Here is a 245493-nt window from a genome sequence, read left to right on the forward strand (position 1 = left end):
GTCACTGACATACAGCTCTGTATAAGTTTAAGGTGTACAGCATGCTGGTTTGATTCACATATATTATGAAATGATTACCACATGTGTTTAGTTAACAGCCATCATCTCATATAGAAACAACAGAAAAAAGGAAAACAGAAATAGTTTTTGCTTTGTGATGAGAACTCTTAGAACCTACTCCCTTAACAACTTTCCTATGTACCATACAGCAGTGTTAACTATAGTCATCAGATGCACATTATATCCCCAGTATTTATTTATCTTTTTTAACATTGAATTTATTGGGTTGACATTGGCTAATAAAATGAAATAGGTTTCACGAAGACAATTTTCATCTTATAACTTAAAGTTTATTCCTTTTGACCACTTTCCCCTAATTCCCCTTCCCCTACTCTCACCCCTGGTAACCACACATCTGATCTCTTTTTTCTATGACTTTGGTGGGTTCCTTTTGTTTTTGTTTCTAGAAATACATCTTTTGAGCTCCTCTTATTTGCAAAGCATTCTGAGCATATACACAGGAGTGATCCTGACAACTGCCACAAGACAGGAAGAGATAAAGTACAAAGAGAAATCAGAAGGAGAGGAGGAAGAGGTTGACTGTTATTTATTTATTTTTGAAATACATTTTTATTGATTTCAGAGAAGGGTGAGAGACAGAAACATCATTGATGAAAGAGAATCATTGAACAGCTGCCTCCTGCACGCCTGCCTCCTGCATGTCCCCTGCTGGGGATCGAGCCCACAACCTGGACCTGTGCCCTGACCAGAATTGAACCTGGGACCCTTCAGTCCCCAGGCTGAAGCTCTATCCACTAAGCCAAACCAGCCAGGACTCAGGTTGCCTTTTAACTTTGAAAGTTTAGATCAAAATCTGTAGGGGTAATGGCATGTGATATGGCCTTGAGAAACATATTTCAGGCAAGGAAAAATCTAATCCAGGATACCTAATATGCTGGCTGGAGTGGCTCAGTTGGTTAAGTTCGTCCTGTGTGCTGAAGGGTTACCGATTGATTCCTGGTTAGGGCACATACCTGGGTTTTGAGTTAGATCCCTGGTTGGGGCACATGAAAGCAACCAGTCAATATCTTTATTCTCTCTCTCTCCCCCCTAGGGTGAGGATTAAAAAAAAAAGATACCTAGATAAGAAGCATACTACATGATGTGTAATGATTCTTTTTGCTTTACGACCTTGGATTAGAAAATAAAATTCTGAATCTACTTATTATCTGTTGTGAAAATGCCTTTTTTCTCTTTTTGGGTTTCTTACTCCCTCCCGTGGAAACTCCAAAATTACATCCAATTTTTGTTTACAAAGGAGAAGGACTTTTGACTATTACAGTTGACCCCCCCCCCCCCCCCCCATCAGCTGGCTTTTCACTAATAGTTACTCAAGTTTTGGAATTCTTTCCCTAGTGTTATGTTTATTATGAGAGCTCCACTGCAGACATGGGCCTCAGTGCTGGAGCTCTTTATTTATCCAGCTACTTAATTCTCCCTTCCCCCAAAACACATGACCCCAAGACAGCTTCAGGGTGGTTGAGTCAGTGAGGGTTTCTAGTCTTATTTGGGGGGCCTAGAACTGGCTCTTTCTCCAGCCCTACATGTACTAATGTGGGGCATGGAGGAGGAAGACTGTTAAAAAAATGTTACCCATTTCCTGGATCAAGATGAGTGCTATTTCTTTTAGAGGGAGATCGCATCCTGTTAAAAATGAATGGCCAGAGCACTTCTTTCTCACAAAGCATAGCATAAGCTCAATGTCTTTATATTTTCTTCCAATAGGATTTATAGTTAATAATTACAGATTAAGCAAGAAACAGTAAAAAGAGCTCCTTCTTTTAAAAGATCTGAGTTCTCTGAATTTCCACATTTGGTCGTGAAGGAGTAACTGGTTCTATATTTTCCTTTCTACTATGAACATTGTGTGTGTGTGTTTCTACTACAAACATTTCTAAAGCTGAATAAAATATATGAAACAACTGCTTTCAGGCATTGGACAACAGATAGCATGGGCTATAATTGTATGTTAACTATAATTGAAAAATAAAATTAAAAAAATATTTCTATTGATTTCAGAGAGGAAGAGAGAGATAGAAACATCAATGATGAGAGAGAATCACTGATCGGCTGCCTTCCACATACCCCCCACTGGGGGTTGAGCCTGCAACCCGGGAATGTGCCCTTGACTGGAATGGAACCCAGGACCCTTCAGTCCGCAGGCCAATGCTCTATCCACTGAGCCAAACCGGCCAGGGCAAAAAATAAATTTTTAAAAAGTTATCTTAACACTTAAAAAAAAAACAGCGGCCTGTTACTTATTCAGTCAAAGTAAGTTGGCCTTGCTCCTGCAGAGCATGTCTCGGTTAAGACATCAGAAGAGTGTTGCCAGGTATCTTCGCTCCCCACTTGGAATAACCCCAAGAGAGCAAACTTGTAAGTGGAAACAGGGCTGTGTGCAGTGCTGGGCTGGCCCTGGAGGGTCCCCCTAGGGCTGAACACAGAGGCCCAGATTTAGCTCCTCTAAAGATCAGGAAAGAAGACAGTTTGTGATGAAAACCAAACTCTGGGCAAAAGCAGAACATTACCATTTCAGAATTTACCAGAAGGAAACCCTTTACATTCTGTCTTAACACATGAAGAGCTCTCCCTCTGGGGAGAACGAGAAAGGCAGTTGTTCCTTTGGACTCCCAATAAAACATCCAATGACATAAAAGCAAGAGCCAGCAATTAAGGAGGGCGCATGGGATTTGGTTTCTTTAACCAGCTTGACGCAAAGCAGTTCCCATTGGAAATCTCAGATATCAGAACCAAGCTCAGTTGTTTGCAAAACCAAGCTAAATTACGGACGATCCCAACTTCCAGGAGGAGGCAGAGTGGAAAACAAACAAATAAATGATAAATCGAGCCGCATTTTTGCTGTTCCTGGAGGCAGCCTGGAAGAGAGAGACAGTCTTGTGGCTTATGTCACGTGACCGCTCTGGATCAGCCTCTGTCTTCCCCAATCATTCTCTTTAGTTAAAGAGAATGTCTGGCTCAATGAGCTATTGTGAGGTTTCAAGAAAACGCACGCAAGGAATCTTAACACAATGCCTCGCTCTAAGCAGCTCAGTGACGTAATAAGCATTATATGTAGCAGGATGTTAACTATCATATGTTGTATATGAAACAGTAAATATTATATGTCAAGGATGTGTATTTTCTGTGGTCCTCTATACTAGTATAGGATGTATGTTTTCCAACGCAGGGAAGTGATAACATTGCAGAATTAACTCCCAGAGGGTGAGGAAAGAGTAAGCAACTCGCCATAACAGAGATGCACTTGCCTCCCTCAGGGGACCGGAGGTGAAAGAGCCCCAGCGATACGGGTGCACCGGTTCTTCTGTTTGTCACCCTCGACCCGCTATTCTCCCCAGCAGGCTGTCTCCTGAGATCGCTATTATTTGAGCTCCCTTGCTGGCTAGCCAGCAGTTGGGTTCGGCCAATGTGAGGCACTGGCAGGAAATTCCTGAGTAAGAAGAGAATGTTCTAGGTGTATTTCTTCCTACTGCTTCCCTGCATTGGAATTGTGTCTTTGGCAGCATTTCCATCCATCCGGGACTACACTATGGTTGGGCGGCTTCTCTCAGCCCTCGCTGCACTCTGGTGCTACTGTTCCCTTCCCTTGTCCCCTCACACCTGGGTGCTAACGGCTTTTCATGGTTTCAGATCTGTGTGTGACAGCATTCCTTCCGTAGCTCATTAACCCTGTGCACACCCCTACGAACAGGCCCTGAGGCACAGTCCTTTGAACCATCTGGGCAAAGGCTATCTTTGCTAGGACCTTCTCTAGTCAGGGGTCTCCAAGGATCCCACGAGTACACTCACTAGAGAAAGATAAAACTGCAAGTAATCTGGCAGTTCCAAAAAGTGCCAACCAGTTCATCAGAACAGTGCAAGTAATAATTTTCCTGGAAATATTAGTGAGCTAGAGGCGGAATAGTTAAAGCCCAAAGTAGGAGAACGAGAGAGGCTGATGCAGGTGGCAGTAGGTCAGAGCTGGGGCAACGGGAGGAGACTCCAGCTCAAATATGGATTTCAAAGTTTGAACTATTACATGAGATGATGTATTAAATATTGACCTGAGAATAAGTAGACAAGCCATAGGAACTGCTTCGGTTTTTATCCAGGGGAGGAGGAAAAACAAGTCCCAACAAGTGTATTTAAAAGGGGGGTAGGAGGTAAATTTGCTTTATCCTTATATACCGGGCCTGCTGTTCACTACAGCGCTCACGTAGTTTCAGTGGCCTGAGTGGTAGCCACAGGTCTAGCAAGATTGACTTGTACAGCATAGGTTGCGCGGGCGAGCCCAGCTGGGATTCGGCTGCCTGCCTTCCCTGCTCTGGCCTTGTTACCAGATCCTCAACCTTGACACACTGGATGGTAATGAACCTGTTCATTTCCTTATCATTTCACGACCAGAGGATGTTTCCCTCCTATTTCTTTGCCCTAGTATGATCTTTACAAATGCCACACTGACTTGCAGATGTATGTGTATGTTCTTAGGTGGCACCACAGGACAGATCACCCCAGCTTCGTTCATGTAACTGTTGGTCTGTACTCTCAGTAGAAAGAGAAGATGCTTGGATTGCTCACAGAAATCAGCGGTGGATTTATAGGAGGGCAGTGGGTCAGAGAAGAACTATGTAGGGAAGGACTGCTGTCACCCTAACCCAGTGGTTGGCAAACCACAGCTCTTGAGCCACATGCGGCTCTTTGGCCCCTTGAGTGTGGCTCTTCCACAAAATACCACGTGCGGGCGCACATGTACAGTGCGATTGAAACTTCGTGGCCCATGCGCAGAAGTTGGTTTTCGGCCTGGGCGAGTCTATTTTGAAGAAGTGGCGTTAGAAGAAGTGGGGGTACGTTCGCTGAGGTCGACCCCTCAGATTGAGGATGTTTTTAGCAAAGGCCAGTTTAGGAGTACCCTAATTAAGTTAATAACAATGTATCTACCTATATAGTTTAAGTTTAAAAAATGTGGCTCTCAAAAGAAATTTCAATCGTTGTACTGTTGATATTTGGCTCTGTTGACTAATGAGTTTGCTGACCACTGGCCTCACCCAACTCCGTAGAGCAGCACTATTTTGTGCTATTTTTTCAGGGCATGATACTTAGCTTTTTAGGCTCTGAAATTCAGTTGTTTGGGCATCCAGAGGTGTTCAGACCTTAAAGGCTACATATCTAGGTCTGAGAAATAGCAGGAATCTGGCTGTCAGGCTAACTTAGCCCATGGGCCAGGGTGCTCACTGCCCTGGCCCCTCCTAGGGGCACCAAGTCTGCCTCTCATTCATACTTCACTTCCACCCCAGCCACAACCTGAGAGACATGCTCTCTCTTTAGATGTGTAACAAAAACACTTCAAGTAGCGTTATCTTTTACTGGCCTGGGAATCCTGCCATCTGCCTCTTTACTGTCACTTTCACTCCCTCTGGTAAGATTCTTTCTTTGCTTATATAATCCAGCTACCAGAGGGAAGAGTTTTCCCTTTATTTCCAACTTCTTAGGGAATCCTCATTTGGGGCCGTGTCTGCCACCTATGGCTACCAGATGAGAATCCATGATCTCTAGGGCTACTTTTTATTTTGGGGTGTTTTTTTTTTTTTGGTATGAAATGTTTTGTTTTAATTTTCAATTACAGTTGACATTCAATATTATATTAGTGTCAGGTGTACAGCATGGTGGTTAGACATTTACAGAGCTTACGAGGTGATCCCCCCTTAAGTCTAGTACCCACCTGGCACCACACATAGTTATTACAATATAATGGACCATATTCCTTATGCTGCACTTTACATCCCCATGACCGTTTTGTAACTGCCAATGTGTACTTCTTAATTCCTTCACCTTTTTCACCTAGCCCTTCAACCTCCCTCCCACCTGGCAACAAGTCTGCTTGTTCTCTGTATCTATGCGTCTGCTTCTGCTTTGTTTGTTCATTTATTTTGTTTTTCAGATTCCTCATATAAGTGAAATCATTTGTTATTTGTTATTTCACTTAGCGTCATACCCTCTAGGTCCATCCATGCTGTCTAGGACTAGTTCTTGCTGGGTGCAACACTTCCTCTGAGTTTCAGACTTCCAAGTAGCTGGACAAATGGCTATCTCTCTTTTGATGTCTCTCTAAATTGTTTCTATCCCCTGGACCTCATATCAAAGGTTGTGGCTTTTTAATGGTTACAAGTAAGGCCTGACTAGCTCCACCTCTAAAACCAGACAGTGGCAGAAAAAAAAAAAAAAAAGAAACAGAAGGGCAGGGAAGTATTTAAACTCTTTAGGCACAGCAAAATTAAATTACTATTGCCCTAGCTGGTTTGGCTCAATTGGCCTTTGAACTGCGGAGTCCTGGGTTTGATTCCGGTCAAGGGCACATGCCCAGGTGTGGGCTCGATCCCCAATGGGGGGCGTGCAGGAAGCAGCCGATCAATGATTTTCTCTCATCATTGATATTTCTATCTCTCTCTCCCTCTCCCGTCCTCTCTGAAATCAATAAAAATATATTTATAAAAAAATTAAATTACTCTTCATTGAACAGATGCATGAACATCTCACTTATTCTCATGACACCGTTGTTGGTATTACCATTTCTACTTTACAGAGGAGGAAAATGAAGGTAGGAGATCAGATAATTTTTCTAAAATGATCCCAAATTAAGTCAAATGTTATTTCCCACCAGTTGTTAAGAATGTTGGGCAGCTGGCTTTCAGCACATTTCTTCTGTTGATTTCCAAAAGTCTCTTGTAATAAAAAATGACTGCCTGGGCAGTCCTACAAAAGCACATTCTTCATGTTGTTACTTGCTCAGCTTCTCCAAATGCCGTGTTAGAGGCACTTTTTAGATTGACTTTCCTATTGTAATTGCCAATGGTTTCTGCTGCCCTTAGAATTTTAAATTGTATAACTTAGATAATTAAGATTATGTTTTCATCCTCTTAAAAATAAAAAAATCCAACTTAATAAGGGCGCCAAATGGAAGAAAAGCTTTTCTGCACTAAGGTTAGAACCTAATAATCATACTGTGGTGTTAAAAAACTGCAAACTGCCTGGCCTGTGTGGCTCAGTGGTTGAGGGTCGACCCATGAACCAGGACATCAGAGTTTGATTCCCAGTCAGGGCTCACGCCCGGGGTTGTGGGCTTGATCCCGATCCCAGTAGGGGTTGTGCCGGAGACAGCCGAGGGATATTTCTCTCTCATTGATGTTTCTAGCTCTTTCCCCATATCCCCTCTTCTCTCTCTCAAAAACCAACAAAAACATATCTTTAAAAAATGAATGATAACGAAATAAAACACAATTTTTTAAAAAAGTGCAAGCTGCTGGCACATTCACTTTTCTCCATCCAGGAAGGATGTAATAGAAATGTCTAATAGTTTAAATTGGGTTTCTATAAAGATAAATGTGAAAGGAAAACAGATTTCTTTCTTCTTTTGTTTTGTTTTTTTTAATTCTCACCCAAGGTTTTTTTTTTTTTTTCATTGATTTTTAGAGAGAGTGGAAGAGAGAGGGAAAGACAGAGAGAAACATAGGTGTGAGAGAAACAGATCGATTGGTTGCCTCCTGCATGTGTCCTGATCAGGGCCTGCGCTGGAGAGGAGCCTACAACCCAACAGAGGTACATGCTCTTGACCAGAATCGAACCTAGGGCTCTTGGGTCTGCAGGCCGACACTCTATCCACTGAGCCAAACCGCCTAGGGCTCTTTCTTCTTTTGAAAAGCAGCATCCCTTTCTATTTATAGTACACATGCTATCTCATTCTGGAAACGTTGGAAATTACAGAAAGTGTGAAAAGAAATAACAGCTTAAACTCCCGCCTGCATGAAAGAGCCTCTGTAAACCTTACAGTGTCTGCTTCCCTCCAGCCTGGAAAAGAGGTGTGTTTTTTTTCGATGAAAAGAATCCTGCTGCAAAATAATTAGATCAGTGACATGATTGTCCAGAATTAAAGGGAGAAAGGTGAACTGGCTGGGAAATCTTCTAATGCCTTCTACCCTTGCTCTGATATGATCTCTTCTGAGTAAGAGAGGACAGTGTGAATTGTAAGCTTGCCCCATCACGCTCACAGGTTCTCACAGACACAACCTTTTCCCTAGTCACTACATTAATTAGCAGTACTAGCCCAAGGTCGGCTTCATCGATCTTTTCACAGTGGGCATTCTCCTGAATATCCAAGTAGAATTTTGAATTTAAGGAGGTTTTGGGGATAGTTTTTACTGCAGACATTTTGGGGAAGTAAAAAGCGAATAAAAGATTATTTTACTTTGTAATCGGAGAGGGGAGTTTTGAAGTAATGGAGGAGAGGAGCACAGGACCAGAGGAGGGTGTGGTGTGTGCTCCTGCCCAGCTCCCTGCACTGGGTCAGGCTGGAAGCTGGAAGAGCCGATTTGTGGAGCGACTTCAGGGTTGTGTGCCCCCAGGGCAGGTGCTGGCACAGGGGGTTAGGTTTGGGAGACAGCACACTTGAGGTTGGCTTTGGAGATTTCCCAAAGATGCCATCCTTAGCAGTGGCAATGGAAGATCCTCCGAGTGACACCATGGGCAGGTGTCACAGCAAAAGACAGAGGAGAAGAACATGGGGCCAGCAGGAGAAGAACGTGGGACTCCTCAAAGTCCCAGAAAATCAGAAAGGAGGCAGCAGGGGATTTTGCCAGGAAGGTTAGCGATCCTTTGAGTAAAAAAGTGCAAAATCAGTAAGCAGGCATATTCCTTAGGAACTGCGTTTGGCTGCTAATACAGAGACCTGAAACAACAGAGGCTTAAGGATGTAGGCTCGGGTGGCTTCAGAGTCATCCGAATCCTGGGTCTATTCAAACTTTCTGTTCCACATCCTTCACCAGGAGCACAATGGTTCTCTCGGTTTCATGAAGGCTGTGGCAGCTTCTCCTATCAGATCCACTTTGAGATGGGAAAGTGGAATCAGGATGTGTTAGTTTACGAGGGCCGCCCTGACAAAGTGTCATGGGCTGGTGGTTAAACAGCGGACATTTATTTTATCATAGTTCAGGAGGCTAGAAGTGGGAGACGAGGGTGGTGGCAGGGTTAGGTTCTTCTGTGGCCTCTGTCCCTGCTTGTAGATGGCCGCCTTCTCCCTGAGTTCTCACAGCGTCTTTCTCGTTGGCCCTCTTTGTCTGTGTCCTAATGACACCAGTCATATTGAATTTGGATCCAACCTAATAACCATCACTGCTTTAAAGGCCCCGTGTCCAACTACAGTCACGTTCTAGGGATTAGGACTTTAACATATACATGTTGGAAGGGAACACAAGCCAGCACATAGCAAAGAGGAAAAGCAAAAGGGTAGGTCTCAGCTGCTCAGCCCTCTTTAACGGGCTTTCCCTGCAGCCCCAACCCACAGCCACGTGCATCTCTTTGTGAAGAGGTGGGAAACGTAGTTTTTTACAACTTGACATTTTGCTGTACTTATTCAACTTGGGATGTGGCTGGTAAAGAAGAAGGGGGAAGCCCTTCCTGGGTGGCTCAGTGGTTGAGTGTCAGCCTATGAACAGGAGGTCACGGTTCCATTCCAGATCAGGGCACGTGCCCAGGTTGTGGGCTCTGTCCCCAGTGGGGGCATGCAGGAGGAAGCCAATCACTGATTCTCTTTCATCATTGATGTTTCTCTCTCTCTCTCTCCCTCTTCCTTCCTCCCTGAAATCATTAAAAATATATTGGGGCTGGGGGGAAGAAGAAGAAGGGACACATGCATGATCCAGCCAGACAATGTATTAAAGTAAATGTGACCTCGTTCATGACCACATACTGATATCGCTCCGTAGCCGCTGGCTTGGGTCTGTGAAGAATGTGCATCAACTGACGATGGATATCTGTTCACCAGTGTTGATTCGGAGCCCGTGTTTTATGGCATGGACTGTGGTGGCTGCCCATCGCCATAGCCCCGAGGGCCTCCAGTGGGGTGAAGTGTGTGTGGCTGTCTTTAGGAGGGTGCTAGGGTTCAAGTGAGGAAGAAGAGCAGCAAAGGAAAAAGCAAGAGAAATGAGAAAGGAAGTGTGGGAGTAGGAGTAGGATGAGGACAGAGGAAAGGATAGACCGTGAAAACAAGTGCTGGGATGAGGAGTAAGCGGGCCCCTTTTCCGGACACTGCGGTGCCTACTACCAGTGACAGGGTGGGAGAGGAGTGGAGGGGCCGTGAGGGGGCTGGGCCCATTCTCTAGGCAAGCAGTGTCTCCAGATTAAGCCTGAAAGGAAACTGCGAGCCCTGTGGCAGAGGGGGGGCAGGCCCTGAGGAGCGCCAGCTGGGAGCAGTTCTGAAAACCTGGCAGGCTCGCTACAGGAAGCTCCAGCTCTTCAGAGAAAAGGAAATTCTTCCATTTGGTACTAACCCTCCTCATTTATGAGCTGACTGAGTTCTGAGTCATCGATTTCCCATGCTACTAACTAAAGGGTGAAATGATGCTAAAGATGAATGTTATAAACATTGGGCTAATTATCATTTCCATCAAGGCCACTGCCGGTGACCCCTGTGTCCCCAGCCGCTGTGTGTGAGTTAGTCACTGAGGTTTTAAGTAGAAAGCATTATCTGATTTCTGATGCAAAAGCAGCAATGCCCTTCCATCAGCTGAGGTGGGCAGAGATCCCTAGACTGGGATGGAGGGACAGTGTTACCATGGTGATGAGATGCCTGGCTGAGCACTGACCTAAGCACCCTCTATAGAAGAATAGAAAGAAGTTGTTCCTCACTCTCATCCCTGCTGAGTCATAGCTGACTTACACAACCCCCTCATTCTTCATTGAAAGCTGGTATCTCGGAGTGGGAAGAATACTAAGAACAATGGTAACGGTGGGAGGGGTTGGTGATTCACCATTATCATTTAGGTTTTCTGGTTTATGCTTTTAATTAAGATATTGTTCTCTGCTGAGGGCATATATAAAGTGATTAAATTTTTAAATGCCAGCCACATTTTGAAGAGTGTGATATACTAGTAAGTTAGGTTATTAGCTATATAACATTGAACAGTATACTCAACCTTCTAAACCTGTGTCAGAATACATGTGCTTCCTTTTAAGGTTGACACTGGGAAGTAGAGAACACTTTCTCTATGTTTGTTGACACATTCCTGAGGGTAGCATTGACTGACTTTCTTTACATCCCCAGTGCTTGTGGCAAATGGTTTGCATGTGATTAATGAATGCTTAAAAAAATCACTCCTATGAACACTCATACACTGCTGGTGGAAATACAAAAGTGTACTGGAAAGTAGTTTGGCAGTTAAACATACATTTATCATATGTGATGTGTAATTTTTAAAAAATATATACTTTATTGATGTTTTTACAGAGAGGAAGAGAGAGGGATAGAGAGTTAGAAACATTGATGAGAGAGAAACATTGATCAGCTGCTTCCTGCACACCTCCTACTGGGGATGTGCCCGCAACCAAGGTACATGCCCTTGACCGGAATCGAACCTGGGACCCTTCAGTCCGCAGGCTGACGCTCTATCCACTGAGCCAAACCAGTTAGGGCGTGATGTGTAATTTTATGTGTCAACTTGGCTAGGTTATGATGCTCAGTTGTTTAGTCAAATACTAGTCTAGCTATAGCTGTGAAGATATTTTTTTAGACGTGATTAATATTTATAATCAGTAGACTTTGAGTAAAGCTGGTTACCTTCCATAATTTGAGTAGGCTTTATCTGATCAATTGAAGACTTTAAGAGCAAAAGTTGAGGTTTCCCAAAGAAGATATAATTATGCCTCAAGATTGCAACATAGAAACCCTCCTGAGTCTCTTCCCTGCCGGCCGATTTTGGACTCACGACTGCAACATCAACTCAACCCCTGCCCCTTCAGATAGAAGGATGGAAAGATAGAATTTCCTATTGGTTCTGTTTTCTGGAGAACCCTGAGTAATATATCATACAATTCATCAATCCTAATGTTAGGTTTTTACCTATGAGAAATAAAAAAGTATGGTCACATTAAGACCTATCTGTGAATTTTCTATCAGCTTCATTCATAATTGCCAAAAATGAAAACCAAATGCTCTTCACTTGGTGAATCGAGACAAAACCATGGTTCACCCATGCAATGGAATATTAGTCAGCAATAAAAAGTAATAGCAGTCATAATACTATTAGTATACACAATTACGAATAGTATAACACTATTAGTATACAGTCTCAAAAGCAGCATGCTGAGTGAAAAAAGCCAGTATCAAAAGTCCATATGAGCCTTTTATTTATTTATTTATTTATTTATTTATTATTTTTTTTAAATATATTTTTATTGATTTCAGAGAGGAAGGGAAAGGAAGAAAGAGATAGAAACATCAATGATGAAAAAGAATCATTGATCGGCTGCCTCTTGCACATCCCCTACTGGGGACGGAGCCCGAAATCAGGGCATGTGCCCTTGACCAGAATCAAACCCAGGACCCTTGAGTCTGCAGGCCAATGCTCTATCCACTGAGCCAAACCGGCCAGGGCCATATGAGCCTTTTAAAATAAAATTCTGGGAAAGGCAAAAATGTATGGGTAGAAAAGACATTAGCGGTGCCAGGGCCTGGAGTTAGGGATGGGATTGCCAACCAAGGAGCATGAGGACATTTGTTAGGGTGATGGTATTTTCCTTTATCTTGATGGTCCTTACGTGACCATATGCACTTGTCAAAACTATAAGAACTGATGGAGGCGATGGTGAGAAAAGGAAAGACATGTCCAGAAAACAGAAGGAAATAAAATGTGGGCTGGGATTTATTTTAGAAATTTAAATATTGGAAATATATTAATATATTTCATCATATTAATAGATTTGAGGAGAAACATTATATAGTTCCCTCCAAGGTGCTGAAAATATATTTGATTAAATTCAACAGCTATGCTTGATAAAAATACTGACTAACTTAGATATAGATAGATATTTCCTTAACATGGTAAAATAGACCAATCTCAGCTCAAAGGCCAACATCATACTTAATGGCAGAACTTAAAAGCATTTCCAGTCAAGTCAGAAACAAGATAAAAGATGTCCATGGTTACTACTTTTATTTAACAGGGTGCTGGAGATTTTAGCTCATGCAATTAGACAAGAGAAAGAGTTTAAGTGTGTAACAATTGGAAAGGAGAAAATAAAATTACTATTTGCAGATGTTGTGATTGTAGACTTAGGGGCTTTACATATATTTACAAGTCAGAATCAGACAAAAGGAAGAAAAACCCCATTTACAATGGAAACCACAACAACAATAAAATTAAAATATTTAGGAGTAAACTAAAGAAAAAAAATGTGCAAAACCCATGAAGAAAACTTTAACAAATTCTTAAAAATAAAAACAAAAACTTGAACAAATAGTAGGACAGATAATGTTCTTGGGTGGGAAGACAGCATTACACTAGTAAACATTTTAATTCTCCCTAAGGTAGTTCACAAGTTTAATGCAGCTTCTTCCACAATTTCAATAAGTGTATTTTGTTGCAATGTTTTAGTTTTGGATACTCGATCCTAAATTATATGTTAAAGAGTAGCTAAACTTGGCCAGCATAGCTCAGTGGTTGAGCATCCTCGACCTATGAACCAGAAGGTCATGTTTGGATTCCTGGCCAGGGCACCTGCCCAGGTTGTGGGCTTGATCCCCAGTATGGGGCATGCAGGAGGCAGCCAATCAACGATTCCCTCATCATTGATGTTTCTCTCTCTCTCTCTCTCCCTTCTCTGAAATCAATTAAAAAGATATTTTAAAAAATAGCTAGAAAAACCTGGAGGTTAGAACAATGATAGAGGCAGATAGCAAAACTGGATATTAAATGTTTTTGAATCCTTATCAGAGGATATGTTTTTATTTATATTAGAGAGAGAGAGAGAGAGAGAGAGAGAGAGAGAGAGAGAGAGGAAGGGAGAGAGAGAGGAAGAGGGAGAAAGAGAAAGAGAAACATCAATGTGAGAAAGAAACATCTATCTGTTGCCTCCTGTATGTGTCCTGATTAGGGATTAAACAATCAGGGATCAAATCTGCAACATGGGTATATGCCTTGACCGGGAATCAAACCTACACAGGACAATACTTCAACCAACTGAGCCACACTGGGCACAGTGCAAAACTGGATATGAAAACATATAAAACCTCTTAATACTGGTGTCTGGAAAATACAAAGTTACCTCTATACATCTTGTCTTGTCCCAGGATAAATTCCAAATGGATCAAAGATTTAAATATGAAAAATAAGACCCTGAAAGTTGTAGAAATAAACAGAAGGAATCCTTCAAAACCTTTGAGTGAGCTAGGCCTTTTGAACTCTGACTTGAAATCCAGAAGCCATGCAAGAAGAGTCTGATAAATTGAATACATAAAAAAAAAAGTTTGCATGAAAATAAAACCCAAACCAAAAAAACCAACAAACAAAAGAAAGTACATAAAATAAAAGGACAAACAACCTGGGAATAACATCTGCAACTCACATTATAGATAGTGGGCTGGTCTTCCCAGAATATAAAGAGCTCCTGGAAATTGAGAATACAGACTAGTAATCCAAGAGGAGAATGAGCAAAGCATGTGAACACCTGGGAGATTAGCAAAACTCCGAGTCTGATAATGTATTCTGTGGGTGCAGCTGTGTGGACATGGTGTTCTCATACACTGCTGGTAGGCGTGTAAAGTAGTACAATGCACGTGGGCGGGATTTGGTAACACCCACCTAAGTAACTAACATGTACAGCCACATAAAGACTGAACCAGCATGTCAACTTCTAGAAACTTACGCTACAGATATTCTTGGGGGCGGGGGAGGAAGAGATAGCTATATAAGGTTTATTATTGCATCATTATTGGCGAATGTAAAGAGTAGAAAAAAAGGTCTATCAACAGCAGATTGGCTGAATACATAGGTACATATATATATATACAAACATAAAATAAAATGGAAAAGTAATTAGGGAGTTGCTTATGTGCTGATGTGCCCCTTTATTTAAAATGATACTGGGCCGGAACCGGTTTGGCTCAGTGGATAGAGCGTCGGCCTGCGGACTGAAAGGTCCCAGGTTCGATTCCGGTCAAGGGCATGTACCTGGGTTGCGGACACATTCCCAGTGGGGGATGTGCAGGAGGCAGCTGATCGATGTTTCTCTCTCATCGATGTTTCTAACTCTCTATCTCTCTCCCTTCCTCTCTGTAAAAAATCAATAAAATATATTAAAAAAATAAATAAATAAATAAAATGATACTGGGAGAAACAAACATATTGATGGCTTTTGGTTTTGCAAAAATGACAGTTGGTTAAAATGTCTTTTAAATGGTGGCACCATTAATCAATTTTTTTTTTTTCGTTTGTGGGTTAACAGCTCTCCTGTTCTGTAAGCGAACTGAGCTATTTCAACCTGGGCCGCCCTTGTTTTTCATTTTATTTATTTATTTATTTATTTTCGCCCTTGTTTTTTAAAAGCTCCAGCTCCAACCTAGTCTAATGCAGTGGTTCTCAACCTTCTGGCCCTTTAAATACAGTTCCTCATGTTGTGACCCAACCATAAAATTATTTTAGTTGCTACTTCATAACTGTAATGTTGCTACTGTTATGAATCGTAATGTAAATATCTGATATGCAGGATGGTCTTAGGCGACCCCTGTGAAAGGGTCGTTCGACCGCCAAAGGGGTCGTGACCCACAGATTGAGAACCGCTGGAATGGAATCAGAATCTCTTTTGGGGTCAATTTAGGCTTTTGCTTTAAAGCCTCATAACAAACTCCTCTCTCTTCTTCCTCTTCTTTCTGCCTGGGAAGCTCTAGAAATATAAATTAATAAGGCATCTGAAGCTCCTTATGCAGCCCTCCTGCCCTACAGAGGCAACCACTATCCTGACTTCCTTTTTATAAGATTAAAAACAATTTTTCAGGCCTTTTGACATGTTTGACTTACAAATCTTGTTCTCTTCTTTGCCACCCTCCAAGCACAGCTACTGGCTGCTAATTAATTATAACTAATGACAGCTGTATAGTTACTTCCTCTTCTGAACACGGTCCCTGGTCAAGTAATCATTGTAATCAGGAGCTGTTGCTGCTTCTCAACTTTGCTTACACACTGACTTGCTATATGCAAATTCATCCTAGGCTAGACTTGTTATTTTATCCTTCATAGCTATTTTTGTCCCATAATGTTATGTAGTAGGAAAGCAGTTGAATGAAGATGTTTTGAAAGTAACTAAAGTAAGTAGTGTTGACATAGTGTGGCGTTTCCCAACTCAAGGTATATCTCTCGACAAATAAGCTTCCTATATGGCTTGTGGAAATGAAGGAGGTGTGGTCACTGTGGGTTGTTCAGAGTTGTTCTAACTCAGGGGTGGGCAAACTTTTTGACTCGAGGGCCACAATGGGTTCTTAAACTGGACCGGAGGGCCGGAACAAAAGCATGGATGGAGTGTTTGTGTGAACTAATATAAATTCAAAGTAAACATCATTACATAAAAGGGCATGGTCTTTTTTTTTTTTAGTTTTATTCATTTCAAATGGGCCGGATCCGGCCCACGGGCCGTAGTTTACCCACGGCTGTTCTAACTCCTGCGGTGAGTGAACATGCATAATTGACATGAGTAATTGCTACTTGAATTAAGCAATACATAATTCTGTGTAAAATCAACTGCAAGTGAGACATTGGACAGTTAAAAAGAAGAAAATTAAGGTAAAAAGCAAAGGTTTGTAAGCAAACACAAATGATTGAAAGAATATAGGGAACTTCTGTTTAAAAGGATGATGGGAAAGATGTCTGTGACATTGTAACAAGCCATTCTCTAGAGGTTTAGTGTACTTAAATGGATTTTTAGTTATGGGAGTGAAGGGGGATCAGAGTATGTGGCCTCAGAATATGCCTCTTTGGCATATTTATTTTGAGCTGAAGATACCTGAGACCCAAGAAGCTTTATTAGAGCTTCCCTTATGAGGAGAAACTTGTGAGAAATGAAGACTGGCATAAACTCCCTCACTCAGGGGAGTATCCTATCTAATAATAGACAAACATGGTAATTGACTGTACCTTCCCTATGCCTCCCATTGGCTAATCAGCATGATATGCAAATTAACCACCAACAAAGATGGCGGCTAATTTGCATACTGCAGACAGGGCGGGTCAGTGCCATCCCACCTGCCCTGCCACCATCCGGGCCTGCTATCTGCAACCAGGGGCAGGGGGCATCCCGTATGCGACCCAACCTGGGGCAGCTGGGCAGTGCAGCAGCGATCGACCAGCCTGCCTGGGCATCCCGTGTGCGACCCGACCCAGGGCGATGGGGCGGGACAGCGTGGCTCCTCTGTCACCCCAGCTTCCTCATCACAGCTCCCTTGGGGGCCTAAGCCTTTAGTCAGACACCCCCCCCGAGGGCTCCCTGGCTGCCAGAAGGATGTCTGACTGCAAACTTAGGCCTGACCCCCAAGGAGTGGGCCTAAGTCGACAGGTGGACATCCCCCAAGGGGTCCTGGACTGCAAATGGGTGCAGGCCAGGCTGAGGGACACCCCCCCCCCCACCCCAACGAGTGCAGAAAATTTTGTGCACCGGGCCTCTAGTCTATAATAATAAGAGCATAATAAGCTAATTAGACTGGATGTCCTTCCAGATGAAGCCGAGGCTGTGAGGGAAGCCCAGGCCCCGGGTGCCTGTTGGCATCCAGAGGGAAGCTGGTGCCGGCAGCCGGGGGAAGGAAGGCCTACTCTTTCATGTATTTCATTAATGGGGCCTCTGGTTATGGACATAAGAAAATGGAAAATAGGCACCAAGATGATCTGCATGAACCTTACCTTCTTTATCTTCCAAAGTTTCCCCATATATTTACTTTTCCACAATTTACTGCCCCTAGATCAGCCGTGGGCACACTACGGCCCGCGGGCCGGATCCGGCCCGTTTGAAATGAATAAAACAAAACAAAACAAAAAAGACCGTACCCTTTTATGTAATGATGTTTACTTTGAATTTATATTAGTTCACACAAACACTCCATCCATGCTTTTGTTCCGGCTCTCTGGTCCAGTTTAAGAACCCATTGTGGCCCTCGAGTCAAAAAGTTTGCCCACCCCTGCCCTAGAACCTAACAACCCTTTTCCTTGGTCTTGTCACTTCTTCACAAATTTATTGCTCTTTGTTAAAATGGTATCTAAGTATTCAGGACTGACCATCTCTTTGGAATTTTCATTTCATTTCTATAAGTCCCCTTATATGCATATGTAATAAACCCTTTTCTCCTGATAACCTTTTTTTAGCCTAGTTTGTGGGGCCTGGTTAAATCTAAAAGGGTAGAGGAAAAAGGGTGTTGTTGTTTTTTCCTACAAGAGTAAGCACTAAATAATTACATTTTAAAATGATCCACAAAGGCTAAAGTTAGATAAAGAAACTTTATTTTCTAAAAAGAACATTTGAATGAGAAAATATTTCTGTGAAGATTCGACCACTCAGCTGAGTAATGAACAGAGCAGTCAAGACTATTCTTTTATTTTAAAGGAAGCTGAAAAGAAAGTTTTGTGTGTGTATGTGTTTTTTTTTAAACAGTTGGAAGTAAGCTTGGTTTTACTGCCATGTTTGGTAAAAAACATATTAAAGTCTGTGGCAGGAGCCCTGGCCGGTTTGGCTCAGTGGATAGAGCGTCAGCCTGCGAACTGAGGGGTCCTGGGTTCGATTCCAGCCAGGGGCATGTGCCTTGGTTGCGGGCACATCCCCAGTGGGGGGTGTGCAGGAGGCAGCTGATCGGTGTTCCTCTCTCATTGATGTTTCTAACTCTCTATCCCTCTCCTTTCCTCTCTGTGAAAAATCAATAAAATATACTAAAAAAAAAAAAAAAGAATGGAATCACCAGACAACCCATTCTTCTAAAAAAATAAAATAAAATAAAATAAAGTCTGTGGCAGGATATTCTCCCCAACCCCCAAATTGTCAAAATCACAGGCAGACTCCATATTGAAGACAATCAGGAATTCATTCTGTAAGCAAAAGTAATCAATCAGACCATCTTGTCTGATCAACTCATTTTTTTTTTAAGTTGAAGCCAGTAATAGTAATGTAAAAACAAACAAACAACAAAAGTAAACAGTAGCATCCTAGGCTCACAGGTCTTTCTCTGAAACTATTTTGCACCCTCCCAGGATTATCTAAACTCAGCTGTGAATGACTTGGCTTTTTTCAAACCAAATTGAAGCTATGAAATAAAATAAAATAAAAGATAAAATCTGAAGGGAGTTATTTTGAAGAAGAACTATTATTTAAAGTATATGTGGAACAGTGATAACATTATGAGAAATGGTGTATTGTCTCCTAAAACATACATTTGAACAATATTCTTTGAAAGTTTATTGGGTGTTCACAAGTTTCAAAGTTCTAGAAGTGATGAACACTCATCTGGATGTCTCTCTTTTTTTACATATATATACACTAGAGGCCCGGTGCATGATATTCGTGCACTTGGGGGAGGGAGGGGCCCTCAGTCTGGCCTATGCCCTCTCACAGTTCAGGACCACTTGGGGGATGTCCAACTGCCGGCTTAGGCCCGCTCCACAGGGAGCAGGCCTAAGCTGGCAGTCAGACATTCCACAAGGGGTCCTTAGCACTGCCTTGGAGGTGAGAGAGGCTCCCACCACCGCTGCTGTGCTTGCCAGCCCTGAGCCTGGCTTCTGGCTGAGCGATGCTCCCCCTGTGGGAGCGCACTGACCACCAGGGGGCAGCTCCTGCATTGAGCATCTGCCCCTTGCTGGTCAGTGTGCATCATAGCAACCGGTCTTTCCACTGTTCAGTCAATTGCATATTAGCCTTTTATTATATAGAATATATTTTATTGATTTTTTTTCTTTTTACAGAGAGGAAGAGAGAGGGATAGAGACTTAGAAACATCGATAAGAGAGAAACATCCATCAGCTGCCTCCTGAACACCCTCTACTGGGTATGTGCCTGCAACCAAGGTATAGGCCCTTGACCAAAATCAAACCTGGGACCCTCCAGTCCCCAGGCCGATGCTCTATCCACTGAGCCAAACCGGCTAGGGCCATCTGGATGTCTCTTAACCACTAGTAAACACTCTGACGTGTGAGCCAGGATGTTTCAGGTACACACTCACTGCTGGGTCTTTGTCCCCAGCATTTCTAGGCAAACAGTTCCTGTCTCTGCCAGTCAGCAGTGCTTCTCTATCCCTGTCCCCACAGCCTGTGCTCTCATGGGCAGGGACAGTAATCCAGGTCACCTTCACAGGTTCATCAAAGCAATGCTTGTCAATGTGCATGTGTTGACAAGGCTTACGTACTCTAAAAAGCACGTTAAAATGCGAATCTTTAGGAAACAAATGAAAACACACATGCAATTGAACAGTTAACTAGGATGTCAGTCACGGTGTTGTTTAAAAATAGGGAAACACTGGGAACAAATGCCATTCTAATACCTGGGGATTGGTTACATAAATATAGTAAATCAAAACAATGGAACCCTATAGAGCTCTTTAAATTGATGCTATAGAAGGGAATATCTTGATGTGGGAAAGCTGTTTATGATTTATAATGTAAAATTGTTAGGCAGTTAGATGGGCCAGGTACGGAAAGTCACCAAGATGGGAGTCCTAAGTGCCTAGCAACAGACAATCAATCCTAGGGTGGGACCTCACCCCCCAGGGTGACTTTTCCTTCCCTAACTTATTGCTGGTCATGAGGTTTGGACCAGGACCCCCTGACCTTTCCTCCCCAGAGATCACATCTATGTCTTAGTTGTATTTCAGCTCCAGGCCCAGATAAGTCACAAAACCCGCCTCAGGACCAGCTGCATTGAGTGACCTCCTGCCCTGGTGCCGGCCAATCAATGAGTGGAGACCACACCCCTGAAAGGACACACTTGGGAAACTGCTGACTATTCTATTGAGATCCTCCTATGGCACCTCCCCTAAAATCTCCACCCTTCAAACCCTTAGGCTGGAGCACCCAGCAGGCTCTCCCTCCCAGGAGCTCGCCACCCCTGCCTTTCCCTTCCTATTCGTCCTTCCCACCCCAGGCACCTTCCCATTAGCTTCCTCACGCCCAAGCTCCAAGGGCCCTTCCTTTACCTCTGTAACTTGTTTCCTAAGCCCATTTCTTCCAGAAATTACTTCTTCTACCTCTGTGATTTATCAAATAAATGTTCTTTTACAGTTTGGGTCTTGGCTCTGAATTCTTGCCTAGCCAGAACCCAAGCACCGAGGTTGAACCCATGGGTCTAATGCCAGGGCCGTTCCTGCCGCCTACAACACAGTTAAAATGCTATGGTCTAGTCCAGCGGTTCTCAACCTGTGGGTCACGAACAATGGAAATACATCCTGCATATCAGATATTTACATTACGAGTCATAACAGGAGCAACATTACAGTTATGAAGTAGCAACGAAAATAATGCTATGGTTGGGGGTCACCACAACATGAGGAACTGTATTAAAGGGTCACGGCATTAGGAAGGTTGAGAACCACTAGAGTCCTTTGCTAGCCATTGACGGGGAAGGAAGCAGAGGGGGAGTCAGACATTGTTGAGCATATTCAGCAGGGAAGCAGCGGCCTGTTGGCGTCACCTGGAAGCGACAGCTTCATGCTGCCCCCACAGGAACTCCCAGTCCACTCCCAGCAGATCACTGCGGGGAAGAGACAGAACAAAGGGGCAGTAAACACATGTACAATAAAGTCAAAATGGCACAGGGGGAGGCGCTGGACCGTAGACGTCTGCCGGTCTAACCTGGGAAAGGGATCATTGAAACCCAATGCAAACCTGTGAACGCTTGGGACGTTGGAAGTTGATTGGTTGCTTTGAAAAAGCTTCTGGTTCCTCCCGAGCCCGAGAATACATAATTCCAGGGAACAAAGAGTCTCCCTTCCTCCCTGTCCCCTACCCCCCAGCCCCCTCCGCCTCTGTGACTCCCACTCACCCTGTGCCTTCGCCTGTTCTCCCTCCAAAGCCATGTGGTGGCCAGCTGCCACCAAATGCTAGACTGAACTAAGTTTTAATATGGCACAGAATCGCTGGATATTTGCTCTATTTTTGGCCCTCACCCTGATTTTCCATGGCCTGAGGGACAGAGCTGGGGCATTGGGGACAATGTCCCAGCACTGTCCATAAATTTGATTTTACGTCACAAATAAGACTGCCAACAGACCTCACCCTCCCTTACAGGTCCCTGGAAATGCTTTTCCTCCAGACACCACTGCAAGAACACCCCATCCACTGACAACAAAGCTAGGCTATGAAAATGCATTCTCTATACGATCCTCTTTATATAAATGGACACATATACATATTAATTTTTATTACTTTAGTTTCTATTCTTTTCATACGATAAAGGCCTGGAGTGGTAAATTCCAATGGATGTTGAACTGTGCTCTGAAGAACTCTAAGATGCCAAGCGGTGCTTCAGGACTCAACTTGGGGGTTGAGGGCCAAACCCTTGGGCTTCAGGCTGCCATCCTCTATTTAAAAAAAAAAAAATCTATTTTTACATGCTAATGAAGCCAAAATGTGGGAGTTTGAGATCAAGTTCATTGTCTCGAAAAACCGAAGAATGGACTCATGGGCAAAGATGGTTAGTGGAAGTGAAGTTTATTGAGAGAAGCCAGTCCTGGAAAAGGTGAAGCTAGGGTTGTAGGAGAGTAAACTGTAGGCCAGTGTCCAGAGCTTCCGGTCCATGTGGCAGCCGGGTGTAGTTCAGCCTCTGAGCTAATGAAGGTCTATCAGTGCATGTGTAGAGTCCCACATGGCTTATGCTCCTCCTCCCTCCCTTCCCCCTGTCTTCCCCCCCTCCCCCCCATTGCATGCCAGCGAGAGCTGAGAGAGAGGAAGCTGGCACTTCTTAATCTAGGGGTAGATACCTGTCTTGCTAGACATCCTTTGGATTGGTTTATACACCTCACTGAATGGTGATTGGTTATCTGCAAACTGCCTGTCTTAGCAACACCATACATTTTACAGTTTGTCTCCAGCGCCCAACCTTCTTTCCACGCCCAGCTGGGTTGCCTTAGCAATTGCACCAGCTGAGTTCCCCTGTTCTACTTCCTTCCCCCCCTTGGTCTGGTCCTTGTCTTGTCTACCTAGCTTCCTTCTGTCTCCTCACTAATATCCCAAATAAGATTCATTTGAAAAAAACGGTTTTTGCAAATTTCAAAAATTTGCTAATCACTGACATATACCGTGAGATTAAAAGTAGTTATTGCTAAAAAAAAAAAAAGGTAGTTATTGCTAGATGTTTTTCTCAAAATTTTATTTGCTCACTCAAGTCCCAATGGACCTATTAGCAGGAAGTCCAATTACCTCACGAATAATTTTCTTTCCTTTTTTACTCATCTGCATTTTCAGATTTTTTTTTTAAAATATATTTTATTGATTTTTTACAGAGAGGAAGGGAGAGAGATAGAGAGTTAGAAACATCGATGAGAGAGAAACATCGATCAGCTGCCTTCTGCACATCTCCTACTTGGGGATATGCCCGCAACCCAGGTACATGCCCTTGACCGGAATCGAACCTGGGACCTTTCAGTCCGCAGGCCGATGCTCTATCCACTGAGCCAAACCGGTTTCGGCTCAGATTTTTCTATAATGCAAAATATTACTTTAGTTATAAGAAAAAAGTCATTTTAACTTTAACAGCCTAATGAGAGAAGAGCAATGTTTAATCCACTTGACAGTGACATTTAAAATACATTAAAACTTTCAGAGGGAAGGCAGGGGGGGGGGGTGGGAAGAGACCAACTAATAAACTTGTATGCATATATGCATAACCCGTGGACACAGACAAGGGTCAGGGGTGGAGGATGGGAGCAGGCTTGAAGAGGTTACTGGGGGGAAAAGGAGGACCTACGTAATATTTTCAACAATAAAGATTAAAAGCAAAATAAATAAATAAACAATAAAAGACATTACAACAGCAACGTGCTCTGTGAAAGGTGCTGCGAAGGGAGTTCTTGTTACTGAGCGGAGCACAGAGGTTTGTTTGTATCCATGGGTTTAGTGGTTTCCATGGTAGCGACCTGCAGCAACGGAGAACAGGTGGGTTGACTTTTCTGTTGAATATGCACTCTTATTATCTTGTAAATTAAGTTCTTGCCCTATTTGGCTGCAGGAGACCAAGAGCAGGAAGAACTGGAACCAAACCAGAGTACCCAAAGAAAACACAGTCAAAGCAAAAGTATTAAAAAGTTTGCTTAAAAATCCTTCTGTCCAAGTGAAAAGAGTAATGGAATGTTATCATGGGTGTTCCTGAAGTTCCCAGAGGAGATGATTTTATTGCGTCTTGTTCTTTATTCATTTATGTAAATAAAAAATGACCTAACATCTAAGGAATGATCTTATTAATAGTTTAGTGACCCCTCAAGCTTTTAGTAAGTGAATAAACCATTGGTTCACACCCAGCTTGTAGGGGGTTGTATTGAGAAAAGTAAACCTGTGGCATTGGTTGAAGTAGATCTGTTTAACTTGAAAATGCTTATCTTTTGACTTCCTGCCATTAGTGTCTACATCCCTATGGCAACCTAAAAGGTTTTTCTCCATTCATTCCGCAATTATTAGCTGGAGGTTTCCTAAATGCAAGTTAAATATTTGTTGAGTGATAATAATGGAGAAAGCATTGTACTTATCCTGCTTATAAATTCAAAGCAGGTCAAAAGGAATTAGCCTCTGACAGCTTCACAAATGTACACTTAGTCAATTAGGGACTTTTCCCTAATAAAAGTGACTCACGAACCCTTCATTGCATTCGGTAAAGGATGTAAAACAATGTTGGCTCTTTGGAGACAATCTTTCCATGTATGGAAAGGATGTCCTTTTCCCTTATTATCCAAACCCAACCGTTAGGGGTGGGAGGGAGAAATAGAATAGTGGAGACTAGCTATAGTTATAAGAAATATTAATCATGCTCTGTTGACTGATTATTTTGTTCTGATTAAAGAAAGTACATTCTAACCTGGCTGGGAGTTGTAAACCCCGGGACCTGGGAGTTAACCGGGAAATGTGTCCATCTTCCTCATCAGAGCTGTCTATTATGATGGAAAGATTAACCAGCTTGTCACAGAAACTGGAGGTGTCTACCCTTTGCAAAACCACCACCTGGCTTGCCTGTAATCTATAACCATTATACCCATTTTTACTCCTTCGCCTACTTCCCTATGCCTGCATACCTATTTTTATTCCTTTTGCATACCCGTTTTTATTTCTTTTGGCTACTTCCCCATGTAATCTTTGTCCTTCTACCCAGTATAAGCAGCTGTCTTATGGGGGCGGGGGGATGCAGAGCAGATTTTCATGGATGACCTACTGCTCTCCCATGCTGCCGGCAATTGGAATACATGCTCATATATGATTCAACACTGTCTCTGCTTAATTGGCACAAAAAGTAACAGGCAGCCTGGACCCATTTGTTGTCTAGTCTCACCACCCCTGTACTTCTGGTCTCTTAATGATAACCAGTTCAATCAATCTTCGTTTATACCCATCACACTGTATTTACTACATGTTGTATATTTCATCCCACGGCTGGTAGTGGGGTTCAAAGATATAGACAAAGAGCTGACCCTCAAGGAGCTCACACAAAAGTCTGATAAGCGCGATGACAAAGGTAAATGGGATGTAAATAAGAGGAACAGTGGATCTACTGTAGGCAGTTAGACATGAGCAGAGCAAGGGCGATGGGCCAGGCCCAGAAGGTCACCAGGGTGGAAAGCCCAGGTGCCTAGCAATGGACAATCGATTGTAGGGTGGGACCTTGCCCCCAGGGGGACTTTTCCTCTCCCAGCACATCCCTGGTCATGTGGTTTGGTTCAGGACCCCTGACCTTTCCTCCCTAGGTAACATCTATGCCTCAAGTTGTATTTCAGTTCCAGGCTCAGATAAGTCACAAAACCAGCCTCAGGACCAGTTGCATTGAATAATGGCCCCCTTGCCCTGGTGCCGGCCAATCAATCTCATCCCTGAGACCACCCCCCTGAAAGGACACACCTGGAAAGCTGCTGCATATGCTATTGAATCCTCCCCTGGGACTGCGGCTAAAATCTCCACCCTTAAACCCTTAGGCTGGAGGACCCAGTGCGCTCTTCCTCACAGGACCGTGCCCATGCCTTTCACTTTCCTCTCCCCCTTCCTCTTCTCTGCCCCAGATACGTTACCATTGGCTTCCTCGTTCCCAAGCTCCAAAGGCTCTTCCTTTACCCCTACAATTTGTCTCCCAAGCCCATTTCTTCTAGGAATGACTTCGTCTACCTCTGTGATTTACCAAATAAGCGTTCTCTTAGAGTTTGGGTCTTGGCTCTGAATTCTTCCCTAGCCAGAACCCAAGCACCGAGGTTTGCTCTGACCCCACCAGGCTAACACCTGGTGCCGTTCCTGCTGGCTACCGCAGTGTAGGCTTCCTAGAGAGACTGGGCTGCTGCCCATCAGGTTTTGCACCTGATTCTTGTGCAGATTTTAGGAAGAAGATATAAAACACTTCAAAATCAATATACCTAAAACCGAACTCCTTATCTCCCTCCCGAATCTGTCCTCCTATCTTTCCTCGTTGGGAGCCATCAGTTATTGTGGCCTCCATCTACCTAGTCATCTGAGACGGAAACCTGGGCACCAGTCTACCAGTAGATTCTATGTCTTCCTTCTTCCTGACCGTCTTCAGAAGCGGGGGCCAGCCTGTTGGGATCACCGCATCGGGGGCAGCGCTGGGATGTGTGAATCTCGAGCCAGTCAACGCAGGAGGGGTGTTTTCCTGAGACAACATAGTGAAGTGGACAAAGAGACTCTGTCAAGTGAAGTCGAGTTTGCAGCCAGAAAAACAGGACTGAGCACTGAGGGTGAAGCTTAAGATGACGACACACACTGGAAACAAGGACCAAGGTTGGTAGCTGGGAGGTTTGAAATGAAGATAGTCTAGCCCTGGTCAGGTAGCTCAATTGGTTGGAGTGTCATCCTCATACACCAAGGTTGTGAACTCAGTCCCTGGTCGGGGCACATACAAGAATCAACCAATGAATGCATCAACAAGTGGAACAACAAATCAATGTTTCTCTCTTCTTTTTTTTCTCTATCTCAATCAACAACAAAAAGAAATTAATGAAGATAGTCTAAAGATTGAGCACCAGGCTGAGAAGAGTGGATGAGAGTGAGATGTTTAATGCCGAGTGGGGGATCTCAGCTTCCCTTTTAAGTAGTAGTACACTGTATTACTCCGTAGGTGCAGTGGCATAAACAGTATGTTCACATTCTTAGTTGGGTTATTTATAAGAAGCTCTGGATTGGTGATTGGTCGATGAACACAAAAAGTTTGTTAAAGTTGAGAGTTTTTCTTGCTTGAACTACCCCTTAGTTTCTATCATCATACGGTTCTGTTGGGCAGTGCAGGCTGTCCCCCAAACACCAAAATGCCATGCAAAGGCCCTAATGCTTCCCTTTCCAGACAGACCTTCTGTCAGTCCCCCGTGCTCACGCTAAGCTGAAGTCATACTTGTAATACCCCTTATGAACCTAAACATAGCACTTGTGTTAGGTAGGACGATAGACATTAGCAGCTGGGGTGGGGCTGGCCCGGGGGTCCTGAACAGGGGTCATACCAACATTGTCTTCCGACTGCCTCTTTACGGGCGGCCCGGTAGCCAGCAGACCGCCAGCGGGCAGGTTCGGAACCAGCTGGTGACCTATCCTCCCCTAGCATATCACTAGTCATACACTTTGGACTCCTGATCTTTCATATCGCTTGTCAGGCAATTTAGGACCTCCCCCTGCCACCCGGCCTTTTCCTCCCTAAAGATAACGTCTAGGCCTCAGTCTTATTTCAGCTCCATACCCAGAAAAGCAGCAAAACCAGACAAGTGACGAGTGGCTGCCCCAGGATCAACTACATAATGACGCCCTGTCCTGGCTCTGACCAATCAGTGGAGACCACGACCCTGAAAGAGCAGAGCTGGAAAGCTAATAAACATTCTATTGAGACCCTCCCCAGACACCTCCCCTGACATTTCCACCTGCAAGAGAGAGATAAATATGCTCAGGACAAAGGGCCCAGGACATGCTCTCCCTCCAAGGAGCACGCTATGCCATTCCTTCTCCCTCTCCTTCCCCCACAGGCACGTATCCTCCAACTTCTAAGGAACCACATGAGACTTGCGACCAGGAGACAATGGGCAGTGGCAGCTCATACTGGGCTTACCCCCTGAACCTGTCTCCAAGGCCCCCTTTTCTCTGATTTCCCAGTGAGCCAAAGAGAGGAGAGAGAGATGAGCTTCCCCCCTCCCCCCACCCCCCCATCTCTCGACTGGCCTGCTCTGCTCCTCATTTGGAGTATATCTTCAATAAACCCTATTTTGCTTTACTTTCATTTTCATCAACCTTAAACTCTTTTCTGCATCAATGAGAAGAAGCAAGTTCCCAACCGGTAACCCCAATCGGTAAGAGTTGCTTCATATGTCTCTGTGTTCATACATTTTCCCTCAGTGGAGTGCACTATCAGTGTTTGGGGGCCTGGTGAGTTTCTCCTACTCAGTCCTTTACGATCTAACACAGTTGACAACTCTCCTTCTCTTTCCTGATCTTCCCTGTCTAATCACTGGTTGTTTTTAACCTCAGGAAGAAAATATCACTTGTGTTTAATTTTAAATTATTTGTTTATTCTCCTTTTTCTACAAATTATTTGAGTCCATTTATAATGTTACTAGAAGCCTGGTGCACAAAATTCATGCACGGGTAGGGTCCCTAGGCCTGGCCGGTGATCAGGGCTGACTGGGGCCTTCTGGATGCTGGCCAGGGCCTTCCTTCATTCCGTGCTGCTCCCTGGTGTCATCGCACATCATAGGAAACAATCAAACTCCCGGTCTCCCGGTTGAACTCCTGAGGGGACACTTTACATATAACTATATATATATATATATATATATATATATATATATATATATATATATATATACATATATATATATGAAATATTCATGAAAAGGAAAACATGAGGATCAGATCAGGAATCCTTGAAGGATTATTATGAAGCTGAAATATGACAGTGCAAGTAGGCACTTAGCATAGTGTCTGTTCAAGGTGAGGTTCAGTAAATGGGAGCTATTGTTAAGTGGATCAACCCCAGCTCTCCCTAAACATCACTTTTTAAAGTAGGCTTGGAGAAACATTGGAGGGCTGACTGATGGTGCATCCTCTAGAACACACGTATTCTGTACTTACTGATTAATGGCACCTGAGGGAAGTAGAGAGTAGTTGGGGGAAAGGACTTTCCAGGAGAAGGGGACATTTTGGGTAGAAGTTCCCAGGTTCTGACTTGGTGTGTCTGAGTGAGGAGAGTAACCTGAGAGGCAGTAGGTGCTGGGAAGAACGGACAGATATAGAGACCTCCAAGACTGAGCAGAGAGTGTAATTTGGTGTTAGAAAGGGAAGTGTGGGAGCTTCACTTGCTGACTTTATGGTATGGTCACTTCTCATATATTCACAAAACTCTCTATAAGAACATCTTGTACTTCCAAAGCAATTAAAAAAAATTATTTTTATTGATTTCAGAGAGAAAGGGAGAGGGAGAGACAGAGAGAAACATCAATGATGAGAATCATTGATTGGCTGCCTCCTGAATGCCCCCTACTGGTGATCTAGCCCATAGCCTGGACATGTGCCCTGACAGGGAATCACACGCTGACCTCCTGGTTCATAGGTCGACACTCAACCACTGAGCACAGTGGCCGGGCCCAGAGCACACGCACAGGAGCTGGGAAATAGTAGACACCAGGAGGTAGTCCCATCTTTGTTTTCTTCAGGAGGAAAGAAAGTGTTTAGGATAATGTTCCTCTCTGACAGAGTGTGTACCTCCAAAGGGGATGATGCAAATTATTAGTCATACGTTCCTTCTATGAATTCATATGCTCGACAAGCCCTTCCCTACCTTCAGCCTCCCCAGAATGACAGAAGCCCACGGCTCTCTAAGGATCCAGGTGCTGCGTGGAACAGAAACCACCTGAGCAGTTGTTGGTTATTTTAAGCTAGCTATTGGGAAGCATGTCCCTGCTCCACCTGGGAACCCACTGTGATTTGTGACAAACTTCACATTGGCCTGGTTGTCCTCATCTTTAAAATAAAATCCTTTGTTACCATTTGTACTGGTCCAACTCAAACTTTCAAATGAATTGTAATCTGTATCCATACCCCAAGCACACCTTTAGGGTAGGGTCCACTGGGCTTTCCCCCTTCCTAGTTTGCCTCTTAGATTTTACACGGGTCTTTAAGTCGAGGACTGAGCTTCACCCTGCTTCACCTGCCACCACACCTGCCGCAATATTAGCTTACGCCTGGCCCAGACCGTGAATGTAAAACTGACAGGTGCTTCCACTGGGATTGTAGCAGGGGTTTACTCAGTGCAGACAACACGTACTGCCTTGCCATTTATAATGAGCACTGAGCTCTTTGTTCAGGGAAGGTGACTAAATCTGAATCAGCAGCCAAACTCCTACCTCTGCAGGGTGGTGATTATATATATATTTTTTTATTTCAAGAGATTGCTCAGAGCAATGCTTCTGCAATCATTACAAATTCTACCCGCATCGCTGTGTGGAAATCAGAACAGCAAAATGAAGGAGGGAATGTGTAAGTGTGTGTAGGTCATATGTGCACGTGTATGGCATTCTATGTTTCCTGGCTAAGATTTTTTTTTATATTATATATTGTTTTTTGTGTGATTAATCACTATGCTTTAATTATGTTCAATTTGTAACAATGAAATTGGGGGTCACCACAACATGAGGAAATGTATTAAAGGGTCACTGCATTAAAGGGTCACTGCATTAGGAAGGTTGAGAACCACGGCTTTAGCAAGTCATCTGTTTGCTTTTCCTGGCTAAGATTTTGCAAATATGTTGGTATTTTGTGCGTGTGTTGGTCAGAGGGATGACCAAAACACATAAATGAAACTACTCTCCTAGTCATACCTTATTCATTCCAAACCTGACTTAGAAATAGAAATTGGAGTGGTAGTAAACATTACAAATAATGTTCAGGGCAGGGGTCCTCAAACTTTTTAAACAGGGGGCCAGTTCACTGTCCCTCAGACCGTTGGAGGGCCGGACTATAGTTTTAAAAAAAAACTATGAACAAATTCCTATGCACACTGCACATGTCTTATTTTGAAGTAAACAAACAAAACGGGAACAAATACAATATTTGTATTTGCATGTGGCCCGCGGGCCATAGTTTGAGGACTCCTGGTTCAGGGCATCTTTTTCTTCTAAAGCCAGGTTGGTTGATTTCTGATATACTAGGGGTGATTCATCTTGATGAACAAACAAACAGTGCATTCCTTTCCATGCTATCCTTGGGAAGCTTTTGTCATTTCTGGTACAGGAAGTCCCTACTTTTGTTCCCAACATGTTCTTAGAAGTGTGTTTCTAAGTTGAGTGCTTGAAAGTCCAGTACCAGACTCACATGTTATAAAGAGTAATACATTCCCAGAGAGCTAAAAAATATGTTTGTGAAGGGCTGATATAGGGTTAAGCCTCGGACTGACCTGTTGGCAAAGTCACAAACAAGTCTTCTTCCGAGTCTTAAACAACCCAATCTGAGAGGTGGCCACTGATTTACACACGCTGTCATTTAAAAAATAAAAATGGGGGAATTTGCTGGAAGCCGGTCCACCCTTGCTGCTTGACACAGTCGCTGCAGGGAAGAAACATCTGCACAACTTATGTTTCAAGGGACCTGGCGTATACATATGTTTGCTCCCCTTCTTAGCACTACGTGTTTTAAATAGGATCACCTCCCTGAGAAAGGCTGTTTCCCCAGGTTAGGGATTAACAGGACTGAGGAAGGGAATCCTATATAATGAAAGAGAAAAATGGTAATTGGCGTATGACGATACCCTTTTCATTGGCTAATCAGGGCTATATGCAAATTAACTGCCAACTAAGATTGGCAGTTAACTGCCAACTAAGATTGGCAGTTAACTGCCAACAAGATGGCGGTTAATTTGCATATGTAGGCACAATGCAGGGAGGCGAAAGGGAAAGCAGGAAGAAGCCCCCTGCCACTGACAGTGATCGGAAACCCAGGGGGGAGCTAAGAGCTGGGGGGCAGGGCAAAGGCGGCCCCGGGGAATCAGGTGCCTTTTCCGCCCTGGCCAGTGATAGCAGGAAGTAGGGGTGGAGCCAGCGATGGGAGCTGGGCACGGTCGAAGCTGGCAGTCCCAGGAGCTAGGGGTCCCTTGCCTGGGCCTAAAGCGAAGCCCACAATCGCGGGGCCGCTGCAGCTGTGGGTCCCCACTGCCCAGGCCGGACACCTAGGCCAGAGGCGTTAGGCCTGGGCAGGGGCGGAGCCTGCAACCGCAGGGAGCTGGGGGTCTCCTGCCCAGGCCTGACACCTCTGCCGGAGGCCTCAGGCCTGGTCAAGGGGCCGATCCGGTGATTGGTGATTGGAGGGTGATGAGGGTCAACTCCTCTGGCCGAGGCATCAGGCCTGGGCGGGGGGCGGAGCCAGGGATTGGGGGGATATGACGGTCCCCTTGCCCAGGCCTGAAGCCTGGGTCAGAGGCGTCAGGCTTGGGCGGGGGGTGGAGCAAGCGATCAGAGGGAGATGGGGGTCCCCTGCCCAGGCATGATTCCTGGGCCAGAGGCCTAAGGCCTGGGCGGGGGTCAGAGCCAGTGATCGGGGGGAGATGGGGGTCCCCTGTCCAAGCCTGACACCTCTGGCGGAGGCGTCTGGCCTGGGCAAGGGGCCGATCAGGAGATCGGAGGGTGATGGGGGTCTACGCCTCTGGCCGAGGCATCAGGCCTGGGCAAGGGGCAGAGCCAGCAATCGGAGGGGTTTGGGGGTCCCCTGCCCAGGCCTGATGCCTGGGCCAGAGGCGTCAGGCCTGGGCAAGGGGCCGATCCTGCGATTGGAGGGTGATGGGGGTCAATGCCTGAGGGCTCCCAATATGTGAGAGGGGGCAGGCTGGGCTGAGGGACACTCCCCCCGCCCCCACACACACCCAGTGCACAAATTTCGTGCACCGGGCCCCTAGTAAATCCATAAAACCCCTTAACTAAGTGCCAGGCAGGTAGTTAATCACTTTCACTATGAACAATCACACTTAAGCTACATAATCTTTACCTGGGATAATCTCCTTCAGTTACTTCCTTGTAGCTTAATAGAACAATACAGTAACCTTGGAATGGAGATAAGAAACGCCCTAACCTTTGTAATAGAATGGATAGGATTAAAATCAACTGGTATAAATACAGATGTAACAGGACAATAAAGACAGAACCTGACTGGAGAACCTCGCTATGCTGATCATCTGAACACGGCTGTCTCCGGGTCCTTCCTTCTTCCCCGACTCTGTCCACACTTTTGGGAACCCCTGGACCTGCTGGGGCAGGACCCCAAAGGCGGGGCCTGAAGGCAGGGCGGCCTAGAGCCCCTTAGGGTGGGACCGGTGGGTGGCGCGTGCCTACCAGGTATTTAAGGCGGCACTCGCAGGGCTGGTGGCCAGAGCTTCAAGCACAGAGGGCCCAGCAGCATCCGGGATGCAAGAGCCCGGGTTTCCCAACGGCGCCGGACTGGCCCCAAGTGCCCCCAGGAAGAGGACGCGGCGGAAGCGCACAGTGTTCAGCGCACAACAGCTTCAGATCCTGGAGGAATTCTTTGAGAGGAAACGCTATGGGACTTATGAGGAATTCGAGTCCCTGGCGGCCAGGCTGAACCTGCAGGAGTACCAAGTGCAGGGGTGGCTCAAGAACCGCAGGGCCAAAGACCGCAGGCTGGAGCGACTGCGCGGGCAGCAAGGCCAGGGGGCCCACGCTGCGCCTCAGGAACCAGGAGTCTGTGCCCCTCAGCCCGTGCCTGCGCCTGCGGGCCCTGTGTCCCAGGAGTACCCTGTGCTCCCTGCCAGCCCTGTGCTGCCGGCCACACCCGAGCGCCCTGAGGAGCCAGTGTTCCCAGCCGGTCCTGTATTCGCTGCCAGCTCTGTGCTCCCCGCGGGCCCTGTGCTCCCAGCCGGCCCTGTGCTCCCAGCCGGCCCTGTATTCCCTGCCGACCCTATGTTCCCAGCCAGTCCCCGCTCCCCGCCGGCTTTGTGCTCCTCGCTGGTCCTGTGCTCCCACCGGCCCTGTGCTCCCCGCCACCCCCCTGCACCACGGGGGCCCAGGTTTCTGCAGCCTCCCTCCACACCGATCCTTGCAAGTCTTCTCAGCAGCAGACCCCAGCGCCTCCAACTACAGCCAGGTCTGCTGGGACCCTGTGCAAGGCGTCCAGGGCACGGTCCCTGCTGCACCTGCTCCTGCTTCTGCTCCAGCTGCAGCTCCAGCTCCAGATACACATCCAGATACACATGCAGCTCCAGCTCCAGATCCACCTCCAGGTCCAGCTCCAGCTCCACCTCCAGGTCCAGCTCCAGCTCCAGCTCCAGCTCCAGCTCCAGCTCCAGCTCCAGATACACATCTAGATACACATCCAGCTCCAGCTCCAGCTGTGTGCGCCCCCCTCAGTCCCGGTCAGCACCTGCGGGCCATGCCCCCCAAGAGGACCCTGTGCTCCCTGCCAGCCCTGTGCTGCCGGCCACACCTGAGCGCCCTGAGGATCCAGTGTTCCCAGCAGGTCCTGTGTTCGCTGCCGGCTCTGTGCTCCCCACCAGCCCTGTGCTCCCTGTCACCCCCTTGCACCACGGGGGCCCAGGTTTCTGCAGCCTCCCTCCACACCGATCCTTGCAAGTCTTCTCAGCAGCAGACCCCAGCGCCTCCAACTACAGCCAGGCCTGCTGGGACCCTGCGCAAGGTGTCCAGGGTACGGTCCCTGCTGCACCTGCTCCTGCTTCTGCTCCAGCTCCAGCTCCAGATACACATCCAGATACACAGCCAGCTCCAGCTCCAGCTCCAGATACACAGCCAGCTCCAGCTCCAGCTCCAGCTCCAGCTCCAGCTCCAGCTCCAGATACACAGCCAGCTCCAGCTCCAGCTCCAGCTCCAGATACACAGCCAGCTCCAGCTCCAGCTCCAGCTCCAGATACACAGCCAGCTCCAGCTCCAGCTCCAGCTCCAGCTCCAGCTCCAGATACACATCCAGATACACAGCCAGCTCCAGCTCCAGCTCCAGATACACAGCCAGCTCCAGATACACAGCCAGCTCCAGATACACAGCCAGCTCCAGCTCCAGCTCCAGATACACATCCAGATACACAGCCAGCTCCAGCTCCAGCTCCAGATACACATCCAGATACACAGCCAGCTCCAGCTCCAGCTCCAGATACACATCCAGATACACAGCCAGCTCCAGATACACAGCCAGCTCCAGCTCCAGCTCCAGATACACAGCCAGCTCCAGCTCCAGCTCCAGATACACATCCAGATACACAGCCAGCTCCAGCTCCAGCTCCAGATACACAGCCAGCTCTAGCTCCAGCTCCAGCTCCAGCTCCAGATACACAGCCAGCTCCAGCTCCAGCTCCAGCTCCAGCTCCATCTGAGGCCATAGTCTCACCTCAGGGCCCCGACGACGAGGACAACGCCACCAGGAATTCCTCTCCAGACCCTGATTTCACAGACCTGCTCTCACCCTATTGCTCCTCAGAGGAGCCCTTCTCCTCCCCCAGGCCCTGGTACCACTTTGTGTGTGACAGCCACGTGGACCTCTTCCAGTTACTGGATCTCCAAGGGAGTGTGTCCCCGCCAAGTCCTGCAGATGCCGAGGGATCAGAGGGGACCCGGATGTGTGCCCACGCGGGTGAGAGAAGCCCCGGTCATTGCGTCTCCACCGCCAGTTGCTCTTGTGCAGAGTCAGTGCACCTCTAAGCATCCACCCTGGGGAGGTGGCCTGGGCTCTGCCCCCTTCGTGGCCACTGCGCATGTCCGTGGCGTCGGGCTAGGGCTGTGTCTGCGGTCCAGGCTGAGCCCATTAGGGCGCATGTGACCTCTCTGTCTGTTCACAGGGCTGGGAGCGCAATAGCTGTTGCTGGTGTGGGATCCCTGGAGAGCTGCTGCCGAGAACTTTCCCAAGGACCCAGCCCAGCTTCCTTGCTCCTCTGGGCGGCATGCTCTGGCGCCCATAGGACTGGGCGAGCTTTTCGAGTGTGCACACCTGTGACTCGCGGCTTCCTTATGCTTTTCCCATCCCATTCCCTGGACTCGGAGAATTGGCCCCCTTCTCGTGGCATCATTGGACACTGGGAAGACTCATCACGTGTTGGGGGTTTTTATTTTATTTTATGTTATTTTATTATTTCTTTGCTCATTTCTCTTCATTCATTGGAATTGATTCTATTTCTCAGCAATGAACTGTTACAAAAATCAGTCCCATTTGTATTTTTTTATCAGTAGAATTTCTGAATTTTAAGGACTATTTCAGTGCTTCTCATTGCCTGTTTCATATCTGCTTGTCCATCCCATCCATGGCAAAAGGATGCTGTCAAACCTAATGAATTTATTAATAAAAGTTAAAAATGAAAAAAAAAATTATGGTAGCTTAAAAAATAAAAGAAGGGTGAGATGTGGGGAGCCAATATAGGGTTAAGCCTCGGACTGACCTGTTGGCAAAGTCACAAACAAGTCTTCTTCCGAGTCTTAAACAACCCAATCTGAGAGGTGGCCGCTGATTTACACACGCTGTCATTTAAAAAATAAAAATGGGGAAATTTGCTGGAAGCCGGTCCACCCTTGCTGCTTGACACAGTCGCTGCAGGGAAGAAACATCTGCACAGCTTATGTTTCAAGGGACCTGGCTTATACATATGTTTGCTCCCCTTCTTAGCACTACGTGTTTTAAATAGGATCACCTCCCTGAGAAAGGCTGTTTCCCCAGGTTAGGGATTAACAGGACTGAGGAAGGGAATAAATCCATAAAACCCCTTAACTAAGTGCCAGGCGGGTAGTTAATCACTTTCAGTACGAACAATCACACTTAAGCTACATAATCTTTACCTGGGATAATCTCCTTCAGTTACTTTCTTGTAGCTTAATAGAACAATAGAGTAACCTTGGAATGGAGATAAGAAATGCCCTAACCTTTGGAATAGAATGGATAGGATTAAAATCAACTGGTATAAATACAGATGTAACAGGAGAATAGAGAAGAGAACCTGGCTATGCTGATCAACTGAATGCTGTCTCCGTGTCATTCATTCCTTCTTCGCCGACTCCATCCACACCTTTGGGAACCCCTGGACCTGCTGGGGCTGGACCCCAACATAGGTTGATGTAGGGGCTTCTTTCTTTGGAGACAGACAACTGGGCATGAAGTAGAGGCTTCAGGGGCACCTGTGAGGGTAGAAAAGACAGAAAGGTGAAAGGGAGACATTGGTTTCAGCCAAGTGATGTTAGTAGCACTTCCCAGAGCATGGCACAGAGGGTGGGAGGAAGGAGGAGATAAGCTCAGTGCTCCAGATATCAGGCGCTGTGGAGTCTGTGGTCTTTTCAGGCAAAAGGTTGGGATGGGAATGTGATCATGATAAGATCTGGAGGAGGGGTTTCTATGTTGACACCATAAGTGAAGGCAAGAAACTTTCCCTAACACCTTGCCTAAGTCTGACACTCTGCAGGTGATTTTATAAATGTAACTAGAGGCCGGATGCACGAAATTCATGCAAGAGTGGGCCTTCCTTCCCCTGGCTGCCAGCACTGACTTCCCTCTGGCACCTGGGACCTGGGCTTCCCTCACAGCCCCGTCTTTGTCCAGAAGGTTATCCGGAAGGACGTCCAGTCTAATTAGCATATTACACTTTTATTATTATAGATAGTTTGAGATCCTCATTGACCAGCTGAAGTAGGAAAACTGAATCCAGGCAGATGCTTTAGCAGTGTGAGTGTATTAAAGTTAAAGACACTCAAAGGCTGCTATCTTATTAGTCTGTTTGGGCTGCTGTAACAAAAAACCATGGACAGGTGTCTCATGAACAACAGAAATTTATTTCCTACAGTTATGGAGGCTGGGAGTCTGAGATCAGGGTGCCAGTGCAGTCAGATGAGGGCCCTCTTTTAGGTTGCAAATTTCTCACATGGCAGAAGGGGCTAGATCTCTGTGAGATCTCTTTACTAAGAGCACTAATCCTATTGTGAGAGCTCCACCTGTATTGTGAGAGATCTCTTTAATAAAAGCACTAATCCTATTGTGAGAGTCCAGCTTAGGACTTTAGCACTTCCCAAAGGGCACCTCCAAGTACCATCACATTGGGCAATAGGATTTCAACATACGAATGTGGAGGCGGCACTAACATTCAGGCCACAGCAGATGCCTACAATAGAGTTCTTCACATAATAGCTGTTTTAATGCCCTTGCCTATTACTATCCTACATATCATTTCTGAATCTGTTTCTGTTGATTGATTTTTTTCTTCTTCTCATTTTTCCCCAGTTCTTTGCATGCCTGGTCATTTTCGATTGAACGCTAGATGCTGTGTATTTAATCTTGTTGAGTGCTATATTCTTTAGTACTCCTTTAGATATTGTTGAATTTGTTCTGAGACACAGTTATGTTATTTGGAAACGTTGGTCTACTTATGGGCCTTGCTCTTAAGCTTTCTTAAATAGGGCCAGAGCAGCATTTGATCGAGGGCAAATTTCGCCCCACTGCTGAGACCATTCCTCGTGACCACTCTACTTGATGTCCTATGAATTATGAGATTTTCGACTCTGTTTGGTGTCACGTGAACTACTACCACCACTGTGTGATCGCCCAGAGTGTTCCTTCTAGTCACTAATGTGTGATGATTGGCTGAGGACTGGAGACCGCTGCAGAGGTGCAGGTTTCTCTCCTTCTGTCAGTCTCTCCCCTCCAGTACTCTGCCCCTAAGCTCCAGTCACCTTGGCCTTCCCATGCTTTGGCCTGTCTCCTCCATTCAGGGAGACTGTTGGGCCTCATCTTGTTTTCCTCACCCTAAGGTGCAGCCTGGAAACTCTGTCCTGGGAGTGAGGTTGGGCAGTCATAGGGCTGGGTCTGTTTTCTATCTCTGAGGGACCACGATATTGCACTGCCTAATGGACATGTCTGAAAAACATTGTTTCACACATGATTGTTACCCACACTATTTTTCAGTCATTTCAGATAGATGGGTGAAATCTGAGACTTGTTATTCTGTCTTGCTGAGAAGCAGAAGTCATTGATTATTTTTGGAGTTGACATATATAAGGAAACTGTTCCATCTGAGCTGCAAAGTTTATGTGTTTTTGTGTTAATTGATGAATGTGTGTTGTGCTACAAGGGCAAGGGTTGGGGTCACTTGTTTCTTTTAAAAAATAATCTTCAAATGCATTTTTGAAAAGTAGTTGTTTAGCTCCAGCCGGGTGGTTCAGTGTGTTGGAGCAACATCCCATACACCAAAAGGTTGAGGGTTTGATTCCTGGTTGTGGCACATGCCTGGGTTGTGCGTTTGATCCCAGGTGTGTACAGGAGGCAGCAGATCAATGTTTCTCTCTCACATCGATGTTTTTCTTTCTCTCATTTTTCCTCTCTCTCTACTTAGTAGACATATCTTTGGGTAAGGATTAAGGGGGGAAAAAGAGAAAAAAATAGCGTTAAAAATATGTAAAAATAAGTGCTTAAATAATATAAATATAGCACAGATAATATAGAGTGAACATTAAGTCTCTTGACTGAGTCACAGTCCTATCTTTAAATATATATATATTTCAGAGAGGAAGGGAGAGGGAGAGAGCAGTAGAAACATCAATGATGACAGAGAATCATTGATTGGCTGCTTTCTGTATACCCCACACTGGGGATCAAGCCTGCAACCCAGGCATGTGCCCTGACCAGGAATCGACTGTGATCTCCTGGTTCTTAGGTCGATGCTCAACCACTGAGCCATGCCAGCGGGGCTCTGGATGTGATTTAATACTATAGCTTTGCAAAATGTTACCATTGAAGGAAACTGGGTAAAGTGTACACAGGATCTCTGTTAAAAAAAGAGAAAAGAAAAGTGGATAGTGGGAACATTACTGGAAAGAGCCATGTCTGGGGCTATTGGTATCAGAAAAAACTCCAAATTTTATAATTTTATATTATACGTTTTGTACTTTATGATATGGACCTGACTTATATTGTCAGCCTGCCTTCCATGACATGCCTAGGCAATCCCAGCATTGCAGCCCCTTTGAACTCTTTGCCATTTCCCAAACTGCCTTAGTGTATTCTGGTGTAATATGGGAGGGTGTGTGGCTCAGGGTGTTGGTCCCCCAACTTGGCTGTGTGTCAGATGCCCTCCCCTGCTCACCCAGTACAGAGTAGGAATCATGATGCTTGCTTGGGCATGTAGTCATCCATGAATTTGAAGTTCTTACCCTTAATTCCAGTAGCTTACCAAAGTACTTCTCCAAACAAAGAACGTTTTGTCCTATTCTGGTGTCAGTGATTAAGATTTTAAAAATTCACCTCTTTTTTGGTCCTCTCTTTCTCAGACTTTCTCTGGCTGGCATTTCCTGACACGCCCCCCCCCCCCCCCCCCCGCCCCCGCCCGCTCTGTCCCTTCCTCTTCTCCTTCTGTTAAAGCTACTTCCTTAGTAAAGGTTTCTTGTCCCTCAGCTGCATGCAATTGCTTCCTTCTTTGTAATCCTGAAATCCTTTTGTTTACAGCCTCTGTGTTATGTTTTGGTTATTCATATACCAGCATGCCCCACACTGGGGATTATGTTTTCACTTGATGCGAACAATTTGGGGTCAGAATCCGTCATCTGTTAGTCCCTCCCACTGCTGGGTTCTGTGGCGAGAGACATGCAGTAGAAGTCCTTGAATCCCTCACAACTTGGTGGAGGAGATGGTTTTTCAATATATCCCTTTATCCATCACAAACTGTGGAGCGGCCAAAAATCAGTGTCCCATTTCAATTTCTCCTGAGGCGCCCGTCACAGTAAGAGGCAGATTAAATCTGTAGATGTTGAGCCCTAGCCGGTTTGGCTCAGTGGATAGGGTGTCAGCCTGCGGACTGAAGTGTCCCAGGTTTCATTTTGGGCAAGGCCTCGTGCCAGGGTTGCAGGCTCAATCCCCAGTGGGGGGCCTGCAGGAGGCAGCCCATCAATGGTGATCCTCTCTCATCATTGATGTTTCTATCTCTCTCTCTCTTCCTTTTATTTTTTTTAAATATATTTTATTGATTTTTTACAGAGAGGAAGGGAGAAAGATAGAGAGTTAGAAACATCGATGAGAGAGAAACATCGATCAGCTGCCTCCTGCACATCTCCCACTGGGGATATGCCCGCAACCCAGGTACATGCCCCTGACTGGAATCGAACCCGGGACCCTTCAGTCCGCAGGCCGACGCTCTATCCACTGAGCCAAACCGGTTTTGGCTCTCTTTCTTTTATTTTTTATTTATTTATTTATTTTTAATATATTTTATTGATTTTTTACAGAGAGGAAGGGAGAGAGATAGAGAGCTAGAAACATCGATGAGAGAGAAACATCGATCAGCTGCCTCCTGCACACCCCCTACTGGGGATGTGCCCGCAACCCAGGTACATGCCCTTGACCGGAATCGAACCTGGGACCTTTCAGTCCGCAGGCCGACGCTCTATCCACTGAGCCAAACCGGTTTCGGCTCTCTTCCTTTTAAAAAAATATATAAAAAAATCTGCAGGCATTGATTCTCTTCACACTGTACTTTGTGCTTTTTACGGTTTCACTCAAGTTGCTGAAGCCAGAAACTCTCCAGAGGAATGGCTAATTGGGAGGAGAAATGTGGAAGGTGAAATGGCTGTCCCGGGAGCTTCATCCCATCTGGGAAGATAGCAAATCTCCAAGGATTTGATACATGAGGCAAAAAACAAAGAAAATATAAACATGTACATTCATGCATGCCCCACCCCCCAACACACACACACACACACACACACACACAACCCAGCAATAGGAAAGGAAAGGAAACCATATATTGTTGAAAGGTTTTTTCCTCTTAGAGTTCACATTTGGTAACATTTTGCTAATAGTGTAAAAGTAATCCAGAGTCACAAAGCTTTGGCTAATTTTTGATGCCCATACATGTGGGCATGATGAATAAGAGTAGTATATGGCTAAAAATGTACTATTTTGAACCTTACCAGGCACTCAGAAGGAAGATGGTCCTTTCATAGTAAGGCAAGCCTGGTAGATTTTTATCTTATCATTGGGACCTTTTCTAAAATTCCTTACTTGGTTACATATTTCTCCACAATTGCCCTATGGATTATATTAATGTCTATAGCACCTATTATGTACCCATCCTCTGCCCATTCAGTCTTCTTTTGGTAGCAGTACCTGATTTTCCCAGGGAGACTGCATGAGTCCCCCCAAATCTGGGCTCAGCACACGACTCAGAGCAGCCAATCAGAATACTGTATTCCTCTGGTCACTGCGGCTGGCTGTTTCTGTGCTAGGTATATGACTCCACTTGGTCCAATTAGAGTGAATGCCAGGACTTTTGCCAGAACCATTGGTAGAGAGTATCACGCTGCACTGAGGTCGCTAAGAGAAAGCAGTGTAATCCTGGAACTGCTGGCAGCCATCTATATATATAAAAGGCTAATATGCTAAGTGTCCCTCCTATCGTCCGACTGGTCACTATGACACGCAGTGACCACCAGGGGGCAGACGCTCAATGTAGGTGCTGCTGAGCTGCAGTGACTTGGCAGCAGCAGTTCTCAGGTAACACACCCTGAAACCAGAGAGGAGGGAGCCTGATTCCTTGTGGGGCTGCACCATTCCACCTTTGGCCGTGGGTTATGTTGTTGCTGGGGCACCGTCGGCCCTGAATCTGGTTTACTGCACACTTGCATTTGTGTTCCACACCCTGTACGACAGCAACTTTGCAGCGTGCCCTCTCGCACTCTGGGACCCCTTGGGGGATGTTGGAGAGCCGGTTTCAGCCCAATCCCAGCAGGCCAGGCCAAGGGACCCCACCTGCTGGAGGGACCCTGCTCACTCTGCAGATACTGGGGAGGGCCCGCGGGAGGTTGGCTCCAGAGCATGTCCGGCCCATCTCACCCAGTCCCGCCCCGCTGGCCACCTTCTAATTAATTTCCTTTCAATGTGCACGAATCTGTGCACTGGGTCACTAGTTTTCCAACAAAAGAGTAGAGTTTGCCAGAAAGCATTGTTATTATACACACAATACACACAGAGAGAAACAAAAAAGTAGAGCTGAGCCATGGAAAGAGTGGCTGAGGTATTTTTTTTTTTAAAGGCTGAGTTCTTGATAACTTAGTTTAAACCTCTGTATCTACATGCCCAGTGCTTGCTTCATCCTTGGAGTTTGAATTTATGTAGGTTAATAAATTTCCTATTTTGCTTAAACCGACCTAAGCCAAACAGACAGTTCTTTGTCCCCATGTAAGTAGAATTTGGAACTTTTGGTGTCTGCTGGTCCATCTATTTTAGGGACTCTTACATGTGTTAGGGCAAATCAGTAGGCATGAGCTATTGGCTTATTTTCCAAAGGCCTCAGAGAACCAACTCAGAGACTTCACAACCAGAAACGATGCCCTTTGTCATGCCACAGCGCTGTCCCACTGACCACAGGCCCTGCAGCTGGGGCTGCTACAGCTGGTGAACTGGATGGACGCTGACCGCCATTGCTAGACTGTTGCTACAGCTGCTTCTGGAAATGGCTTGCAGCCTGCTGGTTCAGGGACAAGTTTTGAATCAGTTGGTGGAACCTAGGTCCTAGTTTGCGTTCTAGCTACAAAGGAGGCAGAGGAAGCAAGTCTGGGATTTTCCGCTTTTCGAGAGGGAGGTAAACTTTGCCTTATTGGTGGAGTTCTCTGAATACAGTTTTAGATACTGGGTGGCTAAAATCAACGGCAGATGTCCCCTCTGGTGGCTCATGCTTCCTTCCACTAGGTGATTTCCAAACAACAGAACTTTGTTTCAGGACTGAGGGTCCATCTTTGTATGCCCTGAAGTTTGTCATTCAGAGAAGTGGGTGATAGTGAGAAAAGGACATTTATTGAGCACTTACTGCAGGCACTTAGCTAGCTGTCAGATGTCTAGTGGTGAAGGCTAAATCATCCCTGTCTTCTAGAGCTCAGGGGCCAATACCTGAGGCAAAATTTGCATAGTTGTTTTTTAAAAAGCTTTTGTACTCTAGTTTCAAATGGTGAAAATAGCTATGCAATCAATCCTCATTGTTATGGATTTGGTATTTTGAATTCACCACTTGCTATAAGTTATCGTCACCCCAAAATCAGTACTTGTGGCTTTTGAGGTCTCTCCTGTGCTCCTCGGAGCCAGCATCACGATTCTGCTGGTTCCCTTATTAATGAATTAAGTAAGTGTTTAGCATGTGTTCATATATTATATATATATTTCAAATATAATATACTTGTATCAGTCATGTTTTTAACTTTCTGACACTCTAAAATTACAATTTTAGAACTTTAATGTTATATGTTCTAAATCATAGTGTGCGACGCAGTGGAAAATTTGAGTCATCCAACACTTACATTCCCAGCTGAGGTCAAACCAGGCAATGCCTGCCTTCTCGTTTCACTTTCATGCTGTAAACCAGTGTCCTTTTTGTAGTCTATTTAGTGCCATGTGTTTCACATTTTTGTCAATGAATTTACTGCTTAAAATGGCCCTCAAGGAAAGTGTAGAAGTGCTCTCTAGTTCGTAGATACAGGAACGCTGTGATGTTCCTTACAGGAAAAAAAATACGTGTGTGTGTGTGTGTGTGTGTAGATAAGCTTTGTTTGGGCTTGAGTTATAGTGCTGCTGTGAATTCAGTGTTGACGAGTCAACAATATATATTAAATAAAAACATGTCTTTAATGGAAACACACATAAGACAAGGTTATGTTTTGATCAGTTGACAAAAAAATGTGACTAGGTCCTGGCCAGTGTGGTTCAGTTGAAAATTCATTTTGAGTCATTGAAAGAGAAACTTTAATCATATGAAAGAGAAACTCATCTTTTAATCATTCACAGATCTAGAAAGCAAGATTGCTTATTCCCTATAGTGAGGGTTGCTTGTGTGTGTGTGTGTGTGTGTGTGTGTGTGTGTGTGTGCGCGCGCGCGCATGCTTAGCAGTACTGGCATTGAGAATAAAACACTAACTGCTATTTTAGGAGAGTTTGGTTAAATCGTGGGGGGTGGGGAGGGAATGAATAGCTATCATTTTTATCGTTTCACAGCATTCTTTAGGGTCAGCCTGGAGCATTAAAGAAAACAGCTAACGAGTCTCTTTCCTTTTCTATCTTCTACAGTCATCTCAACTCGAACACCTCCACCCTCACCGTTGCCATTTCCAACACAAGCTATTCTCCCTCCAGCCCATCGAGCTACTTTTCTCATCCAACAATCAGATATCCTCCCCACCTGAATCCTCAGGATACTCTGAAGAACTATGTACCTTCTTATGACCCATCCAGTCCACAAACCAGCCAGGTAAAAATGAGGGAGGTCGCCAGTTTGATTCCTGGTCAGGGTACATGCCAGGGTTGACAGCTCGATCCCCAGTAGGGAGTGTGCAAGAGGCAGCTGATGGATGTATCTCTCAAATCTCTCTCTATCTCCCCCCCTCTCTCTCCCACTCCCTTCTCCTGTCTCTAAAATATCAATAAACGCTTATTTTTTTTAAATAAAATGTGACCAGAAGCTCACAGGAAACTAACCCATTTCCCCTCTTTGCTAATTCAGTGTTTGTGACAATTTTATAGAACATAACTACTGTGAACAATAAGAATAAACTGCATTATTATTTTTTCTAATTTTAAAGGCAATACAAGTTCATTGCAAAATAATGTAAAGAACAGAGGACTGTATGAAGGAGAAAGTGGAAAAACACTCAAAATTCCACCACTCAGAAAACCATTAGGGTTACTGTTTTGGTAAAATTTTTTCCAACATCATGTTTTAGCAAACTTTTGGATCTTTGCCTACTGAATAGTTAATATACAATTAAAAAAATTAAAAACAGTGCAACAATTTAAAAAGTTTTACATGTATCTTTGTACCTTGACTGCTTATCTCTAAAGGTGAGATCCTAGAGAGGATCCTAGAATGATTGGATCAAAAGTTATGATGTTTTGTTGAGTTGTACACTTGAGACCTGTGTGTTTTTATTAACTAATGTCACCCCAATAAAAATAAAAATTAAAATTCTTGTGATCCCTTTTGGGAAACTTTCCAAGAAAGATGTGCTAATTTTTCTCATCCCCACCTACAACGCTCACAAAAAAGAGTGTAAAGAAGTAAAATGCTAGGAAAAAAGGTTCGGAATCAGATATGCCAGAGTTTGAGTTAGATTCTTTTATATTTTCTGAAGAATATTGAATTATTATTATTATTTTTTAAACATATTTTATTGATTTTTTACAGAGAGGAAGGAAGAGAGTTAGAAATATCGATGAGAGAGAAACATCGATCAGCTGCCTCCTGCACACCCCCCACTGGGGATGTGCCCGCAACCCAGGTACATGCCCTTGACCGGAATCGAACCTGGGACCTTCCAGTCCCCAGGCCGATGCTCTATCCACTGAGCCAAACCGGTTTTGGCCGAATTATTATTTTTTAAATCAGTTAACTGGGCTGAATGCAAGCAGCAAACACTCTTCCTCCTGTGCTGAGTGGCTGCGGAAATTTCAGTTCTGCTCTTTCAGTGTTCGCTGGGCTGATTTGAGTCAGCCTCACATGTGCACCTTTCAGGGTCAGTCGGAGATTTGGGCAAGAGTTTATACCCATACAAGTTGAAGGCGCCCCTACTGCTTCCTGTCCTGGACATCTCTTCTTAATTTCTAGTTGCTCTGAACTTGAGTTCTGTCAGTCATTCAAACTGCATAGGCTATCCTCAGGGTCATGCCATCGAGAACAAGAAAGTCACAGAGTACTTCTCTCTCAGCATGAGACCCGACCCCCTTCAATATCTACCTTCTTTCGGTCTCTCCCAGTGCCGTCAGGTGGGTTTTTGTTTGGTTTTCGGTTGAGAGTTTTTACCCGCAGTTGGGTCTTCTCTGGACTTACTTTACGTTCTTCACAGTTTGATATCTATAATTTTTATAGATCCCTTGTGTGTGAACAGTGCCAGAAAAATACGTTTTTGAGTTCACCCGGGTCTATGTCTCTAAAGGCCTTGGAATTGCCTGATGAAGACAAAATAGCCAGCCAGTCGGGTGAGTGGTAAGGGAGCTCGCGAGTTTCTGGGGTGTTTATTGCACTGAGGCAGATTGAGGGTATTTAAGCCTTTCCTAATCTCTCTGAAAAACATGGTCCAGGCCTCAGTTACACCCTTTATAAAATACCTTTCAGAAAAGGGCCTTAGCTTGTGGCTTATTCCCACTGGCTAATGACTTTGGGTGAGCCGTTAAACATATTGGAAGCTCGGTTTTCTCACCTGTAAAATGTAAATCCTGCCTAGCTCACATGGCTGTTGTGAAAGTGCTTAGCAGATGATAAAACAGCTCAGATATACAGGAACCGTACTATGCTGCCTCCAACGTGGGCTTAACTGCTGAGTGGATCAGAGGTTCCCAGACTGCACCTGGAGGCCATCCCTCTGCAGCCTGCTTTTTTCAATCTATTGTAATAATAGAGGAATATGCAAATTAGCTGGGATGCTGTAACATCAGGACCTACCCACAAGTGGCAGAGAGCTACAGGAGGGCGGGGCAGCAGGCAGCGAGCTACAAGAGGGCGGGGTGGCCAGCTGAGGCAAGTGGCAGCAAGCTACACATGCACGGATTTGTGCACAGGGCTACTAGTATTTAAATATGTTTCCAGAGAAAGCTTTCTGCTGAGAAATCAATGGGGAATTCCGAGTCAGCAGGAAACATCAGAAAGAGGTGACAGTCTAGAGATAGTATAAAGAGATAGAATATAGTGGATAGAATAGCATAAATTATTTCACTTTAAAAGCCCTCCCTCCCCCCCAACACATGAGCAGTAAGACGTTTTTTTGGAAAACCCCTTGAGATACCTGGTGATTTGGGAATATGTAAAGTCATCTACTTGGCTCCTTCCAGTCACCACACCCCACTCTCAGTCGTAACTACAAGTGAAGGAGAGTTTTCTTCAGTTCAACTATTAGAATCCCAGGATTGTAGTCTTCTAGAAATGGGTAGTTATATACACAAAACCCCCATTCTACATTAGACAAAAAGCTGAAAGCATTGAAGTGAGTTGTTCAAGGTCACAAGTCCAGGTCTCAAGAAGCTAGGAAAATGCCCTAACCAGTAGGGGGTGTGCGGGAGGTAGCGGATCGATGTTCCTCTCTCATCGATGTTTCTAACTCTCTCTCTCCCTCTCCCTTCCTCTCTGTAAAAAATCAATAAAATATATTAAAAAAAAAAAAAAAAGAAGCTAGGAAATGAGGCTGTCTTATTGGGAGCCCAGTGTCAGTGCCAGAGTCAGGTTCCCTTGGAGCAGTGAGGAACTACCTTTTTTTTTTTTTTTTTTTTTTTTTTTTTACAATAAATAAACATTCTTGGAAATGAAATGCAAGTTATTTTATTGGGTCACATAGAAAACAAAGGTATATTCTAACCACTTAGCTTGTTATTGGAGGAATGTCAGGGAGGAAACAGTCACAGATTTTCATTGAGATGGAATGTTAATGTCAATGTCAGACTTTGTGTGCTAAGTTGCACCTTTCTAGTGTTTTCTCCTGAAATCTTAGTGGGGCTCTGTCTGGCAGGCAGGCTGCTTGTGTCCCAGGGACTTGAGTTGCTTACCATGATTTAGAGCAGTGGCTCGCAAGGCATGGCTCTTGAATTAGTAGCAGCAGCCACTGCACAAGCAGGCGCTGCCCCAGATCTATCTAATCAGAAACTCTGGGGGTCAGAGCCAAGAATCTGTGTTTTTGCAGCCTTTGTAGGTGATTCTAATACCACTTAAGTTTGAGAACCATTGCTTTAGAGATCTTAGAACTAATCACTGTAGCGCCAAGTCAAACCGATTTTAGAATATAGATGTTACTAGGGGTAAGTTTTAGGAAGAAGGTTTGTATCTGTATCTCCTTCTTTAGGTGAATGAAGGAACTGCCTGATAGAACCCCGAAATGTCCAATTGAAAGTGTTATAAATACTGTACTAGGTCCAAAAGAGGCTATGAGAATAGAATTACTGAAGGTAGCCAAAGATAATTATCTATTTACTAAACTAGAGGCCCAGTGCATGGGGGGGGGGGGGTCCCTATGCTTGGCCTGCACCCTCTCCAATCTGGGACCCTCTCAGGGGATGTCTCACTGCCTCTCGCAATCCAGGACCACTCGCTCCTAACCGCTAGCCTGCCTGCCTGCCTGATTGCCCATAACCACCTCTGCCTGCCTGATTGCCCCTAACTGCTCACCTGCTGGCCTGACTGCCCCTAACTGCCTCTGCCTCACCCTGCACCCGGGACCCAGGATTCCCTCCCTCTGGCCGGCTGAAGACACCCAGGACCCAGGCTGGCTTCGCCCAGGCCAGCGCAGCTGCAGGGGACCATGGGCGAGCAGCTTTCCCTGGGCTGCAGCCACAGATGCCCGGGACCGCAGGGCAGGCGGCCTGTCCCTCTCCCGGGTTGCAGGTACAGACACAGGCACAGGCACAGGCACAGGCATAGCCGCTGGTGCCCAGGACTGCGGGGCAGGTGGCTTGTCCCTCTCCCAGACCGCAGCCTGGCTGTTCCCCATTCCTCTCTCATGAGCTCATTTGTGCCTGGCTGTTCCCCATTCCTCTCTCGCCAGCTCATTTGTGCCTGGCTGGTTCCCGTTCCTCTCTCCTGAGTGTTGAGTGTCTGAGCTGTAAGGTGTGAAGGTGTGATGACCATTTGCATATTAGCTCTTTATTACATAGGATGCCTTCATGCCCTGGTGGATGTGGCTCAATTGGTTGGAGCCTCATCCCATACATCGAAAGGTCTCAGATTTGATTCCCAGTCAGGGCACATGCCTAGGTGGTAGTTTGGTCCCCGCTTGGGAAACATAAGAGAGGCAACCAATCGATGTTTCTATGTCTTTCTCTCTCCCTTCCTCTTTCTAAAAGTCAATAATCATGTTCTCGGTTGAGGGTTTAAAAAAAAAGTATTCATGAAATACAATGAAAATGTCATTTTAAAAAAGATGCTAGTATTCAGAATGTGGAGACTACTTGGACTTGTAGGACAATAAAAGACTCTAGCAGTGTGAGGGGAAACATGCCAGAAAAGAAGATACAACAGAACCCAGAGAGAGAGAGGACTTGGGGGAAGTGCCCCCCGAGAGAGGGTGTACAAAGGGTTGCAAAACTGCTCCAAGTCAGCTACTCCAACTCAACACTGACCAGAAGTTCTAAATGCTTTGACTGGAGTTGGCAGGAAGGTATATAGGAACCCAAAACATCTGAAAACACTGAATTACATGTGTATACATTTAGATTTATATGTGCTTGCATATAATGAAATCTCAATATAATGGCTACTTAAATAAAGATAGTAATTGACTTATCCTTCATGCAATAGAAATCTGGAGGTTGGTAGTCAAGTATTTGTGGGGTAGTTCCACAGTTATCAAAAATCCAGATTCCTTCTGTCTTTTTGTTCCAGTATTTTAATTCATGGCTTCCATTCTCAAGGTATTACTTCATGGCCCAATAGGGTGGCAGGAGTTCCAACCATCATATCTGTTCCAGGCTATGGGGAGGAGGAGAGGCAGAAGGGCAAAAGGCCATAAGCCCTTTAAGTAGCCTTCTTGGGAGTAAATATAATCTATTTTATTGGCCAGAATTTGGTTACATTGGTCATTCCTAGTTGTAAAGAAATCCTTGAAAATGTTATTTTTTAGGCAGGCACCATGCTGCTCAATATAAAATCAGGTTCTCTTACTAATGAAGCAAAGAGAGAATAAACAGCAGGTGGCAACGAGCAGGCTCTACCACAGATTGCTTTATTTATTCTTGTTTTTTAAATCCTCAACATTCTGCTCTGAAGTCTCATATTGTCAAAATTAGTCTTTGTTTTGCTTTTCTCTTCTCTGGGTCCACTTTCCTCATGTGAAAGAAAAAAGTTAATCGAATTTAAAGTGTATAGTAAAAATAAATAGTAAGGTGATTGAAAATATTGTATGTATGTATGTATGTGAAAAAAGTGAACAAAGAACTGATAAACAGGGCAAAATAAATGTTTACCCAGCTCCAAATTCCTAGAACGAGGATGTTCTTAAGGAGGATTTCAGCCTCCAATAAATGATGAATTTTTCCCTCTTGCATTTAAATCTCTCCCAGGGATGTGAATTAATCCCCTTTAGGTCATTGAGGGACCTCTAAGTGCTTAGCTCTTGTGTAATTCTGCAAAAATGAGTAGCCATTGAAGTTGTCATCCTGCCTGCCACAGTACCCTAAAAAAATAGTATTTAATTTTTAGACTTTATGTAACTTGTATTCTTTAATCTTCTTCATTATTACCAGTTTTCTCAATTAAAAAAAAATCATATGCTAAAGCATTAGTATTATAAGGTCTGAACAAAATGCTCTGTATACTATGAACTTTTTAATACTTTTGTTTATTCACGCAATATCCATTTATTAAGTATCCATTACACGTTGGGCACTGTGGTTTTGTTGTAAACACAAAACACAAGGTTACTTCCTTCAGAGAGTTTACCTTATAATGTGTGTGTGTTGTTATTGAGGGAGATAGACCATCAACAAGTAAATATATATTTTAAAAAAAGGGGAAAAAAGTACTTGTGGACGTTTTGTGTAGTATATTGATGTTTGCATTAATAACAGTTAAGTTCGCTTCTGAATAAAACTCCCATAATGCTAGATTTGATGTGTGCCCAATCTGAGCAAGGGTTGATCGACACCTGCAAAATTTGTTAAACTTTTCCTCTTGTAAGGAAATATAGTAATCTTAAATAAAACAAAACAAACAAAAAACAAGTAAATATATAAATGAACAAGATAGTTCCAGGTAGTGATAAGTGTAGGCTGCAGGATGACATGGTAGTATGGGATTGAGAGGGAGGGGCTATTTTATTATATTTTTTTCTTAAATATATTTCATTGATTTTTTACAGAGAGGAAGGGAGAAGAAGAGGGATAGAGTTAGAAACATCGATCAGCTGCCTCCTGCACGCCCCCTACTGGGGATGCGCCCCCAACCCAGGCACATGCCCCAGGCCAGAATCGAACCTGGGACCCTCCAGTCCACAGGCCGACGCTCTATCCACTGAGCAAAACCGGCCAGGGCGAGGGAGGGGCTATTTCAGAAGGGGAAGTCCTTGAGGAGCTAAGAGTAAATGAGACAAAGAGACAAATCCATTGACGAATGCATGATTTTACAATGAGCAGTTACTTTATGAATAAGAACATCTGATACATTTTAATGCAAAACCATTCTCTCTCCACTACATAAATGATGAAAATGCAATTTTTATTTAAATCAAGTATCAACAAAAAAGTATCCTTGCATTCACTAAGGATAACAAGTTCAGGAATACTAAAGATTAGATTTCTGCAATATTAGATTTATTTTGAAACCCAAACAGCTCCCAGCAGGTGTGCCTTCAATGACAAAAAAATTCAGATACTTTGCTTGCTTAATCCCTATGCTAGTTACACAATATCTGAGTAATCTACAAAGTTTATTATCAGCAAACCGGCAAGGGAAATTTTTTAATAAAAATGAATCCATCCTAATTGTTCTTTGGAAAAAAGCTGTTTTCTTTTTTGTGATTCATGATCTTGTAAAATCACACATGTGCAGGAAAAGAAAGTTGGCATTTGCCAGGAGCAAAGCAAATTTGATTAGATGTTCTAGTGGCTAGAACACATTTATTCATTCAGTGTTTATAATTAGCTTCCTCAGAAATATGAGGTGATATTGCACGTCTAGTGATGTGAATTTAAAACATACAGGGCTTCAGATTTGATCCCCAGTATTAAAAGAAATAACCCACCAACCTTCATCTACAAGAATAGATTTTTGGAAAATTAGATTTGATTCTCATTATAACATAATCATGACAGTAATTAGAGCCAAGTTTTTGTGTATCTCTTCAAAATTTGAGGAGTTGAAATTCAGAAATAAAACAATAAGAAAGCATATGGGGGAGGAAGAAGCCAGCAAGGAGATGTCAAAAAGATGTGTGATATCAATTTAAGAACGAATGAATTTTATAAAATGGAATCGTGCATGTGTAATACAGAGTAGAATCTGGACTCAGACAGGAAATCTGGTCTCGGGAAGTAAAGTATAAACAGGAGGTTGTGGGGATGAATGGAAACTTCCAGGGGTATTTGAATTAAATGATCTCTAGGTCCCCCTCAGCCCCTTATATCTGATTCTAAGGACACCCAACAGGTGTGTTAACCAGTTCTTAAAAAGACTTTAACTGAGATATAATGTGCAAAACTATAAAACTCACCTATTATAAGTATACAATTCATGGTTTGTAGTAAATTCATAGAGTTGTGCAACCATCACCACAATCTAACCTGTTTTTTTAAAAAATGGGATTTATAGGGTAGAAGCCATGTTATTTATTTTTCTAGTATAAAGTTACATCCGGACTCATTAAAATTGTAGAGCAATTCAAGGATGCAAAGATGATTCACTGAAAATATGTGTAGTTGACGTGTTCAGGCATTGCTCTACTGAAACAAATAGGGAGACAGAGAGGGAGGGTGGCTGGAGGAAGTGCAGAGAAATGGTTACCAGCCACACCCTGAGTCAAACTGCTGGAGCTCAGATTCTGGCAACCCTACTTGCTTCATAGCTGCCTGACCTCAAGCAAGTTACTTAAACTTTCTGAGCATGGGTTTACTCATCTGCAAGTTGACAGCACCTACTTCATGGGGTTGTGAAGGATGAATGAAATCATATATGCAAGGGGCTTCGCATACTCCTGGCATAGAAGAAATACTCAATAAATGTTAGCTACTTTTATAGTTATCACTTGATGACCATTAGTCTTTCATGAGCAGCCACAAAGGACTACATGCTCTGATTCAATTTACGTATATGAAATTCTAGGAAAGGTAAATGATGGTGGTAGAAAGCAGATCAGTGGTTGCCAGAGGCCAGGGACTGGGGATAGGAAATCAACAGCAAAGAGGTACAGGAAACTTTTTTTTTTTTTTTTTGGGGGGGGGGAGGTTTCTGTATTATCTTCGGGATGGTGTTTTGTAAACATTTGTCACCCAATTATACACTTAAACTTGGTGAATTTTATGGTATGTAAAATAAAGCTGACACTCCCTCCCCCGGAAATATAGCTTTGAATTTACCAGTTGGATACTTCGATTATTTTACATGTTAGAAGCAAGAATCAATTTCTAAACTCAGGCAACAAGTATTTGTTGAGCACCTACTACATCCAGGACACCGTATGTTCTAGGTGCTGGGATCCAGCCTTGAAGTAAACAGCACCCCTCATCAAGCACATATTATACACCTAGGTTTGGGGTGACAAAAGGGGTTAGTGTGGGATGCTGGGGACATAAAGGTGACAGGGCAGTGGGAGGAGGGGCAGAGGAGCACTAAGTAGTATAAATATGTGTCCATGATTTTTCTTTTAATTTTCACACATACTTGGAAGCAGCCCTAGCAGGTTTGGCTCAGTGGTTAGATCACCGGCCTGCAGGCCAAAGGGTCCCGGGTTCCATTCTGGTCAAGGGCATGTACCTGGGTTGCAGGCTCCTCCCTGGCCAGGGCCCGGGTTACAGCTCCTGTAGGAGGCAACCAATTGATGTGTTTCTCTCACATCCATGTTCCTCTGTCTTTCCCTCTCTCTGCCATTCTCCCTAAAAATCAATGGAAAAATATCCTCGGGTTAGGATACAAAAAAAAAAAAAAAAAAAAATACACGGAAGCAAACACAGCATCCCTGTGTCTGAAGATGATGCCACTGACGGACCTATGACAGAGGCCTCTGGGTGACGGGAGACAGTGACACAAGGCACTCTGGCCACACCATCTTGTGAGACCCGGTGTCCACCTGCGAGGGAAGAGGACTGGCCTCAGTCCAAGGACCATGTGGACGCTTCAGAGGACCCAGGGGTAGCGCGGCTTTGACCTTGGCCTCGTCCAGCCGGCCCTCTCTGGGCTCCAGGGAGCACCTGCCCTCTGCAAAGGGCTGGAAACGGGGACCTCAGGTTCCTCACCGGAGGGTGGGCCAACCCGGGAAGCCTCGGGGTGCGAGGTGACTCCGCCCACTGAGTGACCCCGCCCACGTGGGGGTCCAAGGCAGATGCGGACTGTGGGCTGAGACTCGTCGGGGGAACCTGGTTGGCTGAACCGTCTGAGCCGCGTGGGGGGGCGGGGCGAGGCCTGTGGGGGGGCGGGGCGAGGCCTGTGGGGGCGGAGCCCGGCGAGGAGGGCCGCCCGGCGCCCCCGGGGGAGATGGATGCTCGGCAGGTCTGCGGGCGCCAGGGGCGGGGAAAGCGCCTGTGTAGCTGCTCCCTGGCCCCGCCCGGGAGCCGGCGGGAGGCGGGGCTGCCCCCTTCCTCCCACACTGGCGCGGGGCTGAGCCCGGAGCGGAGAAGCGGAGTCGGCTCTGAGCTCCCAGCTGGGTTTTGGGTGGCGGCAGGCGGAGGAGGAATATGGCGCTCGTAGGCAACCGAGCCGAGCTGGAAGCGGACGAGGTACTGGCCGGTGGGGGCTCTGGGCACTGCGCCTGGACCCGGCGGGGATGGCCAAAGTCCCGCCCCCTTGGTCCCAGTTTGGGACTGGCAGCCTCCCGCCTGGAGGGATGGGCAGGAGCGCGGAAGGGAGGTCCCCGCGGGAGCGAGGGGGGTCCCCGCGGCGCTCGGAGCGGAGGCGGTGCCGGGGTTCCGGGCGCCGGCACCTTGTGGGTGTGTGGATGGGGGACACTACGTCCGGTCGTCGGGTGGGTGGGTGCGAGGGCGCGGAGCTGTTCGGGGCCTCTCGGGGGACACCAGGCTTCATGAGGTCTGGCCCCCAAGTCCCGACGCTGGCCATCGCCGGTTCGCGCCATGGTGTCTTGAGCTGGGATGGAGTCTCACCTTCCATGGAAGTTTCCTGGTGGCAGAACCGAAAGGCTTCTGTAAAGCCGATGAGAGGAGGGGGACAGCCAGAGGAAGAAGAACCCCAGGGGTGTCTTCCCGGGTGCGAAGGGCAGGGGCGCCAAGGGCCCGGAGCAGCCGCCCAGGAGCGGCGCTCTCCCTCCCCGCCGTCCCCGGGGCCCGGCCTTCCCCAAGCAGGTCCCCAGTGTCGGTGGTGTAGACAGAGAGAAGGCGCTGCGGAACCGACTCCGGCATCCTGTCGTCTCCACTATATCGAAGGAATTAACCACTTCCTCCTGCGGCCGGCGCGCCCGGGTCTGGGCACCTTCGGGCGCGCGCGCAGGACCTGTTGATGTTACCGACTCTTCCTCTGAGCGCTTGGCCGCTCCGGGCAGACGCGCTCTCAGGAGCTGGAAGTTGAGGCCGGCTGCTGCTGCTGCTGCTGCCATTTTACCTGACTCGAATCTTACAAGTCGCTGCCTGAGGAGGCTTAGTTTCAAATGATGCAATAGTGGAAGATCGGGAGGAGGCGGGTTAAGATTCCCATCCAGCTCCTCAAAGCCGGGAAACTCCTGACCGTGAACACGATGTTTTAGATGTAGCCCTTAAAAGAAAAACCAAACCAAGCCCGGCCTGTATACCTCCTTGACGGGACCTGCAGACAAGAGGGCAAGCCTGGCGCTCCAGAACCTTCGTCACAGCCTGTCCCTGGCGGCGAGGGCACCAAGCTCACAGACCAAGGAGCTAGAGCTTGCTCAACTGCATCTATTTTCTGTTGATACTTTTAAACCACCTACAAAAGCAAAGGGTGCGAGATTGCATTTGTTGCTAATTTCGTCTGTGACAACCTTTCTTTATAGCTTTAGGCTGTCTTTTTGGTATGTCGGGGAACCAGCTGTTTTTCATTCCTTAGTTCTCTGCTGTAATCAAGGTGGTAACACTTTTGTAGGCGCTCCATTCCTCAAAAGTTGTTATGGCTCCCTGCTGAATATTGAATTTAGTATCCATGAACCTGGCATGCAAGGCTCTATACACTTCGGTCTCCATCCGATGTTCCAGCCTTGTCCCTAGCTGCTTCTCTGGGTAACCATTTCGTTTAATCAGTGTTATGCCCGTGTTATAAATGAGGAAACAAGACAGAGTAGCTGGTAAAGGTGGAGTGAAAATTTTGAATCCCTACTCTGCTCATGGGGCGGGGGGAGTGCTACACTTAGGGCTAATTGTCTAGCTTCTAGAGCAGGGTATTGTTGCGAGAGAAAGCGGCTGCTCTTAATAATTCACGCTTGGACAATAGGTGTAAACTGGGATACTCCTGGGCATATTGAGACATATGGCCACCCGGGCTATGCCCACTGCCTGCAAGAGGAGCAGATGTGTGGAGATGCATTAGAAGGGTGGTAGCTCTGTGGGGGAAGTCAGGTTTCAGAGCAGCAGAGCCTGCCACACAGATACTTGACGAATACGTATTTGTTGAATGAAGGAACAAATGAGTGACTGCAGGAAAAAATGCTGATCAATAATTTCTTATATTTTGCCATATATATCATTCACTTTTTAAATGTAATAACTATTAGGCACCTATTACATATTAGGTTCTGTACTGGTCCTAGGACAGCGGTTCTCAACCTGGGGGTCGCGACCCCTTTGGGGGTCAAACGACCCTTTCACAGGGGTTGCCTAAGACCATCGGAAAACACATTTATAATTACATATTGTTTTTGTGATTAATCACTATGCTTTAATTATGTTCCATTTGTAACAATGAAAATACATCCTGCATATCAGATATTTACATTACAGTTCATAACAGTAGCAAAATTACAGTTATGAAGTAGCAACAAAAATAATTTTATGGTTGGGGGTCACCACAACATGAGGAACTGTATTAAAGGGTCGCGGCATTAGGAAGGTTGAGAACCACTGTCCTAGGAGATGAGCAAGGTACAAGTAGTATTTTTTGTTCATGCCAAATCCACTTTTGTCCCTCATGGTGCACCCGTTCCATTGGTAGAAGTTTACAAACATTTATCGAACATTTGCTCTGTGTTCAAACTTGGTAGGTGCTTTAGAAAGACAAGACACAGTTTTGACAGTCTAGGGTTCTCAGTCTGGATCGGGGGATGTGACATGTGTACAGGGTTCTAGAAAAGAGCTCAGGCAAGGTAAGCAAGTTAGGAATAGTGCATTGTAGACTGGGTATCCTCATTTGCAGAAATTCCTAACGTTCAGTGGGCTGAAATGCTCTGCACACGAGTGAACAAGACCCTGCTCTTCAACTTTACTGGTTGTGTGAACTAAAACAGCTTATTTCAGCTGGGACGTTTTTCAAACACTAAACATTTAATAGTCTTTGTGGCCACTCTTTGATACTCCAGGGCAATAGAAGGTTGTGGTTGGAAAGGGTAGTACGGGTGCCAAGTGGTATAATTGGAAAAGTAACTGCCTCGGAATTAGGTGAACTGGGCTCTCAGTCCTGTCACTCATTTGCCCTGTGACCATTCATTCATTATGTGTGCCAACATCTGACTGTCTCATGTGTCAAACCCGGCGCTAGCGCAGAGACACAGCAGCGAACTAGACAGACAAGGACCTTGCCCATAAGTGGTGACTTTGATTGCCATGTCTCTCACCTTCTTAGGGCTCTGTTGTTTCTTCATATGAAGAAGGAGGGGCTGGATGAGCCCTAAGTGTTCTTCCAGCTCTAAAAGTCTGCGGTTTTGGAGCAGAGGGGGGCTCCTTTTTGGGAGAAGGGTTAATAATATGGGGATCTCTTTTCTTTCAAAGTAAAGAGATGATGGTAGTAGAAGAGCTCTCATGATAGCTGTGGGATGCAGTGTAAATGGATGCTTTTTTTTTTTTTTTTCCCCCCTAGGAGGATAAATGTGAGAATACAGAGGTCAGGACTTGCAACCTCAAAGTTGTTAAAAATTGATTCTGGAGGGGAGACAAAAACATCTTAGATTTTACAATGGTGTGTGGTCCTTCAAAGCCTGGGTAACAAAATCTCATTTCGTAACATTAGGTTTTCTTGGGAATTACACAAGCAACAGTGACATCAGGTTCATGATAGGTAGACAGAAATTGTGCAAGGTCAGTACCACAAATCTATGGCAAATAGATGGCTGTGACTGGAGGACCGCCAGTTGCTTGATCTTGAAGTTGTATCTCTCTTGGTGAACTCTTCATTCTTCTGGGCTTTTGGCTCCCCTTCTTGCTATGTTTGGCCCTCTGTGCTTTTGTGTGATTTGGGATTTGAGAATTAAATAAAAATAGTTTGTTTACATTTTATTATTTGCCCACCCTCCCCCTGCACTGAAGGGTCCAGGGTTCGATTCCCTGTCAAGGGCAAGTATCTAGGTTACAGGTTCCATCACCTGCCCCATTGCAGGTGGTGTAGGAGGCAACCCATTGATGTCTCTCTCTCACATTGAAGCTTTTTCGTTCCTCCCTCCTTCCCTCCCTCCCTTCACTTTCCTTGGGTGAGGAGGATATATTGACAATAACTGAATGACTATCTAGTACCTAGTTAAATTAAAACAAGAGTTAATTTCATTAAAAATAACTTCTAAGAATTTTTCAATTGGTTTACCTTTGCTGGAAAAATAATAGTTTTGAATGTCTTTTAAAAATTTGGTGATATTTCTATTATGTAGAAATTGGTAATTTGCACATGTAAATTGATACATTATGTTTTATATTAAAATTCTATTAAAAGTTACTCAGCAAATAGTTACAAAGTTAAATGTTCATAGCTCTAAACGTTTAATAACTGAAATTTTTTATTAAGTCAATCTGAATCCATTATTAAACAAAAAAAGTAAGCTATATTTGGTTGTTTTATGTATAAAGCACAGCTGTAGCGGGGTGCTGTTAAAATTTCATGGGGGAGTGTAGTTAGAAAAAAATGTCTAAAAAGGCTTCTTAGGGGGCAATAATGCAAAAAAGTTGAAAGTCACTGAATTAGGTAAGGAAATGGCCTATGTGACAGATGTTTTATTGGCCTGCTTTTTGGGCCCAGAATTTTTTTAAGCCACATTCTGATTTAGAAACTTTGTTCTTCGGAATTTTAGGTGAAGTTTAAATCAAATTGATTGCTGCAGTTTCTTAGCATCAGCTTCATCCTTTCAATCTGTCAGTCACCAGTGTTTCTTGAGGACTTAGGTCAGTGGTTCTCAACCTTGGCTGCACATTAGAATCACCTGGGAATCTTTTTAAAATCCTGATTTCTGGGCCTCACAACATTAGTAACAAAGAAACAGAATTTCCGGAGGATGAGGCCCAGAAATCAGGATTTTAAAAAGATTCCCAGGTGATTCTAATGTGCAGCCAAGGTTGAGAACCACTGCTTTAGATGCTAGAAGCACACACTGAGGTCAGACAACACGATTGCCCTGCAGAACTCTCTTGCAAAGGACACAGGTACACAAGTAGCCAGTTCTGTCTTTGGACCAGGATAGGTTTTCGGTAGAAGGGCCATGTAATTTGTTGTCATAATAGGACACTATGAGAGTAAACGGGGTGCTTTTGGGAATTACCCTAGGACAGCAGGTGCAAAAAGTGATGGCTGACAACCTAGTTTAGTGGCTGGCAAAGACTTTAAAGAGGGGATGGTCTTTGGACTGGGGCTTGAGGGGTGAGCAAGATAATGCTGGGAGGGGCAATGGGATAAGCTCAGGCCTGGGTGGACCTTGAGACGAGTGCACCTGGGTTCAGCAGGGATTCAGCCATTGGAAGGAGAGCTGGTGAGGGCTGAGCCTGCACAGCCAGCTTGGACCATGTGGTACAGTGTCTGAATGTCAGGCTAAGGAGTTTGGGTTATTCTAGAAAATTGGGAATCTGGACTTCTTTTTTCATGTAATCAAAGTTATATATATATTTTTTTACATTCAGTATTATTTTGTATTAGTTTCAGATATACAGCGTAGTGGTTAGGCAATCATATACTTTGCAAAGTATTTCCCTTTATATTTCCAGTACCCACCTGGCACCATACATATTTATTACAATATTATTGACTATATTCTCTATTCTGTACTTTACATCCCTGTGATGGAAGGTTTCTTTTTAAATTTTTATTTTTAATTTATTTATTTTGTTAATCCTCACCCGAGGATATATTTTCCATTGATTTTAGAGAGAGTGGGAGGGGAGGGGGAGAGAGAAACATCTGTGTGAGACACATCAATTGCTTGCCTCCCCTACACCCTAGACCAGTGGTCGGCAAACTCATTAGTCAACAGAGCCAAATATCAACAGTACAACGATTGAAATTTCTTTTGAGAGCCCAATTTTTTAAACTTAAACTATATAGGTAGGTATATTGTTATTAACTTAATTAGGGTCCTCCTAAGGCTTAGGAAGAGCCACACTCAAGGGGCCAAAGAGCCGCATGTGGCTTGTGAGCCGTAGTTTGCCGACCACTGCCCTAGACCGACCAGGACTGGGGATCGAACCCATGACCTTTCCATGCATAGGCTGATGATCTAACCATTGAGAACCCCGGCCGGGGCAGCTCCCCAACCCCTAGACACTAACTAGTGTGATAGGTTATTTTAGGAAGATAAATCTGGTAAAGTTGATGCAGCCAGATTGTGGAGGTGGCAGCAGGAAGAGCAAGAGGCTGCTGCTACTTTCTCCGTGAACACTGCCCTCATTTTCTCCTTCCTTCCCCGCACACCTGGATACTCCCTTCTTCCTTTCCAGTGCAGTGGTGCAGGTATGCTTCTCTGGGTAGGTATCAGTTCGTCCTTCAGTTAGCTGTTTACCTTCTTATCTTAGTTCCCTGCCCTCGGGGCTGTTACTAACGATCCACACATGAATCTGATTCTATGAATTCTATGAGGCTCGTGGTTTCCGTCTAAGCCAGTGGTTCTCAACCTGTGGGTCACGACCCCTTTGGCGGTCGAATGACCCTTTCACAGGGGTCACCTAAGACCATCCTGCATATCAGATATTTACATTACGATTCATAACAGTAGCAACATTACAGTTATGAAATAGCAACAAAAATAATTTTATGGTTGGGGTGACAACATGAGGAACTGTATTTAAAGGGCCAGAAGGTTGAGAACCACTGAATTCTAAGCCACCTGTTGACAGCTCCCCAGCCCCTAGGCTCAGGTGCCCAGTGGCCATCTCGGGTGGGTCTCCTGAAGCCACTGTGTGCTCACTGCACAGAGATTGAGCACCTGGGGACTCTCTGGGCACTTGTGAGGCTTCTGGGAGAGAGTTTTCCTTTGCAAACATTTGCTGGTCTCCAGTGCTCTCCTCTCCCTCTCCTGTGCTTAGTGGAAATTGGTCATGTACTCAGAGCCACTCTGGCTAGATGGCTCAATTGGTTAGGTCACCGCACCTCTTCACAGGGACTCCTCAAGTGTTGAATGCCTGGGAGTTCATCATTCCAATATGCTTCTTAAGCTCTTTAAGACTGTGGGTGTGTAGTAAATGCTTTTCTGCTGAGATCTGGGGACATGTCCTCTTGATTGTATTGCTGATATTATGCTGATATGTACATAAGGCCTACATATTTTAGTAAAATTATATATATACTAGAGGCCCGGTGCACACAATTCGTGCACTTGGTGTGTGTGTGGGGTCCTTCAGCCTGGCCTGCACCCTCTCGCAGTTGGTACCCTTTGGGGGATGTCCGCTGCTGGCAGTCAGACATCCCTCTCACAGTCCGGGGCTCTTGCAGTCTGGGACCCCTCACTCCTTACTTCCTGCCTTTGGCGGAAGCAGGAGAGGCTCCCACCACTGCCGCTGTGCTCGCCAGCCATGAGCTGGCTTCTGGCTGAGCAGCGCTCCCCCTGTGGGTGTGCACTGACCACCAGGGGCAGCTCCTGCATTGAGCATCTGCCCCCCTGGTGGTCAGTGAGTGTCACAGTGACCAGTCATTCTGCCGTTTGGTCAATTTGCATATTAGGGTTTTATTATATAGGACGTATATGTACATGTATATATATATATATATATCTTACATCTTTTAAAATAGTTTAGTAAAATGACATATATATCACATATATACATGCACTGCCTTTATAATTATTCAAAGTATGTGTGCACATTTTTTGGGGACACCCTACATTTGTTGGGTCTCATTGTAACTAGTAAGTGAGAATTATTGAGTCTAATTTAATGTGTTGGATTTTGTGCTAGGTCCAGGAGAGGCAAACATAGCTGTCGCCCTAAGTTACGGTCTAGTCAGGAACTGGGGCAGGTGTGTAGACAAATAAATGTACTGCTGCATGCTGGGAACCGTGGAGAAGGGGTGCCAGGTGCTTTGGGAGCACAGAGGAGGGCACCTCACCTCTAGGCAGGTATCAGTCCTTCCTTCAGTTAGCTGTTTCACTTCTTATCTTAGTTCCTTGCCCTTGGGTGCTGTTACTAATGATCCACAGTGTGAATCTGATACTGTGAATTCTGGGGGGGATGGGTAGTCAGGGAAGGTTTCCTTGAAGAGGCCATATTTTTGGAATTCTGGATCTTGCAGGGTAAGTAGGGCTGAGCAGAGAGCTGGGCCTGAGGGAACACTTGAAGTTTGTCTCAGGGAGAGGACCTAGCAGGCATAAGGCATGGAGGTGAGGGAGAGCTTGTGGTGCTCTGGGTCGAAGGGACAATACTAGAAGGGCAGGAAGGGCTGTTTCACGTCTTTCATGCCAAATTGTGACTATCATGGTGTGTATCTAGTGTTTTAAGCTGAAGAGAAGTGTGGAGGGATCGGCACTGTGGGCAGGTGGCTCTCTCTGGAGTGCAGGCAGGCTGATCAGAGGGAGGCACACCAGAGATGGAGAGGCACATGGTTTTCTGGTGTTTTGTTTCGTCTGTCCAATGACTGTGAACAGCTCACTGAAGGCCCACTATATGCAAGGGTAGCTAAGTACTGGGGTAACGTGATGGGCAGGGTATGGCTCCCCATTGGAGCAGCCGGTCAGGAATGTGGACACAGCAAACAACTCTATCCTGACGTGTAGGGGAGAGTCCAGAGAGAGAGTGAGCAGCCTGGTGCTCCTAGAAGAAGAGAGCAGAGAGCGTTCACAGGGCTGCCGCGGACACATGGCGAGGGCATGCCCCTACCCAGGTCGGTCGACTTGGTTTGCAGACCAAGTCTTCACTGCCCAGCCGTGTGACTTAATCCTTGTGGGCCTGCTGTGCTCAGAGCTGACACGAAGGAACTGGCACTGCTGATCTGTTTCTGAAGTTCCTGTCACCGTTGACATCTGTGATCTAGAGGGTGATATTTGACCTGGCCCTTGAGGGTGGCATTTCAGCAGGCAGTGGCGGAGCACATCATACCTTCATTCCTTGAGGCGGAGGCAGGAGCACATCTTCATTCCTTGAGGCGGAGGCAGCGGCAGGGGAAACATGCTCAGGCGTGGACAAAGCATGAGGAGGCCATGGTGCAGTGAGGTGGTTGAGGCAGCAGAGCGGCGCTGTGTGTTCCAGCAGATTTAGATCCACCCTGAGCCCTCAGCTAAGGAGTTTTTGTGTGTGTTTTTTTCCTTCTTATTTTTGACAGTGGAGAGAGACACATGTTTTCTCCCATATTTATGGACTGTTTTCCCTTCTCTCTCTTTCTTTCTCTTTTTGAATAAAGGAAGCAATGATGATAACATTTCTTGGTTTCACTTTCTCCTCCCCCAACCCCATTTCCAAAGTGCAGTTTTAAACTGATAACTGTACACTGCAATGCCGCGGTTAAGGAGACAGAGGCAGACACCTTTGCGTAACTCCATAGGCTTATGTTTCATCACGTAGACTTACCCTCGGCTGAGTTCTGAGATACCCCGTTCCCTCTGGTGTGGTCAGCAGGACCAGTCAGGCGTTCTTCTCTCAGGGGCTCCTCAGTCCTTCTTTTCTCCTTTCCTGCTTCCTTAGAGCACTTTCTCCTAGAGTCCTGGGGTTCCCGGTCTTTGTCTGCTTATGAATCCCAATTCTTTCATTCAGGACTAAAGGAAACAAACCTCAGATTCTCACCTCGTTTTTCAGGCCCAGTGGGGTCTGATCTTTTTGAGAGGAGGCGGGCAAGACAGATGACAGAGAGAGAGGGAGAGTCCTGCAGAGAGAATGAGGGAATGAGGCCTGACTCCATACCCTCTCCGAGAAGCACTCATAGTCATCACCTTGCAGAATCATTGACCGAGGATCTGTTGGCCCAAAGCAGCCCCCACACAGCGATACTGAGCTTGTGGGGAGCGGCCCGCTTTGGGTTCAGATCCTGGCTTCTCATTTGCTCTGTGACCTTTGGCACGTTATTGGATTAGTTGGATGCTCTTCATTTATAAAATGGGAATATATCTACCCTACAAGGTTGATGATGAAATGAAATAAAATTCTGTTTTACAAAGCACCTGGACGTAAAAGTACTCTTGAAAGCCAGTTCTCTTTTCCCTTATGCTTTATCCTAAGGTATTGCTGGTACTGTTCATTACTTACGGGTTTGATGAAAAATCTGCCATGGCTGTTTTAGTGTGCTCAAATAGTTCCTCCTTATATTTGCAGTCAATTGAGAAGAAAATTCCGCAGAAGTACACATCCTAGACACAGTCAGGAAGTGACTGGCCCAAGGTCATTCAGCTTGCCTGGGCACAGAACCAGGGTTAGCAGCCACATGCTCTAACTCTATGTACTGTGCCCTTTCCACTAGGTTAGGGGACGTCCCAGGAAGGCCAAATGTAGCCTGCCTGCCTCCTGCCTGTTGTTGTAGATAAAGTTTTATTGGAACACAGCCATGCCCCCATTCATTCAGGTGTTGCCTATGGATGCTTGTGCACTACAATGGCAGCGTTGAGTAGTTGGGACACAGATCCTATGGCCTACGAGGCTTAAATAGTTACAGGTCCTTTATGGAAAAAGGTTGCTGACCCCCCATACTAGGTGATTTCTAGAGCTGTATGTAAGTTGTTTACAATGTGTTGTAAGCCTTATAAATTTGCTTATTTCCTAAATACTTGTATAGGCATAAAAAACTAGGAGAAAATATAAATCTAGTTGGCATAGTCCATGAAGTGGTATCAGACAAGTTCTGGAGTCACATGGATGTCCCTTCTCCATGTACAACCTTGAATACATTACTCTCTCTGAGCTTCAGTTTCTTCATCTGTAAACTGGAGATAAGAGAACCTCCTTCTGAGGGTTAAGGTGAGGATTAAAGCCCTATAATGCGTTTGGGTCGTGGGCGCCAATGTTGGCTCTCAGAATTATTATTAAGGATGTAGGATGTGGATGGTTGACACTGAGGGGAGAGGGGCAAACACCACAAAAGAGAGTCAACATGGACTCGGAGGTCCGCCTGTCTAAGCAGAACAGTGTTAGACTTGTGAGCAAGGGAAGTGGCAGTCACTAATATTTTGAAAATGGCTTTGCCCACCAACATATAAATAGTATGTGTGGTAACCTCTGGTTTCTCCACACATTTTGCTGTGTGGAAGGGTCCCTTCGCTAATATTCGTGAATGCCGTAATGGTTCTTACAATTTTTTTTTTTTCACGTAGCACTTAGATGTTTTAGTTGGAGACTTGGACCTATCAAAGGCATGTTTTCTGTTAGGTTACCTAGTATAAGAGGTTAAAAGGTAAAGGAGATGACAATGTGGATTCCTGGGCTCTGGAGGGAGCTCTGGGATTTTTGTTCTGCCCCAAGGCAAGGTGCTATGCCAGACTGCTCTTTCTAAAGTTCAAATCCATTGCCACCTTGCTGCTTAAAAATCTGTCCCCAGCCTGTGAGGTACAATACAAACACTTTAGCATGGCACATAAGGCCTTGCTTAGGATCCAGCTCACTGGCTCTCACACGTTGGTGAGCACAGAGCACCTGGTTAGGGGGATGGGTGGCTTGTTAAGATGGATATTCCTAGGTCCCACCACCACCCATTCCTATTCAGTAGGTCTGAGTGGCTCCCGGGAATCTGTATTCCTAACATGATCTTTAACATCAACCATGCTGAAGGGCTTGTAGACCCCCATCTATACCTCACCTCCCAGCAGGTCAGTCCTTTCTCTCTTCCCAGCTTTTTCATATGCTGTTCCTTTACTTGGCCACTGCTCTTCAGCATTTAAGACCTTCCTTAGGGATCACTCCTCCTCCAGCCTTTCCAAATACTCATTCCCTCCTCCTTTCCCTTGCAGACACTCAACAACTATTTAACATGCTTGGCTGCCTGGAAGGAGAAATATTTCTCTTCTGGCATATGTGTTGTGACACCCGGTGGGATGGGATGTAGGCGCCTAGGTGTTCCGAAAGAAACCAGCACAGAAAGCAGCAAAGGAACTCCCCTTAGCTTTCTAACAGTGTGAGATTTCTCTCCTCTCAACCAGAAAGGGGAATTTACCCCCATCATCTGTTAGCATGACCTCCATATACTTAAAAGAGAGCTTTATTGAGGTATCATTTACATGCCATAAACTCACTCCCTTTAAATGTACAATTCAATGATGTTTAGTAAATTTACAGAGTTGTGCAGCCACCACTACAATCAATTTAAGGGCATGTCCATCACCCCATTAGGATTCCTTGTGCCCATTCGCTCTCACCTCAGTAAACTTTCACATTTAAATCAATTGAAACATTAAAATTCACCAGGATAAAATAGAACTTCCCAGGCAGAAATAAAAACGAGCAGCCAATATATATGATGGGGATCAAGCAAAAGTGTTAGGTATTGAAAAGCAAGACTGGAGAGCAGGGTACATTTGGGCCAGTGCTTGACTGAGTTCCCACCCCGTGACATCATCAAGAAGAGAGGCCTGAGGGCTGTGTGAATTACCGTGTCCAAAATAGTCATGGTTTTCCAGGACTTTCTAGTTTATTCCCCCAGGCAGTTGCTCTTTATCTGACATGACTTGCTAGAAAGATGAACAAACATTTGCATTTCTGAGCCATTAACAGTTGGATGAAAGGGACTGTCACCATAACTACAGTCTCAAGTAGGACAAAGAGTTCAGCAAAGGAGCCTCTTGTCAGGCACCCCCGAATTTCTGATTTGTTGTGTTCGTGCCTAGGAAGGCATGTGGGAGAGAGGACAGAACACAGGTGGGCTTGCAGGTTAGCAGACCTGGGTTGGGTTCTGTCACCTGCTGGCAGTGTGACCGTGTGAACTTCAGTCTCTCATCCGTCAAATGGGGATCCTGATGCCCACCTTATAGAGTCCCTGTGTGTAGCCGGGTGTTACACTTGGTGCCTGCCATAGTGTAAATGCTTAGTTGCAACCATTAATTTGACAATATGTATATATTTTGCTTTCTTATCAGTACGTTCAGATGGTTAGAATTTTATAGAGCAGGAAAGAGTCGTAGTAAGATTGTATCATCAAATACTGCAACTGGGCATATTGAACATCTGTTTTATATTTTTTTTATTGTCTAAAGTTTTACATATGTCTCCTTTTCCTCCAATTGACCGCCGCCCTCCCCTCCCCCCAACCATTCCCACCCTGGGCAAGCCCCCACTGCCCCAGTGTCTGTGTGCACATCTTGGCATTAAATATTTATTTGCCGATATTAATTTAAGAACTGGTTTGGGGAGGGAAGTTGTTTTGTTTTTATCTTAAAATACACACAGTGGTAGGCGTCCTTTTGGAGAAGTGACTCCTGCAGTGGGCTTAAGGGGAAGGACTTACGCAGTCTAGCTGCGAGCATTCACAAAGTGAGGGCGATTATAATTTATTCATATACCGAATGCTTTCAGGAGCCTGCAGAATTCACATTTCTAACAAAGCTGCTCACTTAGTAATAATAACATTTGGTACTCCTCCCAACTTTTCAAAATAGAAAAATTGAGACTGATGGAGTTCTTTTTGCATCCGACATAAAGCAAACCTCTGGTTTCATAAATTGTGGAGTCTAATCGCATTGCTAATTACGTTTGAAATTTAAAAAGTAAAGATACTGGCTTGGAAAGGATCCTTTTTTTTCTGAAGATTTACCTTTTTATTTTCCTTTGTAGCTTATGGAGGAGGAAGTTACATTTTTAACTTAAATAAGGCTCTGTCCACATCAGAACTTTGCTGTTTGGGGAAGGAAGTTTCAGCTTACAACAGATTGGGCTCCTGCTGAGGGACATGTGACATGTGACATGCTTAAGTGAATTCCTGTCTTCTTTGTTAAAGGCTGTAAAGCATTACATTTCACTTGTGGCAACTTGGAGATAGTTGCCCTTCCCACAATTATTTCAGGAGCAAACATGAGCCTTTGGGGCAGGGGTCCTCAAACTTTTTAAACAGAGGGCCAGTTCACTGTCCCTCAGACCGTTGGAGGGCCGGACTATAGTTTAAAAAAACAACTATGAACAAATTCCTATGCACACTGCACATATCTTATTTTGAAGTAAAAAAAAAACAAAACGGGAACAAATACAATATTTGTATTTGCATGTGGCCCCCGGGCCGTAGTTGGAGGACCCCTGCTTTGGGGGAACAATTTATAAAACAGCATTGCACAATCAATAAAGCCCTCCCCTTGCTTCATGTTTCATTTTCCCTTTCTGTTCCCTGCAACTGACCCTTCTTTTGCTCCATTTCTCTGTCATCAGCTAGTCCTGTTGAATCTACCTACAGGACATGGCTCCTTACTGCAAACCAATGCCTCTGTCCGTCTCCACCACCAGCTCCCCACACCACACCACTGCCTTCTCATGCCCGTGGTCCTGGGAGAGCATCCTATCTAATTGGTCTCCCAGCTCCCCTCTGCCAAGTGCCCCTGTACAAACATTCATTTATTCAGGGGACTTCCCTGCTTAAAACTGGTTAGTGGCTTTCTGTAACATTTAGAATAAAACCCACACCACTTCCTGTGGGCTGCGCGGTCTGGCTTTTGCGTTCCTCCTCCAGTATACCTCCTGCCCTTCTCCCTCTCCTTCCCTCTGCTGTAGCCACCCTAGCTGCCGGCAGGTGTTTTGAACCTGCCCAGTTCATTCCCACCTTGGTGCTCCTGCGCGGCGATTTTCCCCGCCTGGAGATTTGCCCCGCCTGGCGGACTTCACCAGCCCTTCACATGACTGGCTCCTTCTCAACTTACCGTCCTCACCTTCGAGATCAGGTTCCAAGTGCCGCTGTCCTCGGGTTCCATCGTCAGAGCAGCCTCTCTTTTCTCTATTACACATCCTGTTTATTTCCTCTTAGATGCGATCACACTCTATATTATCTTGTTTATTTTCTTCTCTGTCATCTGTCTCACTCCCTCGGGTTTCAGTGCAGGAAGCTGAAACTGCTGTAGGTAGTTTAAATCAGAAGAGTTTATGAAGGGAAATGGGTGTTTACAAAATGCATGGAGAGCTGAAGGAGGGGTTCTAGGCTGGGCCTCCAGGAATGACCCGCAGTCCCACCCAGAACTGACCCCCTAGGGCCGTGGTTGGCAAACTGCGGCTTGCGAGCCACATGCGGCTCTTTGGCCCCTTGAGTGTGGCTCTTCCTAAGCCTTAGGAGTACCCTAATTAAGTTAATAACAATGTACCTACCTATATAGTGTAAGTTTTTTTTTTTTTTTTTTTTTTTTTTTTTTTAAATATATTTTATTGATTTTTTACAGAGAGGAAGGGAGAGAGATAGAGAGTCAGAAACATCAATGAGAGAGAAACATCGACCAGCTGCCTCCTGCACATCTCCCACTGGGGATGTGCCCACAACCCAGGTACATGCCCTTGACCGGAATCGAACCCGGGACCTTTCAGTCCGCAGGCCGACGCTCTATCCACTGAGCCAAACCGGTTTCGGCTATATAGTGTAAGTTTAAAAAATTTGGCTCTCAAAAGAAATTTCAATCGTTGTACTGTTGATATTTGGCTCTGTTGACTAATGAGTTTGCCGACCACTGCCCTAGGGGGGGAGTGCTCTGTTGTGTGGCTAATGAGCTCACAGCACTTTGCAGTAGCTGTGATTCAGGGATCTGGAGGCCGGAATGGAGAAGCTTGTGTGGCTGCTGTCTTTTGTAGGCAGGAAGCTGGGGAGTGGGTGCTGGGGTACTGCTGTTGAAACAACCCCGGTTTCCTCAGCATTTGAATCACAGCAAGGAAAGTCAGAAAGGGGCAGGGAAATGACCTCAGCCTCTTGGATCTTGCGCAAGGTATGTCTGAAAGGGTGTAATCTAATTCTCACTCAGAGTCAACTCACTTCCGCTGCAGCCACAAATCTGTCTGTTAGGCTCACAGGAGCTCCCGGTCTTTGTGAATTATGCTCAAGTTCCTCAAAGTTCTGTTGTGACTGAGCAAAACTCTAGTACAGTTGGCTTGTTTTGTTGTCCCTAGCTGTTTCTCTGCTTCTTAATGTTGGCAGTTCTTCTTTTCGCTGTAGCCTCATTTGAATAAAGTCCATTTTGTAATGCACAACGGTGGATCAAGTATGTAAGTCAGTGGCTACATATGTCAGTTTTCATTAGGGGACTCAGAAAAATAATTGAATCTTATTGCTCAAGTTTAGATATGCCTTAACCTTGTAAGATTCCTTGGCAAGCAGAATCCTCATAATAAGCAAGTTCTATTATTAGAATTTGCTCAGAGGGGTAAGTAGTGAGACATTTAAAAGTTGCCCAGGCCAAATTTGTGACAATTTGAACACAAAAATAATTAAAGACAGTAGTGTATTACAGACCATTTAGAAAAGTCGAAATCCTTGAAATCTATGTTGACGATAACTAGATAGATACATGGAGGAGACTGGAGGGCTTTTACTTTCAAGAGAACGCCACAGGCCGACTGGTAAAGGTGGACGGAGTGTTGGACTTGAAAAATCAGTTTTCAGCTATCATAGTAAAGAGTGAGTCAGGCAGCCATCATCAGAGTGCTGATTCTAGGGGCAAATTTGGGTGAGGAGTATGATACATACCTAGTCTTACACTATCTCACTACAGATTCCTTGCAAGACAAAAATAGTAACTATGAAAGGGAGAAACTGGACAACACGTTGACCAGGTAATCAAAATTCACATCACCAGTAGGGGCAGCGAACCTCTCTGCCTCCAGGTATAAATGACCTGACAAGGACACTGTGTCCCTTCCGGAGTAGTCTAACCTGAATCTAATCACGAGGAAACAACAAAAACTTTAAATAAGGAAGGTTCTATTTTTAAGGAAAGGAGAAGAGGGTTGTCCTCTCAAAAAATGTCAGAGTCATAAAAGACAAAGAAAGGCTGTGAAAATGTTCCAGATTAAAAGAGGCCAAGGACACCTGACTGCTAAATGCAATATTTGACCCGAGACTGGCTCCTGCGCAGTAGGGGGAAAATACTGTAGGGGAAAATTATTGGCTTAATAGACAACATTGGAAGACGGACAGCAGCTTAGAGCAGTCAAATGTACCGAACTGGTTATATGAGAGAGTATCCTTAGTTTTAGGAAATATACACTGAAACATTTAGAGATAAAGGGCCCCAGTACGTGTAATTTACTTTTTAGTGGCTCAGGAAAAAAAAAAAAAAAGATCTAGTTAGCTGGCTAGAGAAGTTTGGAAAGGGAGGAGGGAAGGGGGAGGAAAGAGAAGATGATAAAGCAAGCTAGAGGCCCAGTGCATGAAATTCATGCATGGGTAGAGTCCCTAGGCCTGGCCGGTGATCAGGACTGATCCGTGGGGCGACTGGTGGGGCATTCGGGGTGGAGGGAGCCCCTGCTGGCACCTGCCTTGGCCATCCTGGTGACCGTCGCTGCTGGTCACCTCCCTCTGCAGGCCGATTTGGGGGGTCCCCTGCTGGCACTTGCCTTGGCTGGCCTGGGGCCTGTGGGCCGGGGGCAGCTCCTATGTTGAGCATCTGCCCCCTGGTGGTCAGTGTGCATCATAGTGACGGGTCGTTCCACTGGTTCTGCTGTTCGGTCGATTTGCACATTAGGCTTTTATTATATAGGATGGGCCAAATGTTAACAGTAGATGAATCTGGATAAAGAACACCTAGCGTTCTTTGAACTGTTCTTACTCTGGTAACTTCTCTCTAAGTTTGACATTATTTCTAAATAAAAAGATTTTTAAAAAAAGTTTTACTACTAGAGACGGAAAGTTCTCTTCACTTATCCCAGGCGTGGAAGGATTTGGGTTATAAAATGAATTTAGTTGAAATGTCACCTTCCTTACTGTGCTTTCCAGGTGTGTCCTTTCAGGGTCAGGGTAGCCACTGATCGATTGGTCAGCACCAGGGCAAGGGGTCATGATCCAGTGCAGCTGGTTCTGAGGTCTGCTGTGGTGTTGCTTATCTGGTTTTGCTGTTTTTCTGGGCCTGCAGCTGAAATACAACTGAGGCCTAGATGTTATGTCCAGGGCGGAAAGGTCACTCTGGGGATGAGGTTCCATCCTACAGCTGTTTTTTCCTCGGCACCGAGGGCTTTCCGCCCTGGTGACCTTCTTTCTGTACCTGAGCCATCGTCCTTGCTCTGTTCGCGCCTGTCTCCTTGCCTACCACAGATCCTTGTGCATGTGTGTAAATATTTTATAGTATAGAATATTAGAAGTAGTGTTGCTGTGTAAATGTATATGCACATACATTTTTTTATAGATATTGCCAGACTGACTTCTAAATAGTCTGAGGCAACAGTATATGTTTGCTTTCCAGCATCTCTGCAATGCAAACTGGATATTATCAGTCTTGCTAATTTTCCCGATTCCCATGGACAAAATAATACCACTTTTTAAGTGCACATTTCCAAGTTACCTGGCTGCTGGATTTCTTCTCTAGTGTATTGTCTTTACAACCTTTATCTGTTGTTTTTTTGGTTTTGCACTTAGATGCTTTGTGATTTGGGGCAAGTTACTTGACCTCTGTGTGTCCCAGTTTCACTATTTGTAAACTGAGGATCATACTAAACCATTTCAGAGGATTGGTATGAAGAGCAAATGAAGTCATATATGTAAAAGTGTGTAGAACAGTACTTGGCACATAAGAGTGTTATAGAAGTGTTAGCCATTATTAGCATAACATCAGCATCCAAATTTTTAATACTTCATATGTAATTTTTTATGTTTATTTTTCTCAAATTCTCTTAAAAATCAACTTTATCGAGACTTAATTTGCATGTAGTGAAATGCACCCATATTAAGTGTTCAGATTGTTTAATAAATGAATACCCTCATTTAACTACCACTATTATCAAGATAGTGTACATTTGCATCAGCCCCCAAAGTGCCCTCATTGCTCTTTACTGTCACTTCAGATTCTTTTTAATGCATTTTTTCTACCAGAAGTTTTGTATTTGTCTTTAGCTGTTTAGAATTTTTAATTCATTTTTTTTTATTTTTAAATGTAGAATGTCTATTAGGTTTGAGATACTAATTATATGATTTATTATACTAATCCCTCTGGCAGCCTCTTTTTTTCTGCTGGTTTCCATATTTAACTTGCTTCTTGCTTGAAACCGAGTCAGCATTTCACTTGTGATGGGATTGATTCAGTTACTGTGTCTTAATAGTATAAGGTTTATTCCTCTACATGATACTAATATGTAGATAAATGTTTAGATTCTTGCCCAAAATTTCTTACTGTTGGAAGGGAATGTTGATGGGAGTGGAGGAAAATTAACGTTGACAGAAGTGGATTTATCAACATCTTAGCTTTTTCTCTCTTAGACTGCTGCCAAAGAACGGATTACAGTTCTCAGCATCTCTGCTTTGCTGGCACCGGTAATTCTCATGAGGGGAGATGCTTGGAGAGGGAAAGTACTGTCTGAGCGGTCCAATGTTTGGACATGCAGCTTTTCCCGGAAGTAATAACAATGAAAGTAATAGTTTAGTGAGTGATGGCGAACCTTTTGAGCTCGGCGTGTCAGCATTTTGAAAAACCCTAACTTAACTCTGGTGCCGTGTCACATATAGAAATTTTTTGATATTTACAACCATAGTAAAACAAAGATTTATATTTTTGATATTTTTTATATATTTAAATGCCATTTAACAAAGAAAAATCAACCAAAAAAATGAGTTTGCCAGATTGTCAAACTGCAGCGGGAAGGCCGGGGAGGGTGGGGGGCAGGAGGGAGGGGGGTAAGAGATCAACCAAAGGACTTGTATGCATGCATATAAGCATAACCAATGGACATAAGACACTGGGGGATAGGGGAGGCTAGGGGACTGTCAAGGGCAGGGGGAAAAAAAGGACACATATGTAATACCCTTTGTAATACTTTAAGCAATAAAAAAAAAATGAGTTTGCCTGTCACCTCTGACACGCGTGTCATAGGTTCGCCATCACTGGTTTAGTGAGTGCTGACATTATCGAGTACTTACTATGGACCAGTCACCAGGGCAAACCCTCTATACATCTCATGTAATTCTTTGAACCCCACATGTGTGGTTTTATTGTTGTCCTTATTTTACAGGAATACTAGTAAATATGAATCCTAGAGCAGCTAAGTGACTTGCCCAAGCCCACACATGAATAATGGAGCTCATGGTGGGACTCTACACTCATGTTCTTAGCATTATTTCACCCTTCATTTTAAAGATTGAAGACCATTTTTTTTTGTTGTTTTTAAAAAAATAATTCCTATTTTAGAAATCATTCACATCTGTTTCTCACTCTGTTCTCAAAATATCCAATTGGGTTAGGGAAAAAAATTCAGTGTTTTATCTATTTGTGCAAAGGTAGGCAAACTTTTTCTGTAGAAGGCCAGTTGCAACTACTCAACTCAGCGGTTGTATCAGGAAAACAGCTATAGATAGTATTTAAGTGTGGAGTGTGACAGTGTTCCAGTGAGACTTCATTTACAAAGACAGGCAGCAGGCTGGATTTGACCCCGGGTTGTAGTTTGCGGCCTGTGTGGTGGTAGACTAATCTGTTTGGGGACACCAGGATGCATCTGCCAGGGGAGGCAGACTCTTTAGTGCCAAGTGTTGCACCCTGTCTACCACCCAACCGTCTCCAGGCTGCAGCCTGAAGAGCTCACCAGTGCCTTTAGGAGAGTTAAGTCCCAGCAATAATAGGGATATTTACAAACGTTTTATACTCACTGCTTTGTTCTATGTGCTTTCCACATGTGTCATTTACTCTGTGGACATCCCTATAAGATGGGAAACTGAGGCGCAAAAAAGGAAAATAGCCCAAAAAGCTAGTGAGTCCCCATGAAACTGGGATTTGAACCCCGGCTGGCTGATTCTCAGCATGTGCACTCCCATCCCCAGGCCTTCTCTCTCCTGCATGATGGGCTTCCTCAGTTTGCGTCACCTTTGTATGTAGCCTTAGTTTTCGGGAGCCGCCTCTTCCAAGCACTCATATTAAGAGACAAGATTCTGTATTCTCTCTCTTCTTTAAAAAATATATTTTATTGATTTCAGAGAGGAAGGGAGAGGGAAAGAGAGATAGAAACACTAATGATGAGAAGAGAATCATTGATCGACTGCCTCCTGCACGCCCTGCTGGGAGTCAAGCCCGCAACCTGGGCGTGGGCCCTTGACTGGAATTGAACCTGGGACCCTTCAGTCCATAAGCCGACGCTCTATCCATTGAGCCAAACCAGCCAGGGCTATATTCTCTTTTAAAGACATTTACTTTGGAGCAGAGCTGTGAGTAAGGGAATGCTCATTGCCAGTTTTCTGTGGTGGCCGGAATGTTTGAACTTTTTGCTAGACTTCTTGCTAGTCTTGAGCAAGATGATGCAAGAACTTTCTTTTTGCTCATCCTTGGGCTGCACTGGAGCCTTTTATCTATAGGACCACTTTAATGATAACAAAAGAAATCACTTATTAGTTGTGTCAACACTGTGCCGAGGCATTGAATACATTATCTCATTTAAACCTCACAGCAATGATGTAAACTAACTGATATTATTCCAATTGTACAGATGGAAAAACTGAGGTTCATCATTCTATGGGATGGTGGATAAGTTAATTAAATGTTTATGAGTTTTAGTTTCTTTATTTGGACAGAATAGTAGTCTTATCTCCTAGGGTCATAATGAAAATTAAATGAGTTAATGAATGTAAGGATTTAGAGCAGTTTTTGGCACTCAGTTGTGTTACCTGTTATTATTATTGTCAGGACACAGTGATAGTAGTAATAGTAAAGGTGAAATGCTCACTTTTTTCCTGATTTTTTGTGAATTAGAAATAAGCATCTAAGTGTCCAAAATAGTGCCTGGGTATTCATAAATAGAATTATGGTATTTATTCAGAGGAAGAAGCTCTGTTCATTTTAATTTTAAAACATCTTTATTAGTGATGATTTCAAAATTACACAGTTTTAAAAAAGTCTCTTGGTTCTGTTTTGCTGTTTGTTTTGTGTGAAATTATTCTCCTGAAGAAATGGCATGCCCTCAATATTCCCCATGTGAAACTACACATTGGGTAGGGTGGGCCCTAGAGGACAGACGTGCTTGACATATTAAGTGATTGCCAAGGTTCATTTCACAGCCATAAAACTAGTAGCAGAGGCATATGTACAGGGGAGTAAGATAATTTGCTTATTTATGCTAAATAAATTCAATAATTTACAATTGTAAAAACCTTGTTTACATATGTACTCTTTATTACACACCTTATTTCACTGTACACATTTTATGTTTGCCTACCTTTGCACAAATAGATAAAACATTGAATTTTCTTCCCTAACCCAATTGGATATTTTGAGAATAGAGCGAGAAACAGATGTGAAAGCCATTCCTCTATGAGGTTATATTCCAAACCATTCACAATGACAGTTATGATGACAATTTAAAGTATTTGTTCATTGTTAAGTTTGATTACATATTTTCCTTTTAAGTATTGACCTCAGGAGTTACTCCTTGCCTTAAGCCAGACTCAACTCCATATTTATAACAAAATGTAGGAAGGGAAAGTTTTTCCTCCTTCATAAAGTTATCTATTTCATTTTTCTCAACCCATGGATCTATGTGTCAGTGAAAACGAAAACCAAGCTGTCTAATTTCGTTGTTGTTTTTTGTGAGAGTGACACCTGGTGGTTCCTTTTTCATTCTCATGGTTCCTCTGTGCTTGGCTAAAAGCTGTTGCAGATGCCAAAGACTCATTTTGTGAACACACTAGCTGTCTAGGATCAAGTCGGTACCACTGATATGGCTCAAAATCTGAAAGGTTCAGCAGTCCATTGAGATGCAGTCCCTCTGAACGCCAGGCTTTTCTGAGGGTGATGGACAGCTTCCTCATTGGGGGGGATTTCTGTTAAAATTTAGGATTTTGAGGAAGGGATGGCATCTATGCCAACCTGTCTGCTTCACCCAGAAGGAGGCTGGAGCCCCTAGCCATTCATTGGGTGTGTTGGCCAAGCTCACATTGTGTTGGCCGAGGTCACTCTGCTCCCCATTGAGCTGAGGACCTGGGCTCTGTGCCCATAACTTATGTTTACCATGCGGGGTAACCCACTGAGTAAGAAGGGTCTGGGCATTAAAGAATAAGAGGGGAAGGCATTTTAAGATGGGAGAAGTAAAGGCAGTTAACATGTTTGAGTACCTATTTGCTATAAATAGTCCCACATGTGGCCTCTTTTCTCTCTTGCAAAAGGAGGTGTAGAATCTTTGGTATGAAAAAGAGTTGTTGAGGAAGTACTGTGGGGGATCTGGCTCCCTGAGTCCACGGATTCACCCCATATCTGAGAATGAAGGACCCTCTGGACTGGGATTTATTGGGCCTGTTTTGAGTCAGACCTGCTATGCATGATCTTATTAGCATTCTTACAAAAATCAGGGCGGCTGTTGAAATCCCTGTTCTCCACATCAGGAAGTGGAGGGTGGAAAGGGTAAGACCTGCCCAGGTCTAAATAAAACTTTCAGGCCGAAATATATGTTTCCCCCTGTCCTATGTTGGAAATGTACTACGTTACTACTGCAATGTTTGAGTGAATCGTTGAATAAAACCTAACTCACCAACATGTAATAGTTGCTGAGGAAACATGTGCTCCATTTATGTGCTCAAAGCAATCCTCGCTAGTGAAATGACTGTTCTTTTGTATGCCTAATTTTCACTTCTCAGATCTGATAGGAAATATGAAGCTTTGAGAAAAAAGACATAATTTAGGGGGTACTATTAGAGCACTCCCCCGGATGAGAGCAACTAGAGAACTATATTAAAGTTATACTTGGAGAATATGTCAAACTATTTTCAATCTCAAGTGATGATTGTTTAAAATAAAATTTTCTAAGGTATAATTTTTTTTCCTTCTGGCAGCTGATTTTATGGTGTGTAGTATTAAAAATTAAAAAGCTCTACATTCGAATAATCTCTGAAAACCTCCAGTTTTTTACTAAGTGTATAAAAAAAAATCAGATTTTACAAATCTGGGCAGGTTCAGAAGATGAACTCTGTGTCATGTTCTTTTTTCCTGTCTGCGATAGTGGAGAATTTATGCCCATAGCTGATCGCTTTAAACCCTGGGAAAGTCACATTTTGTTCCCTGCAAGGGCCATGTGGGGACTTGGAGTGTGAATAGTTTCTACTGCATGGACCCCAGTTGCTTTTCTTCCCTTTGAGGGAGAGCTCTGTGGGTCAGTAAAGGTTTCACAGGGAACGTGCGTTGCTGGTAATCCTCTGAGGGGGGGAATGAGTGGTGTTTGCACTCTGCAGACCCAGTCACAAGGATGCTGAGGCTGAGTTTTACATTTGTCCACCAGGGAGACTCAGGGCATTGTCGCTCATCACACAGGCTGAAGTTAACAAAGCAAGTAGCATCACATAGAAAATGCAACTGTGGAGCCCCCAGGAGGCAGTTGGGAGTTTAAATGAAGGCCATGGCTGCTTTTTACAAGTAGGTAAGATGGCAGAGAAATGGGTGGCAGATATGAGCAGAATGAAAAATCATTGCTGACAGATCAGCTCAGGGCAATTATATCTTTTTTTTAAAAAAAGTCTTTTCCCAAACTTCTAAAAGTCACTTCATGGACATATAATAAAGATGTATTTTAAATTCATCCTGATTTAGAAAAATCAATACTTTTATCGATGTTAGAGTGGGGAATGATGCCACTTAAGTGTATGTGTTTTTCATATGATTCCTTTAACTAGCAGTGTGCCCTCTCCTTTATGTATGAAAAGATTTACCGCCACTATTTGAGGAACCTTCCTGGTGTGTCAATATGGCATTACTGAAGTGTAACAATTGATGTCAGCCTGGTTTCCCACTTTGAATATTTGGATTCACCAGGCATGAAGGCCATGCAGAGGAGTGTGTGCAGTCTTGGGACCTCAGTATTCATGACTCTTAATCCCTGCCTGAGTCCCGGGCGAGGCTGGGCACTCTTTTCATGCCTCATGTTCCTGGGAGCGGTCCAGATGTGCCCCGGAGCCAGGTGTAGGTAGAACCTGTGACTTGTCAGAGTTCTCAGCAGCTCTAGGGTTCTTTGAGCCCACGGAACCAAACACATAGCATCATTGGTCAATAGAAGGGAATCTTGGGTGAAAGCTCCAGCTAGGAGGGTCTGGGACCATGTGGGGCTGGTTCTCCCTGAGGAGGAAAGTGTCTACAGAGTCCTATCACACTGTGCAATCCCTCTCTAAAGAACAGTTACATGAGAACTTGGTAACGTCAGCTCACAGACCTCATCAAGTCATCCATGAGAGAAAGGGAGAAGAGGAGGAGGAAGAGGAAGAGGTAAGGGGAGACAGGAAGAGGCTCTAGAGAAGTGAGTCAACTTTTTGGATTTGTGGGACCCTTTGACGGAACATTTATTAGTGTTCCTTCCTACTTCCTCTTTCCTTTTGAAGTAATATTTACCATATATTCCTTTTCATGCCACAAAGTGCATTAAAATTCACATGGGGATTCCTGAAGAGTTGGTAAATCTATTTGGTCTCTTTGGAAATTAATACAGACTATCTAAATTATTACTGTTACTAGCATATTTGTCATCTTCATTTTTAGTGTCTTTTGTTTATTGAAATTTTTTTTATTACAGTTTACATTCAATATTATTTTCGATTAGTTCCAGTTGTAAATCATAGGGTTTAGACCAGGGGTCCTCAAACTTTTTGAACAGGGGGCCAGCTCACTGTCCCTCAGACCATTGGAGGGCCGGACTATAGTTTAAAAAAAAAACTATGAATAAATTCCTATGCACACTGCACATATCTTATTTTGAAGTAAAAAAACAAAATGGGAACAAATACAATATTTGTATTTGCATGTGGCCCGCGGGCCGTAGTTTGAGGACCCCTGGTTTAGACAATCATATACTTTACAAAGTGTTCTCCCCGAATTTCTACTATCACCCCGTCTCCATATATAGTTACTACAATATCATTGACTTTACTTCCTATGCTGGACTTTACGTCCCGTGATGTCATCTTTATTCTTTGCCTCTTCCCCTTCAGGATAAAAACAATGTAAACATTTTTATCATTAGTATCTTCATTATTTACGATTCTTAGTTTATTAAAGATTTATTAAGAATCTGCTGTTATTTAAACACACTTTCATGCATTTTTAGACTCAGAATATAACCCAGTTAACCAATCAACATGAAAATTGCTCAGAAAAGCTTTAATAGTTGATACAGCACCCTCATCCCCGTCCTCTCTTCTCCGTCCATTTCCATGACCAGGGCTCCCCTCAGCAGGAAGCAGGCCCTGGAGGGCCAGCCTTGCACCCGAAGGTCCTCCAGGGACGCTTTCACCTCACAGGGTGAAACCATTGGCTAAACTGCAAAAGGAAACGGCTCAAGGTGAGGAGGAGCCTCCACTTCAGGACAAGGCTACTCAGCCAGCCAGTCGGCTGGCAGTTCTTTGCTAAGAATCTGTGAAGTGTGAAGTGTTGTGCTGGGTTATAAAGTGGATTCAAAAGGAGTGTGATATCCCTTGACTCTAGCCAGGAAGTCAAGACAAACTCTGGAAAAAGCCAGGTACCATTTTGGGGCAATGTGTAATCAGGAGCCAGGTGTGGTCAGTTCAGCATTTGTTGGGAAGGGGCGAGGCCAAGACCGCTGCCTTCAAGGGGAGAAGTAAACACCTAAGCGTTCCCATGAGCAAATCCTATTGGTCAGCGACAGGAGCTTGCCTGTCTTATTCTCCTTGAACGGGAAGACGCTGGATGCTTCTCTGACTCTATATGTTTCAACTGGAGTCCACATGGTGTGCCTGCCGGTGCTGGGAGGTTTAAGGAAAACCAGTTTATGGTAATCACTGGGGAAATGCCCAGTACTGGGAGGTTTAAGGAAAACCAGTTTATGGTAATCACTGGGGAAATGCCCAGTACTGGGAGGTTTAAGGGAAACCAGTTTATGGTAATCATCGGGGAAATGAAACCAATACTGAGAAATACTGGGCAGCTGATGGTGAGTCTGGAGAAGCAAAGAGACCAGAGGTAGAAAACCCTAGTTATGCTGTGTGATGACTATATGCGGGTGTACTTAGTGTTGGGGAGAGGCTGCAGACAGACCAGCAATCCACTGCAGATCCAGTGCCAAACCTGGGGGTCCTGAGGGGACCCCACAGAGGAAAGGAGGCCCCTGAGGCAGCAGCAGGAAGGGATAGAATTTGAGGAAAAGGAAGCCATTGGTCCCTGGGTATATGGTACGGGAGGTCTGAGCAGACAGTCTCTTTGATTTCTGGTATTTCATTCCCAAGGTGGACCCACATAACTTTCCCCAAGAACCTGGGAAACTGTATTTGCATGTAACCAGGGAGAGAGTCTGTTGATAAAGTATAATTTTTAAAACTTAGAAATATGATTCTCATAAAGATATAAAATGAACACGTCAACATTTTATTTCTCCTATTGTGGCAGAAACGAGCAAGACGGCAAACTGATGCAAAGGGTATTTGAGGAACTGGGAATTTATAGGTTTGGAAAAAAAAAAGAATGTTATATTAAGATTGCTAGGCTATACACAACCCTGGGCAGTGTCCTATAGGGCAATATCACCACAACCTTTGAGGTTTTTATACCATTCAGAAATCTGCACGTTAGCATGTAACCTCACTGTGCCTGGGGTCTAATCAGACAGTAAATAGCAAAGTCAAACACAAGTCCATCCTCCCAGAGAAGGAAACACTCCGCGAGGGCTGGTTCCCACAGTGCTGCAGTGAGGCGTGGAGGGTGTGCTGCCCACTCCTCTCCCACACCCTGTCCACTCCTGCTCCACTGCCGCAGCTCCAAGATTTGGATAGTTCTCTTCACATTTGAAAACGACGTTGGAGTTAAGGAAGTCTGAGGTTGGATTCTAATTCCTTCGCTTACCAGTTGTGCAATATTGGGCAGGTAGTTACCTGTGACTGGATTTACTTGCTATAAATTGGGAGGAGCAAATGAGATAGCTTTTGTAAAGTCCCTGGCACATGATCGGCAATCAGTAAATCTTAGTTCTCCTCTTCCCTCTTTGTAAAATGAAATTTTTTTTTACCTTTTGTGTCTAGTTTCCTCCTTCCCTCCCATTTTTCCTTCCTCATCTCCAGTTTATTAGAATAATGTCCTAGAATTCCATGGATTTTCTGCATTGTTAATGGAGGTATCCTATTTTCATCTAAATGGGGGAAAAAAAGATTTTAACTTTTAAAAAAAAATCCTCACCCCCGAGGTCATTTTCATTGACTTTTTTTTTTAGAGAGAGAGATGGAAAAAGAGAGAGAGAGTGAGAAACATCCACGTGAGAGAGAAACATTGATCAGCTGCCTCTAGCATGGGGATGGAACCCGCAACCTTGGTATGTGCCCTGACTGGGTAGTTAACCTTCAACTCTTTGGTGTGCAGGATGATGCTCCTACCAGCTGAGCCACGACTCCAGCCAGGGCGATTTTAACATTTTTTTAATTAAAAAAAAATCCCAGCTTTATTGAGATAATTAACATATAACAGGTGTACAGCATCGTGATTTGAGATAGGTATTATTGCACAACGATTAGCACGGTAGGGTTAACACATCCATCACCTCACATATTTACAGTCTTTTTTTCTTCGTGTGGTGAGAACTTTAGGATTTACTCTCAGAAGCTTTCAAATCTACACTGCAGTATTGCCAGCCATAGTTGTGGCACCACATTGGGTAGTATGCTTTATTTAGAGAACCCTCTGCATATGAAAAAATGGAGAGAGGTTACTTAATTAAAGACGATTTCTTTCTTTATATTCGGTTTTCTTTTCCTGAGGTTGGTAATGGGGCATTTCTTGTTGAAGTGTAAATATCAGCCTGGGTATCTCCGTGTCTGCCCAGTGCCTGCTCTGGGTTGAGCTTTGCAGGCGGGGGGACGGACGCACAGAAGCTTCCAGGAGCCTGCTCGCCACCTCTCTTCTTTCTCGTGAAGGTCAGCCCAGCGGGGGGTTAACAGTGATGCCGGAGGGATTGTGAGCTGGTTGGTGTCTGGTATAGGCAGCTGGTCCTCATGCCGGATGGGGTTTCTGTAGAGCAGGTTCTCTTCCCTCCTCCACAGCCCCTCACTGGTGTGTGCTGGCATGGGCTGGCCTATAGGATATTGACCTGCGATTCAAAATGGCAGAAGCTGTGATAGCAAGAGCCTCTTCAGACTTTTGACTTGGAGAAAGGAGTCCTCTTCTAGTTAGAAACTTTTATAGAGGCCAGAGGAGCATCTTTTCACTTTTGGCTTAGGACATCGTACTTCAGAGCTGGCTCATTTTTCTGCCAGGGGCTCGTCGATGAGCTTCTGATGTGGCTTCGGAGGAGGGAGGATAAGATGGAATTGCCCTCGACTCTGCCTCCCTCCCTTGCAAGACACGGCATTAATGTAGGTTAATGGGTGAGGGATCCCAATTCTGAACTCAGTTCTGCCACCACTTATATTGCTGTTTCTTCTTCTTTTCGTATTTATACCGTCTTTTCCTGTCCTGCCTCAAGACACAGTGCAGTGTAGTTTAAACATTGTTCAATGTTAATGGTCACACAAGGGAACATTCTGTAACCCTGTCTCCTCATTTGTATGTCATAGTTCTCAATAAGGTGATACGATCAGTGCCTTGACAGTCCGTGCTCCATTCATTCATTCATTAGGCAGCATGTGTTTACTGAGCAACAGCTCTGTGCCAAGCCCTGGCGAGTTTTCTGTACACATATCAATAGGAACCTGCCCTGATGGAGACAGATTGCCGCCTTATAATCAAACAAGGTTTTAGAGATTATGATAAGATTATGAATGAAATAAATCAGATGATGCAAAACTATAAGTAAACTGCTATTTTTAGTCATTTTTAGTAGGGTTATCTTTGAAGAGGTGGCTTTCTGAGCTGAAAACAGAAGGATGAGAACGGTCAGTCACGGGAAGAGTTGAGTGAAGAGCATTCTATAAAAGAGCGAACAATTCGGAGAGGTGTGGGATGAGTTTGTCTTGTTAAAGGAACAGAAAATCAGACCTGTGCCTTATGTGGAGTGAGGAAAGGGGCAGCGGGTTGGGGGAGTTGGGGGGGAAGGGGAGAGGTGGGTGGGCAGGGCCATTTAGTGGTTCCGAGATCATAGGGAGGAGTTTGAGTTTATTCTCAGTGCAGTGGAAAGTTCTTAGAGAGGTATAGACCAGTGGAATGGTCTGAGTTTATTAAAAGAAGAGAAAGAAAAGAAAAAGAATAACTGTGGCTGTTGTGTGAAGAATTAAATGAAGGGTGTCAAGTGTGGGAGTTGGGGGACCAGTGCAGTCCTTGAGTTTGGGTGGAGGTGGGAGGGATGTGAGAGAAAGATGCTTTGACGATTCGACCAGGTTGTGGTGGGTCCTGGATTTGATTTTGCAGCTTTGAGGGAACTTTTTGTATGTTTGAATTTGTGAGTGAGTGTGTGTGTATGATTATGAGTTTATTTATGAGATTGTGAGTGTGTGAGTCTCAGTGTGGATTAGTATGGGGTGCATGTGTGGATTTGTGAGTGGATATAAATGTGTGTGTGTGTGTGTGTGTGTGTGTGTGTATGGATATGGGTTTTCTCCAGTTGCAGCTTTTGAACAGGCCATTGGCATATTCCTTAAGGCAGTGGTTCTCAACCTGTGGGTCGCCACCCCTTTGGGGGTATAATGACCCTTTCACAGGGGTCGCCTAAGATCATCGGAAAACACATATATAATTACATATTGTTTTTGTGATTAATCACTATGCTTTTATTATGTTCAATTTGTAACAATGAAATTGGGGGTCACCACAACCTGAGGAACTGTATTAAAGGGTCGCGGCATTAGGAAGGTTGAGAACCACTGCCTTAAGGGCTGTCCTATGTGGCACAGATTTACATACTGACCTGGGAGAAAGGCTGGTAGCAGGAAGGCCAGCTCGGAGGGTATTGAAACTAGATGTGAAAAAGGGGCATACTTGGCTAGCCATGGAGAAAGGGAAGACTAGATTGGGTAAATGCTGTTATTTGTTTTATTCTCTCACTGGGATGAATGAGACTGAAGAGTAAAAGATGACTCCACTAAAGAAGTCACACTCATTCAAATTAGCCCAGTTTGATTGCTAGTCAAGTATTTTACCTGCCTTAATTATTTTTAAAAAATTAAACCTCACGTAAATTCATATGCTTGCTTTCTCTGACAGACATTTCGTTAGTGAGAGCTGAGTGATCCCACTGCATCCCACCCAGACTGCCCCGCCTCTGCACACACCCACATACTCGCCTTCTCGTTTACTGTTAGAGTTCTTGATTCTTCAGAAACTCATTGTATTTTCTGTTCCCCCTCAGGACATTTTTGAAGATGCCTTGGACACCATCTCTGCGTAAGTAGTAACATAATAAACAATGTGTAGTAAGTAAAAATTGATGGCTCTCTTATATAAAATGTAAATTTCCTTTTTGTCTTTTGAGATTAATGACCAGTGTCAGAAGGAAGTCACTTTTCTGTAATTCAAGAGTTAGGATATGGCTATGCTTAAGAAAGGATCTATCTGAAGTTACTTTCAAATATATTTTTGAGTATTATTTCTTATAACATTAATGAAACTAAGAGAAAAGTACGTTTTCCAACAGAGTAAGGTTTAAAAATGTAAAACTAAGTAATGAGTATTTCCATGTGTATAGCTTTGTCATATTCTTGAATTATCACCAAAGATTAACTTCACAGACGTAGGATCATTGGGTTAAAAGGGATGCATATGTGCATTGTCCTATGTATGATGTCTCAAATTGCCTTTCTGCATGTTACCTTGGGCTACCATAAAAAATATCACAGACTGTGTGGTTTAAACAACAGACATTTATTTTCTTGAAGACCTGGAGGCTGGAAGTCTGAGAGCAGGGTGCTGTCATGGTCAGGGTCTGGTCAGAGCACTGTTTCTGGCTTGCATCTGGCTGCCTTTGAGAAAAAGGGGGAGAGAGAGAGAGAGAGAGAGAGAGAGAGAGAGAGAGAGAGAGAGAGAGAGAGAGAGAGAGAGAGAAAGAGAAAAAGAGAAAGAGAAAGAAAGGGAGAGAGAAAGCGAGAGAGAGAATGAGAAAACACACTACCTCTTTGACATCTCTTCTGAGGAAGGCACTAATCCCATCTAAAGGGCTCATTCTCAGGATCCCCATCTAAACCTGATTATCTCCCAATGGCCTCATCTCCCAATGGCCTCATCTCCCAATACCATGACATTGGGGGTTAGGGCTTCAACATGTGAATTGGGTAGGGGGACACAATTCAGTCCATAGCACTTTCAAAAGAGTTTTTATCCGTTTACATGGCTACTAATACTGGGTAAGTGAAGTGTTTTAAAATGTATAATCACCTTAAATGATACTAATTATTTTAGATTTTAAAAATTAAAAATTTTGTTTGTCATTGTTTATAACATCGCATTTCCTTTTGTATGAATGTTAGTTTTCTTTTCCTTGTTAGCTATTTTTTCAATGTTTCTTATATACTTAGTAGAGGCCTGGTGCAGGAATTCGTGCACAGGTGGGGTTCCTTGGCCTGGCTGGTGATTGGGGCCAATCAGGGCTGTCTCGTCCATTCCCAATTGGGTCTGACAGCCGGGGGGAGGGACCGTGGGAGGTTGGCCAGCTGTGGTGGCTGTGGGAGCACACTGACCACCAGGAGGCAGCTCCTGTGTTGAGCAACTGCCCCCTGGTGATCAGTGCGCATCATAGCCACCAGTCGACAGGTTGTTCGGTTGCTTAGGCTTTTATATATATAGATGAACTTTAAAACATATATACACTTTAATCTTTTGTCATATTTGCTACAAATATTTTCCCTTCATTGCTGTTTTTCTATGTGTTAGAGTTACAAATTTATATATTGTCCAAAAGTTTTAATGTTTATGTTGTTGACTGTTTATGTGATTAAAAAACCTTAATCGTGATTACTATTTTTATTTTGGAACAGTTTCAGACTTTCAGAATTACGGTGAAGACAGTAAAGAGAGTTTCTGTATACCCCTCACTGGTTTTCCTTCTTATTAACTTTACATTAGCATAGTATATTTGTCACAGTTAATAATCCTATGTGGATGCATTATTATTAACTGAAGTCCACACTTGATTCGAATTTCTTCAGTTTTTACATACTGTCCTTTCCCGCCCAGCATCTCCTTCAGGATGCCCCATTAGACCTTGTCATCCTGACTCCTTGGGCCCCTCTTGGTTATGGCCGTTTCTCAGGCTTCCTTGCTTTCTATGGCTTTGACAGTTTTGAGCAGTACTGGTCATTTTTTTTGCAAAATGCCCCTCAGTTGGGATGTATCTTTTTTCTTCTCATGATTACACTGAGATCATATCTTTTGGGGAGGAAGGCACTGGCCATCCTCATCACATCATATCAAGGCTCTGTGTTGTCAGCTTGGCTGGCTAGGATAGCACCTCTGATTACCTGGCTGGAGATGGTGTTTGTTAGATTCCTCCCCTATAAAGTTACCCCTTTTCCCCTTCTCTTTTCATGCTGTACTCTTTGGAAGATTATCTGTTTATGTGACACTAGAGACCCGGTGCACGAATTCGTGCACCAGTGGGGTCCCTCAGCCTGGCCTGCGGGATTGGGCCAAAACCAGCTCTCCAATATCCCCTGAGGGGTCCCGGATTGTGAGAGGGCGCAGGCCAGGCTGAGGAACCCCATTGGTGCACAATCGGGGCCCGGGAGGGATGTGGGAGGTTGGCCAGCTGGGGAGGGACTGTAGGAGGGCTCCAGGGCATATCCAGCCTGTTTTGCTCAGTCCTGATCGGCTGGACCCCAGCAGCAAGCTAACCTACTGGTCTGAGCATCTGCCCCCTGGTGGTCAGTGCACGTTATAGCGACTGGTTGTCTGGTCGACTGTCTGCCCCCTGGTGGTCAGTGCACATCATAGCAAGCGGTTGAGCGGCCTTAGCATATCATTAGCATATGACGCTTTGATTGGTTGAATGGCCAACTGGTCCACTAGACACTTAGCATATTAGGCTTTTATTATATAGGATTATTTTTACAAAGTCACTTTTAAGGTGAGCATGTCATCTGTCATCCAGAAATCTTGTAATTATTCCAGTCTGCGGCTTCTGGGCCCTCTGAGTGTCTGGGACTGAGCTGGGCTGTAACAGGAGACTGCAGTCTAGGAGGTAGGAAGGGGTCAGGCTGCAGGCTGGTAATTGGAGTTCACCAGCGGAGGCTCTGCTGCTCCCAGTGGGAAGAGACACACACCAGAGAGGGGTCCGGCCTAAGGGATGAGAGCAGGTCAGACGTCCGTGCTGTGACCAAGGGCAGCACGTTTTCACTGTGTTTCCCTCAGCTTTTACTGGCTGCGTTACACTGGCAGAGACATGACCTTTGGGCCTGTAAGGCCTTGTCAGCTATTTTTAACATTTATTGGTTTTTTAAGAAATCGAATCCTCGAGGAACAAACAAACAAACAAGCAAAACTCTGAACCTGACATCCAGTTTCCGGTTTCACATGTCAGGAGCTTGGAAGTTGCCACTCTGTTCTAAATGTGCCAATTAAAAGACAGATTGTCAGAATGGATTAAAAAAAACACGACCCAACTATATGTTGTCTCTAAGGAACTCACTCTAAATATACATATAGATCAGTGGTTCTCAACCTTCCTAATGCCGCGACCCTTTAATACAGTTCCTCAGGTTGTGGTGACCCCCAATTTCATTGTTACAAATTGAACATAATTAAAGCATAGTGATTAATCACAAAAACAATATGTAATTATATATGTGTTTTCCGATGGTCTTAGGCGACCCCCAAAGGGGTCACGACCCACAGGTTGAGAACCATTGATATAGATGAACAGAAAATGGATGGAGAAACGTAGACCTTGCTAACACTAGTCAAAAGAGAGCAGGAGTAGCTGTATTCACTTCAGAGAGCAGACTTCAAAGTAAGGAAGTTATCAGGGATAAAGAAGAGCATTGCCTAGTGACAGAAGGATCAACTCTCCAAGAAGATTTAACAATTCTTAATGTATATGCGTCTAACAGCAGAGCGTCAAACTATGTGAGGCCCAAACTGAGAGAACTGCCCAGAGAAATCGATGATACTATTATCACAGATGTGTGTGACTTCAATACACCTCTCAGAAATGGACAGACCCAGAAGGGAGAAAATCAATAAGGACATAGTTGAACTAAAAAACAAAACAAAAAACCCATCTGAACTTAACTGAACTTAATTTAGACCCCTCTCTCATGCAAACCCTAAATCCTCTAGCCCACTGTTCCAACACCATTTGCTAAGTCTGTGAAGGAAAGAAAATGTATACATGGTGTCTCCTTTATCAAATAATTTCATTAAAATAATAACTCTCTGTTTCTGGGCTTTTTGTTTTGTTCCTTTGATCTATATGTCTGTGTTTACACAAAAACTACACTTTGTTGAACTGTTTTAGATGTTTCAATACTATTATGACCGGTTCTTAGTACAGCATTCAAAAATGACCCCTGTGATGGAGGCCTGTTTTATTCCTGTCAGAAACTACTTGAGCTTTAAAATGTTATAATTTTTTCTCATCCTGAAACCAATAGTTTGTTAACGCTCCTTCACTCTCTGGGTTACCTAATGTTTTCTTTTCCATCCTTTGCCTCTTTCAGCCTCTCTTCCAGCTGTATTTATCTGCTGCTGCCAGCATTTTCTGTCTTGGAATTTTCAGTTCCTCTCCTGCTCAGTTTAGCAAATCCAGAGGTTTCAGAATTTTCTTGCTCTTCTGGGTTCCTCATGTGCATTATTTCTTGTGTCCTTTAAGAATGTCTCATAAATGTCTTTTTCAGTGTTGCCCAAGTATCCCTGGTACATGCTTCCGTCACTGTAGTTGTAGCAGCACTTCACCCAATAGAGAACCTCACGTATCTGAAATAGAGCCCAAAGCCAGAAAGGTAGGCAAAAGACATATTAGTGTCCATGGTCTAAAACTCTTATCCTTTACTTGTAGTAGAGGCCTCCAGCCAGAGACGACTTATAATTAATTCTGACCTGATTCTAATGAGCGTTGTTTGTGGCATAATTTTGTCAGAGTTCTGAGAGGTAGGGTGAGGGGGTGGTTTCAGAAGCCAGTTTGTGGACAGTGGCAAACAATGGCAGTGAAAGAAGGAAGAAAGCAGGACATGCAGTCATAGAACTCAAAAGCACAGCAGCCTGGTTTTATTTTGCGTTGGTGCACGCAACCAGATGTACCTTCCTGGACTGTTAGAACGGATGCAGTTTAATGTGTTCTCAGCAGCGATCTCTCATATTCCTAGCACCTTAATTAATTTTTAAATAAGTGGTTTGTGCACCACTGCCACTACAAGTCCTTGGACTTCACAGGTAGAATTGAGCTCTAGTCCCAGCTGCCATACAGTGGCTGGGAGGCCAGCGACCAGTTTCTCTTGAATCTCAGTGTCTTCATCCTCTCTTAGATGTGTTGGGAAGATAAAAATGAAATGTAAATGTGATTATGGGGGTAAGGCACATATAGGTGCTCAGTAAATATTGGTACTTTATTGCTCCTTCTACCCCAGCTACTGTCAGTCTCCACTGAGACATTGGGGAAAGTTTAAGTGAAATTATATCCACTGTATTCCATTTAAAAAGGTAGAGACTTGTATCATGTATGTTAAAAAAAAATTCAGAATGATGACAAGTGTATTAAAGTGACATTTTGGAAGTTAGTAGGAGACCCTTCACTCACAGGGAAAGCTCACTTGGGTGGTTCCCTCTATTTCCCCAGCACAGAGCGTGATGTTCCTGCATGTATGTTTCCTGCATTACTAACCCGTTTTTGAAATAAAGAATGTTGCAGAAGTAATCTCTTACTCAGTATTTATATATATATATATATATATATATATATATATATATATATATATATATATTTTAAAATTTATTTCAGAGAGGAAGGGAGAGGGAGACATAGAGATAGAAACATCATTGATAAGAGAGAATCATTGATCGGCTGCCTACTGCATGTCCCTTACTAGGGATCGAGCCCGAAACCCAGGCATGTGCCCTTGACCGGAATCAAATCCGGGACCCCTCAGTCTGCAGGCTGACGCTCTATCTACTGAGCCAAACTGGCTAGGGCTCAATATTTTTCTTTAAAAATTGTGTGTGTTTTCTTGGATTTGAAATACATGTTAATTATAAAAAATTCATCTGTTGTTTTTTTTTTTGTGTGTGAACTGTTAGTTTGTCCTAATTTCAGGATTTGTGAATATTTTTCTTTCATTGTCTCCTAAATTTGTGATGCTGTGACATTCCCTTTGTGATCCCTTAGTTCAGTGGTTCTCAACCTGTGGGTCGCAACCTCTTTGGGGGTCGAATGACCCTTTCACAGGGGTCGCCTAAGACCATCGGAAAACACATATATAATTACATATTGTTTTTGTGATTAATCACTATGCTTTAGTTATGTTCCATTTGTAACAATGAAATTGGGGGTCACCACAACATGAGAAACTGTATTAAAGGGTTGCGGCATTAGGAAGGTTGAGAACCACTGCCTTAGCTGCTAACCTTAGTAGAGCTCTTTTTCATTATGCTGATTAAACCACACATTTTGGTTTTGGGTTTCTAGTGCAAATAGCATGCTTCAACCTCTCTGTAGCAAGACACGGACCTCTTGCCAACCTGATGATTAATTTCTTCCTGGGAAAATTTTCTCCTGAATTTCTAATGAAAAGATTTGAGCTAACAGACGAGAGAGGCCTTAAGTTGTTTCCACAAAAGAAAACTATTTCCTATTCTCCCTTTCTGCTTAATGGATTGACCACCGCATAGATTTTCCTACTTCTGATCTTTGTGGTAACCACTGTGTTGTTTTAACTATTTTGGAAAGTTGCTAGGTTTGCAAACTGCTAGATCATATAAACAAACATCTCCACCATTTAGAACTGGAGATAAAATGAGATTAAAAAACCCCTCCACAAACAGTTGGTGATACATCCTTTTTTAAAATTAAAATTGTTTATGAACTTTCTGAATTGCTTGGCAGAGGAGGCGACCTATAACTTAGACCCATGTCATGAACTATAGGCATTTGCCAGAAGATTAGCTGTGCTGTCTTTTGCCTTTTAATTTATTATTATTTTAAAAATTTATTTATATTATATTTTTATTTCTATTGATTTCAGAGAGGAAGGGAGAGGGAGGGAGAGATAGAAACATCAGTGATGAGAATCATTGATCAGCTGCCTCCACCCTCCTGGTTGGGATCAAGCCTGCAACATGGGCATGTGCCCTGACTGGGAATCGAACCATGACCTCCTGGTTTAGACATAGCCCAACCATTGAACCACCCCAGCCCGGCTCTTTGATTTAACAGTTCCGTGCAGACACGTGCTTCTGGTGCTCTGGTGACTGGGTAGCCTTCTCTCTCAGTGTTTGTGCACCACTACCATTTCTGACGATGTAGTGGGGAGTGTGAATAAAGCATGTTCATAAGGTGGCAGTGATAGGCATGTGAAAAATAAATAAAATGCTCAGGCGTTCCAAAGAGCTCTTTCTGGTTGCCAGGAGCACCTGGCAGTGGTTTTGGGTTTTGAGGGGACACCAGGTTGCCCGGCACATGTGGACAAAGTGAAGTTGGGTCACTGAGGATTCCTGGCCTCCATCGAGTGGAGAGAGTGGACTAACCACTTGGGATCACTGTGACTTGGTAGTGTTTTCAATTAATTGGTTTCTTATATAAAAGCCACAGTAGAAAATGACACAGCAACCTAATTAACTCAGGGGCCTGTTGGGTACTACTTTATCAAGATTTTCTTTTTATGATAGTTTAGAGAGTCAGAGGATACATTAAATTTATGTTTTAAGACTGTTTGAACAGATGCAGTTTAATGTGTTCTCAGCAGTGATCTCTCATATTCCTAGCACCTTATTAAATTTTTAAATTTATTCTAACATACAGAATTGTGTGTGTGTAATCGAGTCCTGACGTAGTGTGAATGCAGTGGGGATGAATGTGGTTTTGAGTGGGAACTACTGACTTTGTCCTTACTTCTAGAAGTTTAAAAGGTGGTGTGGTGACATTTTTAGCCAGATGATAAGAAGCTTACGATAAACATAGAATGTTTTGTAGTATAGCATTTCTCATGGACTTTTTCCTTCTTCATACCTTTTCTTGTGAATCATAAATTGGAGATTATAATGAGATAAAGCTTTTAAGGCCAGTTTCCCCCCCTCATCAGCTTAGATCATTTACTTATGATATAATAGTTTGGTCTGTTTTAAGGTTATTTAGGGTGAAAATCAGTGAAAAACATGCAGTTAATTTCTTTTTTTATTAAATGATAAAGAATAACTACAGGCAGAGTTGGATTTACTTTCATTTTTCTCTGATTCCCCCCACCCCACTTCCCTGTCTAAGTAATGCAGATGTTTCTTAGGTCTAGAGAGGGACTCTTCACAATGCCAACCCCCTACTCCCAACCTAATATTTTAAAAAGATGCCATTGACATTGTTATCTGATATGCCACTAAGGAAGGAGAACACACCATGGAGAATGTGTGTTCTTAGGCAACCTTTCCTAAGGGAAGGGAAAAATAAATGTCATGCAGGAAGACACAGTAAGGAGACTTGTGTATTTCAATCTTGGTACTGGATAGGGGGGAGGAAACTTGCTTTATTAATTTATATCCCATAAAATCCCTGTCTTAAGTTTAGTATATATCTAAAAATTTTTTTTCTTTATTAAGGTATTACATATGTGTCCTTATCCCCCCATTGCCCCCCTACCCCACACCCATTCATGCCCTCACCCCCCTGGTGTCTGCGTCCATTGGTTATGCTTATATGCATGCATACAAGTCCTCTGGTTGATCTTAAGTTTAGTATATTTACACAATTACGCAACCATCACTAAAATCTAATTTGAAAACATTTTATCACCTGAAAAAGAAATCTTGTGCCTTTTTCCCACCCCCAACCCTAGGCAACTACTAATCTAATTTCTGTCTCTATAGACATTTCATAAAAATAGAATCATAGGTGTTCTTTTGTGTCTGGTTTTCGAGGTTCATCCACGTTGTGCCGTGTATCAGAACTTCGTTTCTTTTTATGGCTGAATAATAATCAAATGTGTGGATATACCACATTTTGCTTATCCATCCATAAGTTCATGGACATAGATAGAGGTTGTTATCAGCTTTTGGCTACTGTGAATAATGCTGCTACAAATGATTATGTACATGTATTTGCAATTCTCCAGCATACATACCTCGGAGTGGAGTTGAAGGGTCCTATACATGAAGCCCATGTTTAACTTCTTAACACTCTAATAAAAAATCTGAGTCAGAATTAGATTTGCGCTCTGAATCTCAGTTACCAGTGTGGCCCAAACAAGTGCAAGCAAGTAATTTAATTTTAAGTGGATCAGATTTGTGGTTCTCTCAGGTAATTGGCAGAAGCATATGCAGATCCTCTCCCCAAGGACTTCACTTTGATCTCCGTCAGTCGAAGTTGCTGGCAATTTTAAGGTGTATTCTGGTTTCAGGCATATTGCACAATGAAAAATCTTATGTCATAGAGTCAGTGAAATATAGTAAGTGGAAGTAAACGTTCTCTAACAAGTCCAGTGTCCTCTCCTATGTTGAATTGCTTTCTGTGTATCTATTTTGTGCTATTAGGTCTTGTTTGATGGCCTATTGTTGTATCAGAACTTCTAAAATGAGCCGTTCTTTACATAAGGCCACTGAGAGAATGGGGATGCACACTTCGTTAAACTCTATATATTCTATATATATATGCTCCCTTTCACTATGAGGAGGAGTGACAAGATTTCATAATTGGAAAGAAAGCTCTTAGTGACCTTTGAGTCCAATTTTCACATCTTACCAAGGAGGTGGAAGACTTGGCCTTCGTGGTGGCAAAATGAATGCGCTATCTGTGAACCCCTCTGGGCAGGGCCTTTGCCATTGTGGTTGCCTTTCCTGCAGACTCGAGATTTTCTCTGACGGTCACTCAACCCTGGGTAGCAATGCCCAGGTTGTGTCTGAAAGCCCGAGGGACCCTGCTCTCAGTGCTGACTTTCTCACCTCCTCTATCTGTGACTTCTGGACTTGGCAGCTGCTCTCTGCTGCTCTGTCTGGGATTATTGGATCGCTGTAATGGGAAACAGGCCCAATCATTGCTTATCTGATCACCCGTTTGGATGTTTCACAAACACTTTAATTAATATGTTCCAAACTGAACTCTTTTTTAAAAAAATATATTTTTATTGATTTCAGAGAGGAAGGGATAGGGAGAAAGAGAAACATCAATGATGAGAGAGAATCATTGATTGGCTGCCTCCTGCCTCCCGCCCCATCCTCCCAGTGGGGGTCAAGCTCACAACTTGGGCACATGCCCTTGACCGGAATCAAACCTGGGACTTTTCAGTCCTGAGGCTGACGCTCTATCCACTGAGCCAAACCAGCCAGGGCCCAAACTGAACTCTTGATATCTACCTCCCTCCTCCATCTGAAACCTTTTCCTCTCCCAGGCTTCTCCATCTCTGTGAATGTCTTCAACCTCTTGCTCAAGCCAGATGCTTGGGAGTCATCTTTGATTCCTTCCCTTTCCTTAAACGTCCATGTTACCAAGTCTGATGATTTCTGCCTCCAAAATTTATTTCCTGTCTGTCCACTTTTCTCCCTCCCCTCTGTAACATTAGCTCAAGGTACTTCCAGATTTTGCCTCAGTTACTGTAAGAGCAGCCAAATGTGTTTTCTTGTTTCCTTTGTTCACTCTCCTTCTGCCCTCCCAACCGTACCCCATTCATTCTCCACACAGCACCAAAGTTATCTTATTTTAAAAAGAATTCTGGAATGGCCTTTGTGGCTCAGTGGTTGAGTGTCAACCTATGAACCAGGAGGTCACGGTTCAATTCCAGGTCAGGGCACACACCCAGGTTGGGGGTTCAGTCCCCAGTGGGGGGCATGCAGGAGGTAGCCAATCAGTGGTTCTCTGTCATCATTGATGTTTTAGCTCTCCCTCTCCCTTCCTCTCTGAAATCAATAAAAATATATTTTAAAAAAATTCTAATATGAAAAATTTCAAATATATACAAAAAGTAGCAAGGATAGTAAAATGAATTCCTGTGTATTCATTACTCATCTTTCACAGTTGTCAACTCAAGACCCATCTCATTTCATCTATAATCCACCCCTAGGTTATTTAGAATCATAGCTTAGACACTCACTATACTTTATTTCTACCTCTAAATATTTTAGTATGTACTTCTAGAAACGACCTTCTCTTGACATTCGGATATCAAGGTCAGGAAAATAACATTCATATAGAACTATTACCTAATCTATACCTCAAATATGGCATTATTTTAACCTATATTTTAATATGCAAATATAAAAGATAGGTCTCTTTTTAAAAACATTATAAGACTGTAATCACACCTGAAAAAATTAACAATATTCATCAACTATCCTGTCAGTGTTCGAACTTCCCCAGTTGTCTCATATAATTTATTAACAGCATGTTTGTTTGAATCAGGATAGAGTGATCCTTCTTGAAATCAAATTGGATGATGTCAATTTGCTTAAAATCTGCCCATGAGTTTGCATGTCTCTGAGATGAAGACCCCAATCTACCTCAGTCCACAAGTCTTGAGGTGGTCAGGCCCCCACATACTGCTTCCCCCTGGTCAGGGCCACTCTCACCCTCTTCACTGCCTTCTGGCCACCAGCCTCTTACAGTTTTTTGAGTGTACAAACCCTTTGCTGCCCTATTTTTGTGCATGTGGGTGTCTCTGTCCACAGACTTCCTCCCACTTCTCCCAGGGCTTCTTCCTGTCTGTCACCCACCGCTCTCAGCTGGGATGTTCTCCCACCTCTTGTAATGACTCCTCCTGAATAGATTGCACCTCTCCCATTTCTCTGTCTTAACTCTCATTTCTTTCACACCATTTCTCATTTTGTAGTTAATTATTATTTGTTTTTTGACCATTTGTTCCTTTGGGCTCTAAGTTCCATGAGGATAGGACTGGTCTGCGCTGCTCATTACAGTTATGTACTCTGCATCCAAGCACCATGCTCAGCACATAGTAGGTCCTCAATGCATATTTTTTCAAATTCATGAATTTGTTGAATGAATGTACTAATCAGAAAATATAGATGGGTAATCAAAGTAGACTGCGAGGATTTGCAGTGCATTAAAACAAATCCAGTCATCATTTATTGAGAACTTACCAAGGATAGGGCAGAATAATTGCTGTTATTGTTTAAGGGAGAGTGAGTTAATGGATCTTTTGGGATGTGCATTTTTTAAAAATAATGATTACAGCTAGTTGTGCTAATCAACCCGAATACATACATAATTAGGTAATGCCCAGTTGCTTGGGCCTCGTAAACACTATTCAGGATTGTGGGTGTCTCCTTTGCTATTTCTCAACTATGGGCTGACTCACTTTTCATCTGAAGTTTATGTAAATAAGCTGTCAGACCGAATCTCAGGGGATAGAGCGAGCTTCACTGCCTTTTGTTAACTTTCTACCATTCTTTTTTGCCTGATTTCATGAGTCCTTTATCTATCTTTTGATAAAAATAGCCCAAAGTGAATAATAAAACTTCCAAAAAGCAGATACTACTTGGGAGCTTTGCCTTTTGAAATGTATCAAATTTCTCCATTGCTTATGTTTTGAAAATTTATCAATCTCTTTAGTCCCTCCTCTTTCCCCTTCTTCCCTCTCCCCCCCATTTGTGTCATCATGTTTGTAGAACATCATGCGTAGAACTTTGCAAAGATGGAGTGATATTCAGGTTAGGTACACTTGTGAATAATGTGTAATTCAGTATCATGTATCATATACATTTAGTAAATAGTCTGAAGACTTATTAATAGTCACTAACAAATCTAAAGTACTCTGAAATTGTTAAAAACTGAAGTATTTGGGGATTTATGTATGACTTTTATCTTTGTGTAAAGTAATTTATATGTTATTTATTTTATTTTTGTTGTCCAGAGTGAAAGTATTCAAGCCAGCAAGGAGTATTTTTTATTGCCTGTAAGCAGAATGCTATAACTAGAACTCAGAATGTTAAAGCCCCATGTAGTTCTGATTAAGTAGCATTTTCAGAGGTATAGGCATAGTTTTGGTTTTCCCTGTAGCCAATAGTTATAAGCTGTGGTTTCTATTTATTTTGGCATGTAAAAATGTTTTCTGCAAGACTTGTTTTACTTTATGCAATTAAAAGATTGTTTGTGTGTATATTTGTATAAAGTTCTGTGTCAAATCCCCCAATGATTTAAGAGATTCTTTGCCATTTAAAGAATTTGGTGCCAATTTAAAAGACATTATACCAAAGTAATTGTTTGCTTTGATTCACATAATTCTGTGTGGTTACTACAAGAAAATTAATTTCATGATCAACTACTAAAAGCATATATATTTTAAAAGAACCTTCTCATTTTCTCAGTACAATTGTATTGTTGAAATACATATATTTTCAGTAAAACTTAAATAAAATAGCACAAGAATGACTTTTCAGACAATTCGAAGTAAGTTAAAAATTATTTTGCAATTTATGTCTTTAATCGATGAAAATTTTTATTTGGAAGCAAAACTTCAAAGTGTAAAGAATACATAAATGTAATATATACACCAATTACTTAATACATCATGTCTTCTTGGGAGCACTGCTGTTTTTGTAAAGTCACCATTCCTCTCAAGGTATTTTGTTATTTTCATGAAGTCTTGCATTGGCTACCTCAAGTTATAAAACATTAAAAAAATCAAAGTAAAAACATAAAAGGAAAGAAAAGATTTTGGCCATTTCCCCATATCTGAGACCCACCTCATCTGCCCAGCGATAATGTGAGCATGCCTACTTTGCATGGTTTAACAAATGCTTGTTGAGCATGTTCTCCACATCAGGCACTGAGTTGGTTTGCGGGGAGAGACTTGACAAGGGAGCGTGTGGGTATGGGTGTGGGTCTTCAGGAAGTCTCCAGTCCCCTCTTGAACACTTGTTCTCCACCCACACCTTGGTGTTGATTGTTGGTTCAGGGGATGAAGGGTGGAGGGACACATGTGTGGGGATGTGTGGCTTTGCATGGTTTTTAAGTAATAAAGGGAAGATGTTGAAGATTTTATTGTTAAACATTAAAAGCAAATGCAGGCAAGTAATTCTGTATTCTGTTGGTTGGAAATTAGGTTTTAAGCCCGACACTAACAGGAAAAAAGATAGCTAGTTTTGACAAAATCCCTGTAAACCCAGTTAAAAGGGAATTAACTGAGACAACAACTTGAACATCTATGTCCAAAACACAGATCAAGAAAGAGAACACCTGGATGCAAAAATTGCCAACAAAGATACATGCAGATAATTGAAAAGAAGAAATACAGGTCAGCAGGGCTACTGTGTTAGTTTCCTGTGGCTGCTGTAACAATTACCACAAACTTGGTGGCTTACACAACTCAGATCTATTCTCTTACAGTTCTGGAGGTCAGAAGTCTAAAATGGGCTTCGCTGAATCAAAACTAAGGTGTCCCATCGTCACGCCCCCCTGGGAAATTCTAGGAGAGAATCCATTTTCTTTCCTATCTCCAGCCTCGAGAGCTGTATTTTTTGCATTCCTTGGCTTATGACCCCTTACTCTGACTTCAAAGCCAGCAGCAGCAAATATTTCGAAATTACTCCGCTTCCATGGGCATATCACTGCCCTCTCTGTGCCTCCTTGCTATAAAGATACTTGTGATTGATGGCACACAGGGCCCCCCAAATAATCCAGGATTATCTCCTCACTTTAAGACTCTTAATTACACAAGTAGGGTCTCTTTTTTCATTTAAGGCAACATTCACAGGTGCCAGGGATTAGGGCCTGGGTATTTTGGTGGGCCATTATTCAGCCTAACACAGCTAAAAATAGCATGTATGGTAGAGCAATACACACACATACAACTGTATTGTTAGGAATTGGTTATCTCAGCATGGTGGGGTTACAGGGTGCTTGTAAAAGGTCCCCTTTATATATCTTTGCATTGTCAAAGTTTTTATGGGATACATTTTACTAACGATCAGAAGAAATAAAAAAATAAAAAAAGAAGAAATAAAATTATTTTTAATTTGGGAAAAAGGATTATAAAAGACTTTGTATTTTAGAACAGTTTTAGATTTACAGAAAAGTTGAGAGGATAATACAGAGAGTTACCTATACCATCATTTCCCCTCTTATAAACATCTTAAATCAGTATCATAATTTATTATAATTAACTAGGGGCCTGGTGCACGACATTCGTGCACTGGGTGTGTGTGTGTGTGGGGAGTGTCCCTCAGCCCAGCCTGCCCCCTCTCACATACTGGGAGCCCTCAGGCGTTGACCCCCATCACCCTCCAATCGCAGGATCGGCCCCTTGCCCAGGCCTGACACCTCTGACAGAGGCGTCAGGCCTGGGCAGGGGACCCTCATTTCCCCCCATCACTGGTTCTGCCCCCAGCCCAGGCCTGATGCCTCTGGCCCAGGCATCAGGCCTGGGCAGGGGACCCTCAGACCCCTCCGATTGCTGGCTCTGCCCCTTGCCCAGGCCTGATGCCTCAGCCAGAGGCGTAGACCCCCATCACCCTCTGATCACCTGATCGGCCCCTTGCCCAGGCCTGACGCCTCCGCCAGAGGTGTCAGGCTTGGACAGGGGACCCCCATCTCCCCCCGATCACTGGCTCTGGCCCCCGCCCAGGCCTGAGGCCTCTGGCCCAGGAATCATGCCTGAGCAGGGGACCCCCATCTCCCTCTGATCGCTTGCTCCACCCCCCGCCCAAGCCTGACACCTCTGACCCAGGCTTCAGGCCTGGGCAAGGGGACCATCATATCCCCCCAATACCCGGCTCAGCCCCCCACCCAGGCCTGATGCCTCGGCCAGAGGAGTTGACCCTCATCACCCTCCGATCACCAAGCACCGGATCGGCCCCTTGACCAGGCCTGAGGCCTCCAGCAGAGGTGTCAGGCCTGGGCAGGAGACCCCCAGCTCCCTGCGGTTGCAGGCTCCGCCCCTGCCCAGGCCTAACACCTCTGGCTGAGGCGTCCGGCTCGGGCAGCGGGGACCCGCAGCTGCAGCGGCCCCGCGATCGTGGTCTCCGCTTTAGGCCCAGGCAAGGGACCCCTAGCTCCCGGGACTGCCAGCTTCGACCGTGTCCAGCTCCCATCGCTGGCTCCACCCCTACTTTCTGCTATCACTGGCCAGGGCGGCAAAGGCGCCTGATTCTCCGATCATGGCTGGGGGGCAGGGTAAAGGCGGCCCCAGGGCTGCCTTTGCCCTGCCCCCCAGCTCTTAGCTCTCCCCTGGGTTTCCAATCACTGTCAGAGGCAGGGGGCTTCTTCCTGCTTTCCCTTTCGCCTCCCTGCATTGTGCCTACATATGCAAATTAACCGCCATCTTGATGGCAGTTAACTGCCAATCATAGTTGGCAGTAAATTTGCATATAGCCCTGATTAGCCAATGAAAAGGGTATCGTCGTACGCCAATTACCATTTTTCTCTTTTATTAGTGTAGATGAGCCAATATTAATACATCATCATTAACTAAAGACCATACTTTATTCAGACTTACTTATTTTTACCTAATTGGCTGTGACAGTTTTTCGGGCTTGTTTTTTCTGTTTGAATGTTTTGAGAAGTACTAGTCAGATATTTTGTAAGATGCCCCTTATTGGAATTTGAATGATGTTTTTCTCCAGGTAAGACTGAGCTTCCAGGTTTTTGGGAGATAGAGCAGAGAGATAAAGAGCCACTTTCATTACATTATATCAGGGTCTATACTATCAACATTATTTATCACTGTTGATGTTGGTCTGCATCATCTGGCAGCGATTGTATTTGTCAGGTTTTTCCACAGTAAAGTTACTTTTTTGAGGCAGGCGGAGTTATGTTTCCCCTAAATGAGGGTAGAGAATCTACATAAATTATTTGGATGTTCTGGATGTTCAGTGTTTTTTTTCTTTTAGATTGCATCAAGATGGTCATGTCAAATTTTCATATTTCAACATTCTCAAAGGAGTCTTTTAACCTGTATGAGACTCTGTGCATGGATAAGTTAATTTTAGGTCGAAGAGCTCTTGGAAATACGTGGTAACTCTCCATTTTACGGATGTCTGAAATTAACTGGGTGGTCTACCTTTTGTAATTTCTCAAAGGTTTTGTTCAAAAACAAGTTAGATGAATTCTCTTACATATTTCACATTATTCACAACAAATATAGCTGGACTTAAAGTTTCTGTTGATAAAGGAAAAAGAATGTTAGATAAAAGTAACTTATGTTGATGGGAAAATATAGGTGTGAAATATACTGTACAAATAATTTTGCAGTTGGCCTTGTCATTCTCTTTTCCTTCCTTGAGAAATCCTGACCTTTGCAAGACCAGGTGTCTTACAGATTTCTAAAATGCCCTGTGGTTGTCCTTTGAAGTACAGGACCTGTCACATTTGCTATCATTTGCTGGATGGAGAGCTCCCTGGGAGCAGGGACCATGTGTCCTCTGCTCATTACTGTATCTCCCATGCCCACACATAGTAGGCATACAAATACATGTTAACCGACTGTCCTATGCTATTTTGGGCACTTCTAGAAATATAGGTGGTTAAATATTGGGTCACAGTTATCATAACATGATGCTGTGTGAAAAGGTAATACACAATAACAGAATTAAAGAAAAATGTATATATATATATATATATATATATATATATATATATATATATATATATGAGGAAGCTGAAGTAAATGTTGCAAAATGTTAACAGTGGTTATCTCTGGGTTATGAGATTATGGCTGGCTTTAATTTTCTTCATTGTTTTCCAGTTCTCTTCAAGGAGTTTATTATTTTATAGTCAGGAAATATCAAGAACACAGTACCTACAACTTTTATAATTAGATAAAATGGTAAGCCCCATTATAAAAAACAACAACAAAACAAACAACAGTTCAGTTCTAGTATGCACAAGAGCCCTTGAGGCAAGACAAGAAAGTTTCCAAGTCACTGACCATCTCTAAGGCTACTTAAAAAGATCTCATCAAGACCAGTTCAAGTATTGTTTATCTAGTATTAATTTCTTTTTATTTTATTTTATTTTTTTTAGTGGTTAATTCTTTTTTTAAAAATTGTTTTATTGCTTAAAGTATTACAAAGAGTATTACATATGTCTCCTTTTTTCCCCGCCTTTGACAATCCCCTGGCCTCCCCTACCCCCCAGTGTCTTGTGTCCATTGGTTATGCTTATATGCATGCATATAGGTCCTTCGGTTGATCTCTTATCACCCCCCTCCTGCCTTCCAACCCTCCCCGGCTTTCCTGCTGTAGTCTGACAGTCTGTTCGAGGCTGCTCTGCCTCTGTATCTATTTTTGTTCATAAGTTTATAATGGTCTTTATTATCCATAAATGAGTGAGATCATGTGGTATTTTTCCTTCATTGACTGGCTTATTTCACTTAGCATAATGCTCTCCAGTTCCATCCATGCTGTTGCAAATGGTAAGAATTCCTTCTTTTAGCCGAAACCAGTTTGGCTCAGTGGATAGAGCGTCGGCCTGCGGACTGAAGGGTCCCAGGTTCGATTCCGGTCAGGGGCATGTGCCTGGGTTGCGGGCATATCCCCAGTGGGAGATGTGCAGGAGGCAGCTGATCGATGTTTCTCTCTCATCGATGTTTCTGACTCTCTATCTCTCTCCCTTCCTCTCTGTAAAAATCAATAAAATATATTAAAAAAAAAAAGAATTCCTTCTTTTATACAGCAGCATAGTATTCCATCGTGTAGATGTACCACAGTTTTCTAATCCATTCATCTACTGATGGGCACTTAGGCTGTTTCCAGATCTTAGCCATGGTGAATTGTGCTGCTATGAACATAGGAGTGCATATATCCTTTCTGACTGGTGTTTCTGTTTTCTTGGGATATATTCCTAGAAGTGGGATCACAGGGTCAAATGGGAGTTCCATTTTTAGTTTTTTGAGGAAACTCCATACTGTCTTCCATAGTGGCTGCACCAGTCTGTATTCCCACCAGCAGTGCACGAGTGTTCCTTTTTCTCCACATCCTCTCCAGCACTTGTCATTTGTTGATTTGTTGATGATAGCCAGTCTGACAGGTGTGAGATGGTACCTCATTGTTGTTTTGATTTGCATCTCTCGGATGATTAGTGACTTTGAGCATGTTTTCATATGTCTCTTGGCTTTCTGAATGTCCTCTTTCGAAAAGTGTCTATTTAGGTCCTTTGCCCATTTTTTGATTGGATTGTTTATCTTCCTTTTGTTAAGTTGTATGAGTTCCCTATAAATGTTGGAGATTAAGCCCTTATTGGTGATAACATTGGCAAGTATGTTCTCCCATGCAGTGGGCTTTCTTATTGTTTTGTTGATGGTTTCTTTTGCTGTGCAGAAGCTTTTTATTTTGATGTAGTCCCATTTGTTTATTTTCTCTTTAGTTTCCAATGCCCTAGGAGCTGTATCGGTGAAGAGATTGCTTCGGCATATGTCTGAGATTTTGTTGCCTTTGGGTTCTTCTAGTATTTTTATGGTTTCCTGTCGTACATTTAAGTCCTTTATCCATTTTGAGTTTATTTTTGTGTATGGTGTAAGTTGGTGGTCTAGTTTCATTTTTTTGCATGTATCTGTCCAATTTTCCCAACACCATTTATTGAAGAGACTATCTTGACTCCACTGTATGTTCTTGCCTCCTTTGTCAAATATTAATTGAGCATATTGGTTCGGGTCGATTTCTGGGCCCTCTATTCTATTCCATTGATCTATATTTCTGTTCTTGTGCCAGTACCAGGCAGTTTTGAGAACAGTGGCTTTGTAATACAGCTTGATATCTGGTATTGAGATCCCACCTACTTTGTTGTTTCTCAGGATCGCTGAAGCTATTCGGGGTCTTTTTTTTTTATTCCAGATGAATTTTTGGAAAGTTCGTTCTAGATCTCTGAAGTATGCTGTTGGTATTTTAATGGGAAGTGCGTTGAATTTGTAGATTGCTTTGGGTAGTATGGACATTTTAACGATGTTGATTCTACCAATCCAAGAACATGGTATGTTCTTCCATCTGTTTATGTCTTCCTCTATCTCTTTTTTCAATGTCCTGTAGTTTTCTGAGTAGAGGTCTTTTACCTCTTTAGTTAACTTTATTCCTAGGTATCTTAATATTTTGATGTGATGGTAAATGGGATTGTTTTTTTAGTCTTTCTTTCTGTAAGTTCACTATTGGTGTATAGAAATGCCATAGATTTCTTGGCGTTAATTTTGTATCCTGCTACATTGCCAAATTCATTTATTAAGCCTAATAGTTTCTTGATGGAGTCTTTAGGGTTTTTTATGTATAATATCATGTCATCTGCAAATAAGGACAGTTTTACTTCTTCTTTTCTAATTTGGATGCCTTTTATTTCTTCTTCTTGTCTAATTGCAATGGCTAATACTTCCAGTACTATGTCGAACAGGAGTGGTGAGAGGGGGCTTCTCTGTCTTGTTCCTCTAGTATTAATTTCAAAGTGCTATTTCCAATGGTGTTAGTGTGACTATGTCCCGTGTATTTCATTCACTTCACTAATTTAACTTTTGTGCATTTAACAAACTACTAGAGTAAAAACTTCAGAGAATGTCATTTTCCCTTATTTTGTGTTTTTAAAAAGTCCATGGGGTATAAAATCCAAGTGTAACCTGGGAGTATCAGCCTGCTCTTACATTTTCCTTGAAACAAAAGAAATTCACTGCATTCTGCAATTGGCCCTTTTTCGATGTAGGTAAATCTCTGGATTATTTGAAAAATCTTTAAAGGACCCTGTAGATTTTATAAATCCAGGCCATTTGTATTTTTATTTCCTGTCCCCCTAAGACAATTAAACAGGGATGGATTAGCATTAGGCTGCAGCAGCGATGGGGGGCGGGGGGGGGGGGGCGGGGGGAATCTCCCGGCATCCCTTCCTGCAGAAGCATCAGCCACGGGCAGAGCGGACCTGCCACTTTAACTGACAAGTCTTAAATTCTGCCCTGGGAAGCTCTGGGATGCTGTCAGCCGCCTCAGCAACTTCTTTTCTCATGCCTGGTAGTTTAGAGCCTCACTGGGGACCGAGAGATAAAACAGAAATTGAGGATTTTTGTTTAAATTGAGGACTGCCTCTTCTTTTTGTTGGCTGTGTAAAAATCATTCATTCCTCCAGAGTCACAGCGGGTCTAAATCTGTGAGTATATTGCATTTATTTAGCTGCTCCCGGGGGTATGATTGCAACCTTCTCTTTGGGTCTGTGAGGATTTAATTCGAGGAGAAGAATGCCAGTTTTTAAAATCCGCGTTCAATTTCATTGGAGATCTGGAATTGGTGTTTGGTTTTTTTTTTTATAAGTTGACATTTTCTTTATGAAAGGCTTTATGTTAAACTTGCCAGGGGTTTCCTCCCGCCACCCCTCCCCCCTCTGTCCCCCTGAGGGTGAGTGCTGAAATCAGAGAAAACAGCAAATCTTGCTGCTGCGGAGGCTGTGGTTTCCCTGGATGGCATGGCTGGCTCGTTGCTGCAAGGTGTGCACGGGGCTGCAGAACAATGGGAGGATCACACTGGCTCACTTTGTGTTCCCTGTGTTTGTCTTTGCGGGCTTCATCGTAGGCTTTGTTTTGCTAGTGTGACTAAAACCTTAAGAAAGATTAAGTACAGGGTCACACTCTCAGAACAGAGTGGGCTGGTGTCACCCCTCGCCTTGCTGTGTCAGCTTCAGCCTGTCTCTTTGTGGCAAGATTACAGTAAATGGGAGTCACCAGAAAGGGAGCTTTGCACGATCACCCTTTCCTAATTGTGCATTTGAATCCGTGCCATTTTTTTTTTCCTGGTGACGCAGACTCTTTTAGTCTGAACATCTGTCCTGAGTCATCGTGTCCCAGTTTCCCCCATAGGAGTTCACTGGAAGCTAGAACGGTAACCTTGCTGAATTACCATTGAATCAATTGTGACAATTTTGTAAAGATAGAGGTTAAATTATAGTTCCCACCCTGACCCCCATATGTGATTCTGGATTTGCCTTTGTTAAATGGAGGTCTTATTATTTTAGTGAATTGATTCATATTGTTTGGTTACTGATCTCAGTTCTTTATCTTAAAATCACATTAGCTACAGCAGTTTCTTAAAGTTGATATGTTCAGAAACCAGTAGTCAGAATGCTTTGAAACACCAACTGGTAGCAGTCATCTTCGTAGCTGCAGAATATGTTTGGCTTAGGGTGACATACGAGCTTTGTGGGTGCCAGTATTTTGGTGGATTTCCTGCAGCGTAAAATAAATCAAGGATTTAAAAAAGAAACTCTCCGCCACCCAGAGATGAAACATTTGCTGTTTTTATTTTTAAGCAAATGCAGCAACTTTGAATTGAATTAGGAAAAGATTCCTAAAAATTAGAAATTCTGCCTTCTCTAGGCCTGCAACATTTATATTCGCTCATTAATTTATATCATTCATTCAACAAATGTTTACATTTGTTCCTCATGGTGCAGATATTTTTAGCAGGCGAGAGGCATTCAAAAACTACCTAATTATTTCATTACAATTGTGGTCATTTTTCAGCTGTAGCAGTGTAGGTACTTTGTGGCCAGACTATACAGGACATGCAAATACTTGCCACTAATTTTGACCCAGATTTTCTGAAGCCACAGTTCTTTAGGATGCTTGCGTTGGAGAGAGATTTTGGAAATCATGTAATTATTTCAACAAGCATGTGATAGGTACTATATACAGGGTGTCCCCAAAATGTATACCCACTTTGAATAATTATAAATACCAATGGGTTAAATCTGAAAAGAAAGAAACATCAATTGAACTATCAGCTGTAAAGTATGTATATGGGACACCCTGTATTAGAGAGATCATACAATAGTTAAAATAGTTTCCTATAAAAATAAAAAGGAAAAAAAGAAAAGGCAACAGAATGGTTTCCTGATTTTCTAGCCACTGTTTATTCCAGTATCTTAGAAGATACCAAGACATCAAAAGCAGAATAGAAAGCAAACAACAGACCAAAACCAACCAAAACAAACCAAAATAATAGCAACAAGAGTCTGAACCTGTAAAGGTGTTTGGCTGTTCTTGGTTCTGAAGAGGGAATCCCGCAGACCTAACCCACTTGCCCTGACAGCCCCGACTCAGAGGGCTGCTCCCTGTGCTGCCTGATGGTTAGTACTTGAGAGTGAATAATTAAGATTTTTTTTTAATACAGCAAATATCTTGGCTTATTGATAGATATTCATTCAAGAACTCACAGTTTGTTGGGAAATACAGACAAGAAATTCTGTCTTTGGGAACACACTAGGATAAACAGTGTGTGGAGAAAGTCAGGATCTGTGAGCAATGAGGAGGGGCGACCAATCTTACCTGGGTGATGGGCAGGAGTCTGGGCAGACGCTGACCTCCTAAGGGTGACCTCCTAGGGCTTTCGTCTGAATTTAGGCAGATATTGCTAGATACCTGGGCAGTCGGGTGTTGGAAGTGGTGTATTAGAACTGCAGCTATGAGGCCCTTGTAGGAAAGGAAAAACTTTCTCCTCTACTCTTAGGTTCATTGCTTGGGGTTCTGCAAGGTCAATGGACAAAAGACAGATTAGCAAGAGAAAGGAAAAATAAGATCAGTTTACACACACACACAAAATTCACAGAGTTCACAAAGAACTGTGCCTCAAGGAGGTGATTAGAATTTGAGGCCTGTATACCTTCTTAACAAAGGATGATGCATCCTGGAGAAGAGGCTGGACTAAGAAAGGGGCTTCTGGGCTTCGGGATGGGGTAAGTTATGGGGAAAGGGTTAGGAAATGTATGGTAAATAAGGATTGTTTTGTACGGTTTGTTATACAAATAAAAATCCTTTTCAGGTGATAAGAGTTACCTCTGGGGTCATGTCCTTCCTAGTATGGGAGAGGGGGATACCTTTACAAAGGGAAATTTATGTCCTGCTTTTAGACAGAAAAGGGGAGGGCAGAGAGCTCAGTGCCTTCAGCTCAGTACAGTCTTTCTGTCAAAATGGCAAATTCCGGGGTAACAGACTCTAATCTCCTTCACCACCATCTCTTCAGTGTTTGCCAAGAAGTTTGGGAGGCCTGCAGTTCTAGTGAGGACAGGCTGGTCAGAGGACGACAGATGCCAGGGAACGGTGGCAAGGGAAGTGACCAGCCACACAAGTGTTTTCCTCATGAAGATCACGTGGATTTGTATTTAGTGAGGACTCCCTGGCCACAGTGTGGGGATTGGTAGAGGGAAAGTGTGCCTCAATCCTAAAGTATGACACCTTGTAATACTGAATTTTTGGACTGGAACCCGGATTCTTTGTCCGCCGGAATCGAAGAATGAATCCACGGACAGAAAGTGGTATAGCAAAGGTGGAGATGTATTGAAGCACAAGTACAGACTCCCACGTGGGGAGGGGGAAGAGTCCCACAGAACTGACTCCCATGTAGGGAGAGGGAACAGTCCCCCTGAGTTCTTTCCCCCCATGGCTTATAAAGGCTGCAGTTCTGTGTCCTGATATCCCCTCTGATTGGTCAATATTCCCCTTCGAGTTGGTTACTATAGTAACTCCTGGGCTCAAAGGTTGAACCTCACATGGGACATGTGAGGTCCCCCCCCCCCAGCCACCCCCCCCTTCCTTATTGTTTTCCTATTCCCTTTGGGCTTTCTTCTCCTTCTGATTGGAGGGCTTCCTTCTCTTATTTTGTAAATATAGACCTTTCTTGGCTACTTCCAGTTCCCTTGTCTTACGTAAATGCAATTGTTGCTGCTCCCTTGTCTTATGGAGATGTAACTGCACCTGGCTTCCTTGTGTTATGGAAATGTACTTTCTCCCAGTCTGCAGCCCCGCACTTTTTCATGGACCCCAATTCTAAAAAAATATCCCTAAGCCTGCCTATGTTCCCCCAAAATTCCTGCTTCACTTGCTCCTGGCTCTAAGACTCTGGTCAAAATTATTAATAATTTAGGGCTTAAATAGGCTTTTATGCCTTAGGTTGAGAATTTAACATATGTATGTGCATATCTATATGCATGTACATGTATGTATGTGTGTGTGTGTATATATATATTTCAGTTATTGCTTTTATAGAAAATACTAGAGGCCCAGTGCATGAATTCATGCACCCGTGGGATCCCTCAGCCTGGCTGGCGATTGGGGTTGATCAGGGCTGATCAGGGCTGATCAGGGCGGCAGGTGGTTGGCTGGGGGGAGGGGCCGCAGGAGGTTGGCTGTGGGAGTGCACTGACTGCCAGGTGGCAGCTCCTGCGTTGAGTGTCATAGCAGCTGGTCAACCAGTCGTTTGGTTGCTTAGGCTTATATTTATATAGATGCTTTGATTTCTAACCAAGTGACTTATAAACAAACTTATATAGGAAATGACCTACTTACAACTTGTGTTGTTTCTAACCTCCCATTTTTTGCTTTAGATCCCTCATTTGATTAGCAGAAGGCTCTGGGGCCTCTCATGAGACAGGACATTCTGAGGCTCTGTGTCAAACATGTGGCCCATCGGCCGTGAGTTTGACATGCTTGGTCTATGTGGTTTCAAGGCAGGAAGGAAGTGTTAGGGGCAGAAAAAGAATACTGGGAACTAGCTATAAATATAAGAAATATTAATCATATTCATATTTCTGTTAACTGTGATGGTTCTGTTCTGATTAGAGAAAGCACATTCTAACCTGGCTGAGAGTTGTATGCCCTGGGACCTGGGAGCTTACACTGGAATGCAGTTCATCCTCCTTTCCCAAGAACTGCCTAGCATTATGGAAAGTTTTACAACCTTGTGGCTGGAACAATCTAGTCCCGCTGGCACCCACCCTTTGCAACCCCTAGCCCTATTGCTTGTAATCTGGTCCCAGAGGTTGCCCTCTGCAACCTCCCCCCCAGCCCCCCCAGCCGGCATTGCCTGTAACCTGTAACCATTATACCTTGCCTACTTTCCCATGCCTGTAATTCGTACTCTCCCACCTAATCTTTGCCTTCTACCCAATATAAACAGCTGGCTTATGGGGAGGGTAGAGCAGATTTTCATGGATGACCTGCTGCTTTCCCATGCTACCTGCATTATTGGAATAAATGCTCATATATGATTCAACTCTGTTTCTGCTTAATTGGCTGAAGTAGTGACAGACAGCCTGGACCCCATTGGTTGTCCAGTTACAGAATGTTTAGCACCTTTTTGCTTTGTCATCATTTTCATATCTTAGTCGAGAAGAGATGAACTAGAATCTTTTAAAAATGTCTTCTGTACCAGGTCCAGTGCCCTTGGTAAGTCCTTGTATTTTCAACAACTGTGTTAATTGGGCTTGCCATTCCGTGTTATGGATGAGGAGATGAGGTGCACAAAGGCTAAATCAGTTGCCCAGTGCCGACAGTGTGCTGACTGAGACCCCATCGTGCTAAAGGTTGGCACATCGGTTCTCCAGCTGTTGTATTGTGTCCATTAGGCTGACTGGGGGGAGCCCCCTGCCCCATTTTATTAAAAATCCACAGTGCACTCCTGGATACATGTGTCATGACAAATGCTCAGTATTTTTGGACTTCATGCCCACAGGTCTTCCTAACATTTTGCACTTGCTTTCCACTTTTTAACACCATATTTACATGTTGCTTCATTTTAGAATGGGCGGGGCTGCACATATGGGCAAAGGACATGAACATGAGTTTGATATGACTTTCATGCATGGGTTACTTTTCTTTCGATACTTCAGTCTGCACTTGTGGAAAGACTTTAGACCATTCACATGGTATGAATCTTCGGTGATTGTTTTGGATGAGTGTGTTATGGAATATCCCATTTCAAGTCATTACAGGTGACTGTGTTTGAGAAAGCAGGGAAGGATGGGACTAAGACTTGAATTTCTCTTGTGGGTTGGGACTATAGTCATTATCTTCCTAGTTAGTGAGTGAAGCAAATTTTGAGCCATTCCCAGATCCAGCAAACCAGGCCCTATATAGCATTTATGAGCCATCACCCCTCCTCAATATTAATTTAGGTGTTTTTGTTGTTGTTGTTTTGTTTTCTAAGCAATAGCATCCCTGTATAGCAAAACCATTTTGTGTGTTTCCTTGATATTGTAGGCTGAATAAATACACACTAACTATGAAAATAGTCACACACTGAATATCTAGAGAAAATGAAACTTGGGCACTTAATTAGTTGAGTATTTATATGCTTTCCCTTCTCTTTTGTTTGTCTGACGTACTAGTAAAGAAAGTCCTTGTATTTACTGAACGCTGCTTATTTTTGAATAAAGGCCTCTGTGATATTGTATTCATTGGTACTTTCCATGATCTACAAATGTGACATAAAATGCCAAGTAACATGACTGTACTTGGCACAGGGTGCTAGTATGGAATCAATAAAAATGTCATTCATTCATTGAAAAATCATTGAGCATCTCTCAGCTAAGCCAGAGAGTTCTTCTCCTTAAAAGGCTCATAATCGATTCACCATAACTAAAAAGTAACCCAATAATTATACTATGATGAGTTGTAAATTCTGACCAAGGGACCCAGAGGAGAGATACATTATGTAACCTGGGGGAAAAAATGTATTGAGTGGTCTTTATTTTGAGGGCCAAATGGAAGGAAAACTTATTTTTAGCATCAGTTTTTAAGAATTTCTTGTTTTGGTTTTCTTTGTTTTAGGTTGTGATGTTTTAAAACATACGATAATCACCCATTCAGTTGTTACACTGAAAACCTGCATTTGCTCTGCATCCCTCCCTTGAGGACGGAATGAAAATGGCAAAGTGCTGCCTACGTGGCTTCTGCCCAGGGTGCAGGAAACACTGCCCTACTGAGCAGCAGCAATATAAACGTAGGCGTGATGGGAGGCTCTTGGCCTCAGTCCCTTAACTCTTCAACACCAGCACCGCATGTATGGGATGTTTCAGTCTAAAAAGGGATTTCATAAAATAGGACGCATTTCTTCTCATCACATCCCTTGAGGTAGACAGGGCAGGTATTGTTATCCCTCCGCTGGCTGTGTGTGTGTGTGTGTGTGTGTGTATACATGCTTTCCCCCCAATTTGTTTTTATTGTGGTAAAATACACATACCATAAACTTAACCATTTTTAAATGTACCCTTCAGAAGTATTAAATACGTTCATAATGTTGTGCAACCATCGCCACCATCCATCTCCATAACTCTCCACCTTGGAACTCTGAAACTCTATACCCATTAAACAATAGCTCCCCACTCCCCCTGTCCTCCAGGCCCTGACAGTCACCATTATATCTGTTTCTATGATTTGTATCCTTTCTCTGTTTGAACAGATGAGGATACTTAGGCTCATAGAAGTGAGTGAAAGTTGCAATGCCACACTGCTTGCCAGTGCTGGGCTCACCTTGGTGGGAACCCAGCACGCTTTCTCCTAAATCACACTACTGCAGGGTGATGAAAAAAGATAAAAAATGAGACAGAAGATTTCTGTTAGCAATAAGAGAGTCCTCTAGTAGGGAAAGTTATATATATATATATATATATATATATATATATATATATATATATATATATATATATATATATATATATACTAGGGGCCCAGTGCACGAATTTGTGCACCTTGAGAGGAACTGTGGGCCGCAAGGCTGTGGTGGGCACAGGGACGGGTCTCGGCCCATCCTCCATGCCCCCGCCCAACCCCCCTGGCCTTGGCCCCCGGACCCCTGTCTGCTGGCAGCCCCGCTCCTGCTGCTGCTGCTCCAACATGCTGATGGTGCCGGACCCATTTGCACCCGTTGACAGCGTGGAGCGATTGTGGCCAGTGCCAGCAGCAGGTGCAAACGGCGGCTGCTGCCCTGATCGCCCCTCAGGAGCAGGGGGAGATGGAGAAGCCCTCAGGGGTGATCGGGCCAGCAGCTGCCACTCACACCCGCTGACGGCGGCAAGCGATCGGGGCGGCAGCGGGTTCAAGCAGGCCAGCATCGGCAGCAGGTGTGAGTGCCTGTGGGACCACGATGCGCAGGAGCAAAGAATTTTTAGTAACCACCAGAGGCTCGCCCCTGCTCATCTGCTCCACCGTCTTGCCGCAGCTGATGCCCACCATGTTCAGTGCTCTGCTGCTTGTTTCCGATGCTCGCCATGTTCTGCGCGTGCCCCCCTGGTGGTCAGCGCACATCACAGCTACTGATTGTTCAGTTGTTTGATTGTTTGGTTCGGTTGTTCTTCTATTTGGTCTATTTGCATATTAGGGATGTGTATATATATATATATATATATATATATATATAGTATATATATATATATGTTTTTACTAACTTCAGAGAGAGGAAAGGGAGGGAGAGAGAGAGAGAGAAACATCAATGATGAGAGAGAATCATTGATCGGCTCCCCCCTACATGCCCCCTACTGGGGATCAAGCCCGAAACCCTGGAACGTACCCTTGACTGGAATCGCACCCAGAACCCTTCTGTCCACAGGCTGACGCTCTATCCATTGAGCAAAATCAGCTAGGGCTTTTTTTTTTTTAAATAAGAGAAAAACACGGTAAAGAAAAGCAGCAAAATGAAATGGGAGCTGTGCTTATCTCTTGCCAATCTAACATTCCACTGATGTTTGTTTTGAATAATGTGAAGAGTGCAGTTTGCTTTGCCGAAGGAAAGAATTTGAAGGGACACAGGCTCTGATTTAGTTTCCACTGTGTCAGGGATTTGCTGTGGCTGTGGGCAAGAGAAACAGCACCTGTTGGGATCGTTTCTTTTTTTCTGAAGAGACTGCAAGTTTACCCTCCATTTTCTTAGTGAGTGGGGTCTGAGACACACTATATTTTATACAAAATGTAATTTTATTCTTTCCAATTGTTCTCAGTTGCCTCTGGAACTCTCATCCCCATTGAGATGGAAAAAAACATTACCAATTAAAGATGACATCATCTGCTCAAATTCCAAACAGTCTCGTTTGGAGGGATTCAGGTTTTCTTGAAGGAGTGGCAGGGGCAAGTGCCCAGTCATGTAAACCGTTGATCTCTGCATCAGGCCCACGCCTCCCTTCTCTGAGGTTCCCTCTCCCTCTCCTCCTTTCCAGGTGGTGGTAGGTGCAGGAGGAAGTGGAGTGTGATGGAGCCGGATCTGGGTCTTGCTCTCTGGTTGGTGGCTACATCCAGTTGTTTTTGCATTGCCCTCTGTCCTTGCTGCTGCGACATAGGACAAGGGTCTCAAGGTCTGGGCAGTTTTTACTATGTAATGCTATTCCTGCTAAGTGTTAAAGTGTAGCACAGTATTTAGCAGACAGAGCTGTAACTGGATGAGCTTGCCTGGAACCTAATAATTTAGCCAACTGCAAAGAAGAAATGAACATGTAATTAACCAAATCGTGGATATAAGCAATGGCTAAGCCTCCGTCGGGGCAGACAGAGATCTGGATGCGAATCCCCTTTAGTTGCTGCATAAAATACCTAATGATAACCATGTTTGTTCTTGAATAAAACACCCAGAGCAGCAAATCCATTGTGTTTGGCTCCACTGCCTCTGCTGCCCGGGCACCTGTGGGGGCTGGACTTGGTGTGTCCATGACCCTGAGGGCTTAGCATTCTCCACTGGCATTGGCGAGGCCAGTGACTGGGGTCCAGCGACCACTCATTTGATCCCTGTTGCTGCCCTTTGCTACAGGGCCATCTAAGCTGTCTTTTAAAAACATTTTCTTACTTTGCAGTAATTCCAAACGTAGCAAAAAGGTGTGAGAATAACAGAGGATTTAATGTGTACCCTTAATCCATTTTCAACATTTTGCCCCATTTGCTTTATTATCTCTCTGTATACACATCACATGTATTTTTCAGAGTCATTTGGCAGTAGCAGCTCCAGAGAATGTGGTTTAGAAGGCTGAATTAGAGAGGGAAATGTCGGGAAATAGCTTCCATGTTCTTTCCTTTTCTCTGCTTTCCTCCAACTGTTCTTTCTTTCAAGTTAAACTTGTCCATTTCCTTGAACTCTTTCTTCTGTTGAATTGGCTTTAGTCTTTTCCTGGCTGTTGGCTTCTAGTTGCATTTCCAGTCATTGGTTGTCTTAGAACAGTGTGTCTAGAACATCAGAGAGTTCAGGTGGTTGGATTGACTAGACGAGAGTGAGGGCCAGTTCCTTCCAGTAAAAAATAAATCAGTGCTATCTGCCAGTTGCTCCTCTGTTTGTCCGTTTGTTCAGTCAGTCAGTCAGTTAATCCACACAGTCTTGTTGGGAGTTTTTCCACTTGCAGGAGTGGTGAGAACATGTTGAATTCCTTTTCCTTGATTCTGATAGCACTGGTGACAGGCCTGGATTGGAGCTGACAGTCAGAGGTCCGTGGGGAGTACCTGCTAGTTTCTGGGCTCTTCTTGCTATCCCAGCGGCAGCTGCAGCAGTCCCCTCTGCCTCTGATCAGTGGCCCTGAGGATGGCTATTTGAAGGAATTGCCCATTGGGCAGAATTTGGTCTGGTGAGCAATTTTCTTTAGTAAGAAAGACAAGCTAATGATATGGCCAATAATATTAAGCAATAAATTTCCTGGAAATCTGGTGGTGGTATCCACTGGAGTCCTATGTTCATAATGCTGGTGGACACTGTTCAGACTGTAGATTATATAAATGGTGCCTCTCATAGCATAACGGTTGGCCATCTCTGTTCACTCCTTTTCTCCCCTTAAAGAGAGATTTTAACTTTGATGAAAAGCTGGAAGAATATTGTCTTTTAATAATTCTTGAAATTTTTACTTCATTTTTTGCTTTTCAAAAAGAGCTAGCTTTTTATTGTGCAGGAACATAGCACATTGCGTTGAATTTATTAGGGAAATTAAATTTGAATTGATTCTGCTAATTATGACTTGAATGAGAGAAAAAGTATAAACAAAGACAGCTGTAAGTATTTCATTTGAAAATAGTTCTACCTCATGATTGAGAATTAGAGTAGTATAAAACACAAAAATAAAAAGACAAATAGCCCAAGTAACAAATGGCCAAAGAACCTGCATAGGCATTTCTCCAAAGAAGACCCACATGGCCAATAAGTACCTACGCAGATGCTCAATATCATTAGTCCTTAGGCAAATGAAAGGCAAAACCATAATGAGATAACATTACCCACAGGAAGACGGACAATAACAAGTGTTGGCCAAGATATGGAGAGATTGGGACTCTCATACATTACTGGTAGGGATGCAGCATCACCATGTCAGGACTTTTTTTGGTAACTCATATATCCACCAACAAATGAAACAATAAACAAAATGTATTATATTTATACAATGAAATATTATTTGGCCATTAAAAAGAATGAAGTACGGATACATGTAGTAACATGGATGAATCTTAAAAACATTATGCTAAGTGAAAAAAGCCAGTTATAGCAAATGTGTAGATACAAAGGACTATGGGGAATGACTGCTAATGGATGAATTCAAGGTTTCTTTTGGGTGACAAAATACTTTAAAAATTAGATTGTGGTGATAGTTGTACACTGCTATCAATATGAGTATACTAAAAACCATTGATTGTATGCTTTACATGGGTAAATTGCGTGGTCTGTGAATTATATCTCAATAAAGCTTTTTTAGAAACTTAAATAAATTAGAGCAGTAAATACAGGGCAAAATGAGGATGTATTTTCCAACACTCATAACAGTAATTGAAATATGATGTTTTCTTTAGCACCTGTCAACCAAATAACATTTTTCACTAGCTAAAAATACATTTCTTCTAACATCTCAGTATAACATCTTGGTTATGCTCAGGAGTGGAACAGACAAGTCTTTCTATTTAAATGTTTAATAACTGCGCTTACTTTGGCGGAACAGATCCTAAACCTGAAGCAATTTAAAGAACGTTTAGCATGGTTTCTTTTGCAAGGATGCATGTACACCACTGCAGTGTTTCAGATATTAAAAACCTTTATTGAAGGAAATAAGACTTGAATAAATGTGTATAGATGTGAAAGTATAATATTGTAAAGATAGCAGTTCTCTGCAAAGTTTGCTAGAAATGTAATGAAGTCCCAGGAAACACCACGGCAGGACTTTTTTTGGTAACTCTATAAGAACTTACTCTAAAATTTATAACTAAGATTGAAGGTGAAATAATAGCAGTCCCGTCTCCACCCCCCGGAAAAAGAACATTTAATAAAGTACAGGGCTTGTTCCTTTGGCATATTAAGAAAGCCATGATAGTGAAAAGTGCGGAGAAAGGCAGATACATGGGTGGAACAAGAATGCCTGGAAACAGACGTGTGTACATATGGAAACTTGCCCTGTGTTACAGAGTTGCAGTGTTATGCAGTATGTCATCGTGTAAAAATTACACAACGAACAAATGTCCAAGATTTATTTATCAATCAGCAAGATGGTAAAACTGGTTCCAAAAATATTTGGGGAATGGAAGAAAGGATGTTGGAATAAGATTTGCTATATTATCTTACAAGACAATAAAACCATAACCTTACCAGACTAATTATTTGGGTATTTACCAGAAAAAAATCTACAAGTTAACATATAATTTTACAGAGTATAGGCCTCAATCAATAGCCATTAGCAAATCAAACAAAGGTATATCTTTGGGTGGGCCTGTTAGTGCTCCAACATGACATTGAAAGGGTATTGGTTTTTCTTTTGTCTTATTTCCAAGCTAAGGAGTAGCTGAAGGATGACTTATTCGTTGGTGTTGGGATAATTGCCTGTCCATGTGGGAAACAAATTAAGAAGCAGTAAAAGCAGTGAAAGCTCTCCCTTTTCTGCATAAAGACAGGGAATAAATTCTTTTACTAAAGACAGACACCTATCAGCCCATAGAATCTGCAGTCAAACCTTTTTAAAGCAATCCTTATATTCCTAGTTACTTCTTCACCATTTACTACTCCTAGCCTAACTCCTTGTCTTGTCAGTTATTCATAAACTTATTGTTTCTGTGTCTAACAGGTATAAAAGCTTCCTATTGTTCACTTCTTTGAGCCTTCATTCTCTTGTGAAAGCTCCCATGTACATGTAAAAATTCAATAAAATTTATATGCTTTTCTCTTGGTAAATTTATATAACCTGTCTTTGTCACTTTACTTTTCAGACCCAACCAGGGACCCTAAGAGGGTCAAAGAAAACTTTTTTCTCCTCTACTATAATATTCTATTTTAATCTCTCTATATAAAAGCCTAAGCAATTGTTATGACTGGTCGCTATGATGTGCACTGACCACCAGGGGGCAGATGCTCAACGCAGGAGCTGCTCCTGGTGGTCATTGTGCTCCCACAGCCAACCTTCCCTGGCCAGCCAACCTCCCGCAGTCCCTTCCCCTGGCCAGCTGGCCTCAATCAGCCCCTATCGGCCCCGATCATTGGCCAGGCTGAGGATCCCCACCCGTGCATGAATTTGTGCACTGGGCCTCTAGTAAAATATAAAAATATATGTGTAGATTTACTTGGGAAAAGATATGCAAGGATATATACAAGACACAATGCTGTGTTTGGATGTGGGGGATGATTTCAGCTCATTTCTTTTGTGTGTGTGTGCACTAGAATAAAAAAAAAAGTTTATTTTATTGGTGCTATATTTCAGGAATGTTCACCATGTAACTGAATAGTTTTTCTAAATTGCTAAGAAATGTAGATGCCCCGGCTGATGTTGCTCAGTTGGTTGGGTGTGGCCGTGAAAGGTTGCCGGCTGGATCCCCAGTAGGGGGTGTGCAGGAAGCGGCCGATCCATGTTTCTCTCTCACATCAATGTTTCTCTCTCCCTTTCCCTTCCTCTCTCTCCAAAAATCAATTTAAAAAATCTTTAAAAAAAAAAAATGAAATGGAGGGGAGATTCAGTAAATAATTGAAGGACTTGTGTGTGTACTTAAGTTTATGTGAACGTTTCCTGTAAGACACCTCACTCTGCCTTCTTTATTAACAGGCCTTTTCGCACAGATATGGCAACAAGCAGACCTCACTTGGCATCACTGGACACAAAACAGGCCTCTGGACAGCACCGACCATCCAAAGTGAGCAGGTCAGAAAGGGTGCGAGCGTTCCTGGGGGGACCAGTCCTACCCTTCGGTAAACTGCAATGCTGAGTCAGAACAGGCTCTGTGTTTTATTGATCCGTGGGGAGAGGAGAGGCCCAGGCAGGTGGAGGGCCCATTTTACAAATTAGGGAAGGAGGCTAAGGGACTCAGTGACTAGGTGTCACTGTTACATAAAAGCAGGAACGAAACGAAATTAAACTTCTGCGGCACAGCTCCCTTTGTGTCTATGTTACCTCACATTTTTTAAACCATTAATTTTTAAAAATATATTTTTTATTAATTCCAGAGAGAAAGGGAGAGGGAGAAAGAGATGGAAACATCAATGATGAGAGAGATTAATTGATTGGCTGCCTCCTGCACACCCCCTACTGGGGATCGAGCCTGCAACCCGGGCATGTGCCCTTGATCGGAATCGAACCCGGGACCCTTCAGTCTGCAGGCCGACGCTCTATCTACTGAGCCAAACTGGCTAGGGCAAACCAGTAATTTTTAAATAAAATAATATAACCACATTGCCAAGCATCAGGGAAAATGGAGGAAGGGGAAACACAAACTGTAATTATGACTTTAATACAGACTGTTAGAATTTTGGTGTCTTTCATTCCAGTCTTTTCACTGGGCATGTGTTTCTTGAAATGGATATAACCAAAGAATTTTCAGTCAATATTATATTATGATTATTTTTCTAATAATGATTTTCTTGTAACCTTGGCTTAAAGTGCATTTAAAAAAATGTTCATTGTAGAAAATTCAGGAAAAAAGAAAAATCATAAAGAATAAACTATGTATTACTATCACCATAGTACCATAACTATTTTTTAGATGTATATTCTTTCTTTTCCCTCTTATATATAAAGATACTAACTTTTTTTTTTCTTAATTGGTACTATATTGAACATACTGTTTAGTAACCTGCTTTTTAAAACTTAATCACGACACCCTTTTCTTTTCCTTAAGTATTTTATGTAATATTACATTTCATTGCTAAGTTCTGTTCCTTTCCTGCCTATTATGGAATTAACTAGTTGTTTCTTTTTAAACATGTAGGTTATTCCTTTATCAGTTATTTAAGGCAACTCTGTTAAAGCTGTTTTTTTAGACTTGGCTGGTGTGGTTCAGTGATTGAACATCGACCTATGGCCCAGAAGGTCACAGTTCGATACCCGGTCAGGGCACATGCCAAGGTTGCGGGCTCAATCCCCTGTGTGGGATGTGCAGGAGGCAGCCAATCGATGATTCTCTCATCATTGATGTTTTTCTACCTCTCCCTTCCTCTTTGAAATCAATAAAAAATATATTTTAAAAAAGTGCTTTTCATCTATCCTACAGGTTCATTAGACTAATTATACCACAGATCTTTAGCATTTTTGTATTTTGCATTTGAAATTTTTAGCTACTTATGAATGTTTATAATACTCAGTTTGTCAATGTAAGAAAAAGGTGCAATAATATGAGGGTTGAGGAATGGAGATGAACTTGAAAATAACTTGTAAGTATCTTAAGGCATTTATTTTTCACAATACTATTTTGTTCCATATGTCTCCGTTCATGGAAATCTGAGCTTTCTTCAGAAATATATGCCCCTCTTTCAGAGTTATCCTCTAATTTATCTGATAGTTTCCTAGGTTTCTATTACATCAATATTTATAATGCTGAGTTTGAAAGCTGTAATAAAATACTAAAAAAATTAGTAGGCAGCACTAAATAAAGGGTATGGTGTTAAGAGAGAAAGCAAGAGTGAAGGAAAGTTACCCTTTTTTGCTTGGTTAACATTAAGTAGAAGTAAGTAAGATTTGTGTGTGTTTCTGAGTTGAAAAGGGGTCAGAGAAGAAGAGGTTGAAGATACATAAAGGAAGTTCGGTCAGGATGGCGGAGTAGATAAATGTGTTTGCCTTCTCCCGCAAACACATCAAAATGACAACTAAATTGTAGAACAACACCCTTGAGAACCACCTGAAGACTGGCCGAACAGAACCCATAAGCAAGGACATGAAGAAGCCAAGTTGAGGCTAGTAGGAGGGCTGGACGCAAAACAGGCCGGTTCCACACCCAGGTGTGGCAGTTAAGAATCAGCCGGGCTGTGTCAGTTGTTGAGGTTCCCCCTGAGGAGCGAGGGGTTTCAGGCCCACACTGGACTCTGCAGCCTGGGAAGAGGAGTCCCCACAACTTCTGGCTGTGAAAATCAGCGGGGTTTTGTGCATCCTGATAAGATGAAAAGTACCTGGAGCCCCAGGCTTTCCTCATAAAGGGTCTTTGCGGGGCCTTACTCACTGGACTCCTTTGCTCTGAGCTCCAGCACTGGGGCAGCAGCTCGAAAAGTGCCAAGAACTGGAGGGGCAGCTTTCTCCCAGACAGAAGTGCTGGTAAAGCCAAAGCCATCTTGAGAAAGAAGAACAAAGGTGGAGGTTTCATGCTGATATCAAAGTATCCTATAGTAATTAAAACAGCATGGTATTGGCATAAAAACAGACACATAGATTAATGGAACAAAATGGAGAATCCAGAAACCCACGCCTATATGGTCAATTAATCTATGAAAAAGAAGGGAAGAATATGCAATGGGGTAAAGACAGCCTCTTCAATAAATGATGTTGGGAAAACTGGATGGTTTCATGTAAAAAAAAAAAAAAAGAAAGAAAGAAAGAAGTAAACAACTACTTTCTTACATGATATACTGCAAGAATAAACTTCAAGTGGATTAAAGACTTAAATTTAAATGTAAGACCCAAAACCATAAAACTCCTAGAAGAAAACATAGACAGTAAAATATCTGGCATGGCTCTTAGTAATATTTTTTTGGATATGTCTCCTTAGGCAAAGGAAACAAAAGGAAATATAAACAAATGTGGGACTATATCAAACTAAAAGGGTTTTTGCACAACAAAGGAAACCATCAACAAGCTGAAAGACTACCTACTGAATGGGAGAAGATATTTACCAAAGATACATCTAATGGTGCTTAATATCCAAATATGTAAGAAACTGATATAACATAATACTCCAAAACAAACAATCCAATTAAAAAACAGGCAGAGGATCTAAATAGACATGTCTCCAAAGAGGACATACAGATGGTGAATAGACATATGAAAAGATGCTCTATGTCATTAATCATCAGAGAAATGCAAATTAAAGCCACATAGAAAGGAACTCCTACCATTTGCAACAGCATGGATGGTCTTGGAGAGCATTATGCTAAGCGAAATAAGTCAGTCAGAGAAAGATAAATATCACATGATCTCACTCATTTGTGGACTATAATGAACAACATAAACTGATGAACAAAAACAGATCCAGAGACAGAGAAGCATCGATCAGATGCTCAAACCTCAGAGGGAAGGTAGGGGAGGGTGGGAGTAAGGGGGAGAGATCAACCATAGGACTTGTATGCATGCATATAAGCCTAACCAATGGACACAGACACCAGGGGGGTGAGGGCATGAGTGGGGGTAAGTGGGCAATGGGGGGATAAGGACACATATGTAATACCTTAATTAATAAATAAAGAAAAAATAAAGCCACAATGAAATATCACTTCACACCTGACAGAATGGCTATCATCAATAAATCAACAAACAACAAGTGTTGGGGAGGATGTTGAGAAAAGGGAACCCTCATGCACTGCTGGTGGGAATGCAGACTGGTGCAGCCACAGTGGAAAGCAGTATGGAGTTACCTCAAAAAATTAAAAATAGGACTAACATATGACTCAGCATTCCCACTTCTAGGTATTTATCCAAAAAAATCCAAAACACTCATATGAAAAGATATATGCACCCCTATGTTCACTGCAGCATTATTTAAAATAGCCAAATATAGAAGCATTCCATCGATGGACAACTGGAAAAAGTGGATTGGATGATGCCCACCCACACTGTGGAGGGCCATCTGCTTCACTCAGTTCACCAGTTCAACAGCTAGTCTCTTCTAGAAACACCCTTCACAGACACATCCAGAAATAGTGTCTTACGATCTGTCTGGACATCCCTTTAGTCCAGTCAAGTTGACACATAAAATTAACCATCACAAATTTTCAGCTCTTCAGCTACTCCTCCACCAAGAACTTGTCTCATTTCGGCACCACCTTCAAGCTCTAGGCATAAGGAATTCTGTGTTCCTACCCAGATCAGCTTTACCTAACCACCCACCCACCCACCCACCCACCCACCAGCTCAACAATATTGAATGAGTATGTACTATGTTCTAGATCTCACTGAAGATGCTGGTGGCACAGCAGTGACTAGAACAACCTCCTTGCTTTTGTGTTCTAGAGCAGGAAGATAGACAAAGACAAACATGTCCAAAGTGCTGCATGGGACACTGGGGATGGTAATGAGTGGTGTGGAGTGAAAAAACAGTGAGACAGTATGGGTTGGGTCACTGAGGCAGTTCTGAGTTGATGCTTCTTGAGCTAAGATCTGAATAACAGGAAGGAACCAGCCATGAGAAGTTTTAGAGGCAGAGGACCGTTTCCTGTAGAACCTTCAGAACCCATTTTTGGTAGATGAGTAACTGGTAAGATTTTGTTTTCATGCTTGAAAGAATGAATTTGGAGAGGTTGGAGGCATGGAAATTCAACATGAAGTACTTTGAAATAAATTGTACTACTCATTTGCTTACCTAAATATTTCTATCAATAATTAATTAACAGATAATTTTCAAATAGTGTATAATCACGACTCTCATAGAGATACAGAAATCACCACATTTGAAAGACTTTACTTAACTCATTAATCAATGAAGGAACTACCAGCCGTGGGCAAACTACGGCCCGTGGGCCGTTGAAATGAATAAAACTATTGAAAAAAAAGACCGTACCCTTTTATGTAATGATGTTTACTTTGAATTTATATTAGTTCACACAAACACTCCATCCATGCTTTTGTTAACTCTATAAGAACTTACTCTATATAGCCAAACGAAAACAAATAACCTTGGCCTCTCCCATGAAAAAAGTTAGTTCCTCTACTTGTGGTGGAGTGATGGGGGGGTCGGGGGGGAGGGCATAACTATCATTTATTCACTGCTCGCAATGAGCCATATTTGTCACAAACTCCATCCTCACCATTGCCCCATGAAGTAGGGTGTGGTGTCCCATTTTACAGATGAGAAAGCTCCCAGAGGTTCAAGACACTGCTAGTAAGTGGCAGGGTTAAAATTTTAGCCTATCTGTATGCAAAGTACGTGTACACACACACACACACACACACACACACACACACACACACACACACACACACACACACACTCCCTGAGCCTGAGACAACTTGCTAATAGTAAAAACTATAGAAATTATATATATATTTTTCTTGATCTTTAGGTCATCATCAACCAAGATGGATCTCAAGAATGGCCTGGAAGAATGTGAAGTGGCACTGAAATTATTTCTGAATAACAAATTTAAAGATGCCTTAGAATTGCTTCAACCATGGTAATTAACTTTATTTCTTTTAGGTAAAATATATTTTTTCACATGTTTTTGATGACATTCATGTCTTTTATGCCATACTTGTCAGTTAATTTATTTGTGTTTCCACCTAAATATTTGAGACCTCTTAATATCCAGTTAAGTAATCTGTCTTTTCAATTTTATTCAGTAGAAAATTTCTGATTTTTTCTCATCCTTTAATTTCTATATTTGTTTAAATAGTGTCATTTATGTAGTTTTATAGAGCTCCATTTTGCTTTTGTCAGTGAACAATTTTTACGGATGTTCCTCTTAACCTTAAATATAATTGAGAAGAGTTTCCTTTGAATTGGGAAAGGGAAGAAATAGAAATGCTTATCTCAAGTGCTAACATTTAAAATGATATAAATATTATAGGGACTCCCTGCTTATGTGATAAACTTGGGTTAAACAACTTAATTTCAGTTAAAAGTACCTGTTAATTTTCCCCCCTCTGTGCTCAGCCTTCTCATTAGGCCTCACTTTGACCACAGTCCCCAGCCCCGTGGTGTAACTATAGCTTGACAGGAATGCTTACTCTCACATTGTTTCTTCAGACACAGTCACTTCCTTGGGTTAAGCATAGACCTCATAATTTTCTAGAAGCTTAGCTGGGCACAAAAGTGGGAATCTTATTCTTTTGAGCCATCAGTAGGGTGATGTGATTCTTGTCCTTGACCTTGAATCTTAGAAATGGATTTACCTACTGAGAAACTGTGAAGGCAATTCTATTCAGATTTAGATGATCTTGATCAATTAGCATTTCAGAGGTTAGGAATATATGTTAAAGCTAGAGGCCCGGTGCATGAAATTTGTGCAAGAGGCTTGGCCCTCACAGCCCCGGCTTTATCCAGAAGGTCATCCAGAAGGATGTCTGGAAGGTCATTCAGCTTTCCAGTCTAATTAGCATATTACACTTTTATTATTATAGATAGATAGTGAAGCCTGTAGCCTATAGAAATTGTCCAGTGCTGTCTCCATTGCTTGTCTCGCAACCTCTACCTTGCCTGTCTCCTACCTTTTCGCCCAATGACTTCTCCATCTCTCTATCTGGTGTCTCTACCTTTCCCTGTCTTTTCTCTGTCTGTATTTTTCTTCTTTGTCTCTCCTCTCTCAGCCTGCCTGACCGTCTCCTTCTTTTTCAGTAAAACACGTCTCCTTTTTTTCCTTTGCCACTGAAATCAGCTGGACATAATATGGAATGAAAAGAAATGATTTAGTATTGTATTTAATGGAGCTATAGATTCTCTGATCTTGTTTTTCCTACTTGAATACTTTTTTTCCTCTTGGAGGACCTTCCGGTTTAAATATGAGGTTTAAAACCCCAGTTACTGATTAACTTTGGGCTGCTCTTATTCTTTGCGGTCCTTTTGAACAACCAGTGCCCTCAGTGTTCAGGGCAAGCTGCAAATTACCGACGGATGTTTGGACTATTTCCGTGGGGGAAGAGAATCAAGTGGCTGGCACTTGTTTTGCACAGCAGCAGGCTGTTGTGATAATATTTGAATTAAAGCCAGAATCGTGCACTGATAGTTTACATCTTATAAATAATTAACGTAATTTAAGAAGTTTTAAGAAAAGTGATGGTGAGGTTTTTTCACAGCCTGAGAATCTGGGGTGTCTGCCATACATCAGGACTAACTGATCTTCCTAAGAATCTAAGTGATTCTCACTGGTAATGTGAATTATCAAGAACTTTAATCAGGAATCTCAGATAATGGGATTAGATTAGAGATGGAGTTTAAAATGTGCTTTTGTCTGCCTACCTAACTTTATTGCAAAAATGTTGCCTCTGGCTGGGAGAGGAAAGGGGACAGTTTTTTTTGTTGTTGTTAATCTTCACTCGAGGATATTTTTCCATTGATTTTTTAGGCAAGAAAGAGGGAAAGACAGGGAGAAACATTGGTGTGAGAGAAACACATTGATTGTCTGCCTCCTACACAAGCCCTGACCAGGGCCTAGGGCAGGGAGAAGCCTGCAACCAAGGTATATACCCTTGGCCAGAATCAAACCCAGGATCCTTTGATCCTCAGGCTGATGCTCTATCACTGAGCAAAACCAGCCAGGGCAGAGAGGGGACAATTTTTAAAAAAATATATTTCTTATTGATTTTTTTACAGAGAGGAAGGGAGAGGGATAGAGAGTTAGAAACATCGATGAGAGAGAAACATCGATTCAGCTGCCTCCTGCACATTCCCTACTGGGTATGTGCCCGCAACTAAGGTACATGCCCTTGACCGGAATCGAACCTGGGACCCTTCAGTCCGCAGGCCGACGCTCTATCCACTGAGCCAAACCGGTTAGGGCAGAGAGGGGACAATTTTTAATGAGTCTTTATCTTTCAAAAAATACCAGAATCCGTCACAAAATATATTTCTAGTGGCTTTTATTGTAGCACTGATATCAGAGCTAAAGGCAGCACACTGCCCTTGGTTCAACTGGGGAAAAGCAGTTTGCTTTGAAATGTTTTCTAGGAAATGAACCTGCAGGCTGCCCCCTTGTGCTGAAACAGGGAAAAGCATCTCGACTCTTTTTCTTTCAGCCTGCAGTGTTCTGTGCTGCCTGTGTGAGCTTAAATTGTTAAATCCTTGATACGGGAGTGTTTTAGGGCCCGTCTTTTATAGTTCCTATGCTTTCAGGGACTGTGGCAAAGGAGTAAAGATTATCACTGTGAAAGTCAAGACATGCATGTATTAGGATTTCTCATGATGACTATCAGACTAGACCTGAATGCTTTCCAGTTTGAATTGAAATGTGCTATTTCCCTGTGTTGCCCCCAGGGCTAAGGACAGCATGTACCATGCCTTGGGCTACAGTACCATTGTGGTATTGCAGGCCATCATGACCTTCGAGCAACAGGACATCCAAAATGGCATTTCTGCCATGAGGGACGCCTTGCAAACCTGCCAAAAGTATGAACTCAGTAATTACATGCTTGAGATATGACTATAAACCTATATGTCTGTGTGATCAAATGAATGCGGTTTGCCTGACTGAGAGCTGTTGGAAGTTGGCCACAGTTGTAAGAAAAGGACTTGCGCTTCAAAGCTTTCTTGGCCTCATGTAGTTTTATGTAATAGGGACCAAAATCCCTATTAGGAATTCGAGTACGCTTCTCCCTTGGCCAAACGAGGGGCATTTGTGGTAACTTGAAGTGCCCAGCAGGGCTGAGATTTCAGTGGGGTTAGCAGCAGGCAGCTCCAGGGTCTCCTTGTGGTGAGTTTACGTACCGCAACCCGAACCAGGCCAAGCAAGCCACATTCTTCTCTTTGTAGGGGATGCTGCCAGTTCAGAAAGGCATGTTTTATTTGCTTACAAAGAATGTAGTTGAACACTTTGGTTGGTGAAAATGAGATGGGTTTCCAATTTTATTTTAATCTTTGCTCTGTGTCCATAGAAAGACCCTGGCAAAAGCTGTTAGCTAGCATTGGTGAATTTTAACCCTGGTGGAATTACATACTCCCTAATTTTGTGGCAAGCCCTGCACATGAAGAGAGAGCTTTCAAATATTGCACTCTTAAGTTCATTCTTCATCGGTGGTGAGTCTTGCCACAGAAATGCTGAGTTCAGCCACAGATCTGGGGAGGTGCTTGGCAGGTTGGGGTCACTGTTTTGTGCGGGTCTGTCCACTCACGTGTTCAGCGAGCAGGGGTTGAGCACCCCCGCATGCTAGCCCGGTCCTGGGAGGTGGGGCTGCAGTGCTGACCAGGGTGGTCTCTGCCCTGGGGACGGTAGTGTTGAGCTCTGCCTGCCTTCATGACTCTCTGGTGTGATTGTGACTGAAGTGAACGTCGAGTGAAAAATGAGCTCGGGCTAATTTCTTGTTACTTCTTCCTCTTTCCTTCCCTCCTGCTTACTCTATGCAGATATAGGAAAAAAAGCACGGTTGTAGAATCTTTCTCAAGTCTTCTTTCTAGAGGATCATTGGAACAGATGACCGAAGGTAAGAGTCATTTAAAAGATTATATTTTTTCCTTCCTTTGAAAAATCAAAACAGGATCATGCTCGTAAGAGCCAATACTTAAACATATCATATAAAGTAGATGGAATGTCTTTTTCTCTTCCCTATCATACCTTCCAGAAGTAACTACTGGTAGGAGTTGGTTTTGAAGCCTTTCAGACTTTTCTGTATATATATATATATATAAATATACACAAGGTAGATGTGGGCTGTTTGTAGTTGTTCAAGTATTAATCATTTTTGCAAGCATAGAATTACATAATATACCAGTATATATTGTGCTACAATGCTATTTTTTGGGATACTGATGTTTTCCCATGTCAGCATATATAACTTGTATTTCATTCTGTTTAATAGTTATGTAGTACTCCACTGGATGGGGTACTGTAAATTACTTGGTTTTATCTATTGAATTACAGTTGAATTGTTTTTATTTTTTCACTATTACAAATGATGCTGTCCTAAAATTCTTTTTTAAAAAAATCCTCACCCGCGCGTATGTTTGCATTTATTTTAGAGAGAGAGGGGAAGGGAGAGGGAGAGAGAGACAGAGAAACATTGATGTGAGAGAGAAACATCAATCAGTTGCCACAGGGATCAAACCCACAACCTGGGTATGTGCCCTGACTGGGAATCAAACCTGCTACATTTAGGTGCATGGGATGATGCTCCAGTCAACTGAGCCACCCGGCTGGAGCATGTCCTAAAATTCTAGAACCTATGTCTTCATAGATTTTTGTAAGTGTTTCAGAGTAAAGTCCTAAAAGTGAAATGACTGGGACTTAGGATTTGAAAGTTGTTAATATTTATAGATGCTACCTATGTTTTCTCCAAAGAGTGAGGTCAGTTTATATTTTTACCACTCATGTATGAGAGTTGCTATTTTTCTGCAAGCTATTAAATTGTTTTCAAGGTTAAAAGGAGTAATTCTGATATCTTAAAAAAACACACATCGATTATGTTTCACAATATGGGCGATGTTTGCTTTGTGGATATTTAGTAAATATTCGAGAATCCGGGAATGGCCATGGCACTTTGATTAGTTGGAGAGGGAAAGGAATGACTGTTTTTGTTGTCAGTTCCTTGATGTTCCCACTGAGATGAGGGCAGAAGGTCCCTGATCAGCTGTTTTATAAGTGTGACACTCTAGTCAGAATTGTTTCTAAGAAAAGAACACCCAGATGCCCTGCAGGGGAGAAAATCATGTTCTTCGCACGTGGCCAGCCTAGAGTAAAGCTCTGCCATCCAAGGAGAATTTGTGCACGTGTCGTCAGTGTCAAACTGACTCCCTGGAAGAGGTAACTCCAATAGTGGAAGTGGCTGTGGCGGATTAAGGCCAGAACTATTCTGTCAGAGTCATGCCTGGTCTTCACATGTATGTCAGGCACAGTTTTTTATTTATTTTTATTATTTTTTGTTAATCCTCACCTGAGAGTATTTTTTCCATTGATTTTTAGAGAGAGTGAGGGGGAGATAGAGAGAAACATGGATGTGAGAGAGGCACATCTATCGGTTGCCTCCCACACATGCCCTGACCAGGATCTGGAATTGAGCCTTCAACTGAGGTACGTGCCTTTGACTGGAATCGAACCTGGGACCCTTAGTCCATGGGCTGATGCTCTATCCACTGAGCCAAAATGGCCAGGGCCAGACACAGTTTTTTAATGTGTTGTATTGTGAGGTCTTATTTTGTTAGAAGAACATTATCACCAACCTGTTGTAGACATTGAAGAACTTGGGAACAATTGTAAGATGTGAGGCTAGGCACTGATTACAAGAGAGGCCTATGGGACTTGCTCCTAAAGGGTAGGATGTCGACCCTTAAACCATTACAGAACAGAACGGCATTTCCTGTGTCACTCCAGGCAGCTGGAGCCCACTACCTTTTTCTCCAGAAAATAACCTGTAGGAAACCATAAGAATTTTCTTTATCCCCTTGATTTTGGGTAGAATATGGCTTCATATTTTCCATCTTTGGGTCATTGATGTAAATTGCCCCCAGTAATCCTAAAGGCCACTAAAGTCTGTCAGTGGGAATTTAAATGGGCCCTGCAGAAATTTGACTCTTTCATCTTTATTCTTTCTCTTTTCCTCTATCTGGTTTCTCTCCAGTGGCCTGTTGCCTTCAGCTTTCCTTCCCCCCCCCCCCCCCCCCCAATATGAAGGCTGACATTTGAGGGTTTTTTGTTTTGTTTTTTTTACCTTAGTTTTGGGAAGAATAACAGTATTTTTAGTGTCAGTATAAGTAATAATCATCATTTAAAAGATAATAGTGATAATGCCCCATTATGTCTATGTGTCAGACATTGTTCTTGATGCTTTCGTTAGCATTATTCAATCTAATCTGTGTAACTTCCTTTTATGGAGTAGGAACTAATGTTCAGAAGTTTAAGCGCATGGCCCAGCAGAGCAGGGTTCAAACCTGATCTCCCTTTCTCTAAGCCATAGTTCTTTCCTCTGTAACCTAAACTTCTCCTGTAGACGTGTAGAAAAGGTCATTGAATGAGTCATATACGGATAAGGGAAATGTTGAATTGTTCCTGCGTTAGAGATGTTGAAAATAGATGGTGCTGTGTTCTGATCTTTTTATTATGTCTTTGGACATAGCACTTTAGAAAATCTGGAATACTTTTTACTAAATATTAAAAAGTAAACAACAATGAGACACTGCTACACACCCGTTAGAATGTCCAAAATCTGGAACACTGACCACAGGAAATGCTGGCAAGGATGTGGAGCCTCAGGCACTCTCCTTCATGGCTGATGGGAATGCAGAATGGTTCAGCCACTTTGGAAGCTAGTTTGGCAGTCTCTTATGAAACTAAGCATACTTTTGCCATACAATCGAGTAGTCGCTCTCCTTAATATTTCCTCAAAGAGCTGAAACTTCATGTCTATTTAAAAACCTGCAAATGAATGTTTATAGCAGCTTTATTCATAAATGCCCAAACTTGTAAGCAACCAAGATGTCTCCCTGTAGGTGAGTGGATAAACATCCAGACAATGGAATATTATTTAGCACTAAGAATAAGAAAGAGCTATGAAATCATGGGAAGACGTGGAAGAACCTTAAATGCATATTACTAAGCAGAAGACACCAATCGGAAAAGGCTACATACTGTATGACTCCAAATATATGACATTTTGTAAAAATCAAAACTACGGAGAGTGTGAAAAGATCCGTGGCTGCGGGAGGATCATGTGGAGGCGTGAATAGGTAGAACATGGAGGATTTTCAGGGCACTGAGGCACCCTGTAGGATACCATACTGGTAAATACATGTCATTATACATTTGTCCAAACATAGAGAATGTGCAACACCAAGAGTGAGACCTCGTGTAAACTATGGACTTTGGGTGATTATGACGCCAATGGAGATTCATCAATTGTAACAAAAGTATCCCTGGGGAGGGAGGATTGTTGATAGTGGGAGAGACTATGCATGTGTGGGGGTAGAGTCTATGTGGGACATCTGTACCATGCATTCAATTTTGCTGTGAAGTCTACTAGTAAAACTGCTCTAAAATATAAAAATTAATTAATAATCATAAGTTAAAAAAATAAGTGAACTTATGACTATAGCCTATTCTGAAATATAGGCTTACTTAGACTTTTATACCCAAAGGCATGCTTAGCTAGCATTTCAATGCAAAATGAAGGTATTTCCTTCAGTGAACTAAGACATCGAAGAAATAAGACTTTCACAAATTAAGTTGCATTTATTCCTAATGAATTTGGCTGCCAGTGCAATCCAAACAGACTTTGTGTTCAAGGGAGCATGTCAAAACATTGTAGCTTTAGCGTGTGATTTGTTTTTCCTCTTGGTAATTTTCATTTACATCCTTGAGTGGCTGGTTGGGTGCAGGAGGAAATATAGTTAATTAAACTTTTCATGGGTTTAACATGGAACACACCCTTCCTTCTCTCGTGGCTGGCATGTCGCCCTGAATGGCTTTTGAATTGCCTTGAGGAACACATAGTTATAGGCAGTGCTTAGGATGGGAGAGGGATTTAATGTGAAGAATATGTACGTATAGGACATGGAGTTCAAACGTCTTTGCCTTTTATCTCTGCTTTCTGCTTACATCCTTCAGCTGCTGATAGATTTGTCTGTCTTTAACGTAACTCTGACCCTGACACCCTTCTGCCCAGATCTCTGCGAGGACTCGCCATTGCCTCCCGAATCGAGCCCCGACTCTGACATTCAGGGTTGTCCATGATTTAGCTCTGACTTAACATTTCCAGACTCATTGGCCACGCCTCCCTTTACACCTGGTGCTTCAGCCACAGGCACACCTGCAGGTGGTCTGCACTTTCCTCGCCCAAGGGCAGCTTCCCCCCGCGGCACCTGCCCCACGCCAACCGTCTGGGTTACTGAGCAGGCTTTCAAAGTGAATAGTTCCTAACCATGCCCGCTTCGTGACAAGTGTACCCGGGGGAGAGGATAGTCAGGTGACTCTACAAATAGAAGTTGCCAGTTTTTATCGACTGAATACACCGGGAAAGTCCAAAAGCACACGTGGAGGTGGGGTGTTTCAAAGGACTGAGACCCTGTCGATGCTGCTGGGATGTGCACAGGCCATCACTCCTCAAGTGCGGCCCATCCTTATGGGTGGTCGTGGGGGAATCTTAGAGGCAGAGTTGCTTTTTTTTGTAAATTCAATCTGTGGAATGTGAGCATGGCGGGACGTTGAACCCATTTGTGAAAACCAGTGGTGTATAGTGTGTGTGTGTGACAGAGGTCAGGGATCTGGTGTGTAAATAAAAGCAGTAGTTCTTATCCAGTTTAATTCAACAGCTTTTCCACTAGCACAGAAATACCCTATTATTTTTCAGTGCGGCACACAAAATGTCCTGCTTTATTTATGTATCAGGTGCTTCTCGGAATGGTGAGCTCCACACCCAGCACCTCACCGGTTCCTGAGCTCTGCAGTAGAGACCTTGTAGCTAAGGCCGTACAAACGAGGAGACCAGCAGAGAGAGGCCAGGGAGCTTTCTTGAGGTCCTACCGCTAAGTACTTGGCAGAGCCTCTCCTCCAACCCGGGCTGTCAAACACCCCAAGCTCATTTACTTAAATAAAATACCCATTTGCATCTCAGGGATAAAACAGGAATCGGCTGATGTTTTTAATGCAAAGGTTCCCCACTTCTCCCCAGTCTCTGCAAGTGTAATGGCTTGTTTGGGCAGACAGACCCAGTGTTGGAGGCGCTCCACGGGCCCCCGGGATATACATGCTGCACAGAGCCCCCGGTCCAGGGCTTTGTTCCCGTGCTTGGTGTCACAGCCATCAACACAGCCTAAAACCTGGCTCGTGCGCTTTTCACATGTCTTTTGTGTGTAGGGGCCGTGACGTGTGCACGCAGCACAGTTCTTTCTCACGGAGCTCTAGAGAATGGCTGTTTTCAGGTTACTGATGTGTCTGATCATTGCCATGATTATCGTACCTTCATATTTTAGAAGCTAGAATTCACAAATGTAAGTTAGTTTTTTCAATCTTTACACTGTGTTAAACTTGAATATTATTATTAAAATGAAGTGGTTTTCTGTTTTGGTTTTAATGCTTTTGAATTTTGGTTTCCTCTTAAGAGCTGAGTTCGGGTCCCTGACACTAATGGCCCGGCTCCTTGCCCTCACATTTGAGTGGAACTATAAGATGACTCTCCTGAGTCAGTTTGCACATTCTGGGAAAATCCTGGGGAGAGACTGAGAACGGAGGTCATCGTTCCACTTTTACGGAAGCATCAGGCCACTCTAGGGTTTTGCGTTTCTCTTGGGCTCATTTATCTACCAGTCTTTTCTGAACATCTCAGAGCAATTACTGTGCACTGGGATTTTCCTTAATATGATTTTGTTTGTTTCTTTTACTAGAGGAAATGCATGCCGAAATCTGTTATGCCGAGTGTCTCCTACAGAAAGCAGCACTCACCTTTGTGCAGGTAACGAACCTTTGCTTTAGAGTCCGTGTTGCTGGGGTAGGGTAGCCTGCCAAAACGCCATAGAAAAAACATGGCTCCTTCCATGTCAGCGCTTCAGTTCTTTTGACTTAGAGCTGCAATGAAAGATACTTGTTATTCTGATAAACCAGGGAGCTTTATTCCTATTCACATGTACTTAGAGTCTGTTTCAAACTGCAGTCTACTAGAAACGACTGCCTTTTAAAGGAACTGTCTTGCAAGTACCACACCTAACTCCAGGATGCTCCTCTGTATGAAAACCAAGCTTCTCTCTCCCTCTGTGCTTGCTCGTATTGGTAGAGGGCTGCACACAGCAGTGGGCCGGGCAAAAAAGGCTTCCCTAATCCTCGGCCATTCCCTTCTTGCATCAGCTGCTTCAGCAGAGCTCAGTTATGCATGCACCGAGAGCCACACCTTTCATGCATACTTCAGATTTTATTTTTCTCCCTCTCCCTATTCTCATTCCCCTGTCTTGCTTTTAGTTCTTCCTCTGAATGAGGATTTTTAAAAAGTCACTAACAAAACCATGACTCATTGCCCTAGGAGGCATTTTAATTGCCACCAGTACCTATCATTGTATCTTCCAATGCTTCTAAAAAGCATGGGTGGCGGTGAGGGGCACCTTGGGGCATGGGGTGGAGATTGTAAGAGGTAGAAATTGAGCTGTAATATGAAAAGAACCTTCCTCAGTCTCAGCGTTTCACACTGTATTGAGAATTGCTTTTCTCTTTTGCTGGAGGGTGACTGCTTAGGTTGGATCCTGGTTTGGCAAAATTGAATCCATGGGCCCATGACCCTGTTTCTTAAAATCCACCGTATTATGAAGGCTGATTAAAAACAAGTCTTCCCGCCTTAGTAAATAAACATGATGTTAGTCACGGAGGCCTTCGCTTTTTTCTGATGTTTCCCTAATGGGGATTTGACAACCACATCTGTGATTTGAAGGCTTATGTTATGCTTGGATACTTGTAATCAAACATCCGGGAGATATCCATGGTTTTCCTCTTCCGCATGGTCATGCCTCTTTTACCTTTGGAAGATTTAGCAGCTCCATCTCTTCCTCTTCCTTCTGACTATAATTGTCTAGTGGAGGTGCACCTCAGCTCTTCCCTGGGCTGGACAGCAACCCCGTGACTCTCTAATTTCTCTGACCTCCGGCTCATTCTCCATTGTGCAATTGAGCTCCCTCTCAAAGATGAGCACCTCACCTTGTCATTCCTCTGCTTCAGCCTTGAGTAGCTCTCACGGACTACAGCAGTGGTTCTGTGTTAGAATACCAGAAATGGAGGAGGCTTTTCCAAACTAAACCAGTGTCTCCCCTAGTTCCCCGCTCCCCTCTTCCCGAGGGCCTCAGGTGGCAGGTATGTCGCATATTCGAGTGGCCTGGGTAGAGGTGGCTTTCTTACTCCTTCGTCATTCCCTTTGCTGTAGATTTCTGCAGCAGTGCTGGGATGGCCAAGCACCCCATGACCTGTAATGCTTTCTCACCTTCCCACTGAATTTTCCTTTGCTTGCAAACTTTACATCTGCTTTGCCTTTCTTCACCAGGCTACTTCCTAATCATTGTGTGTGTGTGTGTGTGTGTGTGTGTGTGTGTGTGTGTGTGTACACATGTGCTTTAAGCACCGATATCTCCCGTCCTCCAGCCCTCCCACCTTTGTGCTGTTATGGCATCCCGCTGTGCATGTCTCCATCCGTATGCATTCCTCCATCCCTTAGCATAGTGGTTCTCAACCTTCCTAATGCCACGACCCTTTAATACAGTTCCTCATGTTGTGGTGACCCCCAATTTCATTGTTACAAATTGAACATAATTGAAGCATAGTGATTAATCACAAAAACAATATATAATTATATATGTGTTTTCCGATGGTTTTAGGTGACCCCTGTGAAAGGGTTGTTCGACTCCCAAAGAGGTCACGACCCACAGGTTGAGAATTGCTGCTCAACACATTGCATTGCTTTCGTCTAATTTTGCATCCGGGTGCCCTAGTATAAAACAGGCATTCAGCCAATGTTTGGTGAATCATGAAATAAAATATTCTTATTTGAGGCAGATTTTAATCTAATTTAAGCACATTCTTTTCTGGCCATTATTGCAATTTGTGTAATCATAAAATACCTTAAAATACAATGATAAAAATTGTGTAGTGAATTTTGTATTTATTTATATTATAATAATTTAAATGTTAAATATTTAAGTAATTAATGAAATTAGTAAACTAAAGTCAACTTTTCTTTTGCTTCAGATGATGTTCAAGTGCACAGGAGATAAATACCAGAGCATCTTTCTGATATTAATAGCTTAGAAAAGTGTTCTTAGAAATGGGAAACATGGGACCATCTCCATTGCATCATCTATTATACAGGGTGAGGCAAAAGTAGGTTTACAGTTGTGAGTACACAAAACAAAGTTTATTATTGTATTATTATTTATTGTATTATTTCCCATACAGACAACTGTAAACCTCCTTTTGCGACCCTGTAGTAACTTCCTTCAAGCAGTTAATTTGATAGGCTTTTTAAAGAGACTTTTGGGACCTTAGAATGCTGAGTCTCAAAATGCCATTCATTTAGGCCAACTGCCCCAATTTGATGGTTGATGACCATTGGGCAAAGAGAAGTGCATTTCCCCCCCAAAAACAAAACTTCATATTATTGACAAGAAATTTAGAATCCAGAACAGTTATCTTTAGTTTGGAAATATATATGAATGACACTCACAATGGTAAATGGTCTCTGTCTATTAAAATACCCTGTGCAAAAAGAACCGAATCCCATTGACTGGAGTATGACGGACAGGGACGGCAAAGGCCTTAGATCATATTCCTAGAGCCAACCATTTTGGATTCTATTGAACCAAGAAGAAAGTTCATTAATGTAAGTTTGTATTCACCAATATGGCCCCTTATTGTGAGAGTTATTTCTTTAATTACTTTCTTAAAGTAGTTTGAGGATTTAAAAAATGTTCCCTTCCTGTTGTCCTCTAACTTGGAAGAAAAATGACAAAACGGTATTTCCAATATAAAACAATAAGAATGTTTTAATTTTTAAAAATGATGTTCTCAAAAGATGGCATCTTGTTCAGATCCCACAGCTACATAGCTGTGGGGAAGGTTTAAGAATCTCTTGCTAGATGATCTAATTATTTAATTGAATTGTTTTCAGGATGAAAATATGATCAATTTCATCAAAGGTGGACTCAAAATTAGGACGAGTTACCATATATATAAGTAAGTTAAAATTTAAGATGGGGCTTTTTAAATCTTACCACTGGAAGTTTGTATTTTTGACCACGATCATGTGGTTTTTCCTGTACTATGTACCATTTTGTACTTCAAAATTTATGACTAGGGTTTTTTTTAAATTTGGTGTTGGCAAAAATGCACTTGATTTCTGGCTTACTGATTGATTGCTATAGGACAACAGAATATAAATTTCAATGTAATTTTAAGGGAAAACAGCTGAACATGAGCTGATAATTTATGTTTAGGTGATCTTAGTATGTCTCTTCTACAAACAATTCATAAATTTAAAATGACAGGTATATCTTTGGCCCAGCCTCTAGAGCAGCATTGTCCAATAGAATTTCTGCAGTGTTTCCAATGTTCAATTAAGGTGGACCATGGCGTTGTTCATAGTTTCTGCATCCTTTTTGATTTTTATCTAGTGGTTTTATCATTTACTCACAATGTTAAAACTCCCTAACTTTGATTCTGGAGTCATTTATTTCTCCCTTTAGTTACATCAGTGTTTGCTTTGTATATTTAGAAACTCTGTTGTTAGGCTTGTATATTTTTTAATTGGTTTATTTTCCCAATCAATTAACCTTTTTATAAGTATGAATTGTCCCTACTTAACTCCTTATAATATTCCTTGTCTTGAAATCTTTTTTTCTTTCTGATATTAATACAGCTATTCATGCTATTTTATAATTAGTGTCTGTATGGCAAATATTCTCTTACTTTAAACCTTTTAAAAATATTTAAATTGCGTTTCTTGTAGCTGTGCATCATTGTGTCCTTCGGTTTTATCACTATGACAATATGCTTGCACTTGTGACTACCATTTTGTTTTTTCACTTTGCCTCATTGGTTTTTCCCTTCTTTTGCTTTAATAAATTAAAAAAGTAAATAATCCTTATATTTTCTCAGCTGTAGCCATCTTTAATTTTTTAATAGTTTCCCCAGTGATTGCAATATACTTCTTGTAGCCATCTTTAATTTTTTAATAGTTGCCCCAGTGATTGCAATATACTTCTTGTCACAGTCAACTTAGAGTTAATATTGTACCATTACACATAAAATATAAGAACTTTGCAAAAGTATAGTTTCATATTCCACCTGTTGTCTTTTATACTATTCTGATGATAGTACACATATGCGTATTATAAACCTCACAATGCAGTGCCAATCTTTTGTTGAAATAGTCTTATATTAGAGTCTTCTTTATGTAGCCATATAGCTACCATTTTTGGTGTTCTTCATTTTTCCCTGTATATTTTCAGACTGAAGCATTTAGTATTTTAAGAGATACTTTTACCCAAAATGATTTCATAAAATTATATTCCATTCAAAAACCCTGGAGGGGGATGAATTGTGAGATCCTGATAAAACTGTTTTTAGCTTTTCTCTCAAAATATTTTTAGAAGATGTAAAAAAATGTTAAAAGTGATTGCTTCTAGTCATCAAAACTTAAAAAACTGAAGAAATTAAAATAGTCTTATAATGGCACAGACATATACAAGTGGAATGAAACATGGGGTTTTGAAACAGATGCGTCATGTGTGTGTACGCACGTGTACACACACTTGTGTGTACTAAAATATACTAAATTCCTATACATACATAAATCTCTTTCAGAACAGTGGAGGAAGACAGCGACTTTAACAAATGATTTTGGGAAAATTGGTCTTCATTTTGAAAAAAATGACTATGCAAAAATAAATTCCATATAGATTTAATATTAGAATATTTTAAAAAGAATACTAATAAAACATAGGAAAGTGTTTTTTTATAATCCTAAAGTACGAAGACCTTTAAACTTTTGTGTGTTTTTAAAATTTTTCACTTTGAAATAATTTCAGAATTTTGTAAGAATTTTCAGATATTCTTTACTCAATTTCACAAAAGTTAACATCTTATAGAACCACAGTACAGTTATTAATATCAAGAAACTAACATTGATTTATGAACTAATGTATTATGAACTAATCTATTGACTTAACTCAATTTTCTCTAATTGTCACATCAGTGTACTGGGTGGTTATGAATTTGTGGGGGATGAGACATAATTCAGTTCATAGCTCCTTATATTTCCTATAATCTGCAAGTTTGAGCTACAGGATTATTAGATTCAGGTTAAATAAATTTGACTTAAGCACATCATAATATAGGTGCATGCATTATAATTACATCATAACACATAATATCTGGATATTTCTTAATACCCTTAAAATATGTTTACCAATTTGGTAAGCAATTCCTGGTTATTATAAATTTTATATCTTTATCATTGAGTTTAATTTGCATTTCTCCTTTGAAGATGTGAAGGGAAAGAGAGAAATGCTTAGAAAAGATATTAAAATGAGAAATCAGTAAGATTTGCTTGGAGGAACAGGAAAAAATGAGGACAAATGGAGCTATTGTGATGGAATTCGCTTTCTTCTTTCAGTGTTTCCTGTCACAAGCTCTAATTCATTTGGTCTATTGGAGACTATGGTGATCACACTGAAATTCAAGGTTTTTTTTTGTCAGTAGCATCTCAGTTAGTTGATGGAAGATGGGGTGGCTGAGGAATGGACCGCACCCAGGAAGTCCCCTCTACTACATTGTGGGAGACTGGGAGACCGAGGTTCTGCAGTCCTACGTCTCCTGGGTCATACTTGCTGGTGTTTGAACCTCTCTTGCTTTACGCCCAGAGGATTAGTCCTGGTAAACAGTGTAGAAAGGAGTGTGCCATATTTCCTAACTGATCATTATGCAATAGATTTAAAAGTAAAACTCAACACAGCAGCATCCACTTACATATTCTCTAGAATTTTGGCCAGTGACAATTATTTTATGGTGTGTAAGTGTGAAATTTGACTTAATCATTTTCAGAGTCATAATAACTTTATGCTCTGACTTTTGTCTTCAATCCAGAGAATGTCTTTCTATCCTGCATATACTTCAGAAGAACAAAGTTGAGCAACAGTTCTTCCATGAGTTTGAAGGGGGTGTCAAACTTGGAATAGGGGCCTTTAATTTGGTAAGTAAATAATTATATACCCACCAGAATCGTTTGTAAAAGATCGTAGGTTTTCAGTGCCTTCTGTACTGTATTTGAACCTCACCCTGACCCTCTGCCTGGGTCTGGTTGGTAAGTGGTAGAGTGGGATCAGTTTTCTTCTGTTTAGACCCAGTGGGGGCTTTGGTCAGTAGGTGTTGTAAAGTCCTGCACATGTTCAGAATAATTTTGGGCTGTACAATAAGGGAAGCATAGAGCACTCTGAATGGAGAAATAACATTTTTCGGTAAGAAGGCCTAGGAATCCACTACCATTTCCACATCAGAAATATTGTTGCCATAGCAATGATGGCTCTGAAATGAAAAATAGGTGATGGAGTGACATTCCCCAAGTTGTGGTTAAAATTTATAATAACCAGGAAATGCTTACCAACTTGGGGAATGATTTTGATGTTCCGGGTGAGGTGAAACGTTTGGAGTAGATACCTGTCAAATTGTGATATATTAGAGATTTTGAATTTTATTAAGGTTTGACTGGAATTGTTGTGAAAATAAACTGGTAAAGGGAATCGTATGCCCGAGTGTATATGTTACCACGGCCACTTTGTTCATGAACCCATGGATCGCTGACAGAGGTGGCTGAGCAAGGAGACTGACCACTGGGTCACCCCATCCACTTTATTAAAATCCTCCTCTGCTGAGGTCAGCCTTTAGTGAACATGCACATGCGACACAACCGTCTTCATGGCTTTTGCCCATTCAGAGAGGCCTATCCACACACCTCTTCCGCAGGCCTTGTTGTCATCAATGTTCCCATCATGTTCTTCCCAAGCCCCTGACCATCCAAACAAACCACGGGCTCCAGCCCATGAATCGCATAAAGTCACACATGCGGCCATTTCTCCTTCTGAGCAAAGTGAACAGCCAGGTGCAGTGCTGGACTTTCTGCACTGGGAGGATTTCCCTTCACCACGGCTCCTCAGGGATGTCCCAGGGAGGGGCTGTAGTGTGCAGCGGTCCACGTTGGTGGTGCCTGCAGGTCATGCAGAGTACAACACCCTTGTGCTTTCTGAAGAGGATGCTAAAAGAAACCTTGCTTGGAATGGTGGGCCCTGAGGAATTGCCGCCTCCTCATTGCATCACTGCACATGACAGGAGCACGTCGTCTTTAGAGCATGCTGAAAAGGCCAGGTTTTCCTTTTTTTAAACATTTTTTTTTTTTTAGATTATTGTCTTAGCTAAATGAAATTAATTCGCAAGTAATGATCGCAACCTGTGAAGTAAGTGATGATTGAGACACGTCTGGTGATTTCAACTCGGTTCTAATTTTTCATATTCCTGAATTACTAAAACTTGAAGTTGTTTGAAGTTTAACATTTACCTACGGTGAGATACACTAACATGTCAGTACACTTGTATTATTTTTCTCTTACAGATGCTGTCCCTCTTACCAGCACGGATTATCAGACTACTAGAATTCATAGGATTTTCTGGAAATAGGGTACAAATTTAATTTAATCTCAATTTTGACAATGAAGATAAATTGTTATTTACTGAATCGTAGAGCAATGCCACATGTCCTCATGACCAGCATGACAGTTGTTGGCAATTTGTTTGCAGGATAATAAAGAGCTATTGGTCCTTGATCATGTCTTTTAGGAATTAGAGATGCTTTTTCTACTGAATGTTAAATTTTTTACCTTTGATACCTAAATTCTGAATTAAAACTTTTATTTTACCAATACAGGGTGGAGCAAAAGTAGGTTTACAGTTGTTCGGATGGAAAATAATGCAGTAATTAATTATACAAGAATAAAGTCTGTGTTTTGTGTACTCAACAAAATCTTACTTTTGCCCCACCCTGTGTTGTGCTTGCTGGACCTTCAGTACACTTGGTTCAAATTTGCTTCCTTAACGTTTTTACAACCCCAGAGTCTTTTGTAAAACCAGGAAATTGGCTAGATTTCCAAGTCTAACATTTTATGATTCACATGATCAAGCATAGCTGCAGTATTTTGGGTTTCCTTGTCTTTTTTACAAGCTTTGCTATAAAACTAAGCAAGGACATTTGTTTTCCATGAGTCTGTTTTTTGTACCGTATAACATTTATTAATCATAGCATTCAATATGCTATTATCAGAGTTGCCTTATTGCAAAAGCCATCTCTGTTAATTAGGAGAGCAGGTTTCAAGAAATGTATGAGAATATATACAAGAACCTGTAATTTTTAAAATTCTCCCCCGAGGATGTTTTTAATGATTTTTTTTTTTTTAAGAGAGAAAGGAAGGGAAGGAGAGAAAAAGAGAGCAAGAACCATCAATTGGTTGCCTCCCATACATGCCCCGACTCGGGATCGAATATGCAACCTAGCTATATGTCCTGTCCTGGAATCAAACCCATAACCTTTTGGGCTATGGGACAATGCTGTACCCAACTGAGCCACCCAGCCAGGGCAAAAACCTTTAATTTTTCCCTCATTTATCCTACTGTGCCGGAAACCAGTCCATCCTTGCTGCTTGACACAGTTGGTGCAGGGAAGAAACATCTGCACAGCATATGTTGCAAGGGACCTGGCGTATATGGCATACTGTTCTTAATATGTTTGCTCCCCTTCTTAGCGCTATGTGTTTTAACCAGGGTCACCCCTCTTAGGAAGGTTGTTTCCCCAGGTGGGAATTTTTCCCTGGAGTTAGGGATTAACAGGACTAAGGAAGGGAATAAATCAGTAAAACCCCTTAACTAAGTGCCAGGCGGGTAGTTAATCACCTTAACTACGAACAATCATGCTTAAGCTATATAATCTTTACTTAGGATAATCTTCTTCAGTTATTTCCTTGTAGCTTAACACAGCAGTAGAGTAGTGACCTTGGAATGGAGATAACAAATGCCCTAACCTTTGGAATAGAATGGATAGGATTAAAATCAAATGGCATAAATACAGATGTAACAGGAGAATAGAGAAAGAACCTGGCTAGAGAACCTGGTTTTGCTGATCATCTGAATGCTGCCTCCGTGTCATTCCTTCTTCGCCGACTCCGTCCCCACCTTTGGGAACCCTTGGACCTGCTGGGGCTGGACCCCAACACTACTGTATCTGTTCTTCATAAGGCATTATGTACTTATGGTGATCTCTTCATGATATGTTCTATCTATTCAGACTGTATTTAATCATTCCTCTTCCCCTTGACCATTCATCTTTCACGTGGCACTCACTATATTCTAATAAAATCATGTGCTTGTCTACTGTCTTCTCTATTTGATGGAAAGGTCTTTGGAGACATAGAACCATATTTATTTATACCCACCATAGTGCCTTCCACTTAGATCCTCAGTATGTTTTAACAAATTAATATTTATATCAGAGAAATAACAACATTTCTCTGAAATGAGCTCTGCTTTTCTCTCTCCCTAGAATCCACATGATATAAAAGAATTTGTGAGAGTGTCTTATGCTACTTTAAAATGTAAAGTTTGTTTCTAGCTAGGAATTATGACTATTCTAAGCTCTTGGAAAATGAACCCCCCTTTGTGGTGGGTGGGGATACAGGAGCTAGCATTTTAAAGTTTCTGAATATGACTTTCCAGGCATGCTCTTCTCATTCTAAAATGCGTTTAATTGCCACAGGAACTGGGCCTCCTGCAGCTACAGGAAGGCGCATCCGGAAGAAGCATGAGGTCTCCACTCTGCTGCTTGACTATTCTGTCTTTCCATACTTACATCTCCCTAATACTTGGTAAGTGCTGGGCTACATTTTATGTCATTTTCAGTTGATTATCTTTCATCTAAGTAACAATTTTGAAAAATCAGTAAGCGGTAATAGTCTAAATCTGTTTATTTATTTATTTATGAATAAAGGTGGAAAATAGTAACATTTGTCAGGGATGGTGGAGGGTTTCTTTCATTGAATTTTTAAAATCTGTTCATAGCTAAAAAAATTCTATAAAACTTGTTGAAGGGGATCTATGTTAGCATCCTAGATTTCCTTTTAAATTAAAAAGTGGGCTAAAATAAGTTAATATTGCCATTAAAACCGGAAATTCCAATTAGGGAATCTGAGCCAACCACCTCCGTTCTTAAGAATTAGTCCGTCCTAGAGCTTTCTTAAATGAAAGTCACAGATGAGGCTTGTCTTATTATATTTTCCAAAGAAATGAACAGCTTTCATCTTTTCCGTGAATAGGCCTTTGCTGCGTGTTAATGAACTGTGGAGAATTGATTACCAGGGTCTGCCATGTTTCCTGGAGACTGAGGCTTTTCCTGTTACATTTGCAGGGACAGGAGAGGTGAATCTTGTGGAAGCAGAGAATCTCCTGGCACCTTTCCTGAAGCAGTTTCCAAATGTACGCTGAGAATCTCAAGTATATGTTTCAGCTGCGATCCCCTGGCCAGGCCGACCATCAAACAGTGTGTTCTCTTCCTTTCTCCACAGGGCTCACTCATGCTGTTCTATCACGCCCGAATAGAGCTGCTGAAAGGGAACGTAGAAGAGGTAATTTCTTTGGGAGGAATTACTTGGGAAGTTATCTGTGTGGTGGAGTTGCATCACATTCTCATTCAACATAAGTCAATTTAGCTGTATGCCCTAGACCAGTGGTTGGCAAACTGCGGCCCCTTGAGTGTGGCTCTTCCACAAAGTACCACGTGCGGGCTCGCATGTATAGTGCGATTGAAACTTCGTGGCCACACTCAAGGGGCCAAAGAGCCGCATGTGGCTTGCGAGCCGCAGTTTGCCGACCACGGACCTAGACAGAAGCAAAGGAAAAACTCTATAGTTGAAAAGCCAACATTAAATTTTGTGTGTGTGTTCTATTATATGTAGTAGATTACTGATTACAGTCTACATTTACACATAGAGTACATGAAACAATTCATAGTAGAGTATACAAAATAGAGGTGGACAATTTAAGGGATTAAAAAAAAACTTATCTATTATCAATTTCTATCTATATATATAAAAGGCTAATATGCAAAGTGTCCCCTCGGGAGTTCTACCAGGAGACCGGGAGTTCGATCACTTGCTGTGGCGTGCACTGATCCTTAGGGGGCGGCGTGGAATGAAGGAAGGCCCCGTCTGGCAGCTGGAAGGCCCCAATTGACCTGGATTGCCAGCCAGGCCTAGGGACCCTACCTGTGCACAAATTTCGTGTACTGGGTCTCTAGTATTATATATTGACTTTGGAATTTAGCCCCTGCATGAGATGCAGCCTCACTGTACTACATGTGTGCTCCTCATCAAAGTGAATTATTCACTAACTAGAGGCCCAGTACACAAAAATTTGTGCGTTGGGCGGGGCGGGGGGTGTCCCTCAGCTCCACTTGTGCCCTCTCACAGTTTGGGACCCCTCAGGAGATAACCACCTGCTGGCTTAGGCCCGCTCCCCAGGTGGCCGATCCCTAGGTGCCTGCCCCGCCTCCCTGGGTCACACACAGGGCAGGGCCGATCTGGGGGTTGGGGCCCCACCCCCGGTCCTGCACAAGGCAGGGCCTATCCAGGGGTTGGGGCACCACCCCGGGTCGCGCACTCAGCAGGGCCGATCCGGGGGTTTGGGCCCCGCCCCTGGAGGAGCACAGGGCAGGGCCAATCCAGGGGTTGGGGCGTGGCCCCGGGTCGCACATGGGACGCCCAGGTGGGCCAGTGGATCGCTGCTGCCCTGCCCGGCCACCCCGGGTCCGGTCTCACACGGGACCCCTGCAACCCCCCCCCCCCCCCCCCCAGGATCGCAGATAGCAGGCCCGGATGGTGGCAGGGCAGGTGGTATGGCGCTGTCCTGCCCTGCTTGCAGTATGCAAATTAGCCACCATCTTTGTTGGCGGTTAATTTGCATATCATGCTGATTAGCCAATGGGAGGCATAGCGAAGGTACAGTCAATTACCATGTTAGTCTATTATTAGATAGGATTACCTTGAAGAAGATGAAGAGCCTTTATATAAATACTAGAGGCCTGCTGCACAAAATTTGTGCACTGGTAGGGTCCCTAGGCCCAGCTGGCAATCAGGGCCAATCTGTGGGGTGATCAGCGGCATGATTGGGGGCTCCCGCTAGCACCCGCCTTGGCCAGCCTGGCACCACCTGCTCTCTGGCCCCACCTCCCACTGCCACTGCTGGTCGCCTCCCTTTACAGGGCAACTGGTGGGGCGATCAGGCAGCCCCTGCTGGCACCCGCCTTGACTGGCCTGGGGCCTGTGGGCTGGGGACAGCTCCTGGTGGTTAGTGCGGGGACCGGTCATTCTGCCATTTGGTAGATTTGCATATTAGGCTTTTATTATATAGGATTCTCACAAACAATTGTCTTCTATACAAATGGGGTCAAACATGTATTTTTCTTTGATTTGTTTTATTTTCTACTTTCAATACATACTGGATTTCTGTCCAGGTCAGTGTATGTAACTCATTCATTCCTTTTGATGGCTGGGTTTCATTTCTTAGGATGGATGTACTATACCTATGACAGCGGTCCACTATTGGTGGACATCTGGCTACTATAAGCAGTGCTGTTGTAAACATGATTATATGTATATTTCTGTGCATACGTGTGACATGCTGATCATTAGGATTTCCAGGTCAAAATGTTTGCATTTTGATAAATTCTGCCAGATTGCCCTCCTGACTTAAGGCGATTCCATTTAAACTCTTGTAACGATAGAAAACTTGTTTCCAGTGCTCTTTACCAAGTCTGGACATGATCTGTTTTATTTTTGCCTCTTTCTTGGCTAACCAATGATAACCTAATTTTATGTTTTTATTTTTATTGGTTTCAGAGAGGAAGGGAGAGAGAGAGAGAGAGAGAGAGAGAGAGAGAGAGAGAGAGAGAGAGAGAGAAACATCAATGATGAGAGAAAATCTTTGATCGGCTACCTCCTGCATGCCCCCTCCTGGGGATTGTGCCTTGACCAGGAATTGAATCATGACCTCCTGGTTCATAGATTGATGCTCAACCACTAAGCCCTGCCAGCCAGGCTAATTTTTTTTTTTTTTTAAGAATAGCTCTTAGTTTTTTAAAAAATATATTTTTTATTGATTTCAGAGAGGAAGGGAGAGGGAGAGAGATAGAAACATCAATGATGAGAGAGAATCATTGATCGGCTGCTTCCTGCACGCCCCCCTCTGGGGCTCGAGCCCACAACCAAGGCATGTGCCCTTGACCAGAATCAAACTTGGGACCCTTCAGTCCACAGGCTGACGTTCCATCCACTGAGCTAAACCAGTTAGGGCAAGCCGGGCTAATTTTTAAATTTATATTTTTTAGTTTCTTCATATGTGTATTTGTTACTCATGTATTTTTCTAATTTGCCTATTCATCTTTGACAATTTTCCCATTGAGTTTTTTGTCTTTTTCTAGAAGATTTGATAAACTTGTATAGATTAATCCTTTGCCACTTATGTGGCTGATAATATCTTCTCCCAGTCTGTCCATTGCCTTTAACTTTGCTTAAGGTATATTTTACTCTCTGAAAGTTCTGACTTTTATTGTGAGTCTTTTCTTAATGGACCTCTACATTTTATATCTTACTTCTACATTTTATAACTTCCCCATTCCCACATTATAAAGTTTCACAGCCGCCTCAGAAACTTAAACAGAGATGCAGAAAAGAACTGTATCATTACATGTGAGGAAAGGAACATAGCATCATGTTGAGTGGTTTAGTGAGGGATAATGTTGTTCTTTCTGTACAAAGTGTTTTATGTATTTTTCCATTAGGTTATTATCTCCTTGTGTAATATCTGGATGATCAGCTTTATGCAATTGACTTATAGGCACAAGAGATATTTCGAAAATGCATTTCAGTTCAAGAAGAATGGAAACAGTTTCACCATCTCTGTTATTGGGAGCTGATGTGGATTAATATATTCCAACAAAACTGGATGAAGGCGTATTACTATTCAGACCTGCTTTGCAAAGAGAGTAAATGGTCCAAGGTAAAGAGCAGTGCTTTTATTAATGTCATCTATTTACTAATAAGTATACAGGACTTATTAGGACTGTTTGTTCAGTAGTATGATTTCGACATGGTTTTCTCCACTGAGACCTGTCAAAGGAGGAAATGTGCATTCAGTGCCTAGTGGTATGACCACTATTGGTCCTCAGCACTGCGTACTTTAAAAGCCATCCAAAGAGTCATTTCTACAGAGGCTTTTCCTCTGGAGAGGAACTGCACTTATATTTAAAAATTATTAAATACCAATAGTATTGATAATTTTTTGTAGAATTTCCAATGCCCTGATGACAAAGCTTTTCATAATAATCAACATTGATTCTGATCCATTTGTGAGAAGTTGGGAGGAATGAGATAATGATGTTTCGTTCATTTTGTCCGTTTTCTCACCCAAGAGAGCTATAGTTGTATAGTAGGAAAATGGTCAGCAGTAAGTGAAAAGTGTTAATCTTATTTGGAACAGGCATTGCGAGTCATTTTCTGTTATTTCTTTGATACCTCTTAAATATCATCTCTGGAAGACCTCTAGGTCTTTCCTGATTGCAAGGTAGAAGTGCCATGTTCCTACGGATCTTCTATAACCAGGTGCTTTTTTCTCCTCCTCCAGGCAACGTATGTGTACTTGAAAGCTGCGATTTTGAGTATGCTTCCTGAGGAGGAAGTAGAAGCAACTAAAGAGAATGTGGTAACTTTATTCAGGTGAGCAATATACTACTTCTGTAACCAAGGCCTCCTATGTATAGAGGAGCACACAAGTACATCTTTTTTATTCCTTACTGCGCTCCCATGCTTCACCTTCATATTTCTTCAATTGATCTACTTAATTTACACAGGAACTCTTTAGAAATATATTTAGCTAAGAGTCAAAATGGCATCCTTTTAGCAGGAATTTTGAGAACACATTATTTTTTTGTTTGTTTTATTATTCGGACTTTGCTACTGCATTTTGAACAGTTTCCTAAGATGGTATTGTTGGCAAAAGACATCAACTTTTGCTATGTATCAGAGGTATTCTGTGATCAGATAAACTTAAAAAACACAGTTTAACATATCCTTAGTTTTCATTAGTGTGTCAAAGGTTCTGAGAGGCTGTTCTGGGAAGTAATTTGTTTACACAAGTATCCGCCCATCGAGCCATCCAGTCATCCAGCCAGCCAGCCAGCCAGCCCTAGGAGTTGCTGATTCATTAGGTTTGGGGAGGAGCCTGAACATTGCCATTTGGAACAGGTTTCCACGTGATGCTGCTATTGGTCTAGGCTAGGGAACATGGCGTGAACACCATGGATGTAAATAGAGTCTGTGTCCTAATGACCTTTCGCTGGGGCTGGGCTCTTCACAGACAGGTGGACAGCTTGAAGCAGAGAATTGCCGGGAAGTCCATCCCTACAGAGAAGTTTGCCGTGAGGAAGTCTCGCCGTTACTCCGCCTCGTTGCCTGCACCTGTGAAGCTCGTCTTGCCTGCCCTGGTATCTGCCTTTATTTTATTTACTGTTTGTGTTCTAGAAGTTAATGGTCTATTCCTAGCAGCAGGGAGCACGCCTAGCTTTTGTTGTGAAGTTTAGCTCCATTGAAAACCATTGTAAGTGTTGTCTGTAAGGTGAACTTTCATAATTAAATAATGAATATTACAGCTGATGTTTCTTTGACAAGTTGGTATGTTCGACCCATTATGATAAAAACTATTTAAAAAGATATATCTTTTGATTCTTACTTGATGACTCTATGAGGGTAGATTCTCTTTGTAGCCCATTTTATAGGTAAGGAAATCCAGGCAGAGTGGGGTGAGTTGACTTAATGCAGTGGTTCTCAACCTTCCTAATGCCACGACCCTTTAATACAGTTCCTCATATTGTGGTGACCCCCAATTTCATTGTTACAAATTGAACATAATTAAAGCATAGTGATTAATCACAAAAACAATATGTAATTATATATGTGTTTTCCAATGGTCTTAGGCGACCCCTGTGAAAGGGTCGTTCGACCTCCAAAGGGGTCGCGACCCACAGGCTGAGAACCGCTGACTTAATTGAAGCTGAGTTAACTTGTAATGCTAGCTACATAGGTCATTTTCTCTTTTCTGAGTGGCCACATTAAAAATGAACAGGTAAATGTTAGAAAGGAAGAGGAAACATGAAAATGATTGAAAAGATGTAGTATTTTGTTTAATCCAGGATATACAGAAAGTTGTTGTGTGATCATGGAATCAACGAAATGCCACGAGTTGCTTCCCATCCCTCTGTAGAGCTCTGATTCTTTGGGATGTGCGTATGTTTTCCCCTGGGAGCACATCTCCTGTGGACGAGCACATTTCCAGGACTCAGAGCCTGAGTGGCTGGTGGCTGCTGTACTGGGCAGTGCGTGGCCCGAGCCATAGTCCTCATGGTTAGACCACCAAGGCTAGACTTCATAAAAACCATAATTTCAACTTAAATGTTCTTCATGAAGACTTCTTGCAAAAGTACCGGGTATCTCAAATAAAATTCTACCAACAGTGTTTTACTGTTCGAATTTGTGTTTTTCTATTGGTGCAGTAACATCTCTTTATGTGCCTACTTACTCTTATTTCTTTCTGCTTTTGTGAATTGTTCATATACCTCACTAGTTTTCCATTGGGCTGTTTAATGTTTGATCACTGAGTTATGGGAGCTCTCTGTCTGTCTGCCTTGAGAAAGAAAACTATAGCCCTTCCCAGGTGATAGAGCGACCTGCATCTAGTGCCCAGACGTGTGTGTTTCCTACTTCAGATAGACAGTCTCAGGGAACTCCACACCAGCACAGGTTATTCTGTGCCTGTGCTAGACCAAATATGAGCACTCTATATCTGAGCACAGATGAAGGTCAGAAAACCAGGAAGAGGACCAAATATTCCCTCGTTCCTAGCTAATGTGGGGACCTGCTGCTGTATTCCCAGTGACAGCTTTTAGCTCCCTTCCTAATTCACTTCTATCACTCATTTGTGCTTGGAAACATTTCCTTCCTATGTCACAGAACTTTCCTGAAAATCATCTGGCGCACCATAGCCTTCTTGCTGCCCCAGAACTTCTATAAGCTAATTATACCCAACTTCATTAAGGGTCTTCAGGAAGGTCACCTCACTGCACTGATTTCTCTAGATCTAAGGCGGTATAATTGGCTTGAATTGTGGTAACTTGCTTTCTTCTTGTAAATATTTCATCAGTAAAAGCAACATCTTAAAAAGATCATCATCATTAAACATCCCATTAGTTATTGAATTGAGTTGTGACACTGTTAGCAACAAGAAACTGTTAGATGTGAAATACAAGGTAGAGTGTGGCAGTTTTAGTAGTTTTCAGTGGCATAAATTAAAGATTACCTTGTTGCCACTATACTCAACTGCATTTTCCTCATTTCCACAGTTTCCCTGTAAGAGATTGTTTAAATAATATCTTTATCATGTTTCATTTCTAAGAAATACTAATTACCCTGCTTATTTCATACCTTTAAAAATATGAACTGCACTACCAGGAAGATTATAAAAATATTTTCAAGCAAAAGCACATTTGCTTTTGGTCCAAAAAAAATTCTCATCTGTTACCTTATTAAATGTAATTTGCAATAAAAAAATCATTCATTTACATTTTCAAGGGCTGTCATTCAGCCATATGGCCTTCAAATGAATACATTTTCTGCATATTGGATTGCATTACTGAACTGTCACATGTTTTAATGGTATAAAAGAACCTGAGCCCAATGAAATATTTCCTATGTTCATTTCCAGTGACATCCTTGGAAACAATTTATGTAAATAATTGGCAGATATTTTATAATGTTTTCCCTTTATTTAAATGTAACAGCAAAGATTTATATAAATAGAATTGTCCATTGTATCAGTTTAAAATGCTATATTTATTTGCCTGGCTGGTGTGGTTCAGTGCTTGAGCATTGACCCAGGAACCAGGAGATCACGGTTCTGTTCTCAGGGCATATGCCCGGGTTTTGGGCTCGATCCCCAGCAAGGGATGTAGAGGAGGCAGCTGATCAATGATTTTGATCATTGATGTTTCTATTCCTCTCTCCATCTCACTGAAATCAATAAAAACATTTTTAAAAAATAAAATATTGCCGAAACCGGTTTGGCTCAGTGGATAGAGCGTCGGCCTGCGGACTGAAGGGTCCCAGGTTCGATTCCGGTCAAGGGCATGTACCTGGGTTGCAGGCACAATCCCCAGTAGGAGATGTGCAGGAGGCAGCTGATTGATGTTTCTCTCTCATCAATGTTTCTGACTCTCTATCTCTCTCCCTTCCTCTCTGCAAAAATCAATAAAATATATTTTAAAAAAATAAATAAAATATTTACTTCGGTATCTATAATTGATTATCTTCCAAAATGTCTGAATACCAATAAGCGCTTAATAAATATTTGTTCAATGAATGAATAAGTTATTTTTTTTTCAGTAAAAACACACTATAGTATATCTATTGAATTACTTCACAGTATAAAAGACAAAGTCATATAATAAAATGAGAAAGGGGAAATGATATCACTCAACTCTATATGAGAGCCGTAGCAACCAAGGCAAACACACATTCGTAGTTTTGTTGTTGTAAAGGACATTGAATAACCGTCAGATAATTGCAAATGGGTTTGCATTCTTCCCTGTTAGGAAATGATGTACATCTGGAATGGTTTTCCAATAGTGAGCAAAAGAGAAGACCTCTCCGAAAATCTGTTGTTAACTATTGAAAAGGCTGAGACAACTTTACAAAATCAAAGTAAGTATGAACCTTGAAAGCCTGGAAATCCTTACCATTCCCTCTCTCCCGTCATGTCCCTGCTCACATCCGCTTGTGCTACTCTGTGTGCATCGCGAGGACGAAGAGCTTGGTGACTGCAGTCCAGGTGAAAGGAGGAATGACGCGCGCTGCACACAGGGACGAGCCTTGGGTACACTCGGCTCAGTGCAAGAAGCCAGTTGCAAAAGACTACATTTATATGTAGTCTTTTTTATATGAATTATAAAATACTGACATTTATATGACATACTGACAATAGGTAAACCTGTAAAGACAGAAAGCAGACCAGTGGTTGCCCAGGATGGAGAACTGGGGTGGGCCTGGTGGTTAAAGGGTCTGGCATTCCTTTTTGGGGTGATGAACATGTTCTAAGATTGATTGTGGTGATGGGTGTACAACTCTAATACATGTCGTGAGTTGTGTACTTTAAATGGGTGAATTGTATGGTATGTGCATTATATCTGAATAAATCTGTTACCAAAAAAGAGGAAGGGAAGAAGGCAGGCGAGTGTCCAAGCAGCCCAAGGACAGCATGCACTTCTGATTTTATCTTGTGCCTCTTGCCACCCCTGCTTTCACTCTCTAGTGACTATCATGCTTTTGTGGACACAGAGAACTGTTTTTGAGTTGAAATCTTATCACAAATTTATTCTTTTACTCATTACTTTTGGTGGCACTAGAGGCCCCTCTCCAGTTCCCTGGAGTGTCCTCTCCTGGGAGCAGCTGACCTGTTAGTAGAAGCCAGGCCAGGATCCCGGCTCTGCAGCTTGGAGACCGTGGAAAACCCGCCTCCTCACCCCGACCCTCAGGTGTGGTCAGATAACACCCACGTTTTCTATTTAAAGTGGGAGTGGTGTCGGACCAGATAATATCCCAGTTTTCGTGTTCTGACCTTTGCTAATTGTCTGTCTTCAGTAGAGGATTTCTCTTGTGATAAACCATCCGTAATGTCAGCCTTTGTCCTTTGCCTTACCCATCCCCCAAGATAATGATCTTATCCTCTGGAGTAAAAATGAAAACGTCTGTGGTGATAAGCACGGGAAAGGGCATAGAGTTCAGGAGGAGGCAGGGGGAGTCAGAGCCGTGAGCTCATTTCTCTGAACTGGACCAGGACGGCCCTGGAGGAGCACTGGCCCTTCTACCCAGTACGCTCCCCGAGGGGCCTGCACCGTGATGCTGGCTCCAGGCGGGAGGACCTCGTTTGGGTTGTTTTTGTACTCGGAGCTGCAGCATGAGGCTGAAATGTTTAGTGAGATTTCTTTTTACAATTTTTAAAAATGAAACACATTATTATAATTGATAGAAGCAGGTGAAAAAACTATCCATATTTTTGCTACAGCACAATTAATTTACAATTTTTGTATAGTCCATCCTAGCTGATTTTTATAGTTTCAATCATAATGTACCTGAACATATACTAGCCTAGTTTTTTAAATTTATTAATATATCATAAACTATTTTTTCAAAATTGAGGTACAATTGACATAGTAATTTTAGGTGTATAGTAGGTTAGCATAATGATTCAGTATGTGTATACATTGTAAGACGACCATCACAATAAGTGTAGTTAATATCTGTCACTATACATAGTTACACATTTCTTTTAAGATTACTGTCTTAGCAACTTTCAAATATCCACTGCAGTAATATTAGCTATAGTTGCCACGCTGTATGTTACATTCCTGTGACTTATTTATTTTATAAATAGAACTTTGTACCTTTGACCCACTTCACCCATTTTGCTCACCCACCTCCCAACCCCCCGACCTCTGGCAACCACCAATCTGTTTTCTGTATCTAATCAGCATTGGTGGTGTGGTTTTTTTTTTTTTTTAAGGTTCTACATATAAGTAAGATCATACAGTATTTGTCTTTATCTGATTTATTTCACGTAGCATAATACCTTCAAGGTCCATCTATCTTGTTGCATGGCAAGATGTAATTCTTTTTTATGGCTGAATAATATTCCTGTGTGTGTGTGTGTGTGTGTGTGTGTGTGTGTGTGTGTGTGTGACATTTTCTTCATTGATTTATCCATCAATGGACACAGATTATTCCCATATCTTGGCTATTATAAATGATGCAATGAACATGGAGTCATATATCTCTTTGATTTAGTGTTTTTGTTTTCACTTTTTTATTGAATTTATGGGGGTGACATTGGTTAATAACTTATATAAGTTCCAGGTGTACAATTCTGTAATATGTCATCTGTATATTGTATTGTGTTCACCACCCTAAGCTAAGTCTCCTTCCATCACCATTTATCCCCCCATCCTCTCTTCTACCTTCCTCCACACCCCTTTCCCTCTGGTAAGCACCATACTATTACCTGTGTCCATGAGGTTTTGTTTTGCTTTGCTTAATCCCTTCACCTTTTTACCCAGCCTCCCAGCTCCCTCCACTCTGACAGCTGTCAGTCTGTTCTCTATCTATGAGTCTGTTTCCATTTTGTTTGTTAGTTTACTTGTTCATTAGATTCCACATGAGTGAAGTCATATGTACTTGTCTTTCTCTGACTGGCTTATTTCACTTAGCATAATGTTCTCCAGCCCATCTATGCTGTTACAAAGGGTAAGATTTCTGTCTTTTTACATCCAAGTAGTAATCCATTGTGTAAATGTACCACAGCTTTTTTATCCACTCAGGTACTGATGGGCACTTGGGCTGTTTCCAAATCTTGGCTATCTATATATATAAAAGCCTAAGCAACTGGCCAACTTGCTGACCGACCAGTAGCTATGACCCACAGTGACCACCAGGGGGCAGACGCTCAACCCACCGGCATGGAAACATGGAAGACTAATGAATCTCAGAGGGGAGGGGGTAAAGGGGAGGGCGGGAAGAGATTAACCAAAGATCTTATATGCATACTAGAGGCCCAGTGCACGGATTCATGCACCAGTGGGGTCACTTGGCCTGGCCTGCAGGGATTGGGCTGAAACTGACCCAGTGCATGGATTCGTGCACCAATGGGGTCCCTCAACCTGGCCTGTAGGGATGGGGCCGAAACTGGCCCAGTGCATGGATTTGGGCACCAGTGGGGTCCCTTGGCCTGGCATGTATGGATCAGGCTGAAACTGGCTCTCTGCCATCCCCCAAGGGGTCTTGTATTGTGAGAGGGCACAGACCAGGCCAAGGAACCCCACTGGTGCACGAATCTGTGCACTAGGCCTCTAGTTGTAAATAACATTACAATGAACACAGGAGTGCATATATTCTTTTGAATTAGTGTTTCAGGTTTCTTCAGATATATTCCCAGAAGTGGAATCACTGGATCATACGGCAGTTCCATTTTTAACTCCATACTGTTTTCCACAGTGGCTGCACCAGTCAGCACTCACACCAACAGTGCACGAGGGTTCTCTTTTCTCCACATCCTCTCCACCACTTGTTGTTTGTGGATTTATTGATGATAGCCATTCTGACAGGTGTGAGATGATATCTCATTGTGATTTTAATTTGCATTTCTCTGATGCTTAGTGATGTTTAGCATCTTTTCATATGTCTATTAGCCATTTGTATGTCCTCTTTGGAGAAGTGTCATTTCAGGTCTTTTGCCCATTTTTCAATTGTATTGTGGTTTTTGGGGGTTTTTTTGATGTTGAGTTTTCAAAGTTCTTTATAAATTTTGGATATTAGCCCCTTATCAGATGTATCATTGGTGAATATATTCTCCCATTCAGTGGGTTGTCTTTTCATTTTGTTGATGGCTTCCTTTGCTGTGCAAAAACTTGATTATTTTTTCTTTTGTTTCCCTTGCCCGAAGATATATATCAGAAAAAAACATTGCTATGAGAAATGTTTGAGATTTTACTGCCTATGTTTTCTTCTAGGATTTTTATGGTTTCGAGTCTAACTTTTAAGTCTTTAATCCATTTTGAGTTTATTCTTGTGTATGGTATTAGAAGATGGTATTGTTTCATTGTTTTGCATGTATCTGTCCCAGCACCATTTATTAAATAGATTAGCTTTACCCCATTGTATGTTTTCCCCTTCTTCGTCAAAGAGTAATTCACTATAAAGGCGTGGGTTTATTTCTGGGCTCTCTCTATATGTCGTTTTTATGCTAGTACCAGACTGTTTTGATTCCCCTGGCCTAGTAGTATATTTGATATCAGGTAGCGTGATTCCTCCCATTTTGTTCTTCTTTCTCAAGATAGCTGTGGCTGTTTGGGGGGTCTTTTGTGGTTACATATACATTTTTGGAATATTTGTTCTAGTTCTGAGAAATATGCCACTGGTTTCTTGATGGGAATTATATTGAATGTATAGATTGCTTTGGGTCGTATGGACATTTTAATTATGTTAATTCTTCCTATCCATGAACACAGTATATGCTTCCACTTATTTGTATCTTTTTCCACTATTTTCTTCAGTGTCTTATAATTTTCTGAAGAAAGGTCTTTTACATTCTTGGCTAAATTTATTCCTATGTATTCTTTTTAAAGCAATTGTGATTGGTTTTTTTTCTTAGTTTCCTTTTCTGGTATAAAAATGCACTGATTTCTGGATATTTATTTTGTATCCTGCTACTTTACTGAATTCATTGATCAGTTCTGGTAGTTTTTTGGTGGAATCAATAGGATTCTCTATATACAATATCATGTTATCTGCACATAATGACAGTTTTGCTTCTTCCTTTCCTTTTTGGAAGCCTTTTATTTCTTCTTCTTGTCTGGTTGTTGTGGTAGAACTTTCAGTACTATGTTGAGTAAGAGTGGTGAAAATGGACATCCCTGTCGTATTCCCGATCCTAAGAGAAACACTTGTAGTTTTTGCCCACTGAATATAATATTGGCTATGGGTTTGTCATATATGGCCTTTATTACATTGAGGTATGTTTCCTCTATTTCCCCTTTTCTGAGAGTTTTTATCATAAATGAGTGTTGATTTTATCAAATGCTTTTTCTGCGTCTATTGATATGATCATGTGGTTTTTATCCTTCATTTTGTTTATGTGGTGTAGCATGTTTACTGATTTTCAGGTAGTGTACCACCTTTGTATCCCACCGTAAATCCCACTTGATCACGGTGTATGCTCTTTTTTAATGTATTGCTGGATCTGGTATGCTAGCATTTTGTTTAGGACTTTTGCATCTATGCTCACTAGAGATATTGGCTTATCATTTTCTTTCTTTGTCGTGTCTTTGTCTAGTTTTGGAATTTGCATAATCCTGGCCTTGTAAAATGAGTTTGGGAGTGTTCTCTCATCTTGAATTTTTTGGAATAATAGGTGTTAGTTTCTCTTTGAATGTTTGGTAAAGTTCACCTGTGAAGCCATCTGGCCAGGACTTTTGTTCGTTGGGAGGTTTTTTTGTTTGTTTGTTTTATATTGCTTCATTTTGACTAGTTTTAATCTGTCTATGCAGATTCTCTGATTTTTCCTGACTCAGTTTTGGAAGATTGTATGTTTCTAGGAATTTATCTTTTCATCCAGAGTGTCCAATTTGTTGGCATATAGTTGTTCACAATATTTTCTTATAGTTCTTTGTATTTCTTTGGTGTTAATTGTTATTTCTCTTTTATTTCTGATTTTATTTATTTGGGTCCTCTCTCTTTTTTTTCTTGCTGAGTCTGGTTAAAGGTTTGTCAATCTTATTTGTCCTTTTAAGAAACCAGCTCTTGGTTTCATTGGTCTTTTGTATCTTTCTTTTTAGACTCAATTTTTTTTTATTTCTGTTCTGATCTTTATTATTTTCTTCTACTCACTTTGGGCTTTGTTTGTTCTTTTTCTAGTTCCTTTAAGTGTAGTTAGGTTGTTTAAGATTTTTCTTGTTTCTTTAGTTGAACCTATAATGCTAAATGCTATGAATTTCCCTTCTTAGGACTGCTTTTACTGCGTCCCATAGATTTTGGGTTGTTGTGTTCTCATTTTCATTTGTTTCAAGGTTTTTTTTTAATTTCTTCCTTGATCTAATTGTTAATCCATTCATTGTTTAGTACCATGTTATTTAACCTCCATGTCTTTGTGTGTTTTTCAGTTTTTTTTTCTTGTGATTGATTTCTAGTTTCATACCATATGGTCAGCAAAGATGCTTGGTATGATTTTAATCTTCATAAATTTATTAAGACTTTTTTTGTGTCCTAGCATGTGGTCTATCTTAGAAAATGTTCTAAGTGCACTTGAAAAGAATGTTTATTCTGCTGCTTTGTGTGAAATGCTCTGAAGATGTCAATTAAATCCATCTGATCTAGTGTGTCATTTAAGGCCACCATTTCCTTGTTGATTTTCTGTCTGGAAGATCTAGCCTCTGATGTCAATGGTAGTGTTTTACTAGTAATTTTCTTTGAATAGATACCTCGAGTGGAATTGCCAGATCGGAATTGCCAGATCATATGGTAGTTCTCTTTTTGCCACAACTTTTAAGTTATTGCTAAATAACCCTTATAATAATTTTAAAAGCTTCATAGCTCTTTATGGAGCGAATGCATTCTAATTTAACCAGTCTGCAGTATTTTTTAGCATTTAGGTTGCTTTTCCTATTTAAAATAATTTTAGCTTTAGATTCCCATTAACCAGGAGAAGAAATATATAAGAATGAAAGCTGAATCAGTTGGCTTATCATTAACAAGGTCAAAGTTTCAGGCTGGATAGTTAAAGAATCCAATAGAGGAAAGAGCAGTGCTGTTCTGAGGCCACAGACTCCCCCACTCGCCCACTCCCCGGCTTAGTCATTTTGGAAATACAAACAAATGCTCACAAGGAGACCAGTGAGTGGAATATCCTACTCCACTATTGAAAAGTCACACCCAAAGCTCATCTGTTGATGGAGGGTGAGTAAATTAGTCTCCCTTCATTCGTGGTTTTGATCTCTGCCATTTGTTGCTCATGACATGAATTATTCCTTTGTCCAATACATCTGTCTCACTTCATCTTATCATGTAGACATCACCAGAAGAAGGGTAAGGGCAGTATAGTAAGATATTTTGAGAGAGAGAGAGAGAGAAACACTACATTCGCATAACTTTTATTACAGTAATGTTGTAATAATAGTTCTTTTTTATTATTAGTTATTATTGTTAATCTCTTACTTGCCTAATTTATAAATTAAATTATATCATGGCATGTATGTATAGGAAAACAAATAGGATCTCTAGGGTTTGGTATTATCTGCAATTTCAGGCATCCAGTGATGTCTTGGACTATATCCCCCACAGATAAGGGGGGACTACTATAATGTCACCTTTCCGTATTAAAGATAGCATTTTTATAAAAGAACCATTGCTCTCTTTTCTTTTCTTTTTTTCCTTCCTCTTTTATAGAAAAGTTATAGCATTTACCTCCCATAATGATCTGGATCTTAGGTAGAGAAGCTAAAATATTGAGGTATTCATCTTCACAAACTGATAATTCCCTCTGATTTCTGGGCAGCAGGGAAACCAGCGGATAAGAAGTCTCACAAAACTGGGATGAGAAAGAGGAGTCAAAACTTTTTACTATTTTACAGACAACCAAAGGAGCGTATGTATAAGTACAGACTATAGACTTGCTGTATGGGCATTTCAGACTTTTTTTGTGAAGTTCTGTCACTAACATATTTTCAATGTAGTTTTTATTGCATAAAGTTGTGATAAGCTTTCTTACTAATTTTTAATGTATCTATTTTTAATTTTTTTGTAGTAAAATTTACTGTTATCCATTTTTTTTTTTTACAGTGTAGAGGTGTTTACATTCACATTGTTGTGCAACCAATCTCCAGAACTTTTTCATACCCATTAAATAATAACCCCCCATTTTCCCCTACCCTAGCTCCTGGCAACCACTATTTTACTTTTTGTTACTATACTAAATTTGACTACTCTAGAGGCTTCATAACAGTGGCTTATTCCACTTTGCATAATGTCCTCAAGGCATATCCATGTTGTACTGTGTCAGGATTTCCTTCTTTTTTAAGGCTGAATAATATACCATTATATCCATATGCCACATTTTTTTTTTTATCGATTTATCCATCGATGCATATTTAGGTTGCTTCCACCTTTTGGGTATTGTGAGTAATACTTCTATGAACATTGGTAGGCAAATATTTTTCGGAACCATGCTTTAAATTCTTTTAGATATATCCTCAGAAGTGGAATGACTGGGTCATAATGTAGTTCGATTTTTAATTTTTTTTAGAAACTGCTTCACAGTTTTATTTTCTTTTTTTTTGACTGTATACTTTACTTTCAGTATTATTTTGTATTGGTTTCAGGGTTACTGCTATACAGTTTTCTATAGTAGCTGTGTATCATTTTACATTCCCACTAACAGTGTACAAGTGTTCCAATATGTCTACATCCTTGCCAACATTTGTTATTTCTGTTTTACAGTTCTTAGTAGTTGTCTTAATGGGTGGGAGGTGAACTTTACTATTTTTCATGTAAAATAATTTCAAAAAGGAAAAATATTTTGTTCTGAGTGGAAAATCAACATAAAGTTACATCATTTTGAATTTAAATAAAATGAAACTTTATGAAATTTCACCTTAAAAATGAGATTTCAGCGCTTGCTGAGTTGATTGGAGTGTCGGCCAGAACACCAGAAAGCTTGTGGGTTTGATCCCCAGTTAGGGCATGCACATACTGGAGGCATCCTATGTTTCTCTCTCACATTGATGTTTTTCTCTCTCTCCCTTCCTCTCTCTAAAACATATCTTTGGGTGAAGATTTAAAAAGTGAGATTTTTCCATTGATTTTTTTTTTTTTTTTTTTTTTTAGAGAGAGAGTGGAAGGGAGGGGGGAGAGAGAGAGAGAGAGAGAGAGAGAGAGAGAGAGAGAAAGAAACTTAAACATGAGAGAGACACATTGAGTAGTTGCCTCCCACTTGTGCCCGAGCAGGCTGGGGATCGAACCTGCGACCCTTTGGCCCTAGGGCTGACGCTCTAACCACTGAGAAAAACTGGCTATGGCTAGGGCCCATTTGGACTTTTGAACAAATTTATTAGTATTCATTTTTGTTCAACTAATTTGGCCATCTTATATTAATTTGCTCATTTGAACACTCTTAGATTTCCTTGCTAGATATAGAATTATGATAGGCAGAGAAAGCATCTGTTTCTGCTGTTAAATTGTTTATAACTAAATCCCACATATCCACAAACTAAATGGAAAAGTGAAGAATTTGTATGCCTATATTCATAACCCATGGACACAGACAATAGGATGGTGAAAGCTTGGTGTGGGGGCGGGGGGCAGGCTAGAAGAGGTCAATGGGGGGAAAAGGGGGAATATCTGTAATACTTTGAACAATAAAGATAAAAAATAAACAAATAAAAAAGTGGATATGTGAAAACTGGGAAGTAAAGGAAAACCTCTTTTTATTAAGTGAAAACATTTTTAGCTTATTCTTTTGCCCAGAGAAGTAGGCCAGCTTGCTTCTGTTTTCTTCAAAGAAAATGGTGTGGGTTTAGTAGAATAAATTCTGATGTTGGAATGTCCATTCTTTTCATGTAGACCAGTGGTCGGCAAACTGCGGCTCGCGAGCCACATGCCGCTCTTTGGCCCCTTGAGTGTGGCCGCGAAGTTTCAATCACACTGTACGTGCGCGCCCACACGTGGTATTTTGTGGAAGAGCCACACTCAAGGGGCCGCAGTTTGCCGACCACTGATGTAGACTCATGTGTACCAGCAGAGAGGGTCTTTGTCTAAAGAAGTCCTGGAGGACTATTAGGTTCTCTCTGTGTGGGCAGGCTCTTCACCCCCACCCCTACGTTTATTTTGTCCTTTCTTTGGTTGGGAGAAAAAAATTAAAGGAGTAATATATGTATCAGACTGTGCATGTAAAATGCAATAGAGGTTTAGAAAACCAAGACATTGTCTCCATCCATCCCTTCTTCTTTTAATGGCGTAATGAGATGATAGGCTTCAGAAATATTCAAGCAGGGCCCGGGGAAGCTCAGACAGACACACTGTACTTTTAGTCAAGCTCTGTCTTTGTATGTCCTCCCTGGGGTAGAAAAATTGGTTCCTTTCCTGAAGATCCCCTTTGCCAGATGTTACATATGAAATTTATGGTGATGATCTCTTCCAGGTCCATTGTTTATGCAGGAAGTTTACCCAACACACACCCGCCTCTCCCCTGTCCCCCTAACAACTGATATGACCTTTGAGTCATTAGGTTTCTGTCCTTCTGAGTAAGAGGAAAACCCCCAAATTGGAAAGTGGAGTGAAGCTGTAAACCTGAGGTCAGACTCCATCTCCACCCCTCCACCTCCATGACTAGGAATGAATGTGTTTTTGCTTCTACCTTTGGTGTCTTTAAAGTAAAGGATGGTAGAGGGTGCAGGTGATGGACGCTGGCAGTGCCATAGTCTGAGAGGCTGGTCACAGAGACCCAGGGGGCAGCACTGCTCAAAGAGAGAAAAATACTCGGTGTGATATGCTTGGAGTCAGTGTCTGCTATGAATTACATGAGCGTTTCATTTGAAATCTAACTACATTCAGCATGGAGCCAGAAGTTAATAAATATACTAGCTCTTTGTTTAACTATTAGTTGTGGTTAACTTGAAATCACATAGCAAACATAATCAGAGTGACAGAAAAGGGAAAGTATTCCTTACAACTTTTCACTTTCTGAATCTACTTTCAGTTTTTTTCTTTGGTGCATTTCAACTAGCTTCTAAGATGTTCAATGTAGACATTTTTGTAGCCTGGGCCTCACACTTCTTTTTCCTCTGTCTACCCTCTGTTTTATAAAGTGCAGATCTTTTGTGATGAACATGTGCTTGGGCGGCATCATCCTTTCCTTGGAATGTAAAATGGAAAGTGTTGAAATGTTCATCCGTGAACTCACCCATGAGAATCGTGATAGACAGTCACATCTTTTTTAAAAAAATATATATTTTATTGATTTTTTTACAGAGAGGAAGGGAGAGGGATAGAGAGTTAGAAACATCGACCAGCTGCCTCCTGCACACCCCCTACTGGGGATGTGCCCGAAACCCAGGTACATGCCCTTGACCGGAATTGAACCCTGGACCCGTTAGTCCGCAGGCCGACACTCTATCCACTGAGCCAAACTGGTTAGGGCGACATTCACATCTTAAGGGGAAATAATCATCTGACAGATGTTGCTCTGTGGGCTGAAGAAATAATGGTTTTTGCTTCCTAAAGTTTTTGGAGGAATGTTGGTATTTTTGAACCTATTTTCCATATTCCTAACTCACGATCTAAATAGAAGCTGAATGTGGCTCTACTGATACTTAAGCCTTGCATGGTGTTAAGGCTGTTCCTCTCCGCAAAACCGTTGTTTACCGAACACCGGAATTTTCTGATAACACGCACTACCAGAAAATCCTACAGAGAACTCGACAAAATGCACAAAAGCAATGCTAAAAGCTAGCATCTAGCATGGAACCTAAGCGTTTGGTTGTAGGCCTGGAAAGATACTGTTTCTTGAATGCATATTTCAGTGGGCATCTATGATTGGAAGCATACATAGATTTCCCCCTCTTTGGTAGAAAAATGGTTCTTAAGTCATAGGAAAGGTAATGTGGTATTGACATCTGTGGTTTTTCTTGGCGAATGAGCCATCAGAGCTTGGGAGTGAGAGATGACTATCAGCACCTGGAAGTAAAGGGACCCCCTTTCAGTTGGTTACACAGAGTCGTGACCCTCCCATAGACAGCAGCTTACAAAGTAAAACATCAGCTTCTCTGAAGGGTGGTTTCTGAGCTTTTTTCTGAAACCTGGAGGACTTCAATATGAGGGACTCCCAGGGCCTCATTAATTTGGTTTGCAAGACCCCCTCCATCCCCTCCCCACAGTGTTGTCACAGCCTGAAATGTGTAAATTATCAGTCTGTCTTTGAATGACTTCTTAGTTGCATCTTACTTGCAAAAGCCCCCAAACTCAAAAGTGGTTGCTGTGAAAGAGCTACCCTTGTCATAGATGTCGCACATAATATTGCTCCTTCTGTTTACCCTTAGCCTTGGGCTGTGGCGTGAGAAGCCTCCTTCTCCAGAGGGAAAAAGTGGCGAAAGGAAAACCATTCCGTTAGCCTCAAGCAGCTAGAAATGTGTGAGGGTCTGAGGTGCCTTGCATGTACTTGAGAACCACTTTATCTAATTTTATAATATAATTTCCCCCCCAACGAACATAGCCTGGGAGAATTGATAAATTATAAACAGTTCAGGATTTGCTTTCTGAATTGTTAATGGGTAGAAGGCCATCTGCTTCGCCATATGGAAGTACTGTCCTCATCCATATGAAGCCAACACAGTTAGAAGCCAGAACCCCGGGAGGACGCAGCCTTCCTGCTCTTCGTGGCTTTACCTTTTATGGAATTCATTCAGCCCCACCTGACTTAGGGTTCAGAGACTCTGCTCTTATTCTAAGGGCACATCACTCAGAATGTGAGCCCCTGAGGAAAGGTTGAAGTGGACGGAGTGAACCCCTTCATCACATGGTGTATACACGAACGTAGCATATTCAATATCCACTTAATTTAAAATAACGTCATTGTGTTTTATTTAGTGAGGCACAGCACGTGCTAAACATTTTATTTTTATTTTTAAATGATCCCTTTGCAACCCAGTAGCTAGTGTCCGTTCTTTCCTCTGAATTGGGATTTTGAAAAAGCATGTTTGTGCTTGTGCACGATGTTTGTGCGCTTCCTTTCAGACTGCAGCGACTACCTGGTGGACGACGAGTGCCTGCTGAAGCTGCTGAAGGGGTGCTGCCTGAAGAACTTGCAGCGGCCCCTGCAGGCGGAACTGTGCTTCTCTCACGTTATCCAAAGGTAAACAAAGGAGGAAACCCGCTGTGGCTCTGGGAGTTCCTGTCGGAAAGTGATTTCTCTTGCTGCCACCCTTTGACTCGGTGTTACCAGAAAAGAACCCGGGAGTGTTGTCTTTGTGCCCCGAAGACTTTGCCAACCCAGAGCCACGTTCATGTTAATTTCATGGCATCGAGGTTCTTGGACCTTTGGGCAATGTAAACTTGAATTGCAAACTCATGTGAGGGCAGGCCTATTGGTTGATAATTTCTCCAGGAATGTGCTTTTACTTTCCACCTGGAGCAGAGGCCCAGGAGCCAACTGCCCGTGTTTTCCTCCTGCACCAGAGATTTTTTTCTAATCTTCCCTTTCTCTGATGGAGCAGCCTTTCCAGGGCCCCAGCTTGGGTAGAGGTCTCAGTCCTGCTCCCCGTCCCGCGGGCCAAGGCCTCCTCTCCTTGGGCATTGAAGCACTGAGCCCCGATTGTTCAGACTGGAGTGGGCCCGGACTGCTTGGGCATCCACACCCAAAGGGTTCTGGTTTTGTGTTGTTTTCAGTTCCAGAATTTTCCTTATGTTCCTGGGAGCTGAGCTATGCGTTTGAAAGTGTATTACTCATGTATTTTTAGTGCTTGCAGATGTTTTGTCGTCAGAGAATTCTGATAATATTGCTGAAAACAGAAGTTATTGCCTTTTTTTTTTTTAGCATAAGACGTAACAAGTCGAAGTGACCCTTTATAAAAAACAATACAGCATTCTTATTTTTAAATATTTATGTTCAGGAGTATGATCTTGTCCTTTCCAGGGTTAGGCTTTGAAGATTATAGCCCATATGTGTTCATATTCCTAAGGGGCAGTAAATAATCCAATTCAGACTAAGGAATAAAATAAGAGATTAATATAATAAAAGCATACTATGTATTGCTGTAGTTTATTAGAATCCTTGAGTGAATTTTGTATAATGACAGCTTTTCTCTGAAAATCACGCTGCTAAACACCAGTTTTATGGGAAATGGGGAATGCTGAATATGTATGTTGGAAAAGAATGACACCCTTCTTGTTCTGTTGAGACTTAACTGCTTTCCACTCGTTCTTTTAGTGAAAAGCTGCTGAAGTTCGACCACTACCTGGTGCCATTTACTCTGTTTGAGTTGGCGTTTTTGTACAAAAGCCAAGGGGACATCGACAAGGCCTTTAAGGCCCTGGAAACTGCAAGGTGAGTGGCGATGGCAGCTCCTCTGGGGCGGCTGTGGAGTTAGGATTGTCCGTACCATGATAGCAGCAGTGATAGTACATGCACACTTAAAAGTTAAAACATGAACGAAAGGTAGTTACAACGCTACCTTTGCTAACCTATGCTTCGTTTATGCTCATGGCTTTTGCTGCAACTGTGCTGTTTTCAACCTTCTGAGTGCCTGGCCCTGTGACCGTTTACAGAGGTGGTGGTTGTGGGCTTCTGTCTGACAGATATCTCGTCTAATCTGTTCTATATCAGAGGTCGGCAAACTGTTCCTAAAGGGCCAGATAGAAAGTGGTTTTGGCTTTACAGTGTGAGGTCTCCACTGCAGCTACTCAATGGTATCGAAAGCAGCCACAGAAGATGGTATAGGAATAAGTGGGTGAGTCCAGATTTAGCCATAAACTTGATAATAATTTGCTGACCTTTTCTAATTTCCTTGAAGAAGCTCTTTGAATCTCCCCCTGGCTCTCTCTATTTTCTGTCTACTCTGGCCATTTCAAAGCACATATCATTTCTACTACATAATGGCTCACAGACGTGTGATCATGGTCTGCTTGTCCTCAACACTTCTTGCAGTGGGTAGAGAATGCCATGGGTAGCTCTAGGCCATAAATAGCTTAGTGGTTTGTTGATTTGGTCATTCACTCAAATTCAGCAAATATTCACTGAGCACCTCTTATGTGCCCAGCATAGTAAAGGCTCTAGAGAGACAACTGTACATAAACCGACAATGCTCCTGCTCTCTGAGTAGGAGGGAGATATTAAATAAGCAAGTAAAAAAATAGCAGTGGTATATGTTTTGCTGAGACTCACATTCTGATACAAAGTACTGGGCTGTGGCCTTAGGTTGGGTTGATTCTGGAAGGTCTTCTTGAGGAGTTGATGTTGTAGTTGATATTTGCCTAAGCAGAGCCAGTCCTGAGATCAGTCAGCAGAAGACTGCGAGAGGCACATTCCTGTCTGGAACCACAGCTAAGTAACCTCCAGGCTAGGGGGTGGAGCCACTAGGTCAATAATGATGATGGGGAATCATCATTTTTAATGAGATGGGGAATCCTTAGAGGGTTTGGTGAGATAAAAAAATACTTCTGTTTGGACCATGATGTTCTGAGGAGCCTACGAGGTATCCACATGGAGATGGTGAGTTGGCAGTCAACTGTAGAAGCATGGAGTTCAGTGGAAAGGTAAATGCCACACGTGGAGATTTCAAAGTCACCAGCACAGACACAGAGGTATTTGAAGCCATGATACTTGATGAGGTCATTTGGGGGGGGGGGGGGCGGGGGGGAGAGAGAGTCCCAGCACATAGCCTTGGGATATGGTATCATTTTAATGAGAATAAACAATCAGAGTAAGGAGAAATGGCCACTGAGTCAGGATGACATCCAGGAAAGCCAAGTGAACAAAGTGTTAAAAAAGAAGACAGTGGTCAGGTGTAAAGCCAGCTGCTGAGAGGTCCACTTAAGTGAGACTAGAGAAGTGAACTTGGCTGCATGAAGATCGCTGGTGACTCTGACAAGTGAGGTGAGAAAGTAGAACCAGCTACTTTGGGCAACTCGTTCAAGATGTTTTTCTGAAAACACAATAATGGGGCAGAAGCTCCCGGGGCATGGTGGAGCCAAGAAAGCCGCCTTCTTCCTCCTCCTCCATTCCTTATTTCTTCCTCTTCCTCCTCCTTCTTTCTTCCCCCTCTTTCTCCTCTTCCTCCTCCTATCCTCCTCCTCCTCATTTTTCTCCTTGTTAATGAGAGATATGAGAACAAATCACTTTTAAAAAATTAATTTGTTGGGAGTGATAATGACACATTTCAACTGACATGTATGTGTCATGAGATGTAGCTCATGGAAAATTAGGGACTATAAGTACTATCATTCCAAGTATTCATTATTTGTACATATTTAATGTTACCTAAGCAGCACACAATAAGGCAACTTTATAATGATGAAAATGAAAGACTAATAATTCACTACTGAAAAACAAGACCAGCAGTGATCAAAAGTCACCACTAACTCAAGCCAGTGCTGATGATGCCAACATAAACAGTCTTCCCAGTAATTCCAGGACAATTGTCTGTAGTTCCCCTTATGTAGTAGGAGCTTTGCAAAGTTGCCAAAATTTGTGACCAGACATTTAGGAAAATACTCAATTATATCCTTTGGTAAACTCTAGTAAGATGTTGATTTAGCTTATGAATAATGACCCTTATTATGAATAATAACCCTTTTCAGAGTTACCAGTAAATAGCACTTAGGTCTATATACCATAAAGGGCTGTGGAAAGAAATAAATGCCACTGCAAAGAGAGAAGTTACAGCTCACCCATGGGCCAAAGCAATGGGTGAAAGCAGGAGCCCAAAGTCGAAGCCATTCCATTTTGATCACTCTTAACAATTCTAGCAAAGAGAAGTCATGAATGATTAACCTCAGTAAAGTTTTTACATCATCTGTGGATTTTAATGGCCTGGCCCCTTCTGACATTGCTATACAGTAATTATTAGCCAAACCGTTGCTATTTGCCTGTGAGAATTGAAGTAAGTGATTTTGGTATTACGGGGTAATCCTGCTGTTTTTGCTGCGGTTGTTGTTTCATGGGAGTCTCAAGATAATTATTTGGAGGAAGTTGTGATCCATCAAGTTCGCCTCGTTTGTATGAGGCTGCCTTAGCATTTCCAGTTCAGAAAAGGAGGTCAACTGTTTAAGAATAGTTCACGAAATTGTTAAGCCCTCCTCATAATCTTCTTGCGGTGTTTGTGAATGGCTTGGTAGTGAAGTAGAACCTTGGTACTCAAAGTCTGACTTTTAGGTTCTCACCAGGAAACTTCTAGAAACAAAGAATATTGCCATCCCCGTCTCTTCACAGGACACCATCTACATTTTAACAATATTGACTGTTAGGCATAGTCAAGTTTGAAAGCAAATAAGGAGTGAATATGAGAGGAGGGGAGGATGGTGGTGGTGGTCTGGTATAGAGGAACTTTTGACATTTCGATTTTGTTGTTATTGTCTTTAGAAACAACTACAAAGATTACTCCATGGAGTCTAGACTGCACTTCAGAATTCAGGCAGCTCTTCAACTCTGGAGAAAGCCTTCCGCACACTGATCAGAGCCTGGAAGATGGATGGATTGCCCCTCCGTTAACCCACATCTGCTATAGATTAGCCCTTGTATCAAAGTGGAAAAGTGATCTTGTGAATGAGAGAAAAAAATAATTTTATTGTCAATATTTTCTATCATGTCTGTGGTTTACTGTTCTACGTGAATGTTTCCCCTCCTACTCCCCCCCCCTCCATGGAATAATGTTCAGTACTATCTAGGAAATTCTTATATTTTGCCTCTTCAAAAAGAATTTCATATTAGGTTTCAATTGGAGAGGGGAAGTCTTTTAAAGGACTCACAGGTACAATAAAGTCTAATCAGATTATTTATTTTTTTTTAATATGGAAATTAATATTGTTTAAGTAGCAAATGGCTTACAAGTTGAGCCATTTTTAGATTTGTTGGTCAGTTAAACTTCAGAGTTATTTTGTTGCCTAGAATTTAAATTTCAGAGGGGAAATAAAATAACTTACATTTGAAATAGCTTAATAACCTCCTGAAGAATCCTGAAAAAGAGAGGCAGTGGTGTGAACAGGGATGGGATCATATAGTTAAAAGGTTGAAAAGACCTGTATCTAGCAGAGATGGTGAAATATTGTTAGTGTCTTTTTTTATTCATCATGTAAATTAAATGTGGTGGCATTTTTGAGAGACTATCCTGTTTTTGAATGTACTTACGTCTATTATAATAACAAAAATTTAAAAAATGTGTATCTAAAGGGAAGAAAAAGTTATATTTTAGACAATATCCTTAGCAATGATAGCCTGAAATATATATATACATTGATTATTTTTCTTATATGAAGCAAAGTTCCTGCTGCTTTAAACGATATGTAAAATAGTAATAATTTTTACATTCATGATGTTGGTGAGTAAGATCTAATTTTCTAATCTCTCTAGCACTGTGACGGTTCCTTGTAAATATCTGGACTGTGTTTAGTCCTTTCATTTTGGAAATGCAATCGGGACATTGAGTGGGAGAGAGTCTGATTCCATGCGGTCCTGGCTCTGCTACTGGTTAGCAGTTACCAGAGTGACCTTGATGGAGCCCCCGCTCTCTATAAAATGGAAAAAGAACAGATGATTATCAAGGTCTCCTTCAGTTTTAGAACTGTCAGTATTTTAGGTATTTATTTTCAGCAAACAAAGTTAAAATGTTTGATCCGAGTCACTCCCACTTAGAGTATGTTTTTATTTTGCAGTCATCAACCCCCAGCCCCCAAATATGTATGTTTTGTGAATAAGGACCAGCTTGTATTCTGAGCGAGGAAAACAGTCTGGGAATCCATGAGTCAGGGTTTTGTCCTATTCCTGCCTCTGTTTTGAAGACTAACTTGCCATGGAAGCCTATGCAGTTTCACAGGAACCCCCTAAGATTGGGAGCCAGGAGCTCATCTCCATTAGTTGGTAGTTCCTCACCCTGCAGCAAGCCATTCACCTCTTCTGGGGCTCAGTTTCCCTAATGGGGATAGCCTCACGGAGCGTGGTGCCTGTGAGGGCTCAGTCAGATAATGCAGAGTCATATGCGTGGCTTTGTGCGAACTGGGAAAGGCCATATGAACATGCGTTGTAATGATCATGGTTTTTATGCACCAATTATACTATCAGTACAGAGGTATTGGCTGAGTCTGTGTTCTCTGATGTAAAAGGAGAAAAGCATGGAAATTCTATCACCTGTCAATGTATTCACGTATTTGACACTGACAGTGGCCCAGATTACAAATTTATTTCTTGCTACTTATTCCCTGTGACATGAGCCTGTCCTTGCAGGTGTTTGCTTTGTTTTCTTTAAGGTATTTTTCCAATACTGAGAATGTATTCCCAACGGAAGATGTTAATACAGTTCGAGTCAGATGGTCTGGTGGAAGATCTGAATATGCGCTATTAAATGCATTATGTAACTGATTGCAGGTCCAGACAAAAGAGGAAATAAAATAAACTGTCTTGACAACTAGTAGTGGAAAACATGTTTAATAATTATTTTTTATATAATTGGGAAAAATTGTTTATAATTCCTTAGAAGAGCTTTGGTAGCATTATTGTTTTTAAAGTAAAAACATCCACATTTTTTCTGTGAGAAGCTGTAAGTCAGTGAAAGTCAGTAATAAAAATTCTTCTTTTGGTATAAAATGAAAACAAAAGCCAATAGTAGTTATTTTTATTTTATTTGAACTCTGCATTTTAAAAAATATAAAAGTAATTCATATCTATTTAAAATTTCACTTAGTTATATTTTAAATTTTATTTTTATTGTTACTTCCTATTGTTTTTATGGTTAATCTATCCAATGAATTTTTAAGTGCTATAATATCGCTAATGGTACAAATATCAATCTGTTTCTTGCCATGTTTAAGATATTATGACACCAGTGTCCTATGCCATCAGCTCATATTGCATTTTTGGAGTTAGTTTGTGATTCAGGGTGTTCTCTATAGGATGAGTACTGAGGTGACAATGTTTTTTATCTAATGTTTTGAAGGGCATATGTGGGAGAGTTGGGCTGCCAACATGTCTGACAGTTTGTGCAATTTGTGTAGTTCTTGGTTTAGTTGCCTTTCTTTGAAAAAAAAGGGAGAACCAGAGTTCTGATTGGTGCTGTGTAATTTTAAGACTCCAGCAGAGGTTATGCTTTGTAGGATGGTGACAACGCAGGCATGATGTCCGCTTGACAACTAACAGAAGATTAACTGCATGAGCCCTTTTATGGACATTTTAATGTTTCTGTGCTTCTCCTGGGTACAAGAAGGCCCAAGTTACACAGGAAAAGAGAGTCCATTGATTTTCTATCTCTTTGGCAAGTGGGTCCAAACTGTAACAAGGTGAATTCCAGATCAATCAGCGTCCGAGATTTTAAGTCACTGAAACAATCCAACAGCAGAGGTGGCAAATTTGTAGTCTAGCAGAGCTCTGTGATTAACATTCCACCCTGGCCTGGAAGCCAATGGTTTAACTTGGAGGTTAAAACACCCCATCCGTCTTTGAGTGGGGCTTCAAGTCGGTGGGATGTGTGTAAAGATGAAAGTTGTTCCCTCTCAAAGAGAAGTGTTTCAAAAGTCTTTGTGACCAACTGGAATGACTCAATTCTCCGTTGACTTTAAAAAATATTTTTGTTTCTTCCTGTTCTCTAAGTATTTATAAATCAAAAATTCAAATACATTCAGTGAAAATGAGTTAGCGAAGACTCCAGTGATCATTTTGATGCCGAAGATTTGGGGCTTCATCAGGCCTGGAGTGGATCTTGGAAAACTGTCTCATCCCTCCTGATCTCTGAACAGTGTTGTTTCTCCTTCAGTCCTGCCCTGCACAGTATGGTAGCTACTGGCCACATGTGGTGGTTGAGCACCTGAAACATGGCCGGTGACATGTTGGAGGGATGCTGAGTGTGGGGAGCACTGACACATGCTGCAGTTCTATTTAGGGGTCTCCTAATACTGGGCTGCCCGGAGTTCTGGCTTTTTAATATGATCATCCCGTCACCATGTTGTCAATTGTGGTTCAAATATATATTGGTGGGATTTACCTTTTCTGCTTTAGTACCCATAAACTTTCATTTCATCCTGTTCTGCAGATGATCAAGGTCATTGGCACATTTGAACACGATTCTTTTCCTACCCACCAGAGCTCCTTACATACTAAATTAAGAGAATTGATTTTTTTTAAGATTTCTATTTTAATCTGATTTTCCCTACTTTTTCAGATGCAACATCACAAACTGTTAGAGTTGTAGAGGAAGTGACTCTCAACTTTGGGACTTAGTAGACTTTATGATTAAAATAACACTTTTATAAGTTTAACATTCTGAAAATTTTCAATCTCTGAACCTTTCATTCCTTTATATTATCAATGTTTCAACATTAACTCAGCTAGGCCAATTATTACTATTTAAAGATTTTAAGGTACTAGTTATCCACTTACAGAATAATTTTTAGGTACTAGTTGTCCACTTATGGAATAATTTGGCAGGTAGTTTATTTAAAGTTATATATTTTATGCCTTTGCTGCCTAGTATTATTCCTAATATGTATGATACCTAAGTAAAATGCATACAAATAATTGACATATCTTAATCTCGTTAGACATTTCTTGATCAAATGCACAGGTAGATAGATAGATAGACAGAAAACACCATACAAATATTAAACAGGCAAGCTCTGCACTCTTCTCTCAGGGATGCGGGATTTCCTCCAGGTTGTTTCCCCTTCCCAGACCGATTATTTACATATTTTTTCTTTATTTGTCAAGCACTTATTGTGAAACCCTATTCCTGCTTCTCATTGTTGCTAGTTTTATCCCTTGTACACCTTCTGTTAGCTTGAGTTACTTCAGAAAGTTGAACTTGAAATGTAATAAAAAGGACACATCAGCAGTTACCAGGAGGGAGACTGTCTTCTGTGTTGAGCAGTTGCTGTCTGACCTGGATGGTGCTCAAGGCCACACCAGTCTGTTCATCATGTCGGCACTACAGGAAGAAATGATGCAAGGACTGTTTAAGTGGACGGAGAAGACTGAGCACGTACATGGCCTGATCCATCTGAAGGGAGAGGTAGACATAGCGTCAGAGGAAGTCCAACCCCATTCTGTCCAGTTCATAAATGTGTAGCAATCCTGTAACTCGACATTGCATGGAAAAGTCAAAGCAGGCACCCCACTGTAGTTCACTAATGAAGAAGTCACACAGACACCTATAGATTGGACAGTTACTAGGAAAACTCAAGAGACTTGAGTACCAAAATTCATTAAATAAGACGTTGCATATTAATATAACTTGTATGTTAACCCAGTAGTTCTTAGAAACTCATAATTTAAAGGATGAATATAAGGGATGCTGACACATGCAGGCAGGGACTTTCATTTTATTGTTACTTGATATTTTCTAGCATATTGGTTTTAATTATTGGTAGCCTGGTACCATGTAGAGAGAAAAAGTTGGTCTCAGTGTAACAGAACCGATAGCCAGAGAAGTTGGATACAATGAACATGTTAAAGGACATCGCTTACTTCAGTTTTAAAGGAATTGCATTAATGTGAAAGGCTGGAAGATCTTTTTCAATCAGAAGGGATGCCTCTCCCTGCTTTGGAAATCATGTAGACATTTTTAAAAATAGAATTTATTGGGATGACATTGGTTGGTAAAATTATATAGCTTGGAGGTATACAATTCTATAATACATCATCTGTACATTGAATTGTGCTCACCACCCCAAGTCAAGTCTCCTTCCATTACCATTTATTCCCTCTTTACCCTCTTCTACCTCCTCCCACCACCCTTTTTCTCACCATATTGTTGTCCGTGTCTATGAGGTTTTTCATAATCCTTCACTTTTTTCACCCAGTCCCCCAATCCTTCTTCCCGTCTGACTGCTGTCAGTCTGTTCTCTGTATCTGAGTCTGTTTCTATTTTGTTTGTTAGTTTATTTTGTTCATTAGATTCCACATATAAGTGAAATCGTATGGTACTTGTGTTTCTCTGACTGACTTATTTCACTTAGCATAATAATTCTCCAGGTCCATTCATACTGTCACAAAAGGTAAGATTTTTTTTTTTATGGCTGAGTAGTATTCCATTGTGTAAATGTACCACAGCTTTTTTATCCACTCATCTACTGATAAGTACTTGGGCTGCTTCCAAATCTTGGCTATTGTAAATAATGCTACAGTGAACGTAGGGGTGCATATGTTCTTTCTAATCTGTGTTTTGGGTTTCTTCAGATAGATTCCCAGATGTGGAATTGCTAGGTTATAAGGCAGTTCCATTTTTTAATTTTTTGAGGTAACTCCATACTGCTTTTCACAGCGGCTACACCAATCTGCACTCCCACCAAGAGAGCACGAGGGTTCCCTGTTCTCCACATCCTCTCCACCACTTGTTGTTTGTTGTTTTATTGATGATTGCCATTCTGACAGATGTGAGGTAATATCTCATTATGGTTTTAATTTGCATCTCTCTGATGATTAGTAAGGTTTAGCATCTTTTCATATGTCTATTGGCCAGCTGTATGTCCTCTTTGGAGAAGTGTCTATTCGAGTTCTTTGCCCATTTTATAATTGGATTGTTCTTTTGGTTTTGAGTTTTATGTTTTTTATAAGTTTTGGGTGTATCATTGGCAAATATCTTATTCCATTCAGTGGGTTGTCTTTTCATTTTGTTGATGGTTTCTTTTGCTGTACAACAGACGTTTTAATTTATTCTTATTGGAGCCAAGTATTCAGGTGGCAATTTGGGGCATAGTAAATGAGTTAAAGCAGTTTTCATTAATGAATTCACTATTTTTCTGAAGTGGATTTATTATTCATAGTAAACATTGTTTTCTGTACAATGATTTGTTTTTTTACAAAAATGATTTACATGAAAAGAGAGATTATGGTAAACACTAGAAATCTTAGGCTATTAATTTAATGTCTTAAAAAAATAGTACTATTGGCTTCTATTTAAGATTTGCAAAAGGATAACACATGTTTCATTGATATGTGCTGTTCAGAAAACTTCATGCTCAACAATGTTTTGCATTCTTATGATGTTAGAGGACAATTTTATAACTAAGTAGTTTATGATTTATTATTTGTTCCCTTTGCTAACTATTGACATCCAAACACCTAAATGAATACTAGCTGACTTATTTATGTACTAGTGTTTTAACATATTTATTTGCAAATGTTCATAAGATCTCTTGAATTTTTTGATGTAAGTTGCTAAATCATAGGTAAAATCAAAATATATATTTTAATAAGTGAGAAGTATTATTTTATTACTGAAATTTACTTCCAAAGCAAATTTATTTTGTAGGTACTTCACTTGGAAAATTTTACTTTGCCTTAAAACACACGAACAAAATAAACCTGTTGTGTGATCTAAAAATAAAAACCTAAAACACTTATGCTAACCTTGTTGTGTAGGGGGGATTCTGAAATTCTTTGATAATATTTATTTTTCATTTTGATTTGAATTAAACCAGAATAGTTAGAGGCCATAGTGTTTTGTGAAGCAATGTATGATTTTCTGTTGAATCATCAAAGCTACCTGTACGAGCTTCATAATTCAATGTTTTCTTAGTAAAAATCGTCAGCATTTTATCTCACTCTTTCTCATCACATTTGAACTTAGTTTCTCTCTTTCCCCCTCCCGGCCATCACGGCTTTGCAGAGCAAGACACTTTTAGAAATGGAAGATGTGTGAGTTCTATGTAAGACGAATGAATGTGTTAGTAGCATCCATCTGCTGATCAAGTAGGCATTGGATCTGGTACCAGACAGTGAAAGAGTGTAGCTATTAAAGCATTTTGTCGATATAAGTCAAGAAGGAAGGAGAAAACTGTGAAGTTCTGATATTTTTACTATAAAACTGTGTTCCCAAATGAGAATTCGCTTGCTGGTTTTCTGTTAGTGTTGTCATCTATGATTTGTAGGCTAATGCTGATATGAGATATAAATTTTCATCATGAAGATAACAGTCCCTGTGGCCTATTTTTAACATTTTTTGAAAACAGATGTCATCTTAGAAGTTGTATTTTTAAGTGCAAATAAATTATCCCAACTTGAAAGTCGATGTTTTCTTTTCATTCCTTGGTATTACAGAATACCCTGCATAGTAGATGCATGCTTAAGTTGCCAGATAGTCTCAGAATTCTATAATTACTTATTGCTACAACTGGTTTACCTACAGCATGCGATTGAATTGTTATTTAAATACATTCCACTTGGTGGAATAACAGTCTTATTCTGGTTTGTCTACATGTGAAAAATATACATCTATTTTGCTGATTTTTAATTGCTGTGCAATGTATACCTGAATTTTTGTTTCTTGTTAAAGGCCCTTCTTTATGCCGTGTTCTTGGCTGAGCACTGGGCATGAAGAGGTAAATGGGATGGTACAGTTTCTTGTGGAAGGAGTGCCTTCTTGTTCATGTTTAAAGACTCTATTTAATAGCCCTGAGGTTTAGATTAGCTGCTGATAGATTTGGTTTAAGGAGGCATCTTTAGCATTCGTTGCCACACCGCAGTCTGCATTTGAGACTGAACTTGGCTGGGTAGTGGCATGTGATTTGCCCTTCCCAGCAACTTCTCTGAACTTTGACTAACCCCCCTGTAAAGTGGGGATAATTCCACGACCTTATTCAGCTCTAAGGAGGATCAAAGGAGGAGGCATGCAAGAACCACAAAGGGCTAATCCAGCATAAAATATTTCCCCCACTGCCCCCTGCACGCAACAGGGTGAACTACCATCTGTCTCTAACCTGGTGCTCCTGCCTGTGGGTGGCTTTTCATGTTGTGTGTCAGTAACCAAGGTTCTTTCAGTCTGTGGCTCTGCCATCTTGAGTGCGTGGCTGCTACGGTCACTGTTCTTCTGCACCAAGTTGCCCAAGGGGAAAAAGCCTGGAGGGTTGTGTGAGGGAGGGGATGCATGTCGTCTGTTCACATTCCATTGGTTCAAGTTTAGTCAACTTGCTTGGCCTCCTGTCAAAAGAGGCAGGGAAATGGCCCTGGCTGATTTGGCTCAATGTCGGCCTGCAGACTGAAGGGTCCCAGGTTTGATTCCGGTCGGAGCACATCCCTGGGTTGCAGGCTCGATTCCCAGAAGGGAGCATGCAGGAGGCAGCCTATCAATGATTCGCTCTCATCATTGGTGTTTCTGTCTCTCTCTCCCTCTCCCAGTGTAGCCCTGCTTGCCTGCCATGTCCCCATTTGGGCTGGCCCACCATGGTTTTCCCAACGTGTCCCCTGCTTCCACGTTTCTCTTTTGTTTGTTGGCATGAGCAGCTCGGTGGATTTGGGAACATATTAGTTATGAGTCTTTGGGTTGGAAGTAAAGAAAACTTGAGCTGGTATAAAAACAAAACCCCGAGGAGGACGGTATTAAACGGATAAAAGATCAAGTGTGCCTTGTGGAACCCATGGGCAGGAGTGGTGTATAGTTGAGTAATATGAAGCATAAACGTGAAAATGAGCTCTTCCTATGAAACTGGGCCTTTAGCTGGCTTTTTGCAGACTCCCATCTATCTAGGTAGGGTGTCATTAGAGCTTTTTTGGGGGGGGGGGGAGGAGAAGCCAAGCACACAATCTGAAATTTTAATTAAGCAGATTTGACACTGTTACCAAGAAGCAGCTGTGAGGGGGAAGAGCGGTGCATTTTTAGCCCAGCTTTGAAAGGCTCAGATAGTCTCTGAGCAGAATGCAGCAAAGTGCCACAAATCATGTTTTCTGGGAAACCAGTTATATCAACACTACATGCCAGCCAGCGCCAAAAATAACACGAAAAGAACCGACTGCAAATCTATTTAGAACTGAGCCAGTAATTATTTTGTTTGTGATCATTTCCAAGAATCATTCCTACCCAAATATTCAATGGAAAATAATAAGGGCTCATTCTAGCCCTGAAAGTTCCCATTTTCTTTACTCAACGGTTTATGTTAGTCAACTATTAATAGTTTTAGACAGAGCACTTCTGTGTTGAGTTGAAAAGTAGAGTCATTTTAATAATATTTTAGAGACTTTGCATTATTCTTTATTAAGAGAGGGAGTGTTTTCTTCATATTTCCCCCCCCGTGCCTGAAGTTGGTTATAACACGAAAGCTTCTTAAAACCGACATTACAAGTATGTGATCTTTTAAAGTCCTGGGATACCAACTATTTCCTGACGTCCCTTCCATTATAAACAAATACATGTTATTTGGGAAAGTGTCTATTTGGCAAACTCTGGGCGAACACTGAGATGAGAATGGAACCAGTGTAGGGATGGAGCCAATACTCTTCCTTTTGTCCATTAAGTGGCTTCTCTGGGAAGACATGGGACCCTTCATTCAGGGAAGTGGAGCTTTAAAAAAATGATGACGACATAATTATTTACAAAATCTCCCTTTCCTTAGTATTTGTCCAGCTTCTCACATGTTTCTCATATTCCCCCTACAAGTTAGATCCATGAGCAGACCATGTAAATATTTATGGTGCTCATTAATCTTGTACGAAATATGTACATTCTGACATTTGCCTTGGGGGATTCTGTTTTCCTAATCCTTGTCAGGTTTATGCATAGCTTCTATCTAGTACGGGCAGGATACATTCCTCCTTTACCCTTCCTCAACCAGGTGATCTTCCTAAGGCCAAATCAGGCAAAGCATGACCCCTAAAGGTGACTTCATGACTAGCCGGCAGAAAGATAAATGCTTCTTTTAAAAATAGATGCCTGGTGGAGCCTGTCGCTGAAACTGGGGCTCTGAAAGAAGCCTTAGGTTTGGAAACTTCTGAGAAGGCCCAGCTCATCTATAGAACAGAGACAGTTACTGGTGGGATGCTCTTTCAGACATCTAGACTCATTCATCCTCAGGACCTGAATCTGTCCCTCAGACATTAGCAATCTACAGGGAGCACGGGCCACGGTGTGGTGTTGGAGCTGCCGGGGCAGCGGACTCAGGCAGGCACGCCTTCCGCTGTGCTCCCGCCGGAGCCAAACACTGCCTCTTTCAAAGGCAACAGAGGTTTGATCTCCAGGACAATTTGATGGCTACCTCTTGGTCCTCTGAATGATTCCCTTAATGCTGAGAATTGGCTGATGTGGGGACTTTCAGAACTTTTGTAGGTTCCTATGAGCAGCCCTGGCAAAGCATGGGCATTCAGTATGTGTTGACTGATTACTGGTGCCAGGAGTCCTTTACCGGACTTACCTCTGCTTGGCGGGCCTCAGGTCGGGTTGCCTTATGGGAGGACCATGTAGAATAGGCGGAAAAGCCTAGAAGGCTCCTTCAGACTTGACAGATAAGTCCGCCTGGATGTGGAGAGGGGCAAGTGGCGACAGAGGCAGTTCCCTCCAGGACAGTGGCCAGGCAAGGTGGCTAGCTCATGTGGGGATTGCTGAGGAGATAAACCTATTCTGGTTCTCTTACGGTAGATCTTTTTGTTGTATTTGCTGCTGCTATTTGAATATCAGTAGAGATCCAGCAGAAATCATTCCAAATACTTTAAGAAGAAAAGGCTTTCATACAGGAAACGAGGCGCTTACAAAATCATTAGAAGGATTGGACAAGTAGGATCTGGGCTGGGCCTCCAGGAATGACTCCAGAGCATGGACGAAGGGACCTGGCAGGGGACCTAATCAGGAAGGAGGAGGATTTTTTAACCTTGAGTTAAAACAGCAACAACATGCCATGTCTCTGCGATCCTGGTGTCAGAATGTCATTTGCTCTCTAGATACGGCCCACGGACCCCTGCTCAGTAACATCCCACGTTGCCCACGGCCTGGCTTGCTGGTAGGAGCCCCCCCCCCCCATGTGGCAGGAAGAGGGGGTCTGTCTCACTTCTGCCTTCAGACCTGGGCATCGGCCTGAATCTGTACCCAGATCTAAGGCAGCAAGGGCATCTTGGAAAGGTGGTGTTCAGATTCAAGTTTCAGTTCAGGAAGGCGCACTAGAAGGAGCTTAGGTTGGATACGAGTACGGCTGGCTGGAATTCAAAGCCTATCGGACTGTTGGCCCGCCCCTCAGCCCACAGCAGCTTCAGCTTCCCAGCCCGGCGGGAGGGGAGAGCTCACGAGGAGGATGGTGATGGTGATGGTGATGGTGATGGTGATGAAGAAGGAGAGAATGAAGAGGAAGAGGAGGAAGATGTGGAGGCTGGCTCAGAAAAGGAGGAAGAGGCCCAGCTGACAGCTCTGGAGGAGCAGAGGATGGAGGGGAAGGTACTGGGGCGGGGGGGGGGGGGGCCGTTCCTGGCACCTGCGCCTGAAGCGTTTCCCAGGGCAGCTTCCTTCAGGCAACCCCACGGCTGGGACAGGAGTGAGGATGCCGGTCCCGGCAATAGCTGCCGTGAAGATGGCAGCGTCCAGCTGGGTGAGTAGAAGCCACCCAAAGCCCTTAATTAAGGTTGTGGGTAGTTCAGTGACGCCTGCCCCCTTCCTGGTATTGGAAGTCCCCATCTTGCGAAGCTGCTCTTTTTTGTTGTTAATCCTCACCCAAGGATATTTTTTCCATTGGTTTTTAGAGAGAGGTAGAAGGGAGGGGGGCAAAGAGAGAGAAACATTGATGTGAGAGAGGCACATCGGTTAGTTGCCTCCCACATATGCACCAACTGAGGTTGAGGATGGAACCTGCAACCCAGGTACGTGCCCTTGGCCTGGAATAGAACCCACAACCCTTATAGGTGTGCACTGACACTCTAACCACTGAGCTACACCAGCCAGGGCTTGCAAAGCTGCTCTTTCTGGGAGTGCTTTGAGGGAGAAGAGTGGACAAGCGTTTGGGAGGAGCGCATTTGCTGACCAGCTTCTCTCCAGAGGAGTTGCTTTCCCAAGGTGTTTGGGTGGGAATGGGTAGCTCTGGGTCCGCTCTGCGGGTGCAGGTGGCTGCAGGACCGGTCTCCTGCACAGTGTGAGTGCTGGTGGGCGAACTATGGGTGGTTAGCGGGGGTCCTGATGAGCGCACTGAGAGAAGGGGAGCGGTTATGGACTGGCCTCTCATGGCACCCTGACATTCCCTCTGGCTAAGTCTGGGCCCTGGCCACGGGGCAGAAAGTTATGTAACCACATGGAGGGAGTCACTTCCTAGTTGGATGGTGTCCACACCTGCTTTACGATCTGTGGTTTCCTATTTGCACGAGGTGACAGTCCAAGCTACTTACACATCCACAGAGGGCCCATGTGCTCCGGAGCCTGCCTGTGTCTGACTTCATGCCTCCTACCTCCTTGCTCACTATGTCCCAGCCGCACTCAGCCTCTCGCTGCTGCTGCCACGTGCAGCTGTGTCTGCCTCAGAGCCTGCGCTCAGCATCTGCTGGGCCTGGAGCGGTCTTCCCTTGGGTCCCTGCTTGGTGAATTGAGTCGCACTCCTCACCTCCTCAGAAGTGAGAGAATCCAGATTTCCCTTAAATGGGTGAGTCAGTCCTATGTGAAGGGAGTCACACCATTTTAGTGGGAGATATACGTAGATGACTTAAACAAAAGAAGAGACCCACCATGTTTGTGGTGTATAGACAGATAAAATATTAAAATAAAATTTTTAGAAAGATAAAGATAAAAAGTAAGTAATTTTCCACTCCCAATCAACATACCAGTGGCATGACAAAATAATTCCCAAGTTGATAGTGAAAAATAAGGAGGCAATAATAGCTGAGAAATTAAGGAAGGAACAATGAGTGGTGACTGGCCCTACGAGCTAATAAAGCATGAGGCTACTAAAATCGAAAAATGTTGATACTTGTGAAAGAAGTGAAAAAGATTAGAGAACCCTGAAACCAGTGCTCTCATGAATAGGAATTTAAATGTATGATAAAGAAAGAATCACAAATCAGTGGGAAAGATACTATGAAACAAAAATTTCGAGGTCTCACTCCTGGGTATATGCCTAAGAAAATTAAAAACACATGTCCACACAGAAACTTGTACATGAGTGTTTATAGCAGCTTTATTCATAATAGTAAAAAAGCAGAAATGGCCCAAATGGCCCTCCACTGATGTATGGGTAAAATGTGGCACACTGATACAATAGAATATTACTCAGCCAGAAAAGGGATGAAGTACTGATACATGCTATACCATGGATGAATCTTGAAATATTACGCTAAATGAAAGAAGCCAGACACAAAAGCCACATCTTGTATGATTTTATTACCGTGAAAGGTCCAGAATAGACAAAAGTGGTTTAGTGGTTACAGAGGCTGGAGGCAGGATGGAAAGGGGGTAGGATTGACATAATTGAATAGTGTTTCTTTTTGCGGATGAAAATGCTTTGGACTTAGGTAGTAGTGATGGTTGCACAACAATGTGTATTTACTAAAATTGTAATTGTGAATTGTACACTTTCAAAGAGTGAATTTTATGCTATTTGAATTATATCTCAATAAAAAATATCAAGTGAGGTCCATACACCAAAATAAATCCTAGATGAACTAAATCATTACATTAAATATGCATGAGTACTGACCTGCTTCAGGAATTACAAAATAGTAAAAGGTGAAATGTTAAAGAAAAATATCAATAGATTTCACCACACAAAAAGAAAAACTTTTTATGCCAAAACATGTCATAAAATCAAAAAGTAATAATTTGGGCTATTTTTCCATAAATATGGCTGGAATAAGATTAATAGTCTTAATGTTTTAAAATGTCATTCCTAGTTATAAGAAAAATTGTAAGGCCCTAGCAGAAAAAAAATGAACCAGTGATTCATATAGAAATAAATGTCACCAATAATGTGAAAAGTGAAAGGTCAAGTTTAAGCTATGAGGTACTCTTTTCTTTTTCCAGATTAACAGTCCCTCCATTTCACACATAAAGTGTTTTTCTCATCCCGAGCAGTGGAAGGAAAATGTGAGTTAAATTTCACAAATAACTTATGAAATGGGAATACATGTGTGCGGATTCTGTGTGGGCATGCACCATACTATTTATTTATTTATTTATTATTTATTAATTAATTTATTTATTTTATTTATTGCTTAAAGTATTACAAAGGGTATTACATATGTATCCATTTTATCCCCCCGCCCTAGACAGTCCCCTAGCCTCCCCTATCCCCCAGTGTCTTATGTCCATTGGTTATGCTTATATGCATGCATACAAGTCCTTTAGTTGATCTCTTACCCCCCTACCTCCTGCCCCCCAACCCTCCCCGGCCTTCCCGCTGCAGTTTGACAATCTGTTTGAGGCAGCTCTGCCTCTGTATCTATTATTGTTCAAAAGTTTATAATGGTCTCTATTGTCCATGAATGAGTGAGATCATGTGGTATTTTTCCTTTATTGACTGGCTTATTTCACTTAGCATAATGCTCTCCAGTTCCATCCATGACGTTGCAAATGGTAAGAGTTCCTTCCGTTTTAGAGCAGCATAGTATTCCATCGTGTAGATGTACCACAGTTTTCTAATCCATTCATCTACTGATGGGCATTTAGGCTGTTTCCAGATCTTAGCTATGGTGAATTGTGCTGCTATGAACATAGGGGTGCATATATCCTTTCTGATTGGTGTTTCTGGTTTCTTGGGATATATTCCTAGAAGTGGAATCACAGGGTCAAATAGGAGTTCCATTTTCAGTTTTTTGAGGAAACTCCATACTGTCTTCCATAGTGGCTGCACCAGTCTGCATTCCCACCAGCAGTGCACAAGTGTTCCTTTTTCTCCACATCCTCTCCAGCACTTGTCGTTTGTTGATTTGTTGATGATAGCCAGTCTGACAGGTGTGAGATGGTACCTCATTGCTGTTTTGATTTGCATCTCTCGGATGATTAGTGACTTTGAGCATGTTTTCATATGTCTCTTGGCTTTCTGAATGTCCTCTTTTGAAAGGTGTCTATTTAGGTCCTTTGCCCATTTTTTGATTGGATCGTTTATCTTCCTTTTGTTAAGTTGTATGAGTTCCCTATAAATTTTGGAGATTAGGCCCTTATCAGATATGTCATTGGCAAATATGTTTTCCCACACAGTGGGTTTTCTCGTTGTTGATGGTTTCTTTTGCTGTGCAGAAGCTTTTTATTTTGATATAGTCCCATTTGTTCATTTTCTCTTTAGTTTCAAGTGCCCTAGGAGCTGTATCAGTGAAGAAATTGCTTCGGCATATGTCTGAGATTTTGTTGCCTTTGGATTCTTCTAGAATTTTTATGGTTTCCTGTCATACATTTAAGTCCTTTATCCATTTGAGTTTATTTTTGTGTATGGTGTAAGTTGGTGGTCTAGTTTCATTTTCTTGCATATATCCGTCCAAATTTCCCAACACAATTTATTGAAGAGACTATCTTGGCTCCATTGTATGTTCTTGCCTCCTTTGTCAAATATTAATTGAGCATATTGGTTCGGGCCGATTATTTATTATTTTTTAATCCTCACCTGAGGATATGTTTTTTATTGATTTGAGAGAGAAAGAAAAGGAGAGAGAGAGAGAGAGAGAGAGAGAGAGAGAGAGAGAGAGAGAGAGAGAGAGAGACATTGATGTGAGAGAGAAACATCTACTGGTTGCCTCCCGCACATGCCCTGACAGGACTGGGGATCCAACGGCAACCTGGGGGTGTGGCCTGACCTTTTGGTGTATGAGATGCTCCAACCAACTGAGCCACTTGGCCAGGGCCAGGCTATTTTTTTTTTTTAAATTCCAAAGTGCATGTTTTCTATTTTTTAGATTTAATTATAAAATTTTAATTTGATAGAAACTTGAGTTTTATTTTTTTACAGCCCTACTGTATTTTTCATAAAATTTAATATATTAACAGGGGTTTAACAGAATTTAGTTGATTATAATATTTATGTGTATATATTTTATAAAATCAGCAGAAAATATCATCTATAAGAAATGCTAGAACTTGACAATGCTCTCAATATTATTAGGGTTCCTATTGTTTTCTTTCTAATTTATGTTGGCCGTAGGCTATCCATACTGGACATGACTTTAATAGAGACAACCCAGAGGCATCCAACAAAGATCCCCTTTTCCCAGCCATCTTCAGGCTCAGCTGAAATGGAGGAGTGATTAGGATTAAGAGATGGGGAATTAGCCCAGCCGGTGTGGCTCAATGGTTGAGCATCAACCTGTGAACCAGGAGGTCATGGTTCGATTCCTGGTCAGGGCACATGCCCGGGTTTTGGGCTCCAGCCTCAGTAGGGGGCATGTAGGAGGCAGCCAATTGATGTTTCTCTCTCATCATTGATGTTTCTATCTCTCTTTCCCTCTCTGAAATCAATAAAAAAAACACACATATAAAAAAAGAAACAGGGAATTAGAAATTAATGAAGATGAGCCCTGCCGAAACCGGTTTGGCTCAGTTAATGGAGTGTCAGCCTGCGGACTGAAAGGTCCCAGGTTTGATTCCGGTCAAGGGCATGTACCTGGGTTGCAGGCACTTCCCCAGTAGGAGATGTGCAGGAAGCAGCTGATCGATGTTTCTCTCTCATCGATGTTTCTAACTCTCTATCTCTCTCCCTTCCTCTCTGTAAAAAAATCAATAAAATATATTTTTTAAAAAATCTTTAAAAAAAAAAAAAAGATGAGCCCTGCTCCCTCTCCACTCTCCTCTCTGTTAGTCACCTCAGTACACGTCCACTGTGACTCAGACCAACTTGCCTGAGCCCTGGGGCAATGTGGGGCTATTTCTATACCGTCTGAAGAGCAACTCAGGAAAGTACCATTCCTTTCCTTACACAGGGGACATTAAATTCTGCATAAACATTTTATTATTTGATGTGATTGCCTCATTGTGAATGGTCTGTGTGCTTCATTGTAAAAGCAGGTATTCTCTGCTCCAGACAATTCCAGAATGCTGCCCGACCTGCTGAATTCTGAGGACGTGGCGGCTCCAGGAAGATGTGAGCATGGCAGGTAAGTACATCGACCGCGAAGTTTGGGAAAAGCAAGAAGCAGCCTTTTGTCTATTCCTAGTCCTTGCTGTCTAGCTCAGGCTGCACCAGAATAATAATAAGGCTGTTCTATCAGAAAACTGCACTAATGAGTCGCAATTTCTCAACATCTCTGGGCTGCTTCTGAAAACTAATTACTGGGAGCCAGAGAGTGTAAGAGAATACATACCCTGCGGATATGTAGTTAACACACACCTCTCACAGGCGCTGATGGGACGGCTACTTAATTTCCCCAAAGAGGATGCGCTGGGTTCTCCCCTCCCCGTCTTTTAAGTTTTTCTTTTTTTAACAGCTTTGTTAATTTAGGTTAAGTGGTTTGGTTGTCATGGAAACCAATATTCCTCTCTGGCTGATTGTGTCAAAGGCATCATTAATCTGTTTTCTCAACTGCCTCTTCCTCATCTATCTAATTGCAGCCCCCCCACCCGTTCCCCTCCTTTGGATGACATAATTTTGGACATTTTTAGGACACCATATGTGAGATTCAGCACAATTTATTTTCTATTCAAATTTCATATCACTATGTTAATTGCCGTATTTCCACCCCAAAGGAGGAAAGTGGCTCTCCCATATGGGGCAGAACATCTCCAAAGGAGAGGTTGAAAGTCCCTTAATTTAATACACCTCAGGTGCAAATTTGCATCCCAAATAAAGACGGCTTTTCATGCCTTGCCTCCCCCTCTTTCTCATCTCTGGGTTCTCCTTTCAAACACAAAATGACTGTTTTTGATGTTGTTCTGGGGACTGTGACCTCTGCAAGGGTGATGAAGAACCTGACTGGTGGGATAGAGAGGAGGAAGGGCGATTCGGGTAACAGGATGGCCGCCGCCCTGCTGAGATGGCCTTGGTTCTGGTGAGAGAATGGGGAGCCCTGAGTATTATTGTCTGTTCCTTTCAGAAAATGCTGTTGGTGCACAATGGTGTGTCCTCTGGGTCCTCTTGGCTTGGTGGCAATTTCGAGACACACACCTGCCCAACAGGGCAAATGTAGAGTGACCATGGTCATTTGTCCCTTTTAGCTCTGGTCCATGGAAAAACTCTCAACTCATTTGTTCTCTCCTACCTCGGCTAGTGAGCAAGATTTTCCCACAGACCTCCCTCTCTCCACGGGATTCCAGTCCCCACCATTATTATGAGGGTGGGTGTGGCACAGGTCAGAGGGGGTGACCTTGAGGACAGTTCAGCCTATGATCCATCCACTCCGCTTCTGCGTCTTCCCGATGGAAGAATTTCAAGAATTGTTGGCCCCACCACCTTCCTCTTGGGAAAACCAAACCTCATCGTTGCCCTGTTTTGCTACTGTTTTTATGGGGTGGTGCTGAGAAGCTGGGAAATGGTGTTTATTTACATTTTACATGCAGTCACATCATTTACCCATAAATCATGTATCAGAATGGTTTTTTTCCTTCTTATTTCATAACAGCAGACACAAATGATTCTCCTGACACTCTTTTTGTGTGTGCGATATCTATTTGATTCCAAAGGTTCACATCCTTTTCTCATCACTATTCCTTAGGCAGCATTCATTATGTCTTCCTCTATTTCCTGATATTTTTCATCAGGACATTTATTACTAGAGGCCCGGTGCACAAAAATTTGTGCACTCGGGGTTGGGAGAGGAGGTCCCTCAGCCTGGCCTGTGCCCTCTCACAGTCTGGGACCCATCAGGAGATAATGACCTGCTGGCTTAGGCCTGCTCCCGGGTGGCAGAGGGCAGGCCCAATCCCTAGGTGCAGCCCCTGGTCGGGCTCAGAGCAGGGCCAATTGGGGAGTTGGGGCACCGCCCCCTGTCATGCACAGAGCAGGGCGGATTGGGAGGTTGCGATGCCACCCTCAGTCACGCTCAGGGTAGGGCCGATTGGGGGGTTGGGGCACCGCCCCCTGTCACACTCAAGGCAGGGTCCATAGGGAGGTTGCAGCGCCACTCCTGTCATGCACAGAGCAGGGCCCATCAGGGGGGTTGGGGCTCTGTACCCTGTCACACACAGAGCAGGGCCGATCAGAGGGTTGGGGCTCCACACCCTGTCACACTGATCCCGGTGCTGGGAGGCCTCGCTGCTCTGCTGATCCCAGGGCCAGGACGCCTCTCAGCTCCCCTGATCCCTGGCCTGGAGGCCTCTCGGCTGCTGATAACCATGGCCTGTAGGCCTCTCGGCTCCGCTGATAACTGGGGCCTGGAGGCCTCTTGGCTCCGCTGATCTCTAGCCAGGAGGACTCTCGGCTGCTGATAACCTGGCTGGGAGGCCTCTCGGCTCTGCTGATCATGAGTCCGGGAGGCCTCTGGGCTCCGCTGATCACCTGGGCTGGGAGGCCTCTCGGCTCCGCTGATCACCTGGGCTGGGAGGCCTCTCGACTCCGCTGATCACCTGGGCTGGGAGGCCTCTTGGCTCCGCTGATCGTGGGGCCTCCGACTCTGCTGATTGCAGGCCTGGGAGGCCTCTTGGCTCTGCTGATCGCGGGGCCTCCGACTCCGCTGATCACGGGCCTGGAGCGGGCCAGGAGGCCTCTTGGCTGATCACCCGGGCCGGGAGGCCTCTGGACTCCGCTGATCACCGGGGTTGGGAGGCCTCTAGGCTCCGCTGATCACCTGGACTCCGCTGATCACCTGGGCTGGGAGGCCTCTCGACTCCGCTGATCACCGGGGCTGGGAGGCCTCTTGACTCCGCTGATCACCTGGGCTGGGAGGCCTCTCGGATCCGCTGATCGCGGGGCCTCCGACTCCGCTGATCGCGGGGCTGGGAGGCCTCTCGGCTCGGATGATAACCGGGGCTGGGGGGCCTCTAGGCTCTGCTGATCGCGGGGTTGGGCCGACTCTCGCCTCCCTGATTGCGGGGCTGGGCCGACTCTGGTCTCCGCTGATCTCGGGGCCGGGAGGCCTCTCGACTCTGCTGATCCCAGGCCCTGAGGCCTCTCTGCCCTGCCGCTTCAGGGCTCTTTGGCTTCGCTCTGCTTGGAGCCTGAGTATGCAAATTAACCGCCATCTTTTAGCTTCTATAATTGAAACATTGTATCTTTTGGAGTTGTTGCTTCAGGAGCTCAGAGCCCTGCAGCTGCGGGGATCCTTGACTTTCTCCATCGCTGGGGCAACCAAGCCTCCTATTCTCAGCTGCCTGGCTGCCAGCCGCCATCTTGGCTGACAGTTAATTTGCATATCTCACTGATTAGCCAATGAAAAAGGTATCGGTCGTACGCCAATTACCATTTTTCTCTTTTATTAGTATAGGATAGTATGCATACTATTTAATTGTAATTAATTTGAAAGTATGTCTCTTTAAAACATGAGTTGTTTGAATCACATTTTTTAAATATTTATGCCCAACAGAGTGCCTGACATATTATCTGGTTGAGATTTTTGTTGGATAAATAAATGTTGACTTAAGACCAAAACAATTTTGATGTATAGCTATATTAGTGGACAATAGGGAAAAAATGCTCATTGGTCTTCATTGTCAAGAATGGTGGTAGGACTGATTAGAGTTAGTGTGTTAGCCCTCTAAGAAGAATTCCTATTTTAGGCCAAAGGAATGAAGCAATTTATAAGAAAACTGCACAAAGCCAGTTGATAGCTTTCTGAGTTCTCTTGGGCTACGGTAACACAATAGCAGAGACTGGATGGCTTATGAACAACAGAAATTCATTTCTTCTAGTTCTCGGCTGGGAAGTCCGAGATCAAGCTTCCGTGTGTAGTGAGGGCCCACTTCCTGGCCAATAGATGGAGTCCTTTTGCTGTGCCCTCACAGGATGGGAGGGGTGGGGAGCTCTCGGGACCTCTTCCACAAGGGCACTAATCCCATTGATGAGGACTCCACCCTCATGACCTAAGTAAGCACCTTTCAAATGTCCCACCTCCAAACACTATCACTTTGAAGTTTAGGTTACAACATCTGAATTTTAGGGACACCAGCATTTTGTTTGCAGCAGTGGCTAAGATCTATGCTCCTGGAATTCTAAGTTAAACCGATTTAGTGACACCAGGTTGGATATGGGACATGAGAGAGGACCTAGCCTGACTCCCAAGTATTTGGCTTAGGTAACCAGGAGGAAATTGGCAATATCGGGGAGAGCAGGTTTGGCAGGGTGAGGCAGGGAAGGTGGGTAGCAGGCGTGGATGTGGTCAGTTTGACCCTAAACGAGCATCAATAGAGAATGAACTGGGCCTTTCTGAGTAAAAATCAAAGGAATCCTTAGGTTATATTTTTCTCAAATGGCTGAATCTTGAATGCAGTGATATGAAGCAAAGTGTCCAGTATCTCATAGTTCCAGGCAAGAAGCCCTCTCTCAGGGCTGTTGAGCGTTAGCGAGAAATAGGGAAGACAGGCAACAAGAGAACTTAGGATAGAATGCAGGATGGAAGCAATTCAGATTTGTAAGAAAGATGATATGTTAATTAAGAGAAATCAAGACATTTTTGTGACCAGGATATCACTCAAGTTATTTCTGTGGCTTTTTTTTTTTAATTCTCACCTGAGGATATGGACTTTTTTATTAATTAGAGAGAAGAAGGGAGAGAAAATTGATGTGAGAGAGAAACATCAATAGGTTTGCTGCTATATATGCCCTGATTAGTGATTAAACCCACAGCCTAGGTATGTGCCCTGATCAGACTTGAACCCGCAGCTTTTTGGTGTACAGGACGATGCTCCAACTGACTGAACCAACCAGCCAGGACTCTGTGACTTTTTTTTTTAAAATATATTTTATTGATTTTTTACAGAGAGGAAGGGAGAGGGATAGAGAGTTAGAAACATCGATGAGAGAGAAACATCGATCAGCTGCCTCCTGCACACCCCCCAGTGGGAATGTGCCCCCAACCAAGGTACATGCCCTTGACTAGAATCGAACTTGGGACCTTTCAGTCCGCAGGCCGACGTTCTATCCACTGAGCCAAACCGGTCAGGGCACTTTATTTTTTTATTTTTTTTTATTTTTATTAAATTAAAGAACAATTAGGACCACCGAAGGGCAGAAAACAAGGGCAGTCACCTCTGCCCTCTTCCATCTCCACTGAGTTCCCTTTCTTTCCTTCATGCTTCATGGCCTCTCTTTGGATATTGAGTCTGTTCTTTCCTCTCCTGCCAGCTTTGTCTGTATCTTCACCGGCCGATTCCTCAGAACTTGATTGTGTACAGGGCCCTTTGGGCTAGCCCTCTATCTCATGGGAAACTTCTACCTTCAACTCCCCAGCCAAATGGCATTATTTTTTATTCCCCCAGTCCCAGGATTCTCAGGAGAGAATGCTTATTGTCTCTTTCATTTGGACACGGTACAGGGGGTATGGGCAGGGTTACCTGGCTGCCACACATTTGTTGGGTTTGTGGGTGAGGGGTACTGAAGGGCAGACCATGGAAAACACATCTCACCTAAGACATCAGTTGCAGACACACTGCACCCCTCGCAATCAAAACAACATACTGTATTTCTCTAGCGACTTCCCCTGTAGAAGCAAGGATTTATATCACAGTAGTTCTTTTGTCATCATTTTTAATCTAGTGAGCAATATAAGATTTGGGTGTAGGCGCTTAAACCTTAACATTTCTGGGGTCTTTTTCCAGAACTCATGTAATAAATACCTTTATGTTGTCAACAAATATTTTTTGCTTACAACCCAGGCCTTAGTTTCGGCCTGAAAGAGATGCAGTAGGTCATGCAGAAGCCACTAGATGTCACTATTGCAGGTAGTATCCCAAACTCCCCAGCTTGCATCCCATACTGTCAGTGCAAATATTTTAGTAACAGCTGGCAGTCTCCAAGAAGTTATCGTGACTGTGCCTTCTGGCATAAAGCCACATGGACAGGTGAGTTAGTGGTCTGAGATGTCACATTTAAAGCACATAGAATAATATGTAGGGGATATAGCTTTTCTATGATGTCATTTACATTACTAAAAATAAATACTGAATTACAAGATTGCAGGACTTTCTTCTCGTTGGAGGACTTTTCACTGTTTGAAATAGCTTTAAATCATTTAGTTTAATATTTATTGGATGGTCACTCTATGCCCAGCATTGTCTTGAGGATGTAAAGATAAGTAAGAAATTAGTTCTTGTTCAAAAGGAAATCTAGCCTTGGCTAGGTTGCTCAGTTGGTTGTGGGTTAAAATTCCCGGTCAGGGCACATACCTATGTTGTGGGTTTGGTCCCTGGTCGAGGTGCACACGGGAGGCAACTGATTAATGTGTTTTTTTCTCTTTTTCTCTCCCTCTCTCATCCTTCCCCTCTCTCTAAAATCAAAAAGCCTGTTCCCCCATTAGGATTTAAAAAAAAAAAAAAAAGGAAATCTAGAGGTGAATCTTATAGTCTTATGCTACTTACCTCTTATATTCTGTTAGTTCTGGTATTTAGTGAATGAGATGTCACGTCTGATATGCTTACAACTGTGTTTAGGGTAAACCTTAAGTAAATAATGGTTAGCATTATTAACTATAGTTTGAAGAGAACATTATAAAAATTTTAGATGCTCCAGACTTTTCCTTGTCATTTAAGAAAACTAAAAACAAACCCCAAATAGGTGGCTTTTAATCTTGTGGTTAAGGTTTACTTTAATGTGTGCCCTAGAGCCATGTAGGAAGCACCCTCCACCATCCCCCCCATCTTCCTCAGGCAACACACCTGCCTTTGGGGAGGGTCACTTCACTTGCCAGGTGTCAGGACTAAGTGACAGCCTGGTTTTATTGTTGCAGTGTGGACGGTGGAGTGACCCAATCAGTCAGAGCCTTTCCCTCACTCTCTCACTTGGTCCCACCACCTCGCCAAGGTAACCAGTGCTATTTTCTCAGGTTTTGCTCAAGTTCAATATATACATAATGCCATTTCCCAAGTATACTACTGCCTTTTGCATTCACAATGGATATGGTGTTCCCCTCATTGGGACATACATAAGACATTAAAAATAATTTTACCCTTTTGCCCCACTCATGGTGTCCCCTAAACTCTCAGATGCAATGAAGGATGGGAATGAGGGTCCTCAAAGTCCTCTCTAGGGCTTGTACCAAGGCTCCCACACTGGTTCACTTTTATAATTAACCACAGCATACACCTGGCAGCTCTGGGTCAGGATTCCTGATCTTTCCAGGATCAAGTCCTTGCAGGAACCAAAGACAATTATTACTTGCTCAATACTAGTAGGTCTGAAGTCAGAGAAAGCGTGATAAATGCTTCTTGAACTGACCTACTCTCATGTTGCCCCTTGAAATATTGAGTAACTGCTTAGAAAGGGTCTCTTTTTTGAGAAGGAGTTTTGTAGGATGTTGGTCACTCCTTTGTAGGTAGATTTGTGATTTTGAAAAGGTATACCTGGTATCCCCACTTGGAACAAAAGCCAACAACCTTCATATACATAAAAATTTGGCTCATGCACAGGTGAGCACATTCTAAATAGAATTTAAGAACAATCCTTTCCAAAGCTTCCCCTTGATTTATGGACCTTATAAACAGGACCCTGGGAAGATGGCACATAGGATTATGGGATTTATTTTGTTTGCCATGAGGATGAAATAGAGTTTTGGAATTATTGAGGCCAGATGCAAAGGGAAATTAAATAAGCTCAGTGGATGAAAAGAAATTTTTAAAAAAGTGCCCTACAAGACATATCAGGTAATAAAGTACCAGGGCCATATGGATACACAGCTGAATTGTACAGAACAGTCAGTCATAAATTACTTCTAATTTCAGAAGTGGTTTATAAACATGCCTCAGAAACCAGAGAAACTTCTCCTTGTTCCAATTTTGCTGGCAAGAAAAATGAAATGAATAGGCTACAAACTCAATTTTATTTCTTTAATTCTAACCTCAAAACCATAGCTGTTAGATTTATAAAGCTATTAAGCAATATATTTGCCACAATTAAGTGGATTTATTGTATGGAAAATTTCTGGAAAATAATATTTACTGCCCAGTTAATATTATAAGTATAGTACTAGATAATTGAAAAATAGATATGGATAAGGCCTTTACATAGTGAATTGAAGAGCTGAAAAAAGCATTCACCTCAAATAGTCAAAAAGGGTTTTTGTGGTGATTACAAGACTACCTGAATCCAGGCAGAATAAATATGATATTCTCATTTCTAGGAACATATTTTTGGAATGTCATCCAATGGTCATTGGTGCCAACTCAATGCCAACAGGAATCCCCAGTGTGGGGTGGGGTGAAGAAAGAAACTTTATTCAGTGTAAACAGCTCAGTTGTGACACAGCAGGGCTGTGAGGTGGCCTTGGGGCCATGCCCTTAAGCTAGGCAACTCAGTTCTGCTCCACTCTCTCTGGTCTGCCTCTCTGCTCTGCTATGCTCCAGCAAGCCATCTTCAGTTTAAACACAGTGTCCAGTGGAAAGGGAAAGTGTGTTCTCAAAGCCAGAAGCTCTCAGAGCCAGAGGGAGGTTGGCTTATATAGACAAGAGTCCTTGCTCCTCGTCCTTGATTGGTCCATCCTCATGCAAATGAGGACTCCAAATTGTTGCAGTTTGATTGGTCCAAAAGGCACTGTTCTGATTACTCAGAATAGAGCCACTCTGATTGATCAGAACTGTGCAGCTCTGATTGGATGGGGAAAGCCTCAGTCCTATTGGTTGAAATAGGATTCCAGGAATTTCTTTATAAGGGCTGGCTCAGATGGCAGAAACAAAATGCAGGCAGACAGTTCAGTGCAGGAAGCAGGCAGTTAGTTCAGTGCAGGCTTCTCCCTGAAGTGCAGTTTTTGTGAGAAGCCTTTGGGTAGAAATGGCTGCTAGGCTCTCTTTTTTTAAAAAAATGAGCCAGGTTAGCCACCAGGCCCACTTCTTAGGAAGCATCTTCTTTCTCAGGGTCCACAGGAATAATCATGTATGTATTAAACTATTTAGTATAACACATGATTTTTAAAGCATGGTTTGAAATAGCAAAAAGCTGGAAAAAATCTTTATGTCCTACACCAGGTTCGGTAAATTATGGTATGTTCATTCAATGGATAGTATGTCATTTTTGCAAGTGCAGAGTATTTAATACCAGAAAGATGCCATGATTTTTTAAATGATAAAAATGGGTTCCAAAGCTTTTTGATTTGCTTTTTGTAAAGTAATTGGGAAATGCGTGTTTGTGTATCTGCGGGGGTCTTGTTAGAGTTGATTAAACATTGAAACTCAAGGCTATGGGAGGATACATTTGGCCCAGCCCGCTGGGGAGGGTCAGACAGGAGGCACAGCTCATTGGCAGGGTGGCACCCGGCATTTCTTTTCAGTGGGAGTCCTCACAGCAGTACAGCTGGGCGGAAGGACAGAAGAAACACCAGGCAGGGCCAGAGCTGCCACGGCTTGGAAGCCTCATATCTCACAGTCGCTCAATATTTCTCATAGCAACTTGGTAGGCTTCCAGGGTCTCCAGGGGACATTGGACCACACTCAGGCCACCCACAGGTACATCGTCCAATCAGGTCTTCAGAGTTCATCTATAGTCTCTCCCAATTCCGATGCAATGTACCTTCCAAGGGTCATCTTTACCACTGTCAAGGTGGCTCTGTGCTAGAGAATGAATATTTGTGTCTCCCTCGGAATTCGTGTGTTACAATCCTAGCCCCCCAGGTGATAGTATTAAGACTTGGGGACTTTGGATGGTAATTGGGTTGTGAAGGCACAGCCTCCCTTGCCCCTCCTCCCATACGGGGGTACAGCAGCCCATGGTAGCTTAGGAAGCGAGCCCTCACCAGACACCAAATCTGCCAGTGCCTCGATCTTGGGCTTCCCAGCCTCCAGCACGGTGAGAATGAATTGCTATACATAAACTACCTATTCTATGGTATCTGTGTTATAGCGGTCTGAATGGCCTGAGACTCTTAGCGTCATAGTGAACTCACCTGTTGATTGTTTAGTGGTCAATTTAAGACAAACTGAGAATAACAATCGACCTGCTACTTACTGTGACAGGGCAATCAAGAGGCCAAAACAGAGGCACTTGCTCCCCCGTGTTGTACTTCCCCCATGGAGTCAGACACCTCACCAGCTTTAGCAGGTCCCCAGAAGATGTGAGAGTGTTGATGGATGGGCCAATTTTCATAGAGAAGGGCTTTTAACCCTTTACCGGTAATGTTTGTTATTTTAATCTTCTTTGTCCACTCTTTCTAGTTCTTTTCCTTTGTCCCACTGAATTTAAGTTAGTTTCTTATGTATTTCACTTTGATTTGTTCAGTGACTTGGCTGGAAGTCCACCCCGACCCCCATCCCCACCCCAACCCCCACCCTTAGGGTGGAGGGTACAGTCGCAGGCATGGTGACAGTCACCCTGGGATGAGAGGCCATGGCTGGTCTTTCTTTGACTGCCTCTTCCCCTTCTCTCTGTTAGGCTCTTCATCTCTGTTGGTATTATACCCAGCTATCAGTCCCTACTAATTTCCAGCTAGTTGCTCTGTTGTTTTTAACCAGTGGTTCTCAACCTTGGCTGCACATTAGAATCACCTGGGAATCTTTTTAAAATCCTGATTTCTGGGCCTCATCCTCCGGAAATTCTGTTTCTTTGTTACTGATGTTGTGGCCCCACCCCATAACAAAGAAACAGAATTCCCAGAGGATGAGGCCCAGAAATCAGGATTTTAAAAAGATTCCCCGGTGATTCTAATGTGCAGCCAAGGTTGAGAACCACTGTTTTTAACTATGCCCTGGGACATAAATTGCTCTACAGTCTTTTCTAACTAAACTTGGGCCCTTTTGCAGGAGTAAAAGTCTTTGAGGCTGGACTTTGAGGCCGGTGTTCACCCCAGAAAGGTTGTTCTTCGCTGTCTTTTCACCTAGTTCTTACTCTTACAGAGCTACCAGCCTCCTTAATTGCTCACCATCCAAATTCCCACTGTTTTCAACAGTGCCCTCAGGCTTAAACTTTGCCACCCCTGTGCTAAATAAAATCCTCCCTTTGAGGAGTGATTCAGAGCTCTCGGTTCTTATGGCTTGTCTCTCCCGTGGGGCAAAAATCTCTGCCACAGCTCTAAAGCTTGGGGCAGGGACGGCAATCCACTTCTCTCAGAATGACACCCTTGCTTGACAAGCAGTTGCTGAGGGAGGGTGTAGCCTGTGCTCTTCTCAGCTTGCCTCTCCTGGCACGAAATCTCTGCCCACAGGTAAGTTGGGATGAAGGGGATTTGGGTCCCAGTATTCTCTGCCTGTCGGGCCTGAGGCAGAGCTTCTGCCCTGTGAGATGAAGGTGTATGGAAGGGAGCTCCAGACTCCTCAGCTAGGTTTGCCTGGAATGGAGCTTCTGCAAACTGAAGCTGGGGGTGGGGGTGGGGTGAAAAATGCTGGTGGCCTCATCTTCCTGGGGGAGAATCCGTAGCCCCGGCTGAGAGCTGGGCGCATGAGAGGCCTGTGTTCTTGGCTGCCCAGCCTGGATTAGTGTCTGCATCATGCTGAGCTCCAGGCGAGGGGAAATGCCACCCATTTTTATTGTTCTTACTGAGATTTAGTAGATTTTCTTAAATAATTTCTCTAAAGGCTGTATGCCCTTAGGAGAATTTCTAGAGACTTTGTAGAAATTATTATTATTATTATTGTTGTTGTTGTTTTTAGTTCCAGTTGTTTTGCTAGGGAGAAGGTTTGAGGAGCTCTTCAGAGGGCCATTCTAGATATCTATTGCCTTTCCTTGTTTCTAATTAATATGTGTCTCAAGGACCATTAGCTGCAGTCGTTTCATTAATACTATGCATTTATTTTAAAATGGAAAAGTTATACGATGACCTATTCATGGTAATCTCTGGATGAGCAATTATGTTGATTTAAATATTCTTATTTTGCTTATTTGTATTTTTTGCTTTGAGTATTCTCTCTAAAACGACTTAAAAAAGGTTTTAATAAAAGAAGCAAATAAAAACAAATAACTTTTCCTTTGAGGGCTGGGAAGGAAGGAGATAGCACTAGGCCTGCAGTCCATTCTCTCCCTTCTACTGAGAGTCTTCCTGGAAAGAAAGATGACTTGGTAAATCTCATTATGAATGACAGACCCTGTAGCAAACGCACAATGGCCTTCGTGGTGGGGTATTTTTAGCATCGCAGAATGTACCTAGTCTGTCTAGGATTGCTCATGGTAGACACATCAGGAACCTGTGGATGGATGGGGCATGGTTCCCTGGAGGAAAGTCACACAGGTATTGTTGGGGGAGGTCACAGAGAGGACATGACCTCCGGTTGACCTGGGAGCTGGATTTCCCCGCATGTCCTTGGGATGTGGTTTGGCCCACCGTTCCCATAGCTGGAGCTGGTTCAAAGGCCCGGCCTCGGGAAAGCCAAGTGTTGTTGGGACCATCTGGACTGTATTCGTGACTGAACCCAGGTAAGGCTCTGTATAGACATTTGAGATTCTGGAGGACAGGTGCTTATCTCGCAGCCGCTGGAGGGAGGCCCTGTCTGTGTTTCCTTGCTTATTAAACCTGCCACTTACCTATGGGGGATGGGGTGGGGTAGGGGGTAGAGATGGGGTCTGCTTCTTTCTTTCCACTCTTCCAATTCTCCGTGTCCAAGGGCCGGTTTGTGAACCAACAGCTACGTTACCATGGGGATATGAAGAGGAGATGTTGGATGATAGAAATAGCTTTCTTTTGTGAAAGTGATTCTTGCATATGTTAAATATCGCTGCAAAATGAGGCAAGTGAGGCCTGGAAGCTGGCTGGAGGTCTGGAACTCTCTCGCCTCTTCCCCAAAGCCTGATATGGGGTGCGTGCTCTGATACCCGTGAGTCTGATGTGAGAATCCAATCCTTGGCATTGTTTCAGTGTCAAAGTAAGAGGAAGAGCTACTTTCCTAGAAGCCCTTGTGCGTTTAACACTCCATTGTAATAGTACAGTGGGGCCTTGACTTACGAGTGTCCCGACTAACGAGTTTTTTGAGATACCAGCTGTCTCTCCGCTGATGTTTTGCATTGAGTTGATAGAGTAATTTGAGTTAACGAGCTCGGTCTCTGAACTAATTAAACTTGTAAGTCAAGGCCCCACTGTATTAGAAATCATTGAACTCTTCAGGTAAATAATGAGCAGTTAAATTCAGAGATGCAGAGACGGAAGTTGTGTGTCCTCCCTGCCAGCATTGCCATTCATAACATACATTTCTCAAACAATTGGGCAATGCAGCTTTAGGTTCTTCCCTTTTCTTTTCTTTTTTTTCCCCCCCTGAAAACCAATTTGCCCTAAGTCAGGTTGGCAAGTCACTGAAAGTTTTCTGGGAATTGATTTTTAGTGAATTGGCTTGCTTCTGGCCAATACAATTAAAAACCAAAAATGTTACCCGAGTTCCTGGCACTTGCACGGTGCCTGAATATTAAGAGGAATCACTGAGCGTCATGGGAAGTGAATACCCTCTTCCCCAACTCTAGGAAGTTTCATGTTGTTCTTCCATTATTTGCCTATTTATTTTTTGGCCCCATGTAAAGTTTTTCTCTTTATGTTAAACTTATACATTGATCAATGTCACCTCAATACATTTAATTAAAAAATAAACATATACCCATTGAAGAAAATTTTAAAAATAGAAGTATTAAAAATAGGAAACTGCTCACTTGGCTTGGCTCAGTGGTTGAGCATCAACCTATGAACCAGGAAGTCATGGTTCAATTTCTGGTCAGGGCCCATGCCCAGGTTTTGGGCTCAATCCCCAGTGAATGGTGTGCAGGAGGCAGCCAATCAATGATTCTCTCTCATCATTGTTGTTTCTATCTCTCTCTCCCAATCCCCTCCTCTCTGAAATCAATAAAAATATTAAAAAAAATTTTAAAAAGGAAACTAACCAGTTTTTATACATTTTCCTCCCATCATTTCTTTAGATGCATAGTTTTTTTTCTCACGTGTTTGTAAGCTGTTCTGAGCAGAGTTAAAACATTTTAATATCCCAGACTTCAGTTTAGATAGGACATTCACTTAAGTTTATTTTAAAAAATCAAACCAGATATCTGCCTGAATTATCCAAATATTCCAACTGGCAGGGCCATCTGAAGCTCTCTAAACTGCTTGGTTTTTTTGGTAACAGTATAGACTGGTCCTGTGTACATATCAAAAGGCATAGAGGAGAAAAAGGTCTCTAAGTTGGGGGCAGCACTTTAATGGGGTGTAGGAAAGGAAACTGATTAAAAGACTTTCACCCCCAGTGTTTTTATACGTCACTGGATGTCATGTGATTTCCGCAGCTATTTCCAGATGTGACAAGAGTGTGCACCATGGTATCTCCGTGACCTTTCCCAGGTAGAGTAGCTAACAGCTATTGAGAGACATTACCCAAGTTTCAGCTGCTTTTCATCCTATATAATAAAAGTGTAGTATGCAAATTGTCCCCTTGGGAGTTCTTCCAGGAGTTCGACCAGGGGGCTGGCCCGCTGGGGGAAGGGAGGGAGGCCCTGGCTGACAGCCAGCAGCCGCTAGGGACCCTCGATTTTCATGCACTGGGCCTCTAGCCTTATCTAATAAAAGAGAAACATGCAAATTAACTGTACCTCCACTACACTCACAAGCCATGCCCACAAGCCAATCAGGAGCAAGTATGCAAATAAACCCAACCACGATGGTGGCAGCCTAGGAGCTGGAGCAAACAGGAGGCTTGGGTTGCCCCTGGAGATGGAGGAAGCCAAGCTTCCCGCCTGCCCTGGCCGGCTGTGGGCTCTGCTCAAGGCTACAAAGTTTCAATTATAGAAGACAAATAAATTCCAGATACCTGCTTCCAGCCGCTGTGGCCTCCACTCAAGGAGGGCCTGGGATGCCGAAACTGGTTTGGCTCAGTGGATAGAGCATCGGCCTGCAGACTGAGAGGTCCCAGGTTCGATTCTGGTCAAGGGCATGTACCAGGGTTGCGGGCACATCCCCAGTAGGAGATGTGCAGGAGGCAGCTGATTGATGTTTCTCTCTCATCGATGTTTCTAACTCTCTATCTTTCTCCCTTCCTCTCTGTAAAAAATCAATAAAATGTATTTAAAAAAAAAAAAAAGGAGGGCCTGGGAGCCTGGGTTGCCAGGGGCCGTGGCCAGCCTACAAACAGCCATCAGTCCCTCACCCAGGCTGGCAAGGCACCCCAGTGGGGACCCTCACCCCATGGGGTCATGGTTGGCCTGCAAACCATCACAGGCCCCTCGCCCAGGCCACCCCATACCCCAAGGGAACCTCCACCCTGATCCGGGACACCCTTCAGGGCAAACCAGCCGGACCCACTCATGCACCAGGCCTCTCTCTATACTAATAAAAGGGTAATATGCTAATTAGACTGGGAGACCTTCCAGGAGACCTTCCGGACATCCTTCTGGACAAAGCCATGGTGGTGGGGCTGAGGTAGAGGAGGTTAGAGGCCAAGAGAGGAGGGCAGTTGTGGGTGATCAGGCTGGTGGGGGCGGGGTCATTGGGGGTAAGCAGACCAGCAGGGGGGCCAGTGGGGGCAAGCAGGCCAGCAGCGGGGGTCAGTTGGGGGTGATTAGGACAGCGGGGAGGCAGTTTGGAGTGAGCAGGCCAGCAGGGGGGCAGTTGGAGGCGAGCAGGCCAGTGGGGAGGGAAGGTGAGGTGAGGAGGCCAGCAGGGGGGGCAGTTGGGGGTGATCAGGCTGGCAGGGGGGGCATTTGGGGGCAAGCAGGCGGGCAGGCAGAGTGGTTAGGGGCAATCAGGCAGGCAGGTGGGCAGGTGAGTGGTTAGGAGTCAGCAGTCCTGGATTGCGAGAGGGATGTCCGACTACCGGTTTAGGCCTGATCCCTGTAAACCGGCAGTAGGACATCCTTCGAGGGCTCCCAGATTGGAGAGGGTGCAGGCCGGGCTGAGGAACACCCCTCCCCTGTGCACGAATTTCGTGCACCGGGCCACTAGTTATATATAAAAGCATTGCTCTTGCCTGTAGAGTACTTTCATGTGAAAGAATTGACAGTTACCAATTTATAGAGGAATTGTGTTTACAAGGATTTTTTAGTTAATTTGATTTGGATTAGAACACATTCTCCCAGATAAATATTAAACACTGGGCCTCTAGCCTTAGCTAATAAAAGAGAAACATGCAAATTGACTGTACCTCCACTACACTCACAAGCCATGCCCACAAGCCAATCAGGAGCAAGTATGCAAATAAACCCAACCATGATGGTGGCAGCCTCGGAGCTGGAGCGAACAGGAGGTCCCTAGCGGCTGCTGGCTGTCAGCCAGGGCCTGCTTAATATAGAGGCCTGGTGCATGAAATTCATGCATGGTTAGGGGTCCCTAGGCCTGGCCGGTGATCAGGGCTGATTGGGGTCTTCCGGCTGCCACCCAGGGCCTCCTTTCCCCATCTGCTGGCTGGGGCCTTCCTTCATTCTGTGCTACCCCCAGGTGTTCAGCACACGTTATAGTGAGCAATAGAACTCCCAATCTCCCAGTCAAGCTCCTGTAGGGACACTTTGCATATTAGCCATATATATATATAATGGTTCAATTTCCAGCTAGATAGCTAAGAGAGAGTTTTAATAGTATTATTAGTTTTTATTTGCTTCCATATCATAATGAATCCTATAATCTATCTGGAAACTAAGTTAATACCATGTTACATATATATATCGCAGACAGCAATTCCAGTCTTTAAATGCAAATCTTTTTTCCTCTCCTTCCTCACTGTCCATATGCCAGCATTAAAGCAAGAGGATTTGTAATATCAAAAATATCTGCTAACAGTTACTGTAGGTATACTGTGTTCTAGTCATTGTGCTAAGCCCACCCTATGGAGTTTATATTTAATTCCCAGTATTTTCCCCATTTTATACCTGAGCAAACTGAGACTACGAATTAAAGTGACTTGTCCAGAAAAACAGCTGTTAAAAGGTGGAATGTGGTCTGAGGTCTATAAACTCTGTGCTCCTGCCTGCCCCCTTGAAGCCACAAATCAATCTTTATTGGTCAAATATTGTTTCCTCAGCAAGAGTCTTCTTATGTACCTCCCTCCACCCTCAGAGTAACTCTTGGCCCTATTTAGGTCCTCACGGCCTTGAATTTAGAATACTCGTCACAGTAATGCTAGCATTGTGTAGTTATTCTCGCTTCGCTAGACTGTAAGGACCACGAAAGAAGGGACCATATCTTTCTACCTTTGTTACCCTCATGCTAATGCCAGGAACATGGTTGGGGCTCAGTTAATGTATTGAGAACAAATGAGTAAAGTAGAAATGTGGGTGAATTGCTCTTAGGGTGGCACAGTTGTATGCTAGGCAGAATGGGGGCTACATTGTGTTGGGGACAGGTTTTGGCTTTGATACTGACAGATGTCAGAGGGTGGGGAGGTAGCCACAGGTGCTGGGGCTCTTCATGCTTGGTGGAGGGTGGTGGTCCAGGATGGTGTTGGGGTCATTATTTTACCTGTCATATTATTGTGTCCATGTTTAATCTGAACAGTTTCCTTTGAGGCAATTTCCAAAAAGTGGTTTCTGATTGAACTATTTCCACAATCCATTGGTTCTTTAAAATAAAGTTATATATATATATATATAGTTTTCCAGTTTTATCGAGGTATAATTGACAAATAAGATTTTGTAAACATATGTTGTACAACCTGATGATTCATATTATGAAGTGGTTACCACAGTGTTCTTAATTGAGGGTCATTTGCTGAGTTATTGATAAATCTTTAAGGGTTTCTTTTGGGTTTTGGGGAAAAATCCTACGCCACCAACCCAAGGCCCTCAGTATCTGTTCTCATTTCCTCCGAGTTCCCAGGGCAAACACTCTTCTGCAGCCAGTCTCATCTGCTCACGGGGCCCTGTCCTTATTCATGGTTCTCATCTGTGTCTGTCTCCAAAGTACTCTGTCACTGCACATACTCTCCTCACTCCATTTTTTTTTTTAATATTTTTAAAAATATATTTTATTGATTTTTTTTACAAGAGGAAGGGAGAGGGATAGAGAGTCAGAAACATCAAAGAGAGAGAAACACTCCTTACTGGGGATGTGCCCGCAACCAAGGTACATGCCCTTGACCAGAATCGAACCTGGGACCCTTGAGTCCGCAGGCCAACACTCTATCCACTGAGCCAAACCAGTCAGGGCTCCCCTCACTCCTTTGCTAAACCTGAATGAAGCCTTGAGGCCCAGAGCCTTCCAGCCTGACCCTTGCTGTACCCACAGCAGCGCCCTGCCAAGTCAGTGCAGGACCCCTCTGCCCTCCCTTCTTTGGGCACAGAAATCTCATCCCGTCGCAGGAGTATCAACTGCTTTTTCCTTACTTCCCCATCATCTCCCCCTCTTGAAGCCGGCTGCAGTACTGCATGTTCTTCGGTAGGTGGCGACCGTCACAAACAGAATTCAGGCAATTTGGTTGCTTTGCTCAACAGGACAGTATCCCTAATGCGAGGCACAGATGCCCCAAGCAGCTACCTCAGCTGATCTTGTCACTAATTAGAAACATTTGCTTCTTTGGAGTCAAAAAATGCTCCCACTATTATTCTGTTTTGTGAAACAATCTGAGTTGTTATTCAGTGATTCCATTTTGCCGCCCTCACATGCTTAGGGGATCAGAAGATATCAAAACAAAGCTCTTTATTATTATTATTATTATTATTATTATTATTATTTGTTTTTCAAAGAGTGAGGCGGATGAGGGAGAAATCATGGTTCTGCTTTCAATGTTGTATAGAAGTTTTCTCGTTGTAAGATGATGATGTTAAAATTTTGAATAGTGATCTTTATCATGAAAAACATTGAGAAGGAGAGTGTTTTTAAAAACAGAGTAGATTGCTAGTTGAAAAACAAAGACATAAAAAAAACCCCTGAGCATATTGTTCAGAATTCGTTCTCTTTGACAAGAATATGAGAGTTGGTTGCTTTATGCAATGGAGAATTTGGTCCATAACACTGGTACATTTGGTCCTGCACTTCTCTGGCATAATGGCATGGGCTTTGTACTTACTGAAGACCACTCTTTCCCTGAGGTCATACCTTGACTGTCGCCACTTACCAAGGCCTCTTGCTTAGAAAATAAATGCACTCCCTTTTCTTATTGAGTCCTTCCAGAACTTTGGCCCACCAGTGTGAATTTTACTTCCCATGGGAAGTTTTCTTTGGATCATCCAACCCCTAATGTCACTTTTTCCTTAAACTATCTTTGCTTATGTGTACAAAACAAACATAGTATAAGGAAATGAGATTGAATTTCAGCGCCGAATTCAAATGCATACTTCTAAACATTACTGTGCTCTTCAGAGAAGCCACTGTGGAGAGCCATACATTTAATGATGATTTGGTGACTTCAAACATTTAAAAATTCCTCTTTTGATCTTATTTTAGAGCCTGTTATAATGGGATAGGACTGTTTTGAGGTCTTAGTCCTTACTTCTGCCACACCTTTTGCATTTGGCTGTTCAGAAGGCATTTATCTCATGAGCTCTGTATTGCCCCAGGAGAAACAAAGTCACCATTAGCCCCTTCCCTCATCTCACAGGACAGGTCTCTAGTCTTCTCTCGTTTGTATCTTCCGTACAGAAGACTGTACTCCTTAGAGTTTTGGTGTCTGAGCTGAAAAATGACTAATTCCCATAGTCTCTACCCCACTAGTGTGTGGAGTAGATGGTTCTTCAATTTCTGTTGGTCTCATTCATCTCTGAGGTCAGACATCTTCAGGACTGGAAACACATTTACTAATGTACATAAGAATATATTGCATCCTTGTAATCTCTGCCCCTTTTATTTTCTCTGCCCATTTTTAATTTTATCATTTATATTGGCCTGTCACATTTTATTAGAGAGTATTTTGACTCTAATATCATTTATCATATAGTTTTCAGGTTAATTCCAATATTTTCATAACTTACCATATCCTGAAACTATTGTAGTTATTTTAGTCACTCGTATATATATTTAAAAATTTTTTTTTTAATTGATTTCAGAGAGGAAGGGAGAGAGAGAGAAACATCAATGATGAGAGAGAATCATTGATTGGCTGCCTCCTGCATGGCCCCCACTGGAGATCGAGCCTGCAGCCCAGGCATGTGCCCCTGACTGGAATCAAACCCGGGACCTTTCAGTCCGCAGGTGGATACTCTAACCACTCAAACAAACCAACTAGGGCTCACTCTTATATTCATTAAACTTCATCTATACCTATTGCTTAAGGCAGATGAATTCAATCAACTGTTCGAATATCGGTTTGTAAGAAATGATGTAACTTCTCAGAAACATATTTGCAAATACATCTGCTCTCTTATTAATTAATACTTGGTTAACAGATTCATTCATTTGTTCATATAACCACTGTTGATGGGCGCATACTTAGTGCAGCCATTTATTTACTGTTCTGGTGAAAACAACAGGAAACAAGAGACGCAGTTTGATTTAGTCCCAGTGGAGCTGATTGTCCAGGGTTTCTACTTTCTAAGGGAATCAAAAGTAAAATACTGTCCAGAGAACACCTGCTATTGTCAGCTACTTTCACTGATGGAAGTTTGTTTAATCCTCACAACAATTTTTCAGAAGGTTGATGTAATAAAGTAATTTCTATTCTGTTCCAAGTGCAAAGATGGGGAAGTTGGGACTTGAACTAGGTGTGCAGCCTACCCGGTCACCCCAATGTTCATGTGACTGTCTTGGCCTCAGAGTTTGGCCACCAGATTCAGTTCCCTTTCATTGATAATCCTGCTGATAACAAATTCTTTACCATAGCAAATATGTACACTGAGAACAGTAGCAATAACCACCCTTTATGTAGCACTGGTTCTGTGTCAGGCACTGTTCTAAGGACTATCTAGTTATTTACTCACTAGAGGCCCGGTGCATGAAATTCGTGCATGGGTGGGGTCCCTAGGCCTGGCTGGCGATCAGGGCCAATCAGGTTCCCTGCCTCCCCGCCTCCTCCTTCCCTCACTGCCTGTGTCCGCCACCACCCACCCCCAGTTCCCCATCCCAGCCCAGGGCCTGGCCTGATAGGGACCTGCTGGCCGGGGGGAAGGGCCAGCCACCACCGCAGCAGGCGGGCGGTGGGCTGATCGGGGCCTGCTGGGCTAGGGGCAGCTCCTGCATTGAGCATCTGCCCCCTGGTGGTCAGTGCGCATCATAGCAACAGGTTGTTCCAGTCATTCTGTCATAATGGCTGCTTAGGCTTTTATATATATAGATTTGATCTTCACAAAATCCCACGAAGGAGGTATCATTCCATTCTTGTTTTGTAGGTGAGGAAACAGAAGCACAGAATGGTCACGTAGGTAGCTGAACTGGGCTACGAACCCAGGTAGACTGAGCGCCAGGGCGTGGATCAGTGTCCTGCTGACACTAAGAAATGGGACTCATGCAATGTGACCCACCACATAATAGCGACCTCACTGCACAACACTTAACCAGACACAGGCTAAGCAAGTCACGGCAATGTGTCCATATACATGTGTGCGCCCGTGAGGAGCTACACCCAAGCTACAGGCTTCCTTAGGGTTGCTCTGGAGTTATTTGCCGGGACCTCGGTGAAAGCTATGGACCAGGAGTCACTGAATGGCTTAGCCGGGCCACAGCCATATCGACATCTCAGGCTCCACTTCATGGTTCCTTGTTAAAGCCTCTTGCCAAATGCTCTTTCTTTGTAACTATGGGAGGAAGGGCTTAGCAGCCTCCTTGGTTTTAGAATAGAAAATGTTTACAAGTCCCTGATTTTTCTTAGAAATACCCCCGTCTGTGTCTACAAGCTTATCACGTATTTTCTTTCTTTCTAGGGTTTGCTGGAGGCTTAGTGTGAGCTCCTATGCTGGGTTTGCCATTTAATTCTTTAAGTCCCACTGCCTCTGGGTTACACAAGCAATATCTTTGAACATAATTTGCTCTTTAAAAAAGTACTTGTGCGTTATTTTGAAACAAAGTGTTATTTTTAAAGTCAAACCTTGTGGGGCTGTTTCAACAGTGAATATGTGATCATGAAGCGCTAACTATGGAGCAATAACATACTCAGCCTTAGCATTAAGAAGTCTCTCCAATGCAGCAAGATCCTGTTAAATTAGAGCAATTTTGGGCTGTGGTTAACTGCTTTTGTTGTCAGTTGAGGCAGCATTGTAATTTGCTGCTCCAAGTCATGCTATGGGCTAGAGTATTCTGTGCCTTTTGCTCAGCTCATACAATGTAATTTACACTTTATTATTCTAGGTGAGCTGAAAGTGGACGGTCAGTTAGACAGGGAGGGAGAGAGGAACAGTAAATGCTGAGTAAATGAAGCCAGAAGACAATGGTTAAAGAGAAAATCCCTCCCAAGAACACACTGTGGGGTGTGTGTGTAGGAGGTGGTTGGTTGTGGTGATGGTGTTTGCATGGTTAAAATGAAGAATCAATTTAGATTAGCATTCTGTCATAGAAACTCTTTCCTTGGACTTACCTCTTGGTTTTGGCTAGTGCAGATTTCTATCTATGACAGACCTGAAGGCCTCTTAACTGTAGGGTTATGAGCAGTTATTGAGTATGAGTGCACTTACACCATGGAAGAGAACCGTGCACACGTTTCTACATGGTAAAAAACTGATATGCAAAAAGCTAAAATCAATTTATAGTTTTGTTACTTTCCAATTTCCTTCTCACAGAGGGACTGATAAAAACTCTGAGCCAGGTGTGTCTAAAAAGTGGTCTCTCTTCTGTCATATCTATGTTCTCTTGCTCTCCTTATTCTCCTGGTTCTACACTGCTCCAGGTGACTGAGGGAGGGAGGGAGGGAAGGAAGGAGAGAGAGAGGAACATTGATGGGAGAGTGAAACATCAATTGGCTGCCTCCTGTTATGCCCCCTACTGGGGATAGAACTAACAGCCTGGGCATGTGACCCATCTGGGAATCACACAAGCAACCTTTCTGTGCATGGGATGACACTCAACCAACTGAGCCACACTGGCCAGTTGGTTGGTTTCTCTTTTTCAATTAGAGTTGACATTTAATATTATACTAGGGGCCCAGTGCACGAATTCGTGCACCTTGAAAGGAACTGTGGGCTGTGAGGCTGTGGTGGGCATAGGGGCGGGTCTTAGCCCATCCTCTATGCCCCTGTCTGGCCCCTCTTGCTGCAACCCCCAGTCCTCTGTCTGCTGGCAGCCCCGCTCCTGCCGCCACCACTCCCACATGCTGAAGGCACTGGTCCCGCTCTTACCCGCTGATGGCGCAGAGCGATTGGGGCCGTCAGTGGGTGAGAGTGGCGGCTGCTGCCCTGATCGCCCCTCAGGAGCAGGGGGAGGAGGAGAAGCCCTCAGGGGGAATTGGGGCTGGCAGCTGCCGCTCACACCCGCTGACGGTGCTGAGCGATCGGGACTGGTGCCAGGCATGAGCAATGGATGCGAGTGGTGGCTCTGGCACCAGCTGCAGGTGTGAACAGGGCTGGCGCCGGCAGTGGATGCAAGCAGTGGCTCCGGTGCCAGCAGCTGGTGTGAGTGGTGGCTGCTGGCCTCGATTGCCCCTCAGGAGCAGGGGGAGGTGGAGAAGGCCTGAGGGACGATTGGGGCCAGCAGCCGCTGCTCATCCCACTGATGGCACCAAGCAACTGGGGCCAGTGCCGGGCGAAAGCAGCGGGTGCATGTGGCGGAGCTGGCAGCAGGTGCGAGCAACTGGCAGGACTGTGGCGCAGGGGAGCAAAGAATTTTCAGTAACCATCAGAGGCTCACCTGATGACAGCAACCGGCGCCCCGCCTTGGTCTGGCGCCCCTGCTCACCTGCTCCACCATCCCACTGTGGCCAATGCCCGCCATGTTCCGTGCTCTGCCTCCTGCTGCCGACGCCTGCCATGTTCTGCGCGCGCCCCTGGTGGTCAGTGCACGTCATAGCAACCGGTTGTTGTTCCACTGTTTGGACTATTTCATATTAGGGTTATATATATATATATATATATATATATATATATATATATATATATATTAGTTCTAGGTGTACAGCATAGTGGTTAGACAATCATATACTTTACAAAGTGTCCCCCCTGTATTTCCAGTACCCAACTGGCACCATATATAATTATTACAAAATTAGGTTGTACTTTACATCCCCATGACTATTTTGTTTCTACCAATTTGTACTGAATTCTTCACCTTTTCCACCCAGGCCTCCAACCCCACTCCCATCTGGTAACCTTCAGTTTGTTCTCTGTATCTATGAGTCTGTTTCTGTTTTTTTTTTTTTTTTTTTAATTTGCAATTATAAGTGAAACCACATGGCATTGTCTTTCTCTCTCTGATTTATTTCACTTGGCATACCCTACAGGACCATCCATGTTGTTGCGAAAGGTAAGATTTTATTCTTTTTTATGGCCTAGTAATATTCCACTGTATGCTATACATACCACATCTCTATCCAATTGTCTATTGATGGACACTTAGGTAGCTTCCATATCTTGGATATTGTAAATAGTGTTTCAATGAACATAGGGGTGCATATATCTTTTTGAATTAGTGTTTTGAATTTCTTTGGATAAATACCCAGAATGCTGGGTCATATGATAGTTCTATTTTTAACTTTTTGAGGAGCCTCCATACTGTTTTCCACTGTGGCTGCACCAATCGACATTCCCACAACAGAGCATGAGGGTTCCCTTTTCTGCACATCCTCGCCAACACTTGTTGTTTGTTGATTTATTGATGTTAGCCATTCTGACAGGTGTGAGGTCAGTGGATTTAATTTGCATCTCTCTCATGATTAGTGACACTGAGCATCTCTTCATGTGTCTATTGGCCACCTGTATGTATTCTTTGGAGAAGTGTCTATTCAGTTCCACTGCCTAATTTTTCCTTGGATTCTTTGCTTTTTGGTGTTAAGTTATATGGGTTCTTTATAAAATTTGGATATTAATTCTCTGTGGAAAGTATTATTGGCAAATATAGTCTCCCATTCAGTAGGTTGCCTTTTCATTTTGTTGATGGCTTCCTTTGCTGTGAAAAAACTTTTTAGTTTGCTGTAATCCCTTTTGTTTATTTTTCTTGCTCAAGGAGATATATTAAAAATATTGGTAAGGGCAATATCAAAGAATTTACTGCCTGCCTTCTTCTAGGAGTTTTACGGCTGCATTAATTCTTGAATCCATTTTGAGTTTATTCTTGTGTATGGTGTAAGAGGTGGTCATAACAGCATAAACTGGTCCTAGAAGGCCCCCATCGGCCCTGATCACTGGCCAGGCCTAGGGACTCTACCTGTGCATGAATTTCATGTACTGAGCCTCTAGTTTACATTATAATAACCATATAAGTTGCTCACTGTAATTTGACAATTGCATTTCCTTTCTTATTTACCTTTTTAATCTTGATGTTAAAATTGCCTTATTTTTTTCATTTGTTTAGTTTTCTATGTATACATTAATAATTTGTTTTCTAGTTGTCCCAACAGATTTGTCAAACATCTGTCAGTATTTTTTTAAACACTCAAACCAGTTTTACAAAAAGGCTGTGGGTTCCGTTTACCCCCTCTGACTCCTGCCCCATCTCAGAGCACTTGCTCCATGGCCTGCAGCATGGGGATCATTGTGGGCTGTCTCTGGTCTTGTCCTGTTTCTTAGGTCCCTGCCCTTTCCATCCCTCGGTTTTCTGAAGCACAGCCTGGTTTGAGAACCATGCGTTTTTGAGTTTTGGGGCAGTCTGAAAATGTCTTTATGCTAATCACACCTTGTTTAGTTAATAGTGTTACCTGGAATAGAGTTCTGTTCCCATCCACCAGGATTCTGAAGGCTTTGTTCACTGTCTTTGATAATCTAGGTTTTTCTTTTCTCCAGCTTTATGGAGGTATAATTGACCCAATTGTGGGATATTTTAAATGTACAATGTAGCAATTTAATATTCGTATACATTGTGAATAAAGTCTCTCCACTGAGTTAATTAATACATTTTCACTTCACATATTTACCTTTTCATTTTTATGAGAAAAATCCTACTCTTTTATCAAGCTAATCTAGTTTTGTTAAGAAAACACGTATGATTCCAATTCCCATTTCCTTTTAAGTAGATTGTTATTATTGTTGTTGTTGTTAAACCTGTACAACCCTTTAGAATTTTCTGTTTATTGTAAAATTTCATGGTAACGTTCCTTTAGAATCCACTTTTATGTGCACATGAAGACCCATGTCCTTTGGTTTTGGAAAATTTGTAGTCAGTTTTTTCCCCTCTCTTTTCTCTGCTCTCTCTATTGGACCATGGGTCTCAATATTAATTTTGGATTAGAATTAGGCATCTATCCTAATTTTCTTATTTTCTACCATCCCCTGCTTTCCCCTTCTTTTCTTCCAACCTTTATATTGAATTTTAAAAATATTTCAGCCAAGACATTTTTTATTTCAAAGCCTTTTTTTGTGTGATTACAAAATTTCAATTTTGATTTTTGATATTTAATACTATATTTATTCATTAATTTTCATGGATGCAATATCTACCTTTAACCTTAGGATATTAAGAATAGTTTTATATTGATATTACTAGAGGCCTGGTGCACTAATTCATGCATGGGTGGGGTCCCTCTGGGTGGCTGCAGGGATCGGGCCGAAACCCACAGTCCAACACCGCCTGCAGCTCCTACCTGCCACTCCCACTCTTTCCGGTCCCACTGCTCCTGCCACAGGCTTGTGCCCAAGCAGTCCCTATTGGGAGAGGCTTGCGCTGCCATAGCAGCGCTCTCCAGCCGTGAGCCCTGTGTCTGGTGCCCTCCCGAGGGGAGTGACCTGTAGGATCAGGCCAAAACCGGATCTCCGACATCCCCTGAGGGGTCCTGGATTGCGAGAGGGCGTAGGCCAGGCTGAGGGACCCCATTGGTGCATGATCGGGCGGAGAGGGACCATGGGAGGACTCCAGGGTGTGTCTGGCCCATCTTGCTCAGTCCCAATTGGCTGGACCCCAGCAGCAAGCTAACCTACCGGTTGGAGCATCTGCCCCCTGGTGGTCAATGCACATCATAGCGACTGGTCAACTGGTTGACTGTCTGCCCCCTGGTGGTCAGTGTACGTCATAGTGAGCGGTTGAGCAACCTTAGCATATTATTAGCATATTACGCTTTGATTGGTTGAAAGGTTGACTGGTCACCAGATGACCCGACACTTAGCATATTAGGCTTTTATTATATAAGATAGTCTGTATTTATTCAACAGGTGGTTTTCATTTTCTTTCTTTTTTTGACAATTGGTTTTTAAATATCTACTAGGTGTCTGGCATTATTTTATGCTTAGAGATACACTAGTGCATAGCATTGTTCCTGTCTTGAGTATATATCCAAGATTTTTTAGGTCTGAGGCATTTCCTGAGAATGAGAATGAGGTGGGGGTTTGGAGGAGAGAGTCCGGGAGTTCACTTAAGGACATTGTATTAGTTCCTTATTGCTGCTAGAACACAGTACCACACACTTTATGACTTAAAACAACAGGAATTTATTTCCTTACAGTTCTGGAGGTCAGATGTCTGAAACCACTTTTATTGTGCTGAAATCGAGGTGGGTACAGAGGAGCATATGCTCCTTCCAGAGGCTCTCAGGGAGAACTTGTTCCCACGACTTTACCAGTTTCTAGAACTGCATCCCTTACAATCTGTGGCTTGTGGCCTTTCCCTCCATCTTCAAAGTCAGCAGCCTTGCATCTTCCTTTGGTCGTCGTTAGTCTATATGTCATTGCCTTCTTCTTTTGTAACCAAGTCTCCTTATAGTTTCCTCTTAAAAGGACCTTTGCGATTACATTTCGGGCCAATTTGGAGAATCCATGTTACTCTCCCCATGTGAAGATCCTTAACATCTCTGCCAAATTCCTTTTGTCATACAAACATTTACTGGTGCCAGGAATTAGAACCTGGGCTGTCCTTGCTGGCCATTATTCACCCTACTACAGGTGTTGTGAGTTGGAGATATCTCTAAGACATCCAGGTAGAGTGTCAATGGCAGTTGGCCTGTGAGTCTGGGCTCAGGCAGAGGTCTGGGATAAAGATACAGCTTTGGAATCATTAGTTTATACGTAATATTTAAAGCAAGGGGCTGAATGAGATCACCTAGCAAAGGAATGCAGAGAGAAAACAGGTTCACTAACTGTGGGAAAATTCCAAGTAGAGGTTGGAAAGATGCAAAGAAACCAGTAAAGAAGACTGAGGAATAGCTAGTGAGGTGGGAGAACCAAAAAAGAAAGAAGGGTGTCTCCAAGTATATCAAGAAGACAGAAGTGAGAAATTTTAGGAAATTGATACTCAAGTTAGGAATTTGAGGTCATTGGTGATCTAACAACAACAGCTTTGGTGCTGTGGTGTGGTCATAACCCTGCTATGAAAATGACTCAAAAAATCGAGGAGAGGAAATAGTTAACCATTATAGACAACCCTCTCTGAGAGGAGCTGTAAAGGACCAGAGAATGGAATAGTAGGTGGTGTCAAGAGATCTAAAAAATCAACTTCATTAGGTATAATTTCCATACAATTAAATGTACCTAGTGTGAGATGTACGGTTTGATGAGTTTTGACAAATATATATACACCTCAGTAACCATCACTACAGCCCAGGTTTATAACAATTCCTCAGCCCCAAATTCCTTCTTGCTCCTTTGCAGTCAGTCTGCCCCTCCCATGTCAGGCAACCACTGGTTTTCTTTGTCACTATGGATTAGCTTTGCCTTTTCTAAAATCTCCTATAAATGGAATCATTAGCATAAGGTTTTTGAGATTCATCCATGTTGTGCTCATCCCTATTCCTTCTGATTGCTGAGTAGTATATAAATATAACACCTGTGCTTATCCATTTATTGATGGACATTTTAGTAATTAGGAGAGTCTAGCTTGGAGCTATTAGGCACAGAGCTAGAACAGAATTCACATACAAGGTTTTGTATGGATGGATGTTTTTTATCTTGAAAAAACACTTAGGGGAGCACTTGCTGGGTTCTCTGGTAAGTGTATGGATCGCCTTTGAGAAGTGTATGGCTAACTGACATGTGGGTGTGCCACTTTACCCTGCAGCAATGTAGGAAAGTCCCAGTTTCTCGACATCCTGGTCAGCCCTTGGCATTGTTACTTTTTAAAATTCCAGCCACTCTCAAGGGTGTGTAGCAGTATAAAAATTGAGATTTTAATTGGAAATTTCCTGATAACCTATTATATTCAAAGTATTTTCATGAGCTTATTTATCATTTGTATATCTTCCTTTTAGAATCCCTTATTATAATATTTTGCTACTTAAAAAAAAACTGGACCCTTTTATACGGCTTAACCGAGGCATTCATTTTTCTGTTACCTGCCTATTACATGGCATTTTATACCTCTTGGCACTGACATCCTCACACATCTGTGGTTTATCAGTTACCATCTAGCTCACATTTTGCCGATTAACCGCACTCTCTGGCATGTCTCTTGAATAATGGAATTTTTCAAGTATGTGTCTTTTTCCTTCAGTAAGACTACAGGCTCTTCTTTCTTCCCCAGAACCCCAACTCAGAGTCACATCCAGGGTGGGTAGGTTGATTTTTTAATTTATTTTATTTTAGGACTTCTTGCTATTTTGTCAAATTTTATCTAGTAACAGTGGTGCAAAGGAATTTGATTTTTTATTGTTATTATTTTTTATTTAATATGTTTTTATTGATTTCAGAGAGGAAGAGAGGAAGGGAGATAGAAACATCAATGATGAGAGAGGATCATTGATCGGCTGCCTCCTGCATGCCTCCCACTGGGGATTGAGCCTACAACCAAGGCACGTGCCCTGACCTGGAATCGAACCGTGACCTCCTGGTTCATAGGTGGATGCTCAACCACTGAGCCACACCGGCCTGGCAAGGAATATGATTTTTTTTAAAGGCACAGGAGAAAAACTTTGCACGTCCTCCACAGCAGCCATGTGGTGTAAATCATGTGTCCAGCTTACCAACTCTAATATAGAACACGCTTGAAAAAACGCCCCACTAATCCACACTGGGAATATCTGGGCGCTTTTGGGGGGTCTGGCATGGGTATTTCTTTTCCGGAACAGGTGGTGAAGCTACATTTGTTTGGTGAGCTTGACAGACTTGGAGCCTGATCTTGAAAGACCTCAGTGGCTGTAATAAACAGTTCTTCCCTCTGTGTTTACAGGGAATTGAGACATTCCCTGGGCCGTTGGATTTCTGTTTTGCCTGCGGGCAGGCTGGAAACCAAACTCACTCTCCCTCGTCCGCAGGGACAAACAGCTGAGCTGATTTAGTTTAAAAGCCTTGTTGCTTGGCTGTGACATGTGGCCCTACGTTCTGATATTTGGGTCACAGCTGATTTTAGTGATTCCTTCAGGTCCACAGAATAAAAAAAAACACCCCATACAATTTCTTCAAACTCCTCATATTGAGGCGCTTCCTCAGGAGACTGTCACCAGGTGGTGGGGTGGAGGGGGAAGGCTTGGGGAGGAGGAGGAAGGTGTGGGCAGGGCAGAGATATAGGAACATGGGAAGAGCCTCTAGTTGCTGGATCTGAAAATCTTTTGGCTCTAAAGCAGATTGTTCCATTTGTTTGTTGTTTTGGCTAAACCAGCCTGTAGTGGAAAGGGAGGCTTTCCTGCCGGGGAGGGCTGTTGCTGGCTTAGGCCCTTGAAGTGGTCCAGCCCTGATTTTCCCAAGTGTAGATTCTGGATTGATGATCCTCCAATGTCAGGCCCCGGTGCTACTGGGAAAGGGGCTTGAGGAATGTCTTTGGTGAGCAGGGTGGAAGGCGGCCACAACCAAAGAACCATGGTGCTGCCACACGAGACTTCAGCTGGGAAATGTCACTGACGTGGTGTTACCTCCACGGGCTGCTCACAGTGGTTGCTTCTCACCGCAGGCCTGGATCCAGCCCTCATCAGCAACAGTCAGGCCATGCTCACAGGGCTGAGGTTTGTGGAATGAATGCCCCTTATTCCTTCCAGCTGTTTATCAGTATTTTCATTCAAGATCGGGAGGCCTGTGCTTCCAGTGCGTGTGGCACAGGCTTGTTTCAGGCGTCGGAGAGCTGAAGGTGGTTTTCATTAGTACCTTTTCTGGATGCCAGCCTGCCCTCCTTCGGGTATACCTTCTCCTTTTGGATTTTGCAGGCAGCACTAGATAGCCTGTAAGAAACTGGGCTTTAGAGTCACACAGTCTTGGGTTTAAATATTTATCGGTGAGGTGACCCAGGTAATGAATTAGTTACGATACAGATTCAGCTATTGTAGCAAAGGGCAACGTAGCCTCAGTAGGAGAAGCATGTATCCCTCACACATAACAGAGTTCATGCTTTAGAGCGGAGGTGACAATTCATGGTATCTAATTTCTGGTTGCTCTACCGTCTTCAACACATAGCTTCTGTTTTGTGGTCCCAGATGGTTGCTCCAGCTCCCGCTGCCAAATATACATCCCAGCAGGTGGAAAGGGGAGAAGAGAACTGGGGATATGTCCCTTGAAGGGAACAACCTAGAAGTCACACAGGTCACTTTAACTCACAGTCCATCGCCCAGGACTTAATTGCATGGCTGATGTGGACTGAATGCTTGTATCTCCTGCCTCCCTCAGTTCGTATGTTGAGGCCCAGCTCCCAATGTGATGGTATTAGGAGGTGGGCCTTTGGGAGTTAATTAGGTTTAGATGAGGTTATGAGGGTGCGGCCCTCATGATTGAATTAGTGCCTTTATAAGAAGAGGCCAGAGAGCTTACTCTCTCTCTGCACTCTGTGAGGATATAATAAAAAGACAACCATCTATAAACCAGGAGAGTTTTTACCAGGAACTGAGTTTGGTGATCACCTTGATCTCGGACTTCCCAGTCTCTAAAACTGTGAGAAATAAATTTCTGTTATTTAAGCCACCCAGTCCATGGTATGTTGTTTATAGCAACCTGAGCTAAGACAATGGCCAAACAAAGAAGTTGGAAAGTGTGTTTTTAAAGTCAAGTGGCTATGTGCCCAGCTGAACTCAGATGTTTGTTACTGAAAGAAGAGGATAATGGGTATAAGGGCACAGTTGCCCTCTTCCACAGATGAATTATTTATAACTAGAGGCCCAGTGCACGAAATTAGAGCACTCGGCAGGGGTGGAGGGGGTCCCCTCAGCCTGGCCTGTGCCATCTTGCAGTCCAGGAGCCCTCGGGGGATGTCTGACTGATGGCTTAGGCCTGCTCCCCCTGGGCCTAAGCCAGCAGTGGGACATCCTTAGCGTTGCCTTGGAGGCAGGAGAGGCTCCCGCCATTGTGCTTACCAGTCGTGAGCTGGGCTTCTGGCTGAGCGGCGCTCTCCCTGTGGGAGTGTACTGACCACCAGTGGGCAGCTCCTGCATTGAGCGTCTGCCCCCTGGTAGTCAGTGCTCACCATAGCGACCAGTCATTCGGCCGTTCGGTTGATTTGCATATTAGCCTTTATTATATAGGATTATTCTGTCTCATTTCTTTCATCTGGAAAATGAGATTGATCTCATGAAATTATGAGACTTAAATGAGATAATGCTTTAAAGCTTTAAAAAAAAATATGTTTTTATTGATTTCAGAGAGAGAGAGAGAGAGAGAGAGAGAGAGAGAAACATCAATGAGAGAGAAACATTGATTAACTGCCTCCTGCACACCTCTTACTGGGTCAAGCCCGCAACCTGGGCATGTGCCCTGACAAGGAATAAAACCATTGACCTCTTGGTGCGTGGGTCGATGCTCAACCACTGAGCAACACCAGCTGGGCCCTTATAAAGCTTTTAATATGACATCTGGGATATAACTATTCAACTAGCTAGCTGTGAATAACAGAAAACATGTAGGTTTACTTGGATCCTTGCCTTTTATTGAGTAGTTTTACGAAATAGCTTGTATATTTATTTTAAAGCTTTGTCCCCAGGAGATTTACTGTTTCACAATGGCCAAGTGATGTCTTCACCTTTTGCGTCAATTTGGAGCTTTACCTGGTGGCACGAAGAGTTAGACTTGAGGTGTTTGTGAAGGATGTTGGATGCCTGGCATCCTTTTGCATCTTGGCCATTTCCCCCTTCATCCCATTGAGAATTGCCTCCTTTGTAGTCTCTATCAGAAATGTCATAATTGGGAACTCTGGTTTCTGAAAATGAAAGTGGGGTTAACCTGACTGCTTATGAATCTCAGAATCAGAAAATGGTTGCCAGAGCTTCTACGAAGTTCTGGAACCTGTGAGGAGCAGTGTGACTTTCAACAATCTGCAGTGGAAGCTGGCATTGGGATCTGACAGAGCTGGAGTCTCAGACTTCTGAGGTGCACTGATTTCCACAGCAAACTGATTAGTTGGATCTGAGGGCTTGATGGGAAATCTATTCCTCTTTCCTAAGGGTTTTCAACTTTTCCATTCATTATAAGTTGTCATCCATTCTCATTACACAAGTTTTACTGTTAATTATTAAAGAATTGTCGTCTTGACTGTCTTGAATTAGCTGCCAGACTGTTGAGGTAGTACAGGTTACCTACTGCAGCCTGGATCTGTGTTCCAGAGAAACAGGGCACACCAGGAGACCGCACGGGCGGAGGTGGTCTCCAGACTCGCTCCTGGGTGAAGGGGCAGTGGGGAGTCCAGGAAGGTCTCCCCAACCCCAGAAAAGTATGAAGCTGACGGCCATGCAAACGGTGGCTAATTCTGATCTTGCTCTACGGAATTGTTTTCTGAACCATATATTGTGAAATAATTTGCTGAGGTGTGATTAACATTCTGTAAAAATTGTGATGAAATAGAAAACGGCAGAGTGCATCACAGGTAGTAAAAAAGGAGTGGAATATTTATTTTAATCATCTCTCTATGTCTGGTGTAAATGTTTTTCTTATTGTGGGCCATTGACAAAAAAAAAAAAATTAAAAGCTATTGTTTCAGCATAAAATGTGCAGTGTTGTTGCTGTAGAGCTGTTTTTATTTATTTTTATTTTTTGTTTTTTTTAAATAATATTTTAAAATTTTTTTCTATCACCATTTATACCCTTTATAACCTCTCCCACCTCCACCACCACCCCCTGAACTGTTTTTCTGTGGTTTGCTTTTCTTTTCCTCTGATCCAAAAAAGATTACGGTGATAGGCAGGTAGGCATTTCTGGGTTTTGTAATCTATGTCTCCCTCTTTCCCAATATGGGCTGAAATCATCATAAAGGCTCAATAGCACAATCAGTTCCATTCCACAAAGAACTGTCGAGCATGGAGTGCGCAGGGACACTGTTAGGTGGTGTGGGAGTCCACAAACCCCTTGCTGCCCTGCAGAAGTTCATAAACTGGTGGCTGTGGCAACGGGTAAGAGAATACACAAATAGGCTCAACCTCAAGACTGATCATGACAGAGAATATAATTAAGTTTGATCCAACTGTCATGAATTAACTTCCTAGTTTTAATTTAGATAATTAAAGTTTTATTTTAGATAATTAAAATATTCTTATTGCCAAGATATCAATTATTTTGTATCAAATACTCTTTCAATTTTAGAAGTTTTGACATTTGGTGTGGGCAAAGTGTTGGTAAGGTGGGCACTTACATTTTCATTGCTGATGAAAATGTAAGTTGGTATCTTTTTGGAAAGCAATTGATGGGCAATAATTCCTTTAAAAAACCAGAGATTTGGATAAAGATTAATGTGCAAAGATGCTTATTGCAACTTCATTTTTAGAGTCAAAAGTTAGAAACAACTAATGACTCATAGAATGAATCTATGTAAATGCATAGTCCATGTTGTTAAAAATCACATTTTCAAAAAAATAGGCAAAGACACTGGAAAGTGTTTATAGGAATTATTAAATGAAAAAAGCAGGGTCAAATACTAACTAGATAGTATGATCACCATTCGGGGAAAAAAAACAACACCCCACAAAAAACAATGCTACTTTTGCATAGAAAAAACTAGAAGGAAACTCATTCATATATTAACAGTTTAAATTGTGAGTGGTTTTTGTTATTACCTTCAAAAGTTTAATGTATTTTCTGCAATAGGCAATTTTTGTGTTATAATCATAAATAACAAATACAATATTATAAAAACGATGAAAATTCAATGCTAGCATGCCAAGTTGAGTATTATTTTTAGAAGAGCCTTTCAAAGGCTCTGATAACATCTTTTTAGATTTAGTGGGGAGTCCTAAATATTTGCCCTATTCCTTCACTTTGCCAGTGGGGGAGACGCTATGGCAACAGAAATAATTGGAACAGTTACATAGTTCCGTTTCTAAATTTAACTTTTAAGAAGACAAGAGTGTGAAATGTCTCCCGAGCAGCTGGCCCCATCTGTATCCCATTTACATTTACATTTCCTGGAGAACCGTGCACTTACCCTGATAGATCAGGGCTAACCAGAGCCCTTCACACTCTGTCTTGGGACGAAAACGAGCACATGGACTGGCTATGGATGTATTTAATTCACTCATGTTATCCTCAGTTACCCTCTACCAAGGGCAGCTTTGACCCAAGAGGGGCTACATTGGAAGAAAAATTTTTATTTTTGTAAACACTCAAAAGATAAGAGATAATAATTACTAATGATCATTGAGTGCTTCTTTAGTGTTGTGCCCTAATAATTCAATGTAATTTACTTGCATTATCTCATTTAATTATCACAATAACCCCATTATGTCATTCCCATTATCATCCTTACCCTATATATTAAAAGGGTAATATGCAAATTGACTGAATAGCTGAATGACCGGTCGCTATGACATGCACTGACCACCAGGGGGCAGACATTCAACGCAGGAGCTGTCCCCTGGTGGTCAGTGTGCTCCCACAGGGGGAGCGCCACTCAACCACAAGCTGAGCTGACGGCTGGCAGGCGCAGTGGTGGTGGCGGGAGTCTCTGTGGCAGTGCTAAGGATGTCCAACTGCAGCTTGGGAGCAGGTCTAAGCCGTCAGTTGGACATCCCCCAAGGGCTCCCGGACTGCTAAAGGGTGCAGGCTGGGCTGAGGGACCCTCACCCCCGAGTGCACGAATGTTGTGCACCAGGCCTCTAGGTTTATATACAAGCACCTGATATCTAAAGAGGTTAACTAACTTGTCCAGAGTCATAACTAGTAAGTACCAGAGGTAGACTTAGGCCCACGGGAGGCCAGAGTACCATTTCTTACACGCTGTACTATTGAGCATTCCTGTGTTCCCTCTTATGCCCATGGAGACCTACTGTGAGATTTGTGTATAGACCAGGTAATTTAAGTATTCCAGTGTTAGAAGAGCCTTTCTATCCTGAGACTATTGCTATAATGACTAAATGATTCTGAATTGATTAGGAATGCCAGATGCCTTCAGGTTCATGCCATTAAAATGAGCTTTGCATATTTCTGCCTATACTCGGTGAAACTCATGTTTTAATCTCCTTGCAAATCCAGAAAGAAAAGAAAAAAAAAAAAGCAAAATCATTTCATTGCCAGTAAAAGTCTTCTAGGTTTAGTCAAAGCAAGTTATAATTTCTGGTGCTCCTTGGCTCATTAGTTCTTCCAGATGGTGCATGTACACATGGCAAGAGCTGCCAATTGTGTGAAGGCCGAAATGTAAATCAAGAAATAAGTATTCATTATGATTTGTATGACAAGCGCAAGGGCTATAAAGCGAAACAGTGCACTGCTCGATCAATTTCATCCCATTACTTTTGGGATGCCCCAGAGACTATTTCCAGAAATGGACTTCCCTGATTTTGTCAAGGTCAATTGTCTTGACAATGTTTGGAGGAGCCCTCAGGCTGGCTCGGCTATGTTTGGGGCCACGTAGCTGCATTTTTCTGCTCTTGAGGATCCGTGGGCAGCTTTCAGTTCTTGAAGAGAGGAAAACGTTACCTTAGAATTTTGAAGGTTATTTGAAAAGGAAAAGGAGGCTGATTACAAGTGCTCCTATAACCGCTGTGGTGGATGTTACGGTGCCCTGCCCGGATTCCCCTCTCTGTAGGCCAGAGGCCTCACTCCACTAGACTGGTACTGCTGGAGTTCTGATGTTGCTGACTCTCAGCTGAGGTCTGGAAGAGATCTTCCTGGCATGTGTCTTCTGAGCAGCCCACATCTATGGACTGGTTGATGTGGGAATGTGTGGGCCCAGGCTTTTCATGTCACCCTCCACCCCTCCTCAACTCAGGACAGCCTCACCTCCAGAATTCCTCAGAGGGTTGGCTGAGGCCTTTGTTGCCACTGAATAGCAATTCCGAATTCTGCCTAATTAATAAAGCAACTTAGCCTCCAACATATGAAGCAGCAACGTGAGATGGTAGAATGGGCACCGAACCAGGAATCAGGAGACCCAGCAGGCTTTGCCACTATGAAGCTCTAAGCTCTTAGACAAGTGCTTTGTCTCCTCTGTTCCTTATTTTTCGTGTATTTTAAATGTAAAGCTTGGCCTGGACTAGCAGTTTTTACCTGTGGTTTTACCCCAGTGGCTCTCCTTTGACTACCTAAAATTACATGCAAGGTCTATACATTATTTTTAAACTTAAAAAAAATTGATTTCAGAGAGAGGAAGGGAGAGGGGGAGAGAGAGAGAGAGAGAGAGAGAGAGAGAGAGAGAGAGAGAGAGAGAGAAAGAGAAAGAGAGAAAGAGAAACATCAATGATGAGAAAGAATCATTGATCAGCTGCCTCCTGCCCACTCCCTACTGGGGATTGAGCCTGCAACCCAGGCATGTGCCCTGACTTGGAATTGAACTATGACCTCCTGGTTCATGGGTTGACACTCAATCACTGAACCACAGAGGCCAGGAAGGTCTATGCATTTTTCTGGCAAGAAGGGCCATAACTTTCCCCAGGTTCTCAAGGGCTCCACTGAAGTTTAAGAACCAAAGCATCAGGTGATTATCAAGTCATCCCCGACTCTAGCTAAACCCGCTGCCCCCATGAATACCAAGAGAATGAAGATGAGAAGTATTGAGTGTCAGTATTTCTGTGTAGAATTTATAGTGAAGAGGCACCTCAACTGACTCTGGGTCCTAGAATGCGGGGCTAAGCAGGTAGAAAGTAAATCTCAGACTAGGGAGAGTGGGAGAAGCCACAGAAATGGGCAGTTTTTCTAGCAGTTCAGGGGGGAATTTCTAGAGAAAACTGCAAGGAACAGTGGTTCCTTTGGTAAGTGGGGACTCTAAGGGGTCTGCTTTAGCAGTTTGAGGGTACCTGGCTACATATTTCAAATTATACCTGTGACAAGAGCAAGCCGGCCTCTGTGTTGGGGGGAGTTTGAAGAGCACCTCTTTACTTGGCAGCCTATTGGAGAGTCTGAATGTTTTCTGCAAAGTATCTAAGGGGACAGAGGTTATTCTGCAAAAGGCAAAATGTCAAAGTAAGCATCCGAATATAGTGTAAGTAGGAAAGTGTCCCCTCTTTGGACGTGTTTAAGCTGAGGCGGAGAAATCACTTGATAGAGACATGGGTGGGATTCCTACCCTAGGAGAAAGGTTGGACTCGGCTGTCTTATAATTGTCTGGGTTGGGGTTTCTATAAACCTGGTACAGAATTCTGTTCCTGATCATTGCATGTGGAAACTAAAAATTAATTGAAGGACTACAACATTTAGAATGCCATGCAATGATAAAAAAAGGAGATAATAAAAGCAATCAAAAAATAATATCCGACTTCCCCAGCTGGAATTACCTGTCTGCATAACACAAACCTGATGGAATGGATCTAGCTAAAACTCAGGGTTTTTTTTTTTGTTTGTTTTGTGATACATTAATACGTTGTGAACACATTTTCATTTTATGAGACTATTGTTCATATTCAGAAAGTGGCTGAATTACAATGTTACTGAATTACAGAGGATACATGGAACAAAATAGATGAGAAGAGTAGCTTTTCTTGGATTTTCCCCCATCAATCACATTGAGTGCTCTACACTGATGATCAAGTACCATGGTGGAGATAGCTTGGCTTATGTCGAAGAAACATTTCCTGCCAATCTGAACCATTTTTGCAGTGTTTTGTTATTCCTGTCAGTCTCAGGGTGACTTCTTCCTTTTTGAACAATACAGTGAGCCCGTGAGGTCCTAGGAACTTATTTAAAATTGGAGAGTTGGTTGTTAGGGCTCCAATACTGATGTTATCTCCTTGGTGCATGGTCTTAGATCTCTCGGGACCTCTCTGAGTCATTGTATTAGGCTTTCTAATTGTGTCAAGCAAGATTGCTGTGTTTCACTGAAATAGACTTCTCTGAACACCTCAAAAATTTAAGTGGCCTATTCCTATATCAAGCTGGCATTTCTATTTTTATAAATTTCTAATACTGCTGTCATTTAGTTTTCTGTTAGTAAATATATCTAAGGATAAGTGTGTATAGTCTTTCCCTTCATATTTTTGAAATGAGATCTACAGGCATCTTGATTCTGTTATTTTTGGGCATTGCTATTATAGTAGCTTAAGTTAATAAAATGCCCCTCTCACTCCCATCCTCCTCCTCCTCTCTCTCCACCTCCTCACCATCCCTGCCTAGGTCAGCTCCTCATTATGTCTCACCTGGGTTGCTATAGTAACCTTTGTAATAGTATGGAATTCTCCACCTTGCAGCTAGTTTGGTTTTTCTAAAATACAATAGTGCTCCTGTATTGGTTAGGTTTTTTTTTTGTTTGCAAGTGAGTGAAACCCAACTCAAACTATATTAAGCAAATCTGGGAATTTATTGGCCCACATCACTTGGAAATCCAAGAGATGGGTCGGATTAAAGGCCCAGATTGACAAAGAGTTTCAAATATACCCACCAATGGGTATGCTGGTCACTGGCAGCCCAGGATTCAGACTCTAGCAGGTGTACAAGCCAGCAAAATAAGAACATCTTCCCACATGGTTTTGGCAGAATGGTCCCAAGGAGGGCCCTAGATCTATTCGTGACTCAATCACTGATGCTTGAGTCACAGAGCCTCTGTTTGGGCAGACCTGGCTTATCCATCCCTCCCCTATGACCTGGAGGACAGTCACCCCCACCTAAACCCCATGCATGGGGGAAAGGGAGCCTTGGCAGGCAAATGCAACAGATGCACGTGGCATTCCACTTTTAAAGTCTTGCAATCATTCCCAAATGTGTTTGGATAATTGCCAGACTCCTTAGCAAGCTACATATGCCTTGCCGACCTGTACAGTTGTATTTCTGCCTCTTTTCTTTGACTGACAACTTATCTAAGATTCAATTTAAGCAGCATGCCATGAACTAATTCTAGCCTGTCAAATTGGGTTAGAGATTTCTTGCCTGTGATTCCATAGCACCCTAAACCTCTGGTATCCTAGCTCTGAACACATTGTGTGTGTGTGTGTGTGTGTGTGTGTGTGTGTGTGTGTGTGTGTAATAAGTGTTTATCAGCCCTGGCACAACTAGAGCATCCTCTGCTGGAGAATTGAAAATATATCCATGTCCTCCTAGCTCTGCCCGAGCTCAAGTCTCAAGTTCCTCAGAGACTTGGGGTATGAGTTCTGTCTCTCTCATCTCTGTCTATCTATCTGTCTATCTATCTATCTATCTATCATTATCTATCTACCTACCTATCGTTGTTGTTTGTTGTTGTTATTATTATTATTATTATTATTATTATTATTATCTATCTATCTATCTATCTATCTATCTATCTATCTATCTATCTAATTTCTCATCTTAAGCTCCCCAGGTAATTCTGATGTGCAACTGGGCTTTAGAACCACTGGGTTACATCATTTATCTTCCATCCAGAACTAAAATTCTGTGATTCTAACCCAAGATTTGCTAGAATTACCTCCTCTTCTTTACCTCCTCTTTCCTCTATTCCCCTTACTCCCTTTTATTTTCAGCTATTGCATCAGAGATGTCAAAGCCATGGTTCTACTAAAAATACATATAAAGTAGTATATTCTCTCCATTTCTATTTTATTTGCCCTTAGGCGCTTTGAAACTATCACGGTGACACTGAGAGGACCTTGGCTCTTTACACCAGCTCAGCCCAGTCTCTCCTGCTAGGGGTTCCGGCACTGGAGCTGTGCCTGTGGGTCCTTTACGATTACATGTATCTCAACAGCAGGGCCAGTTAGGCCTACAGCGAACAGAGTCGTTTGAGGAACTTCCTGTAATGTTTCAAACTGTTGTGCAGTTGACATGCAGTGCATGTGTTTGTCATTGACACAGGCTTCCATTCCAGCTGGAAAGCCTTGCCTTTCATGTAGAAGCTGTTTAAAGGAAACACTCCTACTTATCTTAAAGCCAGACAAAGTGGATGGGAGGGAGGAGTTTGCTTGCCCTTGTCTTCAGGAGCACCCAGAGCATTGTGGGGAATGCCAAGGGGACTGTTTTACTTTGCTCCACGCAGAGACAGACTTCTGCTGCTTTTCCTGAGATCCTGGCAGAAGACTGTTTGTCTTTAAAGTCAGGAGATGAGATAGTGCAGCTGTGTTTATGGTGGGAGTTACCTGTAATTTATGTTTTCACTTAAATATTTAGGAAGATTAGCTGTTTCCTCTCATTTAAAGACCTGAATTCCCTCTCCTCTCCTCTCCTCTCCTCTCCTCTCCTCTCCTCTCCTCTCCTCTCCTCTCCTCTCCTCTCCTCTCCTCTCCTCTCCTCTCCTCTCCTCTCCTCTCCTCTCCTCTCTTCCTCTTCTTTCTTTCCTCCCTCCTTTCTCTCCCATCCCTCCTCCCTCCATCTCTCCCTCTCCCTCTATCTCTCCTTCCTTCTCACCTCAATTCCTATAAAATTTTTATTTTATTTTTTAAAGCAGTGTTATTTTTATAGTTATAATTTTGATTAATTAATTTTTTGTTAATCCTCACCCGAGGATATTTTTCCATTGATTTTTTAGGGAGAGTGGAAGAGAGAGCGACAGATAGAGAGAAACACTGAAGTAAGAGAAACACATCAATTGCTTGCCTCTTGCTCACCCCCCAACCAGGGCATAGACCTGGGCCAGGGAGGAGCCTGCAAACAAGGTACGTGCCATTGACCAGAATCGAACCCGGGACCCTTTGGTCCATAGGCCGATGCTCTATCCACTGAGCCAAACTGGCTAGGGCTCCTATAAAAGTTTTAAACAGCAGGAAGGCAGTTGGAAAACCAGGACTCCTGTGTTCTGGTACAGAGTTGAAATTATTGAAATGAAAACATTTCAGAAGGTGAACATATACTTAATTTCATTCCAGAAAAGACTAAGCAAATGAGGAAAAACTAACCAAGCTGTTAGTCACATGAGGGCAAGACATTTCTTAAGGTTTAATATTAATGCCAGGTAAAATCCAAGCTGAGCATATCATGTGCCTTCCTTCTCACTGTTCAGCTCTCTTACTAATTGTTATAGTTCAGATCATGCTAGATTTTATTATCCTGAAATGTTGACTTTCAAGCACATTAGGGAAAGTGGGCTGAGTCAGCACCACTCAGATTTTAGGATTTGGGATAGGAGTACCGGGGTAGGAACTGTGGACTGATTGAATCTAACAACCATGAGTGTTTGTTTTATAAGCACCAAAAGATGGATTCACCTTACCTGACCCAGTGAAATATGGTTTACTCTTATCTAGGAATTTGAGAAGAAAAATTTATTTGCCCTTTTTCTGCTAAAGGAAATTAAGCCTTTGTTTACATTTATCTTTAGAACCTTTTTACTAAAAATTAATTTTCCATGGAAAAGTTTACTGGGATCTGCAAAGAAAATGTAGCATCATTTATTCATCAATTCAGCAAATACTTATTTAGTACCTGCAATATGCAGGCATTATGGATGTGATTTGTATCAGATCTTTAATGTAGTTCCAATTCTTGTTCTTATGATAGATTCTTTCTCAGCTGACAACTTAGGAGATTTTTGTGCCTAAGTTGTTAGGAGAGTGTGAAAATTGTATTTGTTTTCTTAAAAATAAGCATCTGCTCTTCAAGAATTGGAAGAATAACAATATATGAGCAGCGACATCCAAGTATCATTTAAAACTGACTTTCTCCACTGGTATTTAGACTTCATCCTTAGATTTAGCTGAAGCACTCCAGCTTTCATACCAGAAGAATGCCCCTATTCATTGTGAGGACTTAGTGAAAGGGTGACCTATAAGCATGATGAGAAGTGATCTGATTGCCAGGGGAATGCACAGCTATGATGCTGATAAGTTTTAAGTCCCTTATAAACGGAAGTGTGACTTATAGCTCACAGTGTATGCAGCTGATTTCATTGCTTCTGACATTCCTATCATGTTGTGGTCAGTTCTTAATTAGCATTGTTGATAGGTTCTGCAACCTTAAGTGAAACGACTTGTAACGAAACCAATTCTACCACAGGCTACTTGATATAAACAAGAGTTAAGTTCCTATAGCATCTCATCAGTGTTCTAATGAAACAACATAGTTATAATTGACTTCCTCCTCTGAGAAGTTGGAAGACAGTTTCCTGATCCCAGGGCACTCATGCTCTCATCCCCTTCAGTGTGAAGCTTTCTCTTGCTTCTTGGGCTTCTCTTGCTTCCCAGTCTCTCCTGGGCTTCTATAATATTGTGCATGTGTCTTTAAAACTATTCCCTTATCTCTACAGATCTCCCTTCTTTTTTTTTTTTTTTTGGCCCACTATACTGTAAGCTCTGTCAGAGCTTGCTCCATGTCTTATTCATTTTCATGTTTTCTTCACCCAAAATGGTATCTGATATATAGAATGTGCTTGATAAAAGTTTAGCATTTTTAATCACCTCTCTATAGAAATTATCGTATTTGTAGCATGCAACAATTGAGAAATGTAAATGTTATTTTATATCTAACTAGGGGCCCGGTGCACGAAATTCGTGCACTGGGTGTGTGTGGGGGGGAGTGTCCCTCAGCCCAGCCTGCCCCCTCTCACATACTGGGAGCCCTCAGGCGTTGACCCCCATCACCCTCCAATCGCAGGATCAGCCCCTTGCCCAGGCCTGACGCCTCTGGCCTAGGCGTCCGGCCCGGGCAGCGGGGACCTGCAGTGGCAGCAGGGGGTGCTGCGATGGCTCGGGCTCCGCCCCTGTCCCTGCAAGACGCCTCTGGCTGAGGCGTCTGGCCCGGGCAGCGGGGACCCACAGCTGCAGCGGCCCCACGATCGTGGGCTTCGCTTTAGGCCCAGGCAAGGGACCCCTAGCTCCTGGGACTGCCAGCTTCGACCGTGCCCAGCTCCCATCGCTGGCTCCACCCCTACTTCCTGCTATCACTGGCCAGGGCGGAAAAGGCACCTGATTCTCCGATCATGGCTGGGGGGCAGGGCAAAGGCGGCCCCAGGGCCGCCTTTGCCCTGCCCCCCAGCTCTTAGCTCCCCCCTGGGTTTCCGATCACTGTCAGTGGCAGGGGCCTTCTTCCTGCTTTCCCTTTCGCCTCCCTGCATTGTGCCTACATATGCAAATTAACCGCCATCTTGTTGGCAGTTAACTGCCAATCTTAGTTGGCAGTTAATTTGCATATAGCCCTGATTAGCCAATGAAAAGGGTAGCTCGTACGCCAATTACCATTTTTCTCTTTTATTAGTGTTGATAGTGTTAATCACACAATACATATATATTTTAGAAAAAGTGGGAAATACTGTTAAATAAAAACAATAAAAGTCTTCTGTAGTGATATTAACTCCAAACTCTGACCCGAGCTGTAATGAGGATAAAATGAAATAACTTATATGAAGTACTTAAAACAGTGCCAACCTATAGTAAAATCTGAGTAATTATTAGCTCTTACATTACTATATATATTACATAAAAACTTTCACACTGTGATCCTCTTTGTTACTTGTCTTCTTTACTTACTATACTGTGAGCATCATTTTAGTTAACGAATATGCTTGTACAACATCATTTTTAGGACCAAACAGTATTCCTCTCTTTAAATACACCATAATTTGCACAACACAATTTCTGGTTCTCAAGGATATGAACATCATGAGATGGGGACTGTTCCATGTACTGTGGTTTTCTTGTGCCTAGAACAAGGCTAGCACAGGGTGGGTGCTCAATAAATCCTTGTTGACTGAATAAGTGAATGAATAATATTGAAGCTATTCCCATTTTTTCACTATTAATCATATTTTTTAAAAATTCCTTTACAACTAAGAGGTTTGAAGTTTTAAAATTTCCCTGTGTGGTAATAGTAAACCTTCTAGTCATTGTTTAAGAAACAAGATGAATTCCTACAGTGATGTAAAAACATGTTGTGTCTAAGGATACCCAGTTAGTCCAAGAGAAGACATACCACAGCCAAAGTAAGGATGCATGGTTATGCTTAAAATAATAACTTTAAAGCTCCCTTTCATAACATTCTTTTCAAAGAGTGTTTCACCATGTGGGTAAATTTTAACAAAAATTGCTCAAATTAACTCCAAGTACAGTGCTTTGATTACACATATGAAATTCATTTAGTCAAAGGAGACTTTGAGCAGGAAAAATGCAACTTTGTAAGAAAAAAAAAATCCCTATTACTATAATGATAGAGTAGTTCCCCAGATTTAATCACTTGCAGGTTTAGAAGAAAGCATGTTATATTCTCTGTAACAGCCACATCTGGTGACCGACTATTGCCGAGCAGCTTCATTCTGCTTTCGAAGTCCCATTTTGTGTTATACAAATCTGTAGGTTGCCTGCAGAGACTTAGGAAACTGGAACATTTTCAACTTCGCTTGAAAAATGTGCTACTATTCCTCATTCCCTGGAGCTGGGGTGGAAGAGAGTAATGATGGAAAGCCAAGAAGAGTGAGGCTAGGAGAGCCCCTTCACATACTGTGGTGATGTAGTGAACACCTCAGAGAATTTCTTTAAGGGTGTGAGGAGCCTGGCCAGCAGAACTTATCGTCTAGAAGGAAGATAAATAGACTATGACTAGCTGGAGAAACAGATGTAGCAAAGGATGGCTCGAGAGGGAGGAAATCTAGACTCTAGCCAAGGATATACTTTTTCACTTGAGAATGCTTTTAGTGAGATATTATTTAATTTAATTTTGGGGGGCATGGAACTGAAGTATAAATCATGTAATCCAGTCTGCTTCCTCAGGTCATATTAAAATTGCTTTGGACTTGATGGTCAATTTATATTTTATTTCGATTTTGTTCAGTGTGGAAGTAATAGTCTCTAGATACCTGCAGAGTGGCCTGAACAATAATTTTGCCAGATAGGTACTGCAGTTAACATCAGTTACAGCCAAGACTCAGAAAACTTAATGTTGGAGATCTGTGAACAGTGGTTAAACAGTTAACTAGACATTGCAAAAGAAAATAATTCATTGATATCTAGGCATAAATGCACTCATGACCTAACTGAATAGCAGAGTATGATGTAAGAATAATCTTACTAGGGTTTTGTTTCCTTTATTTTATCTTTTTATTTGCTTCTCAGTTTTTTCTTCTATTCTTTCCTTCTGATTCTCTTATTTTCTCCCCTTCCCCCACATTTAAATATTTATCTTTCCCCCATATTCTCTTTACTCCCCCCCCCAACTGCTGCCCCCTTTGCCTCTCTTGCTTACTATTTCCACCCTTTTCTCCACCTATTCCACCTATTTTTAAACTGTTGATTGAGCTGAAGTATTATGTTGGTTATTGTGATAAAGAGTTTATTATTTGTAATTGTAAAAATAATTTGAGGAGAAGGCCTATTTTTCCACGAAAAAAAAAATGGTGTTTTCTTATCTATAATATTAAAAATGTAATATGCAAATTAGACCAGACTTCCTTCCGGATGACCTTCCGGACGAAGCCAGGGCTGCTAGGGAAGCCCGGGTCTCAGGTGCTGGAGGGAAGCTGGAGCCGGCAGCTGAGGGAGAGAAGGCCTACTCTTGCACGAACTTCGTGCCTTGGGCCTCTAGTCTAATATGAAGCACTTGGATAAAGTCTGGCACAGAAAAAACACTACATTAAACCTTAGCGATCAGCATTCCCTGATTCAGTTTTTCCCTTTACATAGGTCGACCGTGAAAGAAGAAAGACTTCTTTTGTAAAAAAATATATTTTATTGATTTTTTTACAGAGAGGAAGGGAGAGGGATAGAGAGTTAGAAACATCGATGAGAGAGAAACATCGAACAGCTGCCTCCTGCACACCCCCTACTGGGGATGTGCCCACAACCAAGGTACATGCCCTTGACCGGAATTGACTCTGGGACCCTTCAGTCCGCAGGTCAGTGCTCTATCCACTGAGCCAAACCGGTTAGAGCAAAGAAAGACTTCTTATGTCTTCCCTAAACAACCCAAGATGGGATTGCCATGGCTCTTTTACGCACGCTTGAGGATGGAGCGTCATGCTTCTCCTAGCCTCCTGCTTCAGTGGGTTATTATCCACTTGTCTACCAAACTTTCTATGTAATTTAAGCTCATATTTTGTTTGTTTGAGCTTTAGCAGAAAGAACAGATGGAAAATTACCTCCTTGAGGTTTAAGCTCTGGAAAAAAGCTCTTAGGACACCATTGACCCTTTTATAGCATAGCCACGGCCAGAGCGTGGGCTCTGGAGGTTGACACTCAGGTCCATGGGCAAGCATTCAGAGGACTGCTGTTAAAGGAACAGTTAAAGGAATCCAATCGGTCAGAACACTTGGCATAGTGTCCACGTGTGGTGAGATCCTGATAGATGGCAGCATAAGCTCCCGGAGCCCTCACTGTCGGAGATTCTTCTCATGCGTGGGAATGCTACTAATTCTGCCTCCTCCTGCTACATGGCCCAGAAGGAATGAGTGTGATCTGGGAATATTAAAACCAGAGATCAAAGAACATTAGCTATTGAGAGAGAAGGAGAAACAGAGACAGTCAGTTGGTTGTATGCCTTGTGCCCCTGGGCACAGAGACCATCTTTTGGTGGCTGAGTGACTAAACTTAGGAGCTTTCCAATATAGAGCAAGGGGAAATAGTGGTCCTATTATTTGCTGAATTAACTTATTTCAAAAACATTGTGTAAGAGGGCCTGCTCCTCTTCTGCCTCCCACAGGCATTGCACAAGCATCTGGTTGTTAGAGAAGCCAAGCAAATGGGATAAACTCTTTCAGTTGTAAGGGTTACACAGGACAATATTGTGTGTGTGTGTGTGTGTGTGTGTGTGTGTGTGTGTGTGTGTGTGTGTGTGTAAGTGTGTAATAAACTAATAGAATGAAACCTTTCTCTTAGAAAGGATCCCAAAACTTAAAAACTATCAGTTGATTCTTAGGCACTTTCTCCAAATTAACTTAAAAATGCACTGTTGGAGGGCAAGTGGGACAGATGCAAACATGCTGATGCTCAGACGGCTTGCTGGGCCCTGAGTAAAGTCCTTTGTCTCTAACCCAGAGATCTCATTTCTTCTGCCAGCATCCAAGAAACAGCAATAAGCTAATCGCTTAGTTTGTAGATAAGTTTAAATCAAACCTCAGACCTAACAGGAAAGGAATACCAGAGTTGAAGAAATGTTTGGAAAGAACTTGAGTCTTCACTGAAGCGCTTTCTTTTCCTTTCCTCTGCCCTCTATCCTTAAACACTATTAATAAAAATCCAAGGTTCTTGGCAATGCTGTGGACTTCTTAGACTTCTTAACTTTGACCTCTGAAATTATTACACTTCCTGAATTCTTCCTGGGCACGTGAAAGACACCGTAAAATACCAGACTGCCGGAGTTTTGCAGAAGCCATGAAACCCAACGGCTGGTTTTCATCCAGCCGTTCCTGCCTTCAGGCTATCCTTAAGTCAGTCCAGTTTTTAAACATCCCCAGAATGATGGAGTTTGGCCACATTTCCTCTGTAGCCTGTTTCACCTTTTCCCTTTTAGGACAGTCCTCTGCTTTGTAATTTAAATAGAACAACAACAACAAAAAAGAATGCAACGGCTTATGAGTTAAAATTTGTCCTTTTGTGGTCTTCCCTGAGGATTTAGAAACTGATCCTACCCTGAGGTGGGTGGGGGAAATCTTGAAGTTCACTATGATTGTCTTTTTTCATGGCTGAATGCTGTTCCATTTTTCTTTAAAAAATCTTTCACTGTGAATCTCATTTCTCTAACTATCCTCTGCTGGTTTCCTCAGAGCCCAACTTTCTCTATCTTGAGATCGTTTCACTCAGGTGAACTTTACATAGCTTTTCTTTCTGCCACAGACTTCTGTGAGTATCATTTTCTATGGGTTGTATTAAGTGGAGTCCTCACCTGGGCCACTGGGACGATTAAGTTCTAAGACTACTTCTAACATAAGGTTTATGAGTTTATGTTCCTTGGGGATCATGGAGGCCTGATTCGTGTACACCTGTGTTGAGGATCATCCCCCTCTATCCACTCTACCCTGAATTTCTAGAGCATGAACAGTTTATTAGGATTCATTCAACAGAATATGTGTTTCGTCAGTGAAGACACCACTATTTCTATAAGTCTCCCTTATAGATACGCCTTGCCTTGTGCCTCAATTTTTAGTAGACTAATTACTATTGATAGTAATAGGTTATCTTGCAATTAAGAAGAATCAACCTTTATTTTGAAGGTCAAAACAGAGTACATACATATAGTCTCCCATGTATTAACTTTCCACTGTACTCTGACAGAGAAATACTGAAACTGTATTCTTTAATTTCCTTTTCCCTTGATTATTTCAAGCTGTGCAGCCACAGCAGGTCATGGTTCTCTTGACTTCCTGAGCTATTCGCTTATCAGTCACCAAATGTTTATTTAGGGGTTTAACTTGTACAAGCAGCTGAGATTTAATGATCTGATTGAGTATAGAACTGAGCATGTTGCAATTTGCTATAAATTCTTTAAAAATTTTAATTCTTTAGTGACACTTCTCTGGTATAGGAGTTCCTGGGTTAGGATGGAATAAATGTAAATAAGGGAAATTGAGAAGGCCCCGAGAGCTCATTAAACTGCTTAATTAGGTCATTTGCAGTAAAGGTTTTTTAAAATTTATTTTTACTGTTGAGGGTATTACAGATGTACCCCATTTTCCATTCCTTGGCCCCACTCTGCTTGGCTCCCACCCCACCCCAGGCCTTCACTATACTATTATCTGTGTTCATGGGCTATGCATATATGCATATCATTATTGGTTACTATCTTCCTGCCTGCACCCGCCACCACCCCTTCCTTCTGAGATCTGTCAGTCTCTTCCATGCTTCCAAGTCTCTGGACCTATTTATTTGTGAGTTTATTTTCTTCATTAGATTCCACATGTAAGTGAGATCATGTGATATTTGTCTCTCTCAGACTGACTGATTTCACTTTGCATAATACTCTCCAGGTCCCTCCATGTTGTCTCAAAGGGCAAGAGATCCTTCTTTTTTACAGCTGTATAGTCTTCCATGGTGTAAATGTACCACAGCTTTTTTATCCACTCATCTGCTGATGGGCACTTGAGCTGTTTCCAGATCTTAGCTATTGTCAAGTGTGCTGCTATGAACATAGGGGCACATACGTTCTTTCTGATTGGTGTTTCAGGATTCTTAGGCTATATTCCCAGAAGTGGGATTGCTGGCTGAAATGGCAGTTCCATTTTTTATTTTTTGATGAAACTCCATACTGTTTTCCACAGTGGCTGCACCAGTCTGCATTCCCACCGGCAGTGCATGAGGGTTCCCTTTTCTCCACATCCTCGCCAGCACTTGTTTGTTGATTTATTGATGGTAGCCATTCTGACAGGTGTGAAGTGATACCTCAGTGTGTTTTTAATTTGCATCTCTCTGATGATTAGTGACTTTGAGCATTTTTTCGTATATCTCTTGGCCATCTGTATGTCCTCTTTGGAGAAGTGTCTATTCAGGTCTTTTGCCCATTTTTTAAATTGGATTGTTTGCCTTCCTTTGGTTGATTTGTATGTGTTATTTCTGTATTTTGGAAATTAACCCTTATCAAACGTATCAGTAGTGAATATGCTCTCCCACACATTTGGTTCCCTTTTCATTTGTGGATGGTTTCTTTTGCTGTGCAGAAGCTTTTTAGTTTGATGTAGTCTCATTTGTTTATTTTTCCTTTTGTTTCTCTTGCCCTAGATGTATTCGCTAGTAAAGATTTTCCCCCTATAAATTTTATTTCTGCATTTAGAAGCATTACTTTGGCTGTTACTGTAATCAACAAATTTAAATATTGTAGCCATCAATCCACTGACCATTACAACATTATATTCTGCCTGTGAATCATATTTAGCCAAACTTTAATAACTTAAATGGAGGGAGAAAAAACGATGTTGTAGAATGACTTTTATTGATATTAAAAAGATATCCCAGTGATAATTTTCATTTTCTTCTTTTTCTTCATATCCATTTTCTAAGTTTATTATTGGAGTATATGAAAAAACTTACCATTTAGAATTTGAGGAGTAATAAATTCATGACTTTTTCTTTTTGTATGGATATTCTTATGCTTTGAAGACCTATTTAAATATTTTTACACTGGAGGCCCGGTGCACGAAATTCATGCATGGGGTGGGGGGAGTCCCTTAGCCTGGCCTGTACCCTCTTTAATCCGGGACATCCCTCTCACAATCCGGGACCGCTGGCTCCTAACCACTTGCCTGCCTACCAGCTTTATCACCACCTAACTGCTCCCCTGCCAACCTGATGGCTCCCAACTGCCCTCTCCTGCCAGCCTGATGGCCCCCAACTGCCATCCCCTGCCAGTCTCATGGTCCCCAACTGCCCTCCCTGACTGGCCTCATGGCCCCCAGCTGCCCTCCCCGGCTGGCGTCATGGCCCCCAACTGCCCTCCCTTGCTGGCCTGATCGCCCCTAACCCCCTTTGCCTCAGCCCCCCCGACCCAACACCGTGGCTTTGTCTGGAAAGAAGTCAGACGGTAGGAAGATGTCTGGTCTCTCGGTCTAATTAGCATATTGCCCTTTTATTAGTATAGACTAGAGGCCCCATGCACAAAAATTTGTGCACTGGCATGGGGGGGCGGTGTCCCTCAGCCCCACTTTTGCCCTCTCACAGTCTGGGACCCCTCGGGAGATAACAACCTGCTGGCTTAGGCCTGCTCCCGAGTGGCAGAGGGCAGGTCCAATCCCTAGGTGCAGCCCCTGGTCAGGCTCAGAGCAGGGCTGATTGGGGAGTTGGGGCACCGCCCCCTGTCATGCACAGAGCAGGGCGGATTGGGAGGTTGCGATGCCAACCCCTGTCACACTCAAGGCAGGGTTGATGGGGAGGTTGCAGTGCCACCCCCTGTCACGCACAGAGCAGGGACGATCAGGGTGTTGGGGCGCTGCCCCCTGTCACACACAAAGCAAGGCCCATCAGGGGGGATTGGGGCTCCGTGCCCTGTCACGCACAGAGCGGGGCCAATGAGGGGGTTGGGGAGCTCCCCCTTGTCATGCACAGAGCAGGGCCGATCAGGGGGTTGGAGCTCTGTACCCTGTCACACACAGAGCAGGGCCAATCAGGGGTTTGGGGAGCTCCCCCTGTCATGCACAGAGTAGGGCCAATAGGGGAATTGGGGCACCGCCCCTTGTCACACACACAGCAGGGCGGATCAGGGGGTTGGGGCGCTGCACCCTGTCACACACAGAGCAGGGCCGATCAGGGGGTTGGGGAGCTCCCCCTTATTAGGCACATAGCAGGGCCGATCAGGGGGTTGGGGCGCCTTCCCCTGTCACGAACAGAGCAGGGCGGATAGGGAGGTTGTGGCCCCGCCCCCTGTCACACACAGAGCCGCAGGGCGATCAGGGGGTTTGGGCGCTGCCCCCTGTCATGCTGCTCCAGGGGCCTGGAGGCCTCGTGGCTCCGCTGATCCCAGTGCTGGGAGGCCTCGCAGCTACGCTTGACACTGGGGCAGTGAGGCCTCGCTGCTCCGCTGATCCTGGTGCCGGGAGGCATATTACCCTTTTACTATATAGGAAAGAGGCCTGGTGCATGGGTGGGGGCCAGCTGGTTTGCCCTGTAGGGTGTCCTGGATCAGGGTCGGGGTCCCGCTTGGGTGCCTGGCCAGCCTAGATAAGGGGATGATGACTGTTTGCAGCTGGTCACACCCCTTCAGGGTGGGGGTCCCCACTGGGGTGCCTGGCCAGCCTGGATGAGGGGATTATGGCTGTTTGCAGCTGGTCACACCCCCTTCAGGGTGGGGGTCCCCACTGGGGTGCCTGGTCAGTCTGGGTGAGGGGCTGAGGGCCATTTTCAGGCTGGTGGGTGACTGAAGCTCCCAGCCTCTCCTTCTTTTCTTTTTTTTTTATTCTGGGGTTTATTTACCTTCTATGGCTGTCACTGGAGCTGAGAGCCGGCTTTAGCTCTGAGGCTTGGCTCCAGCTCTGAGACCTTGGCTGCTGAAAGCAGGGATCAGGTTTGTTTGGGTTCTATAATTGAAACTCTGTTGCAACTCCAGCTCCGCCGGCTGGCTGAAAGCATGGGGCTTGTTTAGCTTCTATACTTGCAACGTTGTTTCTTAGAGTGCAAGCTCAGAGCCCAGCAGTGGCAGGCGGGGAACCTTGGCTTCCTCTATCACTGGAGCAAGCAAGCCTCCTGTTCACTTCAGGTGCCTGGCTGCCAGCCGCCATCTTGGTCAGCAGTTAATTTGCATATCTCCCTGATTAGCCAATGGGAAGCGTGTCGGAGGTACGGTTAATTACCATGTTTGTCTATTATTAGATAGGATGGCCTCTGAAACAGCCCCCAGTACTTCTGCTCAATGGCATAGAGACTGTTGGGCCATCATAATCTCAGACCTGACCCGCAATTTGAACATCTTATATAATCATGATGTAGTTTTAGAAACTAGGAAACTTTAGAATAATGCTACTAGCCAAATTACAGACTTTATTGGGATGTCCCCAGTCGTTCCATAGCTAATATTCTTTTGCTCTTCCAGGATACTACATTGCACTTAGTGGTCCTGTCTTCTTAGTTTCCTCCAAGCTATGTGAGTTTCTTAGTTTTCCTTAGTTTTTTTAAAATTTATGATCTTGACTGTTTTGAATATTATTGATCAGGTATTTTGTAGAATGTTCCTCAATTTGAGCTTGTTTGGTGATTAGACTGAAGTTATGGATTTTTTTAAAAGATACCACAGAGGTGAAGTACTTTCCTCATTGCATTATGTCAGAGTCCATGATATCAACATGGCTTGTTTCCTGTTGATGTTAACTGTGGTCACTTGTTTAAGGTGATGTCTTCCAGGTTCCTCCACTCTAAGGTTGTTATATTACCCTTTCCGTTCTCTATTCTTTAGAAGTCACTTAAGTGCAGCTTCTTCTCAAACGGCACTTACCCATCTTCCCTGGAGGGCAGGTTCTCAGAGAATTTCTGGGCATATGTTAGAATCACCACAGAAATTAACAAATATTTGGGCAAGATATTTTGAGGCTATGTAAATATCCCATTCCCCTATAGGCTGTTCTTATAATTTTCTCATTCATCAGTGAATCTTACTGTAACAATTATTCCTGTGGTGTTCTAAGATGATTTACTTTGTCCTTCATTCCTATACTTATTACTTGGCATTCTCTGTAAGGAAGAGCCTTCTCCCTCATTTATTTATTTATGCAATCATTTATTTCCATCACCATGGGCTCACAGATATTTATTTCATCCTTTGAGTTTCTAGCTAAAATTTCTTGCTGACTTATATGCCTTCCAGTGACATCTGCCCCAAGCAAGCAAATCCTGGAGTCCTGTTTCTCCTGCCTGGTGCCTATCACTCCCACATTTCACATACCTGTTTGCTTTGTTATCTCAGTGGTCCAATGAGGTCAAGAAAAGTCAATAATTTGCAGTTCTGCTTTTTTCTTGTTCTAAGGGAGTGAGTGATGCCTTTTCCAGCTTTCTACATCTCTTAGCTGGATCCAGAAGTTTATATAATGTATTTTAATATAAGATGTAATATATTTCAATGTAGTATAATACAATATAGTAAACCATAGTGAAAAGGTATTTGGTACATACATAAAGGAAATTTTAAGATGAACTAGGTATTAGATGATATTAAGAAATTATTGTTGGGCCACTGTCGCTCAATGGTTGAGCATTTACCTATGAACCAGGAGGTTACAGTTCAATTCCCAGTTGCAGGCTCAATCCTCAGTAGGAGGTGTGCAGAAAACAGCTGATCAATGATTCTCTCTCATCATGATGTTTCTATCTCTCTCCCTTTCTCTCTCTCTCAAATCAATTAAAAAAAACCATATTTTTTAAAAAAGAATTTATTGTTAATTTTTTTAGATGCGATAATGAATGTTATTGTAAGATAATGTCCTTTGTTTTTAGAATGGCTTGAGGAAGTGTTTAGGGCTAAAGATATCATGATCTTTTTTCTTATTTTGTTTGATTTTCACAGGGGTCTTTTAATATGGCTATTTGACCACAGAGTCCTAAACATATCAATTTAAAGTTAGTCCATGAAGATCTGCTTGCTATAATTGAAAAAATTTGGACCTGGTTTACTCCAGAACTTTGCCTGACTTGAGCCAGTGCTATAGTAGACTGTGACTGTCCCTTTAATCATTAGAATGAGTCACTTCATAGTCTCAGAGCTCTTTGAAAAGGAGGTTGGGACACTTGAGGAAGAAACTTTCAATAACATCTCAAACACAGGGTGTGGCAGAAGTAGACTTACAGTTGTGAGTACATGAAATAGTTATTCTTGTATTGTTATTTATTAATTGTATTATTTTCCATATGAACAACTGTAAACCTACTTTTGCTCCACTCTGTATATATGGGTGCTACTGCTCTTAACCTTCCCCAGAGGGACCTGCAGCATTTCTCATAGGCTTTGCACACTGAGAAGAGGCAAATACCTCAAACTTGTAAAAATGATTGAACACTGACTTTGAAACAAGACTGGTACCTGGGACACAGAATGCCAGTGGGGGTTTGTGAAACCCAAACTCGGGAGATGAATGCGTTTTAATCCATGATATCTCCCACTGCACTCAGTGGAACCCTGAATATATGTCCTCATTAATTTTCTAGTTTCCCTGTGGTAGTTTAAGTAGCAAATAGCAGAGTCCTTAGCAAATAGTGGAGTCCTCACTTTGGCTCCCAGATTCTTATGATAAAGTCTATGATGGTCTAAAAGACCAGAAGGAGGAAGCATGTGGTATTTCACTTCCCTAAAAAATAAATGAAAAGCAATACTATATCCCTTGGGGAACACAGGTATCAACCACCACCAAGGATGTGAAAGAGGTGGGGTGGTCTTACCACATCCCCAATTTGAATCTCCTGGTTGGACATTGCAGAAGATGGAAGGATGTGAGAGACTAGAAATGGATTTTCATAAATATATATATATGTATATATATATAATATATATTATATATAATATATATGTTATATAATATATATGTTATATAATATATATTATATATATGTTATA

The 245493-nt window shown here is 42.8% G+C and overlaps 2 protein-coding genes across 6 annotated transcripts; both read left to right on the forward strand.

Moving 5' to 3' along the window:
• The first annotated feature begins 33466 nt into the window (after nt 1-33466).
• Nucleotides 33467-35982, forward strand: LOC132212697 (tetra-peptide repeat homeobox-like protein). The gene is made up of 2 exons (XM_059658708.1): nt 33467-33760; nt 35863-35982. Exons 1-2 carry the CDS (start codon nt 33467-33469, stop codon nt 35980-35982), a joined length of 414 nt encoding a protein of 137 aa, XP_059514691.1.
• Nucleotides 35983-55240: 19258 nt separating this feature from the next.
• On the forward strand, nt 55241-174194 carry TTC39B (tetratricopeptide repeat domain 39B). Of its 5 annotated transcripts, none has more exons than XM_059656629.1 (20): nt 55241-55430; nt 86319-86353; nt 120810-120905; nt 126242-126352; nt 129148-129279; nt 130234-130310; nt 136198-136265; nt 139452-139516; nt 142427-142532; nt 143946-144011; nt 146136-146244; nt 146784-146851; nt 146941-147000; nt 150269-150430; nt 151055-151146; nt 151787-151913; nt 155073-155181; nt 167809-167926; nt 169001-169117; nt 172151-174194. In XM_059656629.1, exons 1-20 carry the CDS (start codon nt 55389-55391, stop codon nt 172239-172241), a joined length of 1851 nt encoding a protein of 616 aa, XP_059512612.1. In that variant the 5' UTR covers nt 55241-55388; the 3' UTR covers nt 172242-174194. The 5 variants fall into 5 exon arrangements, with proteins under 5 accessions (XP_059512612.1, XP_059512617.1, XP_059512616.1 ...); XM_059656630.1 differs by lacking the exon at nt 55241-55430 and adding an exon at nt 79386-79469; XM_059656634.1 differs by lacking the exon at nt 120810-120905.
• Nucleotides 174195-245493: the final 71299 nt, after the last annotated feature.

This window comes from Myotis daubentonii, chromosome 11, assembly GCF_963259705.1.
Source record: "Myotis daubentonii chromosome 11, mMyoDau2.1, whole genome shotgun sequence".
NCBI classification, from domain to species: Eukaryota; Metazoa; Chordata; class Mammalia; order Chiroptera; family Vespertilionidae; genus Myotis; species Myotis daubentonii.

Excerpts from the sequence above, each read along its gene's own strand:
- TTC39B (XM_059656629.1), top strand. The coding sequence starts at position 55,389 with ATGGCGCTCGTAGGCAACCGAGCCGAGCTGGAAGCGGACGAG. Across the intron at positions 86,354-120,809 it reads GCCTTGGACACCATCTCTGC|GCCTTTTCGCACAGATATGG; the intron begins GTAAGTAGTAAC and ends CTTTATTAACAG. Across the intron at positions 139,517-142,426 it reads ACGAGTTACCATATATATAA|AGAATGTCTTTCTATCCTGC; the intron begins GTAAGTTAAAAT and ends TCTTCAATCCAG.
- LOC132212697 (XM_059658708.1), top strand. The coding sequence starts at position 33,467 with ATGCAAGAGCCCGGGTTTCCCAACGGCGCCGGACTGGCCCCAAGTGCC. Across the intron at positions 33,761-35,862 it reads CTGCGCCTCAGGAACCAGGA|GGCTGGGAGCGCAATAGCTG; the intron begins GTCTGTGCCCCT and ends GTCTGTTCACAG.